Source organism: Candoia aspera, chromosome 2, assembly GCF_035149785.1.
Source record: "Candoia aspera isolate rCanAsp1 chromosome 2, rCanAsp1.hap2, whole genome shotgun sequence".
NCBI lineage: Eukaryota > Metazoa > Chordata > Lepidosauria > Squamata > Boidae > Candoia > Candoia aspera.
In genome coordinates, this window is record NC_086154.1 from 251028159 (window position 1) to 251316516 (window position 288358).

General features: G+C 41.8%; 2 protein-coding genes and 1 long non-coding RNA gene across 4 annotated transcripts; 1 reads left to right on the forward strand and 2 right to left on the reverse strand.

Annotated features, from left to right (window-relative positions):
• Positions 1-27904: 27904 nt before the first annotated feature.
• Positions 27905-99815, reverse strand: ONECUT2 (one cut homeobox 2). Its single transcript, XM_063295794.1, has 2 exons — positions 98288-99815; positions 27905-43160 (listed from the first exon to the last, which is right to left on the reverse strand). The coding sequence occupies exons 1-2, from the start codon at positions 99471-99473 to the stop codon at positions 42874-42876; spliced, it is 1473 nt and encodes a 490-aa protein (XP_063151864.1). The 5' UTR covers positions 99474-99815; the 3' UTR covers positions 27905-42873.
• Positions 99816-105667: 5852 nt separating this feature from the next.
• Positions 105668-132922, forward strand: LOC134491810 (uncharacterized). 2 transcript variants are annotated; one of them, XR_010067365.1, is made up of 4 exons: positions 105668-106030; positions 123860-124062; positions 124322-124439; positions 130019-132922. It is a non-coding gene; the product is annotated as an uncharacterized LOC134491810 (long non-coding RNA). The 2 variants fall into 2 exon arrangements; XR_010067366.1 differs by lacking the exon at positions 105668-106030 and adding an exon at positions 106344-106713.
• Positions 130368-156805, reverse strand: ST8SIA3 (ST8 alpha-N-acetyl-neuraminide alpha-2,8-sialyltransferase 3). Its single transcript, XM_063295795.1, has 4 exons — positions 156523-156805; positions 152691-152813; positions 132013-132570; positions 130368-130650 (listed from the first exon to the last, which is right to left on the reverse strand). The coding sequence occupies exons 1-4, from the start codon at positions 156699-156701 to the stop codon at positions 130368-130370; spliced, it is 1143 nt and encodes a 380-aa protein (XP_063151865.1). The 5' UTR covers positions 156702-156805.
• Positions 156806-288358: the final 131553 nt, after the last annotated feature.

Sequence of the window (288358 nt, forward strand, 5' to 3'; positions counted from 1 at the left end):
TCTCCAAGTTTAAGTTCCCAATCAGATATTGTCGGAATTGTGTCTTTCTTCCAGTGTTGAGCAAAATCTGTTCTCGCTACTGTATGCATATATCTCATTAAATTATGATGTTTCTTGTTAATTTTTTCTGAGATTATACCTAGAGCTAAAGTTGTGGTTTCACTTCAAATTTAAATTCCAAGTTTTTCGGCATTATACTATGTATGTTTTTCCAGTCCTTTTAGGCATTTTTACATGTCCACCGCAAGTGATAAAACATTCCTTCTGTTTCATGACATTTACAACATTTGTTGCTGTTCGATTTGTCTATCTTTATTGATGGAGTTGTGTACCATCTGTAAAACATTTTTCACCAATTTTCCTTTAAGTTACTATGTGGTGTAAATGTATAGATTTAGTCCATAATTCTTCCCATTGTGACTGTTTCTTTGAAGTTTTGCATCCATTTTATCATACAGTTTTTTGTTGGTTCTGTGTCTGCATGTGCCATGTAGATGTTGAATAACATGGAGAAGACCACGGAGTCTTGTGGCACCCCTCACTGGAGAGTCCACAGCCCTGAACACTTCTTTCTCAGTAGTCTGCACTGAACTGCCCACTCAGGTAGGAGGAAAATCACTGCAATATTGTGCTCCAGATTCCTAACCCTGATAGACAATCCAGAAAGATACCATGGTCAGTGCTATCAAACATCACTGAGACATCTTGAAGGACCTGTAGAGCCATAATCTCTCCATTCAGGTCCTAGCAGAGGTCATCCCCAAGAGCTACCAATAAAATTTCAGTTCCGCCTTTGGGGCTGAACCCTGTCTGCTGGGGATCCTGATAATGTTTCCTCCAGGATCCTGCAGCCCAACCACCTTTTCCAAAACTTTCTCTAAAAAGAGATTGAGTAGAAGTTGTCCAACATTGAAGAGGGATAGAAAGATGGTGTTTTTAGGAAGGAGAGTATCATCATCTTCTTCAAGGTGGCAGGCACCATTTCCTCCCTCAGAGAGGCATTTATCATCTTCAGGGTTAGTTGTGCTTAGACTTACTTATCTTTATGATTTATTTATATTGGAACTGCTAGAGTTGCTCCTGATTAGGCAGTATAGAAACATAATAAACACATAATAAATTTCCCTTTACCACATCATACTCCATCTCCTTCATCTCATTCCTAACTCCCACTTTCCTTCTTTCCAAACCACAAAGCCCAGTATCCACAAACTGCATCAAGCTGGACTATATTGCTAGTAAGTGAAAACACATGAAATGGAATGTTCAACAGAAGAGTAGATTCCTGCTCTGCACAAGTGGTCCTAGAGGCATATCAGGCAGGAAGGAAGGATACTGAAAAGGCTGCATGGGTGAGGGGAACTGAATTCTTGATGTCTTGGGTGTGTGGAGAAGGTGATCACCTACCTGGGGTTGTCCATGTCCACTTCACCTCCCCATTTTCTATTAGCCTCAAACTTATCTCCCAGGTTAGCTTGTCAGCGAGTACCTACTGGGATGACAGAACCTCTGTGGGAAACGGAGGAGAATGTTGGTTTCTTCTCCTCTGATGCCCCTGGGTCCATGATGACTGGGGGTATGTATGTATAAAAACACCTCCTGATGGGAAGTGCGCTAGAAGCTTCTGCAGGGGTGTTTCCCATATAAGGCAAGGTTACTTCTCAGAGTAACCTTCCAGGAACTTCCTCTTCTAAGCTGTTCAACACATAATGCTTCCAAACCAGCAACCAGCAGAAACTGATACATTTGACCCAGCATTAAGGCCTGTCAATACAGGATAGGAAATTGAGGAAAATCTTCTCCACTTAATGGCATCACGATCATCAGTGATGGATGGATGAGAATGATCATCCATCGACTCCTTAAAGCTCCAACGGTGCTGTTTCTAACAAAGAGCATACAGGTTGTCAGCCAGCCATGCCTTCTTCTCCTTCTGGTATGGAAAGATAACTTCATAAAAGACCGTTTCCAAGCCCAGCAATATCCGTCTACTGTACCTTGAAATCTTTATAGAAGCAAAGGAGAAAATGTTATCAATGCAATGAACTAATTAACAAAGGCAGAAAATGTAGGGTTTCCCACAACAAATTCTAATCATTTTCAATCCATTTTCTGGTCCACCCTATAAATAAAGTTCTCTGGGCAGGTTTAAAAATTACTCACAAAAGTAAAAGCAAAAATATATTTATCTAATGTAATTTAACAATATATTAGCCATGAAGATATTTTCTTTGTTCTTTTAGTTCTTAGCTCTTAGTGCTTTACAGCATCACTGCAACAGCTTGATAATCATGATTTTTACTTCCTGACTTCATGATTCTGCTCTTGTCCTGTTCCCAACCTGTTATTTACACAGCCATATTTTCTGTGCCACCAGCCACTACCAGAGGAAATTAAAAGAATCAGGGCAATTCACTGTTACGGTCTTTGTATTGTGATGGTGAAGGCCAGGTTCTACTAACCCCTCCTGCCAAGCAAAAGCTTAAGATTTGTGCAAAGCAATTTCAAATTCTGTGTTTTGCTTAAACTATATCCGCATCTCCATTATTTACCTGAATTCTAGAATTCCTTGAACTGTATAATTTATAGGAGAATGCAGATATGGTATACAACCTACCTGGTGGGTTCTGAGGTGTTTATTGTGAGGTGATGGGTACATTGTAGGACTAGGTCTATGGAGGAGCTAATTCAAGTCATTGAAGCTCAGTGGGTGACTTTGGGCCAGTTACCATCTCTCAGCCCAACCTACCTCACAGGATTGTTGTGGAAAAAGATGAGAGGAAGGTATATTTCCTTATGCTTCTGGAGGAGGAGTGACTGCAGGGTGTGGTAAAAAAAGTCAAGATGGCCACCACAATGGTACGAATGAAGCTCTGCCAATTTTTTTATCTGTGTCACACAACACAAAGGCTACTCCATCTCCTGTTGTTTCCAGGAAGAAATCTATGGTGCGCTGATGTGAGAGGAAAAAAGGGAAAGGACTTCTTAAATGTTCCTGCGGGATAAACATGCATCCCTATATAGATGATGTGGGAAGAAGCCAACGGCCTTTCCCATGTTTGCTGGGATGATCCATGCTTTAGTCATAAAGTGGAGATTTCTCCACAGGCAGTGTAACAGAGCAAGTAGCATTATGCCCCTTTCAGAACTCTCTAGGTAATTTATTCCCCCCCTTCCCCACATGCTGTCATTTTTAAGGATGATCCACAATGTGTGAACCTCACCCGCAATTGAGGCCTAATTACGTTTCTTAAGTGAGTGTGTTGCATTTCGGAGGAAGTCTTAAACGAGCACTTATGCAGTAATGCTCCTGAGTGCTCAGGGCTGTGGATTTTAAAGCTTGTGGTGCATCCTGGAACCCACGCTGAGCTGAGAGCAGTCTACTCCCACAAGTACTTTTAGCACAGAGTTATTAGACCATTACGTCCTACGATTGTCTTTTACTGCCTTTGATTTCAGTTTTTGTCGGACGTTAGGAAAGTAATGTGTAATCTGATCCAAAAGGCTGTTTGTTTGTTTTAATCTACTGTTTTAATATAGTATGGCTTCCTGCCACTACCTTTCTCCAAGAGATGGACCCTGGAGTAATTTGGAAGGGTTTTATCTAGGCTGAAAGCCCCTCCCCCCTTTTTTCCCTCCAGAAGGCCATGTGCAATGAGAGGAACAGTGTCTCTTGCTTCTATACAGAGCAGGAGATGGAGCTACATAATGGAAAGAAGGGGCCTACTGTGTGGCTTGCATATTGCATTACGATTAGGACCCTGACATTGTATGGCAGCTATTCTCTGAGGAGGCCCTGCTCTGTGGAGGTAATTCTCCAGAGTTGGATCTGTATACATCTGAGTTGTTCTACTTGCCCGTGTTGTGCTGAGTACGATAGTGGTGTCCACAAGAAGGGCCCCAAAGATCAAGATGGTGGTCATGACCATGCAATCAAAACCTCCACCCCTTTTTGTACATGTGTTGTTGTCGTACACACATCCAAAGGGTAGGGCTTTGATCGCATGATCACAACTACCATTTTGATTTTCTCCTGTGGATGCCATCGATTAGCAGATGGCAGGCAAACAGCCCTTTCCTCATTTCTCTTTACAGTTTTCAAAATAAACCATGGAAAGGATGGGAGGAAGGCAAATGTTAGACAAGACATTTTTATCTTCTTTAAGGCAGATTCAAGAAGGCCCTTGCTACAGTCGCTTACTATCAGGGTTCCAACTGGATGATTTCCTAATCCCAGATGTAAGAATCTGAAATTAAGATGGCATATTTAGCTGTCACAACTTCTTTTCTCTACTATACAACCACTATTCCAAGTTTTATAATCACTTCTATATTCCTACATTTAGAGTGAAAGAGAGGAAAAGGACCTGGTTGCCAGTCCTGATGTTGTTTTCAAAAGACATACTCTGAGGATATGTAGATAAGTGCTGGAGGAGAATTTAAAAGGAACGAAATGCCCTCTTGGGGCCCATATTGTGATTGCCTCTCCTCTACTGCCCTGGCTTGATTGATCCCCCTATTGAAACACACTTTTAAAAGGTGCTTCTTAATCTTGGTCATACATACAAATTAGAAGGCTGGCCCAACTTCCTAGTAGCTCAGTTAGTTTAATATTGGCTATGCTTGTACACCTTGCTAAACTGGGTCAGTGAACCATTTTCTAGGTTTGCACAATATATCGAATCACAGATTAATTTAACAGGCTGGGTTCCCACAAAGTGTTAAACTACAATAAACAACAACAACAACAAGTTAACCCCCCCTCCCCCCTCCCCCACCCCAAGCTAATATACAAGTTTAGGATGATCTCCTGTAGCTGCCAGGACATTGGCTGACTTGGTTAAATGTGTTGTACAACTTCATACAATAAGTAGAAATGTAGAAGAATTTCTAAAGGGAGCAAATCTGGGTACATATTCCAATCCCTCAGCACTTTATAGTAACACAAACACTAGCAACAACTGAAGCCTGCTAAGATTAATCTTTCTTTGTCCATCCAAAAACATGCATATGAAAAGAATGTATATTTTTAAGTATTGCATACACCTAGTTGTTGCTGTTGTTATTATTATTGTTATTTTTTAAAGAGTTTACATCAGCAAAGCTTATAGATCAGTCTATCAGGGAAAAAGATCCTTGGGCAATTTAGATCAAGAGTTATGGAAATCAGGCACCAATACATATCAAACCTCCACATGTTAGCAGATGCTGCAAGTGTGAGTGTGTGTGTGTGTGTTTAAAGATGCAGCTTTGTAAAATGGACAAACACAGGAGTGGGATACTGTCCTATGAATGCAGGAAATAAAATGATCTGAATTTTTACTAAGCTAGAAACCCTGTACAGTAGAGACAACATTTTAGTTTCTGTTCCAGTAACGGTAACTCAGAGGCATTTGGTGTCACCATTCAAAAGGTGTCACCTACTTCCATGGAGTCCCTCTGTTGGCCCACAAGACAGTGGGATATTGGCAGTTGTCCATGGATGCTGCATGCTGATTGTGGGCCTCTTCACTTCTAAAAGAGCTTTCAGGCAACCTTTCCATCTCCTAAGTCTTCTGATTTGGAAGTAATTTTTTAACCTGTCTAGATAACTTTACTTATGGGGTAGATTAGAAAAATAACCAATTAATTAGGATCCATAATGGGGAAATCTACATTGTATGCCTTCATTAACTAGTTCATTAACTAATGAACTAATCTTCAAGAATTGTGTCCATTCTTAGATGGAACAAGAAAGAGATTCTGTACATACAGATTGAGACTTTTTGGGTACAAGAAGTAGTTGGACTAGGAGATCACCCATTAAAATATAAATCCCATTTTTAAACAATAAAAATGGCTCCATCTAATGTGAGATACACAAAACACTTCAACACCATTATTATTTTCACTCCTGCAAGCCAAAGAAGCTGTTTCAAGGCAATCTTTGATTGTTTTCACTTTTGCTTTAGTGGATCCTGTGGTGAGCAGGGGGCAAGCACAGGTTGGACAAAAGGACATCTGAACTTCCAACTCTGTGATTCCATCATTCTCCTTCAAAACATAAAAGAGATTAAGACAGGCTGTTTCCTTCCTTCCTTCCTTCCTTCCTTCCTTCCTTCCTTCCTTCCTTCCTTCCTTCCTTCCTTCCTTCCGCTGTATTTATATTCTGCCTCAATCAAACTGATTCTGGGCAAACTATTTTGACTTGTTTGCAGAGTTTTGCAGTTCTTCTTTCAGAATGGTCCACACAAAGGGAGTGGGAATGAAATTGACCAGAGTTTGGTCGGCTGTTTAACAGGGGACCAGACAATATGCAAATGACAAGCTGCTCTGGTTTACAGGTTCTCAGAATCATTGGCTTCAGCAAAGGATCGTTACCTTGTCGTGGTGCTGGAGCTTGAGCACCTCAATGATGCCATGAGCTAAACCGTGAAGGGCCACCCAAGACGGGAAGGTCATGACAGAGAGGTCAGACTAAATGCGATCCCTGGGGAAGGTAATGGCAACCCACCTCAGTATTCTTGCCGTGAAAACTAAATGGATCAGTACAACCAGAGATATGTCGGTATACCATCGGAAGATGAGACCCCCAGGTCGGAAGATGGTCAAAATGCTACTGGGGAGGAACAGAGGATGAGCTCAACTAGCCCCAGACGTGATGACGCAGCTAGCTCAAAGCCGAAAGGACGGCTAGCGGCCGACGGTGCTGGTGGTGAACGGCGAATCCGATGTTCTAAGGATCAACACACCATCGGAACCTGGAATGTAAGATCTATGAGCCAGGGCAAATTGGATGTGGTTATTGGTGAGATGTCAAGATTAAAGATAGACATTTTGGGCGTCAGTGAACTGAAATGGACTGGAATGGGCCACTTCACATCAAATGACCACCAGATCTACTACTGCGGACAAGAGGACCACAGAAGAAATGGAGTAGCCTTCATAATTAATAGTAAAGTGGCTAAAGCAGTGCTCGGATACAACCCAAAAAACGACAGAATGATCTCAATTCGAATTCAGGGCAAGCCATCTAACATCACAGTGATCCAAATATACGCCCCAACCACAAATGCTGAAGAAGCTGAAGTAGAGCAGTTCTATGAGGATCTGCAGCACCTACTGGACAACACGCCTAAAAGAGATGTTATTTTCATCACAGGAGACTGGAATGCTAAGGTGGGCAGTCAAATGACACCTCGAATTACAGGTAAGTATGGCCTGGGAGAACAAAACGAAGCAGGACGCAGGCTGATAGAATTTTGCCAAGACAATTCACTCTGCATAACAAACACTCTCTTCCAACAACCTAAGAGACGGCTTTATACATGGACTTCACCAGATGGACAACACCGAAATCAGATTGATTACATCCTTTGCAGCCAAAGGTGGCGGACATCTGTACAGTCGGTAAAAACAAGGCCTGGAGCTGACTGTAGTTCAGATCACGAACTTCTTCTTGCACAATTTAGGATCAGACTAAAGAGATTAGGGAAGACCCACAGATCAGCTAGATATGAGCTCACTAATATTCCTAAGGAATATGCAGTGGAGGTGAAGAATAGATTTAAGGGACTGGACTTAGTAGATAGGGTCCCGGAAGAACTCTGGACAGAAGTTGGCAGCATTGTTCAGGAGGCGGCAACAAAATACATCCCAAAGAAAGAGAAAACCAAGAAGGCAAAATGGCTGTCTGCTGAGACACTAGAAGTAGCCCAAGAAAGAAGGAAAGCAAAAGGCAACAGTGATAGGGGGAGATATGCCCAATTAAATGCAAAATTCCAGAGGTTAGCCAGAAGAGATAAGGAATTATTTTTAAACAAGCAATGCGCAGAAGTGGAAGAAGACAATAGAATAGGAAGGACAAGAGACCTCTTCCAGAAAATTAGAAACATTGGAGGTAAATTCCAGGCAAAAATGGGTATGATCAAAAACAAAGATGGCAAGGACCTAACAGAAGAAGAAGAGATCAAGAAAAGGTGGCAAGAATATACGGAAGACCTGTATAGGAAGGATAACAATATCGGGGATAGCTTTGACAGTGTGGTCGGTGAGCTAGAGCCAGACATCCTGAAGAGTGAGGTTGAGTGGGCCTTAAGAAGCATTGCTAATAACAAGGCAACAGGAGACGACGGCATCCCAGCTGAACTGTTCAAAATCTTGCAAGATGATGCTGTCAAGGTAATGCATGCTATATGCCAGCAAATTTGGAAAACACAAGAATGGCCATCAGACTGGAAAAAATCAACTTATATCCCCATACCAAAAAAGGGAAACACTAAAGAATGTTCAAACTATCGAACAGTGGCACTCATTTCACATGCCAGTAAGGTAATGCTCAAGATCCTGCAAGGTAGACTTCAGCAGTTCATGGAGCGAGAATTGCCAGATGTACAAGCTGGGTTTAGAAAAGGCAGAGGAACTAGGGACCAAATTGCCAATATCCGCTGGATAATGGAAAAAGCCAGGGAGTTTCAGAAAAACATCTATTTCTGTTTTATTGACTATTCTAAAGCCTTTGACTGTGTGGACCATAACAAATTGTGGCAAGTCCTTAGTGGTATGGGGATACCAAGTCATCTTGTATGCCTCCTGAAGAATCTGTATAACGACCAAGTAGCAACAGTAAGAACAGACCACGGAACAACAGACTGGTTTAAGATTGGGAAAGGAGTACGGCAGGGCTGTATACTCTCACCCTACCTATTCAACTTGTATGCAGAACACATCATGCGACAAGCTGGCCTTGAGGAATCCAAGGCTGGAGTTAAAATCTCTGGAAGAAACATTAACAATCTCAGATATGCAGATGATACCACTTTGATGGCTGAAAGTGAAGAGGAACTGAGGAGCCTTATGATGAAGGTGAAAGAAGAAAGTGCAAAAGCTGGTTTGCAGCTAAACCTCAAAAAAACCAAGATTATGGCAACCAGCTTGATTGATAACTGGCAAATAGAGGGAGAAAATGTAGAAGCAGTGAAAGACTTTGTATTCCTAGGCGCAAAGATTACTGCAGATGCTGACTGCAGTCAGGAAATCAGAAGACGCTTAATCCTTGGAAGAAGAGCAATGACCAATCTCGATAAAATAGTTAAGAGCAGAGACATCACACTGACAACAAAGGCCCGCATAGTTAAAGCAATGGTGTTCCCTGTAGTAACATATGGCTGCGAGAGCTGGACCATAAGGAAGGCTGAGCGAAGGAAGATCGATGCTTTTGAACTGTGGTGTTGGAGGAAAATTCTGAGAGTGCCTTGGACTGCAAGAAGATCCAACCAGTCCATCCTCCAGGAAATCAAGCCAGACTGCTCACTTGAGGGAATGATATTAAAGGCAAAACTGAAATACTTTGGCCACATAATGAGAAGACAGGACACCCTGGAGAAGATGCTGATGCTAGGGAGAGTGGAAGGCAAAAGGAAGAGGGGCCGACCAAGGGCAAGATGGATGGATGATATTCTAGAGGTGACGGACTCGTCCCTGGGGGAGCTGGGGGTGTTGACGACCGACAGGAAGCTCTGGCGTGGGCTGGTCCATGAAGTCACGAAGAGTCGGAAGCGACTAAACGAATAAACAACAAGAATCATTGGGGAAATAACCAGGATTCAATGTAATTTAACACAACTGCAAGCCTCAAAGTATTTCATCTGATCAGCAAGGAGATTAATTCCACTCAAAAAAATGGAACTGTACCTTCATCTGGAGGAGCCCTAAGGTTTCACACACAGTTGGCAAATGCTGAAATTCTTAATGTTTTGTTGGTGAAACAAGTGAGTTGAGCTACTGTGGAACCTGATGGGTCCCAGCTGGAATCTGGCAGCATTTGCAGATTATTAGTTTCCTTTTTCATTATGTGATAGAATAAGGACTATCTGATGGCACCATCATTTCCTCAGGCATGCTCTGTGCTTTTAAAAATGTTTGCTGAATTGCAAGGAGCAAAAGCCTACTTTTAAAAATGAAAACAAGAACTGGTGTTATCCATTTTTTGACACAGTAAACACTGTCCCAGTTCTCTGTTTTGACTGCGTTTGCAGCCAAACACCCAATTCCATCTTTGAAGAATGACAGGGGTAAATAAATCAATAAAAACAATATCTTAGCATTTTGAAAGAGCTCATCAAACCTTTGTATAATATTTCACTGTACAGTGTTTATTATTTGGTACAGTCCTTTCTTTTCCTTCAAGGTCACATTTTTGTGTGGTTTTTGGCTTGTTTCCTTTCTATATCTATTAAAAGTAAGAAAGCAGCTAAACTTAAAATAATCATGCAGGATTTTGTCGGGTCAAGAAGCAAAGGGACCAGGGCAAGGTCACAGGAATAGAGTGATTGCACAAAGTGAAGTTAATCTGGCTGGCACTGAGTGTAAAATGTTAATGGGGAATGGAGTATAAATGTCATGACCTTACACTGATAGAAACAACAGTATGACAGAAATGTAATTTTTGTCCTAGAAGGCTCTTTTTAAAAAATATTATTGATGTTTGCCAGCGAAGGGGGAAAGGCATTTCCTGAGTGATGAATGGATGCTTCTTCCTACATTATTTTAGGTGGCATTACTGAAAATTATTCTTACAGTCCTCAGATTTGTACCCAGGTTTTGAAGACTATGGTGAGAAGGATTTAAAAAGGATGATAATCTGAACTGGAGATTTGTTTCCTAAACAGGAAATGACAAAAAGAATGTGTTTATAAAAATTTGAATAATACACAGCAGAGGTGGTAGAAAGAAATTATATTCCCCCATAACTTGGTAAACACCCAGTTGATTGGGAGAAGGCAGGCAGGCAGGCAGGCAGGCTACTTCACCAAGGCATTATTAAATCAAAGAAATTTCACTGTCATAATATATAATGAGAGTAGCTGATGTAAACTCAAACTACATAGGGAGTTATGGATATGGGAACATTTTTCTGAGTGTTAAAATTATTCTTCCACTATGCCCAACTCAAATATTCATTATCTTTTTCCAATAATGACTTGGGATCCAAATAAAAGTAACAGATGTAGAAATGGTTACTGTTCAGAAAATTGGGCTGTGCCCAAGAATACAGAAATGCCATCCTTGACTGAGGTTGGTTGGAGAGGTTACTAACCAAGGAATCTGTGGGCACCTCCACAGGAGGCTTCTGTCCCAGTTTCAAAGCAGCTCAAGATATCTGTGCTCACATGAAGTCAGCAGTGCTGGAAAGCTAAGAGCCAATTTCTTTTCAGCTAAGCCATGATGCAGTTGAACGCACTGTGAAGCTAGAATTTGTTCTTGTTTGTTTGGGGTGATGCTATGACTCTGCTTTCCCATTGGCAAGAACTCTTCCATCATCCCACCTTCTAGCTTCTGGATTTCTGATCCTGTTAGCTTGATAGTTTTTCAGATACCTGCAGACAAAACAAAGAGGGGTAAAATAGTCAAGCGTTTTATCAGCTTTCCTTGTCTCTTTAAGAGGAACTGCTTTGTCTGCAAAGCCAGATGACTGTTTTTTTCCCCTTGTGTGCAGTGGGTGGTGCTGAAGAAGCAGGGGCATCCACGTGTGTGTGTGTGTGTGATGTACAAAAAGGCAAGATGGCAGTCAGACTGCAAATGCAGCCGTCTTTGTGACTTTTTCAACCTCCAACTGTGGATTGCCCCTGTCAGATGAAGGGACTTTTGATGCTGCAGATTCTTGTTTACAGCATCTGAAGTTGGCAAAAACAAAAATAATCACAGATTGCCCGTAAACTGCTTTGGTGGTGTTGGGGAGTGACAATAGTGGTGCTGTGGAAGAGCCCTATATGGAATCTATATTTTAAAGAATGGGAGATCCCCAAACTGTATCTGGTGAGTTGCAATTTGCATGTGTGAAGGCTGTTTACTCTAGATTTGTAGGTATAAAGATAGCTTGAAGATCAGCATCTCTTTCCTCCCCTTGCCCTGCCCTGCCCCACCTTTTCTGGTTTTTAACTGTCTTGTTTGATGGAGAGTTCTATGAAACTTAAACCCTTGCAACTATTACAAAAAAAGAAAAATCAGTTGACCTAATAAAGGTATTGACTCTGTGGTTTTTGGATTTTTTTTCTTAACACAGCTACCATGGGTTTTTCTGGCAAGGGACTAGGACATCAGCTTCCCTAATCTCTTGCCACTGGTCATATTAATTGGGTCTGATGAGAATCAGAGACCCAAACAATTGTAAGCACAAGATGATCTACCTCTGCTTTAGGATTTCTGATTTCACTAGAAAGTAATTTGGTTCTGCCAATGCTGCCTTTTTCCAACTTCCCACTTAAATCACCAGCCTACAACAATCTATAAGCACTTCCACATTAACTATTTATAGCCTATCACTGCTATCCTGTGATGATATAGCACTAATGTGGATGGGCTTTATATTGCCATGGGTGGATGATGCTATAAATTGCTCATGTGGAAATCGTTCATGTCTTCTGAAGAGCAGTAACTATGCACACTTGTCACAGAACAATTGTTTGCAGAGATAGAGGGCTCTGTAAGAAAACCAGTTTGGTATAGTGGTTAAAGGTCCTGGATTAGAAGGCAGGATACACAGAGTTCTGGTCCCACCATAGGCATGAAAGTCAGCCATGTGACTTTGGGCCAGTCACTTTCTCTCAGCCCTGAGAAGGAGGCAATAGCAAACCACTTCTGAAAAATCTTGCCAAGAAAACTGCAGGGACTTGTTTGAGGAGTCAGGGGTGACTCAGTGGACCATAACAACAGCAGCGCTCTATAGAAAATGTTTTTTTTAAAATTATTTTTAATAACCAAAAGAAAAATGCTGGAACTCCAATATGGCTTTATGTTTTAGGTTTCAAGAAGTTGTACAGGTCAGAGTAGATTGCTGGCTGGGGAATTCTGGGAGTTGAAGTCCACACATCTTCAAGTTGCCAAGGTTGAGAAACACTGCCCTAGACTGTTACAGTTAACACTCAATCCTTCCCATTCTGAGTTGCATTTCCTCTTTAAAAGAAAATGCTTCAAGTCTCCACAAGAATCAGAGAGATCTCATGTTTTTTTCTTACCTTAGTTGTGCTCTTCTAATTTAAGATATCCAGGGAAATAGTGTAGATTTTTTTTTTCAGGTGTAAAGTGACCTGTACTTTATATTGTCTCCTAATCTGTAATAAATAGATTTCCAGTCGTTGGGTTATTCAGATAGGGTGGGGACTGTGAAAGTAATTGCATGGAAAACATTTCACATCAGCTGGCTTTTAAATACATACATTGAGGGAAGACTAATTAGACTCTGAAGTCTAATGCTAAGTGGTTTATAATGACAACCCATATAAAGAAGCCCTATAAACATTCCAGAAAGATTTTCTGTCCAATCTCTTGTCTCTCTGCTGGCAAAGAAGATATATTTTGCCTAAGGCAACTACATTTTTCCCCCTTTCCTGACAAAAGATCTGGAAAATTAAGGCAAAGCTTTCTAAGGCATGATGCCTCCGACTGTTAGACAGTTGTTAAAGGCAGAGACTCTTGATTAGGAAAAGAAGATGGCACCTTCAGTTCAATAGTAAGAAGAAGTAGTTTGCTGCCCTAAAATCACAGAACTGCTGGCAGTCTGGGGGGAGCAGAAGAGATATACTGGGTGCCAAGCTGGGGAAGATGAACCTAACCCAATTTTGCCCTCTCTGGGAACCAACAACCTGGAACTTTCCAGATGCTTTGCGGTTCATCAGTCTCAACCAGTCTGGAAGGGGGGAAAGATATTTGCGAGTTATGGTCCGATACACCTTACTCCTCATGGGCAGTATTTTGATATGATGGATTTTTTTTTGGGTGCCTTCAAGTCAGTCTTAACTCCTTGTGACTGCAAGCACAAGTCCCTGCAGTTTTCTTGGCAAGATTTCTCAGATGTGGTTTGCTCTTGCCTCCTTCTTAGTGCTGAGGGAGAGTGACTGGCTTTGTGCCCAAGGTGGGACTAGAACTCACGGTCTCCCAGTTTCTAGCCCAATGCCTTAACCACTACACCAAACTGGTTGTCATGTAGCGATTAAGGCATCAGGCTAGAAAATGGGAGACTGTGAGTTCTAGTCCCACCTTGGGCACAAAGCCAGCTGGGTAACCTTGGGTGGTCACTCTCAGCCCTAGGAAGGAAGTTTGGCTGGGGAATTCTGAGAGTTGAAGTCCACATATCTTATTGCTGCCAAGATTGAGAAGCACAGCTCTAAGTCATCCAAGGACAGGACAACAAAGCATGAGTAACTACAAGTAGTCCTCACTTAACAACCACAGTTGGGACCAGGAACTCCGTTTCTAAGCAATGAGATCATTAAGTGAGACATCACGTGACTGTGATGACTTACGACCTCACTTCCACCACTGTTGTTAAGCAAACCACCTGCAGTCATTAAGTGAGACTTCACGTGACCATGACTAGTGATTTTATTGCTGGCTTCTCCATTGACTCCACTTGTCAGAAGCCAGCTGTGAAGCACAAGAATAGTGATCACATGACCATGGGATGCTGCAACAGTTGTAAACGCCTGTCAGTTTCAAAATGCCTGAATTTCGATCACATGACCGTGGGGATGCTGTGACAGTTGTAAGTGCAAGGACTGTTGATAAAGTTATTTTTTCAGTGTCATTGTAACTTTGAATGGTCACTAAACAGGGCAGTCATAAAGCGAGGAGTACCTGTATAGGGTAAGCTTAATGTGATGGACAAATGTCTCAAAGTCGTCTCTTTCCCTTCCTAGACAAAACATACTGAAGGAAGTAGTAGTGAAATGTATACTATTGGACTGCAGACAGGACATCACATTTTTCAATGCTTTTCTGTGTAAAACAAAACAAAACCTTTTCTGTATTAAGGAAATCAGCAAAGCAAAGACCAATAGGGACTGGAACTATTAATTAATGTTAGGTTGTGGTGACTTTTCCTTTAGCAAAGAGAACACAAAAATGATACCTGAAGCCTGGAGTGAGACATGTTCTGTTATAGGTCTTTTTTCAAATTGTCTCTACATTCATGTCATATGTAGACTTGACCTAATGCTGCTCCCCACCGGATGAGGAAATGTTCAGGAAAAGGATCTGCCAATCTTGGTTCACAAAGCCAGGCAGAGTAATTAATATAGTGAATTGGTCTTGTCAGTGACTGCCACTTCAGATCCTCTCCAAGACCATTTGTTTACTTCCAGACATCCACTCCAGAAAATCATGGAGTGGCTTTCTTCATGTGGTAAAGTAGTTCTCAAGTTACGACTGGTGGCTGTTCTCCATGATTGTTATTTCTGCTTAGGAGGTGACCAAACTGATCATTTCTGATGACCATCAAAAGGCCATTTAGCAGCTAGGCACATATATATGGTAAATAATTTAACTGATGTCTGTAGGAGGTTTCCGTGCTTCATTCTGTAACGATGCCTGCTAGCCTGGGGGACTGAGAAACGTGATTCTCCTTTACCACCTCGCTATGTTTCAATGGTAGACTTGAAGGAGAACCTTCTCTCCTTCGATAACCCATCGGTTTTTACCTGGGTCCTAAGGAGATCCAGAATGGTCCATATCAGAGTAATCATTCCCCACTCACAATGCTACATCAGTTTGTTTGTTTGTTTGTTTATTTATTTATTTATCGCATCTCTTTACCACCCATCTCGATAAACGACTCTGGGCAGTTTACAAGCCAGTTAAAACAATAAAAGAATTAAATATCATTACAAGAGAGACATTATAAAATATAAATATACAAATATACAAAAGACTCTAAGATATAAAATCCAAGAGGGTGGGCCACAGTCGTCGTCTTCTTCCTAGCATTTTCCCGTGGGGTCTGCTTTTCAGATCCAGAAATGCCACTTTGCCCGATCGTCGGCATCCTCAGGGCGCAGGCTCTCGATTTGCATGTCCTTGTTGATGGCATCTTGCCATCTCTGTTTTGTTCACCCACACGGTGGGACCAAAGTCTTGATAAAAATTCCCCAGGGCCGCATCAAGGTGCTGGCCACCCCCATGGCAGACTATCCCCCCTCCCACCCCAAGCAAGATGGCACAGTCAAGTCTTGAGCCCCTTTCGGAAGGTCAGGAGAGTAGGGGCCTGCCTTACCTCTGGTTATGATTCCAGGCATGCTTCCCGCTGGATAAAAAGGGCTCATGGCAAATGGATCTTTCTAGGGAGAAAGATAGTCCACTTGTCACTACAGCTGGACCAAAAATTGGCTGATGTCCTCATATGCTCTGTTCTTCCAAACATAACACCAAAGGCTATTACAGAAGATGGCGATATAATGGTTTATACTAAATCATAATCTCTATCCTGTCAAGAAAGGACTATGCAATTATAACACCTGGACTGATGAAAAAAATGTAGAGAATGCCAGCAGGAACTCCATAGGAAAACATGTCACTAAAAAAAGAGAGAGATTAATGGATTCCCTTCAAGAGCTGCTGCAACTATGCAAACAATGTAAGACACCTTAGAAACAAAATAAATTTGATTATGACAGATATAAGTGGAATGAGTTAGTCACAGCAGTCAGTGAGAAAGATGACCATAAATTTGGGGAGTTAATTGGATTCAATTCTAAAATAAACAATTTTAGAATGCAGATACTAGGTGAATTACAGAGGTATCATTTTTCTGACATTTTTGATGATCCTCTGATAAAATCAACATGGTGTTATCTATTTCCCTCTATAATTGCCAGTGACTGCTTCAAATGATCAAGATTTAATTTGGACTTTAAAACTACAGAGGACCGTAGATAAGAATTTAATACTCCAGAAATATCTATACAGAATCCAGAATGGTGCTTATTTTACTTGCCAATTTGTTTACCTGTGTAAATAATATTGTAGCATTCTTATAGGCTGGTTAAATTAATTTAACTATTCAAAATCATTAAAAAAAAACAAAGAGAGGGGACCCCAACACTGTAGCAAAATCAGCTTATTAGATGTAGTATCCAACATGTACAGTACCTTCCCTATGTTGGAATAGTGGGAAGAAGAAAACACTGATTTTTACATGAGAATCTGTCAGCCTTTATAAAGGGATGCTCACATTCGACCACTGCTTTATTCTAAGCATTTAATCAAATACACAAAAGGCCCCTGAAAGAGTTTGTATGGTGGTTTTGTGCATCTGTTTTTATTTTTAACTTAGTGGATAGGCGATAGGGCATCCCATCCTAACCCTATATTTTTAACAACACTATATGAATATAAAAGCAACCCCATAGAGTTCTAACAAACACTGACACAAGCATAAAGCAAGGCCTTCTATTGGCCCTTTTCTCCTAAATTTGTACAGTAGAATCTTGGTTAACCTGAACTCAAGCAACCGGCATTCTCAAGCAACCGGCAAAAAATGAAGAAATAATACGTTAAGTAAAAATTTAAATCAAATCAATTTTTAGTGGAAAGATAAGTTTAATCCTGGTGTGCCGCGCTGCACCGATCTGATCCCCCTCCAGTCAAAAGGCAAGCCCAAACCTGGCGTGCTGTGCCACACCGCGCTGACCCCCCCCCCCAGCAGAAAGGCAAGTTCAAACCCAGTGTGCCGTGCCATGCTGATCTCCCTCCAGCAGAAAGGCAAGTCCAAATTAAAAGGTAAGCCTAAACCCACCCCTCCGCTAGAAAGGGACTGGATTGGCATGGCGCAGGACACCAAGCCCAAACCCACCCGCCCACGCCAGAAAGGGACTGGACCAGTGCGGTGCAGTGTGCCAAGCCCAAACCCACCCCTCTGCCAGAAAGGGATCGGCTGATCCCTCTCTAGCAGAAAGGCAAGTCCAAACTTGGCGTACCTATTTTTAATGGTAACCCTCAAGCAACCAGAAGCTACATTTATCTAGCATTTACCAATCCCCATGGGTGCCGGTTAACCGAGATTCTACTCTATATCAGCACAGTGGAATTCGAAGTTTTGTCCCTTACTCTGCTACAGTAAACCCCTGATTTTATGGACCGTGGCTTTCAGTGTAAAGGATAAAATGTATATTTTGGGCAATAACAAACTTTGCCCCCAAAATGGACAAAGTGTGTGCGTACATGTTATGTGCATTACATCCACGGCCGCAACTGTGGGGGGTGGGGGGTGGCAAGTGGGGCATGTGCTCCGGGCGCCGTGCTGGGGAGGGCGCCAAAATGAGCACTGGGGGGTGCCAAAATGGGCGTGGAATCCATGTTTGCCCCCCTGGTGACACAGACCCTAGTTGCATCCCTGATTACATTATTATTGATTAGATTTGTTATCACTGCCCCACTCCAAAAGACATACATTTTAGATCCATTCTTCATACATTACTGTACATTTTATGTGTGTTTTTATATATTTCATGTCATTTTACACGTATTATGTCCATGTTACGCAAGTGTAAAATCCCATTTACCATTTCAGGGCCATGTGGTTTTAATGGACGCTCTTTCCCTCCATTAGTCCTTTAAATCAAGGTTTTACTGTATCTTGATGGATGCTGATAATGTAGCCATTGTTCCTCAAATGTACATGGATACTGACCTAGGTGAGTGGTTTCTGCAAGAAAGGGAAATTGGTAATCTATCCCTGTGATCAGAGTGGTTGCCCTTGGCAAAATACAAAAAGTGGTGCATAGGATGTTAGGACATAAGGATGCCCTTTAAAACACTTTCCAGGTTGGAGAAATGTGGCAGGATAGTGGGTAAGGTGCTGGAATAGGTGCAGGGAAGCCTAGACTCAAGTCAAGTCTACGGCATGGAAGCTAACTGGTGATTCTAAGCCAGCCCCTCTTGCTCAGCTCAGCTCAGCTCATCTCATCTCATCTCACAGAGATGTTGGAAAAAAATTAAGGGGGAAATCCTAGACTATACCCTCTTGAGGTCTTGAAAGAAAGGTGGAAGAGTTAATATCAATGCATTAATAATAGATCCATCATTAGCAATCAATTAACAATTAATTGATACTGTGATTGATTAATTATTAATTATACTACAAGTAATAAGCAATGAATAAGTAATAAATCTCTGGGTATATTTTGATAAACAACCTTCATGGAATTCTCACAAGGAAGCAGTGAAAAACGAGCCTCTGCTACAATAGAAGAGATACTCAAATTTTATTTATTTCTTTCCTCCGAGAAGGGATGATTGGTGGAAGCTGCACTTTAAATCTTTGGGTGGAAAGCTCAGAGATTTAGAAGCAAGCCATAAGAAGGCTCTTGAGATTCTACAAAAAAAGTTCATCAGCAAGGGTCCCAACAGTGTTGCTAGAGAGAGAAACTGCCTTACCACCTACGACAATGAGATTTAGTCAATCAATATTATAATATTGAGAGAGGTGGCTTTAAATGCCAGGGTACTGTTTACCGATTTATGTTATCAAGAGCAGTTGAGATCAGAAAACTGGGCTCAGATATGTCAATCAATACCAAATCTGTATTCTATTAGCCCTGCCCTGAATGAAGAACGCAGAGCCAACCAGATTTATGATTATGACTCCGTGACTGACTTGGAAATCATCAGCCAGCCTCATTCTCTAGATGGTGCGATAAATTCAAATCCAATCAGGTTAATCCACCCTGTCTGAAAAACCTAAACTTCCTTTTGCTGTGGACAGCATTTCTGAACTGCGATTTCAGCTCAACTCGATGGCTGTCCTAGATGAGAGGTTTTCCTCCCTTTTCTGGGCTGATTGCAAATGTATCTGTTCCAGTGGAGTAAATGAAAACAGTTTGCATTATCCACTACCAATTGTTTGGATCCAGAAAGGATCTGGTTACATGCAGTTCCTTGTCATTCATGGTCACAAAGCGCGTGACTGAACGCAAGGCCGGTGTGATCTGATGAAATATGGATTTCACGAAATGTATGGCTGTGGCTATAGCCAAAATATTGATGTCTTCTGTAGCTTCTACAACTTGTACTACTTTTAGTCACACTCAGTCTGGAAAAGCTTGCGTGCCACAAAAGGGATGCTGGAGGAGCAGAGGTGGCTCCTCCTGAGCTTTGCGAAGGCTCTGTAAACCAGAGTTCTTCTAGAATTCGACATTTGAGGCCATTAATACTGGAGAAAATAATATGACGAAGGCAGGATAATTACATAATTTTCAAAATGTGAGTAACCAGATTTTAAAAAGCATTCCCCAGATCTGGTAATTGAATGACACTTGTTTTTTTCTGGCATTAACAATAGAGGCTCATTAGAGAGCCAACCCAGAATACTAAACCCAGATTAATTCCAGCTTTGGTTCTTGATGGGATTGTACTTCCTTAAAAGGAGCAGGTATGCGATCTTTCTGCCCAGCTTAGGCTAGTGAACAACATATGACTGTTTTTGAGTACAGGTAGTCCTAACTTAACAACCATTCGTTTAGTGATGGTTTTGTTGAGGTTTTCCTACTAACAGATTAAGACTGCTATTGTATCAAATCATTTTGGCCAGGTGAAGGGGTTGTATTAGATTGTCTCCTCTCATGTGCTTCATGCAAATCACCTGGGGGGGGAGGAAATCTGCCCGGACTTGTTCTCACTTCCTTTTTTTTCTCTGCCGGCAATGTAGGCAAGCAAGGCTTGCTCCAAAGCGAGCTAAGTCCTTTAAATGTTTTGCTTTTGTTTTTGTTTTCTGTAAATAAATTATTTTTATAGAAATGCTTGGTGTGTGACTTTTTTTACCTCTCCTGGGCTAAAGGCTTTCCCAGCATCTGCCAACAGGTTTGGACTTACGACAGTGCTGAAAAAATTGACTTATGACCAGTCCTCACACTTATGACTGTCACAGCATCCCTGTGGTCATGTGATCACAGTTTGGGCACTTGGCAACTGATTCGCATTTATGACCATCGCAGCGTCCTGTGGTCACGTGATCACCATTTTTGACCTTCCTGGCTGGCTTCTGGCAAGCAAAATCAATGGGGAACTGTGTGATTCATTTAACGACCACATGGTTCACTTAATACCCATGGTGATTCGCTTAACAACCACCACAAAAAATGTTGTAAAATTGGGTTGGATCTGCTTAATGACCACTTGGCTTAGCAACTGAAATTCCGGTTTCAGTTGTGGTCGTTAAGTGAGGACTACTGGTAAGGAGTTACTCATGTCCTCACCATCTTGCAGTTGGGTTACTATAATACACACTTCATGGGACTGACTTTGAAGATGATGCAGAAACTCTGGATGATCCAAAAAGCAGCCAGACTGGTTTTGATAGAATCGCACCTATATTATAGAGGAGTTCAGAGATGGCCTTGAAGAAATAATTCAACAGCCCTTATGTATTGTAGTGGCAATGCAGAAGACCATTGTTACGTCGAGGAGTTTAAGTGACATATTTTGATTTTCTCCCTCACACGAAGATTAGAGTTTATTTTGAGTTATGCTAATGTTTAGCTGGCTTGCTTTTTATCTCTGTTTAGATTGGGGGCGGGGAGATAAGAGAAAAACCCAGATTGTTTTTGTTAGCACTAGCTTATCTGTGTAGCCTCCCCGGCTCTTGGAAACAGGTGCTCCAGACCCTGGGAACTATCCCAGTCAAGGTTGGGCCATGCAGCCTCAGTACCATGGAAACAGGGTCACGAGGCTTTAGGGCCAGACTTTGATAAAACCCTTAGGATTGTCTTTTGAGTTTGGGAGCTTCTGCACAGACCTGTGCACTGGGTGCTGTGGAAATTAAGCCATCCTGGGGCATCTCCGCTGTCTTGGTCAAGAGGCTCCTGACAGCATAAGGGGAGAGGGTTTCAACTTGCCTGGTATGTTATGATTTCCTTTCTTTATGCTATGCTTTTTATGCTTTTGTTTAATCTGCCTAAACTATTAAACTGTGTTTCTGTTTAAATTTGTTTGCTTAAGTTTATAATAAAGCTTAGACTCTCTTTATCCACTGGTGTGCTTATTGTCTCTGGATCTAAAAGAACCAATTGTCTGAGCACCTGATCGCTGCTTGGACACTTTGCAGAACATATACACACCAGCTTAGCTCTGAAAGGGAGAAAGTGAGGAAGAAACTCAAGATTGCCCCACCTTGATTCTCTTGGTGTAAGAGGGAGTTGAGAGAATCTCTGGCAGGCTTTGAAGATTCTGTTGTGATACCCTACAACAATAAAGTAGAGTTTCAGGAGTCCTTGTGGACTTGTTCTTGAGGAGTCCTTGTTCCTGACCTGGCCTACCTGAAAGGACTGACATATACTGTGGGAGCTGCATTGGTTACCAGTAGGTTTCCAGGTACAGTTCAAAGCTCATGATCCATACAGGTAGTCTTCATTTAGTGACTGCCTCATTTAGTGACCGTTTGCAGTTACAGTGGTGATGAAAAAGTAACTTTGCGAGCAATCCTCACATTTATTACCTTCGCAGGTCTGTAAAGCAAAGGAAAACTCAAGATCATAAGCACAGTCACAGTTTCACTTAGGGACCACTTCACTTAACAATCCAATTGCCGCTCCCAATTTTGGTCACTAAACAAGGACTACTGTATAGCCCTTTATGGGTTGAGCCCTCAATATCTGCAGGCCTGTTTTTTCCAACCACTCTGCCTGTCCTGTGTCCTTCTGCGTTTGATTCCCACCCCTACCGGTGAGATTAGGGTGGAAGCAGACTTTTCTGTGGCTGCCCTCCCCCTTTATGCAATGTCTTCCCCACTGAAGTGAAGATAATGACCCCTCAGAAAGGAACAAAAGCTATCTTTATCTGCCAGTCTTAGGGAGCTCAGTTGGGGGTTATGATGCTGCTCTATGCATTATCTTTTGTTTTTATGTGGTCTTACAGTGTTATTATTTTGTCTGATGGTTTTAACATTCCCAGAGTCTATGACTGGGACAGGACATAAATAATATGAAGTAAATAAACAAACAAATAACATGGAAAAGGGTTGGCATACCCTATAGGAAATGGTGCTTTGAATGTTATTTCAGCAGGTTCTCTGGGGAACAACTGCCCTCAGACCAACTGCTCAGTATTTTATATTTACTGATTTATTGATTTATTGAAAAGATTAACATGGACACCCATCTTAAGAACACAACTCTGGATAGCTCACAACAACAATTAAAACCAGAACACAAAGACAAAAACCTGGCCCCTCAGCCATCCTTCTTGAATGCATCCAACAGACTCATCCACAAACTCCCACCTCACCCTTACCCAATGTAAGGGTGAGGTGGGAGTTTGTGCATGAATTTATGGCCTTCTGGAAGGTTTAAAAGGGCTTGCTGGATCCTGGGGGCAAATGTGTTTCACAGGGCAGGGGCTGCTATGGAAAAAGCATGCTTCCTAGGTCTCACTAGATGGCAACATTTAAAAGAAGGGACCTGGAGTGTACCCACTCTATTTGACCTAGTAGTACAGGCAGACACCCTTGGAAAGAGGCGCTCCCACAAATACCCTGGCTCCATGCTGTGTAGGGCTTGAAAGGTGATAACCAGTGGCTTGAATTGCACCAGGAAAGAAACTGGGAGATAGTGATGTAATATGGGCAAAATGAAGGGCATCCAAAACTGCATAAGCTGCCGCACAATGGGCAGAATTGCTGCACAGAATGAATCTTAGCCACCAACTCTGTTGGGAAATGCAACCCTATTGAGAATCAAAGATGACACATCAAAACAACCTGGGGGGTCAAAACCCCAAAGCTGCTCCATCTTGCTCGGGTTGAGTTGGAACAAGTTCCTCCCCATCCAGACCCTCACAGCCTCCAGGCACTGGGTCAGCACCTCAACAGTATCACTTGATCAGCCAGGGGTGAAGATATATAACTGGGTACTCCTTTGAATGGGCTCACCCAATAATTTCATGTAGATGTTAAAGAGGAGTGGGGTGAGACCTGGGTCCTGAGGCACCCCACACTGCAGGGGCCCACAGCTGGAACTCCCTCCCACAACACCAACTGGAACTGAGCATGAAGAAAGGAGGAGAACCACTGCAAAACAGTGCCTCCAACTCCCAATCCCTGGAGCCGGTCCAGATGGATACCAGGGTTGATGTTATTGAAAGCCACTGACAGATCAGGAGGGCCAGGACAGTACTACCTCCTCTGTCCCAAGCCCTCCAGAGGACATCCACAGCCCAACCAATGCCATCTCAATACTGTACTCCAGCCTGAGGGTACAGATAATCCACTTCATCCAGGGCCCTCTGCAGCTGAGCGCCCACCACCCTTGAAGGTGAAGGTTGGAAGTTGGAGGTTTGAGATTGGACGAAAGTTATCCAACACTACTGGGTCTAAGGATGGACTCTTGAGAAGGGGGTGCACCACCGCCTTATTCAAGGCAGGCAGTACCACTCCCTTTCTTTAGAAAGAAAAGAAGTGAAGGAAATGTGAATGTGTTTCTATGTGCATGTGCTATTTTTCAAGTGATAAACTTAGAAATGTTTTTTGTTTAAATACAGGTTCTTGGAGGAAAAAGCACTGAAAGAAAAAGGAAGCTGATTACTAAACACTTTCTCTTGCTTGTTGAAGCTTTGCTTGCTGGGCATGCCACCACTGGAGACAAATATAAGGCTTTTCTTTGCAAAGTAAAATGAAGGTTCTCTAGGGTTGCCAGAACTGGGCCGCAAAAATCCAGATGACCAATAGATGGCAGCAAAGAATTACATTTCTTGCCCCCTAGTGGTCATCCAGATTTTTGTAGCCCAGATCTTATAGATCTATATTTATTTATTTATTTATTTATTTATATTTATTTATTTTCTCTCCCACATTTATTATTTTTATAAATAACTCAAGGCAGGGAACATACCTATTACTCCTTCCTCCTTCCTCCTCCTCTTTTAACTCAACTTTAGGTAACTGCTTGGCTTCTCCTCCTTCTTGGCTTCACTCAGCTGTTAAAAGATACTTCTCCCATTACAGATTCTCCAAAGCTGTTGTACCATTAGATAAGGTAGAGTTATTGGCTCTGTGCCCATAGCATGCTTAATTATCTGGGTGCCAAGGTGTGGATGCTGGTGATGTTAATGTGTCCTCATAAAACCAAACATCATCAACTCGGTCAACTAATCCAAGCAGATTGGATTTAATCCTAAACAGACCCATTCATGCATAGACTTCAATGAACTCCCCTTATGCTGATTATGGGCTAATTCTTGAAACATAGAGATGAAGTCCTTGAGAAGCCCTATGAAATGAAGTCTTTCTAGGCACTCTATTTCTATGGCTCTTTCAATTTTTACCACCCTCATGTGCAGGAGAAAAAAAAAACTAAAATGAGGGGGAAAATTGAATAGAAATAGATGGGAGGTGGGAGCAACTGAAATGTCCTAGTGGTACATTCCTCAAAGTTCCCATTCTGTTCTTCTTTTCTATTTCTGTTAGAAAAATTAGCAGGGAAGTGGGACAGAAAATGATAACCATCCTGTCTCCTTTGTGATGGCTGGGAGGTCTATAAAGATAGTAGCTTCATCAAGTCATCCTTTATCATGTGCTCTGGTCTGCAATGATGAATCTTCTGATTGTGCTGGGCTGTGGGAACCAGGATTTCTATAAATAAGATGCTGGGTATGCACATCTACTATTTAATTGTTGAAACTGTCATGAAAAAGAACAATGCATATAGAACAATTAGACTTTTACCGTATTTTCCTGCCTCAGTGGCTAGGTTTATACCACATGCTAATCCCTAAATGCAGGTTAATGAAATACAAATCCTATCTTCACATAGTACGTGGCACTCAGACCAATAAATGCTATTGCTGTGTGAAGCCAGCCATTTAGTCTACACCGCATCTGATGAGGAAGCCAGTAAAAACTGGCAACTATTTAAAAATGGAAAATGAAACTCCCTGTTACAAGAAATCTACTCTTTCTTTACTTCTTCCTTCCACTTCCTGGTCTTTTTTCATTACTCTGTAAGTTTCATGACTGTCCTAAATAACCATTGAAATAATGTGAGTTGGGTTGACTTTCATTATGTCTCTCTGAAAATGTTTCACATGTTTTGCCTAAGCTAGAACATGCATGGTATGGCAAAAAAAGGTCAAGATTTGATTGCACCATTGGAGTTGCCATCTTGACGTTTTTGACCATGCACTACGAACACCCCTGCCTCATGGAGAAGCTCAGAAGATACCAGAAGAACCAACTGAATGTCTGTTGGGTCACTGAGCTGGCTGGGGATGTCGAGCCTTTATCTTTCAGCTTAACTTAGTTGATGGAAAATTAAATAGGGTCTCCTAACTCCATGCCCTCTTTTTTGAGTTTCTTTGAGGAAGGAAGGGGTCATCCTTTTTGAGAATGGTTCTCTCCCCACCCTGCTGCTTCTGCATTTCCGTTGCATGCAATGCAGCATTTCTAAAAAGTCTGGGTCTCTTGTAAATCAACCCAGTTGGAAGCATGAAAAATCCCTTGGTAACATGCTGTGAACTGTTTGCCGAGCTCTTTGAAAATAAAATCACTAATCTCTGCCAGGATCAGGAACCCCAGTTACTTCAGTCCAGCCAAAGGAGTATCCAGGACACCATCCATTCCACTACTGTTAGATAACTTTCATTAATTAAGGCCTGAGGACACGGAGAAGATGCTTGGCCAAGTCCAGCCAGCTCCATTTTGCATTTTTGGACGTATTATGCTGACAGGGAGGGTTTTCTATCTCCTTGGTTAGCAAATACAAAATGCTAACCATTTCCCTGAAAGGATGGAAGAAATAAAGCTTGTGGGTTCCATTCTCTTTCTAGTTAACTAGATGTTGCTATGTTTGTTGGTTTCTTCATATATTAAACACAGTTAGTAGTAGTTGTGGTAACTATCATGGTAGGTGGGGTGGGAGGGGGGAAACTGTTACTGTTCATGTTTCTGTTTGTTTGCTTCCTCCAACAGAAGGGAATATCTGTAGCTCAGGGTTGGACTGTGGAGTCCTTGGTGCTCTCTGAACTGAGTTGTTTGCTTGCAGATGTTTCATAATTCTTTGCTTCCTGCTTTGGGATTCTGCTTGATTCCAATATATTCTGTTTATGTATTTTACAAATACGTCTATATTTTAAGGAAGCTACCTTTAGCGAGCACTGCAGCTGATGGAACTTTTCAGTAATGGGAAAACGAGGTGAAGCCTTTTTGCAGCAATGCTATTATATTCACCATGAGACAAAGCTGCTCAAGGTTGGACTCCAGTGTTTCACAGGAAATATATCTTTTTAAAAAATTCATTCTTATATTCCCAGCTCAATTTGATAGCCTAAGAGAAAAGTTATCAGAAAGTCAGGGATATCTGCAAAAATGGTCTTGCTCTGAAAAAGAGACTTTTGCTTATTCTCAGCAGTTTAGAGTTCCTTGGATAGGGTTTTTGAGCCTACCTTTCTATTGTAATATGGCCAACAAATAGAAACTGCCTTTTTTCTCCCTATTACCTTTCTTTCCATTGCTCCGAGACTTCCTGAATGCTTAGGTTTCTTGATCTGAGTATAAGGGTGTCTGCAGGATGTGATTAAAAAGGTCAAGATGGAGGCCATAATGGTGTGATTGAAGCTCTGCCACACACATAAAAAGTGAGCAGAGCTTCAATCACACCATGGTGGCCACCATCTCAACTTTTCTGACCACACCTTATGGACACCCTTGTTTGAGTAAGTCCCACATGGAAGAATTCCATCAAGGTCTCATGTCTGAAGCTGGGGGGTGAGGGGTGGGGGGTGAGGGGTGGGGACAGGATACTTATGAATTCCCCTCTAACTAAAGTGAATGCAAGAATTCTGCTAGCAGCCTCAGGAGATATTCACTGAAATGGTTTTCTCTGAAAAGAGTTATCAAACTAAGAGGGACTAGTAAAAAAAGAGACCGCAGATGAAACTTTTGGCACATCAGGCATCTAAAATAGAGCAAACCTGTGTCCATTGAGCCCTAATGGAGATTGGATTTAATCAGATGAGACATTAATTTGTAATCCCATACCATCCTATGAGTAGCATATGCTGTGTCTTTTCTTCTAACTTCAAAACCCACACCTGAGAGTATCTTTTTCACTCTGCAAGGATGAAAAAAATGCAGACTTTTCTTCATTTATTCAACTTTGACAAACCATACGTGTTTTTCTCTTTATTTTTCACATCAAGAACTATAAATTAAGACTTTGACACATATACAGTAATTTGTTATTAAGGTAAAGGATGTCTGTTGGCACAAATAATTGAGTAAAAACCATTTAATAATAAAATAACATTCATTCTGTAGCTACTTTATTTGTTTGGAACACTCGATTTAACATATCACCTTCACAAAATTAAAAAATAAAAAACAGAAATAGCAAAACAGAAACAAAAACAGAAACCCCAAGACATATAATGGCATTATAAAATATACCTTAAATTACAAGTATTCTTGGCAAAACATAGTAAGCTGGGCCACCCGCTCTTTGCTTCAACAGCTGCAGGTTTGGCTGTTTTTTTCATACCCCTTATTTCCTTTGGATTGAAAGAATAAAAATGCATTTGAAGATTATGCAAACATTACAACAACTGCATTTTGGTTAAGAATTATGGTTTGTGAATCTGTTTTCAGTATAACTGGAATTTTCTTGAAAGAAATATTTGGTTTGCTTATTGCGGAAGAACATATAAAGCTTTTGGGAAGTTTTAACACTATTACAATCATTAACTGTCTTACAAAAAACCTATTTAAAATCCTTGTATCCATTACCATCTTTGGCAGATAAATAGGAAAACAAAAATAAACAGACCATAGTACAAAGTTTTGTTTATCACAATCTACTATTATAAGGCCAAATAAAAAATATGCTCCTTTGCACTAATGTAAGCACACGTCCAGTATATTTTTAATGACAAAAGACATATAAACACGCTACTGATGTTCAGGCTGGACACTGTTTTGTATAGCAGATTGCCGTTTTCCACACAGCCCTATTCCTAAGTTGCACCCTCCTAGACAAAGTAAAGTGTACTTAGCAGTTTTTTTGGCTTTATGGTGCAATTGAATAAGTAGGTTTTAGGAAGAAAGTTTGCAATTTGTATCAGTGAGAGCCCAAATTTGCAATTTGTATTGGTGAGAGCCCAGATATAAAGGACAATCCATATGCTTTGCAAATTCTGCTTTAGACTAGGTTTGTAATCATCCAGGCTGGTTTAAGTGTTGTGCCTTAGTATGTTAGGCAGTTTGATGCAGGTATACACTCAAGGCCTCCTTCATAAACCATGAATGTGCCCTGCAACTCCTGTTAAGTCCCAAGCATTTTGACGTGCACTCTCAGTTTGCACAAGAGTGTCCAAAATAATTTTTCTAACTGGATGGTCCTTGGGAGCAGCCTATCCCATCTACATGATTAGGCCATCCTGGTGCTTCACTCCATAAACAGTGGATTGGCTCACCAGAAACCCCTTGGAACTTTCTGCTTTTGCATGAAGAACTCAGGTCAACAAAGGCTCACCAGATAAATATAGTACTCTTCATTATTCTTCACTGCCCCCAACAGATAGCTAAATCTCAATTTATAGGCCTAGATACTGTACATTGTTGGCAAAGGTCTAAAAAAAAGACTTCTTTTGGGGGGAGGGGGAAAGTAAGATGGAACATTTAACAAACACCCTTCAAACATGCTTGAGAACTAAGATCCAGTTGCATAGGCAAGGTAGATGAACAACCATTAAAACTGTGCTGGGTTGTTTGTGTGTGTGTGTGTGTGTGTGTTTAGAATGAACTATCAGAACAGTCTGTTGCCAGTCACAGCAGACAACATGACAACCTGCTAATTCTGGTGGGGTTTCGTTCATGCCAAATGTTGACTGTCTTCTACAATGCTTCCATGCCCAAAAGCAGCATAGCTCTAACACATGAACATGGTCAGTCAATCACTGCAAATGCTGGAAAACGCTGCCAGTTCTCACCATCACTGTATAAATTTGCAACAATATGACCTATATTGCTATTTATTATTATTATTGTTATTATATACCATAAAGCCAAAGGAACTCCTTTTGTGTTAGAAAAAATGCACAGCTCACTCACATTTCCAGTAAAAGGTGACTTTTCAAACTACCACACATAAACACTGTTTGTCTTAGAAACAAGGGAGCTCTTGGCTAATTTTATTTGTTCATATTAATTTCCAATATTGTAAGTCAAATTCAATTTGTACTGGACATATGTTTATTTCTGAAATGTGCCCTGGTCCAAATGCATATTCAAATGGAAATGCCTTCTGTATGCAAACCGCTATTTCAACTTTATGAGACAGAACTGTGCACATTTTCACAGCCTAAATGCATGTATACACAAAACTGCTCCACAACCGCTAACGGATAACAGGCTTCATGCATAAATAAAATTTCATTAAATGAAAAGGAAACATCTACTGTATTTCCAAATGAAAAAAAAAGTTGCTATTAAGACCCACAATGCATTACACTGCTAAGTTTTTCTTTTGCTTCATGCATCAAAATGATAGCACTGAAATCATAGGAGTTGCTAATTATAATACTACACTGTTAAACACAGAACAATTAATTGTTCAGACCAAGTAGCACAAATGTAGAAAATAATCATACTTCTTTTTTTTTTTCCAACAGAGCAAATTAACACAGATTGTTTCTTCAGCAAAATATGAAAACTGTAAACTTTGGGCTCATTCTGCAACTTTTCCCAATCCGGAATAAATAAAACATCCAAAAGGAAGAAGACTTACATACACCTTTAAGCGCACCATTTTTTTTTCCTGTCTATTACAAAAGCACAACCTAAAACGTATAAAGCTTTTTTAAAATTTCTTTTAAATCACAGTTACCAAAATGAAACAAGTGAATAATTTATTACATACGCTATAATAACATTACTCTAAACACTATTATCTATGAGGTATATCTGAGAAAATTCGGTAAGGAATTCAGCGGTCTGCGTTGCCAACATGCCCAGGTTTATATTTTAAAGCTTTGGAACCATGAAGAGAGAAAGGAGAGAGAAAAGAGAAAAAGGACCTTTGGTATTATTATTACAAATCATGTTCTTTGCAGGGTTGCATCGCAAAGCACCACAGTACAATAAGACCACCAGTTTCAACATGGCGGCCCAGTTGACGCTGAGGTATTCACAGGAAGAATTTTAAAAAAATTACAGAGAGGTCTAGACTGGCAAAATCGTTGCTTTGGTTCAAGCAAGGCACTCGTCCTGTGGTAAACTCACACTTTGTACATGAAGCATGGGTCTGATAGAAAACGCAATTGCCGTCAAAAAGTCCTGCTAATTTTGATGTTTTTCTTGTATTTGGGCGTTTGGCCCTTCCTGGACATTCCCTCGAAGAGTGGGAAGCGTGTGGGAGAGGAGGGAGTGGAAGCTGGGAGGTTTAATGCAAAGATCTAGCATTGCCTTCCACCCATGGAAGGCATCCTGAGAATCATTATAGCTCTATGTTGAAGGCATATTGCCATAAAATATACACAGTAGGATCCAAGAAAGGAGGAAGATGTTATTTAGAGGGAAGGATGCATAAAGGCAAAAATGAATTGTTGAAAGGTGGGCTTTTATTGTGTTGATGAAGGGCATGCTTAGTATGGGAATAAAAAGGTCATGCTCTAACTGTTAACACCTTGTTGGAAAAAAAAAAGGTGGGAGAGAATTACCACCTTTCAGTTTGCCCATAGGCATTTTATATTTTGCTATCCTGAATCACACCCTAGTATCACTTTTGCTATTAAAATTATAGGTAGCCACATTGGTCCGTGAGGAAATCATTCAAAAGCTAGAGATTGGGCAAAGTTGTCTCATCTTTCAGGGTTCTTTTACCTGCTGGATGAAACAAGGTAGGGTGGAGTTAGAAAAAGCTGAATGTGTTGTTGCATGGGCTTTACAAGGGTCGAAGTTGCCATAGTGCTAAACATGTTATTTCCTAACGTTGTTCAAAAAAGCAAACAAGAAGTTCCTAGCAATGTAGGTTGGAAGCTATAGAATGCATACAGCAATAATAGGCAACTTGTGGTCCTTCACCTACAAATGGAACACTAGGTCTCCCCCATGATTGTGCTGCTGAGATTCAGTTGCAAACTACTAAATGACAGCATTGTGGATTTTGGTTTAAAAGCAAAATAAGCCATCAAATAACTGTGTTTGCTTTTCAATACACTTAACAAGTCTCTTATATGAAAATTCTTCTATAAAAACTCACTAAAATAGGCTTGCTACTTCTGCCCTGCCTACTCCAATGACATGGCTCCATCTTTATCCTGAAATTGGCTAAAAATGTTTCCCAATTAATATCTCCTCTCTCTTACCAGCCCTGGGAGTGAAACTTCCATTAAAGTTCCCATTTTAAATGCTTTTGTTGGAAGTCCAAATTGTGGTCAATAGACCTTCACTCCTTTATGGTGATCAGATACATGGGTGAGATACGTGGATGAGATTTGCAAAAAAATTACTTTTGTTTCACAAGGCCTTTTGAACAATTAGCTGGCCATAATTGAAGAAGTCCCTGATTTTTTAAAAAAGAGATTTTTTTTGGTGTACTTTATGGTTTTTTTGCATATTCAGTATGTTATATTGTTTCAGTAGCTTTACTCCTGTTTGCTTCAGTGCTGCATTATTATTATTATAATCTAAACCCCAAGACTATAACTTTACAAATAAATAACAGAAGGTTGAAAGAGGTCAATTGATCTAATTTGTGGTTGGTTTTTTGTTGTTCATTTTTAACAAAACTTCATCACTGATTCGGTGTAATTAATATGGTAGTATTACATTTCATTTTATCCAGTTTGGAATACATCTAGAAGATCTTGTGGGATTAGCCATGAGTCCCCTGTTTTCCAGTATCTTGCTTCTCACCACATTAAGCACATGAGATGCTCTCAAAATCCCACATAAAAGAGATGAAGGGAGGAGCAATCTCATTTTGGTAGATTGTCCCAGGAGAAGATTAATATACTTCTCATCTAAGACAGCAGCAGCCATACTGTATTTTTAAGTGTATGCGTATGCATGTACAGTATATATATGTGTGTGTGTGTGTGTATGCATGTGTGTGCACCTGTGTGGGTTCATGAACCTTGGGTGAAATCTCCCAGAAACCTCCAACAGGATTTGTTTATCAATTTAACAGCTGGCAGAAAAAAAAGTATTGGACCAAAAACTGCAGTGTGCATTCTATGAGCAAATCTATGGCCAGCTGGAACTTCCCTCTTCATTCCAGTGCTGTCAACCACCCCATGCATTTGAACAGACCTCTTGGGCAGCTTTCTTTTCCATCAAAATGAAAGAGGAAATGGGCTTGTGCTAGAATTTTATATCTTAAACTTCACTTTCAGATGGGCTGAGAGCAGAGCAGAGAAACATAGAAGCACTTTGAACAAATTGAAACAAGACACAGCCCAGTTATCTAGCCTTGAATATTCTGAATTATGTCTGATGTTAATTCTATTTACTTCTAAGTAAAGGTACGGTCTTAAACATACTTAGCCCCCATTCTTGGTTGTACAGTTTGGACTTATTGGAGTGGGAGCTGAACCTATCTGAAGGGCACAGGTTGCCTACATCTGCTTATTGGCAAGATTAAGCCTGTCTGACCTTTCTTTCTTTCTTTTTTTTAAAATCCTAATTATATCTACCTTGAAACTGCACTGATTTCAGTAAATCTTAAACTTAGATATAGGAACTTTGGACCATAGTCTTAAGCACTAGGAGATCTTTCTGGATGGCATCTCTCAAGCTAATGTCAGTTCCATTAAAATAAGTTCATTTAATTCCACATAATGCAGAAGGAAGTCCCAGTTGTGCCTCCTGTCCACTGGATGGGGCCGATGGCTGGGATCCAAAAATCTACTTATGGCTCACCAAATAGGATTTTGCACTCTTTTCTCTGTGAACAGCAGATGTTCCTGTAGGACCCATCACAAACTGCTTTTGCAACTGAGCTTCAAAAGTGGTTTGAGCTGTAGGACCTGGGTGAGTACTCTTCAGAGGGAGCTGGTCTAAGAAGTTACATGAGGTTTATACAGACAGATCCTTGATCCATCTAGCAGGCAGTTCATTAATCTGTAGTCTGACCTGACTACAGTTCTGTATGATGAGAGTTGAGGGCCTTTCTGAATTACTTCATAGTTTTTGGAATCCCAGCCAATACCCCCACCCAGATTTAGCCAAAAGTACAGTAGCTAACCTTAAATATCAATTAGTGATTGCACAAAGGGATTCATATCCTCATCTGTCCCATTTAGGCTGCTCCTGAAAGGCATGCACATTCCTATTTATCCAATCCTAGGTGGATAGGTGAGCATCAAAGTGAAGCTCTGCACATGGAAACCTGAATCTCTCTTCTTGAAGACTGTGCTTAAGATCAAGCTGGTAGAGTTCCCTTTTGAGGCAGAAAGGGAGGGACACAGGGGTGGGAAAGGCAGTGACCAAGATAAATACAAAAAAACCAACTCCTTCAGAATTAGCAGGTCCCTCTAACGTTGTCTCTTGGCTGGGTGGGTAACTGAGTTGCAGCTGTACATACTGGATGTAAAAGAGAAAACATTAAAACTATAAAGAGCACAAGCAAAATGCAGACCGCACAGAGAAAGAAATCTTTGGTATCTTTGGTATCATCAACACGATTAAAATTACAAATGGAAAAAGTCAGTGAGGTAGCCTCTTTGGTTCTCACTAGAAATAGAAAGTTTTTTTTCCTTTTTTCCTGTTTTTTTAAATCTTTTTTTTTGTTTGTTTGTTTTACACACACACACACAAAGTTCATTCTTGGAAGCAGCTACTTTAAGGGTTTCTCTCTTTTTAAATTTATCTACTTTTTTGCTTGTTGTTATTTTATATTTTCCCCCAGCTTAGGTTTTTAAAAAGCCACAAAGTTCAGGCAAAGTGTTATAGTGTTTTGGTTTTTTTAATCCCCTGTTGTTCCTGAATGTATAGTTTTAGACAAAATATTCCTTGCTTGTCCAAAAAAGGAAAAAAAAGAAGAAGGAATAATAATTCTGTTGTTCTGATAGCAAATAAACTGTAGTGCTTTAAATTGATTTATTAAAAAAAATAAAATATAAACTATACAAGGGCACCTTTAGTAGATGCTGAATAAGTTAAATAAATAAGTTATATTATGAAGGCATTTATGTGCCATAATAATAATTAAAAGGTATACCTCACTATTTTTTCTTTTATCTTTTAAGTGAGATGAAAAAGAGGAATTAATTTAAATAACTTAAGGGTTGATTATTTTATAAACCATTGATACTGATTAAAATACATAAAACATACCTCAGTTTGGGGAGAGGGATATGGGAGATTTTAATTTTTTCCTTAGTAACTTTATTATCGTTATTGTTATTGTTGTTATTGTTATTATTTTGGTAACCTGAAACTGTAACAGAATCTGGAAACTTTACCAATATTCCCCACTGCCCCCAAATAAAATTTCTGAGCTAACTTTAGATTTGCATTTAAGATGCACTACAATTCTAGTTTCATTAAATAAGCAAAAATTAACTCTAGGAAATAAAAGGCAGAATCCTGAGAGATGCCCATGAACACACCCCATTGAAATATAAGAGCGACATCCATTAATTTCAATGGCACATGCTCAGGAGCAAATCCAGGTGAATTTCAACTACAATAAACAAGAATGTCATCAAAATAATCACCAAAATCAACCAATTAGACCCAGTCTTCTGCGGCTTTAGCTCCAGCTAAACTCCTATTTACAGTACAAGATGGTATATAGACTTGGTTTGCACCACAGGATCTTCTATGGAATGAACGCTTAACTAGAGCTAAGGCTTCAGATCTGGATCCCCATCTAATTAGAATAAATCTCAGAACTGATCAACAATACAATGGGTTATAGCCCAAACTTATCAGGACAGAAGTAAAGGCTTTGAAGTGAACCGGAAAAACATTTAAAGAATAACAAAGAAAAATAATTTCCATAATAAATATAGATTAGGCCAAGCATCGTCTATAAAGACCACAAAATATTTAAATATGCTGACAAGCAAGAAAGAAGCTGCAGATTTTTTGTTCCCCCATTGCTATGTCATTTCTACATCTTGTCTTTTTGCTTGTTTGTTGGTTTGGTTTTGGGTTAAAAAAAGAAAAGAAAAAAGAAAAGGAGGTTGCTATTCCCAAAAGTCGGTCTGAGCTTTACATTTTGCTGGTTTTTGTCCTTCATAGGTCTTTGGATTTAGCTTTAGTTAAGAGAGATCGAGAATAAAGCTATTCAACCGAAGTAATCAAGCACATTCTTTGTTCCTCCACAGATGATTAAACAATATCCAAGGTTTCTTGAAAGTTGAATTCATCTTGGATGTGCCCATGAAAAATAACTCCAAGTATAAAGGTAAAAAGAGATGTTGGGATACTATCACACTGTAATTCCTCTGAGAAAGAGAGCATATAAAATAGGCAGTACTCAAGACAAGCAGACAGATGCTTAAACCGGTGCAGACACATAGCATGCTTAAAATGCAATCACCATCTCCTAAAATTCCATTCATACTTGGCTATTGTCTGAGTTGCTGCCTGGGAAAACCACAGTTACATAAAATTGACCAACAAGGTAGCTACAACATACTGCATAACATCTGATCAGAGCAAGACAACACAAAGTAATTCCAGATTGGGGACAGAAGAAGCTGTTTAGATTTTGCTGTAATGGATGGAGAGAGAGAATGGATAACCAGGAAGTCCCAGAGAAGACTCTATGTGGATTAGAAGGAGCTGTCTAAACTGTGATTACAATGGGATGTCAGATTTTAACACTTTTCATGTATCATTAAAACCAGAATATGCTTCTTGTCTGAATAAACAGAGCCCAGCCCTTAGGTTCTAATCAGGTCCTGTAATGGTTTATTATATCTTTCCTCCAACATTACAATTGATGGCTCAGAGATGAAGTCACCATTCCTCTAGAGCAGTGTCTCTCAACCTCAGCAACTTTAATATGTATGGACTTCAACTCCCAGAATTCTCCAGCCAGCAAGGTTGAAAAACACTGCTCTAGAGTAAAGATTACTGGCAGATATATTCATGCACAATAAGTATAAATGCATTCCCCATAAAAATATACATTCCTTCATACAGTGTAGACTGTAAATCTTCCATGCCACCAATCCTAGCTTTAACACAAAGCTGAAGTAATAAAGGAAACCAAAGCTCTGGTAATCTTAAAATCCTATTTGTTTTCACAGATAGGTCTGGCCTTTTGATAAATTATGAATGTCTTGTACCTTGCCTCGAACGTTTAAAGAAATCTCAGTCAGACTGGCTTACTCTCTACTGTTTTGAATAATGTACCTTGTATGAAGACTATATACTGTACTGTTCTTTGAAAAAGGTGCTTCTTAAAACATGGAAGTGAATTAAAAGTATTAATTGATCTGATCACTTCAAACACTGAATCATTTTTGGGATGGGGCCCAGAGCAATTGCCCCTGTGCTCCTCTAAAGAGAAGTGAATTAATGAGAACAAAATCAGTGGTTAGCTGCGCAAAATAATCATTTCCTGTCTAAGGGTAAGATTTTTTATTAAGTCTTTTTAATGCACTTAACACATGCGAGCATTTAGAAGCAGCAGAATATATCCTCCCTTGCTATCTATAATGTGTTGGCCTCTCAAATAGTTCTTTTTTACAGCAAGAGTTTATTACGGCTACCAGACTGAAAATCAGTCCCAAACTGAAGAACATGGATAGCTTTCTACCTTTTTCCATAAAAAGCTTAGGCCTGAAGTGACTATCTCCTCTCTCAGAGGTCCAGATCGATTTGTTCTGGTATCTTTTTATGTGGAGATTGGGCTCAAGCACAGGGTCAACTCATTGTGGACAGCACAGGATGTCCATGTTATATACTGTATATTGGGAAAATGTGAGTCATGGTGAACTCCTCCTTTGCTCTATTGTTTTTAATGCCAGTGCAAGAGTCTTTTGGAGCAGAGTTAAGAGACAAATTCTCCTCTTTTAACCCCACAAATGTTTATGTCTTTGACTAATCATCTCAGCTTCTTCCTGCTAGACCACAGGGTGGCAAAGGACAGGACTGAGCTGCTGCTGCTGCTGTTATTACAAATTTCTCCTCTTACCATCACCGAGACATAGGAAAATGAGGAATGATTCACAGAGAAGGAATTTGAAATATATGCAAGTTGGTAGGTACCACACTGAACCAGCATTGTAGTTTACCATCTATAACTTTCAATGAAGAGGCCTCCATCCTGCAATGCATTGATTCAGGCTGTTAATGATAACAATGAAAACCACTCATTAACAACTGGATATCATTAGGTCAAGCTATCAAGGATATCATTAGATCTAAATCTACTGAGATCTCAAAAGTATCAGTAGATCCTAGACCTGTGATTTTTAAAATGCTTTCTGGAGAAAATTCTTGGATTCCTTAGAACTTTTATCAGAGGTATATTATGGGAAACAAGCAATCCAAGAAAAATAACATGCTTATCACTGCTAATGATTCCCTGCAGCTTGTAGGCATGGTGGAGGAGTTGAGTACAGGCTACAATTGCAGTTCATGCAGAGCAGCCTTCCTAATTTAGGGTGCTTCCAGAGTGTGGGATCACAGCTTCCATTATTTCCAGTGAAAGTGGCCAATGATCATGCTGCCTGGGGATGAACACACCTGGAGAGTGTGGGGATGGCTGATGCAGGGCAAGGGTGAAACCATCTAGGTTTGGCTGGCTGGAAATGAGCATTTTCCCTAAGCCATTCTCAAGAATTCCTTGTAAGCACCAGGTTCTATGAGCAGAATGGCTGGCATTACTCAGTAGACAGAGACACATCAAAATATTTCCTGAAGCTAAAAAGAAACCAGGCAGTCCTTCTATAGAGTTATGATTATTCCTTCTAGCAAGTATTTAACAGAGAACATACACTGTATGTATATCACCCTTCCTTGCAGGAAAAGAATCATCTTTGAAAAAGGACAAGAGCAACTGGTTCTTGAACTGAAATAGCACATTCATTTCAGTAAGAGAGTGATGCACAACCAGAGGCCCCCAGAGGTCCTCCAAAAGGTTTTGCCAAAATTTAATTAGAAGCACGATAGAAGGGAAGTTATGAAACACACAGAAAGCCACTCTACAGTTGCACTCTATGCATTTGATGAGGAGAGCTGCATTAACTTTAGTTTTAAAAGGTGCTACTAGACTTCTGATTTTTTGTCCCTGTAGATTAACATGGCCTTTTTCCTACAAGAAATACATAGAGAGTAATCATATTAACATTTTCTAATTAGTGATATTCATTTTCAAATCAGGTTTAATTAAACTTAACTTAGTCTTTGCTCCAGATCAGTGTTTCTCAACCTTAGCAACTTTAAGAAGTCTGGACTTCAACTCCCAGAATTCCCCAGCCAACATAACTGGCTAGGGAATTCTGGGAGTTGTAGTCCAAACATCTTCAAGTTGCTAAAGTTGAGAAAACCCTGCTCCAGACATTTCGGACGGGTTTAGTCTTGAGGCTACCCACTTTAGGGAGTGTTGCCCTGGTAAGCCCCTTAAAGACTAAATACAGACCTCAGCTTGTTGAGGCTACCCACTTTGGGGAGTGTTGCCCTGGTAAGCCCCTTAAAGACTAAGTACAGACCTCAGCTTGTAACTGAGAATTGTTAATAATCTGAGAAGCACAGAATAAAATAAAAATTAAACTAAACTAAACTAATCAACAGCACCGCATGTATGAATGGATGGCTCACAGGTCTACCTCTGTAGGTACCCACATTTAATTAATTGGGGACTGTACATTTAATGGTGACTGTATTCATTTATATCATCTTTTTGTCATACCCATATGCAGACAAATATCAGCAAAATGGTTAAGGTTAGACAAAACTTAAGTTCTCTCATGTTGTTTCTTAGGGGCAGGTTGTTGAAATGGGAAGTTCTGTTGTTTTTTTTAATTTATTGCTCCAAAACATCATGTATAATAAGAAGCAAACTCCACCTTTTTGTTCCTGAGCACCTTATATCTGGTTTGCTGTATTGATATGAGGGCTCTGAATCTGTAGAGAGTAAGCAAGAAGACCTTGACATAAATATGCAGGAACTGTTACCTAGGCAAAAGGGGCTGAAACATTTTTTTTTTAAGTCTAGAACAATGAGATAACATTCAGGAGTGGCTCAGGCAGATGCCTCCCTGATTCACTGGATTATAAGGAGGAGGAGGAGGTACAGCAGAATCAGACTTGTAAGATTGATGTCAGCCCCACTAGATAGACCAGATCAGGAAATCAACTCCATAGAAAGGTTAAAACTACTTTTCTTGAGATTGACTATAATAAAATCTTGTGTGTTCTGGGTGATGGAAATATCACATCAGCAGATCCATATTATGAGTTAGAAACAGCAGTCAGGATTCTGGATTTTCAGAGCAAGGGTTATAGGGTTACTAGCATCAGTAAAGACTAACATCCTTGACTCCTGTAGGTTGAGTTCCTGAGGTCTGCGAGATGGGAACTAAATGGAACAATAATGACATCTTATAATAGTGGTGTGCTAGGCAGACAAGTAAAAAAAATATGGGTAGAATGGGGAAATAGGGTTAAACTGAAGTAGCTTTAGAAGGGAGGCATGATTTTCTAGGTGAGAAGCACTGATCTAGCAGAAAGACCTGGATGGTCATCATGTCTCAATAGTATATAAATTGTATTGAATTACTAAGTCAAACTGCCTGGAGAACTAATTGTTTACTGGCTAGATTATATGATGTTAAACTTCTTTCTAACACAACGAGATTATTCCTGTATCAATGAATACAAATATAATTCCTTCTACATTGACAACACTTTTTCCTCCAATCCCCACCCCTTAGATTAACATTTAAAAAAGCATACAAATCACATAGCCCTATTGATTCAAAATTAGCAATTGACTGATGAGATTTTCCCTCCTGTACCAGGTTTGGTTAGAGGCTAGCTTAGTATCCCAACACCTTATACTTGGAGCTCATGGAATCCTTAGAAGATTCCATGTGGGAGCAGAAAGTAGGAAAAAATAAGAAAAGAACTTTAAAAGTCATCCATTTTGTGTGTGTGTTTGTTGTTGCTCAAAAGAAACAGAAACCATTTACCTTCACACAGATCAATGGTGCTATAAGCATTATTAGCTGTGTGAGGGGAGAGAATGAACTGAACTAAAAGTTGTAAGAAATCCTCATTCTTTGGTATTGTAGCTGTTGAGGTCTCGGTTGCTCTGTTCCTTGTTCTTTTGAAAAAACTGCATAGGCACAAATTAAAGACAATCTTCAACTTTAAGATTACTGAGTTGTCAAATGAAGCAGCAATCCTGTTGGCTTTTCCATTCATTTCCTTTCTTGTCAACCCTTTCTTTGAACTCTGCTTCCTAAAAATGTCCCAAGATGTCTGTCAAAACACAGTGTGTTATCATTGGTTTTTTTTTCCTGACATGTTTCCTTGTTTTGTTTTGTTTTTAAATTATTATTCATTTCTTTCTTTTATTTTCCCCCTTAAATGGAACAGTTTGTTGCAGAAGAAATAGGTGCAGAAAAAGTTTCTTTGGTTTCGATTAAGTAGTACATAAAAGAGTCTCAAGTGTCTTTAAAGGATCATTACAGCATTTGGCTTGCTAGTGAACACTCAAGTGGTGTTCTAAGGAAAGGGGCTATTCACTGGTAAATGTGCACATTGCATGACCAGAGGAATTCTGATGAGGAAGATAGTGTTTATGTATCGGTAGGTGAGCATGGTACCCTAGTGCGATTAAAAGTTAGCATTGCTACTTCACTTGAGAAACTAATCTCTTTTGGCTCACTGGGAAGGTGAGCTGAAAGAGCCATAGTTTGACCAACGTTGTTGGTGAATGGATGCAAGATCTGGCAAAACTGACAACAACAACAAAATGGCAATGATGCTAGAGAATAGAAATGATGGTCTTTGGTTTGCAGTAACCTGCATCTTTGGTGTGTTGCATTCTCTGACATGAAGTGGTAGGTGAAGATGATTTTCATCCATGGAACAGACTTGGACAACACCTTTTAAGTAAGTGCGCCAATGGTAAGTGACAGCTTGAAGGCATTTGCTTCTTTTCCTGCTTAAACACCAACTAACTGAAATACAGAAATTATGTGGCAAAAAAAAAAGTATCCTTAATGTACTTGGATGAAATTAATGGTTTCTTTAAAAAAAATAGATCTTTGTTGCATTTGCTCTTTGCGTGGTAGCATCTAAACGGGCTTCCTGAGTGTGAGTCTGCACTATGTACACATAGAAATTGTGAAAACCTGCAAAAGTGTGCTTGAAACCAACATGTTCACTAACACCCCCCCCCAACTCCGAGCACATCTTACAAGAACAGGCAAAGAATCCACAGCTGTTTACATCTATTGTCTTTGTGCTTGATAATTTGGCTTCAAGGAACCAAATTCTACTGATCCTTGATCCTTCTTCTTAGACACAATTCGTTTTAAGGAAAAAGCCAAATAGGCTAAGTTGGATTATTCTGAAAAATATTCAGCATAACATTGCCTGAGTCTCTAAAATACAACCCAGTGTTCTTAGGTCTAGTTAACATTTGTGCTCAGTATTTGTTTATTTAGTGTTTGCTTGCTTTGGTGTAGCAGGGTGGAGAATCTAAGCATTCAGTAAATGGATGGGGTCAGATGCGTTTGAACTTTCTGTAGTGAGCAATCTGTTAAATTAGGTGCCATTTTGTTGGCTGCTCCCTGTGGCCCCAGAGATAATGAACTTTGCCTGGCTCTGTCACACCGTCTGTGAATTAATCTAAGGCATGAAAGAGCACCTCCTGTTTCTGACATGCTTAGTCTGCCTTGAATATACCCTTGACCTGCACGATAAGAAAGAAAGAAAGAAAGAAAGAAAGAAAGAAAGAAAGAAAGAAAGAAAGAAAGAACCCCCAAAGCCTAATTCTCATCTAAATTAAATTAAATTAAATTAAATTAAATGCCCTGTGTTGCAAAGTAGTATTACGGTTTAGGAGAATTGTGCTTTCAAATCACCAGTGAAGGGCCCCGTTAAGAATCCATTCCTTTTAAATAGATATTAGTTGAGTTGTGCCCAATTCAGTTTCGGTTCTTTGATCATGCTTTGGTACAAGTGCTGGAGGTTGCCGAGGATCCCCCGGTGCTCAGATCATCTTGCCATTTCTCGAGACTCCGCCTCCTAGCATTCATGAAGAAGTTACTGACCGTCGTAAGTTCCAAGCCCAGCTGTTGGGAGATGGTGATCTGCATTTCTTTCGATGGACGTTTGTTCTCTTTGAAAATGGCAAAAAGTGTTCTGCGTTGGAGATCAGTGAAAACCAGACGAGATTTCTTCTGGGAGTTGTTCCTGTCTTTGTTTGGTTCTTGCTCTTTGCGTTTGCATGCTTGGGGGAGGAAAACACAGAGAAAGAGAGAGAGAAAAGAAGAAGAAAAGAATCAGTGCATGCATAGGAACCAATCAACAGAGATGATACATTGAAAACACTGAGGAGACTGGAGACTAGTTTAACCCTGTTACAATAACTAGATTTTTCAAACTGCAGAATCATCAGTGCCTCTTCTCACTGGAATGACTAATGCAGACTGTGGGCATTGTCTGCAAAAATATATATTTTTCAGTTAATACCGAATATGTGATTAACATGCAGGAAGTACTGTCCAGGCAAACTAGATAGCGACATGGGATTGTACATGCTGTACCCTTAGGCTCAGGATCAACAGCTCTGTCTCTTTCCCGCAGCCACCCCACACTCACCAATTTTAGGAATGCCACATTTTTCCCACTGGAACTCTTCTCCAGCAGGCATTTTGTGGGTCATATACAGAATACCTCCTGCCAACCTAGCAGTTCGAAAACATGCAAATGTGAGAAGATTAATAGGTACCGCTTCGGCGGGCAGGTAACGGTGTTCCGTTTAGTCATGCTGGCCACATGACCACGGAAGTGTCTACGGACAAGCGCTGGCTCTTCGGCTTTGAAACGGAGATGAGCACCGCCCCCTAGAGTCAGACATGACTGGACTTAATGTCAAGGGAAACCTTTACCTTTACTATACAGAATACCAGCCTAGCTGCCTCACTTTTAATAGAGTGTTGATAGCAGCATACATAAAAAACAGAGAGTTCATGTACATATAATCGTGCTTGAAAGCACAAGAAGCAATAGAGAGGGGGAAAGACTGAGAATTGGAGATGATTCATTGACCTCTTTTTGCCAGTCACGCACACTTGGCATATTGCCCTAAATTAATTTATAGTGCAATCCTGTGCACATTTACACAGAATAATTTGCACTGAATTTAGTAGGGATTTGCTTCTAAGTAAGCCGCAGAGGTTACATTCATTCTCTTAAATTATTGCTGGCAAGCAGCATGATGAAATAGACCTGATTCAACTGTTAAATGATGTACTTACTACAATAATGGGCCAGACTTCCCTCGTCTCCTAGTATCTGCATTGGCCAGGAATGTTGTGAATTATAGCCAAGACATATAAAGTTGGGGAAAGGTGCTCCACACATCCGCTGGGCATATCCACATAACTGAGAAAAGGCAGCAGGAATGTCCTAATATATTGGATGCAATAACCTTTTGGAACTGAATGGATATGTGCACTGAACAAGTGCTAAAATGGTTCCTGTGAACATGAATTATCAGCCATATGCCTGTAATACATCACAAGAAGAAATAAGCACACAGTCTTCAGGAAAAGAAGCTTAAAGTAGATCTTTACAAATCCATATAGAGAGAACTATGGGAAGTACCATCACTTCAAATATTGTTCAGCCATCAGTTTGCATCCAGATTTTTATTCCACAGGCAAGGAAGTTCTGCTCAAGAAGTTTCCACAAGTGATGGTGGGGGTGGAGAAGTCATTTTTGTCAATTTATCCTTTTTCTGCAACTTCCAGCACCATCTTTCCAATCGAATCCACCAACCCCCTAGAGCTACTGACATAGGTTGATTTGAACTATCCAACAGTGGGCTGAAATGTCTGAGTATGAGTTGATGTGACTTAGACGTACATTTAACTTCTCTTTCTATCTGGGAAATGCTGTTCATGACATCAATGACACCTTCTTCCCAAAAGAACAGTCAGTTAGTATCTCATAACATCAACTAAACTTGTTCTGTGTCACAGGCTAGCTATAGTGTTTCTCATTTCCTCTACTAGTAACAGAGATACACAGGTCCAGCAGGATAAGGCAAAATTTATCCGTCAATAATACAAAATATGAAAAGAAGGACTGTATGAAAAGATGGACCATGCTCCCCATCAGCCCCATATCTGATGCTGCCAGGCCATGATATCACCACAAATCTAGAGAAACTCTTTTGCCAAAGTGGAGGTTAAACAAATTATATAGAATAAGTGCCTTCTCAAAGGAAGTGAATACAAATTCAAGTGGCTCTGAAATGTACACAGAAGAGTTACTTCAATATAGCAGGTCAAATTCTCCACCTAATATTTTATATCTACTCCTGTGAACTCAGCTGTGCTCTGTCTGATGCTCTTTCCACTGTAGCACGCTGAATAAAAGCCACATTCATATGTTAAGTTAATGTACACAGTTGGAAACAAAACTGAGCTAAGACAATTCTCTTCCCTTTGTTCTGAGCAACCAAAGCCTTTGCCAAAGGCACATTTACAAACCTGAGATTCCCTGAACTGTAATCAAGAAGGCCAGTGTGGAGAGTTACCTTTTTACAACCTGGTAACCTGCACCCAATTTAGAAAAAAAAACAAATTAGCCCTGAAAATTCAGGAAACGGCTCAATCTGAGGTTTGGTTTGGACTGAACCCAGCTGCTCATAGGAACATATGGTTCTACCAACAGGCTCATAGTTCTTTAATCCTAGTTGCGTGATGGATATTTAAAATCTTTGCTTGATGGCCTCAGTCCCTCCTTGGAATTGAGTTCACAGGTTTGATCCAATCCTTAGGCAGCACCTGGACATTGCTTTTCTAGTACAATTCAGGAGATGTTCCAAAAATCTGTACAAGCATAAGATTCATATAATTGTCCGCAGCCTAGAAAGCCACAAGGCCTAAGACCTTCCATGGTTGGCTAGAGAATTATAAGCGGCTTTTCTGCATGAACTCATTCCCCATTCTGTGCATCTGCAAGCCTCCTTACACTGACAACTCTATGGCCATTCTTACAGGCATAACAGCTCCCGTTGAGGCCCATTTGTGCGCAGCTGCTAGAACATTGTCTCAATAAATTTGCTGCCGTAATGTGAAAATTAACAAGAAGGCTGGAGGACAGAGACCAATGCTACCATTCTAACAAGGCTGGCAGGGAATCACATGACAAGAACTTAAATACTGTTCTTTGAGATTCACCTTACTCTGAAATTTGTAGTGCAATTCTACACTCAAACAGAACCAATAATTTACAAATACGTGCTACATTTAGAAAATGCTTGCAAATATATCTACCGCTTTAAAGCACACATGAAAATATATGTATGAGGAGTAATGCATTTCATAAAGGAGACAAATTTTCATAAAGGCTTTTTAAAAAATAAATGCAAATTACTTTAGAAAGAGAATGAAGAAAACAACTGGACAAATGGTTAAACGGAATGGAATCAAAACCAACAGACTTATCCATTCTTACCCTTTATATCTTCTTACTAATGTGGAAGCCCAACAGGTATTTATTTCTGAGCAAATGCATGATAGGTTTACACATATATATTTGTAGAATAAGAACTGCCCAGAAATAGACTGCATTTCACACTGCTTTTTAAAAAATTAATGTTATTTAATTTTGAAGTCTTTATTGTCTTTAAGACTGGTGATTTTAGGATTGGTGAATGGTGCTTTTATTTTATTTATTTTTTAATTATTAATCATTGTTTTTATTGTTCTTCTGGGCTCTTCCCAGGGAGACAAACAATATAAAACTAAATTCCAACTAAATACTAACCTCATACTAAAAAAATGCTGAGTACTATCCTCATAAAAATACTAACACAGCAACCATGCTTGCATTCTTTACGATCAGCTAAGTTTGGTTAGGTGCTGCTACGCATACCTTGGAAGAAATTCTTGGGCTCAGAATTCCTTAATGTTTGTTCCACACTTTTGGCAGAGCCTGGTTTTGTGGAGTACCTGGAGTACTAATAAAAACAAAGCTTGGAGTCTGCCTGCCCCTGATCCAAACTATCTTACTAAGACTGTGGCATTGCAACTTCCCATATTCAGGGGAAACAGGAAGGAATATTTATAGGGGAAATTTCCCACTGTTTTAAAATGGTAGATTCCGTCAAGTCAAGTTCAACTCTGACAAATACTTGGGCAACAGTATAAAAGTGGTTTGCCAATGCATTTCTTCAATTTCTCCATCTCGGACAGAAACTTGGAATTTCCCAGTGGTTTCCTGTCTAATTATTATCTTGGTTTGACTCTTCTATTTTTTTTAGGTGGCTACAGCAAAATAATGGCAGAATCAGGATCCTTTTGTGTGTTTTTTTGCATGCATATTCTTCTCGCTTGATTGGACTAAATGGATGGGAGGAAAGAAACATGATAGATTTTATTTTCCTTTTTCAGAAACAACAGCTGGTAAGGTGTACATTTCAGCACAGAAAAGGAACAGTGCATCATTCCAAAGAATGTTCATATGTAAAGTAGAAATGAACAAGATACTCGCAAAATGATGGAACTGGTTGTATCTTAATGATGGAAGTGCTACAAAACTAGACGTACTCTAGTATTCTAGTATACTAGTTACCAACTGTATAAAGCAGCTTCCTCAATTACTTTCCCCATGAAACAAAAGGAAACTGGACATAAACCCTAATCTTAAATGCACCTAGTGATGCAGGTACGGAAGGGGAAAGATGAGCAGAGAGGGCCTGTTTGTCACTAATTAGATTTTTAAAAACTGACTCAACACCTTGTCCTGGGAAGCCGTAGAGCACAGGAATTAGGAGAACAGAAAGTTTTAGTTGCAACATGTTTCCGTGAAAGAGAAAGGCACAACCTTTTCAGGCTGAGGATCGCAGCCGCCTTTGGGTGGATGTATGCAGAGTCAAGGTAAAGATGTTGATGGGGCCATGGTGAAAACTAAATTTGCTTTAAATTAATTTAAATGAAATAAATGTTGCCCTTTTCTTCCGTTATAGATTTATAACATACTTGCAACTGTTTATGTGGCTCAGGGAGGCCGCAGGTTATGCTGTCTTAATAAAGAAGTGTGTGATGACTGCCCTACTCAGCTTAACATTAAATTCAATTCATACGTGGTTAAAGTAGAAATCTCTTTAATGGAGTGTAGTATGCAGTACTAGGTGACGACTAGGGAAGGCAATGGCAAAACACCCCACTCTATAGTCTGCCAAGAAAACGGCGCGAAAGCAGCGTCCCCCCAAAGGTTCAGACAACTCGGTGCTTGCACAGGGGACCTTTCACCTTTCACCTTTCACAGTATGCAGTACAGAGAAAAAGTTGCGCATAGAAGTTCCCATGCTTTCTCCAAGTTAAACAGCCCAATGAACTCAACCCCCTTCCCCTTCTTCGGTATGCATCCCCCCCTTCTCGTGCCAGTTCGTTCAGTTCTGTGCAGATGTCTGCAACAGCTCTGCTGATTGACCTTTGATGCCAGAGATAGTCCAAACAAGATGCTTTCACATTCCTGGCTTGTCCCCCTCTCACTTCTACCACCAACTCGCAAGTCGACACATGTTGCCTTCATTCATGCATGTGAGTCCGATCAGATGTTCTGGGAACATTTGATCTGGGAGCATGACAAAGTGTAAAAGCAAAAGGGCTAGGGAAGGGAGAGAAAAAGGGGGACATTTTTCCCCCTTGAAAAACTTGTGTACTGAATGAAGATGGGAGAAGATGGAATGAAGAGTGATCAGCAGAAATGAGCAAGGGCCTGCAATTTCTAAACTTCCTGGATTTTCCTAGCATTTCTGATTTTAAAAATCAAACACTGTATACAGGGTGGTATGAAGTAATTATTGCTGACTAAGAAACTCAAATAGAAGCCACCTATCTTTTTAAAACTAAAGTGGTAGTTAGGCTCATCATGCTCAGTTCTGCCTTTTCTCTTGTCAACACTTTGGCAATTGGATCCTTCCTTCCTTCCTTCCTTCCTTCCTTCCCTCCCTCTTTTTCTCCCTCCCTTCTTGGCTAGGAATTCTGGGAGATGTGGTCTAACACATCTGGAGACTACTTGGATGGGGAAAGTTGTATGAACCCTTGGTTAATCCCAAACATAGATGAATGCAAATGATACTTATGTGAAATTGTATGTATACTGCCAACCTGTTTGCTGTTAACATATGGTTAAAAAAGAAAGCAGGACATGAGGGCCCTCCCACCATTGCATGCTTGCAATACCTAATGTTTAAAGGCCTACTCCCTCTGAACATGGATGTGCCATCAAGCTACCATAGCTAAATATATATTGCTGCTCCTTGCTTCCACAGTTATGTTTAATTCTTTTCTCAAAGGCATACAGGCTGCTGAGATTCTGAAGCACATCATGCATGGTGTGAAAAAGATTTTCATTCCATCGGTTGTTCTGAGTCTGTGGCCCATTCCATTAGATAGCCTGCTATTATGAGAGGGAACAATCTTCAGGACATGGTGTGTACATCTGTGTAGGCTTAAATTCTATTAGAATTAGGAACTTTGCATTCAATTGTTTTAAAAGAAATACTTATTACACTAAAATCCAGACATGTAATTCTGGAATCTAGGAAAACATCTATTTTGAAATTCATATTTCTTCATAATTTTGGCAGCCATTCCAGCAGCGGCATATGAATGCCTGCTGAATGTGGTGTTTATCTGCCATCAATGAGTGGTGTCAGAAGGGGAAGGAATCTTCTGGCCTTATTCATTTATTATTTAACATTTATTTATTATTTATTGAATCCCCTGCTTCCCCCTTCTGAAAGCAGAGTTGCTCAAAACTGCTTACAAAATATAAAAAGCACAAAATCTAACGTTAACAGCCTAACAACTAATCAATAAAATTAAGCAAAAACCTAAATCAGTTGCTCAAAGACAAATGTCTTAAGCTGCCGATGAAATACAGATTAAGGTGACCTTCAGATGAGTGTTCCATATGTGGAATAGCATCAAGAGGAGGTCTCACTGAAGGCATTTGTCCTGCAAAGAGGAATGCAACTTCCACCTTCCAGGATGTGGAGGTTCTCTGGAGGAACAGTTCCTTCAAGTCCCAAGCCCATGAAGAGGTTAGTCAAAATTCCTGCAGCAGCATTCTGCACCAAGGACATTTTCAGCAGCAGCTCTGCCTAAAGTGCATTGTTCAAATCCAGTCAGGTGGTAACTAATGCTTGCAGGACCAGGGCCAGGTCTGACTGTCTTGCACTGGGAAGGAAGGCAGTTTCTACTGAAGCATCCAGCTGCCCTCAACTCTGCCAAGTCTTAGTTGTTGTGATTATGATGTTCCGTCTGCTAAGTGTAGTAATGGATCTAAAGAATCTAAATATGCTTCAGTGGGACTAATGCTCAAGGGAAAAATTAGAACTGAGTTGTTTCATGCACAAACAAGCTTTTCACAGGACACAGAACTAATGAACCACTTTCCTTGAATCGATTACTAGAGTCATTGGCTCTTGGTACCCTCTAAATGCGCTGAACATTAACTCCTAGGAAATTGAAATCTAACACATGTGCAGGCATTTTAGGGGGTAATCCACCAAGGGTGTTGGGTGTCAAAAAGTCAAGATGGAAGTCACAGCCGTGCAGTTGACATCCTGCTCTTTGTTTGCATATGTTGCTCATAAGAGGCACGTAAGAAGGCAGCAGGGAGTTTTTCATGTGACCATGGCTGATGTTTTGAGTTTTTAATACCAACCCCACCTCCCCCTGCCCTGGAAGCATCTGCCTGTCTATGTTACATAGGTGGGGGCAGTGTGGAATCTTGTTTTCTTCTTGATAAAGGTTGTTGAAATTCTGAGAAATGACCCTTTGCTTTTATTTATTGTCACTTTTCAGCTCCGGGGTTGAGAGTTACCATTTAGATGGGTCAGGTGCTGGGAAAGGCTCCTGTTTGTTCCAGGAAATCTCTCAGCCTCTTATCCAGGGGGTCTGTGGGATTATTACAGGTTTAATCAGGTTATATGAAATTCCCCACATCCCCCTCCCCACCAACCTCATTCTTCTTGCTTTCAGTTAGGTTATTTATTTATGATGCTTATCTCCAATATAGTTCCTTCAGAAGCCAAGAGAAGTTATGGAATATGATCAGGAGCTCTTACCTATTCACAGTAGTTCCTAAAAGGGTTTTGGGGAGCTTATTTTATCACATAACTAATTCATAGCCTGAGGCATCCTGCATCTTATACTTATCAGTTGCTAATAATAAATAATGCAACAGCCACATGCTTTTCAGTGCAATTCGGTAAATACTTTCCTTTAGCTGTTAAGTTTACCCTGGAAAAGAAATCACTGAGCTCTAATTCCATTGCCCTCCCTTCCCCTGTGTGCCACAGATATGTGAGACTCTAAAAGGGAAAAAGAGAAAGCATTTGTCTATGGTGAGATATTTTATGATGGAGGAAGTGGAGAGGAATTCATGCTGAGGGCATGGCATATAATATTCTGACTAAGTCACTTTCTGCCACTGGTCAGCTCTTAGCCATGAATCTAAGACTGCGCAGACATTCAGTTATTTGGGTTTGTTGTTGTTGTTGTTGCCAAAAAGGAATATCATCATCATCATCATCATCATCTCTGAGGACCTGGGGTGCAGGAAAGTGCATGATTTTTTTTTTTTTTAAGAAAAAGACATGCCTATTGCTAAAATACACACCATTCTATAAATCTGCAATTTGCCTAAATGTTGGTGGTGCAGTCCTGAAGGGGAGATTTGGAAGACTGCCAAAAGGGACTTGGGGGCACCAGGTTGGCTTCCTCTGATTCAGTGTCAAACTTGGGATCTGATCTCATGGCTGCAGACAAATATAAGGAATCATGAACACAAGAATATAAGTTTCACACATACGTGTGAAATTTGTGCACCGACCACAATCAGTGGGGCTAAAGGGAGCTGAGGTCCCAAGCACCTGGGGGACACCAAGTTGTCTATCCCTTGTTGGCTGGATGTCAGTTTCCAAAGATGATAGTAAAGACTTTCTGCTCTGCTCCTTGACATCTTTGCAATAGAATTCCAGTCTACCTCCTAGGCTGGCCAACATCCTCAGAAAACTGTTAAATGATTGGAATATAATGCTGGTAACACAAAACTCTACCTATCATTCTCTTCAGATCTAAAGGAGGTTGGGAACAGGAGGCTTTGAGCAACACTGCCATGATGCCTGGCCACAGCAGTGGGTGTGGGCTGGCAAACTCAGCTCTGGGCTGAATCTCTTTGGTTCAGAGCAGGGCCCGTATTTATTTATTTAGTACAATATTCATAGCCTACCTCAATCTTAATGGATGCTGGACAGGATACAAAAAAAAAAGTCCTAAAATTGCATTAAACATTTATAATAATAGAAATCAACAATAAAGAAACCTTGTATATCAAAGATGCCATTCGCTTAACCTAAGGGCTAAACACTCTAACATGGAAGGGTATTTAGAGAACAAGGGATCTCATCCTCCTAGCCTATACCCTCAGTCATATTTCTGAGTTTTGGGCATGTGCTAATTGAGTTAATATTCAGACTTTAATATCTAACAGCCAAGACACTTTGAAAGGAAGGTTGTACCAGCTCCAGCTTTGTCACACTATTTATCTTAGGGACAATCATGTCTATATCCTTGAAAACTGTCCTCTACAGGGCTAGGAGGACTCTCCTGAACAACTGGGGGGCTACAAGGAAATTGGATAGTTCCCCTTCCCCCAGAAGGAACCAGCCACCTCTTCCTCTGGACTAGAGCCCTTTCCAACTGGCCAGTCAGCATCCCATCCTCTCATTTCTCAAAACGTATATCCTACCTTACTGTCAATGTTTCAAAGCAGTTACAGATAATAATTAATTGAAACAATAATTAAAGACAAGCACCTAAAATTGTCCTAACAGCCAGGAAACACGCTGAGACAAGGAACTGGTCTCTAATGTTTATTGCTAGTACAGGAATCCTAACAAACTGAAGAAGCGTGGGAAAAACCCAGACATATAAACCCCAAAGGTTAAGGCGGTCCCGATCTGTGTCTCTTTGAATGGCTGACCAATTCCTCAGTGCTACGCATGCGCTTAACAGTCTGGATGGGAGCCCCCTGCTCACCATCCTTACTCATGACAAAAATAGTTAAATTCTCAACTGATGTGCTAGTTCCCTGATGTGCAAGTTCCCACAAGCACAGCGAACCTCCATCCACAGTGAGCCTCAGCTTTTGCAACTTATTTTAATTGAAAAATGGATTTAAAATTTTTGCTCTCCAGATTTGGATTTTAGATTTGGAAAAACCTAAATTCTGAGAGATTTCTCTACAACTTGTTATATGCTTCCATTCTGGCCTTTCAAAGTCCTGGTTTGCACTTACTGTAAAAAAGTTTAATGTTTTTGTACCCTGATGCTACTCCTCACTGGCTAGCAAGCCCAAAGATGCGTGTCTTCAGATGGTTGGGTAATTATGACCTGGAACGACAGGTTTGAAAGGCATTTTGTTTGAGCTGGACTGAGCAACCTTCCTGTCCTGCTTTATCCATGGTGGCCTATTCATGCATGCAAGCTACCACTCTGCTGTGTGACATTCATGTGTACATGTGTGCAGAGACAATGACAAAATGGGTGTCTTGACTGAAGGCCACAATAGCTAGTTTGCTGGGCAATAGGAAGTAGGTGGATATCTCTTTGCAAATTCTCCACCAACTGTGATCAACTAATTGCACAATCTATTCCTGAGTTAAAATTTCCTTGGATATATTATGGAGAAGTGATCAGACATGTAACAACGATGAGTGATTAATGAATTACTTTATAAGTATGAACTGGAAACTGAGTTCAATTACCACAAAATCTTTAATGAAACAGGCTCACTGTAGCAAAATGCTAGAAAAATTAACATTTAATGCTGACAATAAAACTGCTAGCACATTAGTTGATCTTGTGAGATTCATGGACAGGAGGGAAGTTCAGACTTCATAAACCTATCTTTCTGAAACATCTGAAGCCTCTGTGCCTGCATATGATTTTCTTCCAGCCCAGTAAAAAATAATCTCTACATGAAATAGGAGCAATATTGGAGGAGGATAAAGACATGGGAGGCAAGTAGAAACCACAGCGATAGCATTCATGTCATGACACCTACACAAAATATTTACATACAGGTAGTCCTCATTTAGTGACTGCATCATTTAGTGACCATTCATAGTTACAATGGTGATGAAAAAGTAAGTTCGTGACCAATCCTCGCATTTACAACCCTTACAGGTCTGTAAAGCAAAGGAAAGCTGAAGTTAGATCATAAGCACAGTTGTGGTTTCACTTAGTGACTACTTTGCTTAATTACTGAATTGCTGGTCCCAATTGTGGTCACTAAACAAGGACTACCTATATAACATGACTCGCATGACAGTGTGAGTGACATCATGTAGCCCCCTTGGCCCTGACTACAAACACCCATGGCATGGAGTTGCTGTCCTCCATTTCCTGTGTTTTTAATTCCGTGCCATTATTCTTCAGATCCTACAGTTCTTGCCTTGGTTGCAAATAATTAAATGAGCCCATGGACTATTTAGGTAAAGATGCCCCTCCCTCCCTCCCTCCCTCCCTCACAAATTCTATAGTTTAATTATATAATATATGAAGAACAGGGATGTCCACGGGGTATGGTAAAAATAATCAAGATGGCAGCTGCAATGGTGTGATCAAAGCTCTGCCTATTTTAATATGGTGCTGGGATTACACTGTTACAGCAGCCATATTAATTTTTTTTCTGCATACCCTATGGACACCCCTGGAACAACTTCTTTTTATCTGTCCTGCTTCTTCTGCTATTTCACATTGCTTGATGTTTGTTATGTTTCTGTATCTCATACATAGGCTTAAACTTATCACTCCCCCACCCCATTTCCTTGCATTTTTTCTAAGCTAAAAAATCCTCAGATATAGCCAGCTTTCCCCCAGCCCCTGGATTGGTTTTCTCCACCTTGAATAAGGCCTGCTGTATCCATTGTTTGCTTGTTTTTTTTAAGCAACAGTGCTACACTGAAATCTGTCCTGAAATTTCTCAAGTATTTTCTTTAACTGCAAAAGCTATCCATTTTATTCTGTTCTGTTTTTCTATCTTATTCTCGGGATGCTTGAAAACTTTTTTCCAATTTCTCTCAGTTGTGTTTTGGGCTTTATTGCTGGAGACAGGGCAGAACTATTGCTGTTATTGTGTTCTGTTACACATCTCTCCACCACTCTGAAGGCATTCAAGAGGTCCTTCTGTATGGATGAAAAGTCCAATGGAAGATGTCCCTCCTGATGGCTTTTGGAATTCAGTGGGAGTTTAATTGGAGGGTGAGAAAACACACAGGCTGCACTGGAGAGGGGACTACACCAGGAAAGATACAACATTCACATACACCCCTCAGACAACTTGTAATTAAATGAATCTAAGAATACCACATTTGTTCCCTGTGGCCCTTCTGAAAGACCCTCTTTCCTGTGTCCTGACAGAGCCTTTTCTCTAGTGGTACCTATTACATAGAACCCTTTACTGTAGGATGACAGGCTTACTTACTCGCTTCAGGCATTATGTTAACCTTTGTTGTGTTGTTCAGACTTCAGTTATTTTTAGATTTTTATCATTGATATTTCTGTTTCAGTAGCCATATTTATGTCTATTGGTTATTTTGTTTTTATCTGAAGTTAGTTGATTTGGACATCTCCATCTTCAGGGAGAAAATGGGTAAGATTTATTATTATACCTGCATGAAGACTTGTAGTTGTGCCTTTGATGCACCTCTGTGAAGCAAAGCAACAATCCACTTTGAGGTCTGGCATTAGAGCCACTGTATTGTGCCAGAGCTGTTAACCCACAGCAATGTCCTTGTTTCAATAACCAATGGGTCTGCTGTGCAGACATGCCTACGTGCAGAAGGCATTTCTGCTGAAACAAAGCAAGCTATCTCAGGAGGTGGTTTACTATAGAGGTTCAGATCTGTACTAGAACTAGGGAGATTGAATTCAAGTCCACCCTCAGCCACGGAAGCTGTCTGGGTGACTTTGGGCCAGTCATTCTCTCTTAGTCCATCCTATCACACAGGGTGGTTATTCTGCAAAGAAAATTGGAGAAGGGAGTGCTGTGTAGACTACTTAGAGCTCCTGGAGGAAAGGTGGGATATAGATTAGGAGGAGAAGGAGCTGGAGATAGAAGGGTCAATGAGAAGTAACTAAAAAAAAATAGAGAAATATAAAACCCTTCATATAGAGATCAAGTGAATGTGGGAAAAGAAATAGTGGTTGTTGTGCTTGATGCCATACCAAAAGATCGGGAAAAGTACTTGGACACAATAAGAATGGACAGAATCTTGACTCATCAGTTACAAAAAAGTTGCATTACTTGGAAAAGCACATAAATTACAATGGTATCTTTAGCTGTCCTAGATTCTAGGACTATCCTAGATGTAATAGCCAAAAGTACCAAATCCAGTCAGAATTATCTGGTAGACTGTGATGATGATGATGATGATGATGATGATGATGATACAACTGACGACAGCCCAACTAACCATTCACAACAGCCCAGCTACAACTTACCTATAGCCCAACTGCAAACAACAGCACTGTTGGACACCTCACACATCAAGATTTATGATTTCCAAGCTCTTGGGTAAGGCTCAAATCATGAAAATTAAACCAGCCAACATCATCTATGACATACAATTTAGTGTGTGTCCTACTTTGCAGATCTAATATCTATCTATCTATCTATCTATCTATCTATCTCCATCCATCCATCCATCCATCCATTTTTGTTTATTTATTTGTGTGTGAGAGAGATGATATTAACACAAAGAGCAAGATGAGTGGAAAATGGAAAAGAGAAAAACCCAACAGGAAAAACAGATGTTCCATACAAGATGAAGCATGAATAACAACTGTGAACAGGAATGGAAGGGGATCATAAATCAAGGTTTCACCTCCATTCAGGTGGACCATTTACTTCATTTTAAGTCATTCAGATTAGCATCTAAAGGACTAAGGAGAGGCTACATCACTGGAGATGTGGCATAGTCCTACATATATCAATTCACTGAATCCGACATTAGAGATACTAAATTCAGTAGACATGTATGGAACTGCTTAGTTACTCCCTTGGAAGTGTGCTTAAGAAGTACAGCTTACTCCAGTGCTTAAATCTCTCATTGAACTATGGCCAGATCAATCATTTCCATAGGCCATTCATTCCTAACTCCCTCACTCTACATTTTTGCAAGAGAAAAGCTTGCATATTGATTTATTGTATGTTGTTTTATATGTGTGCTGAATGAATATAGCTCAACTGAGTTATCTGCCTGATGGAACTCAAAAAAAACCCAACAACCCTGTTTCTCAATTTGATTTCAAACAGACCTCCACGTGAAGGGAAATTCAATTACGTCAGTAATGCTGAGTGCAATGAAACGACTGTCAAAAAAGGGCTTCTAAAGGTTTAAAATGTTTTCCTTTTCCCTGTAATTTAGTTACAGCAAGCTCTTGTATATCTGTGTTAGTACAATCTCTTAAAATGTGGGCCCCAGAAATCAATTTGATTACCTCTCTGAATTAAGTATGCACAAATGAGAGCAATTGAGATCGATATAAATTAGGTTAAGTACTCCGCTGTGTACAAAACCATTATGTAACAAGAAACAATGGGAAGGGAGACACAAATAAACATTGCATGAGGGGGAGGTTAGGACAGTAAACATATCTGCTTATTTCCATCAGCTAGGTGTGCATTAAGCACGCCTGTTATTTTTAACTTAATAAATACTCTTCAAAGGCACTTTACATATAGTTGTAAAATGGACATTCCACAGGCCCCTCTGGCTGAGATGGATGGATGGATGATAGATCAGGATTGTATCTTGGCACAATCACAAGATTCTTGGAGGCTCATAAAATAAAAATGTACAATAAAGTATAAAACATAAAGCCCCAGCACAGTGCATGGCATCAAACCCCTATGGAGAAGTGGTGTCTTCCACTTTTTCAGAAAAGTGGACAATGTGGGACATAGATAAATCTCCAATGGGAGGTCATTCTAGAGGGCCAGCCTCACCATGGAAAAATGGTGGCTTTGGCCCTCACAACCTCCTGAAAATGGGATTGTGGTCCAACACTACAAAAGGACTCCAGGTTGCAGAGGCTGGGGGAAGACAGGCCCTGGATAGGCCCATCCAGCAAGTTTTCTGTTCCAAGGTCAGCTCACCCATTGCATTGGTAATAAAAGCCCCTTTCCGATTACTACAGTGCCCACCCATATGAGTGCTCCTTAGAATAAGATTCACATCTCCAGTGGAAGATGCTTATGAGAATTTTATTCATTCATATTAAAATATACTTTTTTTTTCTAAGTAAGTCAAAGGCACTCACCAGAAGCCTAACCACCATCCCTTCTAATATGCAGATTCTGGTTGTGAATGTTAAGAGAGATGAAGACGCTTGGGTAACATTTTTGGCAGAAAAAAGGGGTGTGTGTGTCAAAATGCTTTAAACAAAATAAATGTGTCTTTGATTAAACCACAGTCACCTTCCTCTTGCAGATTTCAAAACCAAAATATGGTGTTTAGCTTATTATATGCTTGAAAAAATGTATATTGGGAATATGACATCAGCTGTTCAAAATAGTTCGAATATGTGCATTGTCAGGCTGTGCTTTATATAATAATACAAATTATCATTAGCGTTAACTTCATGGAAGTATTAAAAATGCATGCAATCCTTGCAAATATTCTATAAGATTACTCAGTATTTATTATTCCTCATGTTGAAGTCAAATCCAGCTAGGCACTTCCTGATTCACTGCTCAGTCTAATAACCACTAATGCCAAATTCTACCCACTGCATGGCATTTATAAGAAATGTTCACTACAGACAAGATGCATCCATGTTTTTCTATGTGACTAATTTAATTAAATCCTGAGGAATGATGATGGATGAAATCCAGGTAAGGGGTAGGGTAATATTTCCTTTGAAAAAATAAGATTTACAATTTGGGGATGTTCCTAGATTTGGAAGATATGAGCTGGCCACAGTGAAACATACCTTAATAATATTCAGGTTGGATTATCACAATGCATTTCATATAGTTCTGTCTTTTAAGTGATTATGGAAAGTTTAATTCAGCACCAAGGACATTTCTCATCCTTGGGTTGAAACATCTCCATTTTTTTCCAGTTTTACTTGGGTATGGTTCAAATGTTCCTGTTTTCCACCACATGGCTTGAATCCAGACTATTTAGTACCTAAGAGCTTTGAAAGACCCCTAAGCTAAAAATCTTTATCCAATAATGCTACCCGGCATAGTGTACAGCAGGGTATCAGCTGTGGTCAATTCTTTGACTTGCTTGTACCCCCTCACTCCCACCCCACCTCATGACAAGTCCCTGCAGTTTTCTTCACAAGATTTTGGAAGTGGTTTGCCACTGCCTGCTTCCTAGGGCTGAGAGAGAGTGACTGGCCCAAGGTCACCCAGTTGGCTTTGTGCTTAAGGCTGGACTAGAACTCATGGTCTCCTGGGTTTCTAGTCTGGTGCCTTAACCACTACACCAAACTGACTCTCACTGTGAACTTTATTTAGCTTTTTTATGGTTTAGTGTATTCTGTGAACCCATCCCATTCATTCATGGCTCAATATGAACACCAGGAAACGGATTCACTCAATACCCACATCAAGCATGATGTGTGAGCAACTTTTGACACCGGTAAGGAGGGGCAGATTCCTGCTCCTTGCTGCCCCTCTACAAAATGTGTACATCACAATTAGCATGATGGGTTGGCAATCCCATAGTTTCACAGCTTAGCAGCTTCAGTCCATATCTCCCACCCTCTCCTAAATAACCAGCAATCATTCTTGTTACAGTTGAAATCAGTGGACAGCTGGTTGACTTTTCAATATTTTGCCTTATTACTGGAGCTATCTGAGATAAGAGTGCAGTTCCAGACACACTCCACATGCAAATCTCAGCCAGAAATCAATAAGAGAAAATAAGAGAGAGAAAAGAGGCTGAAAGGAAAGAATCCTTTCTACAGGTATAGTGCACAGGCCTGTTCCACCCTCAGGTCCTGCCTAGTCCTCTCTATTACATCACTATTTTGCTTCCTAGCAAACGTGAAGTCTAGCTTGAGTCTGCAGACTCCCACGATGATTATAAAAACACTGAGCTCAGCAGAATTTCCTTAACAGGTCATTCTACATATCAGCCTTCCCCAATCTGATGTTGTCCAAATAAGATGAACTATAACACCCAGATTTCCAGGGAGCAGGCTGGTGTTTGGAAATTCTGGGAATTGGTTGAACCTGTCTGGAAGATACCAGGTTGGGGAAGGCTGATGTAGGTACAGACACAGATACTAGATTAATACTACTTATATAAAGTAGCCCTCTTCCCCAAGAAACCTGAGAATTCAACAATTAACTGTTATTGTTAATACCACTCCAACCAGATGAGTTGGATTTTAATTCCCCAGATTTCCACTCAACAGAGACTTGGACCAGCCTTCCCAATGTGGGCATCCTCTAGATAGGTTGTCTCCAACTCTGAGTATTTCCCAGCTCCTTCTATGAGTTCTCCTGAGTTGAATTCACACATTTAGAAGGTTGGGAAAGGTGACCTTTGACCAGCTGGGCTGAGGCTTATGGAATTCTAGATGGGCAACCCATCTGGAGGGCACCAGGTTGCAGAAGAAGGAATTTAGAGAGCCTGGCTGTTAAACCATTAGAAAAGAGTTCCATAAGTTCCATTTATCACAACTATTCCTAGTAAGACTGCAAACTAGTATTTAAACAGATATATACCATCACAACCTGCTTATGACAGCCCAAACTAAGTTAAGAGTTAACAGTTGGATGCAAAGCCCAAAATTTACTACTTCAGTAATTCATTGAATTGAGAAAGCTATCTTAGTTTGAAATGGAATAATTATGAGTTAAAACACAAAATAGAAGAATTCAGCCACACAGTCCATTGTGAGTGAGTACATTCCACTTTCACCAGCCATTGTACCAGCACTAGCTGAAGTCAAGCTTTCTCCAGTCAAAAGTCCTCAACTTCTGGAATGAAGTTACCTTACTAAAAGTTGCATATATGCTCTTTAATAAGAGTTTACATCAGTTGGAATTGACACACACAAACACACACAGCTTGTATCAAGGAAACATTGGTGTTAAAGAACAAAAGGCTAAAAGAAAAGTAATGTGTTTGAGGACCTAAGTTCAAGGCTGAGGGGAGAACTGGACCTCCAAGACATACTTCAGGTGAATCCATCACTTCCTACTCCAGTAGCTATTTTACAGAAGGTCTTGTAAATTCTAACCATCTCAAGAAATTGAATACAACTTCTGAGCCTCAAATATCAAATCTTACATTTCCCGCAATGAAGCTCAACAAAATACCTCACTGAAAGCAAGCTGGTGGTCTTCATAAAAACACACTAAAGCAAGAAAACTAGCCAAAGCAAACATCAAATTACAACAAACTAACATACAAAGGCATCATATGACATGAAAACCAAAAATAGAGAAACATATGTACCCTCCTTAACTGTCTTCCATCTGCTCAGGCCTCCAAGCTGATTCTCCTAGTCCTTCAGGATTCCTCCCACTAAGTTTTATTGATTATGTGCCATCAAGTTGGTGTCGACTGCTAGCAACCACATGTCTCCAGGATGATCTGTTTCCAATTTGGCCCTTCAGGTCTTCCAGTAGTGCACCCATCATCCCTGTAATTGAGTTCATCCACCTGGCTGCAGGTTGTCCCCTCTTCCCTTTCCTAGCATTATAAGGAGACCTAGCTATCTTCTCCAGGGAGCTAGGTCTTTTTTTTAATAACGTATCCAAAATATGATAATTTGTATCTGGTTATTTGTGCCTCAAGTGATCTGTTCTATTATTTATTTTATTATACAAATTTTGTTACCACCCATCTCCCCCAAGAGGGACTCTGGGCGGTTTACAATAAAATTCAAACCACAACAATAAACATTAAAATCCAGTAAAATAAACAAATTACCAATATAAAATACAATGTAGATAAATATAAAATCCAATTGGCTCTAAGATGCCAATCCGGCAGGAAGGGCTCTAAGGCTCAAGCCACACCCCAAGAATGGCTACCCACCTTCCTGCCCCAAGCGAGACGGCAGAGCCAAGTCTTCAGGGCCTTCCTGAAGGTCAGGAGTGATGGGCCCTGCCTCACCTCTGGGGGCAAGATGTTCTATGCTCCATTTGTTTGTTTTCTTCAACACCACAGTTATGCAGGGTATTCTCAAGAGTGTTCTTCAACACCACAGTTCAAAAGCATTGATACTCTTTCTGCCCTGCTTCTTCAAAGTCCAACTTTAACTTCCATGAAGTGTTACAGGGAAAGACTTTGCCTGCATGACTCTGTCTTTCTAGGTATAGACACATCACAGCCTTCACATTTTAAAGGCCTTTACTGCTACACTACCAAGTGCTGGTCTGAGTATATTTCTCTGCTGCTTGCTCCTTTACTGTTGACAGTCAATCTTAAAAGGCAGAAGCTATCCACCACTTCAGTAGCTAAATTGTCAGTTTTAAGGCTGGTTGCTGCATCTGTTCTCATTAGTTTTGCCTTTTTAATACATTAATTGTCATCCCATTTTTTTCAGCAAGTTACCTTTTCCCTTTTCCTAGGTAGGAAAAGATACTCAGAATAAATCACAGCTGTCTACCATTTTTTAAATTTTTTATGTGCTGTTGGTCACATTTCTCCAAACAGGCAATTTTGCTTCATATACACAGTTTTTTTGCAAACAATTGTCCCTAATGCAATTGTTTGAATTTGTGTTTGGTATTTTCATGAATCAATGCAATTTTGGGTAGACTTTATTTTAATAAATGTTATTTAAAAATGGTGGATTGGAGCATTGGGAAAGGTGCTAAGTTTAAATGAAACTTATTTATTGGCTCATGTGTTGGTTCAAAAATACAAACTAAATAAGTTCACATTCATATGCAAATTCATATCTTTCACCTCTTGAGTCAATAACACTGTAATGGGACATGCACAAATGCATATAGGAACCAAAATGTATTCTCAAAACAGTCTATATTCCTCCAGTTTAACCTTGAATACTTCCAGGATTTGACTCTCCCTAAATTGCAACTTAATTTACAAAAAAAGGACATCATGAGAAACAAAAAAACCCTTTGCTCACAATTCATCCTTAAAATCTAGAATGATGTCATTGGTTTACACACTTAGCATGATGTCGTTGGTTTACACACTTTTCAAGGCTGACAGGTAGCTCTGGAGATTTTCTTCAGATCCAAAAACATGATTCTGCCATCAAGTGATGTAAATAGGTTATGCAAGCATTTTGCTCATCAACCAGAGAAGAACTAACTTCCAAAGATGGCGTTTGTAGACGGCAGAACAGGAACTTGCTGTCTTTGGCTGTTCTGATGAACTATCAGTTGTTTGTACAGTTGATCACTCAGTGTTTTGCTGTTGCAAAAATGGTCACACAGCTAACTACACTAGCTGGAACCACTAACTGTACAAACAAAACACTTGGTCTATTTCAGAAATACTTTTATTAATCTCTTTACTTTCTTCTCTCCATTCCAATTTCTGCTTCTGCTCCTCAGAAAAGTAATTACTGAGTACCAAATACGCATTTACCAAAGTCAAGCATAAAATGAAAAAGTAAGCAGAAGGCAGGTTTGCTAGTTTCGCAATGCAACTCATAGTCAACAGAATTCCTTATGGCATTGCCCAATAAGGAAACATTTGCTCAGCCCTGATTTGGTACAACTCCTTTAACCTGAATATTTCTTTATGCTTTTGTGGCAACAGCATGCTGACCTTAGGAAATGGCTTTCTGTGTAATTAACCTGAACCACGGTTGAACCCTGGCCTCTGAACTCTTTGGACAAACACCATGAATGCATTGACCAATGAAGAGAGCAACTGTATTTTGTCCACTTTCAGAAGGACGGACAAAAAGGAACCAAAACGGAGTAAACAAACCTACCTCAAAGAAAGGTGGAGACAAACAATAGTTTTCCCAGAGAAATGGAAGAAGCATAAGAATATTTTACTGCATGGAGGGCAGCATTGGTTTGGCTTGTTGCTTTGGTCTACCATCCTTTGCAAAAAAAATTAAAAATCTCTTCCCCCCCCGCAAAAAAAAGCAAAGCAAAGCAAAACCAAACCAAAAACACCCCATTGTTTGGTCAAAGATTATTGAAAGGTGAAAGAAAATAATTCAATCTTATAAAAATGCAAACACTTTAAAAACAGTTGAAATCTCACAAGCTTTTGAGGTTCTGGACTGAGTTCTCCCCAATTATGGTATTCTGGCTCAAAACCTCTCAAGAATTTCTCACATTAAATTGCATGGATGTCTGGGGATTTCACTCAAAATCTCATAGGATTTCTGGTGAAAATACCCATAAGAGTAGGTAGTCTTGTGAAATTTGGACCATTAAAAAATATTTTAATTGGTGTGTTCTGTGGAACCATCAAGGGATGTGATAGATACTGAGCCACTCCTGGTTGCCTTCAGTGCATCTTACATCATGGGAAATGAGTCACTCAAATCTCTTCAAACTATTGGCTGCTTCTAGGGAAAGGTGAGAACCAGTTTAATGTAGTGGTTAAGACACCAGGCTAGAAACTGGGAGACTGTGAGTTCTAGTCCCACCTTAGGCACAAAGCCAGCTGGGTACCTTGGGCCAGTTGCTCCCTCTCAGCCCTAGGAAGGAGGCAATGGCAAACCACTTCCAAAAAATGTAGCCAAGAAAACTGCAGGGACTTGCCCAGGCAGTTTCCGAGAATTGGACACGTTTAAAAAAAGTGGGGGGAGGAAGGTGGTATGAAAGAGACTGGAGTTGGCTGCAATCCTGATGTGGACTTATTTGGCTTTTCTACATAAGAGGCCCTCTTGGCAAGCCTTACCTGGTGGCCTTAAAGATAAATGAGTCCTACTAAGAATATCTATAGAAAAGTACAGAAATCACCTTGAAGAAGGAATGCAAGAACCATTAAGTGAATGTGAATTTAGTCCTGGGAAAGGAGGAATGAGAAAGAAACAAAAGATAACCCCACTTTGATTCTGTTTGCCCTAAGAGGGGGCGGAGGGAAAGGCTGGCAGGATTTCAAGGTTCTGTTATGATGACCTACAACAGTGTTTCTTAAACTTTTTTTCTCTCAGGACCCCTTCCCACTTTTAAAAATTATGGAGGACCCCAAAAGAGCTTTTGTTTGTATGGGTTATATTTATCAATATTTACTATATTAAAAATTAAAATTGATACATTTGTAAAAAAATTATTGAATAATGTAAAAAAACAATATTAAACTTACTAGATATTGACATAAATCTTTTTCATGAAAAACCTATATTTTTTTTTAACAAATAAAAAAAAATTAATGAGAAGAATGAGTTTCAGTAGTCCTCGTGGTGTATGTCTCCTGACCTGGTCTACCTTGAAGGGCTGATACCATACCACATCTACCCCAGGACATGCCCCTAGTTCTTTTAAGGCAGCCCAAAGAAGCCAGCACTGATCAAAGTCCTTGTCATGGCCTCCCTCAGAGAAGCAGTCTGTACCCGTGCATGTTTGGATGTGCTTGGGAGCTACATTCTGTCCTCTTAGGTTGCATTCTCCTTTTCACAAAGGAAAAACTTGGGGATTAAAAAAACCAGCCATTCATACAATGAACCCTCTCCCTTCCCCAGAGAGTCTTTTTTCTCCCCCCATACCCAATATAGCTGATTTTTCACATCATGATTAGAAAATGTCCTGGGCAATAACAATAGGAGGGATGGGCATGTTGGCTGTGCATGTCTTGGGTATCATTTACAAGTCAGGTGGCTGCAATGTGACAGAGCTCTCTATCTGAACAGTTGCCAGGGAATAGGATAACATGACCCAATGTAGCATGAGTGGGCATAATGGACAGAAATGACTGACAGCTATTTTAATTTTGCATTGAGCTCTGCAGTGCTGGCTCACTGTAGGAAATTAAAGTATGACCTCCTAGACTCAGTGCTTATTTAATAGCAACACAAATTAAAAGGATTCCTAGTGCAAACAACAGTAGGGACGTTGCTGGGTTTCCACATATTTTGCACCCTGACTCTGGGTCCAGGTAACGGTATTTGTTACTGCTGATACATGTTTCTTATAAGCCTGTTCATATTTTATCTTGAAAGCATGAACATAAAAAAGGGTGGTGTGCATACCAATCCAAATCTGCATGTCTGCATGTGTGTTCAGATACTGACCTTGCTGCATTAACTGGCAGTCCCTGCAAGAGAGCTCATTCACTTGAACATGAGTAGAGGTGTAATGAAGACTATTGCAACGTGCCGCAATGACCTTGCAAGTCAGATCAGGCTTAATGAGCATAAGCTGAGTAAGGGCAGGTAGTTTCAGTTTCCACTATGGAAGCAATGCTACCATTTATGAGCATGTGTTAGCTTGCCTTGAATCCTGACTGCCTGGCAGATGTCCTTCGTATAACATCTCTCTCTACTGTTTCCAAGACCTTAGTTTTCTTGTCTTTGTCCACCAGAATCTCATCCAGGACTCAGACTGGTTTGGTTGTTGACTTTTGGACAGACATAATTATTTTTTCCTGTACGTCTCTCTGGCTTTGAGTAGTCCTTTTCTGGAATGAGACCTTGGACTGTACTGGTAAGGTTCTGCTGCTTCCAGTGTCTAATTCTGATTCAGGTTGGGTAAAGATTTAAGAAAACAGAAATGGGGATGGTGCCAGTTTGGGAGCTTCTCAGACCCAGTTCCCCCTTGCGGTTGTAGAGCTCAAGCATATTTGGGGGTGGGGTAGGGCTGTAATTGCCACAATACCAGCTGTTGGAAAGTGGGAGAAGAGGAAGTATCAAGAGATGCTGCAGAAGGACATTCCCTCCTCCTCCTCTTCCCCCCAACCCCAGCAATCTGAGCCAGGGTTTCTCAGCCAGGGTTCCATGGAGTCCTAGGGTCCTGCGGGAGGTCACTAGGGACTCCCTGGGAGCTCACAATCAATTTAAAAAATCATTTCAAATTTGGGCAACTTCACATAAAAGAGGTAAGTTTCATTCTTTATTTTTAGTTTAAGAACACTGTTAGTACATATATTTATTTATCAAATTTGTCACCACCCATCTCCTCCAAACGGAGGGACTCTGGGCGGTTTACAGCATAAAACAATAACTATACAATAAAATTCCAATATAAAATATAGACAAAAACAATTTGAAAAACTACCAAATATAATAAAATCCCAATGGCTATGGTCTCGTTCAATCCTTGTGCAGGAGGGGCATTTCAAGGCACTAGCCAACCCCAAGTATGATTATTCTCCTCCCTGCCCCAAGCCCGATGGCAGAGCCAGGTCTTCAATTCCCTCCGGAAGGCCAGGAGCGATGGGGCTAATCTCACCTCCAAAGGGCAGGCGCCACTGCAGAGAAGGCCTGCCTCCTGGACCCCGCCAGATGGAATTCTCTTGCAGACGGGGTCTGCAGCATGCCCTCTCTGCATGACATATATATAGGACTACCCATGAAACAAATAGAATACTTTTGTAACTTCTGGCCTATATTTGAGCCTGAATGTGCAGTGGTTCCCCGGGGCCTGAAGAATATTTCAAGGGTTCCTCCAGGGTCAAAAGGTTGGGAAAGGCTGATCTGAGTTGTCAGGAGCAGAGATATCTCAAGGAAGAGGGGCTCAGAACCCTTTCCCTGTTGCAGTAGAACATTGTGGTCTCTATTCCTCTATTCCAGCTGTAATTTCAAGTGCTTGTTGCTGGAGAAATTGAAGTATTTTTGTTGTTAAAACATGGACTCAAAGCATGTGCGCGCACACACACACACTTCAACCTGGCAAGGTCAAGCATCTTCTAAAATGCAGCGAGATTAAATGTTCTTCTTTGTTAGAATTCTCCCAGAGTGATTCCCCTAGAAAATGTACAGGAAAGATCCTGAAACAAGAAAGGGCAGGAATCAAGTTCCCTCCGTCAAATCTGTCCTGTCAGCTGTCTGCCTGTCGCAGAGAATCTGGCCAATTGGAAAGGCCTCTGATTGCAATTGGCTGAGGTGCTCCATCCATGAAAGAAGATTTCTGCTTCTTTGGAAGCTGCAGATGATCCAGAATAGCATATTGCTGAGTTCAAACCCATGAGAAAGTACTGATGATGGAAGTGTTGAAATTATGAAGTTATGAGGCCCATTAAAAAGGTTGGCGATGATCTCTACAGTACTAAATGACTGGGACTGAGTATAAAGAAGAATGGTGTTTTCCTGCTAGCCAGAGTTCAGGAGAAACCCTTCTCTGTATCCTTCTGGTCTTCTCAGTGCCTGAGAAAGAAGAAGGCAGTTGGGAAAGTATTGCAAGATCAGCACATCTTTCCATTGTTTGGAAAATGGATAGTTATATCTCCCGTTCATCAGCAGGTTATTACAGAAAGAATGAAAACAGCTCCATCTTAGCAAATTCGGAGATAAATTGGGTGCTCAAGGTGAAATTATACAGTTCTTGAGATCAATGTAATCTATTCCCTTGTCTCTTTTAATAACTTTGGTTAAAGAAGCATCTGTGAGAATCTTGGTTTGAGTGGACATAACTGTCAAGAATTTACCCAGGTATAAGGCATTGCTACTGGGACCAAAACCCAGAATTTTCTCAGTACCTGCACCAATAATATAGAAAAAAAAAAATCCCTTGTGAAACATGGATGCCCTATTCATTAGCTGTGTTTTTTCTTCTGGTTGATAAAAAGAAATGTTTATTCCTTTTGCCTGTCAAGTACAGTATGTGCTGTTTTTAAGCAGTCATAAGATGCAGTTGGGCTGCAGATCTTAGTTGACTTGTGGGGGCTACATGTCTACCTCACCAGCTTTTAACCCAGCCCTAACATATAGGCCACACTCCTGTCTCCAAGTAAGGAACAACTATTATCTTGATCAGCAATGGATGAAAGAGAATGGCATATGCTGGATGCAAAAAATGACATTGCAGCCTTCCATCTTTATTTCTTGCCTATAGATTGCCTATAGGGTCTATGTGAGGCTAAAGGGATTCTTCTTGAATAAGGCTAAAGCTTAAGAATGCTGTGTTGCATGTCTGCTGCCTTGACTTAGTTTGTTTCTATTAAAAGAATATTAAAAAAAAAATCAGATGCAGGACAGAATTGGAAAGGAGCCATGGACAAAGAAGCATCCATAGGCACCATGATGTTGACTTTGATATATCATTCTTTTTCAGGAAGCTATGATGAATATTATCAAGATCTTTCTCTTTCAGTGTGGGTTGCTTGTTTAAATACCATTCATTGTTACTAGGATGAAACCACTTAAAAGAATATTGCAGGCATAAAGGCTAAAGTTATTGAACCTCGGGGAGGGGTGCCTTTTAACTATGCTGTTTCCTTAAAGGGAAAGATTGGATCAATAGGATCAATAGAAAAGGTTTCCCTGGCTCTGCATGAAAAAGAGAGAGAGAGAGAGAGAGAGAGAGAGAAAGACCTTCTCGCTCATTTTAACTTCTCTCTCCAGCAAATGCAAATCAATGAATGTGTGTTTACAACAGAGCCTTCCAACAGACTCAAAGGGGAGAATGCCATCACTTAAGCCAATGGCTGGAGGAAGAAACAAAGGGGGAGGGGGAGGGGAGGGAAGCCCCGCAAAAACAATTGTACTGGACAATTGCCAGAAGCCTTTGGGTCACAGCCAATTTGCATAAAATGGAAAGTGTGGAAGCTACAGGCTCCAGGGAGAGAGGGGGGAAGCCCCCGGCCCAACTCCAAAGCATTTAATAGGCAAAAGGTCAATCTGGATTTTCTAAAACAGATGCATACTTAGAACAATTTGCACTCATGCCATTAATGTGCTTAAGAAAAACAAACAGATCTTTATACGCAAAACACACATCCTCACGGACTGAAATTCAAAATTGTATGGATGAGGCCACCTTTATTACTAGCTCTTCACCATAGAAAAGAATTCACAGTATATTATTACAAGCAAATCAGCATTACAGCTGACTGATAAATTGCTATCTTTCTCTTCCTGGAGAGAATTGGTACTTTACCAAAACAGAGGATAGGAGATTTTCTGAGAAGATACGGTTGTATCACAGATGCTAATTTTCATTGCTTCCTAATTCCATTATATTCCACACATCTGTTCTGCTGTTGAGTAGGACTAGCCAGATTTCAGATCCTAACAGCAAGTCAGAATTTGGCCAGAGTTTCCTTGTAGAAACTTAGAATGATTCACAGTTGGGTGGTAATCCTAATTAGCCACTTTGTGAAGTCTGAAGAAATTTTATGGGAAGAGATACCTGCATGAATTGTAGAAGTTGTAGACATTTTCAGTTCTGTACACCATTTTTTGCTTAGTATGTTCTAATGTATTATGCTATTTTGTACTAGTTATTTATGGGTTCAGGGTTTTTTCTGGTTTTTTCTATGCTGCCTAGAGCATAATACACTCAAATATAATTTGAGTTTCAGAGCCATATAAATGCATAAATAAAAAGATGGGCTGGGGGAATGACACCACATGCATTATGATGTTATCGTGCAATTGATATGAGTTGCGCTATCTGCATGGTGACATCATGATGCATATCATGGTCTCTGCCAGTTGGCTGTGAGTGCCTGAGCTGTTGTGCAGTCACAGAATAGCACCCAGGTTGGATTATGTTGTATGGGAATTGCTGCAGAATTATTTCTTTTAAGAATGTGTTTTAAAATCTTGAAGGTTGTAGAGAAATATTTAGAAGGGAGGAAAAAAAATCAAGGATCCTCCTGGCTTTAAAATTGTATTAATATAGAAGAGGAAACCTGAAGATAAATTTATGCTTCTATGATGAAATAAACTGTGACAGATGTGATGGAATATATTGCACTTGCTAAAACCATTATATCAACCTTTCCCAACTTGGTATCTCCAGCTTCAGTTCAACTCAAACTTCAGTTCCCAACAAGCCTAGCCAAAAGCCATAAAGCTTCTGAAATGGGGTATCTCTAGGGCGGCAAACCAGTCAGTATTATATTGTTCTGAACTGACTTAAGTTGTTTAGTAACAGCTGGAGGAAAAGGGCATTCCCCCAATTCTCTACTTTATCTGCAGACAGGAAAATGTGGATTTTGCTGAATGTTCTTATGGGAGATGCAGGATTCTTAACTGTGTTGGTGGAGTCACTAAGAACAGTCTAATCTTTTTACTGAAAATTCTCTTCTGGGAAATTTTAGTTCAATGGAATTCTATGGTCAAGTCATACTGGTGAACCAAACATACAATGGGTCAAGACAGCAAGTATGATTTAGTAGTTAGTGTGTTGGGACAAAGGAGCCCCAAGTCCAAGTCTCCATTCAGCCAAAAGGGTCACCAGCTGACTCTAGGTAAGTCACTTTAACTCAGCCCTATCTATCTATCTATCTATCTATCTATCTATCTATCTATCTATCTATCTATCTATCTATCAAATGTTATTACCGCCCATCTCCCCCACAAAGGAATGTTGTTGTAAGGATAAAATGACAATTGACCCTAAGTACGACATCTTGAACTTCTTAAAAAAAGATGGGATACAAATATAATGATTACATAAGAGAGAGAACTGGGCAGGACAAGTGCCAAGCTGTCACTTCCTTCAACAATATTAAAATAATTGTTAAATCATGTTAGGAATGGATCCCCAACATGGATGATCACCCTTCTTTGCAGCTGCTGACACTGAGTGAATTGTTTCTCTAAATATTGTTGGAGAGGAGCTAACTCCCCAGCAAAACTGGAAGAGTCAAAGAAAAGGATCACAACACTTATTTTAAAACTATTTCATGACAAATTTGGTATGTTATTTTTATTACATCTATGTAACTCCCTCTCCTCATCAAGCCCAAGGAACTATAAGCTTTTCCTCATTTTATTTCTTTATGACAACCCTGGGAACTATGTTAAGATCAGACACGATAAGTGACCCCAGATAGAGATTTGAACCAGATTTTCCTAGCTCTGAAGTTTGGGGTGTTCCCCACATCCCTTATTCTCTATTCTCTGATTCCGGAATGAACTTCTGCTGACCATAACATGTTGGGTGTTCCCCCCCACCCCACCAAATACCTCCAAAATAGCTGCCAAATGTTTAAATTCATACCAAAAATATATATATATATATATATATATATATATATATATATATATACATACACATACACATACACATACATACATACATACATACACACACACACACACACACACACACACACACAGGGAATACCCATATTGATTAGAATGAGCTGGTAGTGAAGCTGTAATCGTTCAGTTTAGCCCATGCTTTATGGAAAGTGTATCCTTTGATTTTGTTCTAACTCACCAGCTTCCACCAAGTTCACCAGCCAGATTATCCTTAAACATTTTGTCTTAGCTCTGTCCCTTGAATTCGGATATCAGTAATCTTTCTATAAAAAATTGATGACTCTATACAAACCCACATGGTAAAGACTTTCAAATGCTGTGGTAAAGATTGAGATCAGTTGTACTAAGAGCATTACTTTCAGCTGAATCCTTATAGCAAGTATGTCATGTTTCCTATGAGTAAGGCACTTTTTCAGTTTTGATCTGATTATTCTACTTTTAAATGCAGGATTTGGTTTAAAGAATCTGTTTTAATAGAAGCTAATACTGATGGGAGGAGACAGGTGGTGGTAAACTGTGGTCAGCAGTATGACTGGACCATGACAATATGCCAGTCAGTTCTTAATTATTAAACAGACCTATCCTACTCTGTTTAGTCAGGCAACATTCCCGGTGGTTCAACCAGAGAAAGAAATGAACAATTGTACTTGGTTTAAAAATACGTGCGTTGGTTCAAAGTCGACTGAAAATAAAGATGGGCCATTCTGGAAGCTTACTAAGTAATTCATTAATAAAGAAATGTATGTGCTTCAGCAAGAAATTTCTAAGAATTTAGGCTGTATTTTGATTTTCTTCTCAGAAGAGCATGATATGAGCTTCTCAGCAAACAAAGCAATATTACCCTCACAATATGTAATCCTACAAACAGTTGACCTAGTAGATGTGAATATATATTCTGACAGATTTGGGTTCCTCCAGATAACTGGAGATGTACTGGCATTTGGTAATATGTGTCTATTTACATATACAGGTTGAATGTAAGATGCAATCCACAGCCTCAACCACTGCAAAACATTATGTTTCTCCAACAGAGTTTCAATGAAGGAAAATAGCTCCAGACCCTTTTTATAGAGGGCAATTCAGTTCACCTCTGTCTCTTCCAGTCTTATTCCCAGATTACTGGCATGTCCTTTAGTTTATTGTTTTTCTCACTTCCCACTTCTACCTGCCCTAGTGGGAAAAATAGGGAAGAATCATATCCACCAATTATCTTTAGTATCTTGGGCCAGCATAGCTCCTACAGAGAGACATCATGAGACTAATGCAGGCTATCAATAGCCTGTCTTTTTTTAAGTCAGGGGTGGGCAGCCTTTGATGGCTAGGGACTGCATTTTACGTTTTGGGGGATGATTGAAGCCATAGTGGGTGATGATGCAAAACAGCAGAGCCATGTTGCACACATATGGGTAATGCTAAGAGTCACGGGGTTTTATTTATGTAAAAGATTTATACACTGCCCATATCTTTTACATCTTGGCAACCTTGTAACAATCCATTAACTTATTGATCAATAAACAACTATTAATTGTTAAAAATGAGAATAAAATCATTAAAATGAAAACAATAATATCAAACTATTTGGGTAAATAAATATGATTTCAGCTCTCTTCTAAACAATATTCAACTCTAATAGTAGTTATGTGGAGCCAAATTGGCTGTTGAGTACAAACATATCTATGATGTGATAGCTAGTTCTCAAATTGATAAGAAGTCAACTTGTCATTTCCAATACAACAGGTTCAGACAAATATCCCCCCTTTTACATAGAAAGAGCCTGAGATGACTTGGTCATCCTAGTTTGCTTATATATAGTTTCTTATTTGAAAGTAGAGAACTTGCTAGAATTCTTGTGCTGTTCCTTAACCTTCTTTCTAATGAATGTTATTGATCAGTGCTTTGAGAATCATGGATTAACCATGGTTTATATATGAGAACTCTGGTATGTATGAGGCACTGAAAAGGCACTCTGTTGATTGCACAGAGTGGATGGTATGGAAATACTGTAGGTGGTTTTGTAACTGGCTTGGACATAAACAATATATGACTTTACATTCAGTCATGAACACTGAATTGACTCAGAAGGCAACCATCAGTGAAGCTATTTCAAGTGAGAGTTACTTGGGACCTTAAAGAGAACAGCTCAAGAACAACGTGGCCATATTCTGGGTCAGCTGCAGAATCCAAATAATATTCAAGGGCTGTCTCAGGAAGTGCTGCAATAATCCAGTCTTAATCCAGTGCATAAGACACTACAGCCAACTTTCTCTTTTCTGGATAGGGACACAGGTGGTTTATCACTAAAGCTGAAAAAGGCTATCCTTGCCACTGTAGGTATCTATCAATACTGGAACAAGGAGTCTGAAAACATGCTTTTTAATGAGAGTGCAACTTCACCCAAAACAAACACATCTCCTAAATTCTGGAGTCCAACCTTCAGAATCAGTAACAGCTCCAATTGTCTGAGTGTAGCATCAACTTATTTTCCCACAACCAATCCCTTGAGACGTCTAATAGAGCAGAAAAGAAGTAAAACTGAGTGATATCAACATGGTAGTGACACTTAAAGAGAGCCAGTTTGGTGTAGTGGTGAAGGCACCAGTTAGAAACTGGAACACCATGAGTTCTACCTTAGACATGAAGCTAGCTGGGTAGCTTTGGGCCAGTCCCTCTCTCTCAGCCCTAGGAAGATGGCAATGGCAAGCCACTTCAGAAATCTTGCCAAGAAAACTGCAGGGACTAATCCAGGCAATCCCCAGGAGTCCACAGTGACATGAAGGCACAAACACAAACACAAAGTGGCACTTAGCTCCAAACCTGGGAAGGATCCTTCCTAGTGGCTTCATTTAGGTGCTAAATAACATAGAAGACAAAACAACTTTGCAGAAGTCTCATACGAAGTCATTCCAGAGAATAAAGCAGACATCTCCTGAGCAATATTGGGAAAGCTCTACTTAATTCCCTGGAATGACAGGGGAAGAATGTCTTCCAAATCCCATTTCTCCCAAACATTTCAGCATAGTCTATAGTACCAAGAGCTGCCAGATGATACAAGGGTTGCACTCTGTCTCTCTCCTAGTATAGATCACCCATCAGGTCAACCAAGTTGAAGGTTAGGTCTTAACCTAGACTGAAAGGGATCAATACAATCCATATCAGCTGTTTCTGGAGCAGCAGCAGCAGCACTACTTTCTCCAGCCACTTTGCCAAATATGGATTACTGGGCATGGGCTGAAAGTTGTTAAAACTGGTTGGTTCCAAAGATGGTGTCTTAAGCAGGGTCCTCACCACTGCTTCAGCAATTCCACACACAAGAAAGAGGAATTAATTATTTGGGTGATAATCAGGCAGACAGTCTTTAGAGACCTTTTAAAGCCAAGCTTTAACATACTAGTGGTACACACTGGTCCAAGAACCTTACCTATTCTATCAGAAGATAAACAACATTGCTGACACAAATAGATGTTACCTGATGGACATTTTAGGTATGATATGGCTCAAAATGACCTCAAGTTCATCCCAAAACTGAGGATGAAGAACTGCCCAAATTCTATATCTCAGATGGAACAGTAAATCCCAGTTTGGGACAACTAAGTCTGGATCACACACTGAATTTGGATTTTTTTTTCCTGTTTAGTCTTCTGTATGTTTATTTGAGGATGTACACTACAGCCATTGGGGGCAATTGCAATTGTATTGGACCCTGAGGGCTGCAAATAAAAAGGGGTTGAGGACCGTGCATAGCTAGTTCTCTGGTTGCCCGCCCCTCTCTTAGAAGCAGTGCATCCGGTGGTAGCTGTACTTGAAGAAATATTACGTTCAAATATTGAGCCCTGCTTCCCCCAAGCTATAGCATATATTTTGCCTTTATGTAAGGAGTTATGTGCTCAGAGCTGGAAGTTTGGACTGGGTTGAACAAAGGGATATAACTTTTTTTTCCCCAAAAGGCAGTTTAGCTTCAGATGTGGTTTTTGTTTAAAACTTTTGAAGCCTCGAAAGTGGACTTTGTGTGGGATCATGCTATAGCTTGTTTGGAGAACACACATCAAGAAATAATCACTTCTGCCTTGTTAGCAGGAAAAAAATGTAGCCCATTTGTCCTCGGCAAAATGTCTTCAGTTATTCCCCTCCCCTTAATATAACTTTGCTCCTGATTTCATATGATTAATACAACATGCTCCAAAGTCAATACTGGCTATATACATTTAAATTATTCTCTTCCTGAAGCAGAATGTTTATATATATTCAATTACTGGAACCAAAGTCTAAATATGATTAAATTATGGTAGAGGTATGCTTATAACCTCAACAAAGTCTGCCTGTTTCCATGAAAATAATTCATCTTAAACATGATACAGTGCATCATGGCATGAATGCTAATATCTCCCCCCTCTCTCTCTCTCTCTCTCTCCCCCCCCCCCCCCATTAATACTTTGGCCAATTCCTCAAGCACTCAGGAAAAATATTACTATTGCAGTCTATATTTTATAAAATTCTAAAAAATTATGGACTGCCATTTGCCCTGTCATTTAATTTGATTTTCTATACAGTGCTTTGTGAAAGCCTAAAAAGTATCCTATAGCAGATGACAAGACACATGTTTCAGGAAACCCTACAAGTCAAATAAGAAGTCAACAACTATCTCAAGCTTTTTCTTAGCTTCTTAGAAATACTGCCCCAGAACACAGATATTTATTTAGCAATCAGGACTCATGATCATGTACTGGGCAGCATCCCATGGTGTCTTTCCGCTTAGTGAAAGCTCTTTGAATTAAGATTCTCTTGGTGGGATGGGAGGAGAGTGACTTTTGGCAACTCCTGAAGTTCCCCACATGGAGACCCCTGGAGAGGTCTGTGGGAAAGAGTCCTTTGTGTTGTTACATACAATTCCCATCCAACTCTACTAATGAACAAATCCTCCCTGCTCCCCTTCTCCACCAGACAATTCCCTCCCTGTTCTGCTGATGGATGGATCAGAACCTTCCACCAGTGGAGAGGAACCAATTACTGTAGACCCCAAAGTCATGGGTATGATAACCAGACAAGTTTAAATCATCTTCTTGTATCCTAAGACTTAAGAGCTCTGATCTAAAATCCTATTATGTAATTTGTCATAAAGAGATTTTGCTACTAACAAGTGCCTTTAATCTAGCTCAGCCTTTTCCAACATGCCACTGTCTTTCTACCACCATAGACACTGATGTGGGAAGGATTGTCTTTCCACTCCAGGGAAGGGATCGTAGACCCCAGTCTGTGACCTTCACTCGATTCTTACATGATGTCATTCAGCCATCTCTCATCGAATCAACTTAGTAACTCATTTTTCTGGTTTAACTTAAAGACCAATAGTAGGAGTATTTCAACAATCAACCAAAATACATTCATCGGTAACCCAAAGAGAAATAGACACTTTAAAAGATAATGTAGAGAAGAAGCCAAATGAGTATAATGATCCTGATGTCTCTTCTCTGACACTACTGTAGTGTATAGTCCTGAGTAATAGTAGTCTGCATGGAAGTGGCCTTACTAGTTAATTACTAAGGCCACTTCCATGCAGACACCATTTTACCCCATAATCTTAATGCCCTTGCCTGAGTGTCTTCTCCACAGCTATCTTCCCGTCGCTTAGCATTCTCCACAAGCTGATCAGAGCTCCCTTCGGCCAACGATTGGGGAATGGGAAAATTTGGCATACAACTAGCGATTTTTGTTATTGCCTCTTTGCCTTTATGTTTCTAGTGAGGAATAAAAAGTCACTAATTTAAAGAGACATTCTAGGGAAAAAAACACTTCAACAAAGAATAGAGAACCAAAGAACCTGGAAATAGGGTGAAACAAGAGTTATCACTGGTGGGAACCCATGTATCCCCCAGCATTAGCATTAACACTGCAACAATACTGTTTTCTCCTGTGCCACAACTGAGTGGGAGCATAATTGGCTCAACTGCAGAAGTGCTACTGAAGAGCTTTGAGATGAGAATGCAGGAATGTGGCATCAGTCTCAGACTGGTGGGAAATGCCCTTTCTGCCTACTTCCTGAAACATGATCAACTACGTTTCCCCAAAACGGTAAATATTGAGGTATACATATATACATGGCACAACCGTGGAGGAGGGGAAGCACCTTTGTTTTTGGATACAGAATTTTGCTTTGGGAATTTTTGCTAGCCAGGCTCAGCAGCTGGAATTTAAAGGTTCTGAACCAGACAATAGAGAAGGCAACTCCAGAAAAGGAAAAAGGAATCTGTCAATGATGTTCCACCATCATAATCACCAAACAAGGATCTTATTACTTGGTGGGACAAAGAAAATTAGAATCATGGGCCAAGCTCACTAACGCATTCCACCAGGAGAGATATACCTAATGTGACAGTCACAGAACATGTCACACTCAGTATTAATTTTGGTTAGGCTTTTTTGGCACCTTAGTATTATTTGCAAACCCGGCTCCTTTGTTTCAGTGTATTGGATGAACCACAACAGATGCGTCTCCAGCCTCTGGTTTAATACAGCCAGTGAAAGAGAGCCCACCATTCTATGTAATTGTTTCTATTGTTAGATAGCTCTTAACAGCTGGAAGTTTGTCTTAACATTCAAATAGAATCAGCCTTGCTAAAACTTAAACCCATTATTCTATGACCTTCACTCTGAGATGATGGAGAAAGAGGCTTTCACCTTCTTCACTCAAATATTTGAACAACACTATCATATTCTCCTCAGGCATCTTCTAAACATTCCCAATTCCAGACAATCTTGGAGCCTGAATGCCAGCTGGGGTTCCCAAGTGCACTCAGCTCTCAATGCACTTACTGTTGTCTTAATCTTAAATTCCGTTCCTTGCCCAGAGTCACTTTGGCAAAAGAGGCGGCTACATAAATCAGAATAAACCAACTGGCCAACCAGGCTTTCACCACCTTAAATCTACTTGGCCGGCCTTAGCATAAGGTAAAGTAGACAAGCGCCTTAGGTAATAGATGCTAGAAGACAACAGTAGCATCTGTCTTAGCCATTCTTCCTTAATTCCATGGACAATTTAGTACATCTTAAGAAGACAGAGCTATGTAAGAGTCACACAGCTTATTCTGGATTTTATAGATGATATGGAAGATGTTATCTTCTCTGAGGCAGCAGCATGGTTTTTGCTGGTCTTGCAAACCTACTGGCTACATTCACGCAAAACACTTTCCTTGATTACAGAATCCATTTTCTGGATTTGTCCGATATAGTACACCATGAAATAACCAAAGGGGCTGAGTTTGTGCATTCCACTAAGCAAAACACAAGTCAAGGACAAACTCAGTTTAATCAAGATTAAAACTAATCAGATTATGACTGTAAAGACATGTAGCCACTAGTCTTTAACTGATCTGGCTAAGTATGTTGTAGCTATCTTCTACAACCTTACTGCATCTTGCAGCACTGAGTTCCATAAATTAATTCTATACTGTGAAACAAACTATTATATTTCGTAAACCCAAAGTACTATATTTTGCAAATGTCAAATATATTGTTGTATTCAGTTTCTGTTGGAGGCACCCACTTTTTAATATTTTAGGAGAGGAACTAAGCTTTCTCTCTACTTCACTCCTTCCATTCAGAATATTACAATTCTCTACCATGTCTTACCTCAATCACTCTTTTCTCTCTCTCTCTCCTATCAAAATCATCAAAAGGATTGCTTTTCCTCAATGGGAAGATGTTCCAACCCCTTGTTTTGATCTTGTTCAGTGTGCACAGTAACTTGACAATTTTGCAGAGGAGCAGCACCTTTCCAGTCTCTTTACCAAAAAAAAATAAATAAATGGAGGGGTGGTATCAAGGTATTATAACACCTTGGCTTCAGGAGAGGGAAATCAGGCAGTGGATGCAGAGGGAGTTCCTATCCATGAAGAACTGCCTGCTCCAAAAATGAAAAAAACAAAAACAAAAAAATTAAAAATGCAATGGGACCTTAGTTTCAGGAAGGAGGAAAATCTGAAGAACTAAGAAGTGGGATGAAGTAGGAAATCAGTAGGAATTAAAGTGTTCCATTTGGCTGAACATTTTATTTATGTAATTTACTGAGATAATAAACCTTCACAGCATCTGTGTAAATTTTAACTAATTGGGAAGCATATGGCAATTTTTTGCCATAGTTACTCCATCTGGACATTCTAAGACTTGCCGTCTCAAAGCATCTTGGGAGAAAGATGGGAAAAGTTATCTTGTAATATCTTTGTAAGAGAAATTCATTTAGTGGTGAACATCAGGGAGAGCACAGCACAAGCAGATTGCCTCATACTACTAATAATTTTGCATCTTCTTCTGAAGCAACAATCACAGTGTCCCTCCAATGCCTTATTTAAAACTAGTCCGAACTTAACTACCTCTAGCTCTCTGAACTACCCCCCCACACACCCCACTACCTGTTGCTGGCCTGGCATATTCATTTGATTGTCCAACTAAAGCCTGTTCTGTTAATACTGGAGATATTTGCCTTGTTTGTAGAACTAGATGCAAGGAATAGCATTGGCATGTTGCTGAAAATTACAGTAGCCTTTCTTTGCCTTTAACGTGCAGTTATGGAAATATTTGTTTGGTGACATAATCTATATTTGTAAGACATGCTTATCCGTGGTTAACTTAACCATGGCTTACTAGATAAGCCAATTTTCTGGATATGCATAACACACTGAACCACCCATACAGGCTGGGTTCCCAGTGGCTCCCCCAATATCCATCAGCAAACAATCTATTAAATGGATTATTAGGCTATTCAGATAAACAGTTTAAAAGAAAGAGTCTTAAGTCATATTCTCTAAGTAGGAGGAGACTTAAGAGTCTATCTCTGCATTTATTTAGTTGAATAAATCTTTAGTGCAAAAGGGGAAGCTTCTAACATGCCCATTAAAAGTGAAAAATATTGAAGTCACTTTAAAATACATATATATGTACACACACATACACAGCACTACCCAGATCTAAATGATAAATGGACTTCACTATATTTGAAAAGAAGAGCTAATGCATTTTTTGAAAATGGGATTTATCATGTTTGCATAATCATATCATTCATAGGCTCAAAGAGAATTGGTGTAGCCCAATATTAAATGAGTTCATTCCTAAAGAAATCTTTATGTATTGGGATTTGCTGTCTAGTAAGTGTGCTTACGGTCGCTGCTTTTAAATAATGGGTTCAAGTGCATAAGCAACCTAAATATCTATTTCTGATTACCATTTATCAGGAGGTGTACAATCACCATACCCACAGGTTAGTACGGCATAGTGTACTTTATATGGGTTTGGCTTGTTGTGTCATGAGAACTCAGCGGGGGCGGGGTGTTAATGGTAACAACATAGTGCAGTGTATGAATGGAATTGACTATGGTTTCTTCAATAAACCTTAATTTAGCAAACCATAATTTAACATGACTGTGAACTTGATCACAGCTTGTAATATCACAACACATGATAGAATGTGTTTCTCAGATTGCACAGTTACATGAAGTCCAGTCATGGCTGCCAGAGTTCAACATCTTTACAAGGACTTATGCTTATTCTGCTCCATGTGCTTGCTGTCACACCATGGGAAAGGCTTACCAAAAACCCTGCAAAGCTCTAAGGCCACAACTGAAGTTTAAGGGACATACCAGAAGCTGCACTCATAAAAACAAGCCAGGTCAAGGCTAAGTAATGAGCTAAATATATCTTCTGTCTTCTCCAGTGGAAAATGACATTTCTTAATGTTTTTCTACATACAGTACAGCCCCATCAAGTCTACAGTGCTAATGTCAATCTAAAAAAAGTTCCAAAATGATGTTCAGTAAGATTTACTCCCAAGTCTCTCTCTCTCTCTCTCTTTTATAAGCATAGGGCATAGCAGTTTGGTGTTCATGCTGCTTTTCCTTGCTGGGAAATCCTTGTGAAGTCCAGCAGCCAGATGTGTAGACTATTTAGCCACGACAAGTCATGTTGCCCGGGGTGTACCACAAGGAGGCTAGTCTACATTGCACTGAGTTGGGCTGAGAGAGAGGGACTGGCCCAAGATCACCCAGCCGGCTTTCATGCCAAAGGAGGGACTAGAACTCATAGACTCCTGGTTTCTAGCCCAGCACCTTAACCACTAGACCAAAGTGGCTCTCTCCAAGTCTCAATGGTGCTATCCATGTCATTTGCAAACAGACAGTAAGGTTGACCCCCCCCACACACACACAAGTATTGAAATGAATTCATTTACTTATCCCCTATTTTAATTTAATTTCACATTATAAATTAGGCTCAACTTTTGGAGGATTCCTCTGAGACTTTATCTAAGGTTTGGGACACATGTATGGTCTTGTGGCCAAAGAGCAGATTTTACCTAACGAGGAACGATGCTGGGTTCAGACAACATGCTTAACCCACTTCTTGAATTAACTCATTTTCTGAGGTCACGCTGTACTGACCAAAAGTTCATACAAAGGATTCACGCAGCTTATTAATACTCCCCTAAACCTAGCCAAAGTTAAAGCTAATGATGATCCTAATGTTAGATACTTCTTTGGTAGATGATGTATTGCTGCCTTGGTGCTTGCAGAGTGATGGATATCACAGAAGTAGATTGCCACATGGAGGTAGGTTGGAGCACATATTTTGAGCTTTGTACCCTTATAGGCTCTGAGTGAGCTCTAGCAAGAGGTTGACAGTGTGGTGTGTGCACAGCTTCTTGAGACTTTACCTTTTAGGGAAAAAAAATTACCTTTTAGTTCTCCAGGAGACCTACCACAAGGAGTCTTTGCTAATCAAATGAAAGATGCAGGAGGCAAAGCCATCAAGTGTTATAATTAGCAAATAGATAATTCTCAACACATTGCAGCTGCCCATCACTAAGAATTTATTTAGCGGTTAGTTGAATGCATGGGAGTGGAAGAGCTGTTTTGCCAAACATGACTATCATGTGGAGTTAATCCCCATTCTGAAGATTGCCGACGTGCATTGGGAATTACCTATTAAATAATAATTGCTCTTAATTGACTTTGCCTTTTGCAGCTTTTCAGTTAAACTGGCATCTCGATGTTTAAACATGCAATGCGCACAGAAAATGGGGAGAACCTTTTTTGACCATATCCCTGCTAAACACGCTTTAGGCTGGCTTTCAGAGAAAAATTACCTTTCCAGTTGAGCACATGTAGGGTTGCTACTTAAATTGAGATGAAACCAAATTCAGCTACACACCAGCTTCTGAGTCCTAAAGTGGAAGGTCACCAACTTCTGAATTCTCTCTCATCTATGTCACAGTTCTATAAAATCTACTGTACAGGTGTCTACTTAGAAGAAACTCCCAAAAGGACCTTCAGTAAGACCTACTCCCAAGTTTCATTGATGTTATAACTCTTGTTTGCAAACAGAGGGCTAGTCCAGAAAAATAATTTCTCCTTTATATGCTGGTTTCCTTTTTTCAGGAAGGGTTACATAACCCAATGGATTAAAAACATAACTTCTTCACTGCAGCCTGAAGTTGCCCAGCCTACATTTGTTTCCTGGGTCTGGATTCTACCAGCCCCATTAGATGCCTATTGGAAATCAGGGGAACCCTGCCACCTCCCTTGTTCAGGTTTACTCAAAATGTGTGTATGTAGGGGGGTGGTTGTTACATAGGATTTTCTCCCTGTATGATTTCATCTCCAAACCCCTCCATTTAACTTGGTTGGAGGGAGGAAGCTAGAGTTGCATGCTTTGGGTGCAACTGGACCAGGATACCCATAACACAAAATAATTCTGAAGGGCAGGCTGAAATTTACCAAATCTCTCTCGCTTTTTCTGCTGCTCTTTCTAACTTATTTGACCTTCCAGGGAATTGTTACCATCATCCTGTGTGAAGCAGCGCACTCACATTCACAACAGCTGAGATAGGAGGGTGAAATGTAGTAATAGAGCTAATCGTGGTGATAATGATGCTTGAGTTATACAAAGAGACAGGGAATTTCTGATTGGGGAACTTGTATCCTAATGCTTTCTTTAGTCCCATTTCTCACCCCCCACCCGCCATCATGTTTTACATTTTGTTTCATAAATAGCAATTTTATTGCCTGAGTTGTCCAAAACCAAAGTTTTATTTCATGAAATACTTAACCTCAACTTGGGAAGCTACATCCCCATTTATTTATCTATCTATCATATTTATATAGCTCCCCATCTCACATAAAAGTGGCTCTGGGCAGTGTACAACACTTAATTAAAAACAGTAGATACATAAAAACAGTCCCAATTTAAAGAATAACTATAAAAGGCACATAAAACAAGAGGGGGTGATATTAACCACAGTAGTATTTAGTGCGGGAATGCAATAATGCAGGTTTGAATGAAAAGGGTTCTGTGCAGGCCGCGAAATAATTTCCCTTTCAGCCCACTTCTGCAGACAGGGGAAGGTCAGGTCATGGGGCAAGCACATGGTGAACCATGGAAGATGCCGGCCACCACCTGGGGATGGAAATTGTGGGGCTGAGCCTTGGATGGGGAATCTTTCATGCCCTCCCTTCGAACAGCTGAGAAACACTAGCTGCTAAAAGGGAGAGACCAGGATGTGGAAACCTTTGACTTTTTCCTTAAGGCTGAGCCCAATTCCAACTGCTGGGTGTCATCGTAACAGAAACAACCACCCTTCATGAGAAGCAGGTATCACGGGGTGCTTTGTGGACTTCCCATCCTGCTCTTTCATGGGGTGCTTCAGGTAGCTCGGCTTGATCTCTCGAATCCAGTGCTTTCTGCAGCTCTCAGAACTGGCTGCCCTCTAGATGGCAGCAAGGCAATACAGGAAACATGACCCCTTGGCTGCCATCTAGCTGTCCTTTGGATTTCTACTGCCCAGATCTGGCAGCCCCACTGCAGTTCCTCCAAACTCAGGACTTCTGGAATCTAGGCTTCCAGCACATCAGGAGAAAGGCTGAACGACAACATGCCCTGAGAAGTATATATTATGGTTGATTGTTTGATTAACCATGTGCCATCAAGTTGTTTTAGACTCCTAGCAACCAGACAGATGGATTTTCTCCATGATGATCTATCCCTAACCTGATCTTTCAGGTCCCCCAATAGTGCACTCATTGCTACTGTAACTGAGTCCATCCACCTTGCTGCTGGTCATCCTCTTTCCTTCACCTTTCCCAGCATTACAGCCTTCTCCAGAGAGCTGGGTCTTCACATAGTGTGTCTGAAGTGGGACAATTTGAGCCTGGTCATTTATGCCTTGAGGGAGAACTCTGGGTTGATTTGTTTGATGATCCATCAGTTTGTTTTCTTGGCTGTCCACGGTATTCTCAGGAGTCTTCTCCAACCCCAGAGTTCAAAAGCATCAATAACCTTCCTATCTTGCTTCTTCAAAGGCCAACTTTTGCTTCCATAGTGTGTCATAGAGAATATGATTGCTTGCATGATTCTGAACTTTGTAGGTACAGACCCATTAGGGCATTTGAATATCTTTTCCAAGGCCCTCAAGGTTGCTCTACCAAGAGTCTGTAGCGTATTCCTTGACTGCTTGTTCCTTTACAATTGAAGGTTTTGTAAAACACACACACACACACATCTTGATTTATTAAGAGCTTAGTGAATTTACATCACCGATTACGGCCCTCCCCCGCCCCCTTCTGAACAGGCTTAACTTAGCAATGAATCTCCTCCACATTCCCATACACACCATAAATGCCCCCTTTGCTTGGGTCTCACCTGCCATGTGAACCCTGGTCTGCGATGCTTTCTTCAGAGCGAGAACCTCACTTTAGAAGAGGCTAGGCGGGGATCAGCCCAGCTTGGAGGCAAGCTCTGCTGCTGAGCTCAGGGCCGCTGGCTTCTAGGAAAGCTTTCAGCCAGTTCAGCTGGTGGAATGGGACTGAAAGAGGCCAGTTACACTACCCCGTTGGGACAGATCATCCGGATCTGAAATAGACCTCACTCTCATTGGTTTGAACGGGAACTCACCTTTTGACTCAGTAAAACGGGGCGTCTAGTATTAATAGGGCTACCAGACCGGAGCTGCAGACCTCCAGAAGACCGTTAGGTGGCAGCAAAGACTTTTCTCGGTTGCCATCTCGTGACCGTCCGCAGTTTTGCACCCTAGTGTAGGAAAAGCCGCGTGTGCCTGCTCGCAGCACGATGCCTGGAAGACGATTTCCACATGCACAGCGTGAATTACTACCCGAAACACGTCTGAGGTTTGTCCAAACATACAATTCAGGTAAGCCAAGTGATTTCCAAGAAAGGGGGCGTCCTTTTCGTCTGGTGTCTCTTTGTTAGGGCTCCCGGGCCTGCAGGGATTTCAAATCCCAGAATCCCCATCCTGCTTGAGCTTGGCCGGCCGCCGGCTGGAACTTCCCAAAGCAATAGTCCGGACACGTTTGGGAGAGAATAGTTCACATTATGAGCTGCTGCAGAAGGCAATTAATTCCTCCGTCTCTGCCACGTGAATATGAAAATAAGTGGCAGCGAACTAGATTTTCTTTCCGTATAATTATTTTTTTGTATTAGTAGTAGTAGTAGGGATCAACTTACGGTCATAAATCAGATTCACACATTACAATACAATTTACTTTCAAATCAGTGCCGCGACTCAATACAACCTAAAGAAGGTAAGACGACTTTAAAAGGACTCGCGGCTTAGTTAATAGTTAAGAGAAAGAGATTTAGGATTATGCAATTTGGGTATCAATTACGAGGAAAGAGATGATTTGGAAACCTAAACGCCTCCTTTTGAAAATACTCATAGATCTGGCCCATAAAGCCTGGATTCATTCATCACGCTAAGCTCTAAATAAATCAAGATGGCAGAGCTTGCCCTGCAGTGGCAACTAAAGAGTTGCATGGGGAGGCACTCCAGGTACAGAAGGCTACACTAGGGAACAGGGCGTTGGCCCAACCAATATTAAAAATAAACTATAGTTAAATAAGCCACGGCTTAAGGTGATGTGAGAACTCAGAGGCTTATGCAGAAGAACAGCTTCTCTTAGGCATTAAAAATATTTTTGAACCAGTTTTTTGGGGGGGAGGGGATGAGTCCGAGGGCATCAGGGCCTTTTCACGCCTGACACCAAGGGGTAGACTGCTCCTTCTGAGTCTCCTCCCGGCATCCAATCGCTTTTCCTCCAATTGATGTCGAGGGCCCAGGAAGGAGGGGGAAGAGCCGTTCCTGCTTCCGAGGCGACCCCTCTATGTTTGGGGCCCGGGGCTGTTCCAAAGAATCCCCCACCCACCCGCCAAAGAAAGACTGCCGGGAGGGCGCCGGGAGCTTCTGGAGCGCCGAAGGGGCCCGGGCAGTGAAGACTCCGCGGCAGCCGCGCACATTTCGGGGAAAGGGTCGGCGGCGCCGGCCCCGAGAGAGCCGCGTGGCGGAGCGGGGCAGGCCAGCCACGCCGCTGATCCAGATGGGCGGGTGGAGACCTTTGATGCGCTTGCTGGGAAGGCGCGCGCCGCCTGCTCCTGCGCGCGCCCGGCCGCCCGCTCGCTCGCTCGCTCTTCCTGGAAAGACGCCGGGCTCTCGGGTTCCGTTTTGCCGATCAATGGGAGCGGAGACCCGCACGTTCCTCTGTTGTTGCCAGCATTAATGCGCTTTTAATCTTCGCAACATTATCAGCATCGATCCGCCTCCATAGACACACATCGGCTGGAGAAAGTGACACAAACGCAGAGGCGGACGAGAATAAATAGAAACAAATGGGAGGGGGAAGCCAAGAAAATAAAGCCCCCCCCCCGCCTTTCTTCTTTCTTTCTTTTCCTGGCTCCCCCCCCCCCCCCCCAATTTGTTTCTATTTATTCTCGTCTGCCTCTGCGCTTGTGTCACTTTCTCCAGCCGCTGCGCGCCTGTGTGGTCCAGCCAGCGGGTTTACTTTCTTCCACCTTTTCGTCGAGGGATCCGCAAATACGCTCGCACAGAAATTCCACGCCCCGCCCCGAAGGTTAATTCACAAAAACCCATTTTCCGACAGGGGCGCTTAAAAAGCAGTCGCTCGGCGGTTTCTCTGCCTAGTCCAGCCCTGTCCGTCCGAGGCTGAGATTTTCCACCTCTCCCCTTCTGCGTGGCGGTCACGGTTTTCCCTTTAGAGGCAAAAGGTGGGGTTCGCGCCTCGAACTTTCGACGGAGAAAGCGGGCGCTGGCGGCTGTCGTACCGCGCGAAGTGCGGCCTTGTCCCGACAGCGCAAGGATGATGTTTTCAGGCATCACGCCGAGCTGGGCTTTGTCTACTCTTGGCTAATGGTGCTTCACTTTGGAGCAGCTTGGAGGAATCCGAAAGAACGAGATTACCGGTTCGGTCCATTTCTCACTAATTTAGCTCAGGTGGTTTTAAATCATCAGACAGACAGATCCGTCCGTCCGTCCATCCATCCCCGGGAACAATCAATGGGGCCGGCAGGCATGTTTGACTTTTATTATTTCATTAATTACATTATTGCCTCTCTCTGGAAGCCGGGGCATCGGCAGGGTATGGTCAAAAATGGCAGCACAAGGGTGCAATCGGCTGCCATCTGCAAGAGAGTGAGCCTCCCTTCCCTCCCCTCCCCTCCCCTCCCAATGAATGAAGTCAAGGGCTCCAGTTGCAATGCCCACGCCCTGCACTAACTTATACCTCAAGAGCTTTCTTGTCAGTTCACATATTAGTGCATTTCAGGCAGTGTTCCTCAACCTCAGCAACTTTAAGATGTGTGGACTCCGACTCCCAGAATTCCCCAGCCAGCATGGGAGTCGGAGTCCACACATCTTAAAGTTGCTGAGGTTGAGAACCACTGATTTAGAGCCTTAGAAGATCCTGGGCAGGGAAGAAAGAGGAGAAAATACACAGGGCACAAGTTAGCCAAGGTTCATAAGCAAAGCCCCTTATCTTGACATGGGAGTTACGCAGATGGCACTGACACAGATTAAAGTCACTATTGCAGCTCAGACATGGGCATGTTTACTCATATTAGCCAATCTCTCCCCCCTCACCCAACAGAAAGCAAAAGCCAGACCTGTGCAAGGTCACTATTTCAAAAGTTCTTCACTTTTGGCCTTTAGATGGCCTTTCAAAACTCTTCTCAGAAGTCTGAGCAGAAATCTTCTCTAGGACTGGGTGAAGGAAACATAACAGCCACAGCAGAAGGGAGGGTGAGAAACAGACCCTTGTTCGAAAAAGAGTTAAGAATGTAACCCTTATTCCCAGAGTTGCAGACAAATCACTCATCACTGGGTGCACTTATGCAGGGACAATATCACAGCAGCCCTTAAGTCTCGTGGCAATTACCTGGAATTATTCCTATGAAAGATGTTTCCCACTGAGGTAATGGGTTGACATGCATGATGTGGCATCCTTCAGAATCATCACTGCCACTCAAGTACATCCCAGTGAAGCTGACTGTGACCACTAGGCATCCTTGCCAAACAGCTAATTCAGTATTTTGAAGGAAGCAGTGGTCATACTGTGCTGTTCACAGGCCTCTTTTTACTGGGAGTGTGCACTGGGGAGCATCTGCATACACATGGATGCTCAGCTGTTGACCTGTGGCCTTAATTCAAGCAGCAGCTTTTCTTGGGAGCATGTATTAAATCATTTTCCAGTTTCCATCTTCCGTATGCCCCTCCCCACCATAATTAGAAGAATGGCTCCGAATCAGAAACAAGCCCAAAGGAGGAAATAGACTTGGGGAAAGGGATTAAGCATTTGCTTCCAATTATTTCGCCACGTGGAATGGAATCATAAAATACTGCAAAGTTATCTTCCTGCAGGAAGAGGTTAGTCATAAATACTGTATCTTATTGTAGATACAGAATATATTTGAGTGTCAACTGCTGGGAAATAAAAGCAAGAGTGGATTATTATTGTTATTGTCATTATTATATCTTCCTTGTGAGGGCTATGATGGAGACAAGATACTGGATACACAAGATCTTCCCATTTGTGGTTACTTTTCCAAATTCAAGTTATGAAGGTTAAAGGCTCGTGCTGATGCAATTCTTTTTTATTAATTATGTTGTTGCTATTTAATCAGTACCAGACAAGAAAAATAATAACCTAGAGGCATCATCATTACCTTAATTGTTATCATACATGAGTAATGTATACTTCAAAATATATCATAAGAAGAAAATACACTATTAGAATATATAAGAAGACATATTTAATATAACTTCGCACTGGCATCAGTAAAAAAAAATAATCTTCCAGCTATGGAAAAACTGCAAGTTTTCATCAGATGCATCATTAGGTTAGTTAACGAAAAACAAGCAGACAAGCCCAAATCCCCAAACAAAACTTATGTGTTTTTTCATTGGAGCCCCAGATAATTAATTGTTAATGGACAAGTTTTATTTGTGTGAGACTGAAAGTTAACGGTACATCTGTTTATTTCTCCATGCCAGTCTGTTTCTGATACTGGTGAGTTATTGGATCAAGCAGTGATAAAGAAAAGATTAGGCCCTACCAGGAATCAGAATCAGCCAGCTCTCTCAGGAAGCAGATGCTGGGCACCAGAGGATAAAGGCAGGTGCTCTGAGTGCCCAAAAGTGTTCTCAGGTGTGGGGTGGTTGTATTGTTGCTGTCACTTAACATCTAGGTGAGGAATGGAAATTACACTATTCTGGCCTTCAGCCTATGCATGACGATTTCTGGAGCTGCAATGTCCATTTTGGTAAAAAGTGGTAGCTTTTGTTTCTTATTTCACAATCTCTGAGAAATCAAAAATATCTATCCTGAGTTTTGGGTAACATACACATTGATTTAATGTATCCAGTCAATCTGTTCAGAGGCAGCTGATGATATATTAAAATATTTTCCTCATTGGATCATGAGCAAAAGATAGTTACAAGAAGTATTAGACTACACCATAGAAATGAATCTTCTGTCATCCATTAGTTTAAATCAGTGTTTCTCAACCTTGGCAAGTTTAAGACGTGTGGACTTCAACTCCCAGAATTAGACTACACCATAGAAATGAATCTTCTGTCATCCATTAGTTTAAATCAGTGTTTCTCAACCTTGGCAAGTTTAAGACGTGTGGACTTCAACTCCCATAGAGTTGACTACATTAGACTACACCATAGAAATGAATCTTCTACACCATAGAAATGAATCTTCTGTCATCCATTAGTTTAAATCAGTGTTTCTCAACCTTGGCAAGTTTAAGACGTGTGGACTTCAACTCCCAGAGACTACACCATAGAATGTAGACTACACCATAGAAATGAATCTTCTGTCATCCATTAGTTTAAATCAGTGTTTCTCAACCTTGGCAAGTTTAAGACGTGTGGACTTCAACTCCCAGAATTCCCCAGCCAGCTTGGCTGGCTGGGGAATTCTGGGAGTTGAAGTTCACACGTCTTAAACTTGCCAAGGTTGAGAAACACTGGTTTAGATAGTGTGATGGAAAATAATGTTCACAGATATGACAAACATTCTAAGATGTTGATCTATTTGTTAACAACCCCGCTCAAACTCTGGCAATATCATCAACCATTTCTTGGCTGTTTGTGTTAGTGTAATTCTATAATACACATAGATGCTATGGGAAACACTTTCTATGATGAAAAGAAATTAATCTTTCCCACCTTGACAAAAAGGCAAAAACACAGTATTGACAGTATGATAGATCAAGACTTTTTGTTGGTGGGGGGTGAGGGGCTCTTTCAATGCAGTATTCTAAAAATATTAGAGGTAGCATTGTTGTAAAGACATACACAGATGTTAATATAAGTAGGTACTGCTAAAGTTCTCTCATCATATTTTGATTATGTAGATTTAAAGGTTATTATGAGAGTCTGTAAAATGAATGAAAAACAATTAGAGGTCAATCACCTGTACAGATTTTGCAGTGATTTCTCTGAAGAGGCCACAGAAAGGGAAATGGCTCTAGAAATGTATGTGCACGTCTACCCTGAAGATCTTGCACATGTATAGACCAGTTTGGACTAATGGTTAAGGCAATGGGCTAGAAACCAGGAGACTGGGAATTCTAGTCCCGCCCTAGGCCTGAAAGCCGGCTGGGTGACCTTGGGCCAGTCCCTCTCTCTCAGCCCAAGAGCCAATCAGGCGTAGTAGGAGAGTTCTAGTCCTGCCTTAGGCATGAAAGCCGGCTGGGTGACCTTGGGCCAGTCACTCTCTCTCAGCCCAAGAGCCAATCAGGCGTGGCATGAGAGTTCTAGTCCCGCCTTAGGCCTGAAAGCCGGCTGGGCGACCTTGGGCCAGTCCCTCTCTCTCAGCCCAACTCACAGGGTCGTTGTTGTGGGGAAAATAGGAGGAGGAAGGAGTATTAGGTGCCTTGAGTTATTTATAAAAATAATAAAGGTGGGATAGAAAATAAAATAAAAATAAATATTTAGACTCAGCTATCCCTTCACTAAGTAGTTCAGTCTTTAGCTTGGACACTGTGAGGTCCCCTTCCCGATCAAACAGTGATTCAGACAAAGTCAACTTAGTGTTGCAGTCCTAGCAGAGACCAAGTTGGAGGAGGTTCTGTGACTATTTTTAAAAAAAGTGTTGTTGAACTGCAACTGGAAGATAAACACAAATCTAAATCTAGATTCTGGTGGTAGCATTCAGACTAGCATTAGCAAAGAAATCTTGTTTTGCAATCCTTCTCATAATGACTTTTCTGATAGCTTTTTCTGCCAAAACTCCAGGGAAATGAGTATGTAAGGATACTAGACTGCTTTGCAAAAGTGGATGGCCAACAAAGATTCCCATAAGATTACATTTCGCTGACTGACCACTGTATACAAACAGATCTGTATGTGTCTTGCTGCCTATTCTCACCTTGCCCTAGCCAGCTGCCCTTTGCTTTCAAAGTGGCAGACAGCAAAAAGACTCCAGTATCTTGTGCCTAACCCTACGCTGTATTTCTGTCTGACTGATCCTGGATGAGCTGGTGGTATCAGACTGCAATATGATGCAGATATTATAATACAATTCCCCCCAAAAAAGCCAATTGGAGGGACGCTATCAGGCTTCAAGGGAACAAATGCTATAAACAAACCCAGACACTGGTTCAGTTACTATTTACTTTCAGGTCCTATTGATTTCAATGGGGAAGATTGAAGTGTGCCTTTAAATCCTCCCATCACAATCAATGGGACTTAAACGTGCCTAATTGCGACCGTAACTGTGCCATGCATTATTAAGTGGTCGCATCGGTCTCTCCCTCTATATATAGCGTTTGCACAGTATTCTCTCTGTCTCTCAACTCGGCAATCCGAGACTAGAGTTTAAGAGTCCATAAATAAAACCAGGGCCAAAGAAAATAATAATAATAATAATAATAACAATAATAATAATAAGTGTAAACAGCACTGAGGATGCAAAGTGTGCGCGAGCTTGCAAGCTGGATGCCCAGGAAGCTGGCGTCCTGTTTGCAGAAGTTCCGCGTTTGCATGCGTCAAAACATGCACCGGGGGACGGACCGGGGGTTCGTCTGTGAATCTGTGAATTAAGCGCCCATCTGATGCCCTGGAATTGCGCCGCGGAAGGAGAGGAGAGGAGAGCCTTCCCCCCCCCCCCCCAGCCTCCCTCGAGAGAGAAGGGGAGGGCTAATGAGAGGGCGATAATTGAGGCACCCCGGGTGTTGATCGAAGCCAGAGCTTCTTAAGGGCGCAAATATTATTCCTCGTTCTTGCAAAAGAAAGGTGCCACTCCTTGGTAATCAGCGTGGCCCGGCAGCGTGGGAGGACTCGCGCGTGTGTGTATATATGTGCGGAGGTGATGAGCTCCCTCTGAATGGCTTTTTTCGTATTCCTAACGGTCCCCGAAGTTGGGGATAATGGAGAGAGAATTTGCCCTTATCTTATCATCTTATAGGCCCGCGCACACACATTTATATATACTTTGTGCATACCTTACCGTGCTGACCTGGCCCTCCTCCTCTTCTTGTGCTGTTTCTCCTTCTAATTGAAAATCGTTAAATTTAGGGGGTGGGGAGGGGAGGACCGGGTCGGGGAGAGCGACGTGGCTAGTTTTGCATAAGTGTTATTTATCGCAAAGGTGAAAACAATTAACTGGCCTTTTCTCTGAGCGACTGGAGGCTCGAGGGACCTTTCACCACCATCACCTTCCTACAAGGCGGGTATAAAGCTTCACCACGTTGTTATTGTTATTGTTATTGTTGTTGCTGTTATTATTATTAAAATAACACCTACCGGACGCTCTCATTTTTTCAAAAGGGCGATTTCTGTCCGGGCTCAGAGCCTAAATCGACATTAAAAGTGGAAAGAAACCAGCCCCAACTAAGCGGCTCTTCTCGCCCTGTGGGGCTCGAACATGCATTTTTAATGGATCCAGGAAAGGCCGCGGTTGGGGAGGCGGGAGGAGGAGAGGGAGGGAAAGCAAGGCTCCCTTCTTCAAGGCTGCGCCCCAACGCGGCGGCTGAATTGAATCCGTCCCGCAACTGTGCCCCACCCCAGCCCTCGCCAAAGGGCGAAGTAATGTGGACATTGACTAGCCCGAAAGATGGGTTCCCCCAAGGTTAGAGATCAGCCACGATCTACTTTCGGCCTTTAGGGTTGTCCTGCTTCAGTCTGGTGCCTGCCCCAATCCAAACCAGTGCGGGCGCACGCACCCACCCAGTTATTCCCCCTTTGGCCCAGCTCGCCAGAATCTCCGAGATTTCTTTTAATAATTCATAGAAAAGGGGCTTTTGTTCTCTCTCCCCCCGCCCCCGCCCCCGCAGTTCTCCTCCCTGTTTTGCTGATCTTAGCAGAGACTATATTCAGACGACGCTATTTATTTTCGCCCTGAATCGGTTCTGTAAATTTCACTACGTGGATAACAGCGGGGTGGAAGAATGGAGCAGATGTCCCGGGCCCTACAAGAAAGGGACCCCACCATATGGTCCCAGGATCTGAAACCATCAGTTGGCAGAGGGCTTTGCGTGAGAGGTAGAAAACCTCATCCGTTCAAATACCTTCTAAAACAGGGTTCCTCAACCTTGGCAACGCTAAGCTTTGCTGGCTGGGGAATTCTGGGAGTTGAAGTCCGCACAGCTTAGCGTTGCCAAGGTTGAGGAACCCTGCTCTAAAGAAGTGATTTCTCCCCGGACTACCCGTTTTCCGGGCCATCGATGATAAGGGATCCAAACTTAGACAGAAAAGGGGACGGGACGGGGCCCAAAGGAAGATTCTGCCCTCAGGATAGCATTGGCCGTCTGAACAGAGCCAGGCTGCTTTGCAACAAGTGGGCCGAGGCTAATTCGAATAGCAGGCCAAATCTACAATCCGAATCGAGTGGACGTCTTCGGCCCTATCAATCGATTAAGGACCGCAGGGTCTCCAACAGCATGACTTTAACTGCAGAGGTAAAAATTAAACCGTCTCTGAGCCCAGACATTTGGCCCCGCAGACGAAGTGGGGGTTCCTGATGGATTTCAACCTTCCTCCTTTCGCCTAAGGAAGTTGGAAGCGAGGAGGCAGCCCAGCGATAGGGCCCTCCGCCGAAACGGGCGTCTTCCGCGGCGCTTACTCCAGGGTACCTCACGTCGCAGCCCCATATGGTTGCCCCGAAGCCGTCTCTGAAGTAAGATCCGCTCCTCCCCCGCTCTTCTTCAGCCTATTCTAGAATGAGGCCGTTTGAAGGTCAGCTGTTCCGAAAAAGCAGACCTTGTCTTCCCAATTGTGACTAATCCCACCGAAGACTCTGGCTTCCAAACAGGAATGCTTGAGGAACCCTAAGAAGGAATCGACGTGTGTGCGTTTCCCCCTACATTTCCCTTATTTGTAGCTTTTTTGAGAAATCAGATGAAAATCTGGGCATCCTTCCCCCCAGCTGGCACCGCAGGGGAAGAACCAGGTGATAACCGGGAAGCCAGAGACCGACCATAAACGGGGAAAGGATCTGCTTCCTCTGCCTCGCGCTTGGCTTATTAGGCTGGCTGATAACACCACGCAACAGCCTGGTCGATAGACATTTCAGACGTTTCTCACGTTAATTATCATCACTAAGCCCGAATGAGAAAGCGGAAAGTAGGGGAGGGGGAGAAAGGGGAGGGGAGGGGAGGGGAGGGAGGGAGAGAGACTGGAAACACCGTGTGTCCACCGATGGGCCCCAAACTGTCTAGTTAGGAAAAGGGTGACAAGCGTGCACACACACATCCACTCACCCCCACCCCCAAACAAAGGACGTCTATCTAGCTACATCTATCCCTTAACGCTCAAGCTTTCGGCAGAGCAAACTCGGCGTTTCCATCTCTCTACCACCCGCGTGAGTTTCCCACAAGCGAGCGACTGGGCTCATAATTAAACGAGCAGGAATGCTAATTAATAATAAATCACTGTAGACGTGCCAGATAAACTCCCCTCTTCCCTCCCTCCGGAGCAGGCTTTGCAAGCGCCTGGAAAGACCAATCAAGGCAGCCGGTGTGCAAGTACCCCTACATATGCACGAGAGATAATTAGGGAGGGGGGCATAGTGAGGACGGAAGGCGTAGAAAGGTTTAGAAGCTCAGTTCGTTTCAGCGAAAGGGATCGCTGGAAGCCGCTCGCTCGCTTTCTCTCCCCTCCCCCCACTAATCAATACCAGCCAACGATTAATTGCTACAGGCCAGAATCCATCAAACACAGGTGAATGAAGCAATTGTCAGAAATAGGCGGGATTCCCCCCCCCCCCGCATTTTCTTAAATACATTTGAAAACATTCCGGGATGGCCTCGTTCTGCAGGAACCCGGGCGGCTATAAACAAAAGAGTGCCTTGGATTAGAAGGCAACGCGTTGCGCTTGACAGCGGCGACTCTCTTAGGAAGATAAGGCGGTGGAAGAATTACGGTTATACCGGTGTGCATTCGTGCTCCCTCCCTCCCTCGTTTTGTTTTGTTTTGTTTTTTTATTTTTCCGGAGCAGGCAGGAGGCCAAACAGCGGTCGAATGAACGGCGTCTCCTGCAAGGCTCCTATTTGAAATCACACGTTTTCCTGTAGGGTCTCCCAGCTTTAGACCTTTACGCATCATCCGGCTAGGAAGACTGCCGGCCGCAGAGTCCACGTAGCCTCGCTAAGTTACTCTTTCTCAAAACAGATCCTCACTGGGGTGAGAAATGGGTACGGTGGTCTTTTCGCTAGACACCTCGCAGTCAGTCGCTAATGATCGAAACGTCTTGCCGGGTTAGAACAATAGAAAGAGAGAAGACGCCCCGCGGCTGCCACTAGAGGGTGCTCGCAAACAACTCGGCACACATCAAAAGAACAATATACCAACAACAACAAAAGTGATTGTTCTCTCACCTCCTCCTCCTCCGCTTCAAATATATCCAATCTATTCTGCGGAAAATAGCGCTCGTTTCTTCCACCCTCCGTCCCTCCCTTCCTCTAAAGCCCTTCCTCTGAAGCATTCATTTGGTGGCTTAAACGCTCAACGCCTCATTTTTCACAACCCAGTCTCGAATTTTAATTGATTCACACACACACACACACACACACACACACACGCACCCCAATGACTTTGAAATGATACACACAAGTATCTGGGACAAAGAGGAAAGGGAGTCGTCGGGGAAAATACACATTCCCACACCTATCCGCATAACCACAGACGCCCCAGGTAATCTTGCAAGCACTGTATTAGTTTTTAGCCAAGGTGAAGCCGCACTTTAGCGTCACGCTGCATCCGTGTCTAGCTGTCCACACATAAACACACACCGCTGAATGGGTCGCGAAAGCCAGGAAGGCGCCGCTCAGAAAAGGACGCGCCTTTTAAAGAACGCGCAGGGGTACCTTCCCTCTGCCCTACGCGGAGGGGGGAGGGAAGAAGACAGCCCCCTCCCTCTTCCAGAAGTTTACTGAGGGGGAATTGGGACAAGGCGCACACACGGACGCCTTTCACCCAAGGCAGCCCTCGCTCCTCCAGAAGATGTTTGCGTTCTGACGACGGCTGCTGGAAGGTTTTAACCCCCAGGGATAGGGAGGGAGAGAAGGTGTCGCCCTCCGGAACAACAGAAGCACCAGGTTCTAGACCACGATCGGAGACAGGTTAAAGGGAAGGCGTGTGAAGCGGGGGAGCAACCAAGGCGTTGTCTTGTTAGCATCCCCAGCGGAACCCGCGAGACAAGGGTCGTAGGATACGCGGCCAAGTTCAAACGCTCGCCTGGGCGCTCTCATCAGGAGGACCCAAGTCGCCCGTTCGCACGTGCAGAGCGCCCTCCTGGCCAGCCCGCAGCATGTGAACACGAGCCCTCCACCCCGAGAGCCACCTCTGGAAGTCAGGAGCTACGGGCGACCTCCTCCCCCCACCCCAAGGCAAGCCACTTACCCGCAAGTCTTAAGGCTGACATCCTCTGGAACTCGGGTTCCTGCAGCCATTTCCACATCCTGCGGAAGGTCTCCCTGCCCGATTTCAGTTTACTCCAAGGTTTAGGGTTCCTTAGAAGGTCTGAAAGGGTCCCCTGAGAACGGCACAGCACCCGCTGGGCGAAGATGGCCTGGGGGATGCTGTAGCGCTTCAGCTCGGCGGTGATTCTCTGCGCCACTTCTTTGGTGTTGATCTCCTCCAGCTGGCCCGAGTTGCTGACCTGCCCGCTCGAGGAGGAAGGCGGCCTCTCCCGGCTGGAGGCCAGGACGGGCCCGTGGGACTGCGGGTGGCCGCCGGGGTGGTGCATCCCGTTAAGGTGAGCCATCATCGGGGCCGGCGGGGTGGCCAGGCCCCTCGAGAGGTGCTGCTCGCCCCGGGCCAGCATGGCCGGGTGGGCCTCGAAGTTGGGGCTCAGCATCTTCTCGGGGCCGGCCGGCCCGTAGTTGTGAAGACCCTGCTGGGGGTTGTGGAGCGAGCCCAGGCCGTTGCCCAGCGGCGAGAGGCTCTGGCCCATGCCGGGCATCTCCTTGTAGGGCCCGTAGAGGTTGTTCATGGCCGGGAGCCCCCGCTCGTCGCGCATCAGGGTGAAGCTGCCGCTGACGTTGCCCGAGAGGCGCTGGTGCTGGTGGGGGTGGTGGGCGTGCGGGTGGTGGGCGTGCGGGTGGTGGTGGTGATGGTGGTGGGCGTGCGGGTGGTGGAACTTGTCCGAGACGGTGGAGATGGGCGGCAGGGGCTGGAGCGGCGTCAGCGTGGTGTAGGTGCTGGCCATGCCCAGGCCGGGCGGCGAGGAGTCGCAGGGCATGCTCATGGCGTGGTGCAGCGGGATGGAGAGCTCCGGCCGGTAGTCCCCTGCCCCGTCCAGCAAGGAAGCCATGCTGCTCACCATGGCCGAGCGCGAGGAGGCGGAGGCCAGCTCCTGGTGGGAAGGCGGCGGGCCTGGCGGAGCAGGCGGCGGCGGGTGCACCCGGAGCGGGCCGGCGCTCCTGCCCGGCGGGTGGTGGTGCGGGCTGGGGCTGCCCATCAACTCCTGCTCAGGGCCGGCCGGCCCGTGCAAGGGCCCCAGGCTCTCCATTGTCAGCTCTGGGTTCATGGCGCAGCTCTCCAGCTCTTTGGTGAGGCATCGATAGGGGGTGCAGGCAGCCTTCATTCAGTCCATGGGGCGAGGTGGCGGCGGCGGCGGCGGCGGCGGCTGCTGCTGCTCCAGGGGTGTGCTGGGCGGGGGCAGAGAGAGAGCGCGCTCCGGTGGCGGCGGCTGCTGCGGCGGCGGCTCCTTTCCAGCCGACCGAGCGAGGCTCTCGCCGCCTCCTGGGTGACGGCCGGGGCGCGCAGGGAGGGGGGTCGCTCTAAGGCCTCTCAGTTGTACCCGTGGAGGGGGGGAGGAAGCCCCCGGCCTTGCCGCGCCTCAGCCTGGCCAGCGCCGCGGCTGCCTCCTCGCCATGTCCGAGCCCTCGCCTGCCCTTCCGTCTTCTGCTGGGCGAGCGGGAGCTGTCCAGAGTTGCGCTCGCGCCTCGCCTCGCCTCCCACCCATCTAGCCCAGCCCCCGCGCGCAGGGGGCGGGCGTTCCGGTTCGATTGACGGGCCTCCTGCCCAGTCTGCGTAAGCCCTCCGAGCCGCCGGCCGAGGAGAGGGGGGCAGCCGCGGCGGCCCAGCCAATGGCGAGCCGCCAGGGGAGGCGCCGGCGACGCGAGGCTTCAAGCTTGCCTGAAGATTCCCAGGCACTGGCACCGAACGCCCCGGAGAAGCAGCGCGGAGGATTTAAAGATGCAGCGCCCTCCGGCTCTGCCTGGTGGCGGGTCCGGAGGTCGCCCGCGCTTGGGCACAAGCAGGACGCGTGCCTCGCACAAAGGAAGCGAGGGCGGCGGCGGCGGCGGCGGCATCGTGGGGGGCGGCCGAGCCACGCCCCGGAGCTAAATAGTAATAGTAGTGCTAGTAGTAGTAATCGCTTAGCTGGGTCTCCACAGACTCGCCTTACGCGAGGGGAGGCGGGCGGGGGTTTCTCCTTCTGCGGTCTCTGGGCCGCCGGGGCAAACGGGGCTCCTCTCTCCCGCCCTCCTTCTCGCCACGGCCTGGAATCCTGGTGCGTCGGCGGGCGACGTCCCGAGCGGCCCTTGCGCGGAAGCCCCCTGCTCGACCGCGCCGGGCCGGCCGCCGTGTGGAGCGCCGCCTTGCCCTGCCTTGCCTTCCCGTCCTGCGTCACGGCCGCCAGCGCGGGCTCGCGGGCGCGCTCTCCTCCCCGGGCAGGGGTTGCGGTTGGCGAGCGAGCGGCCCGGGGCTGCGGAGCGCTGCTCCACCGTCTCCCTCGGCCGCGCCTTCCCCGCGGCGGCTGGAAGGGACGCGGCGCTGAACTTCTCCCAACTTCGCTCCCGCACACAGCCGCCGGAGCGCGCCCTGGACTCGGGCTGGCGGGTCCTGCAACAGCCCCAACGGCAAACACCCGCGCCGGCGAAGCTGCGTAAATGCAGGGGCTCCTTCTGGAAGGGGATCTCCCTTTCCGAAGAGGCGCAAAGCAGAGGCGGGCCTTGGGATGAGCGGCTTTGGATCCTAGAGCAGCGTCCACCCGCGCTGCTCTTCAAGCAGAAAACCAAATGAAATAACCATAAAAAGCCCTTTCCAGAGAAATCGGTCCAGTGGATACAACATTATCATTAAGTGGCCGGGTACTTGGTGTCGAAAAGGGAGGTCTCTGCCCCGGGGACATTACGAACCAAGACTTTCCTCCCAGCGTGATGGATAACAGTCCAAAGCATCCCGCCCTAAAACGGTTGTGCTCCTGTCAACGACTGCTAAGTTATGATCCAGCCCACAGCTAACCTCCCCATGTGCTCATCTCTCTCCAGAACGAAAGGCGTTTTATTGATTCTACTGTTGGTCGTGGGCAACTGCTAAGAAAGGTTTGGAAGGCACTTCAGCGCCCCCCCCCTTTTCTGACGGCCCTCATTCCTTTAGGAAACAGGGAAGGGTCTTAGTTCTCTTCACTGCGTCTAAGCACCTTTACTCGGCAATAAACTTGGGCTGGGCTTCATACAGGTTAGTTAGACTTGCAGGAAGGGAAAAGCTAGAAGAACCTCAAGGGTTTTGCTTATTTGGGTCGCTTGGCTCCCTTAAGGTCTTTCGGTTTCGGAGAGGGAATGTGGGTCAAAGGCTGGCCCGGAATGTCTTTACGTTTGAAGTGTAAAAAATGTGCGTAGACCAATAATAATAATTAAAAGATTGATCCGTGTTTTTTAAACGAACGAACGAACGAACGAACTTAGTCTTTAAATAAATATTAAGGGCCGGAGGAACTGATTCGGAAGATTTGTAGGAAATGCAATAGCCCATTTTCAGCTGATCTCATTGGCTCGCAGATCTCTCCACTTCAGGCTGGGCCCGGGCCGCTTCCCAGGAAACAAGCCTAAGTCTGGGCCTACTCGGAGAAATAAAGAAAAAAGTGGGACGGTCTTTGAGGAGGCGACAGCAGAATCTGGTGGAAACTGGTGGTTGTAGAATAAACCCGGGGGAGGGATTTCCAACAGTGACAGGACTCCCCTCTCTCAAAGTTGCTGTTATACAATATTAAGAAATAATATTAAGAAATAACATTTGAGGAAGTGGGTCGTTCAGGACTATAAATATCCCCAGGGTCATCTGCGGATCCAGTAGAGCCACCCTAAGTTTCTTTACTCAAAAGGAACCCTATTGGGTTTAGCAAGGCTCAGTTTGATTGCGATTTCGGATAGATCCTTCCCATTTTATTCTGTAATTCATCCTGTCATCTTGAGTGAAGCTTACTGGCTAGGACACACGCCTGCAGCTTCACCCTCCAGTAAGCAGGCAGCCCGGACTGATTTACACGGAAGTAAAGCTCGCTGAATACGCACAGTTGGGCCTCCTTGGGACTCTGTTAGCTAGCTTTTGTCCAGCCTTGTTCACCTCCATTCCTTCGGGATCGCCCTTCAAAGCCCTGCTGGACCTCGCGTGGCTAACCGACCGGACAGTCCAAAAGTTTCAGCTTCTCCGCAAGGGCGGGGGAAGGCGTGGTGTGTAAGAACAGGTTGCCCCCTGCCCAAGAAGGGCTGAACCCGGCTGAGGTTGCGCAGATGTTGCCTTTGTTTAAAGAGACAGCAATTAAGGACGGGAGGGGGGCATAAGTTTGAAAAGCGTGACCTATTTTCTTTTGATCAGCTGTCAACGGAAGAGCGGGGGGTCATCTCAAGACACCCCTTTCCAACTACTTCCAGCTGTTAGAGAAAACCTGGCTTAGAAAACAATTTGGGGCGGGCGGGCGGGCGGGCGGGCGGGGGAGAAAGGAGCCCCACTTTGGGACTGGAAGGGGCGGCTGCAAATGTTGGAAATTACTGCCAGCCCGAAGTGTTTTCCGTGTAGGGAACGCGCCGAGCGTCTCCTTCTGAAACACAAAACTTGGAAGCCAAGTTTACTCTGAAGTAACGGCCAGCGGATTCTGTAGCTTTAGTTGCGGTTTCCTTGCAAGTGACGCTGGGGAGTGATTACTCGAAAGTAAAGCTAAGGATCACAACCGAACAGATTGGCCACGAAGAACAAAAACCCTAAACCTCTTTAGCAGGAATAAAATCCCACCAGGGGATAGAACGTTCTTCCGATTAGATTGGCCTAAAAATACAATAAAAATGGAAATTTTAGGATGTAGTCCTGAATGTGCTTATTCGGGAGTGACTTCTCAGGCAGAGTACATAAAAACAGGTTATGAGGATGGCAACTGTAAATTCACAGTTGGCCTTCCTCATCCAGCTAAGTTATGGTGGGGATTTCCAAACCCTTTCTGGCTTCATGGGGTTGTGAAATCTCTCTTCCCCCTGCATATATACATATGTGTGTGTACATACAAAAACACATACATGATGACACGCACATACCACGTATGAGAGAGAAGGAATATAAGAAGGAATATGATTAATCCATTAATTTTCATTTTTGTGGATCAGTTCAACAAAAATAATCACACTTACTTCCCATAATCATTTGGGGTCATACCACCAATCCTTCTTCATTCACTTCTCTTGTATTATACTATTAAATGAAATAAAAATGACTCTGACTTGTAAGTTAGTTATTTTTTTAATAACTAATGCTACTAATATGCTACTTTTTGGCATTTTGTAGGGACAGTTTACCACCATTCTTTAAAAAAAAATTGGCTAGAATGGACCGAGATCACTTTGAGATATTAGGGGGACACTGACTTGGATTGGGGAAGGAGGAACTCAAATCCCAGCCCAGAGAAATCACAATGTTTTGTTCTTTAAACCTTTGGCCTGACAGCCTCTTTGAATTTCACCTATTTCACAGCGCTGATTCTAAGGATATTTTGGGGGATCAGACTAAGCTTTTAGGGACCTCTTCTAGTCTTCTTTGGAGCAAAATGAAAATATAATCATCATCACCATCTCTCTATCTCATCGCCAGCTTTCACAGGAAAAACGGTTGGCTTTCCATTTTTCACACTTCGACGATTCGGTTGGAATCCGGTTTTCCATTAGAAGCTTGATATTGCCCATTGAAAATTAGACTCCCCCGCTTTCTAAGACTTCTGGGAAAACCCTCGGATTCAGCCTTTGTGCTCTGGAAGATGACCAGCTCAGTGAAAGAAGTGATCAAACAACCGCTTCACCCCTGAACGGAAGTCCCCGTGATTTGCTTTAGGACCAGCAGGCTGCTTTACGTCCAAACGATTACGCTAAAGCCGTTTGCGTTTAAAATAGGCTCAACAGGACTTACTTCCAAAGAAGACCGCGTTCACACGGGACGCTAGGCTACTACGCAGGCTGATCGGTCATTCTTGGTCAAACAGGCCGTTCCGCTGGCTTCTCCGCGCCTTCGTTTCAAGTTCCTTAGCGTTTCCGAACCCCTCCGTTTTGGGAAGGCTCGGAGGAAGTGCGTGCTCGAGGAGGGGGTGCCTTTGGACTCGACAGCCTGCCTCCGGCTTTTGACACCCCATCCTATCCCGAAGGGGCGGGGCTCTTTTCTCGAGGAGGGGGATAAGCGCGCGCGAGCCGGGGGAGGCTGGTTAGAGTGCAGCCAGGAGAGAGAACCGCGGGATCACGTGGGGGGGGGATGAAAGGTGAGTTGCTGCGCCTCCCCACCTCCGCGTCAATCGGACGGTTTCTCCCTCGATCTGGGGCCCGTTCTGCCCTGTGCACCCCCAGGAAGTCTGGAGGCTCCCCCCCCCCCCGATCTTATACCGAGGGACGGTTCCAGGAGATTCGAAAATAGATCGTGTCACACAGCACTTTAAATGACACGCGCATAACCAAAGCAGGTTAAAATGGCTTTGATCTGCCTAGGGGATTTATCACTTCCCACTCTCTTCCCTTTCTTATTTTTTCCCGTTCATTTTTTAGAAAGTGGGCCCATCAGGCTGGGAAGAGCTGCCTCATCTCCCCTTAATATTTGAGAAGAACACGAACCTTATTTACCTGGGCAGTTGCGCACCATTCATATGAATGAGAATGGAATAACCCCCATTGGCATTCTGTTTTTACGCTCTCTTAGCTATGTTTTATTCAGCGGCAGGACTAAGAGAAGGGGAAAGTTCAACCGTCTTTACAAAGATGCAATATTGGAAGGGCAGGAGCCGACAAGGCCCAGTCAGAGGCCGGCTCCTCGGAGCCCCTGCCCCGCTGAATTTCGGCGAGGCTCATTTCAGCGGGCCGGCGTCTCCGAGAGATTTTAAGCCGGGGTAGGAAAGGCGGACTCTCCTGGGGATAGCTCCGCGGGGCCCGGAAAAATGACCCTGGGCCGCCATTCCCCGTGTGGGGAACCGGGGGAGCGGGGAGTCCTTAGTCTTGGTCGTGTGCTTGAGGTACTCGCTTAAACACGAGCCCCCCACCCCCTAACTCCTTGGCTCCTAATGCAAAATATTAACCTAGCCTATTTATGTCCAGAGATACAACTATGCACACACTCACTATACACACACACACCACACACACACTATAGAAAACGCACTTATGTATACATTATGCAGGTATATACATAGACACACACACACACACACACACAGAACTATATTTAACACTGTAACTGTTATCTATAACACACACACAAATTTATGTATACACACATATACATTATACACTCATACACACAACATACACAGACATATGCACGCACTATACACACTGTAGATATAATACTGTGCACATATGCACACACAATATAGACATACACACTATATTTCACACTACCGTTCACATACACATTACAGCATGTGTCTACCCACATGCCTACACTCACTAGACACTCATATATACATACTATACGCATACATGTACACTTATATGTACAGACACTATGCATGTGTGCACACACCCACACATATAATATCTATATATAGGTAGAGAAATACTACACATTTCACCCTTTCTCTATCTCTATCCATCCACTCATCCATCCACTCATCTCCACTCACTACCTATCTCTGCCTCCTTCTACAGGTCTTTGCAGACCTGGGGGAAGTAGATCCGAACTCCTAAGCCTGTGGGGCCTCCCGCCCCCCCTCCCCCCTCCCCCCTTTCAGAAGCCATCTGGCACGTGGGGGGGGGTCGGTATCGATCCGGTCCGTGTGGCTGGTGACCCCTTGCTAGCCGGCCGCCAGCTTCTTCACCTCTTGAAGAGGCGGCCGCCTGCGCCGGGCCTCCGCGGCTTTCGAAGGGGCCTCTTGCGCGCTTGCTCCTACCTCTCCGGGTAAGGCTCGCTCTTCCGTTTGCTTAAGATCAGCCGAGGCTTCCCCGGGCCGGGCAGCTGGGCCTGGGAAGGGAGCGCGGGCTTCGCCTTCGCTGGAAGAACCTACCGCGGGGGAAGCTGCCGCGGGGCCCACCCGGGCTGGGAGCGCCTTTTTCAGCCTCGGCACAGGGGCGGCCGATGGCCCGCCGGCCGCTTTCGCCTTCTTAGCTGGGCCGCTCGCTTTCTCTGACGAGGGGAGGGGGCGGAGGGGGCGCTGGGCGGCGGCGAGGGGACGGAGCGGCTGGGAAAGGAAGCCCAACCGGAGTCCGGGACGACCTACGAGGAGCGCCGCGTTCTGGAGGAGGGAGACGGAGGGAGACGGGAACCTCAGCGCGCACAGGGCGCCAATCTGTCCGGGTGGCCGCGGGCGGGCGGCGAAGAAAAGTTCCCGGGAAGAGGGAACTTGTTGCTCTCGAGGGCGACTGCGTGGAACCGCCTGGGAGGCAGCGCCTTCCAGGGGCTCCAGATTGGCCCTCTGGCTTCCCAGCCTCCCTCCGCCTTTCTCAACCCTGGGGATAGAAGGAAGCGGGAGTGGGGTCCCCCATTCCCCCCGCCTCTGGCTCACTTTCCACCACTTCCGAATGGGATGGACGGCAAATCCGAGGAGATCCGCTGGTCCAAACTCGGTCTGTGGCACCTAAAAGGTCAGCACATTTAGGGCGGGGTCGGTTTTGCGAACGACCAGTCCCCATTTCATTCCAGGCTTCTAGTCCACATGAAATTTGAGCGTTAGAATATTTTTGCAGGGTTGTGGCTGGCTGCGGAGCCCCTTTCGGATTTTCCACGTGTCACCCCAATTTTAAAAAGGCATTCTGAGGGGCTGGGGCGGGTCTCCTCGCCTTTTCTTCTGCTACTTTTGAGTCAGTGAAAAGGCTCGCCCTGTTTCTTTTGCTGTTCCCTCGCCTGGTTTGTCGGCCGAGCTTCTCCTTTGCAACTCAATGGCCACCTTTTGTTTCGCTAAAGCTGCCCTCCTCCTATTCTTTTCCATTCATGCGGGTCCCCCTCCCCCTGGCTCGGGGTTTGTGGGTTGCCTCTGCGGCAGTTGCTGGGAACCGCGAGATGAAAATGTCACCTTCCCTTAAGGTCAGAAAAAGTTAATCCCATTCCGGTTCTGAACCACCAAGGAAGGGGCTTCGGGGACGTGTCCAATCCTTAACCGGCGGGGGGTGGGGTGCGCAGAAAGAAATCAAGAGCGGGGTAGGAACGCAACCCTCCGTCGCCGCAGCAAGATAGCTCAATTAGGCAACGTTGTGCTGGGGAGCACGAAACGAGGCAAGCGTCTCTTTTAAGAATCGGACGCACCCCTTTTGCAAAGGGAAGGCGCCATTGCTGGGACCGGCGGGCCGAGGGCTAAGGCGGCCGAGTCCGAAGCGAAACGCAGGTGCCATTTCCGCACTGAAAGAAGAGACCGAACGAGGGAAGACGTTTTGCCCCCCGCCCCGCCACGTTTCCCTCTTCCCGTTAACAGGAAAAAAAAAAAGAAAACGCCGCAGGTTTAGGCGCGCTGGCGTCGCGGCCTCCTCTTTGGCCTCTTACTCAAGAGTTTTGCCCCACTTCTATTTTCAAACGACTTGAGGAAGTTTCAGGTCGCCTAAAATGATTCAGGGTTGTATGGATCTTGCTACAGCAAGACTGTGTCTTATTTCGGCCTGGTCTGTCCACTTGCTGATGGCTATGTATGTAGTTATGGGCTCATGAGCACAGTGGACAAGATGTGGAATCCACATGCACAGACAAGTGGATGACAGAATATAATATAATATAATATAATATAATATAATATAATATAATATAATATAATATAATATAATATAATATAATATAATATATAATACACCTGAATTTGAATGAATAGACCATCCTAATCTATAGTTTATAATTACCCATAATGCAAACCTTTAGAGGAATACTCTTAGTTTTACTATGTGGGCTACGTTTGCCTTGTGAGGCTGTGTATATCTCCACATTTATACGCAGCATAGTTATTTTATGTGCACTGCTCTGACATGTGCACTATTTCATTACACTCTTAGTATTTCTTATTTATTTACATTTTAAAAAAAATACATTCTGCATTCTGTTTTTCTTTCTTCTCACCTACCATCTGAAGCTGAAATTATTTTAATCCATCTGCACTGTATTATTTAGCTGCCGGGAGCTTGTACCTTTTCCCCCTTGCTAGCATCTAGCCCTCCGATGTCAATAGGATACTCCCCCCCCCCCAAATAGTGTGTATAAAATTTAGTTCCCTGATTCCCCCCTCACTTTAGGGGTGTGTGCATTTGCGTGTGTATGTCTGTGAGAAGCAACCCGGCGCGAGGTCTCTTTGTTCTGGTCAAGTTGGACGTGAAATCTTTTTGTTGTCCTTTCAAAAGAAAGGCAGAAGTTGCTGCCGATTGTCAAAGGGACCAATTTAGCTCCCCGAAAGCGGAAGTATCTTCAAGTGGGCAGCAGAGAGACCCTTCGAGGATCGCCGTTTGCGGAGAAAATCGCTTCCTTTCCTTTCCCTGCACCAGAAGTAAAAAAGAACAAATATAATGGAGAAGGAGTAGAAGGAGAAGGAACAATCTCCAATGTTGGCTTTGCAAGAAAAGTTTTGCACTTGGAAAAATAAAACCCAGCAAAGAAATCCCCTCCCTTCCTTCCTGGCACAGGTCCCAAGACTAATAATTTTTAGGAAGACATTTGGAAGATGTTTGGAGTAGCTTTCGACCGTCGCAATGGAGACCTTGGAGACAACCTTAAATTTCTACATCCAAAATGCCCTGCTGATCTGGCTTCACCTCCCTCCCCTCCTGCAGTCCAAAGATCGAGGTCACAACTGCGGTGGTCACTTCGGCTGAAATCAGTCATGTTCTAAAGGACTGAAAACGCCCAAGAGTTCGAGGTGGGGGAGAAAGTTTCTTCTCTCGCCCCCCCCCCCCGGCCCCCGCCCACTGCTGCAATACGCTTGGTCCATAAACCACTTGAGTGGCTTTCCAGCCGGCCGTCCTTCTAAATCGAAGTCAGTAAAAGTGGAACACCGACTCGGTTTTATTGAGAAAAAAGAGAAAAATAAGAGATAGATGATAGATAGATAGATAGATAGATAGATAGATAGATAGATAGATAGATAGATGATAGAGGAAGCAATGGAGTCCTTCATCAAGATGAATTAAATCCAGATTCCAGCGTTTTTATACCCCCAGCTCAGATTAGTAAATTTGACTCTAGGAGGAAACATCCAGAATGGGAACTGATGCCAATGTAGGGCGGGGCCTTGCAGTGGTGGACTTTGTAAATGACGCTGCCTGTGTTTAAACGGGTCAATGGGCGGGCGGGCGTTGAAGGAGGAAATGCCAGTTCGGTGTGGACATCAAGAATAATATGAAACCATTTACGTATCAGTGGGCAATCCTGAATGCTTCATAGACACATGTCCACACAGCTACAAATCCTTAATTGTTGCTCTTGCTCTTCCTATTTTTAATGTTAGGATCATTGGTTGAAAGGACCTAGGGCTGGCCACCACTATTTCAGGATTTTAGGACAGTGTCCCTTAAACCTCAGAGGACTGAGAGAAAAAAGGAGGACCACAGTAGGTTAAGGACAGGGTGGGAACGAAAGAAAAGGGGGAACAACAAAGAACCCATTAGGGTCTTGTGTCTATGGCAGCCCCCCCCCCCCAGCTCCCTCCCAGATGCAGTTTTGCAGCCAAGTGTCTCTAGAAGAGAGCCGGTCTGTTCTCACAGCTGGCTGAACTAAGTCAATCTGAGCAGATGCATTCCCCCAAGGTGTGAAGTTTGATTAGGGTTAATTGTGGTCAGGTTTTGGTGTTTCAACTGATGTGCAGTCCAGCCCTTTTGGGTACCTTATGGATCACTGTGCTGTGTGAACCCATGAAGTGGGTGAATTCAGCCACCAGCCAAAGCGTGGCATATGAGTGTGGTGAGAACATAATGCCCAGCTAGAAAGGAGGTGAGCGGTCCCTCTTAGTCCTCTCACGCCATCCTCAAGTCACAATCACAAAGGCTGGGGGAATTTGGGGGAAAGGGGTGAGGGTGAGATTTCTGGCTAACTATTGACAAAAAGGCCAGAAGAAACGCCCATGGCCCTAAAGCAACCTTTTCTGATTTGGACTGTTGCTTCTATCATCCCTGCCATATTATCTGGGAGAAGAAGGTCCCCAAAGCAGACTTTCCCCATCTCTAGCCTTGCTGGGGAGGCTGCCCCAAAGCTGAGGGGCATCTTTGGCCTGGGAAGGGTCCTGAGGTCAAAGAGAGCTGCCTCCTTTCATGGGGAAGGGGCCAAGGAGGAGCAAGAAACTCTGTGGCTGGAAAACTGGAGCCATCAGCAGGTGGCTAGTCCAGGAGGGTCAAGATGGCATCCATAACCATGCGATTGAAGCCTCACCCCTTCTTTACATGTGTCACATGGTTGTGGCTGCCATTGTGACCTTTTTGACCCCCCTGCGGACCCCCTTGAGGGGGCCCAAGGAAGGTCGCTCAGCCCAGGGAACTGAAGATGCAGAGCAGATGCAGACTTTCTCAGGAGTAGGACCAACTGAGCTCTCTGCAACTTGCTTCTCAGCCAGCACTCCTGGGAGGTCTCATTTGGGGTATCAGGTCAGCAAAACGACTGCAGTGGAGTGAAATTGCAGCCTAAATATTTATGGTGGGGTAAACGTTGCCTAAGCCTTGTGTGGCGCAGACTGGTAGGCGGCAGTATTGCAACTGAAAGTCTCCCCACAACCTGAGTTCGATCCCAGCGGAAGCTGGATTCTCAGGTAGCCTGCTCAGGCCGACTCAGCCTTCCATCATTCTGAGGTCGGTAAAATGAGCACCCAACTTGCTGGGGAAGGTGACGGCTGGGGAAGGTGACGGCTGGGGAAGGCAATGGCAAACCACCCCACTCTATAGTCTGTCAAGAAAACTTCGCGAAAGTGGCATCCCCCCAAAGGGTCAGACATGACTTGGTGCTTGCACAGGGGACCTTTTATTTTTCACGAAAGTTGCCTTCCTGCCTGCCTGCCTTCCTAAACTCTCTTGTCTGTGGTTCATTCAGGCAAGGAATTGAAACAACTGAGTACCAAGCCCACCTTCACCACTAACTTTGGGCCACTCGCTCTTTGTCAGCCCAGTTTACCTTACTGGGTTGTTGTTGGGGGAAGGTCTCTAAACCATCTTGAGCACCCAGAGAAAAGGTGGGTTATAAATCCAAGACATAAATCATGCCGAGCATAAAGAGAGATGCAGGCTGAGAAGTTAAAATACTTACAGTGCTGCAGTATTAAGCATTCTGGTGCCAAGTCATGGCTAGCAAGCCCTTAGGTTGCCTTGACCCTCCCTAGAGGTGTCTGCAGGGTGTGGTCAACTGAAAACCCGCCCATAAAAATGGTGGGAGCTTTGAACTGGCCGCTGTCTTGACTGTTTTAACTGCACCCTGCAGGTGCCCATGCCCCTCCCTTGGTGGAAAAAACTCTCTCTCTAGTTTAGTTACACATTCCACAGTTGTAATTGTAGACTAGGACAGAATAATGGTCTCTTTTAAAATTGTGTGATAATATTTTTAATAATCATTTTATCTTTTTATAATGGTTGTTTTTATTGATTCAGTGTTTTTAATCTTGTTGTATGCCACCCAGAGTCGCCTTCTGTGAGATGGGCAGCCACATAAATGTGAGCAATAAATAAATATATAAACAATAACAACAAATAACAACAACATTCAAAGGATGCAGCAATATGGATTACTATGGCAGAGATTCTGTGATCCTTTACAATAATATCTCGTACTGTTCATTTTATAGTAGTGAATTCATTGCTAAACCAATGACTAAATAAAATATAAAATATAGGATAGATTTGCTTTCTTTTCTTTCTTAGTTTGTATTTTTAGTTTGCACTTTTAATTTTTTTTTGTTTTAAGTTTTGAGGATTTTAAAAATTAATATACAATTGAGACCAGAAGTCTTCCTCTTGGGACCTATAGACAAGCAGTTGGAAGAAAGTCATGAAACTTTGTTTTTGTATATGACAACTGCAGCAAGATTATTGCTGACTGGAAACCCCTTATGGACTTTTTGCATAAAACAGAAAAAAATTAACTTAACGATTTATGGTTCTGATGACTAGATGGAATGGATTATAGAAAGAAGAGAGTCATGATGTAACTTTAGAGAAAGAGGTAAATTATTTATTTGTCATATTTTTATCACCGTTCATCTCCCCCACACGGGGGGGACCCCACAGCAGTTGTAAGTACAAACTATAAATGTACTTAATATAACCGCTGTAAAAATTCAGAATCTACTTCTCTGTATTTTCGTTCTTTTCTCTTTCTCTTTTTTTCATTTTTAACTCTTCCTTTGATCTCTTTTTATTTTTTCTTCCTTACTCTATATTCGCTTGTATTCATTTTTACCTTTGTTCTTAAAACTTTTAATAAAATTGTGTGTGTGTGTGTGTGTGTGTATACACACACACACTACACTTGATCTATATATAGTTTAAAAGTTTATTTTTTTTTAAGATCGAAGGTCGTTTTGTTACAAAAATAGATATTAAATTTAAAAAGTAAAAAAATTAAACAGCAACAACCATTTGCTAAATTAAAAACGTACTTGGCTAAACTAAAAAAAAGGCTATTGACCAGATACTTTTATTTATTTATTTATTTATTTATTTATTTATTTATTTATTATCAATCGTATTTATCTGGCTGCCCATCTCATGAAATGAGACTCTGGGCAGTGTACAATCAAATCTTAGAAACAATTTTTTAAAAATATTCAGCAAATACAAAAACTAAAATTATTATTAAAAGGCTAGGAGAGAGTGTCATATATCATGAACAAAGGAGCCACCTCAACAGATCACCATCACCATTCTCTCCTCTTGCTGTTGTGTATAAAGCTATATTGTTCTGAAGCAACATGTAATATTAAAAATCAGCCCCACCCCCATCTAGATATGTGGGATTTTGACTTCCAAAGCTCCTCAGCCAGCATGGGCATTGGTCATAGCGGCTGGACCATGGGAATGGAAGTCTTACACATGTGGCTAGTCAGGTAAGAGAAGGCTAGTCAAAAACCTGAGCAATGACCTGGGAAGTTCTTGGGTCAAAACCCTTCTCAGAAATGCCTTAAATAAGCTCTGGGCAAGCCTATTTGTTCATGGCTTTGACACTCTTCTGCTTGGCAGAACTGTGGTAAGTTTTACTGGGATGATACAGTTGAGATATTTTGGACAAGGAAAAGATGCTGAATATGCTTACTCTCCATCCAAGACTTTTGCTACAATTCTCTTTCTCCTTTTCAAACATCTGCTTCTTTCCCCTCAGCCTAACAGACCAGTCCAGCTTCCCAATTCAACTTCCCCCCTTTTTTGTCCTTACTCATCCTTCTTCCCTCCATCCACTTCTTCTCCTTTCAGGTGCAAGGAGGGGGGGGCAGTTTCAACCATTATGCCGGTTGTGATGTCCACAGCAGCTTGACCAGCAACACATTAACAGGTGATTAGGCCTATCTCCAGATTGTCCAAGAGATTCTCCTCCAGTTCAGGCCCCAAGAGGCCATCCTTTCTTTCCCCCTCCCCTGCTGGTCATTTGGTGACCTCACTTGAGGTTGACCTCTTCTATGAGATCGCCCTACTGTCATCAGATACAAATGGCTTCTGCCTTGAAGAGACCAGCCTCCGGAAGTCCTTGACGCATCTTGCTGAGCTTTCAATGGAGCATCTCCGGGGTGATGATCTAATCAGCTGCCTTTATCCATCGATGGTGGAGTCCACTCTAACCTTTGCTTCCCGGGGCACAGAAAAACAAAGGTCAGCTCCTTTCAGCAGAGCTGGCCAGTCAAGGGCGTTTCAGTTAGCACACGGCTTTTATTTTGAACAGCAGCAGGTTGAGCGAAAACCAATGACACATTCTCTTTTAGGGTGAATTAAAGAAGGATAACAACAACAACAACACACACAGAAGAGATACCATTCAATTCATTAATCATTTGGGTTGATAATTTAAAAGGCATCCTCCTTGAAAAACATAGTCACACTTTTTTTTTCATTTTAAGCGATAAAATGTAAGATGATGTGAACCTGTGCAACTTGCATCCAATCTGCAAGCCCACTTGCTTGACAAAAATTGCTGCGTGGAAGATGATTTGAACCCAGTTTGTGCATATTGGGCAAAATCCCAGCTCCCTTTTTGGGTCAGTTCTGGCATTTTGGATTCTTTTTTCCCATATTCCCATGCTTGGGTTTGGAAGCCTGCCTGTTATCAGTTTCTGTTAATTCTGATGACTATGTTTCCCAGATGTTTTGATACAGAAAATGAGTGAGTAACTGGAGAAGAAGGGAGAAAAGAAGAAACAGAGTGGAGGGGAGTTTTGGAAATCAGGAGGGGGCAGAAAATACTTGGGATACTAGTTTTGCTTTGCATTAACTTTGCTTTCACAATCTGCTACCTGACTGTCTTGATTAAATATAATGGTAACGGGAGGTGTTCTTCAGAGAATCATGTGATTTTAGGCATCAGGATGGAAGGCGTGCATCCATGTGGATATATGCATGCCTTGTCTGCACCACATGAGCAAATTTAATGGGTTTTCCCCCAATTAATCTGGGGAAGACATTGCTAAGAGTTGTTTATTTAGATCAGTGTTTTTTTCAGCCTTAGAGACTCTAAGATATGTTGAAGTCCACACATCTTAAAGTCGCTAAGGCTGAGAAACCCTGGTTTAGATATTTGTTGATCTCCCCCACTTACATGTTGCAGAGGAAAAGGATAATTATATAACCAGATTAAACCGATGATGCTGTGCACCTAAAAGGACAGGCAAAATCAACCATGACTACAAACCTAATTCCAGATTCCAACGCGTGAAGATTTTTGTTTCTGCAGGATAGCCCATGTTGGTCCATTGCAACAGAAACAAATAAAAGTCTTCTAAAAAAAGTGTCTGTGTGTATGGTTATATGCCCATATGGGTGTGTATATATACACATACACATTGTTGGCTCATGATGAAAAAAAAATAGATTGTTTTTATTAGGGCCGACTAAAATTGCATAAACTTCAAGCTTTGCAGTACTTCATTCAATTTGTAGTCCATATTTCCACCCTGCCAGGATCCTGAGACTCTCAGCAGCACAGTCTCTTTAAAGATGATGTTCGCACAAGTTATACAGCCTGTGACCATATGTGGGAGAAAGAATAAAGAGGGAAAGAGTGAGAAAGAGGACAAGGCAGCCACAACACATGTGTTCTTCTGTGTTAAAGAACTCTTGAAGAAAAGAAGTTTGGAGCATTTTCAGTGTGCTTTTGAAACATTACCATTGGTGATTTGTACAAAGAACAATCCCATCTACTCAACCCCTTCAAATAGGTCATTCATAAAAATGCTGAACTGCACAGAGCCCAGCCAGGAAAGACCCCTATGGTACTCCACTTAATATTTCCCTCCAAGTTGATGTGGAGCCATTTATGAATATGCTCCAGGTTATTCAACTGATTATGAATGCATCTAACAGCTGTATCATCGAATCCATATTTTACCATTTTACTGGTGAAGGTATCACAAACGACTTTGTGAGGTTCTTTGTCTTTTCTGAACTTGGTTGTTTTCCTGCAGATGTTTCATTACCAGGGTAGGTAACATCATCAGTGCGCAAAGAGTTCAACCCTGAACTACGTATATTCTCTACTATTGAGACAAGAGGCCTCACTGAGTGCTGTATTGATTAGAAAACAGGTATACACCCATCCTCATTCCTCTATTTTTTGGTCCTGTCTAGGAAATGTTGCTGCCCAAAGCTAAGGTCTAGATAGTCTCCTAAATCCCCATTCCACATATCCAGTTGGTATCCTCCTTTGCACCTGAGACTCACATTAGTTTAGATGCCCCATAACAAACAGTGTGGTAATAGCAGGAAAGATGGATGCTGTAGTCTCCCAATATGTGGTAGTCTTCCAATATTTGGAAATGGTCTTGTCACTCAACCCCATGACAGGACCAGCTCCTGGCAGTTCTTAGTTGTTCACAGAAAGACCCAAGAAAGTCTCCAGATGTGATTCTATAGAATCCCTCCCAGAAATATTCAAGGACTATTTGCATAGGTCTTATGCTTTCTTGTGCTGGGCTAAATAAGGAGTGGGAAGCAAAAGAAGGGGATATGTTCAAACTTGAGAAAAAAATGACTGAGCAATGTTCAAGTGCCTGAGGCAGTGTCAAAAGAAGGCAGTCACAACCTGTTCTCTGTCATCCCAGAGTGCAAGCAAGATGTGGAATAATAAACGTAAGTTGCATCAAATCATAGTCCTATTGTCAGGGAAAAAATATCTAGCAGTGAGAGGTGGTGGAACAGTTACCTCTAGAGTGGTTTGCTCTCTCTGCTGAATAAGTTCAAGTGGAGGCTGAACAACTTCCTATTTGGATACTTCTGCTAAGAAGGTGGTTTGACACAATGGTCGAAATCGGTGTTTCTCAACCTTGGCCACCTGAAGACATGTGGACTTCAACTCCAACTTCTGGGAGTTGAAGCCCACTCATCTTCAAGTCGCCAAGACTGAGAAACACTAGTCTAAATACTCTCCTCCAATTCTTTGGATCTACTAAAGCAAATTCGTTCTTTTATTTCAAAGAAATTTTAAAGAATGGATCACATTTCCATTCTATTTTGGATCCAAATCTGCCTCATAGCAGGTGATTAGGTGAAAATGCTCTTTCTTGGATGGGACACTATGTGGTCAACTTAGTGCTGTGCTTGCTGTATTTTCCAGCTCAGTCTGGCATCTAGGCAATCTGGAAAATAAACCACAGTTATTCTGATCCACAGCTGAGGAGAGAATGGCTGGGTTTAGCTTCCCCCTCTGTCTTATTCCAGATCCTAACCCAACCAAACTTTGTTACAGCCTCTAATTTCTTTTTGTGTAATAAATACATTAGTCCTCAGCCTAACTTGCTACCTCTCCCCCCAGACTCCCTGTCCTGTAAAAAATATTTTTAAAGAGTTTACTAAATTAGAAAACCAATAAATGTTTGAATGAAAGATGAGATATCAGTCTAATCTAATCTTTAAATGAATTGGAGGGTGCCAAACATCTTGGTTAAAAACCATACTTAATCTCTTTTTCTGAGGATTGAGGAATACAGTGAAGTGTGGGGGATGCTGAAAAGGAGACAAGTCATGCAGACACATGAACCTGGGATGTTCAAACTTTTTCTTCTCCTACCTTCAAATAGCAAGAACCTGAAGTGTGACCATGCAGATGGAATGGATTTGAAGGATCATAGAAAAGAGATTCTTGGACTGTGTCAGGATACCACAGAGAGGCAAAATAGTCAAAATGGGGCCACAGCCATACAACTGAAGTCCTGTCCCTTTTTTACTGAGCATTGATTGCACCACTGTGATCACCATCTTGATACTGTTTACCATACTTTGTGGACACCCTGGGTGGGCAGGATTCTAGCTTCAGTGCTATTGGGTTGGCCTATTTTGCCTAAAACACACCCATCTGGAGTACATAGTCACTAAAAGGCAAGAAGAAGAAAGAAAAGGAGAGGGGTAAAAGGAAATCCTATCAGATCATCTAGGTTTTCAGTGCACAATAATGCATTTTATCTAAAAAGAATGCATTCTTCAGTATCATGTTCTGGCATGTGATTCAACAAGCCAGGGTAGATCCCCATCTCACTTACTATTGTTGAAAGTTGTAGAAAGGATCATTGCAACCAATTTCTAAATCACAATAACTAGGTGGATTTTTTTTTAAAAGATGGGGATGAGGAAAGAACACACTTTGGAATATAATCCAGCCATAGGGAAGTTCCCTTAATTCCCTCTGACATCAGGGACCATGTGCAGGGTTTTAATGCTCCCACTGAAAATTGTGAGAGCACCGAACATATTAATTTTGGCTGGATGGTGTTCTGTGGTTAACAAGTCAGACAAACATTTACAGATTAATTATACTGTGTAGATCAGCCCAGTCTCGAAGATGTGACCTTGTTTCATCCTTTAGAAAGCACATACTATCCTGAAGTCTTAAATAAGGTAGGAGTGCAGCCCATTCAAATACCCCCTCTGAAGAAATGTCATTGAATTGAATGGAAGTTATGTGCAGTGGAATCTGGAGGCCATCCTTGAGTGACTTCAGTGGAGTTTTCATGCCAGGTATTTCAAAAGTTGGATGTCTTTCCATGATGCTCACCTGAGATTATACTGCATTTTCATTCTGTTAAATGTGTATCTGTTACTTGAAAAAAAAACTTTCTAACATGGACATTTAAGTGTGTATGGTGGACTGATGATCAAGGCAGACTTTACCTCTATTTTTCATTTTGTAAAATGAATACAATACCACTTACAATGGAAAAGTAAGTGTTTTTATTTACATAGTTTTCTTTTTGGCAACCTCTGAACACATCCTCATTTTGGTTGTTTATTTTTTCTTAATAAGAATTTTATTAAGCTTGAAACAAAGATAAAAACTACAAAAAAGCAAAAAAAAAACCCTACATAAAAAGAAAAAAACTACAAAAGTGTGAAACACAAGAAAAAAAAAATGAAGATTACATATAGAGGTGACTTCTGACTTTCAACAAGAATGTACAGCAATTTCCATAATCCCTTACTCTGTATCAAACCAAGATCACATTATTTCTGTAAATCATTCCATTAGCACATTATGAAAATCACTAAACACAATTGCTCCTTCCCCTTATATTAGAAGAATACACACACACACACACACACACATATACACCTCCCAATCAACTTCCCCCCAAAATATTTATTTAATTATTTCCTTCCTACCACTACTCTATATATTTCTGTCCACTATAAGAGAAATCAAATTATAAAAACATTTAAATTGTCTACTTTTATAACTAATAATACTACAACAATCTTAACCCTATTAAACCTAAAACCAAATATTTATTATTATATCTTAAAAACCTAACAAATCTTAAAGGCAATCCATAAATCTTAATCCAAATCATTAAAGAAAAATGAAATCATAAAAGCCTTAATATCAATCCCCCCCAAAAAATCTTAATTTTTTTACCTCACCTCAAAACATACCGAAACATTTACGTATCTCCATATTACATGCAGGACATTTTTCATACAGAAGTCAAACAGCCCAACTGCTCTCCTTAGAAACTCAGACTTCTCAGCAAAAAAACCTCCCACAGAACAGAGCCTCTTCTTTCCCATAACATTCCATCAAAAAAACAACCCCATTTGTAATTTGCAAGTCAGGTTGTGCTTTTAACCCCTTCAATATCAAAATGTATTTGATGCCTGGTATTTCAACAAAAGCTTCAATCTCACTGTCAGTGGAAACATCTCTATCTTTGGTAAAATCTTTATCTTCTCCCATGACATCCTCACCCAGATGACACATTTTAAAGCTGATATTTTCTGCAATGTCCTGAATACCTTGCAAAATAGCTTGACAGGTATCATGAAAGATCTATTTAAACTCACAGCAAAGCTCACAAAGGAACTCTGAGAAAGTCTCCTTGAAATCCTCCATGTTTCAGGCAGTAGATTATGGCGCCCCCTAGATACTTGCACTAACAAGAGTAGGAGTTAATGGGTTAATAGAAGATCTCCGAAAGTTGTTGACACAGGAAAAAGTATGCTAACAAGCAGCTGTCAGAGGAAGTGAACAGAAAACTGAAGATTCAAAACAGCAGATTCAGCGTGTAGGAAAATATTAAACACTTCAAATTTAATACCAAAATACTAACAGGGAGACAATTATTTATTCTCAGTCCTTGTCAATATCCAAATGGGAAAACAAGCCAAAGCTTAAAAAGATTTTTGAAAATTAATCCCAAAACTAACGACAAGCACCAAGAGAGATCAGTTCTCCTTGCTGTAGAAAGTCTCTCTTAGGGTACATAACTTAAGAATATAAATATAAATTAGGTGATTTAGAAATGGGGTGGCTCGACCTAATGCCCCTTTAAGGCTACAGCATGGCTTGGAAATGATGACATCCCAGCCTTGTGGTGGCTCTTACCAAATTGGTGCGAACACTGTTTGCGATTCTTGGACTGCAAGTCACCATTCCAGAGGGCAGATGGGATGATTCTGAACATTTTCTTTCCATGAAAGTGCTCTTGGGCTTCAGGAAAAAGCCTGCCTGTGCCCCCCCCCCCCCCAAAAAACCTGCTGCTGTCAGTTCTGTCCGTGGAGCTCATGGACATCGCTGTTTAGTTGGCCATGTCCCCACTGGAAGTCCCCCTTTTGATTGTTTCTTATGTCATTTAAGTGGCATGTCTGGAGGGAATGTGAGCTCAGTATTTATGTGCATGTACATTTGTGTGTATGGTATGTGCCCTGTAAAACTTGATTCATCAGCCCAATCTCTAGATCAGTGATCCCCAAACTCTTCAGCTGATAAACTCTTCATGAAGTTTCAGATTGTTCATTGACCCCCCCCCCCCAAACATTTATTATATGAAAATAGTTTAATAAATACTACTTTAACTTATGAGAGCCAGTTTGGTGTAGTGGTTAAGGCATCAGTCTAGAAATCAGGAGTCCATGAGTTCTAGTCCTACCTTAGGTACGAAGCCAGCTGGGTGACCTTGGGCCAGTCACTTTCTCTCAGCCAAAGAAAGGAGGAAATGGCAAACCACTTCTGAAAACCTTGCCAAGAAAACTGCAGGGACTTGTATGAATAACAATAACAATAATAATTGTATAATGTTGACCCTTGGATAGTCTCATTGACTCTTGGAGGTCAGTATTGACCACTTTGGAGAACCCTGCTCTAGATCAGGGTTCCTCAACTTTGGCAACTCTAAGTTGTGTGGACTTCAAGTTGAAGTCAGCACAGCTTAGATTTGCCAAGGTTGAGGAACCCTGCTCTAGATGATCCAAGTAGAAGGGGTTTTGCTACTTAAACGTGTAATGGATTGTAATGGATTGTAAATGGATTCCATTCTTAAAGTGATGCAAGTCTATTTTCAATGAATGAATGCCAAGAAATACAAACCTTCACGAATGCCTGTGAAAGTAGAACAGTTAAATTATGCTTCTTTTGCTCATTTTATGAAAAAGTATGTTGAGGTGAACAGAATTCCTGCTCAGGGGTTCTGTTTTTTTTGCTTAGAACCAGAAGTTAGATGAAGCCCAGTTAAAAAAAAATCAATTATGAGGACAGAATGGTGGAAACTGAGTGCCTGTGATCATATACTGAGTCAGAGATTCTTTTTCACCACTAGATCTATGATCACAATCCTCTTGCACAAAAATTGCCTTAATTATCCCCCATTTTTTCTTTATTTCAGTAATCTTATGTGGCTTCAACATGGGGGGAGAGAGATTTAAGATTTGTTGGTAGCATCAACCAGTGGAAGTGGAGGGTAGAAATCTTTATCTTTTTCAGATTGTTTGATCTACCTATCAATCTATCTTCTGTCTGTCCCAGTCTATATTTACAGAGCAATAACAAATACAGTGAGCCAGAGGAAATGGAGTTGAGTTGTCTTCATTTAGATAGCCACGTTTTCAGATTACATCCAAATTCTGATATACTGTATGTCTCAGTCATTAGTTTCAATCACCCTTGGATGCAGATTGGATTGTTTGGATAATGGAATCTTTACAGATGCCTAATCAGGTCAAAAGCATAGCATATCCAGGGTAGCACATTGTAGGTCACCCACAGTCTTAGTAGATGACTGCCATTCTGTGAGTTTGCACAAGCATAGTGTTGTGACATTTCAGCAGGCTCTTCTGAATGAGAATGAAGTTTTGCTAAAGATACAGGAAATGAAATATGCATGCAGCTTAAACACATACATTAGATGTAAAGTTCTTCTCACTATCAGCAATTCCAAGTTTACCCCCATGGAATTTTGGCAAAGGCAAACCAAGTGGGCCTTCATCCACGATGCTGTGAAGAATAGCAGAGTTGTTCAGCAGCCCGGTCTAAAGATCTATTTTACATTAAGTCATACCTCTAAACCAGGGTTTCTCAACCAGGGTTCCATGGAACCCTAGGGTTCCATGAGAGGTCATCAGGGGTTCCCTGGGAGATCACAATTTATTAAAAAAAATATTTCAAGTTTAGGCAATTTCACATTAAAGAGGTAAGTTTCATTATTTTTATTTAGTGCATATCTACAGGCCTACATATGAAACAAATATAACAATTTGGTAACTTCTGGCCTATATTTGAGCCTGAATGTGCAGGGGTTTCCCAAGGCCTGAAAAATATTTCAGGGGTTTCTCCAGGGTCAAAAGGTTGAGAAAGGCTGCTCTAAACCTTTGTACACATGGAGTGGGTCCCCCTCATTAACTTCAAGGCAAACAGCCAAACTACAAGGATCAGTGTATGAAATGCAGACCGGGATGAGTACGACCGCAACTAGCCCTGCCAAACCTTGAAACACTGAATGAAAGCTATGTTGATCATAAACAGCCCACAGAAGCCATGCACAACATGTAGTATATTAAGACTGTACACCCTTGGAAAATGATGTGGAAGGAGTATTTCAAACCTCATGAGAGCACAGCACTGTTCTGCTTGTCATTAAGTAGCCTGACTTTTTCCAGTCTTTTGCACAAGCCTGGAAATACAGTGCTTGCAGCAGAAGCACTTTTTATTTTCTGGCTAGTGCAGAAACCTGGCTGGGGGGTGGGGGGAACACCAAGCAACTAAACTTTACTGAATAATCGACGGGTACTACAGGTGCACAAGGCCGAAAACATTTCTTCCAAATCATTTTCAAAGCTTGAGCTGTCGTATAAGATACTTTTGCTGCTATTTTCTTGAAGACCGAGTCTTGAAATTCATGCTACTCAAGCAGCACTGTCATCTTAAGATTCATAAGGCATTTAAAATCTATGTGATGCAGTTTTTTTTTCTTTTTTCTTTGCCATTCCACGATCTATGATAGTCCAGCATTTAAGCTATTGTTGAATTCTACAACAGAGTTGCTTTGGACAAATGCACCTGAAGTCCTACAACTGACTTCCGAAGAAAGTCAAAGCTAGCTTGTTTTATGTTGTTTTCACTTTTGCTTCACTTTCAAGTAAAAGTAGACTTTTTTTTCCCCCAGACCAATAAGCATATAGCAAAATAGGTGGTTATAAATCATGCACATTTCTTTAAGATGTGATTTCTGCATCAAAACAGAAAATATTAGTTGTTTTAAAAAATCTACTTCGGGCAATACTGGGCTATTGATCCTGAAGCTGGATTCCTTAATGAAATCTGTGGCTCTAAAATATTCAATGAGGTTGTAAAATATCAGTGATGAATTCCACATGTAAATCAATTGCTGCAGTATGACCCTTCCTTTGTCAATACCTTTCTGAATTCCCATTTCTAATGCTTGAATTATTTGTCTTGTTTCCTTGGGGGTCTCTCTCTCTCTCTTCTTGCTTGCTTGCTTACTTGCTTGCTTGCTTGCTTGCCATAAACTACAAACCATTAAATTGAAGTCAACAGGAAACAGCAATTAAGTGTCTTGAACATTTGGGCCCATTAAATTCAATAAAACAAGGATGGGGAATCTGGTCCTTCAGTTGTTGGGTATGGACTAATTGGGACTGTAGGCTGTTACAGTTCAACAGCTTAAGGAAAGACAAAACTCTCATTCCCTCCAGGTGCAAATTCCAGTACAGAGTGGAGAAAACCGATCCTTTCTTTGTTCTTTTGAAAGAAAGATCTCACTGATTTCGGTGGGAAAGAAAGCATATATATTCCAATTTATTTAATGTGCTCATTCTTCCTGTTGCCATTGGAACAGGGATGCAATCAGACTTTCCACTGTTGTAGATGATACCATTCCTGAAGATCTTCACTGAGGGAGGCCTGGTGGATCTCTAGCTGCACTCTTACTTTAATGCCTGCTTACATCAGAAAAACCAAAATCCCATACTGTCAATATAACAAGCACAGACCCAGCACAGGACATGATTATCTCCAAGTCCATATCTTCAAAACTAGGGGCTGGTCAGTTAGCTTTCATTATGACAGAGGTGAGTAATACTTTTGTTTGGAGGATGGAAGGTTGGCCCATTTTCCATTTGGGGAGGTTGGGGATATTTTTCATATACCTTTTTAAAATTATTTTTCTTAATATAAGACAAATCACACTGCTGTTATTGCAGAGACAGGAGGTGGGGTTAAGAAAAATTAAGATGGCATCTGTGATCTCCTGATGGATGCACATAAAAAAGGGCAGACTTCAGCTGTACAGTTGAACCTGCCATCTTGACTTTTTTGATTCCCTTGCAGATATCCCTGGTATTTTGCTGCTAAATTTTGGTACGGTGACCTCAGGAGGAGTCCAGAAGCCAGGCTGAAGACCATGGCATAATCAACCTTGCTGTGCTATGGCTTGCTTCTCCCGAAGGTATATCAAATTATTATTCACTGCCATCTTTTATTTCACCATCAGCTCAAAAGCAGGGGAGAGGGTCAAGAAAGGCAAGATGGCAATCATGACCACACAATTAAAGCCCTGTCCCTTTTGTACATGTATCAACACCAAACATGCATGCAAAGGGCTGGGCTTCAGTTGCACTGTGGAGACTGCCATTTTGCCTTTTTTGACACCTATTCCCCCTGGACCCTGCTACCGCAGATACCACAAGGGAATAATAGAAACCCAGCATCAATGGCACTTTCACAGTTATCTGGGTTTAGTTCTATAGAATAGAATAAATAATCTGTTGTGTTGAGAAAGAGCAGGGAAAAGTGGGCCCTGTTCTCACAACACATCTAACACAGACACTAAGTTGGTCCAACCTGCTTACTGATTACTCTGGTGGCACCAAATTACAATAACTGGGTCAAAATCACCACTCTGGGGTTACGAGGTCTCACCCACTTTTCCAAGACAGTCTTGGCATCCCATGAGCCTTTGCACCAGAGTAGTCCTGCTAGGACTTCATGATATCAATAACCTCTTCCTCATCTGCCAAGAAGTAATCAATGAACGTGACTTGAGCACTGCAGCCAAGCAATTTTTGGGAGGGGTGTTCTGCACTGCCAGTTCTTGGCAATGCGTGCTGTAATGGAGAGTCTAGTTCTATAGTTATTCTTTCTCCCCAGCTTTGTTTTTTTCTTGGAGGACAAGGTATGCAGAATTGTCAATTAACTAGGTTTAGGTACTGTATTTCCACAAGATGGCTATGTGGATGAAGTTAGTTTAATGCTGCGTATGACTGGGGTGAAATTCAACCCCTTGGGCGTTAACTAACTCAGTCAATAAAAACCAGAGTGTACTTAGAAGTGGGATTTGCCTGGCTCAATCAACCTTGGTGACGGCCATGAAGTTTTAATGAGACTTTTACAATTTTGGGCTCTTTGGTATCATTGAACATTGACTCTCATGCTGGTTGGAGATTATGACAATCCAGCTGTAATGGTCTGTGGGAATATCCTTGAGACACAGGAGGAGGAAGAGCTGTAGCCAGGGCAATGGTCAGATAAGAGACATCTCAGCCCATAGAAGGAATGGGGACGGAGAAAGCATCTCAGAAGGAACCCTCCCTTGTTCCCTGAAAAGTAAAGGCAAGCAGGGAGAGATGTGCTTTCAGACTTGCAAGATTCTGTTACTGTAACCTTACAATAAAGGTAGTGTTAGTACTCATGGTTTTGGTTTCTTCTCCAGACTATTTCAAAGGGCTGACATCAACCTTGCAAGTCTGAAAGCACATCTCTTCCCCCTTGCCTTTACTTTCCATCAACACAACTGGATGGTACCATATTGGAAGTTGTCCGACCAATCAATATTTCTTAAAAAACATGAAGTCTATTATGAAAAACAGATTGAAGTGCCTCTGATTCTTTGAAGTTTATATAGCATCACTTACACCAGATCCAGACCAATGAAGTGGAATTCCTGTTTCTAAATACAAATGGGCCTGTACTTTTCTGTTGATTATGATTTAGATTACAGACTTAATGGTTTTTTAAACTGTAATTTTGGAAGATGAAAGGTCTAGAAAACATCTACAACCTACTTTAAAACATAATTGATTAATCACATGGGATTTACAACCTGGTCTAAGGGAATTTTAGTCAAATCTAAATCTCATTGACATTATGAGCCATCAAGTCGCTGTCGACCCTTAGTGACCACATACAGTAGATAGATTTTCTCCATGAAAGCCTGCAACAGGGCAAAGCGGTCATAAATGGGAATGAAGAAGTGGAGAACTGTGTAGTTGAAAAAGCAATTGAAGAAACTATGGGTGGTAGTTCAAATCCTGTGGCTATTTGTGGAAACAAAATGGATCCATGTGATACCTGCTGAGAATACTGTGGCTTTCCATTGTTGGAACCACTGACATTGTTGATCTAAATCCATAAAGCTGTATTTATGCAGTATTATAGGCATAAATAGGTGGGGGAAAACTTGGCAGAAGATATGTTCCCCACTGATTGAACTTCACTCACAGAGTGGCAGCCCTCTTCCCGCCACCCAATGGATTACAGTTTAGAATTGCACAGATAAGCAAGTAATCATTTTAATTAATTAATTTGCATCAATTTTTGGATGGATAAAGTATTTCTGAAGCGAGATTACAATATGGTTTTTGGAGAAAGCGCATATGTTATAGCAGTGATCATATCTGAAGATACATTCACGTTTATTCTTGGACGAGGAGAGGGCAAACACCTCTTTCAAGATGGAGCTTTATTTCTTTTGTAAACATGTCCTGCAGAACACGTGTTTGTGTGTTCACACACACACACATACCCTAGCCGACTCACACTGCATTTGTTGTTTGGATAGGCAGGAATACTCTTTAATTGCTGTAATTTTTAAAATCCCATTAATATAAATAAGTCATTGATCAAATGCTGTGTCCTTATTCCCCATGCTGGGGAATTTGGGGAGCTGAAGTCCACACATCTTAATGTTGCTGAGGCTGAGAAACACTGCTTCAGAGGAATAAATATTAAGGACTGAATTCCTAGGAAAGCAGTGATTTACAGTGGGTTAGAGTGTAGAAATGACACGTGCTATCTAAAGAAAAATTCTAAAAGCCATTCCAGGTTTGGGGGGAAAAATCTTTCAATTACGTCAGAGAAGTTTTTGTAGCATATGCACTGAGGCAGAGGTATGGCATTTGGAAAGTTAGGGTTGTTGTGATAACCAGGGGATGTCCCCCAAATCTTATTAGTTCATTATTTCTTAGATATAGAAATTGTTCTTCAGTAGGAACAATGATTTAATCCAATAAAGCAGTGTTTCTCAACCTTGGCAACTTTAAGATGTGTGGACTTCAACTCCTAAAATTCCCCAGCCAGCCATGCTGGCTGGAGGATTCTGGGAGTTGAAGTCCACACATCCAAAAGTTGTTAAGGTTGAGAAACAGAGAAATAAAGCATTGATGATTATTCCATCTGTGGAACGGCTACCAGATCTAGGCTGCAAAAAACCAGACAGCTACTAGATGGCAGAAAAGTGACACAGAACTCCTTCCTTGCTGCCATCTAGTGCCACCTTGATTTTTGCAGCTTAAGTTTGATAGCCTTATTCAACCTCAGCAGTCACTGATCTAAACAGAACATTCCTGACTCATTGCAGTAAAGCCCAACATTTCCCCTTAAGATAATGAAAAACTCTGAACTGTGGAGCATAATGGACACCTTGAGACTCAGGGGCCCCATTCTGCTCAGCCAAGTGGCTTAGGGATTGGACCATCACTTCTCTGCAATTCACATCTGTGCCCCATCAGTTGAAAAAAATGGTCTTGTCCCTGGAAGGCTTTCTTCTCCTTTTGGAAAGAGTGCTTGAGAAAGGACAAGATGGCCCCCAAACGTCTACTTTGCTATGTGTAGAGAACCACAGAGAGGGCCTTGGAGAAAGAATGCAGCAGTCAGCAAAGATGAATTAAGCCCAGGAAAAGAACAAAGCGTTAGAGAGAACTTTAAAATGACTCTGTCTTGATGCTGCTCGGTGTAAGAAGTAGGGAGGGGAAAATGCTGTCAGGCGTTCAAGACTGATGCCAGCCCTTTGAGGTACGCCAGGTCAGGAAACAGACTCAACAAGAAATACTGGAACTCGAAGTGCAGAGTGCTTTGGAGTGAGTGGTTAATAATTAATACTAATAATAATAATAATACAAAGAGTGAAAATAAAGAAATAATAATTTGCTATTAATAGTTATTGGAGCCTTAGGTGCAATTCCAAAACATCTGGAGCATCACTTGAACCCCATCGGCATTGACAAAATCACCATCAGTCAATTGCAAAAGGCAGCTTTACTCGGAACAGCTTACATCCTGCGACAATACCTTTAATATTATGAAACATCTACCTATTCCAGGTCCTTGAGAAGGACTCGATAGGTGGACAAAAATGCCAAATGCAGTTTGGCTGATTGTGTGACCAACCATAATTCGAACTTGAATGCTTATGGAAAAAGAAATCTGCTGTTATACCAGTCGTGACTGGAGCCCTTGGAGCAATACCTAAAGGACTCCCTTGATATTTGGAAATTTTGAATTTATCAGACCTGAACACCCTAATTTTACAAAAAAATACCCTGCTTGAAACTGTGTATATTCTCACATGCTACCTTAATAATTCTTAGGTCCTGGGTTAGGACTTGAATCATTAAGTTTTCACCAGTCTTTGACTGTGAACCTAATTGTAGATTACCCTAAAATAATAATGATGATGATGATGATGATAATAATAATAATAATAATAATAATAGCAGCAGCAGCAACAACAACAATAACAACCACCACCACCACCTTGACCCTCAGCGAGGCACTACCTTGACATGGTTGTGGGACTTGTTTGCTCTGAGGAAGATGAGAGCTATGCCAGAGGTTCAACCATACTGGACAGGTCTCATCAGGAGCCAGACAAAGAAAGTGTCTCATAAATAACATGGTGAGATGTCAGTTGCACAAACCTATACCGGATCAGTTGCTGCCCAGGTCAACAAGGACCACACTAGGTGTTGGGATTCCTGGACATCTGGTGACTCTTGGGCCACAGGGCTCAGGACTGTTGTCTGAGTAACCAGGGCCAGCAGCTGCAGGACTCCTGAAAGAGACGTTGTGTACCCGTCGCAAATATACAAAGACTGAAAGCAAAGAAATAATAACACACCTTATTGATATAGCCTATAGTAAGAGACTCCTGAAAGTCAGAGCATTTTCCTTCCCTTCCTCTTATATCAAAGACAGTCAAGGCGGAGTCACTTTAAAATTCTTTCAAATGCCTTTTTCATTTCCTGGGCTTAATTTATGTTTCTCTAAATGCTGCCACGTTTTTTCTTCAAGGACATCTCTGCAGTTCTCTACACTCTGGAACCACCAAGGGAGGGGGATTTTTTTTTTTAATTTGCAGGAGATAATTGGCAGATGAGGAACATGCTGCTTCTACTTAAGCAAACACACTGTGTGCAAAATGATGGTGTTTTTGCACAAACACGGCGTGCACAAAATTATTTTTATGCTGATAGTGGCTAGTGGCAAAGGGCCACATTAGCTGCTTCATTTGAACTGCACTGATAGTAGCTGAACCAAGTGCTTCCAACATGGGATATGGAAAGAAGAAAGGGTTTTTAAAATTGGGTCAATGGCCAAATTGCCATTTGGGTATTCAGCTGACCATTCCTGCTTAAATGCATGGAAAATGTCTTTGACTTTTCCTTGATTTTGACCTCCAAAGAGAAAAACTAGACTTTAGGAACAATTCAATAGTCCCTCAATGATGATACATTCTTAGTTATCTTAATAGGCTGATATTGCCATAGATCATCATTCAGTCCAAACATCGGGAACAATTCTCAGGCTGACCATGAATTAACACAAGCATGTTCCACTGTTCATAGCAATAGCATAAATTAACACCCGCCCCCAAAGAAATCCCAAACCAGAAACAACAACAAGCTGATCTGAATAAGCAAACACAGAAATTTTAACAACTGATATTTTCACTTTTTTTTCCTTTTGCAGAATGTGAAAAATATATGACTATGAAAATACTTTAATATTCTTGGCAGCATAGCTAAGAAATTGAAAACTTTCTGCTGTAAACAGCCTTGACTTTCCGGCTGCAGGAAGAGAAGAAATGCTTCTGCGTTGTGGAATAGGCAAAGCCACCCTCCTAGGCCTTGAAATCTGGCAATAGATGGGAGACTAACGGTAAACTTCTCCAGAATTCAAGGCTTCCCCACCTCTTTGCTACCCATGCTTTTTCCTTTTAGAATTCTGCTTTGAAGAATCACAAATTCAATTGGGGCACTTTTTTTTTTCCCTTAAAAAACAACAGCAACAATCTTTTGGCACTTCAAGTATGAAATCCTTAGGCACAGTGGGATAAAGTCAGTTTTGCAAGTCCTTCGCTGTGCATTCGAAAGAGCTGCTGGAATTCAGCGGGCAGCTGATGAGATTCTTGCCACTTGGTGGTGAACTTGGTTCCCTTCTTGTCAAAATAATGGTAGGGGAGATCTTCCCGATTGTTTGGGTTGAAGCCAAAGGGCCAAAACCCGTACAGGTGGATTTCATCACAAATAGCTGATGCGAGGGTGTACATCAAGATGCCTGTGCTGAGTCGCTTGGGAGCCAAATGCTTGTTTTTCCAGTACCTGTAAAATAAGAAGCCATAAAGTATCATTATTTCCCAGAAATCCTGTTCCACATGCCTACAGCATTCTCTCTGAGGGATGCCTTGGTAGAGCAGGGCCTTTTCAGTGGTGGCAATTCTAAGTTCCTCTACAGACATATCCACCCGACTCCTGGCTTCTAGCTGTTCAATGATTTTGTCAAGATCACCATGCTGGAAATTGGGATGCTGTTATCAACCTATTTTGTTGCTTATAGTTCGTTTATTCTTACTTTTTTGCTTGATCTTGTTAGCCATCTTAAGGAATTCTTTTTTTAATGGAAAGGTTAAATATTAGAATCAGTAAATATCCCACTGTTTTAATTGCAAGTTTAAAGCAGCCCAGTGATTATCATCCATGCTGGCTGATAACACAAAGGATCCCCACCCTATTTATTAGCTGATGATGCATCTGAACAGATTTCTGCCCCTGCGCTTCTTATTTTTGTCCATAGGGAATTGAAAATATTATAGAGTGATGGGCTTTGGTTTCATTTTGTTGGTTCTCAGTCTTTCCACTTTGGAAAGCAGAACTAAGATACATCATTTTAATAGAGTTATTTCAGTGCTCCTGCATGGTTTTCTTTATTGTTTGATGCATTCAATAAGCATTTAATTTTTTAATTAAATTCTTCTTGTGTGACACTTTTTCTATGAGTTGTTTCAGATGCCCTTTTCATATGAAGAAGCATGGAAAATCCAATAAACAGAATAAATTATTATTATTATTATTATTATACAGTGAAGGCAAAACTTTATTCTTGCACTAGCAAAGATGTTTATCACCTAAGCTTTTTATAAAGGAAACAGCTTGATGAGTACGTATGTATGGATATATTAATAATTTTTATACTGCAGTTCGCTTTTGTAACTAAGCTATATTTGATGTGTTTACATTTTTTGTTGATACTTTATGTATTTTTAATCACCATTTTAGCTTTGAAAAAAATGTCATTTTAAGTTTTACAAATGATCCTGGGAAGACTCTATTCTGAAGGCTAGCATAAACATTTAAAAAATTAAATTAAATTAAATTAAAATGAGAGCCAGTTTGGTGTAGTGCTTAAGGCACCAGGCTAGAAACTGGGAGACTATGAATTCCACCTTGGGCACGAAGCCAGCTGGGTGACCTTGGGCCAGCCTCTTTCTCTTAGCCCTAGGAAGGAGACAATGGCAAACTACTTCTGAAAAACCTTGCCAAAATAATCTGCAGGGACTTGTTCAGTCAATCTCTGAGAATTGGACACAATTGAATGGATTAAAAAATAAATAAAATAAATACCCTTTGGTTACCCTGCAAATGACCTAAGCCAGAGAGTTAATGATGCACAATAGCAAATCGCACCTGTTAACATGTTGCATTATATTTCCTGGCCAAGCCAACTGGACTTTTAATTGTCCTCGATGCTCAATAAAGAAGTCTACCAAAGTTCTTGTAATAGTGGCTGAAGTATGGAAGAAAAAAGCTGGAATCCAGAGAATAGCTCCATCAAGCTTCTTCAAGCTTAAAAAAAAGTTATTGCGATCTTGAATGGTCAAAAGATTGTTGTAATACTTCTCCAGAATGCTAGGGTTAAAAGTGGTGATGTTGGTTTTCCTCCCAACATCTTTCTGGAATGCTTCTGTTGGTGCAAAATTGCAACGAAAAACAAAATCGTATTTGTCTATTTCCTGTCCACATTGACTGCCAAGAAGAATTCCACTGTTTCCCACCACGGCGCAAATATTGTAGTGTTTGTTTTGAATTGGCGAGACATCTGGAAGCAGCAACCGGAAGCTATTGCTAATGGAGAAAACATATTTATGGCTGGAATAATCATAATGCATCAGCTGTCCAATCCGAACCATGTTCTTTGTCAAAGAAAAGTTTTTGATCACATCAACGTGCTGAAGGATTTCTCGTCTAAAAACAATAACAGAAAAACAGTTACAGTGAATGGTCTCACCTGAAACATCCAGTTCTTGGCCGTGTTTTGAAATCTCTTAAGTTAAAAGACTAGTCTTAAAAAGAGACGTGGACCTCAAGCCTCTCATATATTAGGTATGGCATACTGTATGTATGGATTTGGGTGGTCTTTTTGAAAATGGATAAACTTTTATCATAATGTGCATTTATATTTTTTCAGAGTAGTTGAATGAACCATTAATAGCAAGGCTGAGGAGCCTGATTTTCAACTTGATTAAACTTCAGCTTGATTCTAACTGTATTCCATTTTATTTTCTCCTGATGAAAAAAATAAAGCTGTTCATTCGTCTCGGGGTGTCCATTCTAATCCTTTGAGTTTAATGTCTGAGTAGAGGGCACGCACACAAAAATCCAATATGCATGTGTCCACAACTGTACAGTCAATCCAAACACCCACTGCAAATCTGAGAATTGATTTTGGAAAAAAGAAAACCCAATAGAAGCTATAGAATACAGGGCGATAACCAACAACTCCAGAATGACCAGAAGATCTAAAATATAGTATGGCTAATATATTTTAATACACCATTAACAATTTAGAGTACTTTAAGACATCTCATACCCAATTTCTCGTCAGGACATGTCTCTGTTGTACTGTAAAAATGTTCATTTAGCACAACTTGAAATCAAGGAGAGGAAAAAGCAAAGCTTTAAATAAGCAATAGACTGAAAGAGTACTGCAAATAATGTGTAGACTATATGTCAGATTAAAAATATAAACTATAGAATCCAAATTTGGGATGTACTGTAGCACATTTCTATGTATAAAATTGTAGTGTGGAAACGTTTTCCAAATAAGATTGAATAGTATATCAGATTTACTTTTTAGATATGAGGTTATTCTAGACATCGAAGCATATTCCCACAGTTTAATTAATTTTCTATACAGGGGATTAGAAATGTTTTCCAATAAAAAGTGTATAAAACCCTTGCAGCTGTAATCATATACAATGCTATTTCAGTATATGGGGGGGGGGGGGACTGATCATATAATTTGGGGCTACATTAATTTTTCTGCAAAGGATTGACTTAGACTGGATCTGTGATTTTAATATCTTGCTTTAGCCTCCCCAAAGACAGCATAGGTCTGGATGATGAAATGACAATAATATTAGGGATGCCCCTATTAATTTCCTATTAGAGTTTGTGCACCCTAAAGTAGACTCCTTCAAAAGCAGGTGTGCAGTCTGATATCAAGAGCACCACCATTTTCTGCATTCAGTCAGCTGTTCTGCCCTCTTGAATTCGACATGAGCACAGCTTTAGATGTCCATTCTTAATTTTTGAATTTCTTCCTTTTTTTATTTCACTTCACAACTGCTTCTAGCCTTAAAAAACTGCCACAGAACTTGTCATAGAGTCCTTGTTGTCTTTCATACATTTGCATTCCTATTCCAAATTCATTATATGCTTCATTAAACAAGTGTATTAGGCTAAGTTGCAATATATCTTTAACTATAGGCATATGACTTGACTTCTAAACCCTATTCCCCAACTGCACATTACTTAACAACTATGCAGCAGTTCAAATATCATACCTTAACTAATATCCTAATATAACTTAAACATCTTCTGTGTTACCATGAAAGAAGATCTAATTTTAGCTATTTATTAAGCTGCCATATCTTGGGAAACTATTTATCTATGTATGTAATTTTGTTATTTTGGTTTGGAACAGTTCTTGTTGAATTCTTCATTCATATAAATTTTTGCCTCATTTTATCAAATGTCCCCATCTTGGAGGCACTGGTTAATAGATTGTTTTGTATGTTGCATCCCTGGATTTTTGGAGCTGGGACAAGTGTATCAGATAGGAAGACAGGACTTCAGTCATTCCCTGTTGGACAGGGCTAGTTCTAAGGTTCTGAAGGCCCTTAGTCAAGCTAATTTAAGTTCCTCCCTGCAAGATGGAAAAGGAAAAGAAGGGATCATAAAACTGAAGTTTGTCTTAGACTCTATCTGATCTTCTTGGATGCTGAGCCCAAGGTGGAAGTGATTCCATTGTCAGGGCAGTGAGTTCTCTGCTGGTCTTTGTGCCCTGGCAAATGGCAACCTTCCCATTCTCTGGAACCGGCTCTGGTGCTGAATGAAGGTTGGAACAATTTAATTAATTCATTAATTCAGTTTGTATATTGCCCAACTCCCAACGACTCTGGGTGATTAAAAAGAAAGCATGAAACTATAAAACAATAAACACAATTCAACAATACAAGAAGAGGCAACGAAGACACAACCAGGCAGCAACAAAAACACACCCACTTCTTGAAAGGGGCCACACGTATCCTAGCCAAAGGCATGGATGATGAGCCAGGTCTTCATGGCCCTCTGAAATGCCAGTAGGGTGGGTTCTACTCAAATCCTGGGGGGGACCTCATTCCAGAAGGCAGGTGCTGTGATAGAGAAGGTACACTTCTGGGCTTCTGATTGATGGCATTGTTTAATTGAAGGAATCCTGAGCATGCCAACTATGCCAGATTGGATTGGCTGGGCAAATGCTACAAGCGATTATTCCAGTTGCCCTTTGCCTTTCTCTCTTCACTGACAGTAGTACAGGCAGTGCTCCCATTCACCTCTCTCCCTGCAATGCTATAATACCTACTAATGGGAACTTCAAACTCCATAGTTTCAAGATACCTGAGACGTGCCATACAATTTCAATGGGAGGACACTAGTGCCTTGATGTCAATCTGCTTCCTAGGTCCCTCAGGTAGTTGGATGGAAATCTTCTTGGCAAGCCTGTGTCTTCACCGACATGAAGTCCAATGGCCAGTTATGTTGTTGTTTATTCGTTTAGTCGCTTCCGACTCTTCGTGACTTCATGGACCAGCCCACGCCAGAGCTTCCTGTCAGTCGTCAACACCCCCAGCTCCCCCAGGGACGAATCCGTCACCTCTAGAATATCATCCATCCACCTTGCCCTTGGTCGGCCCCTCTTCCTTTTGCCCTCCACTCTCCCTAGCATCAGTTATAATGGCCAGTTATACATCACACAAGATGAAATGCAGCACTGAAGTAAAGAGAGTGCTAATAATGTATATGTGTGTATGAAAAAATAGCATTCATTATGTTCATTTAAACTAGAATGCAAACCATCTCACCATTTTGGGAAGTCTGTGACCAAGCTGAGTGTTAACAGTAACTCTATTCCTATGGTATGTTATTTTTAAGCTCATAACTAAGTAGCCCTTCAAATAGTGAATTGTGTTTCTTTAATCTAGATCAGAGTTTCTCAGCCTTAGCAACTTTAAAGTATATGGACTTCAGCTCCCAGAATTCTTAATGTGTTAAGGCTGAAAAACTCTGATCTAGATATATAACCACCCTCATGTTTGATAGGGTCTCATTCAGGTCTGGGAAATGCCTAAGCTTTAGAGGTGCTACTGGAATTGATGTCTTGCCAATTTGGAATTAATCTGCCAAAAAGGATTACTTTTAGGACCTCCACAATGCCCTTAATCAACCAATTTTCCAAGAATGTGAAGCATGTGTGTGCAGGATTGAAGGCTTTTATTCACTCAATTTCTGCCACTGCTTAGTGATGGGATGTTATTGTTGCCATCACTATTTGGTATTTGAAGACACTGTCTAGGAATTCTGGGAGTTTTAGTCCCAGAGGACAACAAGTTGAGGAAGGACGGAGTAATGCATAACTCATTGATTAACAAAGAACTAAGATCTGAAATGTATTATCCTACAGAAGAAGGCAATCTCATGCTTGTGAATCCATTCATTAGGATCAGCCTGCTTTTCTCCATATGAAGCTTACATTATTTTAATAATAAAAGGCTGATCCTAATGGATGTATCCACAAGCATTTCAGATCTTAGTAAATATGTCATAATAAAATAATGATAATAAAATAATGAATGGTAATAAAATAATGAATGAAAACTTGACACAAAACAAGTGGAAGCCTCCAGCATATTTTCCCCCCACAGTAATTCGGGAGCCCCCACCCCCCAAGACATTCTTAGAAAATAAAAATGGCAAATATCTGTAGCTTGAGATGTTGTTAGGAAATTATTTCCCATCAAAGACAGAGGTAAACTGTGTGGGAACAAAAACACTTTATAGATTTATTTTATTCAAAGTACCCCAAAAGCAATTACAGCTGTGTTAATTTGTGAAAAAAATATCCCACAGCTCCAAATGCCATTTTAGGCTGTCTTTGAGCTGCAAACAGATGGCTGAAAAATCTGCTTAATATTTTTGGATAGTTTTGCTCTTATTCCCCTGCTACTGATTTTAGCAAACTTAAAGAATAGTTATGGAAAACTCAAAAGTTTGTACATTCTTTTGTACAGTTTGGCTAGGTCTAATAGAATTGGGCCTACCCTGTAGAATGCAGTCATAGACTTGGGATTATCCTGCAAATAGAGAATTTTAGATCCTGGGGCTAATGGTCTTCTTGTGAGGAGGAGGGTTTTCCACTCCAACAAAATCAGCTTCTGTTTGCTCATGTATTCCTGATAGATCATAGCAAAAACAAAAGAAATGAAATAATTGTTTCCTTCTGCCTGCTCTATGCTAAAGATAAAGTAAAAATCCTAAAATCAATTTCTATAGGAAGGAAGGAAGGAAGGAAGGAAGGAAGGAAGGAAGGAAGGAAGGAAGGAAGGAAGGAAGGAAGGAAGGAGGGAGGGAGGGAGGGAGGGAGGGAGGGAGGGAGGGAGGGGAGGGGAGGGGAGGGGAGGGGAGAAGTAAGGAAGGGAGGAAGGAGGAACAGGGAGGAGGGCGGGAGGAAGGAAAGAGGAAGGGAGGGAAGAAGTAAGGAAGGGAGGAAGGAGGAACAGGGAGGGAGGAAGGAGGAAGGGAGGGAAGGAGGAAGGGGAGAGAGGGAGGAAGGGAGGGAGGAAGGAGGAAGGGAGGGAAGGAGGAAGGGGAGAGAGGAAGGAAGGAAGGAAGGAAGGAAGGAAGGAAGGAAGAAAGGAAGGAAGGAAGGAAGGGACAATAAACGATCAATCCTAGCCCATTCCTGTCCAAGTACTGATACTGACCATATCTACTATTGGTCCTATCACCTGCTACTTTTCAGAGCATAATTTTTCTGCCCGCAAACCTGTGAGGTCTGAGCTCTGGTGCTGAGAACCCCCTCTAGCAGCATCACTATTTGGAATGAATGAAAATGGAATGAAAATGGAATGGAATGGTTTGGCTGTCATTGCCTGGAACACATGACCAGTATTTGTCTATTTTCTTCAAACTCACCATATATGTTTTCCTTGTCATAACTTATTTCTTTTCTAGTTCTGCAAACCCAAAGGGGATCTTCCTCTTGTGTGCAGTTGACACAATTTGGATCAATGTTTGATAAATATAGTTGCAATGTAAGATTTATGTCTTGTCATTTCTCCAAGAAATACAGATGGCAGGAAGCATAATATATTTCATAACCTTTTCAGCGATAAACAGTATGTTAATGCCATGCCTTCTCAATGGCAGCACCTGTCCTATGGAACAGCATCCCCCTGGATATTGAGATGGCCCCCACCATGTTAGCCTTTCACAAGGCATTGAAGACTTGGCTGTTTCCCCAGTCATTTGGGTCAAGAGGTCGATACTGCTGCTGTTGATGGCAAATAGGGTTAACATTTTATCCCTGGGCACCAGGGAATTATGTTTGGTTGGTTTGTTTTAATCTTGTAAGTCACTCAGAATCACTTATGTGAGATGGTCCGCTACGTAAATCATATAAATAAATAAATGTGGGCAAGCTGTGGGCTATCCAAAGGTGCCCCCAAGTACTTTCATGTTGCTCTCTGGAGCTCTGCAGGATTAGAAAAATTACCTGCCATTTCCTTTCATTTTCATTTTGGGGGTGGGGAGGTGTAACAAGTGAAACAGGTGTTTTAAAAGGGTCCCATCATCTCAACACATCTATTTTAATTTAACACTCCATGAAACAGCTAAAAATTAAGCAGCCTAGCCCAGGCAGTGAATTTGTCGTATAACTGTGATATTCCTTGGAACTCTTGGTTAAAATTGAATACATTGATTATTTTTCTTAAGAGTGCAGTTCCTGGCTGCAAAAAAGGCTATCCACCCTTGCCTTAAGTAAAAGACTGTTGCTTCCCAAAGTTACTTGGGGAACTTCTTGACTGAGGAAGTATGTAAACCTAGATTTGTTCCAGAGAAAACCTAGTATTTTGTCCTTGACATTACTATGGTATTCTCTGTTTGGCTTTACACCATTGTAGAAGGTTGTTTCATTCATTAATGCTAACATTATGATTCGTTACATTTAAGATGAATAAGCCTCACATTAGAAAGACAACTTTATGTGGAATCTGTGTCAGGATATGCTGCAAACATTTCCATTCTAGCCTTGTAATTGATCTGTCTTGCCCTCTTTTGTAGGTACATATTTCCTCTTTCAAATCCTCTGTGTGGCAGCTTCTCTAGTGCTCAGACCTTTGCTAAAATGGAACTGGTCCAGAATGGGTAAGGCAGTCTTTCTCATCTTGATGCCCTGAAGCTGTGGTGGGCTGGAGGTGATGGATGTTGGAAGCCAGTAATCTGCAGGGCCCCAGAATGACAACTGGTGGATTGCCCATTCAGAGTCCACATGAGGTCTCTAGAAGGAGCATTTAGAACACGCAGGATGATATGCTTGGATTGATTTTTGATTTGAATGTACAACTTAATAACTCAGAAGGAACATAGGAACCAGTGTTATCCCAAGTCGGTACTGTCTTACACTGACCAACAGAGATTTTTCAGGTTTTTAGGAAGGATTTTTCCCATCCTTCCTGGAGATGTCGAGAGTTGACATATTTTACCATTAAACTACATCAATCCCCCACCTCAGTCTTCAGACCCTTCACAAAACTGTCCTGAAACCTGAATTAATGTTATATCTAAAATGAAAAGAAGTCATGATAACTACATTTACTCCCATTAGTGCTTTCTTTGCCTTCATTCTCCTCTGATTTTTCCATGATTGATATTTAAATGGCAAACTTTTATTTATTTGTTTATTTATCAAATTTGTCACTGCCCACCTCCTCTGAGCGGAGGAACTCTGGGCAGTTTACAATGTAAAACAATAAATATATAATAAAATTTCAATATAAATCACATTATAAAACTATTTCACAGAGCTACCAAATATAATAAAATCCAGATGGCTATGGTCTCATTCAGTCATTGTATAGGAGGAGCACTTCAAGGTACTAGCCAGCCCCAAGTATGACTATTCTCGTCCCTGCCCCAAGCCTGGTGGCAGAGCCAGGTCTTCAACTTCCTCCAGAAGGCTAGGAGCGATGGGGCTAATCTCACCTCCGGGGGCAAGATGTTCCAGAGGGTGGGTGCTACTGCAGAGAAGGCCAGCCTCCTGGACCCCACCAGATGGAATTCTCTTATTGACAGGGTCTGTAGCATGCCCTCTCTGCATGATTGGGTGGGACAGGCTGATGAAACAGGGAAGAGCCAGTTTCTTAGGTAACCTGGTCCCATGCCATGTAGGGCTTTATAGGTGATAACCAACACCTTGAATTGGACCGGGAAGTAGACTGGTATCCAATGCAGCTCATGTAGCAAAGGTGTTATGTGCGCCCTTCTAGGGGCACCAAAAATAGCCCGCGCAGCTGCATTCTGAACCAGCTGAAGCTTCCGGATACTCTTCAAGGGTAGCCCCATGTAGAGTGCATTGCAGTAGCCTATATGGGAGATAACAAGGGTATGGGTGACTGTTTGAAGGGCCTCCCGATCCAGGAAAGGGCGTAACTGGTGCACAACATGAAGCTGTGCAAAAGCCCTTCTGGCCACGGCTGCCATCTGCTCTTTGAGCATGAGCCGTGAGTCCACGAGGACCCACAAGTTACGCACCAGGTATGTCTGGGGCAGTGCAACCCCATCCAGAGTCAAAGATGACAAAGTCCCAGATACAGAAGAGCTCTTAACCCACAGCCACTCTGTCTTACCAGGGTTAAGTCGAAGTCTGTTGTTCCCCATCCAGGCCCCTACAGCCCCCAGGCACCTGGAAAGGGCAGCTACAGCATCACTTACCTCACCTGGGATGGAGATATACAATTGAGTATTGTCAGCATGCTGATGATACCTCATCCCATGATGACGGATGATCTCACCCAGCGGTTTCATGTAGATGTTGAATAGGAGGGGAGAGAGAACCAAACCTTGCGGCACCCCACAAAGGAGGGGTCGAGGGTCAGATCTCTCACTCCCCATCACCACCGATTGGGACCAGCTGTGGAGGAAGGAGGTGAACCAGTGTACCCCTCCATCCTGCTCCCGCCAGAGATCACCCATAAGTGCGACCAATGCCATTTCCATCCCATATCCGGGCCTGAAACCTGACTGAAAGGGGTCTAGATAATCCGTTTCCTCCAGAACCCTCTGGAGCTGTAATGCCACTACTTTCTCAACCACTTTCCCCAAAAAAGGGAGGTGGGAGACTGGACAGAAATTATCCAGTATAGTAGGGTCCAGCGATGGTTTCTTGAGGAGAGGGTGTACCCGCACCTCCTTAAAGGCAGTTGGAAACACCCCCTCCCTCAAGGATGTATTGACCATCACCTGGACCCAGCCACATGTCACCTCCTGGGCAGCTTTCACCAGCCAGGAGGGACATGGGTCTAGATGACAAGTGGTGGCATTTACTGTCTGGAGGATCCTGTCCACTTCCTCGGGTCCAACAGGATCAAACTGTTCCCAGATAACACGGTAAGTACGATCCCTGGGTATCTTCACAGACCATGCCTCATGCTTGGAATCTAATGTAGAACGGATCCGAGCAATTTTGTCTTGCAGATGCTCTGAAAACTCCTCTACATGGCCCTGTAGGTGGGTCACTGTGCCCACCTTCCCCAAAAGAGATTGAGTGATTTTAAATAGGGCCGTTGGGCGGCATTCTGCAGACGCAATAAGGGCTGAGAAGTATTGATGCTTCGCCGCTCTTATCACCACCAGGTAGGCCTTAATAGTGGCTCTAACCAGTGTTCGGTCGGATTTGGTCTTTGTCTTCCTCCAGCGGTGCTCTAGACATCTCTTAATCCTCTTCAAAACCCTCAGCTCCTCTGTAAACCATGGGGAGCATCGGCTACAATGAAGTAAGAGAGGTCACACAGGCATGATCCTGTCCAAGGCCTCAGCTGCCTCTCTATTCCAGGCGGTGGCTAGGACCTCCACTGGACTGTGCAGCAGATCATCAGGTATAAACCCAAGCTCCCTCTGAAACCCTACCAGGTCCATCAGTTGCCAGGGGTGGACCAATCGAATGGGTCCAGCCTCCCTGCAGAGGAGGGTGGCATAACAGAATCTCAGGGCCACCAGGGCGTGATCTGACCATGACCATGGGGATAGCTGTAAATCTCCCCTCAGGTCACATTGCCACTTTTACTTCTATTCTAATACAGAAATAAATACTGTAAGTACAGTATTTATTTATGTTAATAGTATTAAGACATTTAGGAACAAAGACAACAGCCTCTGTGGTAAAGGGTTCCTTAAATATAATATCTGGCTTAGCTGCAACTAAATAATATTAATTCCTGTTTGAAGTGAGAACTTAACTGGAATTGTAGAACTCTGTTATGGAGTCAGGGTTTGGTGATAGAGAGAAGCTCATAATTAAGTCTTGTTTTTTGGTAGGATAATGTATTTATTTCATTATTACTTTAACATTGCTCCTTTAAAATCAATTGAATGCTTTGTTGTTTCTTACTTTATATTTTTTTAAAGATGAGCTTTAAATGTTTTCTGATGAAATGTTACATGCATGTTTTAACAGTCATTGGACTGAATCAGATCATGCTTAAAATAGAAATACAGGAAATTGAATCAGTTGGAATAAATTAAATTGATTTCAATAGACTTCTCTAAGCATTACTATATCTGAATCCAACCACAGGTAATTATTTGGAAGATGCCTTGTTCCATAAGTCATAAAAAGATGGAATAGATATCCTATTCATATATAAGGATAAAAGAATGGATAATTCACCTGTTCCAAGTATTTTCTGTCCTGTGAAGATGGATTATTGATGCTTATGCTTAGAAACAATTGATTGGAGGGGATGAATTATGGGACTTGGTTCAAGATAGATTAAAAGTACTGTTACCACAATTTTTTTTATAATAACACTAAAGCTAGGATGTTACAATATTTATTTTAAGAAACACTTTTCTTCATGCCTAACATACACCCAAGATCACTCGTGTCCTGTAATGAAGAAGCCAATGTAACTGAGATTCTATCCGCTAATACTCCAGCAAAGTTAATTATTTTTCAAACTCTGCTGGGTGATGAATGAAATGTAGCTTTGATTGGAACTGCAGTCTGATTGTTACACAATTCTGAGAAAACCTTTTCAATAAAATAATAATCTTTTCTGTTTCGGGAGACAAGAAAGAACTTGGAAAAAGGAATTCCTTCTGCTTGTGCAGAACTCTCAGCCCTAAATGGCTTGAAGAATAATGGATCTGAAGTTCTGAAGTGAGCCAGTTCTGCCTCATAATTTGGCATCTTGAACAACATTTGTCTGTCTCCCCTTTGCAGACACAGAACTCCTTAATATTCTATTTGGGGAACATTGAGAATATTAACATTTTCCCTAAAGTGAATAAGGCTAATAAAAATGCCATTAAAGTTTCCATTTGCTCCTCATAAGTAAACAACCTGGTTTTGATATAATTACTTATTTGCTACATGTGTATATTCCTCCTCCTCCTCACACTGAAGTGTGCAACTTGTACTTAACCCAAAATGCTGGCATGTGGCTCGAGAGCCTTTCCAAAAGTTGAGTCCACATTACCTTTTAATGAGATAAAGGGGGAAAAGTTTTTAAAAAGAAGTACTACATACAGGAAGCGCCTCGTGTGGCACAGAGTGGTAGGCAGCAATATTACAACTGAAACTCTCCCCACGACCTGGGTTTGATCCCAGCGGAAGCTGGATTCTCTCTCGGGCAGCCGGCTCAGGTCGACTCAGCCCTCCATCCTTCTGAGGTCGGTAAAATGAGTACCCAGCTTGCCGGGGAAGGCGACGACTGGGGAAGGCAATGGCAATCCACCCCGCTATAGTCTGCCAAGAAAACGTTGCAAAAGCAGCGTCCCCCCCCCCAAGGGGTCAGATGTCACTTGGTGCTTGCACAGGGGACTTTTCACCTTTCCCCCCCACTACATATAGGAGCACAGTAGCTGTATTATTACATTTAGTGAATTTAACTTGAATTAAGTGCAAGTATTGAAATAGGTAGTTTTTGTCTGGTTCCATCCATGTCTCGGTCTTCTCACACCTACTTTTTTTACAGTGGATGCCCTAGCACTCATAAAAAATCAAGTGCAGCTGTTGGTCCATTAAAGTTGTGCAACCCTTAGAGTGTAGAAATGTAGCTGTGATGATGGAAAAATATATGTGTAATGGTAGGTGAGAAAGATCTTGAGAAGATGAAGAGATGCTACCTAGGGAACAGTCAGATAAGAGAGGGCATAGCCTGCAGCTGCATAATGGGTGGAGAAAGAGGCTCAGAAAGGACCATCCCTCAGTAATTAGGAGACAGTGGGAGATTTGTATTTTCAGACTTGCAAGATTCTGTTAATAAAGTAGAATTACAATAAAGTAGAATTAGCTCATCTGATCGTGTTTCCTGTCTGGTCTGCCTGGGAAGGCTGTCATCAGTCTCATTATGTTCTCCCTTATCTGACCATTCCCTAGGCAGCATCTCTTCACCCTGTTTCTCAAGGTCTTTCTCACATACCATGACAATATGCTACATGTGACATCAGTGCTACTGTTAAAAACTGTGTATTTGTAGATCCTTCCATTTCATCTGTAATATTCAGGACACCTTCCCTTATTTCTTGGGTTGCCTTTTGTGTGTATGTGTGAGATGGGGAGAGGTTTCCCATGTTCTGAGTTGTCTTCCACCACAATATGGAGTATGGCAGAGCAACATATGTAGTGTGGTGGTCCAACACAGGTTGAGTGTCACAAAAAACTACCACCATTTTTCTAAGAGGAAATCTATATGAGATACTAAATTACATGTTTCCTTTTAAAGCAATTTTGGAAGTTGTGCATGAGACTTAAGTCTTTTTTTATTCTTGCTGGTTGCTTAGTATTGATATCACACAATTTTTCCCAGGGTGGGGCAAGTAAATATGGATGGGAAAAATATTTGGATGGGGTGGAATGAAGAAATATAGGAAAGGTCTATGCAAGCCCTCTTTTTGCACCTCTTCCTGATGACCACTTCAAGACTCTGTTACATCATGGATATAGTTCCAGATTCAAATCCATGGCTTAGAAATAATTATAATCTTTAATACTATATAAACAAGCATGAATACTGCAAGGACTTCTGAGATAATGGATGCAAAGCATTCTGAACATTCAAGTAAGTTTAGTAAAGGCTAGGTAGGTAACATGTTATTTTAAAAAACTGGTAAACGAAACTGCATTTCTATAACTGCTTCTCAAAAAGTGAGTTCCTTGATTTCAGTGCAGCTATTCATGTTACGTTTGAATAGATCTAAGGTTCATCTCAGTTTTAGAACATATTTTATGAGATGGCAAAAAACTCAGCTCGGTCTACAAACATTTGAGAGCCAACAGATTCAGTAGTTAAACCTGTTTTCCCTCCCACAAAATCAGTGAATTTTCATTTGGGATCTAGAGTTTAGTGCCTTTACATTTTTAGGTATAAATTAAAAATCTGATTTGAAATTTCACAGGCAAATGTGAAATGCCATGGGGAATTCTTCCTATTTCTGAATTTATCTGAACAATTCAAGGTGAACATTTCTTGTTTTTCAATAGCTGTAGTGGTGATCTACACAACATTACACAACAATTTGGGGTTAAGAAAGTGTGGCATGATTTGAATTACCATATGTGGGCTTATCCTTCAGCAAAGGATCGTTACCATGCCATGGTGCTGGAGCTTGAGCACCTCAATGATGCCATGAGCTAAACTGTGAAGGGCCACCCAAGACGGGAAGGTCATGACAGAGAGGTCAGACTAAATGTGATCCCTGGGGAGGGTAATGGCAACCCACCCCAGTATTCTTGCCGTGAAAACTAAATGGATCAGTACAACCAGAGATATGTCCGTGTACCATTGGAAGATGAGACCCCCAGGTCGGAAGATGGTCAAAATGCTACTGGGGAGGAACAGAGGATGAGTTCAACTAGCCCCAGACGTGATGACGCAGCTAGCTCAAAGCCGAAAGGACGGCTAGCGGCCGACGGTGGTGAACGGCGAATCCGATGTTCTAAGGATCAACACACCATTGGAACCTGGAATGTAAGATCTATGAGCCAGGGCAAATTGGATGTGGTTATTGGTGAGATGTCAAGATTCAAGATAGACATTTTGGGTGTCAGTGAACTGAAATGGACTGGAATGGGCCACTTCACATCAAATGACCACCAGAACTACTACTGTGGACAAGAGGACCACAGAAGAAATGGAGTAGCCTTAATAGTAAAGTGGCTAAAGCAGTGCTCAGATACAATCCAAAAAACAATAGAATGATCTCAATTCGAATTCAGAGCAAGCCATCTAACATCACAGTGATCCAAATATATGCCCCAACCACAGATGCTGAAGAAGCTGAAGTAGAGCAGTTCTATGAGGATCCGCAGCACATACTGGACGACACGCCTAAAAGAGATGTTATTTTCATCACGGGAGACTGGAATGCTAAGGTGGGCAGTCAAATGACACCTGGAATTACAGGTAAGCATGGCCTGGGTGAACAAAACGAAGCAGGACATAGGCTGATAGAATTTTGCCAAGACAACTCAATGTGCATAACAAACACTCTCTTCCAGCAACCTAAGAGACGGCTTTATACATGGACTTCACCAGATGAACAACACCGAAACCAGATTGACTACATCCTTTGCAGCCAAAGGTGGTGGACATCTATGACAGTCGATAAAAACAAGACCTGGAGCTGACTGTAGTTCAGATCACGAACTTCTTCTTGCACAATTTAGGATCAGACTAAAGAGATTAGGGAAGGCCCACAGATCAGCTAGATATGAGCTCACTAATATTCCTAAGGAATATGCAGTGGAGGTGAAGAATAGATTTAAGGGACTGGACTTGGTAGATAGGGTCCCAGAAGAACTATGGACAGAAGTCCGCAACATTGTTCAAGAGGCGGCAACAAAATACATCCCAAAGAAAGAGCAAACCAAGAAGGCAAAATGGCTGTCTGCTGAGACACTAAAAGTAGCCCAAGAAAGAAGGAAAGCAAAAGGCAACAGTGATAGGGGGAGATATGCCCAATTAAATGCAAAATTCCAGAGGTTAGCCAGAAGAGATAAGGAATTATTTTTAAACAAGCAATGCGTGGAAGTGGAAGAAGACAGTAGAATAGGAAGGACAAGAGACCTCTTCCAGAAAATTAGAAACATCGGCGGTAAATTCCAGGCAAAAATGGGTATGATCAAAAACAAAGATGGCAAGGACCTAACAGAAGAAGAAGAGATCAAGAAAAGGTGGCAAGAATATACGGAAGACCTGTATAGGAAGGATAACAATATCGGGGATAGCTTTGACGGTGTGGTCAGTGAGCTAGAGCCAGACATCCTGAAGAGTGAGGTTGAATGGGCCTTAAGAAGCATTGCTAATAACAAGGCTGCAGGAGACAATGGCATCCCAGCTGAACTGTTCAAAATCTTGCAAGATGATACTGTCAAGGTAATGCATGCTATATGCCAGCAAATTTGGAAAACACAAGAATGGCCATCAAATTGGAAAAAATCAACTTATATCCCCATACCAAAAAAGGGAAACACTAAAGAACGTTCAAACTATCGAACAGTGGCACTCATTTCACATTCCAGTAAGGTAATGCTCAAGATCCTGCAAGGTAGACTTCAGCAATTCATGGAGTGAGAATTGCCAGATGTACAAGCTGGGTTTAGAAAAGGCAGAGGAACTCGGGACCAAATTGCCGATATCCGCTGGATAATGGAAAAAGCCAGGGAGTTTCAGAAAAACATCTATTTCTGTTTTATTGACTATTCTAAAGCCTTTGACTGTGTGGACCATAACAAATTGTGGCAAGTTCTTAGAGGTATGGGGATACCAAGTCATCTTGTATGCCTCCTGAAGAATCTGTATAACGACCAAGTAGCAACAGTAAGAACAGACCAGGGAACAACAGACTGGATTAAGATTGGGAAAGGAGTATGGCAGGGCTGTATACTCTCACCCTACCTATTCAACTTGTACGCAGAACACATCATGCGACATGCTGGGCTTGAGGAATCCAAAGCTGGAGTTAAAATCGCTGGAAGAAACATTAACAATCTCAGATATGCAGATGATACCACTTGGATGGCTGAAAGCGAAGAGGAACTGAGGAGCCTTATGATGAAGGTGAAAGAAGAAAGTGCAAAAGCTGGCTTGCAGCTAAACCTCAAAAAAACCAAGATTATGGCAGCCAGCTTGATTGATAACTGGCAAATAGAAGGAGAAAATGTAGAAGCAGTGAAAGACTTTGTATTTCTAGGTGCGAAGATTACTGCAGATGCTGACTGCAGTCAGGAAATCAGAAGATGCTTAATCCTTGGGAGAAGAGCAATGACAAATCTCGATAAAATAGTTAAGAGCAGAGACATCACACTGACAACAAAGGTCCGCATAGTTAAAGCATTGGTGTTCCCTGTAGTAACATATGGCTGTGAGAGCTGGACCATAAGGAGGGCTGAGAGAAGGAAGATCGATGCTTTTGAACTGTGGTGTTGGAGGAAAATTCTGAGAGTGCCTTGGACTGCAAGAAGATCCAACCAGTCCATCCTCCAGGAAATAAAGCCAGACTGCTCACTTGAGGGAATGGTATTAAAGGCAAAACTGAAATACTTTGGCCACATAATGAGAAGACAGGACACCCTGGAGAAGATGCTGATGCTAGGGAGAGTGGAAGGAAAAAGGAAGAGGGGCCGACCAAGGGCAAGGTGTATGGATGATATTCTAGAGGTGACGGACTCGTCCCTGGGGGAGCTGGGGGTGTTGACAACCGACAGGAAGCTCTGGCGTGGGCTGGTCCATGAAGTCACGAAGAGTCGGAAGCGACTAAACGAATAAACAACAACATGTGGGCTTATCACTTTCTAAAAGTGATAAGCATCCCTAGAAAATTGTAAGCTGGAGTAGAGAAGGGAAATTAGTACCAAACTCTTCCAGTAGAATCTTATCATTCCCAGCTTTGTTCTTTTAAAAAATTTTGAATTTAAAACAGAGATGTATTTTTTAAAAAAGATAATATCTATAAATGGCGAAGCAATTACTGAAGTCATACAATCAATGCTCGGTATAAAATTAGTAAAAGATTCCAAAGAGAATGTATTGAGTTCTTTTCATGATATGAAAAAGAAGTAAACATTTTTGAGCTTAATGCCAAAATCTCCACTATTTTATTATTTATAAATGTTAAAAAAGAAGAAAAAGTAAAAAAAGTAAAACACCTCTAAAAATAATATATGTAAATATTTGATTTTTGACTTCCCCCTTCTTTTTATTCTGCCTGATTTGCAGTACCTGTTGGTGTAAACGTTACAAACTAAGCATTTGTATTTGCCTTGTTGTGTAATATATAATATATATGGAAACCATTCTTGCTTAAATTTATTTTAGCTTCTTTCTTGAGATCCAGATGCAGACTTTCTCTTTGGGCAAAGCACTCTCTATAACCAGTCATTTCCTTTGTCAAGGAATTCTGGGAATTTAAAGTTTTCTTGAAGAGAATTCTTAGGATCATTCAGAACACATAATGGTGATACTTAATTTGATATCACAGAGTTTGTATTGGAAAGCCAATCTTTCAGTTTTATTTGTAAAAGTAAAAGGGTGATATTGTATTTATCTGACAAGGAAACAGTCCATTCTCACCTCCAAATAATTTAGTTTTAAAATGGAAGGTTAGCTTAGATTTAATTGTACTGTAACAGAGGCGGTTGATTTGTTTTTTTTTTCCTGTCTAATCTTCATTTGGGAGTGGGTTGTTTTAAATACAGTCATCTTCCTTTCAGGCAATTATGAGAAAAAAAATGGAGAGAGAGACTTGTTTTAAGAGTAATATAATATGAACTGCATTGCGTATTTAGGGCATATGTTGAATACATATAAAGAATGATGTGTTTTTTTCTCTGTCATCCATGAACAGAACAAAACTTAAATTATTCATAACCTAATTAATATTCTTGGTAGGAAGTGCTCTTTCTTTTTTCTTTTTTAATCTATTTTAGATATATCAGAATAAAGAAAATTGCAGTAAGGTTCCCTGGAAATAATATGGCATTGTGGCCCTCCTGATGGAGAAATGCTATAATCAAATTGAAACTGGATGGACTGTTGCCTCTTTAATAAAATTTCATATTGTGTTTGTGTCTGTCCTATAAAACACATCAGAATGGAACCTGAGTGATGACATGCCTAACCCAAATCCCATTGTGTTTGCTTTGCCATTCCAATTTTTAAAGCTACAGTGTGTAATCCACCATCTAGCTTCTCCTCCACGCAGGACCAAATAAAATGTAATTGTATCAAGTGTTAACATATCTACTCTTATTACACAGAACTGAAGCTCTTTCCATCCTATTTTATTTTATCTGACTCCCACCCCACCACCCCAAAACTGTATTTAAAATAGTGCAATATCGAAACAGCTTGATTATTTGAACAAAACATGTAATTTCTGGTGAGTTTGAGTTAATATCACTCAGCCTGTGAAGTTGTAATCCTGGCTGTCTGTTAGCTATGATTAATAAATTAATAGAAAGCTTTAAGAAATTAATAGAAAGCTTTAAGAAATTAATAGAGAGCTAGGGGACTGCTCATATATCTCGCTTTCTTTCTTCTTTGAAAAAAAAAATTCTCCCCACAGTATCCACAGCTAAAGAATATTTGGGTAGCAATCGATTTTGTAGTCAAAGCTAACCAGGATCTATTGTAACCAGAATCTTTAAACACTAGTTAAACCAAAGACATGATCAATTTTTTACAGTACCAACTTAACTGAACAATGAGCTGGCTAGAGGACATTAGGTTGAGAAATGCTTCCATTCACAGGGAGCCCTGACAGTTGACTTCAGAATCTGCCATCACAAATTGACCAGCTACATTGTCCTTCTGGCAGAGAAGCTGAAAAACGGTATGGAGAAGGAGGCAAGTTATGCCAACCCTCCAGACTATTGCTTCCTACACAATGCCAGTCCTAAAGACTGAACTCACTTCTCCTTTCAACCACCTCATTCTGAAACAAGGATAATTTCATAAGCTTAATTCAGACTTGGTAGGCTTCTGGCTGTTTTGGCAAGTTAGCATTAGGTATCTAGCTGCAGAGACTTCATTAAGGCAAATTAATTCTCCAGGAATTCCCTAGGTGATGTGTGGAGGAAGATGCAATTTCACTCTATTTTATTTTTATAGCTATTTATATATTACTCGTTCATTATATTATACATATATTGCATTCATTCTGTTATGTACCCCAGTAGCTTCACTGTATTTGGCAGTGTTTATATCCATACTGATCCACTGATTAGGTTCAGCGCGTGATAATACCATCTTAGGACTGAATAGGAAGCATAAAGCAGGAGTGTCCATGGGTTTAGAGCAATGTTTCTCAACTTAGGAACTTTAAGATATGTGGGCTTCAACTCCCAGAATTCCCCAGCCAGCATGGGTTGCTGGGGAATTCTGGGAGCTGAAGCCCACATATCTTAAAGTTGCCAAGGTGAGAAACACTGGTTTAGAGTCTTGGTACAACCTGACCTAATCTGAATGTACAGGGAGCAGAACTGCTAAAAAAGAAGAACATTCACCCACCATATCATTTTTACATGGTTTCTTTGCATTGTATCTTGTGTGCTCTTGGCAGGAAAAAAAAACACTTGAATTACAACCCCACTTTTATTAACACACACTGGTTTAGTACATGAATTAATATGCAATGCCAAGCCATACTTTAGGGGGTGTTTTTTGTCCTTGGCTTAATCTTATGTGTGAACCAGGCCACTATGGGGTTTTCAGTAAACCATGGTTAAAGAATCCTGGCTTAGCGATTTGTGAGAGCACAATCAATATGACACAATTATAGGGCTCTGTCAATTGAAGCTTCCAATGACCCAATATGGCCCCACCGAGAAGTAGAAAATTTGGAAAGTGAAAGAAAAATTGGCTATCTATCTTATCAGTTGTTTATGTCCCCTAAACTCTTTCCTAGCAGCTATTTCCTCTTGTTTTCTCTCTTTCCCTTTCTACAGGAAATTAGTGACTAAAAAGAGACAGATAATAAAGTCATAAAGTTGGTGAGTCCTACAAGCCATCAAGTTTAGAATTGTACTTGATGCAGGTAGTTCAGACCTATAAGGCCCCCAACCTTTTCCTGAAGAAATCCAGGAGTGATGAACAATGGATACCAACAATGGAGCCAAAGCTTGCTTGTTTCCTCTGGGTGACTTGCTTTCATGCACATTGCTAAGCCAGGTTGTTTTAACCATGGTTAGTTCAGCCCATCATACTAACCACACTATAGTTTAGTGATAAGTGGGAACCAAGCCATTATGTTTGCATGGATGTTTCCATGTGTGACTTCTATCCACTGATCCATATGCCTGTTGCACCATTCTCTGTTGATTCCAGAATTCATAGCTGAGTTTCCCTGAAAAGAAACTGCTCTCATTTTGGCTGCTGGATCGGAACAAGCTTTACCATGCTAATCTGAACAGAGTAAAATGGGCAGTAACAATGTACAGTATGTTCTCAAAACAGCAAGGTATCCAGTACAGTGTCCCAAAATGATCCCTTCATTTTTCAGGCTCAAATGATTTAAGATGTAATTAAAATACTGGGGGAAAATGAGAATTTCTTACATGTAGATATAGAATGTGTCTCAATATTTGGGATATTTAATCCCCAGGTCACTGATACAGTTGTTGGACATTTTTGACAACTTTCAGGGGCACAGCTGTCTGTTGCCAAACCAGAGTGGCTGCACTGAAAAGCTAGACTTTAGATGGATTTACTCAAAATCTAGAGTCACCCTGAGCCTGGCATCACTTCTCACTTTGTTCTTACCTTTGCTGTAAGAATGCTGTTCGGTTGAATGTCCACTTGGGAGCCTTATCCTGCACCTCCTGGTTCAAGGAGTTTGTGTTGGGTACAAAGGAAGGGTCAAGGAACTTCAGTGCAAACTGTGACCTGAAACAGATCACATATTTATGCATTCAGTGATAGTATTTCTGACATTAAGGGCCAAATTAATGATGTTATCATTTCTAGTCACTCTTATTACTGTTGTCCAACAGAAGAAGAAATTCTCTAATGCATGGCTCTCAATATCTAAACATGTTTAGATGGATGGAAATTAGTGATTTCCTTTTCAGATGAGTGGCATGTTAGAAATAGGCTAGTTTTCCATATGGAGGAAAGTCTTCATTCCCAGAAGAAAGTATTCAAAATATTATTACCCTTCTTACAGCCCAACCTCCAGGAAATATATTACGATTAGGTTGCACTGAGTATAAAAACTAGTACACTATCCCTAGTCAGAAAGAAGATAATCAGGATAGTTTAGCAATTCAATTCCTGATTCCTGAAACTGTAACTGTAGACACCTTCACCTGGAGATCTTTTGGGGGCCTTCTTTTTTCCAGCAATATAGATAAGTACTTTATTTTGAGTATTCCATAGCACTTAACTAACCTTTAATGATCCCCCCAAAATCCAAGCTAGTTAGTACTTGGAAGGAAGACCACTAGAAGGTCCCATAGAAGCTAGACTTTAAAAGTTTATCTTTCTATCATCTATTTCAAATGACTTCTATAGTGCTGCAGTTTTGACCTGTTCTCCCTCTTCTCTAAGACTTCTCTAATACTCCCTACTTTCAGGGCCTTTTTTTCTTTTCTACCTACTCGTTCTGCCTTTCATTTCACTGCTTGATTTGTTCTCTTCCTTACATGACTATGATTCTAATCTCTCCTCTGTTGCAGCAATTTGTCACAACTTCTTTGAATATTGGTTCTTACACAGATAAAATGAAAGCATCCATGAACATTATCACTCGGAGAAGAAGAAGGAAAAAAAAAACACTGAAGAATGACTCTGAACCAAGGATTGGGAATGTTCAGTGATCTTCCAAGGATAAATGAGGGTTGGAGGAAAGCAGAGAGGAACCCCTGGAAAACCAAGAGGGGAGGGAAGAAAGGAAGCCACCAAGCAGCTAAGTGGTAAACAGGAACACTCCAAATAGCAGAACCGTATTCTGTGATATTGGGCTACAACTGCCATTATTCTGTACAAGTAGAGATCGTGAGAATTGTAATCCTAGACCTCTGGTGCCTGCCAGATTCAGGAACACAGGGTTCCTCTCTTATTGGATGACTCTTACCCAGCAGTATCTAAAAGTAGGTTCAAGCCTATACAAACTGCCACAACCTTCTTTTCTAAAGGTTGTAGAAAATTCATTGATTTCAGTGGAATGTCTTACTCAGTTTGCGTGGAATGCAAACAGAATGACTGTTCAAAGGCATCATTTGCCTTTATAATCTGACAATAGCAACCAGAAAAATAAAAACAAAAATAAAAACCTGTCAGGCATAAAAGATGAGCTAAACAGATTATGAATCAGCAATATCTTTAAAATAAACTTCAGTTCCATAGTCATTTTTTCCAAACATCTACATGTGGTTGGGGTTGGCTTCTAAGCTGAAAATTGCATGAGCACTATGAACAGAAATATAGGATAATACTAGTCCTAATATATGATCATATATGACAGTCTCACATGCAAATATTTTAGTAGGTGCACACATTTATGCAACAATCATATCTGATATGTTATTCATATTTTCTTTAAAAAGAGGGTGGGCAAAATGTAGAATTTTCTTGCTGAATCACAATCCCTAGAAGCCTAGAACAACATGATAAATGTAGTTCAAACATGTGGTGGACCACTTGTTTCCTATTCTTAATCTAAAACATCCTCTAGTCTGCGTATATTTTTCTAATTTATCTATTTGTCTGTCATGATTAGGAGTCAATATACTGCAGAGTATCATTTTGCACATATGTTAGCTTCTCCATAGTAATGCCATGACAGGATGGAATAAATTTCTCTTGTCCCAGGAGTTATGATCTGAACCAATTAATTTGAACCAATTAGTTCAATTTGCAACAAACAATCTCCTAAATAGCAACAAGCAGTCTTAATAATTAGTTAAACCTGAGAAATGACTTCCTGATGGTACCAGCTATTAGACAGTAAGAGACAGACCTGAAGGGTGGTGGATTCTCTTCCATTAAGGAGAGAATGGATGGTTACCTGCTAGAGGATATATTGCTACATATTCCTTCCCTAGCCAGGAGCTTGACTAGATGTACATTAAGTGGTTCTTCCCTCCTATCCCTATAATTCTATCAACATGTAGCAACCTGATCAGATATTTGTGGTGAGTCTCCATGATAGCCACCATAAGGAATGCTCTGTTCAGAAAAGGTACAGGCCAGGCTTCCCCAACTGGCTGGAGCAAATTGGGAGCTGCTGTATGCTATATTTGGGAGTCCCTAGCTTGGAGAGGGCTGCTACAGCTACAGATAGCTAATGATGACTATGAAATGGCTTTTATGTGCCACACTCAGTGTTAAGATGGCAGAACAGAGACGCTGTTTCCAAGCAGATTCCACAAAAATGAACGTAGAGAGCTACACCATACTCTAGGCTTGGTATTGTTTACTCTGATCCGGCACAGTAAGCTTAATAGTAGACGGCATCTTTCATTCCTTGGAATTCTTTAAACCACTGGGTTTTCATGTGGAGTATTTTAAAGCCAGGGCCTTCAAAACCATGCCAGGTCATCATGGGCCTGTACTCGGTACGGATTGAAGAGCAGAAAGTGGAGGGGCGATCAGCACCATGGACAGTGGCCTCGCCACTCAGCCTCCCCTGCGAGGCGGTTCCCCGGTGCTTCCGCTTTCCGCATCTCTGCCCGCTTTTAACTCTTCCCAGCCACGAATCCGGGGCGGTGGCGCGGGATGTCAGAGATCATGCCCCCGCAACGCGCGCGTGGGGAGGGGTGCTCCGTTTGCCAAGAGACCCTCCGAAATTGCCCTAGTGTGGCCTCAGGGAAGGAGAAGAAGAAGCTTGAATTGTTTCCACTACTTCCGGCTGACGCCTGGCTGGAACCACCCTCTACCCCCCTCCTAATTTTCTGACCCTTGGCTCCCCGGCTTTAAAGGGGAAAACTAAAAACGGGGGAGTCCAGCGATTCCACAGCAGTTAGGAAGGAAAAGCCAGACAAAGGAATCCGCCGTCTTCTCCTGCCCGGTCAGATAGGGGAGCCCACACCGGACCGGGAGCTGCAAGGAGGGATGGCGGGAGAGGAGGAATGGCGGGGGCAATCAGAGAACCTCCATCGCTTTCCCTTCCACCGCTTTGCTCATTTAAACACCGCGTATCTGCGATTCCCCAGCGCCGGGGAAGACGCGGGTTCGTCTCTCCCCTCTCCGGCCAAAGAAAGAAGGCGCCTGCGCCATTAGTCCGTCCTCCGCCCGGAATATACATGAACCGGGCAAACCGCCACCATGACCGCCGTCAGCTGCCCATCATATTATATATCTACCCCCCACCCCCGCACCCTGCCACCCCCGCCGGCCACTGATGCAAAAGCTCAAAGCTGCGCGGCCGGATCGATTTCCGCACAAAGCTTTTTAAAGGAGGGGGCTTCGTACGGTTGACACAAAAGCCAGAAAGGGGTAGGGGTGTCCCAGAGCGTGGATTCAATAGTAATAATATTCCCCTCTCTCCCTCCTCCCTTCTTCCTCAGCTTGCATACCCTCTGCCCACCCCTCCGGCACCCCTTGCCTCCCGGGAAAGAGAAGGAAAGCTACACATAATTTGACAAGCACTCACCTAAATCCAGCATGGAACATGTACATTCTTGGCACTCCTGTGTTGGCATATTTGGGAGTGGTGAAGATATTGTCTTTTTTCAGGGATACGTAGCTGATCAAGGACAAAATCAAGAGAGCAACGCTGACCATCACTAGCCCCAGAACACTCACCACTCGGACCATCTTGCAGCTTCTCATGCCTAGGGCGGGAGGGGGAGAGAGAGGGGGAAAAAAAGAAATACCCTGGATTGTGAGAGCTACATTGAAGTTAACACACCCAGAAAGGAGGGATGGATGGAGCGGATGCGTGTGTGCTTGAGTGTGTGTGTGTGTGTGTCGAAATGGCTAAGAGCTATGGAGGGGGAGGGAAAAACACATGCAACTAAAGGATTAATGCACAGTGTACAGGCACACACATGCACATGAGCTCAGGCAAATAATAATAATAATAATAATAAATCAACAACAACAACAATGCACATGGAGCAAGTTAAGATTAGGAATGTTAAAGAAAGGAACTGAAGGCTTTATTTTAGCAGCTCAGGAACAAGCTTTGCGACTAATTGCATGAAAGTGAAAATTCATCATGTAACAAACAACATTAAATGTCACCTTTGTAGTGAAAAGGATGAAACAATTGACCATTTGATCAGTGGCCGCAGCAAAATTCCACAAAGTGACTATAGGCAGAGACATGACTGAGTTGCTAAAATTATTCATTGGAAACTTTGCTAGATGTTTGGATTTGAATGTAGTAAGAACCACTGGGACCATCAAGGTGTTGGGAAATGAGCGGGTTAAGATCTTATGGGACTTTAAAATCCAAACAGACAGGCATCCTGTTCATAATATGCCTGATATAACAGTCACAGAAAAGAACAAAGTCTGGCTCGTTGATGTTGCTATACTGGATGATGCTAGGATAGAGGAAAAGCAATCAGGGGAAAAAATTGTGCAGTACTGGGACTTGCAGATTGAAGCTGAACACTCATGGAAAAAGAAATCAGCTGTTATACCAATTGTGATTGGAGCCCTTGGAGCAATACCTAAAGGGCTCCCTCGATACTTGGAAATTTTGAATTTAGTAGACCTGAACACCCTAATTTTACAAAAAAATACCTTGCTTGGAACTGCCTATATCCTCAGATGCTATCTTGATAAGTCTTAGGTCCTTGGTTAGGACCCAAATTATTAAATTTCCACCAGTCTTTGACTGTGAATCTAACTGTAGATTACTACTACTACTACTACTAATAATAATAATAATAATAATGCAACACAGGAACTACAGCTTTGAAATTGCAGTGGGTGGATTGGTTTAAAACAAAAAAATGGATTCTGAAAGGAAGAAGAGGAGGCTGCTTTCTTCCACAGGAAACTCTGGAATCTATTGCCTAAATATATGATGATGATGATGATGATGATGATGATGATGATGATGGTGATGATGGTGATGATGGTGATGATGGTGATGGTGATGATGGTGATGATGGTGATGATGGTGATGATGATGATGATGATGATGATGATAGCTGGCCAGGACTGGAAACACATAAGACCCCAGAAAACTCTGGAGAGGTACTTTGGTGTCCCATCTGGGGTCTGGCCTTAGGATAGCAGGGCCCACAGATATCTCTGACTAAGAAGAAAAAGTTCCAGAGAGGAATGGCCTCCTTGAAAAAGAACCCTGCCTACAAAATGGCACAAGAGGACCATTTGCAGCAGAGAAGATATAAAATCTGAGAACTTGCTGAAGTTTTCCAAATACGTGCCTCAAGCCCACTGGTTTCCTTGGAACCCACCAAGCTCCTTGTTCCACCTAATGCCTGACTCCATTTATTTATTGTCAGGATGATTTTAATCAAATAAATACTTGCCCAGCTAGCCAACTGCAAAGTGAAGTGACAACCTCTCATCCAAGCACCACCCAGATTCCGTCACCATCCTTAGAGAATAAAAGTGGGTGGGTTGGCTGTAGTTGGTTGGAAATATGCCCACCTGTCTAGAAAGAGGTAAGCTGAGAAGGTGATAATGGAAAGTATCCTGGGGGGTGAGCAGGGAGAAAGAAAGATTGCTTTCAATTTGCTTCCCCAAAAAATCAGGAGTCTGGCAGTACCTTTTCCAACTAATAAATCCTTTTGATTTTTTTTCTTTTTGCACCATAGACTAGCAGAGCTCTCCTCCTATACTGACTTCCTAGGAAATGTATATTTTGTCATTGGACACACCCACACAGCAGTCCCTCAAATACACAAGCTAGTCCTGGCAACCATCATATCTACAACATGATTTTGAAGTTCCAAATGCACTGATCAGCAGCAAATGATTGCCTTCCCCCATTTCAGGAAACCCAAATGCATACTGGTGCATGCTTCGTACAACTGAATTCTAGACATGTTCTTAATCCTATCACCGCAGGGTTATACCGCTGAGTTACCCTTTACCAGCTATCTCAGTGCCCATCTCAAGGACCCTGGAGACTTGGAATCCATTAAATTTTAGGACAATCTTTCCTAATCTGGTGTTTTCTAGAGGCTAGCAGTGATGATGGTAACTAGGGAGGGGAAGAATGATGTAAAGGCACACAGCATATATTCAGTTTTCATTCTGAGCCTATCCTCATTTTATTTAACCAAAATATGAAAGGAAAGAAAAAAGAGAAAGTTTTACATGTCCTGAAAGAACCCTTATTCTTTGGGAAGATTAAGGAAAGTTGTATATTGGCTGCAACAAGAAGCTAAGGCCAAACCAAACCTTGTCCCATAACTGGGTTGCGGATTCCAAGAGAAATTTGATAACTTCGGAATTGGTCAGTACAGTATCATTTGTTAACTGTCTCAAGCAAACCTGCTTTAATAGCTTGTATTTGCAATCTTGAAAAGTCCAAATTTAGAGCTTCATAATGAAAGAATTGCACCATAAAAACATAATATGTACAATGTACAACTAGTGACTGGTCTAAAAAAACTAAGTAGGGTCTAACCAAGTTAGAACTTGAATGGGAGACTTCTGGAAAGGTCAAGACTTTAGGCTAGACTGGGAAGTTAACAAACAAACAAACAAAAACCCAGATAAAATTCAGAAGAAGGCAATAGCAAATTATATAATATTGCTATCAAGAAAATTGCATGACTGCATCGTGCAAATACTCAAGTCCAACTCAAGGGAGTCTATCTTCCATTTATCTCTTTTTGGCATTCTGTTCTTTGATTCTCCCCCCCCCCCTGAACAGTTTCCTGTAATTTTTATTTGTTCTTTCTCTTTTCTTACGTCACCATCTTCTTCTTTATTAAGATCCTATGTTTCTTCTGCCCTCCCTTTCACAACTGCCCCTCTCTTCTTTACTTACATGTTCTTCTGATTTTCATCTTGCTGCCTACTCTGTTCCCTGCCTTCTACAGCTGCGATTCTAAAGTCCCTCTTTCTAAAGTCCCTTTTGCTGCACAGTAAGGCATCATATGTACTAAACATGATTTTGGTTCTTTGGTTTTCTTATGCAGCTAAAATGAAAGCATCCATGAACAGTCAGTAGTTATCAGCAGGAAAAGAAAAATCTATTGTGGGATGACCCAAAAGGGAGGAGTGAACATGCCCAGTAGTCATCCAAATGTTGGGGGAAAGCAGAGAATTTCCCTCTGGAAAATCAGGAGAGGAAGTGAAGGGGAAGGGGAAAAAAATCAGGATCCTCACCAACCAAGTGGTCAATAGGAACACTACATACAGCAGTATCGGATTCTGTGATATTGATTAGTTCTGCCTTCCAGATGCACTGGACTGTAACCCCCATAATTATGATCAAGAAAGTGAAGATGATAGGAATTGTAATTCCAGACCTCTTGTGCCTGCCAGGTTCAAGAACACAGGACTTGTCAATTGTTCGGAAAGTATTATTCGACCACATCTAAAAGTTGGTTTAAGCCTATGAAAACTCTTCCCACAAACTAAATTTCAAAAGATTCAATCTTTTGATTTCAGTGGAATGTACTTCTAAGTTTGGATGTAAAATTATGGAATGACACAAGATGGAATTGTTGCTTTTTTATCTCTTTAGAATATCTCTTTTTAAATCTTCTTGAGAAGACTTCTCTTTGAAGTCTTCAATAAATAGGACTTTATTGGTTCCAATGTTCCTCTACTGTCTATTGTCATCTCCTTTCCCTTCCCCTTGAACAGATAGTAGAGGAATCTTGGAGCCAATATATTCCTATCTTTGAATTCTCGTAGAAACAGCAAAGTGTTTCTTATCAATAGCCATAGCTGTTGATGCTCTCACTGAAGTCATGATAGAATGGTGACAGCTATACCCCATGAAAAATGTAGCCAATGACATTTTTATCCATCATGGAACCTGAAATTATTCTTGCAGAACCATATACTAGATTCCTTCTGCCACTGAGATACCCCTGACAGTTCCTCCATCATTTTCCTTTATCCTCAAAGCTTGCATTGACTTTTGCACTAACCAGTCATACCAGATGCACCTGCTTATCCATCAACAATCCTCAGCCAGACTGACAGTCTCTCAACCAGGAGCATTAAAATTTGCAAAAAAGCGAGATTAAACTCAGTGTTAGGACTAACTCAAAAGATACCTCCAAACTCAAAGCTTGAATTGGTTTAACATAAAGTCCTCTTTTTTGGGACTTCTGAGAATTTACTTTTTAGAAGGATGGCTACTTTAGGATACTGCTATTGTGGCATAAACCTTTGTGGCCTGGAGCTCCCTTTGCCAGATGTATTGAATGAAGCATGCTCCACTCTACAGAAACATGCTAGATTCTAAAATCCCACAGGATTCTCTATTGTGCTGTGTTTTCCTTCTTTCTGAAAACTATAGTTCCATAACTGGGGTTAGGGATCTCTAATATAGAATTTGCAACATTGTCCAAATGTCAGCCTTCTGGATTCCTATGCCTGTTCAATGAATGAAAACATATATTTGCTTACAAAGCTAAACACAACAATATTAGAACTTCCAAGGACAAGAAAGGTAGAGGGAAAATTCAATCTAATCTTAGGAACACAAGTTACAGTGCTGTGGATTGTCCATGGAAAAGAACAGCTTGTATATAGTCTAAATAGCTAAAACAAGTTCTAGATCAACCAGAGGAACTATGTGATCCATCAAACACTGTAACTTGCTTGAGACAGAAGCAAAGACAGAATGACCAAATGAAAGCATCTATAGATCACTTTCATATCTGAATTCTGACAGGAAACACTTGGAGTTTTAGATAATACAAATAGCAATCCTAGAGGGCTTGAATAGAAGCTTTACAATTCTGTCTCTAGACCAAGGCTTTCCAGCAATTGGGGACTTGTGGATAAATTTAGAAATCTGGGAAACTGATACAGGAACCACCACAAAATGGCTGCCACCACCCTCTGAAGCTGATTTGCAAAATGGTGCCTTTTGAACCTGGAAACAGACAAAACAGTCTCCATAAAGAAATTGTCCTCCTCTCCAAAACAGACCAACTCACCTCTGCCTCACCAACGCATTAGTGGCTGAAGGTACTGAAGTTACCCTGGGGGGGGGGTTATTTTTTATCTCTTCATTGGACGCCATGTAAGTCTACTAAGCTGAGAACATTTCTCCTTTATCCAGAATGTCAGTCTACTTATCGATTACACAATTTTGTTATGTTTTGGTTTGGCTGCCCAGCTAACAGGCTACACTTAAAACTTCCTTTTTACCCTTTTTGGTGTGGCTTCCACAAAATTATGGAGAGATACCTAGACCCTTGCATGCAGCATCACTTTTTTATTCTATCGGTGTATAGCAATAGTTTATAGCTATTGATGTGTATGACTGATTCTTACATCTAGTGGCTAAAGCAATAAACCTGGCCAGCTGACTGATGGGGAGCAGAAGCTCTGATTTATCTCAGAGCTGTGCAAAGCTTCAAAAGGGTGTTTTGCTTCAATGATGCTTCAAGTGAAACTTTTCTTTGAAGGGCTTCAGGATGCAATACATCCTCCCACTTCTAAAGAGCAAAGTGAAGGTACATTGCTTTAGTTTGTGTCATTTTGACAGCCCCCAACAGCACTTCCAGTAGCTGGAAGAAGCTTCTCTCCACTGCAGAAATATCTTGCTCATAATATTGGAGAGAGCCCTTGGGAGTGACTTGAAGTACCTTAAGAAGTCTGAACCTCATGGAGATGAAGAGCACTTCTTCTGTGGTACGAAGTATTTTACTGGACCAAACTGTTCAGAGCAGAAACCTAATTTATCTTCATCTATCTATACATAAACTTGATCTGATTTCTGATCTGGTTGAGACAAAGCGTAATCAGAATGTCTTCAATGACCTCTGCAGGACAATTTGTTTCCTCAGTGCACTTTCCTGAATAGAGTTGCTAGAGTTCAAGTGAAAGTTATGAATGAATCCAATGTGGCATGTCACAAGTCATGTAGAAAACATAAGAAGACTTGACACTGTATTTGTGGTTCTACCAAAGTGGCTTTAATTGATCCAGCTCATTGCTGCTCTTCCCACAGTGCTTGCTCACCGTAAAAGCCCATGCCTGGCCAGACTTTCCCCTTCAAATGGAGGATTGAATGAGAGAATGGGTGAGAAAACATGGAGGACACATGCTTCTTCCTATGTCACATAATAAGGAAAATAATCTGGGCTTAGCCCAGCTATTAGCAAAACAGTCTGTTCCCAGGCATTCTGGAATGCAAGCGAACATACTGCTGTCACACTTCTTCTGACAATCTGTAAACCAGCTTCCCAAACACAGTTCACTGTAAGTGGCTTCTCATGTCAGACAAATTGTCTTCTTGTGGAGTTACAAAGAGCAGGACATTTCCAAGATGTTCCAATATGCTGCACTGGTTTGAACACTGAAGGACAAACTTTTCAAGGTCATATGACAATTACCACAACTTAGAGAGCTTCCGCACTAGCTCATGTCTCTGCCTTTGTCATCTTTTGTTCACCCTGTTTGAGGATGGAGTCCATGGGACCATGGAGCTGTTAAACTCTGCATTCCAATGTCTTGTATACTGTCCTCTTGTGTTCTTTCAGACATGATTCATGGAGCCTTTTTCTTCTGGCTGTAAAATGCAATTGCAGCAACAGTGGTGTATGGACAAGAGAAGTAGGGGTTTTGAAAGGAGAACTTCATACTGACTATTTAAAATGCCCCTTAAAAAAAGACCCATAGGCTCAGCCAATTTATTGCTTCCCTGTTCAGCTCAGCTGGGGCACTAGAGCTGAATTACCCCTTATTTAGCCACCACAGGGAAGATGGTTGTCGTGCTAAATTACTTATTTTATTCCATCTCCCTGGTTTCCTTCTGTTCTCCATAATGAAAGAAAGCAGAAATAAATTTAAAAAAACACACACAATGGAATGGATCATCCAGATTTAGTCATGCTTTGGACAGGGTCATTGGAATCAGTGGGCCAAGCTAAAGTCACTTCTAGACTATAGAAAAAGTGTAGAACTATAGCAAAGCTATGTTCAGTGACACCAAATGGTTTTAATGTGGAAATGACCAGGTAATTCAGTCATGTGCATGCATCTCCTTTAAGTTAAATTGCAGCCATATTTCTGTACTGAATAGTGAAAAGTGGCAATGACTGTATATCTGACTCCAGGCAACCTTAGGAAATTTAGTTATGTCTGGATTTTTTAAAGTTTAGCCTTAATTTCATGAAGAAGATTCTGAACAATTCACAATACAGAGCTAACAACATCAAATATTCCCTTCCCTCTCTCTTATGGAAAATATATGTCCCCGATCTGGAAAGGATTTACAGCTAGCACAACATTAATGGCAAAAGAATTAAATGTGCAAATATGCTGTGAAGTCAAGCACCCACACAAGGGTCTGTTTGGAGAATATGGAATGAAATGTTTTTTTGCTTATCCCAATTTACTCTAAACAAAATTACGGTTGGGCAACCCATTTAAAATTGGTGACCTGATGAAGAAAACAGGAGCTTAAAATCTGTAACTTAATTGCATGCAGAAAAGGACAAATGGTTGAAACCATTAAAGACGTTGCTTTAAAAAGGTATATAAAGAAACAGTGATTTGTGAATGGCACAGAAGTGGAACTGTTCAGCTCTTCAGCCATTCTAGGTTTTGAAAATTCCCTGATGACTTTGAGAGATTTAAGGAAAAAAAGAGCCAGAACATCCATCTGATCAGGGTGTACATTGACAAATCTACAAAATGGGCTGGAATTTATTCTTAGATTAAAGCGTTGATTAACTATTTGATATCACTTGATCAAATAGAACTTCATCTTGCCAAAACATGGTGAAAACGGCTCTTTAACAGTTTAACTATATTGCAGGCCATCTGCTACACTACAGATGTTTTGGATGTTGACTCCCATTGCTCTAGTAAGCATGGCCTATGGTAAGAGATTCTGAGACTAGTAGGAAAAATATCTGGAAGGCTTTAGGCTGCCTAACCTGAGTTTAACTATTACATAAATTTAATGAGGTTAGGAAAATAAGCAGGCAATGCCCTAGGGCATAATGCCTAATCTGAGATCCTAGGGTCATGTGTAGTTCTTGGGTGAGGCTCCCAGAAAACCTCCAAAATTGCCATTAAATTGCAGTTTAAAATGTGATACAGGGAAAAACTTGTTTGCATTTGTTCAGAACATACCATGCATGGACAGGATCTAGCAAGATGACTCAGGCAGTGTCTTATAAGAGTATCTGGGATTTGTCTGATCTTATAAACTCTGAGGAAGTGGGCACACAGGTATGTGTAGTTGGATTCAAGAGGTGGTTAATGTTTACCTGAGGGAAAGGGTAATACCTTCTGCCTTGAAAGAGATCATAACACCTTCAACTGAAGAGGCCAAGTCTTGACCTTGCCACTTCACATAACTACTGAGCAATCTCCAAATTTCCCTTTTTATAGAAATTGGTAGATCATCAGTTACAGAAGGCCCTAGAGGAAACAGATTTCCTAGAACTTTTTCAGTTAGTTTCAGGCCTGAGCATGGGATGGAAACAGCATTGGTTGTCCTGGTGAATGATCTATGCAACACCTGGGTGGAGGGAGTTCACCACTCCAGGTCCTGTTAGATCTTTTGGTGGATTTCAATATGGCTGACCATATCTTTTTGGGATGGTGCAAGGGTTGAGAATTAGAGGCATGGTTCTAACTTCCTTGGTGGGTGATTCTAGTCAGTATGAATGAAGGATGAATAGCTGAAGTGGTAATTACTCCTATATGAGTGGAACAGAGTTCAGCCTTTCCCCTACTGTATCTATTTATTATCTACATGAAGCTGCTGGGAGAGATGACACACCAGTGTGAAGTGAGGGATCATCAATATGCTGGAGATCCCCAGTTGTACATCATGATCCTAGGTCAAACAAGGATGCTGTGGAAATCCTGATTTGGTGCCTGAAAGCCTGGATGGGTCAAAACAAGCTCAGATTAAACCCCTACAAGATGGAGTTGCTGTTTGTTGATGATGGAGCTGGTTCCATTCTAGTTCCAGTTTTAGCTGGTAGCACTCCTCCTGAAGGAGCTCTGTTATTTGATGGTTCTTCTGAAGAGAAGGTGGAAGCTGTGGCCAGGGATGCCCTTGCAACAATTGCTGGCCTTCCTGGACTAAGAACCCTTGACAACAGTGACTCACATCTCATCATGTTGCATATTGCTTATTGTAGTACATACTGTAGATATGGGATTGCCTTTGAAGATGACTCAGAAGCTTCAGTTGGCCCAAAGTATAGCACCCTGTATCCTCACTGGTGGTAGCAGATTTGGCTATGTAACATTCATGCTGCAGTTGCTTCTTAAGTTACCAATTTGCTCATGGATTGGATTCAAAATACTAGTTTGTTCGTTTGTTTGATTTACATAGCTGCCCATTTCACATATGTGATCCTGGGTGGCTTAGAAGGTTAAAACACCAACAATACCAAGAAATAAAGAAAAATAATCATGCAAACATTAAAACATAAAAACAATTAAAACCATACCATACAATTGACAGGAAAGCACAGTCAATTCAAGAACAATCTAACCATTTTATAGGCTCCATAGCACCATTACTAGATCCCCAGGCCAGATGGCAAAGCTTGTCTTCAGGCCTTTCTGAAAGGCCACCAAGGTCAGCCTGACCTCAGGGGGAATGATGTTGCATAGGGCGGGTACAACAGCAGAAAAGGCTCTCCTCCCAGGTCACATCAGGTGACACTCTCTGTAGATGGAACCTGCAATATGCTCCTTCTGCTGGACCTGATGGAATGGGTAGATGTAATTGGGGAGAGATGGCCCCTCAAGTAACTCAGTCCCATGCCATCTAAGGCTTTATAGGTCCTCACCAGCACCTTGAATTGAACCTGGAAACAAATTGGTAGCCAATGCAGTTTGCAAAGGAGAGGTGTAACATGTGCAGTTCTAGGTGTGCATATAACTTCCTGTGCCACTGCATTTTGCGCCAATTGAAGCTTCTGAATGCTCTTCAAGGGCAGCCCCATGTAGAGTGCATTACAGTAATCCATACGGGAGGTGTCCAGGGCTAGAAATAGTTCCAGATACTTACAGAAGAATTTTTTTCCTTGAAACTAGCAGGTGACCTTGACTAATCTCAAGAAAACTAAGTAAGTTCTGACTGGTTAGCACTTGAACAGACACCACAAAGAGATTTATAGGCTTTTAATTTTGATTTTATTGTAAACTGCCCACAGTCCCCCTTTTGGGAGAGATGGGTGGTAATAGAAATTTGAAAAATAAATAAATAAAAACAAATAAGGAGATCCTAGGGCTGTGGGTTGGGTTGAGAAGTCAAAACACATCCTGGAGGAAGGCAATGACAAACCGCTTCCGAGTTACCATTTAGAAAACTATATGGACATGTAGGAATCAAACTCAACTTTATCCTAATCATACAGTATTTCCATTAATTTTATGTTGAATGAATGTTTACATATTCCTTCAATTTTAATGAATGAATAGCATTCAAACGTAGGCCTGGTCATGCTTTATCCTGGGTTGGTGACTTTTTGCAAAAGTCCCAAAATGGCCCACAAGAGCCACTCACAGCCCCCGGGGGCAAAGGTAACAGGGTCTCAACGACATGGTAAGCCACCCAAAAAAAAAAAGTAGAGAAGAACATAAACTAGTTTGAAGATTAAAGCTAATCAAGTTCTTCTTGTTGTAGGAAAGTAGCTGTGAGATTTTTAGTTGATCTGATTATGCATGCCAGGCAAATGAAAAGCACTTTCGTTTCTAACTCTATGTTGTTCTGAGACCCTCTTCAGTGTTAGTTTGAGCAGGGTTACTCTGTGTGCGTGTGTGTTGTGTGCGCACCTCAGTGGGCACAATGGGATGCATCAGATAGGAGAATCAGGGAAAATCAGAACATCACATAATGAGCAGCTTTGCAGTTTGTAGACCATGGTTTATATACAATCCTGGGCGAACCACAACCATTCCAGTTTATTTATTCAAGAAACCATAGTTAAACAGCAACAACAAAACATCTGCTTAATCCTATGTTGAAACCCAGCCAGATGGTAGTCCATCTGTAATTTGGGGACCAGTTTTAATATCTAGAAACTCACATTTGCACAGGACCTGGAGCATTCAGAAGTGCTATGAACAATCTTCTGGTAACAAGCTTATCTAAAAGGAAATGATACTTTTAAAACTAAGGCCAGGATGTTGAATTTAACACACTGTATGAACATACAGTCTCTGCGTACATACACAATTAGTGGTAATATGGGTTGCTTAGCTAACTGGACAAATGGTAAATCCCATCCTTAGGAACTCTCAGGAAAGGTTAGCTAAGTTCTTCTGGAATGCATAGCCTTAGAATTTCTTCCAAAAATCACTAGAAATAGGCAGCCTTTAGGTCGGTGTTTTTCAGCCTTGGCAACTTTAAGACATGTGGACTTCAACTCCCAGAATTCCCCAGCCAGCATTCCCCAACTGCTTTAGGCTGACAGCTGGATTCATATGTGCATTTGTGTGTGTGGAACTAGAATTCTGATAGCCTTTAACTGAACCTAGTGCAAAAAGGAAAACAAAAAGTCAGGTAAACTTAGAATTAAACAATTCCAGAAATTTGTTTTGAGTATCAACTGAAGAGAGATCACAGGCCTCATTATTCATCTTAGCAATATAATCTAAATTTGAGAGGGAGAGAGAGATCATTTGGGGCTACTTTGTTGAACAATTTAGAAGAAATACTTATCTATCTGTTGTGATTCACCAAAAACCCAAATCTAACTTCTACCCATATCTGCACTAAGCTATTTAATTCAATGATCCATTGACACATTACTGGGAATGATCATAGGAGGATTCTTCTTCTGCCTGGTGTCAATTACATATGTGTTTATTTGGGTTCCATCTCATTACTTTTCCATGTCAATTTGTGGGATGCTGGTTAAAAAAATCTGCACAAAAATTGTGATTACGCTTATTTTATCTAAATATGTGGATTTTTAGGTTAAACACTATTCATAAAACTATATTTTCTTACAGGAATTGGGTGATGACATTTGGAGGACTGTGAAATTTGGAGGATAATTAAAGTTTAATCCACACATTAGCGAAGGAGGTATAGGTCAAGTCAAAAGGGGAAAAGAGTGTATTCTTGAAGGATCCTTAGTAATTGCCAGTCTTGATTAAGTTTTCATGTCTGTACTGTTTTTATAGAATGTACAGAAATATTCCCTGAGCCAGGAGAGATTTCTTTGGAATGACCCCTGCTGTGATGCACAACAGTGTCTTCTATAAACAGTATAGGCATTTGCATCTTTGTACTGTGTTTAAAAGTTTAGGAGGCATGGCAAAGAGACTTTTGCCAGAGTGAATAGGGAATGCCTTCTAAATGGATGTAGGGACTCTATAAAAATTAAAAATTAAATGGCATTGTAAAGCTATTTTTGATTATTTTGAAGCATGAGCCATGCCAAATTTTAAATCTGAGATTATTTGCAGGACCGCCTGACCCTGAGAGTATCTGCATGTCCTACCAGGCTGGATAACTCCAGGTCTCTTCCCTGAAATCTTGCCATCTAGTGAGACCTTGGTAGCGTGCCTTTTCCAGAGATGGAAAGATTCGACACTACTGGTTGGTGACATTAACAGATCTTGCTGAGATAGATAAACTAGCTTCTTTGATTAGAAAAAAGGCACTATCTACATTTATTGGTGACTAGAAACCCCTTATGGACTTTTTGCATAAAAATGAAAAAAATGAACTTGTGATTTATGGTTTTGATGATTAGACAGGATAGATTATAAGAAGAAGAGTATTGTGATGTAACTTTAGAGAGAGAGGTCAAAATATAATTGTACTAATAACTGCTGTGAAGAATATTGGAAGCCACTGTTTTGTATCTTTTTTCTTTCCTTTCCATTTTTTCTTTAACTTTTTAAAACTTCTTTCTTTTTCTCTTTTCTTGTTTACTTTATATTCGTTTGGATTTGTTTTTATCTTCTTTTTTAAGTTTTAATAAAAATTATATCCATATCTATATTTCTATACTGTATATCTAGGAAGTATGACTTTTCTATGGCTGCCCTACCTTATGGAATATCCTCCTGCCGGTCATCTAGCAGGTCCTCACCCATTTAGCCTTTTGGAAGGCCATCAAGATCTGGCTTTTAACCCCGGCACTGGGGTAGAGTGAGGATGACTGGAGCTGGTTGTGGGGCATCCCAAGGGGATGATTGAGGCACTGGGTTTTGTTTTGGTTTTATGGTTTTATATTTTATGGTTTTTATAATTCTGGGTTTTATCTCCCCAGCCAGTTCAATCTGGCAGGGTTGGCACACTCCAGGTTCCATCAATTAAACAATGCCATCTGTCTGGATCCCAGAAGTGTGCCTTCTCTGTAGCAGCACCCCACGAGGTTCCCCAGAACATTCAAACTGCTCCCACCCTACTGGTATTTTGAAGTGCCCTGAAGACCTGGCTCTTCGCCCAGGCTTTTGTCGAGCGTGATTGAAGCCCCCTTTTCTTCTTTTTCTTTGTTCTCATCTGTTGGTTATCTCTGCCATCTTTGCTTTTTTGTCTTGTGCTGTTTGTATCTTTTTTGTTCTTAAATGTTTTTAACAATTGTAAACTACCCAGAGTCACTGGGATCCAGGCAGCATATAAATTTAATTTATTATTATTATTATTATTATTATTATTATTATTATTATTATTATTATTATTATTTTTGTTCAGTTGCTTCTGAATCTTCATGACTTCATGGACCAGCCCACGCCAGAGCTTCCTGTCAATTGTCGCCACCCCCAGCTCCCCCAAGGTTGAATCTATCACCTCTAGAATGTCATCCATCCATCTTGCCCTTGGTTGGCCCCTCTTCCTTTTGCCTTCCACTTTTCCCAGCATCAGCATCCTCTCCAGGGTGTCCTGTCTTCTCATTATGTGGCCAGAGTACTTCAGTTTTGCCTTTAATATCATTCCCTCCAGTAAGCAGTCTGGCTTTATTTCCTGGAGGATGGACTGGTTTGATCTTCTTGCAGTCCAAGGCACTCTCAGAATTTTCCTCCAACACCACAGTTCCAAAGCATCTATCTTCCTTCTCTCAGCCTTCCTTATGGTCCAGCTCTCGCAGCCATATGTTACTACGGGGAACACCATTGCTTTAACTATGCGGACCTTTGTTGTCAGTATGATATCTCTGCTCTTAACTATTTTATAGAGATTGGTCATTGCTCTCCTCCCAAGAATTAAACGTCTTCTGATTTCCTGTCTGCAGTCAGCATCTGCAGTAATCTTCGCACCTAGAAATACAAAGTCTTTCACTGCCTCTACATTTTCTCCCTGTATTTTGCCAGTTATCAATCAAGCTGGTAATCTACAATTAGATTCATAAAGACTGGTGAAAACTTAATAATTCAAGTCCTAACCAAGGACATAAGAATTTTTAAGTTAGTGTCTGAGGATATAGGCAGTTCCAAGCAGGTATTATTTGTATATTATTATTATTATTATTATTATTATTATTATTATTATTATTATTATTATTATTATTATGCCACCCAGAGTTGTGTTTTAAGATGGGTGGCCATACAAATCTTGTAAACAAACAAACAAACAAACAAATATTTTTAAAGCTAGTACTTGTATTAAGTGGAAAACATGAGCTTAAAAAAATATGGCTATCAAAAATATTTTCTGTGAAAATCCAGTCAACCACTAGATGGCAGTTGGGCTTTCCTGTATATCTATGCTGCCCTCAGGTGGTCATCTGGGCTTTGGATAAGTCCTATTTTAAGCTCATGCTTACTGCAATAGAAATAGTAGCTTTAAAATAATATTTAAAATCTGGCATCAAAAGTTCAAGTAACCACAGTGTGGAAGGTATTCCACTGTAATAAATTCAGGTGAATGTCTGTTGTGTTGGAATATATTTCAGAAGGAAACAAAGGGCAGGGTTTTTTTTAAAAAAAAAACTTCACATTCTTTAGAGATGGTAGGATGTCAGTAGTCCCCAAGAGGGAGTGGAAGTAAATGAATCATTGCAAGAAATTGAGGGATATCATCCGTTCTGAATGGCGAAAAGAAGTCCAGAATAGTATCTTCATTGATTTTTCTATAATTGACACAGAAGCTTAGCTTGCCTTAGGGCCTCCAAATGAAAGAGGTGGTAAGGCCTGCGTACAGGAAGCTGCTTTCTGCTACAACTGGTGCAAAATTGCACTTCAATTAGTTGTGTTTTTCAAAAGGGCCATAATGCTTCAGACAAGTGTCTGGGTTGATTAGCCTGCCATTTCCATGGTTCATTCAAGAAAATTAAACCGTTCTCATGACATGGCATTGCTGAAAAATTCATAGCCAATGAAGGACCTGACATACTTATTACAGGTCTGTGCCTTCAGTGGGAAAGAAATTAACACATGATACAAGGAGTAACAGCTTCTGCTTTCAGATTCTGTTGTGGAAGATTCCTTTCTAATCTGGTACCAATGGAATATAATGTGATCCTGTAGATTTCCTGCTGTGGGGTGAGATGTATGTCCTATGGGATTGGTTGGAATGTACTTCCAAGTCAGTGTGGCACCTGAATCCAAATTTATGGTGTGATGTGTCATTCACAATATTGACCCACTATTTAGTTATGTTGCCCATTTCCAGGCTGGTTTCTTATTGTTTCTACTTTTTTTTTTCTTCTCTTAGTGGTTCGGCAAAATTATCTGATTTATGCAAATACAGTCAAATGATGATTGATTTTAAAACCAGATGGCTACCTTCAGCTCAACTAATCAGTTGCAAGTTTTTGTTTTTGTTTTTTTTAAGTCAAAATTTGGGATGGCAAACTAAAGCTGCCGTGAGTTTTTCTGGTAGTAACTCCATACGTTGTTCATATTATTTATTGATTTTATAATAAAGTTCATGTCCATGCTACAGTTCTGTAAAGAGTGCAGAACAGCCTTGGGCAACCTATGACCTTACAGTGATGGGCAGTTTTTGGCCTAATTTCATGGCTAACTTCACTTTTGTCCTTTGGTGAAAGTAAAAGATGCCCTCTACTTTGACAAACTGCTGGGTGGGGAAGGGGGGAGAGAGAGAGAAAGAGAGAAAGAGAAAGAGAGAGAGAGAGAGAGGGAAAAGGAGATGTAATAGGGAGAAAAAGGGATATCAAAGTGAGCATGGTGGCCCACCCACTTTGTCTTTGACCCTACCCACTGCATATTTCTCCCCACCCACTAAGTGTCATGCATTCCCCAACAGATTCCTTCCAATTTGCCTGCTGCAGAAAAGAAATGCCTTCTCTTGTAGAACACATTTCTACAAACTATTGAATGAAACTCTTGAGGATGGATGATCATCTGTCAGAGATGCTGTAGTGATCCTGAACTGAGCAGGGGCTAGGACTGAATGACCTTCAAGCTACCTACTTTCTAATTTTAGGATTCTATAATAATTTAGATGTGTGTTTGTTGTGTGTCTGTAAAAGAATTCCCTCAAGCCATGATTGACCCCAATACTATCCCAAAGTAGTCATGTGTTTCCAACTAGGAGAAGAATTCTAGTGTGTGCATATTGGGATGGTGGTGGGGCACCGTCCTTCCACGTGAAACTGCTTGGAAAGATGCAATTTCATGGGGTAGCGGCCATCTGAGGGCCACTCTGGTAGGAGAAAATGGCAGTTCTGGGCTATACATGATGTCAAAACTCAATTTTAAAAAAAGGAAAAATAAAAAATAAAAAAATAAAATAATCACATTGTTTAAGTGAAGGAAAAATTCCTGAAAACTTAGGGGAATTTGCTTTTCCCTACCACATTGTTCCTAGTGGGAATGGCTGGAGAATTATGGGGTAGTTTGTGTGTGTGTGTGTGTGTGAGAGAGAGAGAGAGAGAGAGGAGAGAGAGAGAGATTTTCCTTCCCATGTGCTTGAGATCTTAGAAACTATTGGTCAGGCTGATAAATTGGTATCACACAATGGATTAGGCTTACATTGGGTTTTTAAATTAAAGGTGTTGTGGGAAACCCAGCTCTTGTCTTGGTGGGTTGAATCAGACTGTTACATTAAGCCATGATGTTTTGGCATTGTGTGTAGTGTGAATACAGCAATTTTGTTAACTAAGGTTTAGAATCTATCTATCTATCTATCTATCTATCTATCTATCTATCTATCTATCTATCTATCTATCTATCTATCAAATTTCACCACCACCCATCTCCCCCAAAGGAGGGACTCTGGGTGGTTTACAATAAAGCTAATAAAGCTAAAAGAATAAAATACAATAAAAACAGAATGTAATACATGAAATATAAATATAAAATATAAGATATAAAATGGGATCAAGATGGCAGATAAAATTCTAATTCAGTTCATACATATATGAGGACCACTTTAAGGCATTAGCCACCCCCAAGACTGACTGCCCCCCTTCCTGCCCCACGTGAGATGGCAGAGCCAGGTCTTTGGCCCTTTCCAGAAGGCCAGAAGAGTAGGGGCCTGCCTCACCTTTGGGTTCCAAAGGGCAGGGGCCACAGCAGAGAATGCCCGCTTCCTGGACCCATCGGACAGGGTCCGTAACATGCCCTCTGCATGACTGGGTGGGACGGGTCAATGTAATGGGGATGAGACAGTCCCTCAGGTAGCCTTGTCCCGTGCCATGTAGGGCTTTAAAGGTAATAACCAGCACCTTGAATTGGACCAGGAAGCAAACTGGCACCCAGTGCAGCTCTTGCAGCAAAGGTGTTAGGTGTGCCGACTTTGGGGCACCTAAAATTGCCCGCGCGGTCGCATTCTGGAGCAGCTGTAGCTTCCGGATACTCTTCAAGGGTATTTAGTGTGTTATATGAATGCAGCTTAGTTCAAAATTGGGTTTCATAACCAAGTTTCATAACCTAGCTGCTTAACTCTTTCCTATAGCTTGCCAAACTAGATAGATGCAAAAATAAGTTTAAAAAATGCAGAATTAATTCTCCCAAACCATCCTGGGGTATGGCAAGCAAGTGTTAAGTGGTTTATGTCTAAGTCCTCACCAGGAATAATTGTTCCTTGGGCTTGTTGGGAGACACAGAGAGAACTACTACCACAGGAGCTTAAATCAGTGTTGTGGACAAGTGTAAATATTATTCTTCCAAGTTGAGATCCACATTGCAGTTTTGGAATTCTCAAGTTTGTTACCTTTGGATTTTTTTAAAAAAAACTCAAGTTACCATAATACTCTGTGCCAGAAGCAACTCTACACCGTCTCTTCAGAAATACCTTTGCCAACTCAGTTATACTTCAGCTTAATTTTTTTTTTTAAATTCTCCTTGGCATTTGAGAATTAATTATGGTTATAGGTGTTTAATTTATGGACTCTGATTATGTTACAAAGGTTGCCTAATTTGCATCTTTAATGCTAATGTAATATTTTGTTGTTGTTGTATGCCACTTCATTATGCTGTGCAATAAAACCCATTTAAAAAAGCCTCTCAAATGCTCATTTGGAAGCTACATATCTATAATAGGTTAATTTTGCTGCATTAAATGTGCTTAAAATGTGCAACATCCCCCTCCCCCACAACTGCCTGAATCTAGGAGATTGATAACACAATAGTACTGCAGACCAGCCTTCCCCAATCTGGTGATCTCCAGAAGTATTGGAGTACGCCACTAGATCCCCAGCATGCTGGCTAATAATTATGGCAATGGGCCCCAAATTGATACACATTTAGAAGTGGTAGTATGCACTTCCAGATACAGCTGATATTCAAGGCATTTGCAGAGAAGGTGAACAGGTAAAAGGACCAGTGTGGCTCCCACCTCCCTCTCAGCATTATTTTGCCTTCAAGATATGGGAAATCTGTAATTAATTTAGCTCATGAATACCTATTATTCTGGTTTAGGCCCACTGACTTTTACATATAAAAAAGAAGAACCCACACTCCAAAATTACTGTGTTTGGTCATATCAGCCCTCCACACAAACCATCTTTTTTTGATTGGTTCAGATTCTGTCCCAGCACAACTGGTGGGCACACTTTGAGGAAGGCTGAATTAAACCTAGGATTTAGTGCACCAGCACCTCAAAGATCTTTGCACATCCAATGGATGACCTTCTTCTTCCAGGGTGACTGCCAACAAAGAAACTCTCCTAAGGCTTGGTTCAGCCATTAGGATTCTGAGATCCACCCCTAAAGTGCACATCTGGAAAATGTAAAGTGTAACCCTGTCTTTCCAATCATTTATCATTCAGACATATTCAGCTCTTACTAAGTGCCTAATACACACTAGGGTTCTTGGCAGACATTTTACCTATAAAATACTGCTAGAATGAAACAATTTGCACATTCTTTAGAGGGGTAATTGCACTCTATATTATGTGGAAAACATCTTTATGTTACAGACAAAGGGATAAGGATAGGGAACAATTACATACAGAAAATGTTCTCCAGACATTTTATTCCTTGGAGTGTTCTCCTACGCAACTCTCCAGACAAGTTTTACTATCGGCTATTAGTATAGAATACTGTACAAGTTTGTAATTCCTAACCAAAATGTAAATTTAATATCCAAGAGAACACAGCAGAACATGGCTCCAGAATAATTTCAAATCATGATAGAAAAATATCATCATCATCATCATGATTGTCAACATCATCCTAAATAGAAAGCAAATTTGCATAGTATTTTGCTTTGTTTTTCATTAACCTGGAGAAGCAGACAAATCTGGCCCAGCTGTGGCCCTGATATAATTGGGGCAACCTTCAAAATGCCTGGGCAATTTGTTCTGATTAAACAACTGAGCTACTTCAAGTCTCTTCAGAATGTGATCCTGATTAGGGAAGCCAGCTTCTGTTTCAGAATTCACATCAGTGGGGATGGAATAAGGTCAGATAATAATTGCCGTGTTTATGAATAATGGGATTCCTCTATCTGTTAAACTTATAAAGATTAATAGTATTTGCAGATGATGGAAATTTGGGTAGGTTAACTAATACTCTACTTCAGAATGACCTTGGAAAGATACTGTAGGGCTGAAACTATGAGGATTAATTTTAATGAAAACAAATCTGAAATTCTTCATTTAGGAAAAAGAAATCAAATAACAGCTATATGATGGGGGATTCCTAGCTTGGTAGAAGCATGTGTGGAAAGGATCTGGAAGGGTCAGATCTCCCTAGCAACAAGCAGGACTGGAGAAAAGCAGCAAACAACAATTCTCTCTGAGCTTGAGTTAATAACATTGATTAGGAGTAGTGTTGCAATGATATGCAAGAATTCCAGCAAGTATCTTTGCCTTCAGATGTGGAACCACTTTATAGGCAATTCAGTTCTGTTGGATTCTGGCTTTCTTCCTTTCACAGAGAGGATGCCAATCTCTCCTGAGAAGGTGAACATGGCCTTGTCTTATAGCTCAGAAAGCTATTAACTTTTCCACTGAAGATGAGTGCTTTGGGGAAGGTAATGATGCTTTGTGGTCTACTGATACTTGGGGTGGACAAAGGTCACTCTAAAGTGGAAAAGGAGCCATCCCCCTAAGACACCAGCTACCATATGTTAATGTATAAATTGTAATAACAATTGTAACTCTAACTGAAATGGAGTAATAATTCCCTCTGTAGTATGGAAGACTGTAACCTGATGGTCTTCAGGGCCACTCATTCTGCCGTCCAGGTGCTGGTCACAAACTTTTCTCCCTTTTCTTATGGTTCTTTGTTTTTGAACTGAATTTAGAGCAAAATGCAATGTCAGATGAGCAGAATGCCACTTGCACAATGGGATCTTCCCGGCTTCTCCCCCTGCTGGCCTAAGATTTTCAACATTTCCTCTGAAGGAGCCTACAAGTCATTGGAGAAGATGTGGAGCAAATGCAGGCAGGAGATCATTGATGGTTGCCTTGTGCCAGGAATGGAAGGACTAATTAGAGACAATAGTTAGACTATTGTCTAGAACAGAGAGATATTCAACAAGAAGCCTGTCTTGTGGAGTGGGACACTGAACACTAAGTCTGAAGGAGTTGCCAGTTTAAAATTATCTCAGGGATATCCAGTCAGAATAACACAGGTAAACAGATCTGAAGTCCAGAAAGGCAAGTTGAAGGGAGGTCTAATTCTGTACCTGGCAAGATTGCCAGAGAGTCAGGACATAATGTCTTTTACAGGGATCAAGGCTTAAATCTCACAGGGAAAATAATTATATTTCTTCCCATGAAGAAGAAAAATCAGGTACGCTGTATAAAATAAGGTACCCACATTACCATTATGAAGCTGACCAGAACTTAAAAATAAAATAAAATCCATTGATGGAGTGATCACTCAGGAAAAGTTCTCATATTGTTATGTATTCATTAAGAGAAGAAGGAGAAGGAGAAGGAGAAAGCCATTTTAAGTCCAGATTAAAATTCTGCTTTGAACATTTGCACCTTTCAAAGTAAACCCTTTGATGTCGGTGACATATAGCCTCAAAGCAGCAATGCTTTAAAATTGGGTTGTGCGTGTGTGTTTTAATCTTTTAAAAAGAGATACTTGTCAGTCTTTGCTGGGGTACGTGAAGCTCTATGAATTCATTATCAGAAGCAGTTTTATTAATCTTCTGACATGCAGGCTTGGGACTACCAGCTTGGCTACTTTTGTACATTCAGCAGACAGAGCTCCCCTCGAGAAATGCACAAGAGAGAAGTAGCTTGTATACTAATAACTGCCTTCCCTTAAGAATCTTCCCATCGTTTGATCTTACAAAGTCAGCTACTTTGTAACTGCAAAGGTAGACAATCTCTGAAGTATGTTCTATTATTTTCAAGGACACTTACTCCCTAGTAAAGGTACTTATGGATTCCACTAATTGCATGCTTCTCCTATTTCCTCTTGCCTTTTCCAACCTGATCCACATAACAACCCCGAAAGGTAGGCTAGGTTGAAAGCTGAACTGCTCAATGTCAGATGGCCAGTTTCTTCATTGAATGAGGTTTTTGGAACAACAACAATAACAACACACACACAAATTAGTAAGGTAAGATGAAAATACTAATTTAATTTAAGCTTCTATTCATTTAGGTCAAATTAAAAGTATAATTAATATGACCCTCCCCTTGTATTTAATCATTTCCTATTCTTTCACATTTTAAAACAATATAGTTTGGTGGCAGGTTTTGGAGGCATTTTATGGACCACAGTGATGGGTTCTACTTTTGACATGGTTGGAAAAAGGTTATCTAGGCAAGAGGGAGAGAAGAACATTGGGAGTTTTGAAAAGGTGGCTTGCGTGCAGTAAATGCACAGTGCTCAGTAGACTTAATGCCCATTAGTGGTTGTAAGTTTTGCACAAGTGTTTGTGGCAAAAAACAGCCGTTCTCCAGCCTTCCAATGGCAGCGAAACATTACTGGGAGGCCTTGATGCATGGAGTAAAGGGTCTTTTGTCTCTTTGTTTCCAGAAAATGTCAAAGTTAGGCAAAGTTAGACAATTGAATGGTCACATCAAGAAGCTGTTTAGAGCAGGCTCAACTGTGTACAATTTTGGGACCTTATGAGGGCATTTCCATCAGAAAAATAATTCACTCCTGAAGAACCTCAACCCTCAAGGATTAAGGAAGGCACAGAAAATGGGAAGGGATCACACAGCAGTATATTTATGAAGAAAAAGTGAAGTATTGGACTTCTTGGCTAAAGGGATAAGAAGATAAATATCGGTGTTTTAATGAAAAAAAGGCAAAGCGTTCCTTTGAATGGAGGTCAACTCCTGCTGATTTCATCCATGCTGATTTCCTGGCTGCAGTATAAAAGTGGTTGACACTGTTTTCTTTCAACTTTTAGAAAGGGATATCTTTCAACTTTTGTATCTAGTCTACAGCTCTGATATTCTCTAGTGGTCTCCAGTTCCACTATTAAGCAGGCCCAACCCTGCTTGGCTTCTGAGTGCAGATAGGATCAGCCAGTGGGGCATCTATGCCACCCTATGGCCCAGAGATGGTTAGCTCAAACAGTATTTTTCTCACATAATGGCTGTTGACAATCAGGTGCCAGTTCTATCCTGCCCACTCAGGTGAGAGCAGAAGAGAAAGAGTTTAGAAAATTTGAATGCCACCATCAAAAGTTCAATGAGCAATGGTTTTGCAGCTTGCGGGAGGGAGGCAGCCAAAAGATAGTTTGGGTTGTTGCTGTAAACACGCCAATGTAATCATTGCCTATTCTAAAACACTATCAGACTCATGAGCAGGAATTCAAAGATATCTGATTTATTAAAGAATAGTGTGCAGGATGACAAAGAAAGCTGAGAATGATGAAAGTGCGCCAAATTCAAACTAAAAACCCTCAGTGCAAATGAGATCCCTCCCCCCGTAGAATCTTCTCAAGTTCACAATCCCAGGTGCTCCTAACGGTTTCTGATGGTCTGCGGGAAAAGTCCTTGAACAGCGAACATAACCCAAACACATTCCATTGTAATGAATTCAGATACAGAGCTTGGTACAAGGTTTCACAGCAGCTCCCTCCCAAACAAAAATGCGTGTCAGCGCCATGGCATGTGAAACGTTATGATGTATAAACTACATTGAAACAGTGAACATGACATACTGCCCCCCAAAAGAAAGAACACATTAAGCAGCAGGATTCAAAGGGTAAGCAAGGTGGAAATGGCGAACTAAATCAGGAGCATTAACATGATGGGCAGACACCCATTCAGGATGAGGAAAGTGTTCCATTGGACCAGATACTGAAGGGTGTCTCGAAGCTTGCGAGAATCAACAATATCCTTGACTTCAAAGTGTTCTTGGCCGTCAATCATGATTGGAGCAGGAGGAGGAAGTTGAAGATGCCAGCGTGAGGAGTGGTGCATAGGCTTAAGCAAGCTGCAATGGAAAACAGGGTGCAATCGTTTCAAATTGTGAGGCAGGTCCAATTTAACAGTAACTGGATTGATAAGATCGACAATAGGGAAAGGACCAATGAACTTGGGAGCGAGTTTTTTTAGAGGGTTGTGGTGACTTGATAAATTTAGTAGATAGATACACCTGATCCCCAACCTTGAATTCGTGTTGTAAGGAATGATGCTTATCGGCTTGGAACTTGTAAGCAGCTTGGGCATCAGCCAAAGCTTGTTGAATCACCAGCCAGGAATCAGACAGCTTAACAGCCCAGTCAGATGCAGAACATGTTTGGGAAGGGGGCTGTGGCAGTTCAGGGATGGGAACAAAGTCGTGACCAGAAACCACACGAAAAGGGGTTTGTCCGGTACTTTGATAGACGGCATTGTTGTAAGCCACTTCAGCAAAAAGTAATAACTCCACCCAATTGTCCTGATGGTAGTTAATGTATGCTCTAAGAAATTGTTCAAGAGTGGAGTTCAAAATCTCAGTAGAACCGTCAGTCTCAGGATGGGAAGAAGTGGACAGCGCTTGTTTGGTGCCAATCAGTTTTAAAAATGATTTCCAAAAGTGGGAAGTAAACTGTGTCCCGCAGTCACTGACCAAACAGGAGGGGCTACCGTGGAGGTGGTAGATATGGAGGAGAAATAGGCGTGCCAATTGTGGGGCTGACGGGAGGGAGGCACAGGGAATGAAATGTGCTTGCTTGGAGAAAAAATCTTTTACAACTGAAATAACAGTTTTTTTCTGACTGGGAGGAAGATCCACAACAAAATCCATAAAAATCTCATCCCACGGATGGGTAGGACTGACCACTGGCTGTAAAAGCCCCTGTGGCTTCCCCCCTTTCTGTTTTGACATGGCACAAACAGGACAGGAAGAAACATAATCTTTTATGTCACGTCTCAATGTTGGACACCAAAATTGGCGGCGAACCAAATGTAGGGTTTTTACAAAACCAAAGTGTCCAGCAAGTTTATCATCATGGGAACGCTGCAAAACATCAGCTCTTAAAGCTTCAGGCACATAAAGGCGGTGGTCCACCCATGCCAGACTGTTTTCAAAAGAAACATTGTCTCTATTAGCTAGCAACCAAGTGTCAGATTTCAGTGCCTGGATAAAGTCCCTCTGTAACTGAGAAGGCACTTGCACTTTCTGCTTTTCAGACTGAGCTGGGGGCGGGGTTGCCCGTGCACGGATCTGGCTCCGAGTGACAGCAACCAAGCCCAGTTGTGGCTCAGTGAGAACAGTCCCAACCACATCTGCCCCCCTGGTCAAAGTCCTGAGGTAAACGCAACAAAGCATCTGCCAAAAAGTTTTTCTTTCCCAGGATAAATTTTAACTGGAAGTTGAAACGACTGAAAAACTGAGCTCAGTGAATTTGTTTAGGACTGAGACACCAGGGGGTGCGGAGGGCCTCCAAATTCCTGTGATCGGTCCAAACCTCGAAAGGGCATTTAGCGCCTTCAAGGAAGTGATGCCAGGTTTCTAAAGCAGCTTTTACAGCAAACGCCTCCTTTTCCCAAACATGCCAATGGCATTCGGTTTCAGAAAATTTCCTGAACAGATAAGCGCAAGGTTTTAAATGATTTTCAGAATCCCTCTGTAACAAAATAGCCCCAGCTGAGGAGTTAGAGGCAACAACTTGGACCACAAAGGGGCATTTGGAATCGGGGTGCTGTAGAATAGGCTCAGCAGTGAAAAGGGATTTCAGTTTTTCAAACGCTGCCTGGCATTCAGGCATCCAATTCAGCATGGCTCCAGGGTGTTTTACCTTGTGTGTCTCCCCCAAGCCCTTGGTATGGAGTAAATCAGTGAGGGGCAAGGCAATCTCAGCGAACCCCTGGATAAATTGGCGATAATAATTACTGAACCCTAGGAAGCTTTGCAATTGCCTTCAGGTGCAGGGATGTTCCCAACTTAGAATCGCCTGAATTTTTGCAGGGTCCATTTCAATGCCCTTGTCAGACACCCAATAGCCCAGATAGTCAAGTTGGGTCTTGTGAAATTCACACTTGGAAAGTTTGGCATAGAGTTTGGCATCTCTAAGCTTGCGTAACACCTGTTTGAGGAGGCGTTTGTGTTCCTCCTTGGTTTCAGTATAAATGAGAACATCATCTAAGTAAACCAGGACCCCTTTAAACAAATGAGCATGTAAAACTTCATTAATCAACTGCATGAAGACTCCGCGTCTCCCCTGCCCCTCCAGTGATAGAGAGAGGTTTCTTAACATGTACTCTATCAATTCTATTTTGGCTTCCACCACTCTTAGTCTCTCAGGGGTTTGAGAGCCCTCTTTCCATCGCGTGTTCGGCTTTCTCTCTGTGGACACCGTAGTAGATTCTTTGTCTGGGGTTAGCAGGAACCAATACTTCCGGGATGCCTGGGACGTCCCTGGCTGGGGTTCTCCCACTTCATCCCAGGTGATCAACTCCGCGAGCAATTCGCTGGGTGCCAGTTGCTCTGGTTCTCCCCCATCGTCAGATTCCTCCGCCTCAGGACTGAAACTCAAATGCTGCCGGAAATCTGAAGGTTCTGGGGTGAGGCTCAGTTCTCCGCTCTTGACTGTCAACTCGGGCATCAAGCTAGCTGGCTCCTCAAGTCCCCCGGTTGTGAGCTTGGACTCGGCCATAGTTAACTATTTTCCCTTGCAAGAAACTAATCTTGGTAGGAGCTAAAGGTACAACTTTGGTGATTCTCAGCTTTATGTAATGGTTGCCTATTCTAAAACACTATCAGACTCATGAGCAGGAATTCAAAGATATCTGATTTATTAAAGAATAGTATGCAGGATCACAAAGAAAGCTGAGAATGATGAAAGCGTGCCAAATTCAAACTAAAAACCCTTGGTGCAAAGGAAATCCCTCCCCCCATAGAATCTTCTCAAGTTCACAATCCCAGGTGCTCCTAACGGTTTCTGATGGTCTGTGGGAAAAGTCCTTGAACAGAGAGCATAACCCAAACACATTCCATTGTAATGAATTCAGATACAGAGCTTGGTACAAGGTTTCACAGCAGCTCCCTCCCAAACAAAAACACGCGTCAGCGCCATGGCATGTGAAACATTATGATGTATAAACTACATTGAAACAGTGAACATGACAGCCAATTACAAATATGCAAACAAACCGGTTACACCTATATTTGCTTTGCATTTGTGCACTGATTTTATAAAATTCTACCCCTGTATTTTTCTACAGCTTGTGGCAATAGGGTGCCTTAAACCCACCTTTAATGCTTGGGAAATGGCTGCTTTTGCGACTGGCTACAGCTGCATTTGCTTTAAAGTGCTCGTCTGCATTTAGGTTGGCACTGCTGTCTCCTGCTAACCTTTATGCATATTCAATTATGGATTTATATAAAAGGCTGAGGCTGAAAATGGTGCTGGGGAGATTAAGTGGCCTACGGTGATCCAAACCTCCTACAGATTATTTGTCTTAAACCCTAATCCTTTCCATTCAACTCCCCAAATCTCTTCATTTTTTTTTATAGAGCAATTATCACAGACAGTAGGATAATTGTGCAAAAATTAATCTCTGGGGAATGAGATCAATTTGGGGAGGAGAAGAGCTGGAAGACAAAGGATTTGGCCCTCTCAGGGCCATGCTGCTGTTCCAGGCTTTGCCTCTCTGCCCCTGTTACTTTGTCTGGCTGCTGAAACTAACTGCGTCTGCTAAGTGCAACATCCAACATCTTTTTGGGGGGTGGGGGGTAGTGGTGGTAGCGGGGAGAGACAGCTTTCCACAAAAAAAAAAAAAAAAATCACACTTTTCATACCATTCCAAAGCAAGAATGGTAGAGCCTGCAGCCCCCAGAGCCCCCTGAGAATGGGCAGGGTCAGCCTTCCAACCATGCTTTCCCATCTGGATGAGGTTTTTGAAGAGAGAAGCTTGGAAGATGTTCATGACACCCCTTATGCTCTGTAAGCACCGTTTAAAAACCTTAATCCCTCCCACAAAATCAGACTGACTTTCTCCATTTGGGGGTGTTTCAAAGAGCAAAGTGGAGCAAATGCTAAAAACAATGTCCCAACCCTGCTCCATAAGTAGCTTTGGTTTCAAAATTATGGCCGACAAGTCTCCATTGCACACTGCTCTTATTTAGCAAGCTTTGAACTTAGACGGATTATAGTCATATATATGATTTTTCTTTTGGGGACAACAACATTCTTGGGGTGGGGCAGATGTCACTCTGTGATGTGCGTGTGTGTGTGTGTGTGTGTGTGTGTTTTGTATTGTTTGAACAGATGCTATCTTGTTTATTTATATTGTACTGTGCATTTTTTAATACTGCTACTTTTTAAAATGGTGAGCTGCCCAGACACATTTTGGAGTCAGACAGCACCTAATCAATCAATCAATCAATCAATCAATCAATCAATCAGTCAATCAATCAATCTCTTTTGGGCTGTCATTTCATAGATGCATGCAGATGTTTTACATAAGGGTTGATTCATCAGTTAAATTGGGAGATGCCGGAAGAAGCATCCAGTGACAATCTGCAAAGGGACAAAGAAAGTGGACCTGAGTCAGCTGTCACCATGACTCAGGTTTATCTCTTACATTTATTTTTTTAATTTCTTACCTCTTCCCCATTGCACTCTAGGCACAACACAGGGCGTTTCCAGCAAGGAACCTCTTATTCAAGTCTTTACCATTGGCAGACTGTTTAACTTCAGCCAGACCCTAAAATGCTTTGCATATTTACCTAGAAGAACCTCTCACTTTACTTTAAGAGGCTTAAACTCTTTTTTTAAATCAAACTTTATTAAAATTTCAAGATAAAAAATAAAAGCTAACCAGAAATGAAAAAAAAAATAAAGAAAACAAAGTAGAAAAGAGAGCAAGGTCAAAAGTGCAGAAACAGAAAAAGAAAAGAGAGAAAATACAGAAAAAGAATGACTTCTGACTTCCTTTGCTACAGATATAAGTATATATTTGCATTAAACTCTACTAAATTTACAACATCACTTTCATTAATTCTCTTGTCCATTATTATTTCTAATGATCAAATCCAGATATCAGGATTTCAGTTTCTTCTGTCTCACACAAAAAGTCCAAGAGGGGTTTCCAAGTAACATTAAACTTAGTCAATGTCTTTTCTCTAATCAAAGCTGCCACTTTCTCTATCTCAGCCAACTCCAGCAGCTTCACCACTCATTCTTCCATTGTAGGTAATGTTGAATCTTTCCACCTTTGGGCATAAGTCTTACTGCTGTAAGACTTACTCTTGTAACAAAGTTCCATGGGTTCTTTCTATCTGTTTGTCCATCAGTCCCAAAAGAACAGTCTCTGGCTTTGACTGTATATTTTAAGAGGCTTAATCTCAAGAAGCTGTGTCAGTCCTGTATGGCAGTAGCAGCTGGATGTATGCTTTGCAGACACAATCCCTATTCTGTCCCTGATATCTGCAGGCTTGGCTCACCTTTCTTTGCTTCTTTTTTTTTCTGCTAAAACTCTGGAAAACGGAAGATAGTGGTGCAGTGGAAAGCTGCTGGACTAGGACTGGGAGATTCAGATTTAAGTCTACCTTCAGCCACGAAAGTTCCCTGCAGTGGTGTCCGCAGAGTGTGGTCAAAAAGACAAGGTGGTGGCTGCAGTGGTGTGATGGAAGATCTGCTCATTTTTAGGTGTGTCACACATAAAAAACAGGTGGGCCTTCAATCTCATGGTCATGGCTGCCATCTTGATGTTTTTGAGCACACTCTGCAGATGCTCCTGGCCCTCTGGGTGAGGTTATTCCAGTTACTCTCTCTCAGCTCAAATAGGGTTGTTGTTCTGGGGAAAATTACAGGACAGGTGTACTTACCTCAAGCTCCTGGAAGAAAGGTGGGATATAAATCTAACACATAAGCATTTGAAAATATGGCTGAAGGCTGAGAGAGTGGGTGCCAAGCATAATTCCCAAAGGACAATGCTCCAAATATTGGAAGGAAGGCAGGAATAATTGCTTTTCCACATGCCTGAGAAATGGATCTCTAATAGCAGCGGGTATTTTCAGAATAGCCGCTCTTGCAGGACTTAAGATCTTGGAGACTGGGCCCACTGCCTAGGGAACAGTTAGATAAGAGACAGTATAGCCTGCAGCTGGATACTGAATGGGGCAAGAGGCTCAGAAAGGACCATCCCTAGTTTCTTGGGCTGTAAAGGAGGCAGCAGGAGAACTGTACTTTCAGACTGTTAATGTAGCTTTACAATAAATCTGCTCACGTATCCTATCTGGTCTACCCGGTAAGGCTGAAAGGAAGTGATTTTACCTGGTTTGTTCTCATCATTGTGGAATGAATGGCAGTGAAGATGAACACAGATGACTGTTTTCAAACTGCTTCTTTGGGCCCGAGGAGTGGAAACAGATACAAGGTGGATGTGTCTTCACAACCTTTGAGAACTGTGTTTCCTTGGTATGTGGTTTGCTTTTTGAGAGAATCCCGAAGTGTACACATTCCCTTGTTATGAAGCATTTAACGGCCCAGTGTGTGGCAGTGGAGGAATAAAGTCAATGTCCTCCATCAGCTACAGCTCAGTCAATTTCAACCACCATGCCTCTAATTGGGCTTGAAGCGATTTCACCTCCATTCGTTTTGCCAATAAAATCAGGCCCTTTATGGCAGGGAGCAGATAAACTAGGAAGATACAGGATTACCTCTGTGGTTGCATATTACTAACAGTCCCTCCTTTGCAAGGAGAAATTATTCCCATTCTCCTTACCCAGATAATTACCATGGGGCCAAACACAAAAGTTCTGACGGCATCATGAATTCTGAAGCCAGACCTGAACAGCTTGTTGGGAAAGGAGGGGGAAGATATTTAAGTGAGGGGCTTAGAACAAAGGAAAGCCCCATTCTTGCATTGCACTAAATGCAGGGTATAATAATGCCTTATTAAAAGAGCTCCTTCTGAGATTTCTTTCTTTTTGCACACAAAAGAGCTCCATCGTGGGAGGAATGATGAAGAAGGAAGGAGAGAGAAAGGAGTACAAAAGAGAAGCCCAAAGGATCTGAACTGTCAGTCACTCCAGCAGAAGGGCAGAAGTTGAGATGGGTCCATGAAGGGCCATTCTCACATTCATGCTGTAGATATTTACCAGATGATAAATATTCTCATAGATGTTTATGGAGGGGGGGAGGGAGGGAGAAATCAGCAGCTAGAAAGATAGCAGAGCCCTATGGCAGGAGAAGACAACTCAGGCAGTTGCTTAGCAACAAGTCAGCTGGAGAGTTATCTTTACTCCCTTTTTATTTCTGTTGTTCTCACTTGGCTCTAATGGGTGATCAATACTCTTCTGCCCCTCCTCCTGTCTTCACCCAAAATGGTTGCCTCACTCTGATAACAAAAGGAAAAGTGGGGTTGGTTAGCTCGGTGACTTTCAGCTGTCTCTGTGGCCTACTTGCTACCAGAACTTCTAAAATGGTGTCTACGTCCTCCCTGCAGGGGTATCCCAAAGAACTGAGCAAAAATATTCCTACTCTTGCAAAGATATTGATAATGATAGTATTTGCAAGGGCCTTTTTCAGAATGAAAGGCAACAACAGCCATGGCAAGAAAAAATTTACAGGAAAGGGGGTTTCAGATTTACAGGAAAGGGGGAAATGGAAGGCAAAAAGAGTGTGGTTGTCTGTGGAGGTGGGGAAGTGATGTCACTTGCATCAACATTACATAATTTATGCCATTAGCATGATGATGTCATAACAACAGATGCCTCTGAAAGAGCCTTTAAAAGCTTTCTCTCCCAATCTGGCATGTTCCAAACGTGCTGGCGGACAAGTCCCGTCATGTAACCCAACATCTCTGGAGGATGCTAAGCTAGGATGCTAGGTTTGTTTATGGGCAATTTGGCTGATAGCAGGAGAGAGAACTGTAAAAATCAGGCAGCTGGAAGAAGCATAAATAAGGCCGGTTGTGAATGAGATTTAGTTGTTAAGGCAGGGGCCCTCAAACTGTGGGGTCAAGAACCCCTGGGGGAATTGCAAGAAAATTAGAGGGATCACATTAAAAAAAAAAACCTGATCAGGCTTGGGCATAGAAAATAGGAGCATTGTGAAAATTCACCCAGAGTTTTCTTCTTGCTTTGCCTGCTGGTATCTGCAGTGGACAGTTGTGGTACTGCAAAGTTTGAGACCTCCTGTGATCGATAATTTTTAAAATTTAATGATTAAAAGGAAGCAATATACTGTGTTTATTTCTTGTTCAGCACTAGCCCAATGAAACCATTTTATTCAGGGAGACAGATGTTCGTTTATCAAATAGTTCATAGTTTGAAAACCCCTGGATGTTCAACAGAGGCCTGGAGAACCCAGATTCAAGTCTGTGTTCAACCACTGCATGACTTTGGGCTGGTCAACCAAACTCACAGGGTGGTTTTTAGGATGGAACGATGGGGAAACCCAACATCCCTTGCCTTGAATTCTTTAGTGGAAAAGAAGGATCTGAATGTTTTTTTTTAATCCGTTCAATCATGTCCCATTCTTGGAGACTACCCGTACAAGTCCCTGAGGTTTTCTTGGCAAGGTTTTTCAGAATTGGTTTGCCATTGCCTCCTTCCTGGGGCTGAGAGGGAGTGACTGGCCCAAGGTCACCCAGATGGCTTTGTGCCTAAGGTGGGACTAGAACTCATGGTGTCTTGGTTTCTAGCCTGATGCCTTAACCACTACACCAAACTAGCTCTTGAATGTAAATAAATAAAGCTAAACTAAAAACACCACCAATTGCTAAAAGACTACAATAAAACCTTAGATGGCAACATGGCTTATAATGTAGTGTTTCTCAACCTCAGCAACTTTAAGATGTGTAGACTCCAACTCCCAGTATTCCCCAGTATGAGGAATTCTAGGAGTTGAAGTCCATACATCTTAAAGTTGCTGAGGTTGAGAAACACTGGAGAGCCAGTGTGGACAATGTTTGGCCTAATGGCTGAATCTGATTTGTGAACATATCCCTCTGGTTCATTCTGTATTCTGCCTTGAACTTTCTCCCCAAGACTTACCTCTCACCTCAAGGCCTCCATTACACCTTAGCATCTATGAGAAAATTTGAGTGAACTCAACAAAGTTAGTTCTGAGTAGTCATGCGTAAGAATGCCCTGTTAGTGATCTACTCAGTTCTGCCCTCCGCCACTTACTAACTGTTCTGCTCACTTCTTTTTGGAGCAGTGTGTAGGGGCAAGAGTTTATACAGAGAAAAAAGAATGGATTAGTTCTTTCTGAACCACATAGCCTTCTCTCTCTCAATTTCTCTGTCTGAAATGCTTAAATGCTTCCCTGCCACAGAAGGGAACTTGTTTCTCTGCACACCCTATCTGTTCACATTACAATAACAGAACAAGTTAAGATTAAGCTGGAGTCTCTCTCCTTGAGTCCTAGCTTTCCAGGTGAGGGAACAGTTTACATCTCTCTCTGTGCATGTTTTTTGGGGAAGAGCAGTTCATGAAGAGCAAGGTGGTGGAAAGATTCTCGTGATGCAAGCCCCACTGCTTTGGTATGCATCCATCTGCAAAAGGGTCAGAGATTGCATTCAGACACAGCTTCTGCCATCTTGCATTTTTGACCCCCTTCTCCCTGTGGATGCCACCTGGTAGTAATCACCAAAGAGCTCTCAAATATTGACCTTGGTGCCCACCAGACTTCCAGAGCCATCTGATACCAGACTTCCAGAGCCATCTGATACCACCACAACAGCAACAGCATATTGTAGTCCTCACTTAATGACCACAATTAGGACTGGAATTTTGGTTGCTAAGCAAAGTGGTCATTAAGTGAATCCAACCCAATTTTATGACCTTTTTTGCAGTGGTTGTTAAGTGAACCACATGCTTGTTAAGTGAATCACGCAGTTCCCCATTGTTTTTGCTTGCCAGACGCTGGCCAGAAAGGTTGAAAATGGCAATCTCATGACCATGGGATGCTGTGAAGGTCATAAATGAGAACTGGTTGCCAAGTGCCCAAACCCTGATCCTGTGACTGGGGGGACACTGTGACGGTTGTAAGTGTGAGGACCAGTCATAAATTGGTTTTTCGAGCACTATTGTAAGTCTGAACCATCACTAAATGAATGGTTGCTAAGTGAGGACTACCTGTAACAACAAGTAGGTGGCCTGTTTCAAAGCTTAGCACCTGTCTTTAGCATCATATTTATTTACAGCAATATTTTGGGGCCTCGGAAAAATTATTCTGGGATAGTAAAGAGCATCCTGGGGAGCTACAAAACAGCTCCCCATGATAACCATTTCATCAGTCTACTTCCACTTCCTCTCAAAATTCAAACTATGTCCTTGGGTGCTCATGTAATGTGATTCTCCCTCTAAAAAAGAATAGGTAAGGAACGTTGAAATCCACAAATGGATTTTCACATATCCTGGCACTTACAAGAATGAGCAGGAGGAGTTTGTAAAAAAAAGAAACAAAAAAACCTCCATTGCCTTAATAGCCAGGACATGTATGTCTACAATCAAAATAGAATGAATACTACTATCATAAAAATTACAGCACCCTGTCTATTTTTCAAATTAGTATTGCAGCTAGCTTTTTTTTTATTGTACCAGTTAGCGCTATGATGGGATTAAAGCATTAATGGCAACAGGTCAAAGCAAACATTGCTGTTCAAGGAACTTTGGAACTAAATCTCCTTATTGTTTCAACTGTCATTTGTTTTGGAGTAATTATTATAAATGTCTTTTATATGTAATCTATTATAGGTACAGCCTGGATATTTGCAAAGCCCACACGAAAAGAAAGCTACCTTTCTCCCCGAGTCTTGATAATGTTCAAGATTCCTACCCAAGATTAGAGATAAAACAGTTATCACTTTACAAGTCTGATAAAAATTTACAACCTTATTAATGTGTCTTTGGATTGTGTAGGAACATGAATATTTTCACCAGGTGTAATTTAACTGAATTGGAGAATACACCCAACTCTCTAGCTTTCACATTAAAAATGCAAAAAGTAAGTAAGTTCTGGTCATATAGTAAGATGTAGGATGTCCATCTTACTAAGAGGCCCACTTTCATAGTATCATGGTGTTGGAAGGGGCCACTTTTGTCACTGAATCCAACTCTGCTCGGTGAAGGAACCCATATATAAACATCAGTTGGTGACCCAACTTCTGTTTCAATAGATCGAGCAAAGGAGATCCCATCACCTTCCAAGGAAATTTATTTATCAAACTATTCTTATTGTTACAAAGGTTTTTCCTACATTCAACTGGATTTTGCCTTTCTGTAACTTAAGGCCATTATTTCATGCCCTGCATTTGGGGGCAATGGTTAGGGTTTTCTCCAAGGCACCCTGTTAGATACTTGAAGGGTGATATCACATCCCCTCTTCTCTTTAGAGGACTGTCCAGTCAACCCAGTTTAAAGTAATAAAACCATCAGAAGGGAAAGGATGTGAATATCTGAATCACAGATAGACTCACAAGTGCTTGGTCACACTTTTTCCTTCATGGTGAAATATGGCATATGTTTATCTTTTAGCGATGGTTCTCAAATTTGCATTCATACATATAAATTAGTGCATGCAAATTTTATGCAGATCTATACCCCATTGTGCTGGCCACCTGTATGCGGTCGAGTGAGATGTTTCCCATTCCCTGGATGTTATTGGAGTTCTTTGTGATTTTTGTGCTGTGATTCTGAGAGGGTGGTTACTCTTGGGAAGACTCCCAAATCTTCTCTATTTCAAAACAATGAGCTTTCCCCCCTTGCCCCACATCACAGGAGAAACATGGCTCAGCAAGCTCTTTTTTCTTCCATGTTCTCATGACACCACCTTTATCTCATCCTCAACTCATGCCTGGGGCAGCTTAAGCTGATCTTTAAGCTGTTCCACTCTTATCTCAACGCCATTTTTGCCACTGAAATGCACTGCCAACCTTCTGGTTACTGTCATACTCAGAGGATCAGGATCTGCTCAGCTTCCATTAGCCAACCTAGACTGCTGTGGGTACTATGCCCAGTGGCATTTGGCTTGAGGTATAGAAGAGACTGGGCACCTGGCTTCCTGACTGTGTAATGTCCAACTGGTGCTTCTTGAAGCACTTCTGAAGTTTTATGAAGGCTCCCTATATACATGAGTTTAGCATGTTTCTGCAAGGCCACTATTTCCATGCTGCACAGAAAATTGATTTAAGTCAGAAAAGACAGCCAGCTGTGTTACTAGTTCTATCTACAAGTCTCTGGTTGCTTCTGCTGACAAGGGAAAGCACATGGCCATATATGTAGCAAGAGTGCTACCACAATCACCCTGCTCAGCACCTGGTAGGGGTGTGCATGTACCCCTCTTTCTGCATCCCCCTAGATCTTTTACTCTATACTGAGACTGATGGAATGGGGGATACTGGCCACCACTCTATGAGATGCCAGAATAACACCCAGAGTGTTCTCTTCTTCTGTCAATATGTCTGTGTCTTGGCAGCCATGCTCAGTGGAGAATGAATATTGCTAGAGCAAAGTACCTTGGGCAGAAGTAGAAGGATTGCAGAAGTGAAGCTCCACTTCATTGCTCTATTGAACTTGGTTCCCCAGCAGCCACTGCAGCCAAGGAGGAGGAACAGTTTTTAAAAATTGCTACAAAGGGTCAAGAAATAGCCTGAATGTCATAGCAACAGGCATGAGGAAGGAGTTGCAAGAAGCACTGGGAAAGGTCCTTCCTACTTCACCTATTCCTCCATTGGTGCCAGTTATCTGTTGGTTGGGTTACTTTTCAACACAGGTTTAGTGTTATTTCAGAAGAGCGCTAGACCCGTGTTCAGAAATAGCCCAACTTACCAGCATAGACGAAGTTGCAAGGAGCATCAAGAGAGCTCCCTCCCACTTCATCTTTCATTCCCCCTACTGCCTACCACCAGTTAGGTCACTTGAACAGGAAGTTAAACCTGCTGCTTTAAACTTGTCCCATCCTACCAGCAGCTGACATTTGGAGGGATGACATGAGGCCAGGGAGATCCACCAATCCCTTTTCTTAACTTGACCTGCAATAGGTAAGTGAAGGCAGCACCATCTGATGGCTTTGTTACTACAGCAGAGTAGAGATTGGTAACTGGGGCAGCATAATTTATGTCCGCATACATTTCTACCAGTTCAAGGATTGGTGGATGCAAGCTTAATGTGTCCCTGAAAACTTTTCTGGACTGATTGACATCAATGACTTTTTAAATAGAGGTCTTCAACATTTTCTTTTGACCTTTTGATACGTAAGGGCATTATGTATTTTGGCATTTGTGTGGTGAGAACTGCACTGTGACCAGGCAGCCAGCATTTCGTGAGATTTGCATAGAGCAGGGTTGGCCAAAATCAGGTCTGAGTGTTTAATGAAATACTCACACGACTGGCCCTGTTTATCCCTTTAATTGAACAGAGTAAACTGAAGGGGCAATGACTTTTTCACACTGGCACATCTCCTGTTAGATGACTGTGCTTATGAAATAAATGAAACAAGTACCAAATGTTGGTTTTACTTGTTCACTCTTCCATTCTTCCTTCCAGTAGGACCCACATGAAGTTCTGGTAATATTCACTGTCAAAGATATGAAAAAAAAAATACAGAAAATCTAGAAAGGAGCAAAGAATTTTTCATAGAACTGTCAACTCCCATCTTATACCTAAATCCCAATCTACTGTAATCTTGTCCACTAATTCTCTTTTTGCTGTTTATAAGTGGGATATGGCAACTTGGGATGGGCAGTAATTTTTTTCCATATTGTGAACTTAACAGTGAAGATGATTGTGGTTTGTGGCTTTTAGGAGTGGAAACGGAGATAGGAGAGTTAGAAGATGTAGTCATAGACACTAAGTTACCATAATGGTTTTGCCTTAATGCAGTGTTTTGCTGTAACTATTGTTAAACCGAAGCGAATATTGTTAAACCATCGAGAGAGAAAACGCTTTATTAAACTATGGCCAACTATCTAACCGTCTATCAGCACATCCTTATCTATACTCTTCCTAACCCTATTTTTGGTATCCCAAATGGATGCACTTTTAGATGTCTTTATTTCTGTCCTCATTGTCTGGATGGCAACTGAGGAACAATAAGGAAGCTGGCAAAAATAACATGCCTAAATGACTGACAGTCTCTCCATCCTGCTATGAAATAGATGACTGAGTGATTGGAGGAGCACAGAAATAGTCTTCCTGTAACTGCAATTTCAATTGGGAGCCTCCCAAAAACTGATCTGGAAATGCTCCCCCCTCCCCAAAGATGGAAACAACATGGGGAACTGAGATTTGATGCCTTTTAGGATCTGGTTGCTTCCATCAGGCACTGTTTGTATATTTCTACACTTGTACTATTCCAGATGCACCCTGAGAGCCACTCTGGTGTAGTGGTTAAGACATTGGGCTAGAAACTGGGAGACCGTGAGTTCTAGTCCCGCCTTGGGCACGAAGCCAGCTGGGTGACCTTGGGCCAGTCACTCTCTCTCAGCCCTAGGGAGGAGACAATGGCAAACCACTTCTGAAATCTTGCCAAAAAACCCACAGGGACTAGTCCAGGCAATTGCCAGGAGTCAAAACTAACTCAAAGGCACAGCCACACACTCAGAGAGGCACTATATGTTTTTAGTGCTCCCTCTTAAAAGTAGAGAAATGGGGAGGATCCTGCATCCGTACTCTTGTTCACATCTGTGACACAAAAGCTATTACATCCATGTCTCCAATAATTAAATGCCACAGCACGACACTTAAAATCATACTGGTGTCAGATATGTCAATCTCGGCGATGCTGATGTATCATATTATATTGCTTGGGGTTTACGCAAGAGGCATTTTGCTATCTCAGCTTAGACATTTTAACTTTGGAACATGAGTTCAGCTCTGCCTTCTGCTTAGTGAAGCATCTCAAGTGGGTCCATCATACAGTATGCCAAGGCAAAGAATGCCTGGATTATGAAGGGACCACTTTGCAGTGGAGTCCTAACAAGGAGTTAAAATCAAACACAATTAATGGAAGACAGTGCCTGCCTCCATACTTCTCTTAACAGATTTAATACATTCACTAAACCTTTTCCTTAATTCCACTGTGTTGCAGAACGCAAGAATCCAAGGTTTTAATCACTTTAATGTAGCGCTGTTCAAAGAGTTTGTGAAGGAGCTTCAGTGGCTTAAAGAGTGCTGTTTGCAATTCTGTTTCAGTCTTGTCTTGTGGGACAATTGAATTCTCCTGTGCAGGCAGCGTCACATCCTTCTTCTTTTCTTGGCCCCTTTCTCTTCACTTCTCTTCCTCTTCCATCAGACAGGCTCCGCTGCTGATGGTGTGTGGCATGCTCATTTTAAAGGCCCCTTACTTCGCCAAGGTCTAATTTCTGTCAAAAGAGGAAACCCCCTTGAGAGCTAGGGTTTGCCATACACATTTTTCTTTTATTTCAAAATATATGAGCAAAGCAAGCAGGCTTCCAGAGGCTAGGAGGAAATCTATTAGCCTGGAATTAGATATGCAATGATGCTTCCTGTTTCCTCAAGCCATGGGAATGTCAAGGTGGCTTTGCCAGACCCTGCAGCCTCTGTGTTGACTTAGAAGCAGAGTTTGAGAGTCCCAGCTGAAGCGATGCAGGTTTGAGTTGTGCAGCATGGAAGAAGAAGAAAAAAAAGCTTGAGAGCCATGAATGCTGTTTTGAACCTCAAGATGATTTCAGTGAGAGTTACTTTCTGATACACTTGCATAAGATTAATGGTAGACTTCCAAGGACTCTTGGTCTCCTTCGAATAGGGCAAAAATAGACCAACGATATCTTCCATTGAAATCTATGGGGAATTAGCCATGTCTAGCCACCTCTGCTTTGTTTTCTGATCTATATACTCAAATTAAAGAATATACATGATTATTGGGGTAGAGCACGGTTACATCATCATCTAGGAACATCGCCAAAATAACCCTATTATTTAGCTTTTTTTCAATTCTATTTGGAAATACGATATCATTTTAAAAAGAACTTCTAGGGGTTTGTAAAAATGTGGGCACTCTGAAATCTTTTTTCTCCTATTTCCCTTCTTCTAAAAGAGTGTGATGTATGTATGTACAGTATGCATGCAGTTAAACCAGATTTTATATCCTGCTCTATGGAGACTTGGTTTGGTGTAGGAACCAGGCTAGAAACTGGGAGACTGTGAGTTCTAGTCCCGCCTTAGGCACGAAGCCAGCTGGGTGACCTTGGGCCAGTCACTCTCTCTCAGCCCTAGGAAGGAGGCAATGGCAAACCACTTCTGAAAAACCTTGCCAAGAAAACTGCAGGGACTTGTCCAGGCAGTCTCTGAGAATTGGACATGATTGAATGGATTAAAAAAAAAAATCAGTATATGCACTGGATGGTCTCTCTGTTTCTCTCTCTCTCTCTCTCTCATACACACACACTAACCCAACCCACCTTAAAACAGACACTAACAATAATTCAAAACTCACTGTGTGACTTTAAGCCAGTCACATTTCCTTAGCCCAATCTACCTCACAGGAGAAAGGACCGTTACGTACACTGACTTGAGCTCCTTGAAGAAAGACAGGATATACTGTACATCTAACTAATTAACTAACAAATAAATAAATATGATCCAATCTCATAGCAATTGTGCAAAGAAGGTGAGTGCAATCCGGCTCGATTTTCCTCTCTATGAATGCAGGTGTGCTCTTGCAAGGCGTTCAGTCTTAATCATACAGAATTAGTTTATCTTATGTCTTTCTTTAGGAAAAATCAAAAGGCATTTGGTAGGCCAAGAAAGTTTATGCCTTTTAAATGAAATTTGTTAGCTGGAAAAGGTGTTCATTCTGATAAACACAGCTCTCCTACAGTATCTTCTTTGTTTAGGAAAACCTTAGATGAGGTGTCCACAAAGGAAAGCCATGGGTGATTTGAAAACAGCATGGAATTATAGGTCAATTCTTCCTCCTTTCCTCCAGTCCTTAAGAAAGGGCTGAAATTCCTTGGCTTGGCTTTTATTTTCTTTTTCTCATAAAGAAAAAACAAAATTAAAGTCTCTTGCTGTTGTCTATATATGTTGGAAGGGTAAGCTGAAGGTCAAAGTGTAAACTCTACTAGCTGCACCATGATTTTGTGAGAGGGATCAATACTTCCATGACAAGCAATATTCACGCTCCCTTCACAAGAGAAGAACTCGCTTGAGTGACAGAAGGCACCAGAGAGAGACATGAAAAGGAATGTGCAAGCAGCAATAGAAATGCATTTCCTGCAAATCCAGAGCAACCTTTCTTTCCCGGTGCTCGAAATGGGAAAAGTAATTGATCACAATCTTCTCCTGCTTGAAGCATTTTGCTTCCTAGTCCTGAAATGAGCAGGCTGAACCCCAAGAAGATGCCTGGGCAAATAGGATGCATTGGATGAGAGAAAAGGTGCTTTAAAAAAAAAAAGCTAAATTGAACAATGATATCTGTGCTATCAGGACTGTGTCTATTAGATAGCAGGCATTTTCTTGAAAGGTAAAGTGTCCTGAAACAGACAAGATAAAGGGGGTGGGGAGGACGGTATGGAAAAGGGTAAAATGGTGTGGGGTTATTATTATATTTGAGATTCCTTCCTGCAGAAAACTTTGTATTTTCTGATAAGGTGAATATGCCTCATGGTATACAGTGCGGTTTACTTCTGGCTACATATGAAGACTGTGATGTATGTATGTATGCATGCAATTAAACCAGATTTTATATCCTGTTACAATCAAAATGGAGGCAAGTTTGGTTAAGGTACCAGGCTAGAAACTGGGAGACTGTGGATGAAGCACGAAGCCAGCTGTGTGACCTTGGGCCAGTCACTCTGTCTCAGCCCTAGGAAGGAGGCAACGGCAAACCACTTCTGAAAAACCTTGCCAAGAAAACTGCAGGGACTTGACTAGGCAGTCTCCGAGAATCAGACATGATAGAACGGATTTAAAAAAAACATGAAGAAGATTGGACTGCAAAGTCCCACAATGAGTCTTTCTTCATTAGTGATTTCCAGTGTCCCTGAATGGCGTGGCAACCACAGTTTTACTCTTGCCCCATTGATCCTGCTGTTCTCTGCTTCAAAGCGTTGGTGTCTGCAGCTCTGTCTTGCTGTTTGTTGCCCTGCAAAATACCTGATCTTTCTTTCTTAAACCACCAAGATCCTATCATGGTGTCATGGTGGATAAAAATTTCAGTGCTTCCTCCACTGTTTTTCAAGAGGTATGATTATCTGACCAGGCTCGACTTGTTTGTCACTGGTACACTTCAGCATCTGGCACCAAGGGAAGTCCCTGTATCCTAGAAGGAAGGAAGGGTTAGACATGCCGTTGGCTATCTATCTATCAACCAACCAACCCTCAAATTCTCATCCACTCACATAGGTGGATCATACTTCTTGTCTGACAACATAAAATGCTTAGAACAGCAAAAAGGTCACCACAGTAGAGATGCCTGCAGGCAGAGGGTTAAAAAAAGTCAAGGTGGTGGGCATGGTTGAGCAACTGAAGCCCTACTCTCTTTTATGTGAATGTTAAGAAGGGGCTGCAGTCACATGGCTGCACCCACTCTGAATTTCCCCCTGCAAGACAATGTAGTAGTGTGTTGGCAGAATGCCATACCCCTCCAGAATGGTCTGGGTTTTACGTGAAAAGGTGCAGAGTCTTGAGCCCTCTTCCAGAGAATACAATTCCAGTCCAGCCTTTACAATCATCACCAGCCCTCCAAATTCTGTAGTCAATATGTATACCCAATCTTCACTGGGCCATTGTTTGAGGTCCCCTATTTGTTTATTTATTTCTGCTAAAGATTTCTGTCTTTTCAAAAGCCATTAAATGTCCCCAGTCCTACTAATAGCTTCCTTTGTTATGTGGGTGGTGCTGTTTTGTCCAGATAAATAAGAATGAGTACATGAAATAATTTAAACATTGGAAACAGAGAGAGCCATCAGATTTCTACAACAAACGTTTCAATAAAGGGAAGAGCCTTGAAATGTTCCTTTCTGGGGTAAAACCTTGTCCAGATATGACCACAGTGGGAAAAAAGCACCTTCAGCCAGTAAGAAGATGAATGAGCATAGGACTCACCCTTCCAAGGTTTGTGGCCTTTTGCCTTAGAGATAAAGAAATGCATGGTCTGAAGAAAGTAGAGGAGGAGGTATTTTAATCCCATGTTCATAATGTTGGAATCCAGAGTCTTATAGTGAAGAGGGATGGCTTAAGATTTGAGAAATGAGTTGGAATTAAGATAGTGGGACTATGCATATGGTTAAAGTAAGTTTCTTTTAATTAATAAGCATACAGTATTCAAGCAGTACAAAACTGGACCTGCAGGTTAGCATTGTTTGCATTTTTGCCTGGCAGTATACTCTTCTGCAACACTGCAACCAATTCTGGGATGCAATTGTTGGATAACTGTAGATCAGCTATTAGAAATGGATTAAAGTATGTTACCTGGCTTTTATCACATCCATCCTCTGCTACTTTCTCTCCTCTGCCCCTGTCCTGAACTGAATTAGTTTAACAGAGCAGAAATATGAAATTGAGAAATAGAAAGTGTCCATCACAGCCTAATTACTCATTTAAGTCTAAGGCAGGTAGGCCCTCCTTAATATTTTAGCTAGGTTTACTGAAGATAGTCTTTTTTTTTAAAGGTTTGCCTAGGCTGACTCTGTGTTTGCAATTAAAGAACTTTAAGATGGGTGAGCAAGTCCTTGAAGATGCTCATTGACAGTTAGCACCTGGAATGAAGACTAAGCAACACACAACTCACCCAGTCATCATCTTCTCCACTTGGTGAGAAGTACAGCATCTCTGTCTGAATTATAGTATTGCAATTCTGTCTAAATGTGCACCTACAATTACAAATCTGCATTTTTTAATAAAATGAACTTCTGCCTCTTTTTCTTTCTTTATTATGAGAAATGGATAAATGATCACTCTACTCATAATTAGCCTCTTTCTCTTAGGGTTAGATCATTCAGGAAGCAGCAAATGTTCCTAGGATGCTGACATCAGATTTTAGGCAAGGAATGGAGTATCTCCATTTCTACACTATTAATTCTGCCATGCCTTTGCTTTCTTCTCCTGGTAGGGCAGGAAAGTCCAGTTTTTGTCATTTCAAGGAGCACACTAAGCTCAGCTCAGCTCAGCTCAACTCAACCCTTAATGCAAAAGGGAAAGAAAGACAGAAGGCGGCAGCAGGATGAGGGAGAAGGAGACAGTGCCCAGGGATCTGCTGTTTAGAGGGAAGGAAGGAAGATGAGAAATGTGGCAGTCAGGTGTTGATGCTGGGGAGCTGGCATAGAGAGGCAGTGGTGGCAAGATAAAGCAGAAAGGAGGGAAGAAGGACAAGGCATGATGATGATGATGATGATGATGATGATGATGCGGGGTGAGTTACAACCACTGTCATTTGATAGCAGAATCTGGAAGGATGCTGTGGGGCCTGTATGAAACACTAGTGCACTACAAGTTGTTCACCTTTGCTCTAGGACCAGTCTTCTCAATTGCCCAGAAGGAGAGAACAGGTCAAGAAAGCTGGTCTGTCATCTCAGACCCATCATTGCTTTCATGCTCAGGGGGCAGGTGGACACACAACTTCAAGAAGGCTCAGTTGTTTAACAACTACCTGTGGATGCTGACTCCCAATGTAAATCTTGGCCAAATCTACTCAGTTGTCAGGCTTTCAAGGGAGCTGGAAGATGGGCAAGATTGGGGGAAGAAGGGAGGGGAAGCAGGGAAGTATCCACAAGGATTGAAATCTCCTGAGTTCACTAGATGACTTTGGGCCAATCATCCTCTCTCAGCCCAATGTACATCCCACACTTGTAGTAGGTACAAAATGAAGAGAGATTCCCATAAGTGTAACTCTCAAAGGAAAGACAAAGTATACAAATAAAATTAAAATATACACCAAAATATTCCTAGCCCTGTCTCTTTGACACAGGGAGATATTCCAAGTCTTGAACTCTGAACATCTCTCAGACATGTCCTTTCCAAATCCGTCTCCTCCAGTTCCCTCATCCTGATGGAATATAACCTAGGAAGAGGTGCCATGCATTGCCATCCTTTGATTGACAGTTCTACTACCCAATAATCCCAGTAACTTTGAACAAGATTTTTAGTCCAATATGCCTCACAGGATTGTTTTGGAGAAAAATTGCTGGAGGATTATGTATGCTATCTTGAGTGCCTGAAAAAGTGTTTAAAAACAAACAAACCAGCAATAATAGATTGATACCTAATTTTATGAGAATAGATGCCAATACTGTGAATCTTCAGGTAACTTGATACAATTCCTGTTTCTCAGTCTGTTGGCTAGGTGGGAAGCCGTAATGCAGAGATAGGCAATCGGTAACACTCCAGATACTCTGGAATCCCATCCTTTAGCCATGTTTCCTAGGGATGCTGGGAGTTATTAAAAGCTGGTATGCCACAAGTTGCCTATCCCTGGTCTATAAGCTCCTGCTCATTATGGAGTGGTCAATCAAAGCCAGTGAATAGGTCCAATGAACATGAGTCAGTGCCCCTGAAATGCCTTTATGTACTCAGCTTAAGAGCCAGTGTGATTTCCTTATAACTGGAGAGATCAAGGACTGATGCTGAGATCTTATACACTAAAAAGTGTGTGCTCTAGAAATGAGCTATGGGATCATCTGTTAGATTACTACTCCCATAATCAGGAGCCTCAGAAAATGCCAGTCTAACAGCCCTGTTCCAAGCCAGTATTTTCTCAATTATGCCCAGAAATTTAGGGAGACTACCTACAACTACCTTTCAGGGTTGTTCTAATGCTTATGTGGCAGGAGATGAGATGAACAGTCCAAAGTGGTATAAAATGTTCAGACAGATTGATTGATTGATTGATTGATTGATTGATTGATTGATTATGTGCCATCAAGTCAGTGTTGACTCTTAGTGACCACATAGATTTTCTCCACGGTGATTTGTCCCTAACCTGGTCTTTCGAACAGTGCACTCATCACCACTGAAACTGAGTCCACCCACCTTGCTGCTGGTTGTCCTTTTCTCTTTCCTTCCACCTTTCACAGCATTAGAGCCTTTTCCAGAGAGGTAGGTCTTTGCATAATGTGTCCAAAATAAGATAATCTGAACCTGGTCATTTGTGCCTCAAGGGAGAAATGTAGGTTGGTTGGTTTGACGATCTGTTCATTTTTTTCCTTGTCCATGGTATTCTCAGAAGTCTTCTCCAATACCAAAGTTCAGAGATGTCAATACCCTTCCTATCTTGCTTCTTCAAAGTCCAAATTTCACTTCCATAAAGTGTCACAGGGAATACTGTGGCTTGCATGATTCTGATCTTTATAGGTATAAAGCATCTGAGCAATTTTTCCATGGCATTCATGGCTGTTCTACCAATATCAGAATATTCCTTGATTACATGAAGACTTTCCACCTTAGGAGTCTGGGTAGTGCCACACTACAACTGTCATATTTATCTGCATTGCTAATTCTTGGGATAATCAATGAATCTTCTGTTTGGAAGGGTCCATGTGCTCTGCAATGTTCAAGGTCACTGTAGGTGGAAAGCAGGAAATTCTTTATCTCTCGCCTCCATTAATCTTGCTTTCATTTTTTGTTGAGGTAGAGATTTTGCAAGAGACTGGCTACCTGCAACTTAAATTACACATTTGCTAAGTATGTCCATCGATGTTGCCTCTTTGAACTCAGGAAGGAGAAGCTTACTTGCTTTTTCCAGATATGGGATGGATGCATCTGAAAGCTCCCTTACACTGACCCCAACCCATCACCCAGGAGGCTGCCCTCTCAAGGCCACCTATGTAATTCATTTCTCCTTTCCCTTGCCTTGATTTGAGTCTTTCCAGCTCATGCTGACAAGACCTGAAACAAGAGACAACCTTTTTTCCTCTGCAGCACCGTTATAAATTCACAGCTTAGCAGATTTCAAGCTGATTGCCTTTGCTCATGTTGTCTCTCTGTAAATGAGGGTTTTCACAGATGACAGATAGTGCCGCTCTCTCAAAACATAAATCTTCAACTAACTTCCCCAGTACCTGCCGCAAACTATTTAACAATTCTGCTTCCCAGCCAAGCAAAAGTTCAACTCCTTTGGATGACATTGTCCCCTCATGGATCATCTTTAATGAATTAGGATTGCTGCTAGGCCTGAAATCTTCCAGGATCACATTTTGCAATTCAAGCTATGAGCGAGAGTATTGTTGGGCCAGTTCACATAACCTTTCTTCCCTCACTCCTCCATTTGTTTTTAGCACCATGGCCTATGACTTTCCTGATTTTCCTTAGAGCATTTTTTGTATCATTTTCTGGGGAAGTTGCTGATGTGTTCCACTGAGATAATCAAGAGCTCTTTTATTGTCTCTAATGTTTTAAGGCACCGTGTAGTATAATCACAGTGTGTGTTGGGCTGTGCATAAAGGTGACAGAACAGAAAATTACCAGCTTTGGATGACTTTACTTCACAGGCTACTACTATGGAAATGTAGAAGCTGGCATAGATGTTTATGGTTACCACAGAATTAAATCCCAGTTCTGGGGGGGCGGAAAAAATCTTCGGAAATGTTGACAATAGATAAATACTAGATTGCGTTAAATGATAGCCATCAGCCAATGAGTAGGTGAGTGTTTTAAGGAGATAATCACCAGTCGCTTAATTAATTAATTGGATACATTTGCATTTTAGCAAACTCCAGGATGGGAGAGTCTCATGGAAACCAATGTTTTTCAAGTTCCATCCCAGAAGATAGATGGGATGTGAGTGCAGTAGATAAATTAAAAGGCAGGAGAAAATATGATATCATCAAGAAAATATTCCTGAGAATGTACACTTACTTGAGTACTTCCCTTGTCTCCTCTGAGAACATCCAGTGAGAATAATCTAACGTTACTTTGAAATATATACAATTTACAGCTTAGATCAGAGATGCACAAACTGAGCCCCTGAGCCACACAAGATTCCCTGAAAATGTCAGGTGTGGCTTCCCCAAATTCTCAAAAACAGTTTTCTACCAAACTACTTTTTTTTTCACGTGACATAAGATAAAACTATTAAATACATGGGGAGTAATATTAACTGTACTTACTGTATTTTATTTAGTGTAAATTTAAATTACATCCATTCAGCTTTTTTTTTTCGTTGGCCCTTCCCAGTTCTGGAACATGGCCCCCAACACACCAGATGTGTGGCCCTTTGGTCTAAAAAAGGTCTTACGTCTTGTTTTAGACTAATCCTGCTATGTTTCTGCCAATGGTGGGCCTACCCAAACCCTCTTATTTTCACCAGAGTTTACCCCTAGATCCCCCTCCAAATTGTGCCTGCCAACCAGGCAAGATAAAGTTCATTATAAGAAAGCAGTGATTTTCATTATTTATTTATTTATTTATTTATTCGATTTCTATAGCCGCCCATCTCAGCAAGTGACTCTGGGCAGCTTACTTAAATATACTTCAAGCGTATCACAATTTTGATGGTATTGGTTCTGGATGAAAAAAAATCAAAAGACCAATTTTCCTCACCCATCTGCTTGAGGTCTTCCCACTCCAACCCACATTTTTGTTCTTCCTAATTTAAACTATTTTCCTCTCATGAACACATGTCAAATTTTTCATGAGAGAAGGGAGATTTTTCATCTTCCCTTATTTGGTTTCAGGGTTGTCAGAAGTATAATTTATTCATATTTCTGACCTTTGGGGAAGACAGTATCCTCAGGGTCACATAGCTTTATTGGATGTCAGAAGGACTTGAAGCCCTCTCCTCAGGATTCCTTTTGTGACACGACATTTTATCAGGCCTCTGTGCAGTTGTGGTTGAAACTGCTATAATTAATCCTGGAAGGTCACATCGCCCCATTAGTAATTATTCAGTGTTTGTCCCCCTCTTAAGCCCACGTAATAGGAAAATAGCTTCAGCCTTAATTCCATGCTGTGCTCCATCGGTGAACAGGCTGTACTCCCTGCATCTGTTCCCCCTGCAGAAGGGCCGGTTCCCTTGTGGTCTCCTAACATGGTCTCCCTGCCAGTTGAAAGCTCCATGTGAGAAGAGGACTGTGAAAACTGTCAGTCAAAGCTGAGAGATGTGACATTAGCTTCTAGATAGCAATGCAAGCATCCCAGGGGAGCAGCTGAAATTTTCCAAAGAAAAAGGACAATAGCTTTCTTCTTTTCTACTAGAAGATGCTCCTAGATCCTAAGTTGAGAGGGCTTGAACAAAACATTTTTAAGGATGGAGGGCAAGCAATAAAAATGGCAGGGGTAAATGTCATAGTGTCCCTCCCAAAGTTATGTGCTACATGTCCCATCAGTTCTAGCAACACGACTGTGATGCATGTGAAAAAGGGCAGGGCTTCACTCCCATGCTTGTGGCTACCATCTTGACTTTTTGGGCCCCTCCCTGCGGACAACTCGGAAAACATCTAAAAAGCACCAGATTGTTTAGTAAAGGTAAAGGTTTCCCTTGACATTAAGTCCAGTCGTGTCCGACTCTAGGGGGCGGTGAAAGAATATGACTTGCATAGAGAGTTATTAATTACTGCATAGACAGTTCTGAGCCCTTGTTTAGCTTTGAACCTGAGGAAGTGGACTTTTTATGCCGTCTCTGTATGTGCATGCTTCTTTCTCTAGAGGATTGGCACTTGAATGTGTGACCTGATTGGAATGCAAAACACATAAGGGATACTTTTTTCTCATGCTTATCCCCTTTCACGACTCTCTCCAGAATGACCATTTTGATGATGCAATACCTTCATATCAAAGGTTCGCTTAGGTGCCATCAGCCCTTTGGGGTAGTCCAGGCAGGAAACCAAAGCCATGAGTACTAATACTACCTTTATTGTAGAGTAACAGAATCTTGTAAGTCTGAATGCACTTCTCCTCTCCCTTGGATTTACTTTCAAAAGAACTAGGGAGGGTCCCTTCTGAGATGCTTTCTCCACTTCCATTCCTTCTGTGGGCTCAGCTGCCTCTTATCTGACTGTTGCCCTGGCTCTCCCAAGGTTATTCTCTCAGCCCTTTCCAGGAGCCTCCATAATGCCTTTTCTGTTCCAGGTAACTACTGTTTAAAATGTTATGATGATAATGTTTCCAGATCCAAGTATTGCTGGATACTATTTTGGCATTTTAGCTCTAGGTTGATTACCATCATATTAGCTGTGTCACACCATGTGAACATAGTTCCTTCTCATATGTTTGAACCAAAGATCTTAGTATATGATTCTCGCTTTTTGTTTGTTTTAATTACTTACTACTTTTGGTGATCTACCATTAAACAGTACCATCTACTATTCATTTATCTGAAAGCATCATGCAATCCATAGCTAGCATTCCTAACTAGAATAATGTTAATACTGAATGGAATAATAACTATGACTTTGCCAATGGGGAGTTAGGGACTTGACCAGATGATGTTAATGTTTCTTAATTACTATGGCTAGCTCCTTTTTATTTGTAAGGTTGAGATTTGAAACCCAAACTCTGCGAACATATCTTTGGGAAACAATCAGTTTTCCAACATGAATCAGTCTTTCTTACTACTCAGAAAAATCCACAGTATGTAACCAGAGTTGCTGCTAACATACAAAGCACCCTTGCGCCACATTCCATTCAGAGCCTGACCCCCATTTTTTAATATTCCAAATTTATTAAATATAATTATAACTTTGCGAGGGCCTGCTGGGTTGTGGAAATAGGTTCTGTCTCCGGTCTTGGCAGCTGAGGGTGCATGTGTGAAGTCAGTGATCCTGTGTGATTGGCATTGGATCTCCTTCTCAGTATTTTTTTTACTTGTAATAAAACCATGTAGTCCCCTTGTACAGAGCACAATTTGCACACTGGGTTGTGTCAGCCCTGCATATAACAAAATTATGGGAGAGACATTGCACACATATAATAACAGAGACAGAAGTGAGTACTGGTAGTCCTTGTTTAACGACTGCTTTGTTTAGTGACCGTTTGCAGTTACAACAGTGATGAAAAATAATTTTGTGACCAATCCTCATATTTATGACCTTTGTAGGTCTCTAAGGAAAGGAAAGCTGAAGTAAGATCATAAGCATAGTAGTGGTTTCACTTAGCAACCACTTCACTTAATGACCAAGTTGCTGATCCCAATTGTGATCACTAAATGAGAACTACCTGTATCTCTCAAAAATGCTTTTGTATTCAAAAGTTATCTCAGGAAAGGGGATTTAAGAAGAAAGAGAGGGATATCTATCAACGATCTATCTATCTATCTATCTATCTATCTATCTATCTATCTATCTATCTATTTATCTATCTATCTATCTATCATCTATCTATCTCTATCTAGTAATCCAAATTAAATAGTGTAAGTGGAATGTAATGCTTAGTTTATTTTCAGATGACCTTTAACTGTGGAATGCAGGTAGAAATAAATGAAGGAAAAACAAGAGATATATAGAAGTCCTTGGCAAAATTTTTAATACATAGCAATGTTGTTTCAAGGCCAAAGGAATAGAGCCAGGAGAGGACATGCAGCAAGGCTGTTCTTAAAAGGAATTCCATTAATTCAGTATATAGAATTTACTTCCTTTTGATGCCCACTTAAAAAACTGAAATTGCTGCGTAGGAAAATTTTAAAAAACATTAATGACTATTATCCTTCTGTGAGCATTGGATTGATTCTCTAGGAATATGCAGAAAAAGTTAAACCTGGTCCATATCAGTGTTGTAGTATTTTAGGCATTATTCTACTCCATCCAAAGCAATTTTCATCTTAAAAAGTACAGAAAAAAATGTATTTGTTATTGCATATAACTTTTTCCTAATATTCAGAATTTGGGTCATGCATTTCTCTAAAATTCATTGTTCTGTGCAGAGCTTTCTTTAAGGCAGGGTAAAAAAAAAAACACGGATTACCCATACAGTATGCGCTTGAAAAAGCACCAACCCTAACGTGTACACAATCAGCTACCCATAATGCCAACTTTTTTTTTTTTTTAATATGCTACTTTCCAAAATGTGGGCTAGTTGGTGAGAATTTTTGACCTGAGAATAGTGGAAGTTACGAGAATCTATCCAAATCCTGTTCAGTTCCTAGCCCTGGAATCTAGTCTAATCCATGTCAATGCTGCATTCATTTTTGGTTGGTCCACTGTTCAGCCAATGGCAAATTCCCCCCCCCCACATTCTCTGAGACAAGTTTTTAAGTTCTGAGATACTGTTTTTTGCATCTTGATTGAACAAACAAACAAATAAACCCTAAAGAAGCAGGGAGACACAACCATGTACATTGTTAAAAGGCACGCCTGCCTAAGGTTCCATTTCATTATAACGTTGACTTCACATACTATAGGGATGAGCAGCATGGTCTTCAGCCAACAGCAGTGATGTCAAAATGACGCCATCACACCACCACATACTTGCATCTCAAAGTCTGGTGCCAGTATATAAGTTGTGGCATTTGTGTGATGAAGATGTCAAGCTTGTGTTGTTAACTGCTCCCCTTCTCCCCCCACCTCTATAGATTCTGATGGGGTTGAGCAATCTGCAGGCCATGTGGCTCCAATGTGGTTTCCCCCTGACCCCAATGTCCAGAGGCCTCCTGAACATACTAATGTACTAATACCAGTGATATTGTGTAGATGTCACATTAGAGACCCAGCTATTATGAAGTAATGAAAATAAACATTTTTTTAAAGTTGTTTGCTTACTTTTTGTTTTGCAGGGGACTTCTATGAAGATACATGTGTCAAAGTTTGCTCACAGTAACATAGTAAATCTGTGCCTAAAATACAGGAATTAAAATCACAGAGCACTGTATACTCTTTTCACAAAGAATAAGTCCCTGCCTATAGATAACTAGTATATCAGAAGAAACAACTAAAGAAAACTCATTTTCCTAAAATCTAGTTTTCTGTAAGGGGGTGGGGGGGATCGTATGGAAGAATTACATTATCAAATGCATCTTTTATTTCATTTTATTTATTTATCAAATGCATCCAGTTTTATTTTGTCAGTGGAAATGATAGTGAAATCCTACATGTTTCCAAGGAATCATATGGTGGACCATCCACAATTGCCAGTATCTGTGTGCCTCATTTTGGCCAGAAGGTAGGGTGATAGTTTTTTTTCCCATCAAGTTTTCTACCACTTTTACTTTTTGGGCTAATTTGGGCAATATTCCACGCCAGTGTTTTTCAAGCTTAGCAACTTTAAGATATATGGACTTCAACTCCCCAAAACATGCTGGCTGGGGAATTCTGGGAGTTGAAGTTCACATATCTTAGAGTTGCTAAGCTTGAGAAACACTGTTCAAGGCAATGGAAACTTGTCTAATGAAGCTTCTCCCAACCTGGGACCTATAAATATGTTGGACTGCAACCCTCAGCCAGCTAGAGAGAGCACCACATTTAGTGCTACTTGATCTGGGTTGCAAAAATCTGGAATAACACTAGATGGTAGCAATATTAAGCTATTCTCTGTGTTTGCTGTCATCTAAATTTCCAGATTTTTGTAGCACAGATCTAGTAGGCTTAAGCAAATTCAGGAAAGCTATTCTACTGGATCCATGTCCACCTTTGGTCTGTCGCTTGGTACACATTTCTGGTGGAACTTTCCCAGTGTTAAGGAAGTATTTTTCTATCCTATCCTACTCCCACCTTCAACCAGCAACTCTGGAGGTTATGCCTGGTCTCTTGGACCTCAGTTAAATAAAGGTAAACAACGAAAACCTTGTTAGGACTTGCACCGGCAGGAGCAGAATTTCTATATTGTTTGAGGATATGCAGGGTGGTCAACCGTATTTTCAGTTACATGTCATCTTGTCTGCATCTCTATCAGGATGTCCTTCATTATATTGCTCACCTGATCGCCATTCCTCCATTTCAGAAAATAGCAACAATGATTTTAAAAAGCATAATGGGTTTTTACTCCCAAAATAGACACCATTTCTCCATTTATACGCTGACGATAGTATGTTGGACTGTGACCTTTCTTTCAAACTGAGAGCACTGTTTCTTTAACAGAGGGACAAAAAGCTACTTCTCTTTGCAGCTGCAAGCATCACTTTTTTTTCAAGGACTACGGAAGTCATTGCAGGATGGGATTATGTCATCAGAAGGGGGTTGATCTGAACCTTTTAAAATCCCTTTTGCCTTATTTTGGGAGATTTAGAAAGTTTCAAGTATTAGTAGTTACGTACTTGCTGGAAATCTGCACAAAATCATGGTGTTTCAGCTATTGGGTGAATTCAGCTATGGAAGTTAAGTGGCAGAAACTGGGCAAGGATGTGTGTGTGTCCAGAGACAGCATGGAGCTGATCTTTTTTTGTGGGGGGCATCCTTCAAGGCAGTGTTGACTCCTGGTGACTGCCTGGACTAGTCCCTGTATTTTTTTTGGCAAGATTTGGAAGTGGTTTGCCCTTGCTTGCTTCTTAGGGCTGAGAGAGTGTGACTGGCCCAAGGTCACCCAGCTGGCTTCATGCCCAAGGCGGGATTAGAACTCATGGTCTCCCAGTTTCTAGCCTGGTACCTTAACCACTACACCAAACTGGCTCTCATGCAGCTGATAGATTGCCCATTTCTATTGTAACAGCTGCCTGTTTGGAAGAGCTTCAGTGTCCTGTTGGTACTTTAGCCCAATTAGCTACTCAGCCAGTCATACTTCCTTATTAGAGGTGCTGGTATCACACAATCACATGATCTGAATCAGCCACTATTTGGGGAAACTGCACTGTCTGTTTCCACTTCCTCCAGGAAGAACCTGTTATTCCATGCACATGCTGGCGCAGTTTGGTCACATCATCTGCATCTTGCCTATTGGCCAGCAGGCAGCAGTGGGCTTGCCTTGTCTGCAGCAGCCAATCTGGGCTAGAGAGATGTATTATGTGGCTACCAAGACTTGGCAGTTCTGTTATGGAGGGCCTTGCTTTTTCAGTTATCCTGTCTCTTCAATTTTTCTTGGAGTAAGGGATTTGGACCTGCTCCAATTTTGGTACCACTGGGTAATTTAACCCAAAACAAACCCTGAGTTCTTTGGGGTAAAACTAACCTTTTCCTGCCAAGTGAATTTGGTTGTGATTTGGTTTGGGTGGATTTTGAGATTTTTAAAGGTCAAATTGGATGCATGATCTAGGGATGCTCTGGGCCATTAAAATGAGACTTTCCTTCTTGATCCTATCCTGCCCCAGTTCATTAACCAGGGGCAGTTACATGAGCTTACAGTGAAGTCATACATCATGTAAGCCTGAAGTAACAGCTATTTTTACATAGCTGAAACCAGCAATGGAGGCCTATAACAAGCTTTGTCTTCACATTTTGATTTCTTTTGCGAACTTGGAATAGTGGCTGCTAACTCGCACAACACAAGTTGCCCCAGGTAGGCATCAGTGAAGAGTGTGTGGGTGTCAAGAAGGCATTATGCATTCATTAACCTTTTGCCCTGCCTTAGTTGTAACACAGAGCCAGTTTGGTGTAGTGGTGAAGGCACCAGGCTAGAAACCGGGAGACTGTGAGTTCTAGTCCCGTCTTGGGCACGAAGCCAGCTGGGGGACCTTGGGCCAGTCACTCTCTCTCAGCCCTAGGAAGAAGGCAATGGCAAACCACTTCTGAAAAAAACACCTTGCCAAGAAAACTGCAAGGACTTGTCCAGGCAGTCTCTGAGAATCGGACATGATTGAATGGATTAAAAAAAAAAGTTGTAACATACTCTGTAAGTCCTAGTTAGTGGTATGCCCAACTTCCAATCCTTGTGCAACTTGGAAACTACTGGGGAGACTTCAAGTGAATCTATTCAGAGTTTTTGTGAGAGAAAGCCCTCCAAGGAGCAACAGTAAGACAAAATGTAGCATATGACACACATTGGAACAAATATGTCTCCTTTCTAAGGCTGCCAGAAGATCTGATTAGAAAGTTTGGGTTGAAAATGAAATGAAAATACAAATGAAAGAAGATATGTATAGAGCTTGGTGTGAGTTATTGGGGAGTTAAACAAAATAAAAGCAGGTGGTTACCGATTTTAAAAGTGAGAAAAGCTCACTTTTTTGTTGGAACTGAGAAACCAGCATTACTGCATCCCAAATGTACATTACATGTCTGGAGCAATACGTAGAGCCTGTAATAATAATACCGCTCAGCTTGCTACATAGTTCCTTCGTCATTTTTTCAATTAAAAAAGGACCAGTGCTCTATTAACCTTTTGCTGGCTACTCATTCTTCATACAGCCGCTGGGCTGCAATTTCAAGCTGTGTATTAAAAAAAGGCATACATTACTGTAAACTATCCTCAAGCTTTCTGTCATTAGAGAGGTGAAATATAGTTTTTTCACTTAAAAATATGAGACAGTTTATCACATTCACAGTCTCTTAAACTCCCAGCATGAAATCTCTTTTGTTCAGGAGGAAAGATAAAAGTCTTTTTCTCATAACCTTCCTCTGTGACGATGCTCTGGAAAAGAGGGATCCTGCTTTTAATGTCTGTGCAAAATCCTGAAAAGAGAGAGAAAGAGAGAGTGTGTGTGTGTATATACACACATGTGTTACCAATCAAAGCGAATATTTGTAGCTCAGGGTTGAACTGTGGAGTCCTTGGTGCTCTCTGAGCCTTGTTGTTTTCTTGCAGACGTTCTGTTGCCAGACTAGGCAACATCTTCAGTGCGAAGAGGGAGTGGGCCTTGCTCTCCGTTTAGATACGGTGGCTTGCCCTGCTTGTGTTGGTAGGGGTGTTGTTCTCTCCCTGGAAGTTCTTTGATTGAGCTGTTGTTTGCTGCTTGGTTGATCGCCTGAGTTAATAGTTCCTTGATTAGGATGTATTGTGCTGTTTAATTGTTCATCTGGTGTTAATCCTAGTGTTAATCTTTGCATACCTGGGTGTTGACTGCTGGCCAGGAGGTGTTCTGGTCTTTTGGCTTTTCTATTGTCTCTTCTGAATGGTATGTAAATGTATGTATGTAAATACACATGTGTGAAACAGAGGGAAATAAAACATCATGAGCACTGATCCCAAAGTGACCACTTTTAAAAATACTGGTGGTTACATAGGACACTACCATTTGCCTATGAAAGGAATTGCCTAGAAATCTAAAGAATGGCAAGGAATAAATGATTAATTGGAAGCTATTTCCTTCAAGGAAAAAGGATGGATCTTCTAAATGTTGCTAATTAAGAACTTGCTTATTTTCTGTTCATTCTCTGTACAGTGATGGTTAGCAAGGAGTGGCTCTGAGTCTCCTAGAAGAGCCTTGCAGAAGAAGTACATTGCCATTATCTAGGGCTACCAGATGTGGTTTGCAGAAATCCAGATGACCATGAGATGGTAGTAAAAAGGGACCCTTTGCTGCCACCTAGTAGTCATCCAGGGTTTTGCAGCCCAGGGCTGGAACTCCTACCATTTTATAGTCAGCCAGTTTTTTAACGGTAGGACTGGTAAAACTGAATTTTCTATTAAGAATCAGAGGAGTTCAGGAAGGAGATGTTCAGATTGTGGTAGGTTCCATCCATGATTTATGATTCTGTCCTAATATCATTGCTTGCCCATCTTTGTTATGACATCAAAATCCAGCAGTGACCTGTAGTACCAACACAGGAAGCCCTGGGCCTGAATATCTCTATGCAGTCAGATACCCTGGACCCAGAACACCACTGTTGTAATCTGTCTGATCATTCTAGATGTCGTCAGAGGATTAGGGATTTTGATATCTCTTGCTACCATCCAGCGGTCATCCTGTTTTTTGGAAGCCCTGATCTGATAGCCTTAATTCTATACAAGCATCCAGTGTATTATTGATAGAGAAAATATATTGATTGGAGAAACCATATCAGCAGTTTCTAGTGTAGAAAGTCTGAGAGTTGTTTTGCTGGTAACAAATGATATGGCTGGCTGGTTGGTTGGTTTTCCTCCTCCTTTTTGTTTCTGAAGTGAGTCCCTTGGATATGAGATAACAAAACTCAGCATGGGGTTTGCTTAATATCTGTACATATTTATACAATTTCTTTGTCTTTTCATCATTAAAAACATTAACCTGGCCTGGTCTCCTTCACATGCAGTAGGCCTCGATTCTTAGTGTTTCCAGCCAGATTCCTAGATTCTGGAAATTCTGTAACCTGACCACATCTGGAGGGCATTGTAACCTAACCACATCTGGAGGGCATCAAGGTACAGAAAACTGCTACCAGGATTGCAATAAACAAATGGAGGAAAACCATTAAGGACTGGGTACTGATGTGACCTAAACAAGCTGGTCAATCTTCCGGCCTCTTTTTTTTTTTTTTTTTGTGGCCCTATGAACATTTAACCCATGCCACTGAATTACAGGGGCACAATTATAAAAATAATTTTGAAGTGGGCACACCTACAGATTGAAGAGAAAGCCTTCTAATACCCTTAGTACCTATGTGACTCACTTTGCTACCCATGCCCATGCAACAGGGGCCTACAGTCTCCCATAAATATTATCTGTAGTCCCTGGCTATTAAAGAACAACTGTTAAGAACTAGGCGCTATTATTCCTGCTGTTAAATCAGATTATGAGGGTTCCTCTAGCCTTCCCCAGCCCTGTCTGCAGGATATAACATGCCCCTCAGTAGTCTTGAAGAACAGGCTTCCATCTTGCCTGTATGTATGTATGTATGTTTATGTATATTTGCTGCTCGTCCCTAAGCCCAAGGAACTGGATATAATTCAATATTTCTTTCTTTTAGGCCATTTCTGTACATTTATAGCATCTTCCAGCATCACCCTACCATCCACAAGGTGATATAGTCAGAATCTGTTGTTGTTGTTGTTATCATCATTATTTTGTGCCTTTGAGTCAGTCTCGACTCCTGGCAACTGCCTGGACAAGTCCCTGCAGTTTTCTTGGCAGGGTCTTTTTCAGAAGGGGTTGCCCTTGCCTCCTTCAGAGGGCTGAGAGAGAGTGACTGGCCCAAGGTCCCCCAGCTGGCTTTATAACTAAGGCAAGACTAGAACTCACAGTCTCCCAGTTTCTAGCCTGATGCCTTAACCACTACACCTAACTGGCTCTCTTGTTGTTATTATATGTATACAGAAATGGTTGGCTGACTCTAGCAAGTCCTATAAGGGATGACTGAGGATAGTCCCTAAGTTTCCAGTAGCCCCAGCTTCTTACCTTCTATGTCATGTGACTAAAAGAACTGCATGCAAAGCTATGTCAACGAAGGGCAAGGCTCTGTAGATCAGGGTTGGCTTCATTCTCAAGAGCTTCACATGGGCAATGGGACAAAGCCAATGGGAAGTGTTCTCGGTCAGTGTAACTGAGGCATGGGGAAAGAACTAAAATTCACCACCCTCCCATTTCCTGCCCCCTGAGTGCAACACAAACAGTTTAGAGACCACGGCGTTAATCTATTTTTCAGTCGTAACAAAGCGAGATGTAATTGACTCTAAACATGGAGAGAAAATCAACAGAAGAAAACACATTAATGTTATGAAAAGGATTCTCTCACTCATATTGGGCTTTGAAGAGAGAGGGAGCATATTTTACTGCTTGCTTTATAGGGTAGACTTCCACTCCTGTAGATTTATTTCCAGTTTTTAATAAAATATCTGGACATAAATTCACTGATCCATTTAGGGGCAGAGAGGAATGGTATTTACTTCTGAAAATGTATGAGGTGGATGTTGGGGCTCTGGGCTTTCTTTTAATGTCAAAAATGCCTGGTGTTCTTACTACACTGTCAGGCTCCCTGCAAAGGCTTTGACTTTTTTGCAGCACTTCCTGGACTGACCATAGACCTTCCATAGGGTTGGAAGGGACTTTGGAGGTCATCTATCCAGGAATATCTATCCCAGACAATATTTTCTGTCCAATATTTTCTTGAAAACCTCCATTGAAGGAGCACCCATGACTTCCAGAGGCAGGCTGTTCCATTGCTTAATAGCTCTCAGAGCTTTCAAAGTCAGGAAATTCCTCCTTTTTCAGTTTGTATCCCTCACTGTAAAGCCATTGGTTCTTATCTTACCCTTGGGTGCTAAAGAGAATAAATCCACACCTTCTGCCCTGTGACATCCCTTCAAGTATTGGAGGACTGCTATTGTGTCTCAGCTTAAGCTTCTCTTTTTTTAGACTAACCATATCCAGTTCTTTGAACTGTTCTTAATAAGATTTAGTCTTCAAGCTCCGCACCATCTTTTTCACTCTTCTCTGCACTTGGAGAAGTTCCTCAGCATCCTTTTTGTATTCTGGTGACCCAAACTAGACACAGTATTCCAGATGTGGTGTGACCACTGCAGATGTTGACACTATACCTCTACTGATGCAGCCCAGAACCACATCGGTTCTTTTGGCAGCTGTGGCACATTGCTGGCTCATGCTTAATCTGTGGTCTACCAAAATACCCAGATCCTTCTTACAAGTACTATCCTCCTAAGCCAAGTACTGCCTATCTTGTACCTGTGCATCTGGTTTTTCCTGCTTAAATGCAGAACTTTACATTACTCACCACTGAACAACATTTTGTTGGATAGAGCCCAATGTTCAAGTCTATCAAGACCTTTTTGAATCTTGAGCCTGTCTTCTGGGGTATTAACAATCCTCCCCAACTTTGTGTCATTTGCAAATGTTATTTATGAAGGTGTTAAAGAGTACTGGGCTCAGGACAGAACCATGAAGAACCTCACTGCATGCTTCCTTCCATATGGACATGGACCCATTAAGAACATGTGGTGGCCACGGTTGTTGAGCCAGCTATGGCACCATTCATCCTACATTGTTCCGCATGACTTCACGTTGTGTGGTCAAACCAGATAATGTTGGGAAGGGGAAACTGTCTCTAGGGGATTTTTGCTGTATGAAGTGGGAGAGGGAAACCCTAAGAAATTTTACCATCTTGTACATTTTCAAAACAGAGTTGGTTTTTGTCTACGTAAGATGGATACTAGCTGGACTTTGTTCAGAGCCAGTTTGGCATAGTGGTTAAGGCATCAGGCCAGAGACCGGGAGACCATGAGCTCTAGTCCCACCTTAGGCACAAAACTAGTTGGGCGACCTTGGGCCAGTCACTTTCTCTCAGCCCTAGGAAGGAGGCAATGGCAAACCACTTCTGAAAAACCAGCCAAGAAAACTTGTCCAGGCAGCCTCCGAGAATTGGACACGATTGAACAGATTTAAAAAAAGTGTCCATCCCATCCCATCCTAGATAATCACTGGGAGCAAAAATTCTTTCCTAGTAGAAACTAAAATTTGTTTAAAACCCTAACTGGAAAGTTTCTGGATAAATCTTAGCTTTGCTTTTTGTTCAGAGAATAGGTTCTCAGGTGGAGCTTCTTTTACTAATATGGTCCCTCCAGATGTATTGGGGCTTCCAGAATTTTAAGTTAACAAAATTCCCAGCTGGGAATCCTGAGAGTAGACATACCAGCACATCTCAAAGGCACCAGACTGAGAACTATTGGATTAGAATCAGCCTCACTCCATCTATTCTCATTATTTTTATTATTTCTTCATGTTTCTTATTTTTCTTCTTTTCTGGCAAGCCTCTTTGGTAATATAAAAAGGTGGGAGGGACATTTCCAATGGGAACCAGACATCCTTTATCATGTGGAAATAAATTGTTACAAAATAGCTCGGGATCATGAAATCTTGGTGGGAAAAAATATTTCAAATTGGCTTGGGCACCAAAACTATCATGACACAAAGAAAGCAGTTGGAAGTGCTGTAAACAATCAATAATTATTATTAGCAATGTATCAAGGTGTGGGGAGCTATCTGGTTTGATACCATGGGGAATTTGGGCTAGATCCAGTGTTAATGATCTGGAAGCGAATGTGAACTGTAATACTGGGTGGTTTGACAATTTTCTTTCCATCACTGAATTCTCTCATTTAAGAAGTTTTATTGGCCATGAGAAAGGAAATTACACCTACAAAACAATGTTCAGGGACAATGTGAAATAAGGTTTCTGTTCAAGTACTTTTGAATGGATAGAGAAAAACATGGAGAATTCTCTTGAAAGACAGCAAAAGGTATCTAGTCTAGCATTTTGTTTCTTTAGCAGTCAGCCAAATATCAATGGAAAACTCACAAACATTACATGAATGGACCTGCATTCTTCCACTGTTGTTCATAGAATCATAAAATGGGAAATGGGAAAACACTGGTTAGGCCATTCAATTCAATTGTCTCCTTTGTGCAGGATTTTAACCCCTCCCCCCAACAATGTCCATCGCTGCAAAGAATGGGAAGATAGAGGACTTTATAGGATTAGAGACTAGTCTTATTGATAAGAAATCTATTTGTCCTGAATAATTTGCAGCAGAATAAGTTACAACTTCCAACTTGGTCTGAAATGAGACAAATAAAAAAACTCCTTTTAAAACTCATGAGATCTTGCTAGTCAAAGACACTAATTATGTTGGTGGAATAGTGTATAAGATCATTTGAAATCAAAGGAATTTTTTTCAATATTATATAAAATTAACTTACTAAATATAACAAGTTCTTTGAAAATTATTTCAAAAAATAAAGGAAGCAGACTTGGGATATGAATTTGATGACCCAGCCTGGAACTCTTTATGGCATAACATTCTCTCCCTGTTTCAGCAAGTCTTGAGGTTCTCTAGGGGATCTTGAGTTGTTTTTTCTTTGTCTCACATCAGAGGGATAAGATGGGTTAATGTCTATGTACATTTTGGAATGCCTTGTAGAAAGTTGGGGATCTCTTTGAGACATTGTTCAAAGGTTCAAGCCATTTCAGATTTGGACTTAACATGCCCCAAACTTCAGCTTATTTGGAATGGATGTTTTCCCATCCGAACCTGGTGTCAGCCCTTAGAGGTAGTCCAGACATGAATCACCAACCATGAGTACTAATGCTACCTTTATTGTAAAGTTACGGTAACAGAATCTTGCAAGTCTGAAAGCATATCTCTCCCCCCTTGCCTTTACTTTCCAGAGAACTAGGGAGGGTCCTTTCTGAGATGCTTTCTCCATCCCCATTCCTTCCGTGGGCTGAGATATCTCTTGTCTGACTGTTGCCTAGGCTGCAGCTCTTCCTCATCCTGCCTCTCAAGGACTTTCTCACAGACCTTTACACCTGGCCGTAATTTCTTTTTATTTTCCCCACGAGGATTTTTTATTTTTATTTTCTACCCTCGAGGATAGAAAAGCAAGTGCTCATAATAATTGTAGGCTTATGACTGAGAACAGGACATGTTTACAGCTGTGTGCATTGGCAAAAGAAGCGTAGGCCTAGGAATTATGTTTCTAATACTTATGGCATTAATAACTGCTGCAGTTCACATACATTGTACATGTCCATTAAGAAGCAGAGCCTAGAGCCTCTGAAGTGATGGGTAGGTATTTATCCCAGCCTAGAAGAAGACCCAACTTCAGGGGAGGTTGCAACTGCAACAACTTGCTATCTTCATTTGTAGCCTAGGTGGAGAGAACTCCTGAAGGCTGGCACCAGCTGGCTCTTGCGGGCTGGGAGGGATTGATTGATTATTTCAATTTATAAGGCCACTTATCTCAAATTCATAATTCTGGGCTAACAGTGATAAAAATACCAAAGCATAAAAAACAGAAAGATAAAAACAACACTCATAAAACAGCACCCAGGGTAAAAAATAGACCCATCAGTCACAATTTGCATAACCAATGCATGGCCTCAGCACTACCTCCTGACCCCCAAGCCTGGTGACAGAACCAGGTCTTTAAGATTGTGTTTCTCAACCTTGGCAACTTTAAGATATGTGGACTTCAACTCCCAGAATTTCAGCTGTGTCTCTACCTGGAGGAGAACTAGTTTTGCTGACTCACCTATTGGTAATCACAACATTGATTACTGTAATTTATTCCTCATGGATTGGTCATTGAAGACAGTCTGGACACTGCAACTGGCTCAGAATGTGACTCCATGTGTGGTGGGTGATGCCTGTGAAATTTCAGCCAAACGGTTGATCAAGCATATTGAAATAGTTTCACTGGTCGCCTCCTGAGCTTCATTCAAGGTAAGGGCTGCATGGCTTAGGCCAAACTACTAAGCCAAGCCTAAAGAATGCTAAGCAGGGTTGGACTTGATTAGAACTTTAATAGGAGATCACCAGGAAAGCAGAGCTATAGGCAAGACAGATGCAGAAAAAATATCCCAGAAGAAGGCAATGTCAAGCCACTTCCCTCTTGCTCCCAAGAAAACTACATGGATGCTTCTCTACAACACTACAATTCTACGTAGTTACCAGAATTACCTCTTCCTTTTGCCTTCCACTCTCCCTAGCATCGGCATCTTCTCCAGGGTGTCCTGTCTTCTTCATGATGTGGCCAAAGTATTTCAGTTTTGCCTTTAATATCATTCCCTCAGGAAAGTCCTTCTGATGTCTAATCAACTTGAGGGAGTAATTTCTTTTATGTACAGGACTACCTATTCCTTAGAATCCACCCAATGCTCTTAGATCATCAGTGGGACATCTCTTCTAGGCCCTGCCACTGATTCATTTGATGTCCCATGTTTATTCACCCAGACGCTGTCATAAAACACTATTTCATGTTTCATGTTTTAATGTTTAGTTGCTAGCATTTTATGCTTCTTGCTTTGATGTCATTTTTATTATACTTCGTAAGTAGACCAGAGCTATTAAAGAACTGAACAGCATATAAACTCTCACCTAGGAAGTATGAAAATTACACCCCAATACTCACACTTCCTTTGTACCAAAATACATTCTAGGATGTACCCGCAAGCTAATTTGGTTAAGATGCTGGACTAGAAACCATGGAACTGTAAGCTTTAGTCCTTGCTTAGGTATCAATGTTGGCTGGGTGACTTTGGGCTAGTCATTCTCTCTCAACCCAACCCACCTCATAGGGTTTGGTTGTGGGGAAAATAGGAGGCAGGAACATTATGTGTAGCACCTTGAGTTGTACAAAATAAAGATTTATAATATAAATCTAATAATAATAATTATCCAGCCCACAATCTGGAATATCCTTTCGTGATCTGCAACTAAGCATAAATCTTGTTGAAATATTTTTGAAGAAGGAATGTTCCCTTTTGTTTTCTTCTGTAACATATGCTGACACCTCCATCTTGTCCTTCAGAATCCCTATTTTCATAGAACCATAGAATGTAAGAATTCGAAGAGATCTTGGAGATCATCTAGTCTACCCTCTGGCCCTATAGGAATCCACTACTGTAGCATCCCCAGCTGATGGCCATCTAGCCTCTATTCAAACATCTGCCATAATGGAGAGGCCACCAAGTCCCATGACATTAATGAATCGTTCTTTGTTGTTGTTGTTGTTTATTCGTTCAGTCGCTTCCGACTCTTTGTGACTTCATGGACCAGCCCACGCCAGAGCTTCCTGTAGGTCATCAGCACCCCCAGCTCCCCCAGGGACGGGTCCGTCACCTCTAGAATATCATCCATCCACCTTGCCCTTGGTCGGCCCCTCTTCCTTTTGCCTTCCACTCTCCCTAGCATCGGCATCTTCTCCAGGGTGTCCTGTCTTCTTCATGATGTGGCCAAAGTATTTCAGTTTTGCCTTTAATATCATTCCCTCAGGAAAGTCCTTCTGATGTCTAATCAAAATATGATGTCTTGTAATTTAAACCCATTGTTTCTAGTGTGGTGTTCTGGACCAAGTTTGTCCTGAATATAGTTATCTTGTCTCCCCCTAGTGATCTCTTACCTTGGCTAACCCAACTCAGTGCTTCCAACCATTCCTAATAGTTTTTTTTTCTCTTGTCCTCTTGGTTGTCTGAACATGCTCCAGATTGTCAATGTTCTTCCTAAAATACAATGCCCAGAACTGCATATAATATTCTAGGCATGGTTTGACCAATCTGGACCATTCTGTTGGCATAACAGCTATTCCTTCCTTTCATGCATTGTTTCAGAGGCCTGGTTCACACAAGATGCTGAGTCATGATTTACTTAAACAATATTTATTAAATAAACCATATTTGGGTAGTTTTGTAGAACATACAGGTAGTCCTTGTTTAGCAACTGCCTCGTTTAGTGACCATTCACAGTTATGACAGTGATGAAAAAGTAACTTTGCGACCAATCCTCACATTTATGACCTTTGTAGGTCTGTAAAGCAAAGGAAAGCTGAAGTAAGATCATAAGCACAATTGCAGTTTCACTTAGCAACCATGTCACTTAACAACCAAGTTGCCAATCCTGATTGTGATTGCTAAATGAGGACTACCTGTACAATCATGAAACATGGTTTACATTGTGCAGTTTCATGCAACGCCTTCAGCTAAAAGTCAACAAATATTGCTCAGTGCAATATGGGAACCAAACCAGTAGTTAGAAACATCTTTGAAAGGCCTGAATTTGGTCAAGACCCTACTCCTGCTTTTGAGCTGCCCCTGCAACATCCTTGCTAAACAAATGGTGCTGGCTTGGGGCTCAGCTTCCCTCAAGCACATCGTGACTGAGGGGTGGGATGCTGCCACTTCAAATAATTTATAACCAAACCTTCATTGCAGCAGTGACCTGCCTCATTTCAACGCTGCCTTGAAGCCAGGGCTCACGTCCATCCAATTAGCCAGACAACAGAGAAGCTGGAGGACAGCAAGGCAATTTGCCAATTAGCCTAACCAAGGCAGGTCAAATTCTTCTTCTATTCCACCCAGCCCTTCCTTTAACCCTGAAGAAATTTGCTAGGTAACCTAAAGGGGAAATCCATAAAAAGCTCATTTTTGCTGAAAACCTTTCAAGTAAATTAGATTTTTGATGGGTAAGTATTGTACACAGAAACCCAAAGACTTTTAAAATAGCATACTCGGGCAATTTCTCCTATTTTCATTTAAAATTAAGCAGGGGAGGAAAGGTTGCAAAATCACAATAACGTTTCTTTGTATGTTCGTCAGAAGAGTCATTCTGTAAATATTCATTGCACAACCCTTCCAGATGTTTCATGTGAGATTTGAAGAAAGATTCTTACAAGCCACCCAGAGTCACTTGCTGAGATGGGCGGCTATAGAAATTGAATGAATGAATGAATGAATGTTATATTTTGGCCTACGTCGGATGCTTCTATTTTTCAAGTTTATTCTCAGGATGCTTAAAATTCTTTTTCCTAATTTCTCCTGGCAGTATTTTACTTTGTTGTTAGAGGTAGGGCTGGTTATGTTTTGTGTGACACGTCTTTTCATCACTTTAAAGCAGGCTTTCTCAACCTTGGCCACTTGAAGATGTGTGGACTTCAACTCCCAAAATTCCCCAGCCAGCATGGGAAAGTGCTCTAGAGCTCTCTGCATCTATAGGAGCACCATTTTCTCCACCACCTTTCCTAATATTGGAGGGTTGGAGACAGGTCTAAAATGGTCAAGAACCGTCAGATTGAATGAAGGATTCTTGAGCTCAAAAAGTGTTGACAGGTGTTTGAATCCAACTTCTGTCACTGCACAGGAGACCTTGTCCAGCCTTGAGGGACAGGGATCCGATTGAGAAGTGGCAGAATGAACACTGGCAGTGTTTTTTGAGAAAGGGGGCATTCCCGTCTTTTTGGTGCTATGACTCCTGCTCAAAAAACCCTATGCTATTTGATGAGCCAGTCTTGCTTCCTGGAAGTCTTGGGATTCCAGTCCCTCACATCTGGAGGACACATGTTGGGAAAGGCTTCCTTATCAGGCTCTTGTACATACTGTGCTTTAAAAACCTAAAAGCCCTGCATGAATGTGAAAGGCTTTTATTACTGTAACACAGTCAGGTGCCCGAAGCTGTTGGTATAGTAACATGGACTGAGCATGTCCAGGTCAGCATCGTTTGCAGTTTTATAACACGTCATTTCGTTGTGGTAGTAATTTTTGATAATTTTTTGTCTTGCCCTCTTTTTCCACCACCTGTCATTGGTATATAGCCTTCATAAAGCAGAAAGGCAATTGCTGTCTTACTCTCCCCCAGCTTGTAAGGTCATAAATAATAGACCATCCACTTGACACACATGGTACATTCTGTAATAACCTTGATTATTGCTGGCTGATCAAGGTTCTGTGACTCTCTCTCTGGTTTCCTTCTGGCCTCCAAGCGTTACAGCTCCCAGCTTGCCCTGGGCACCCCTAACCATGTTTGCCTTGGGAAGAATCCAAGACCACCATGTTTAGTTTTGCAAATGTTGCTTGCATGTTTTTTGACAGTTACATGATCTATAGCAGTGTTTCTCAACCTTGACAACTCTAAGATACATGGACTTCAATTCCCAGAATTCCCCAGCCAGCCATGCTTTCCCAGTTGGCTGGAGAATTCTGGGAGTTGAAGTCCACACATCTTAAAGTTGCCCAAGGTTGAGAAACACTGGTCTGTAGAATCACAAGTAGCACATAGTTTTCTGGATGATAGCAGCTGAAATGGAGAACTGCATGTTCAAATGCCTTCCTTTTCTTACTTCTATTTTCCCTCTTTCCTCAACGTGTGAGAGGGGGAGGCTTCAGTTTTTATCATTAGTGAATGAATCCACTACCCCGCAAATGGGAAAGGGGGGGCTTCTTCCTCTTATTGTGCAAAAATTCTCTATATTCCCAGTGTTTCAGTCTGCAGAGACTTCATTCTGACTGAATATCTGGAGATTTTAACAGCATGCTTTTCATTTATATTTTTTAAAAGGAGGCGTACATGTGGGGGAATATTTGTTTCATGTAAGGTACAAATACAGGGCTATTAAAGGGATGTATGTGATGTAGGGGACAGGCTATTTTAGTGAAAGACTTTTCTGTGTATAAAAGCAGGGTATCTACAAATACCAGTTGCTATAGCAAGGAATTGGAAAAGGCTGCCATTGCCTTCAGATTGATCCTGTGACTTTTTTTGCCAAGATATATTCCAATAGAACAGAATGACTATAGCTCAGGGTTGAACTGTGGAGTTTTTGGTGCTCTCTGAGCTTGGTTGTTGGCTTGCAGATGTTTCACTACCCGACTAGGGAACCTCATCAGTGCCATCACCATCATAAGGCATGTTGCATGTGGTTTTAGACAATGTTAGCTTTAGGAACATCATGCTAAGCTAATTTAAAAAAAGAGAAGAGCACAAATACTTAAGGTATCATTAGAGATTCACAAAATGGCAAGCATAGCTATAGAAAAGGGTGAGAAAAGGATGAGGTATTATATAATAAAAAGAACAGCTCCAAAAACTTTGCCTGTATTGCATGAATGTCATCGTCCCCATCCCTTTGTTGAAAATTAACTAATCCAACTGCTGACAAAGAATGGATTAAAATAAAATTCATTGCTGCAAATCAGATGTAGATTTTTTTCCGTTGGGTGTTGCGTAATATTTCTTCTAGCCAATATCCATGCCTGAAAACCCCCACAGTTCTTAGAATTTTGATAGATTCCAAATCATAGGTTTATAGCCGAGGACACTCTATGCATCTTCAACAGGTAGCCATTGATCTGGGGCCATATTAACAATCCTGTTGAAGTAAAGCCAGGAAGATAGGAAGTTGTCTTCTACTGAAGTTGCCATCTAGGCTAGGGGTGTTTATGCTGTCCAGCAGCAAATCTTCAAGGTTTCAAACTGAAATTTTCTCCAGTCTTGGCAGAAATAACAGGAACTGTATTTGGGACTTTCTGCCTGCAACACAGATACTTCTCCTTTGAGCTCAGCCTGAGCCTCCAGCAAAATCACCTGATTTCTTTATATTCTTAATGTTGACTGTGGCCTGTGCCTAACCACCCAAAGTGCACAAAACAGTTAGTTTAAAAAATGTTTTTTTCTCCCAAAGTGCATGAAAAGCACACAGTGTACAATTTTGTTTTCTTCCACTTTAAGTCAGGCAACTAATGAGAAAGGCTTTGGAATTTGTAGGAGGCTCAGTGCAATCATATCTATAGAGGATGGCGTTTTTCCATTCCTTGAAGTGCTTCTGACCTACCTGCAGGTATAAAAAATAAAAATGGAAAATAGGTGCATCTTTCAAGTTTCTGTTTCAGACTGCAGTACTGAAAAGGAAGGAGGTAAATTATTTATTTATTTATTCAATTTCTATGGCTGCCCATCTCAAACAAGTGACTCTGGGAAAAAGGGTAGATGCTTACTGCTTCGGGCATGACTTAAGAGCAGACTTCTCCAACATGGTGCAGAGATAGTCCCAGGTGACATGACAGGCTGGGAATTCAGGGAGTTGCAATCCCAACACATCTTGTAGAAGCCTTCTTTACAACTTCTGGTGCTCAGGAGAACTGCATAGTGATATATTTCCAGGGTGGACTTCTGATTAACCTTTGGAGAACAAGGAACAATACTGGACATTTAGGAGTGTGAAGAAGGACAAGGAGAGAAAACAAGTAGGACTGAGTCACGTATTTCAGTGAGACAGAGATTTTCCAAGATTTTGGAGGAGAATTTAACAGGGCTTTTAGGAAGGGGTATTTGGCTTTTTTGGATTTTGAAGAAGCAGGATAGGAAGAGTATTGATTCTTTTGAACTCTGGTGTTGGAGAAGACTCCTGAGAATACTGTGCACAGCCAAGAAAACAAACTGATGGATCATTGAACAAATCAACCCAGACTTCTCACTTGAGACACAAATGCCCAGGCTGAAATTATCCTACTTTGGACACATAATGCAAAGACCCAGCTCTCTGGAGAAGGCTCTAATGCTGGGAAAGGTGGAAGAAAAGAGAAGAGGATGACGAGCAGAAGGGTGGATGGACTTAGTTACAGTGCTGATGAGTGTACAGTTGAGAGACCTGAAAGAACTGGATAAGGACAAATCATCATGAAGAAAATCCCTCTGTGTGGTCACTAGGAATTGAAGACAACTTGATGGCACATAATCAATCAATCAATCAACTATTTTTGTTTAATACGTTAAGCCTATCTTAAAGGCTACTACAGTTTTTATGTCTTTCCCATTTCAAAATGTTGAAAATTATTTGGCAGTTTGACAATTTTGTCTGCAAAATTTGATGGCATGATAAGGGGGATTTTGAACACTAGGAAAAAAGGAGCTTAGGAGTTTGCAAGTGGCTCAGCCCCAACTTTAACAGATATTAGAGTCATGCTTAGAACTGTAGTTCTACAAGAAGAGTAGTAATGGCAGAATACATTTTTTAAGCATTGGTACCAAGGATGTTGCTCCAGGTTCTCCAAGACAAATCATCTCTGTAGAAAGAAAGTCCACAGTGCAAACTATTTGTCTTGAAACACATGAAAAACTTTTGAAAGCAGTTTCTGATGCAGCTGGAAAAATAATAATTAAAATTGGACAAGAAAAGGTGAGAAGCCCAGCTCTGCACCTTCAAACATCAGCAATCACATAAAGAAGCTCCCTGAAATTCAGCCACTGTGCTTATTTTTCTGCCATAAATGAAACCTGCTCGAAAGGTTTATACCTCCCTACCCTACATGTATCTGGAATGAATGAATGTTCTTTATATTGTCTGATTCTCCTAACAGAAGTTGTATGTTTGAGGCTATTAGAATTTTCCCAAGTTTGATAACACGTTGCTTCACCAAAAAGACATTTTTGCAACCACTTCTCATGCAATCAAAGAGTTATCAAAAGATTGTACTGTTTTCTACTTACAGCAGATTGTGACTGCGAAGTGCATTGATTGGTTGGCCTTTATGCCAAGCTAAAGACATCCCTCCCTCTGCCCATCTAGATAATCAGAATGCTGATTGGCTAACCCTGTCATAGAGCCACCTCCTTATTTCTCTGTCTAGCTCTGCAGACTGATGCTTGCTTGGCTCTGTGGTACACATTTATTCCCCCCCCCCTTTTTTTTTTTACTTAAAAGAATACTTCTTTACTATAGCAATATTTTAAGCATAAAATACTACATAGCAGTATAAAGATCTTTCTTTTATACATTTTTTTTTCTGCTGCAAAAGGACATCCAGGGCAACTTACAACATTTGTCATTACATTTTCATACAAAATGTCAGCAGTATGAAACAATCAACTAAGGAGACAGGGTCATCAGCTAATTTTTTTAAAAAAAAAAATAGGTAAAGTGGTTTTAAATAAAAGGCAGAAAACAGTGGAAGAGAACTCAACCATATTTCAAAATAAGGCGTTCCATAATCTGGATGCAGCCTCAGAAAAGGCCCTGTTCTACATTGCCATTAGCTCTGTAGACTATTCCCAGAGAAGGTTCTCTCCTGAGTTCCTTCTGAATGGATCAGTAAGGAATGGAGGAGATATATTAGAGGTAATATATACCCAACCACTGAAGGCTTTAAAAGTTATCAACAGCACTTTGAAGTATCCCTACTGTTAAATGGGAACTGATGCAGCTGTCTCAGGATTGGTTTAACACCACTTTTACCTGAACATCCTGCTGGCTAGGAATACTGAGACCTGCATTCCCAAACCTCTTACATTGAGGAAGAGTAATGTACCACTTTTTCCATGTGTGCTGGGTCACTATTAGTCTTTTAGCTGGGTTATGGACAAACTGAAGTGTCCAAAAATTATTTAAAGATAACCCCCTTCAAAGTACATTTTGAATGATTGATTGATTATGTGCGATCAAGTTGATTTTGATTCCTAGCCACCACATAGATAGATTTTCTCTGTGGTGATCTATGCTGAACCTGGTCCTTCGGCTCTTCCAACAATGTTCTCATCGCCACTGTAACTGAGTCCCTCCACCTTGCTGCTGGTCATTCTCTTCTTCTCTTTCCTTCCACCTTTCCCAGCATCACAGCCTTTTCCAGAGAACTGGGTCTTTGTATAATGTGTCCAAAGTAGGATAATTTGAGCCTGGTCATTTGTGTCTCAAGTAAGAACTCTGGGTTGATTTGTTTGATGAGCCATTGGTTTGTTTTCTTGGCTTTAAATTCTCAGGAGTCTTCTCCAACACCAAAGGTCAAAGGCATCAATACTCTCCCTCTCTTGCTTCTTCAAAGTCCAGCTTTTGTTTCCATAGAGTGTCACAGGGAATACCATGGCTTGCACAATTCTGATCTTTGTAGGCATAGACAAATCTCGGCATTTGAACATCTTTTCTAAGGCCTTCATGGCTGCTCTACCAAGTTTAAGTCTGGGGCATTTCTTGACTGCTTGTTCCTTTACTGTTGATGGTTGATCCTAAAAGTCAGAAGCTATCCGCCAAATCCAAGTACATTACAGTAATCTAAATCAGGTATGTATATATGTAGACAGACCTTTTTTTAGATGATTATGTTGGACACTACCCTAATATTGTTATGGTAAATTGTTAAGACACAACATTTGTAGTAGTGCTGAGACACAAGACTTTGGTAGTTAACTCTATAATGAGTTTAACAAGTTATTTTTAAAAAGACAACTGTTTGCCTGAAGCATGAGGTCACCATGAAGACCAATCTCCTTGATCTCTGAATCAGGTACAGGTTTAGCTGCAAGAAGAGACAACACATGTTCTAGATCAGTTGCAGCCTTCAGATCATCTTTAGGCTAGCCCCCCTCACCCAAAATAGCTTGAACAATATTCCATTGCTTTTATGCCTGACTGCACTGCAGGGTGTGCGTGTGTGTCTTGTTAATAAGGTTTTAAACATCCAAACATCCCCCATTCCATTTTCCACTGTTTACAGAAGATGGGTTAACTGGCATTAGCCTTCCACCCGTAGGGCTCAGAGTCACAGGACTGATGGTCTGCCCTAGCAAAGGGCTACAAAACAGCAGAGCCACTATTTCAAAGAGCCTTCTCACAGGGATACAGCCTGTGAGACAAAGGAAGCCAAGTGCATTTTCAGGATACAGTGAAAAGCAAATGATACTTATTGACAAGAACTGTCAGTTTCTGGGTTTCTAAATAAGCATGTACTAGCTCGGGTGTTTTCATTCAGTCTTCAGAATTTGCAAATGAAAACTCACGGTGTATTGTTAGCTAGAAATCACCATGGCTCAGCTCTTTTGAGAGATTCCTTGGCTTTTCAGCAGTCAGCTCCTGTTCTTTGCACAGCCCCAGCTTATGCACTGGGTATTATTTTACTGGTTGTAGTGTGCTTAACAGTTCCAGCTGTATCAATGCGTTCAAACTGCTCCTGGGCCTAATTGTAGTCACTGTAATCAGATTCTCACCACCACCACCACCCGCTTTTCCAGTGTAGAGGTATAAACAGTCTTGCTTGCAAGGTTACATGGTCCCATGCTACAGAGAATGAGCTTTGCAATTATGAACCGCTTCAGTCTGATAACATATTATTCTTCTCAGCACAACACCCACGTAGGCAAACCTGTTCACACCCCTTTCTCAGTTACTGGGCATTATTCCTGAACATAAAGACAGAGGCGTATGCATGGGGGAGGATTTGATAGGCTTATATGATTACGGTGGAATTCAGAAGGTACACTTAGCGGCAGTTAAGCTTGCGGCACAAAGCAGAAGAAAGAAAATAAATGCCAGTAATATCTACCCATTCAGTTTGGGGCAGTTCTGAACTCTTCAGTCTTAAAATGCTTGGGAATATGCCATATTTCAGGCCTGATGCAGATGCAGCTGGCAAAATGAGGTGGAAGGATTATTTTTAGATGGAAGATTTTACTTTGGCAGGTGTACAAACGTCAGAAGCATCTCTACATGCAGAAAGAAGAGAAGTTGTAACATTTACCTGTTGTGCTATTTTCTATTTTGTAGAGGATTTAATTGGAGAGAAACATGCAAGAATAGGATACTTCAACTTGCATTCTAGCCTGCCAAAGGTCATTCTTCTCCCTCACTTTGTTCTGCTCCATTTTGCACATAAGTCAGCTGGCTTACCTACTTAAAAAGAGATCGAAGGGCTGGGAAAGAAACCCGCTGAAGATCTTCAAAGTCTGTGTAGACCCAGGCTAAGCAATTTGTTTGGCCAATGAGCACATCTGGAATTTTGAAAGCAACCTCCCAATGGGTTTGCTAACCATGGCTGCCTCTGGAGACTGGTTTATTTGCAAGACAATTGTCCTGATGTGTATGGGCAATTGCTAAGCACCCATTTACCCAAAGGCCATGAATGTGAGGGAGCATTCTAGAGTGTTATATCTGATTTTACAATCCAGAGGGATATACTCCAGTCCACTTTGTCATTTCAAGATTCTGTTGCATCATTCTGCCTGGTCATGATGGGGACATGTGAACCAATAGTTTGATTAATGATTAAAAAAAAAAAAGCTTGACTCCTAAAAAGCTGTTTACACAGAACTGGGCACAAATGGCTTTTCAAAACACTCTACCAAATTCATGGGAAGGAAAATTGGGCAGAAGATACCTCTAAATTTCCCCAGGGATAGGACAAGAAGTTGCCAAGTGTAGGACTTTCCCCCTTGCTGGTGATGGTAACACTACTACTGAAAAAGTTCACCTTCTTTCCCAAGGGGATTCAACTGAAACATGGGCACCAGGGAAGATTATACAATTGGCCAGGTTTGTGACTAAATTAAATATAAAATCACCCAAATTTCTCCAGTATTCTTATGCATGGAAAAAATAAAGATAAACCAGTCTCTCTCATCAATCTGTGTGAGAACTAGAAGGAAAAAATGGAGGAACATCTCTCTGCCAAGTACTAGCTTGCATACTAAGCTTCTAGCTTTGGAAACAGCTGGAAAAAATGGTTAATGCACAGCTGCAGCAGCTTGCTCCAACCTGGTCTTCTGAATGACAGTCACAATTCAGAAAGCTCAGCCCTGCAAAAGCAGATTATTGGAGAAGGAATCTTTATTCCCAGCTTAGACTAGCTTAGACTACAAGGGACGCGGTGGCGCTGCGGGTTAAACCGCTGAGCTGCCGATCGGAAGGTCGGCGGTTCGAAACCGCGCGGCGGGGTGAGCTCCCGTTGCTCGTCCCAGCTCCTGCACACCAAGCAGTTCGAAAACATGCAAATGTGAGTAGATTAATTGGTACCGCTTCGGCGGGAAGGTAACGGCGTTCCGTGTCGTCATGCTGGCCACATGACCCGGAAGTGTCCTATGGACAACGCCTGCTCCAAGGCTTTGAAACGGAGATGAGCACCGCCCCCTAGAGTCGGACTCGACTGGACTTTACGTCAAGGGAAACCTTTACCTTTAGACTAGCCTAGTTTGAAAGCATAGGGATGCTGAGGAGGGAGGGAGGGAGGGAGTGTTCAAAGCCAGCTGAAATTGCTGGGAAGGATAAAGGCAAGTGTGAATCGTGACTCAAAAGGCACTGGTTGGTCAGAAACATCAGGTGGCAAAAAGAAGCAAAAGGTTGTGATGCTTGGAAAGGTCTTACAGAACTATGTGGGATCAAATTGACAACCAGACACCATTTTTACTGTACAGACCATTAAAACAGCATTCTGGTAGATAATCAATGTTTGCTCCTGGAAAAAAAAAAACTTCAACAGCTGACTGACAAAGGTTTGGTTTCTATTATTCCTATTGTCTTACCTGCTCAGACTCAACTGCTGAGATACTTTTGATTTGTTTCCCCAAATCTCTGACAGTTTTGCCTCTATATTGAGAATTAAAACTATATTGAGAATTAAAACTATAACAATGCTAACTTAAATAGCATTCAGACATTGAACAGAGCCCTTAAGGACAGTCAGCTCTCTGGTCTTTGTCCTCCTACTTGTCCCTTGGCTTGGGAAAACCCTGGTAACAGTCCCACCAGGAACAGAACTGTTCTTTTATGGACCCTGAATCCAATGCCAAGGTTCAATGGACACTACAAATCCCTGTGACAAATGGTAGGTCGGAGGAGACTTATGAGTTACAAGAAGATAGAAATTTGAATTTTCTGGAATGTACCTGATGGCTTCTAGATGTATAAAAAGGCTTCCCCAAAGACTAGCAAACAGAGAAACTAGGAGATTGCTTAACGTTAGATAGTATTTCCTTCAATTTTCTCTTGGCAGAACTGGACAGGTTTATTGAAGTGATACCATCACAGAAAGATTAAACCATATGACTTCCTAGAGTGCATAAATGGAAGCCTAAGATGGAGATCTGAAATAATTTTCCTTCCTTCCTCTATCAGAAAAACAAACAAACAAACAAGCCAAGAAGAAGTCACAGCATTGGCCCCAGTAGGCTACCAACCTATTCTATGAAGCTTTTAGCTCTAGCCTATTTTTTGAATGTCAAAGTAGTAGGCCAGAAGAATGAAACAACCAGATTTGTTGGTTAATATTTGGATCACCAATTAGTGATGAGTAGAAGAAATCTTAGAATCAGGTCAACAGCACCTGAAGAGATATGAGACATGCTCACCTCCTTCTCTTCTGGCAGGAAGGGAAAGAAAAGGTCTGCTTATCTTTGTAACAAACTCTTGAGTTAACCCCTGTGTAGATAGAACCCTTGGTGATCCTTGACATTTGTCAGTTGATTTATGTGTGTGTGTGAGAGAGAGAGAGAGAGAGAGAGAGGCAGTTCTCCATTTGGCATTAACCTGTATGTAGCCAATTTCAACTGAAGCGAAGAGGTTCCATGTGGTTTTTTCCAGGAAGATTTCTACTCCCCCCACCCCAGACCCAAACAAAGAAAGCTTCAACTCGATGTGCTAGCTAGCGAAAGCTGTTGTTGGTCCCAATTAGTGTAGCCAGCTTGCATCCCCTTAATAAGGGTATTCTGGGCAAATAATAAATGTTTAATATAGTCTCTCTTCATGCAACCATTGGCCGTCTCCCCATCATATCTTTATTCAGTTTTTACAACAAACTTGAGACAGATTATCGAAACTTCATAGTGGATTCTGTGTGCTCACATGCATGTGTGTGCACGTCTTATCTTTCTTTAAAGAGATAAAGCATCCTTCCCTAGAAGTGAGTTAAATAGTTATGAAGCACTGTTCCTGCAGGGTTTGTTTCCCCCTAGATCTCTCTCTAACTATCAGATGGCTTGCAGTGAAAATCAATGTGCCTCAAGGAAATTTTATTTATTCTTCCCCAGTCTCCCCTCCCTTCCACCCAGAAATACAAAGGGACACTGTAGACAATATCTTTTGCAATAAATTTGATTCCATTTTTTTCAGGGGCTGACAGCAAGCTGGAAGACAGGCAATGCTTGCGTGAGACTCAGCGGCCTTTTCTTCCCCCTTGGTCTGAGTTACACCGGATTACATAGAGGTGAGTTATTTTACATCACAGCATGCTGGAACTTGGCATAAAGCGTGCCAGTGGGACCAAAGAGAACATGGGGAGATGTAGAACCCCCCCCCCCCCAATGAAAGAAAGCTTTGCTGGAACTGCCATCTGCTTCACATTCTCTGCCACTTCGGCTTTTTCATTTCTGACCATCCCATCCGTGTAAAAGTAACCACCTGGCTTTTTTTTTTTAAGCAAACGACAGCTGATGAAATTCAGCAAAGTGGGGAACAAAATTATTTCAGTCAAAACTACCAGGTGGATGTGTTTTTTCTGGGGCATATAATTGTTTTCAAAGAGCGGACAGCAGAATGAATGTGTGTGTGGAAGGAAGCAAGCAAGCAAGCAAGCAAGCCTCGTGCTTCAACAGTAAGCTACAAAGTATGGTCTAAAGGTCATGAGTCTGCTTGACCTTCTTTGCTGCTGTTTTTAAGTGGTTTTGAAGTGACAGTGTCCTTTTCTCCCAGCTGCAAATTTTGCCAGTATACCATCTGAAAGACAACCCTCTCTTCCAAGTTCACTTGGCCGTTATCTTAAGGACAAAAGACCACAAAACACAAACATTGTACCTAGATAAATGTATAAGGACTTCAGCGTACTGGTGTTGGTGTGAAAAAAGTGGCAACTCACTGTTTCTTTTATATCCTAAACAGAAAGGGAAGTCATCTTGCCCTGATGAGCTTTAACAGGATAAACAGGCAGTTCTTAAGTCCTTAATCAATGGTTATTTTATAATGTTCATCTATGGTGTTCAATTATCAAGCTATGGTATGAGTGAGACTATGGGCTTAGAAGTCCCTCTGGTGTCTCTGTGACTGGCATAATCCTTCTTAAACATGAATCTAGTGTTTGCTAAACAGAGTTTTTGAATATACCATCATTGGTTTAGTTCACAAAACTAAAAACTAGGAGTATACAACCCGAGGTTCCCAAAGTTTGAGGTGTTAAATACATCAGAACTGTAGTGCAAGTCCCAAATTTAATATAGCAGAAAAAAATCAGGAGTCTCCCCCCACCCGCTTGGTAATCTTGGTTCATTCCATATGTGAGCCAAGACTTTACCCATGCTTCAACAGCACCACTTTGTTCACTGTGGTGTTGGCTTCCCAGGAATGTTAAATGCATCACCCATGGGCCCCCAGAGTTTCTTCACCCATGCTAAACCAGGACTTCTCAAACTTTGCCCTACCATGATCCACTAAAATGACAAATACCTCTGAGTAAATACCCAGTGCCCCACCCTGAATTAATAATTTCACTGGGTTTAGAGTTAGCCCACACAGCAAAGGATCGTTACCTTGTCGTGGTGCTGGAGCTTGAGCACCTCAGTGATGCCATGAGCTAAACCGTGAAGGGACACCCAAGACGGGAAGGTCATGACAGAGAGGTCAGACTAAATGCGATCCCTGGGGAAGGTAATGGCAACCCACCCCAGTATTCTTGCTGTGAAAACTAAATGGATCAGTACAACCAGAGATATGTCGGTATACCATTGGATGATGAGACCCCCAGGTCGAAAGATGGTCAAAATGCTACTGGGGAGGAACAGAGGATGAGTTCAACTAGCCCCAGACGTGATGACGCAGCTAGCTCAAAGCCGAAAGGACGGCTAGCGGCCAACGGTGCTGGTGGTGAACGGCGAATCCGATGTTGTAAGGATCAACACACCATTGGAACCTGGAATGTAAGATCTATGAGCCAGGGCAAATTGGATGTGGTTATTGGTGAGATGTCAAGATTCAAGATAGACATTTTGGGCGTCAGTGAACTGAAATGGACTGGAATGGGCCACTTCACATCAAATGACCACCAGATCTACTACTGTGGACAAGAGGACCACAGAAGAAATGGAGTAGCCTTCATAATTAATAGTAAAGTGGCTAAAGCAGCACTTGGATACAATCCAAAAAACGATAGAATGATCTCAATTCGAATTCAGGGCAAGCCATCTAACATCACAGTGATCCAAATATACACCCCAACCACAGATGCTGAAGAAGCTGAAGTAGAGCAGTTCTATGAGGATCTGCAGCACCTACTGGATGACACGCCTAAAAGAGATGTTATTTTCATCACGGGAGACTGGAATGCTAAGGTGGGCAGTCAAACGACACCTGGAATTACAGGTAAGTATGGCCTGGGAGAACAAAACGAAGCAGGACACAGGCTGATAGAATTTTGCCAAGACAACTCAATGTGCATAACAAACACCCTCTTCCAGCAACCTAAGGGACGGCTTTATACATGGACTTCACCAGATGGACAACACCGAAATCAGATTGACTACATCCTCTGCAGCCAAAGGTGGCGAACAACTATACAGTCGGTAAAAACAAGACCTGGAGCTGACTGTAGTTCCGATCACGAACTTCTTCTTGCACAATTTAGGATCAGACTAAAGAGATTAGGGAAGACCCACAGATCAGCTAGATATGAGCTCACTAATATTCCTAAGGAATATGCAGTGGAGGTGAAGAATAGATTTAAGGGACTGGACTTAGTAGATAGGGTCCCGGAAGAACTAGGGACAGATGTTCGCAACATTGTTCAGGAGGCGGCAACAAAATACATCCCAAAGAAAGAGAAACCCAAGAAGGCAAAATGACTGTCTGCTGAGACACTAGAAGTAGCCCAAGAAAGAAGGAAAGCAAAAGGCAACAGTGATAGGGGGAGATATGCCCAATGAAATGCAAAATTCCAGAGGTTAGCCAGAAGAGATGAGGAATTATTTTTAAACAAGCAATGCACAGAAGTGGAAGAAGACAATAGAATAGGAAGGACAAGAGACCTCTTCCAGAAAATTAGAAACATTGGATGTAAATTCCAGGCCAAAATGGGTATGATCAAAAACAAAGATGGCAAGGACCTAACAGAAGAAGAAGAGATCAAGAAAAGGTGGCAAGAATATACAGAAGAGCTGTATAGGAAGGATAACAATATCGGGGATAGCTTTGACGGTGTGGTCAGTGAGCTAGAGCCAGGCATCCTGAAGAGTGAGGTTGAGTGGGCCTTAAGAAGCATTGCTAATAACAAGGCAGCAGGAGACGACGGCATCCCAGATGAACTGTTCAAAATCTTGCAAGATGATGCAGTCAAGGTAATGCATGCTATATGCCAGCAAATTTGGAAAACACAAGAATGGCCATCAGACTGGAAAAAATCAACTTATATCCCCCTACCAAAAAAGGGAAACACTAAAGAATGTTCAAACTATTGAACAGTGGCACTCATTTCACATGCCAGTAAGGGAATGCTCAAGATCCTGCAAGGTAGACTTCAGCAATTCATGGAGCGAGAATTGCCAGATGTACAAGCTGGGTTTAGAAAAGGCAGAGGAACTAGGGACCAAATTGCCAATATCCGCTGGATAATGGAAAAAGCCAGGGAGTTTCAGAAAAACATCTATTTCTGTTTGATTGACTATTCTAAAGCCTTTGACTGTGTGGACCATAACAAATTGTGGCAAGTTCTTAGTGGTATGGGGATACCAAGTCATCTTGTATGCCTCCTGAAGAATCTGTATAACGACCAAGTAGCAACAGTAAGAACAGACCACGGAACAACGGACTGGTTTAAGATTGGGAAAGGAGCATGGCAGGGCTGTATACTCTCACCCTACCTATTCAACTTGTACGCAGAACACATCATGCGACATGCTGGGCTTGGAGAATCCAAGGCTGGAGTTAAAATCGCTGGAAGAAACATTAACAATCTCAGATATTTGATTGCTGAAAGCGAAGAGGAACTGAGGAGCCTTATGATGAAGGTGAAAGAAGAAAGTGCAAAAGCTGGCTTGCAGCTAAACCTCAAAAAAACCAAGATTATGGCAACCAGCTTGATGGATAACTGGCAAATAGAGGGAGAAAATGTAGAAGCAGTGAAAGACTTTGTATTTCTAGGTGCGAAGATTACTGCTGATGCTGACTGCAGTCAGGAAATCAGAAGACGCTTAATCCTTGGGAGAAGAGCAATGACCAATCTTGATAAAATAGTTAAGAGCAGAGACATCACACTGACAACAAAGGTCCACATAGTTAAAGCAATGGTGTTCCCCGTAGTAACATATGGCTGTGAGAGCTGGACCATAAGGAAGGCTGAGAGAAGGAAGATCGATGCTTTTGAACTGTGGTGTTGGAGGAAAATTCTGAGAGTGCCTTGGACTGCAAGAAGATCAAACCAGTCCATCCTCCAGGAAATCAAGCCAGACTGCTCACTTGCGGGAATGATATTAAAGGCCAAACTGAAATACTTTGGCCACATAATGAGAAGACAGGACACCCTGGAGAAGATGCTGATGCTGGGGAGAGTGGAGGGCAAAAAGAAGAGGGGCCGACCAAGGGCAAGGTGGATGGATGATATTCTAGAGGTGACAGATTCATCCCTGGGGTTGCTGGGGGTGTTGACGACCGACAGGAAGCTCTGGCGTGGACTGGTCCATGAAGTCACAAAGAGTCGGAAGCGACTGAATGAATAAACAACAACAACAAAGAGTTAGCCAGAAATAAATACACCACAACCACCAAAAAGCAATAAGCAATCAAATGAATAAGTGTTAATCTATATATCAGATAAAACAGTGACAGTACCTTGCAGCTTTATAAAATCAAACTCTTTCATGGTAAACAGACAATAAAACAATCATACATAAAGCCATATATTTAATGGGAAGGTTGAGCTTGTTTTTTGTTGTTGTTGTTTACTCATCTAGTCGCTTCCGATTCTTGGTGACTTCATGGACCAGCCCATGCCACAGCTTCCTGTCGGTCATCGCCACCCCCAGCTCCCCCAAGGACGAGTCCGTCCCCTCTAGAATGTCATCCATCCATCTTGCCCTTGGTCGGCTCCTCTTCCTTTTGCCTTCCACTTTCCCCAGCATCAGCATCCTCTCCAGGGTGTCCTGTCTTCTCATTATGTGGCCAAAGTACTTCAGTTTTGCCTTTAATATCATGAACTTGTTTAGTTTTGCATTAATACCTGAAATCTGGGTTTTAGTTCTGAAATAGCCACTCTCATTTCTTGTTCCACATTTATTTTGGATCAATATTTGCTCTTTGTATATATTGTATACAAATATACATTGTATATATAGCAACAGCTAGAGAAAATCTGGAGTTTCTTATCAGCTTGTTCAGGCTGAGCAGGAATAAGTTCTGACAGTAATCTAGCCTTTGGTGTGCAGCCCCCCCTCCCCCAGTCTGTAAGCCCTCACATCTGCACAAACCCTCAGGGGTCATGACCCACCCTCTGAAGATCCCAGTGCTAAGCAAAGGACCCATTGTCCTTTGTAAACCATGATAGGTAGCTTAGCAAGTATGTACACCCAGCCAGTGATGATTTATTCAATAAACTATGATTAAGCAAATCTATAGCATAGCATGATGCGTGGTCCAGTTTTTTCTATAGTCCCTGCTAAATGTCTCTGCCAGGTCAAACTTCTTGAAAGCCTTTTAAATGGAGATGCTGGTGTTTAAATCTGAAATCTTCTGCCCGAAAATTTACAGAATTATGGGCCCTACTCAGTGAGGATGTAATGCATGAAGCTATTAGGCTATCTTAATTAGCAGCCACTTTCCAGCAGCAGAGTTTTTCCATATTCTGTTAACTGAAAAGTGAGTAGGAGTTTCAAACAGGTGGATTGCACACGTTAGCCAAGATGAATCCCCAGGGTCCCTAACTTGGGCACTTCCACCTGTGCTAAGCTGCAGGTTCAGATATGGCCAGAAGGATGAGAAGCAAGATTTCTCAATAAAGGACCCCTGTAACATCTAAGCAGCTTCTTTTATTGAAATATTCCATCCGTTGGTGAAGACACTGGCATCTGGGCAGTGATTTAGGAGACTATGTTAGTGAAAAATGATTTCATCTATGACCCCTGCCTCTGTATTAACATTATGTTGCATTGTATTTTTTAAAAATAAATGCACAGTTTTGTATTGTGATTTTAAGTTGCTGAGTGGTTCTCTGCATTCTACAAGGTGACTAGAATGACAGGATTTAATTTTCTCCCCCTTTAAATAAATATATCTTACTCCACTGCCACACCTTCCCTTTAACTCTCTGGGCTCCGTTTTCCTTCTCTGCGTGAGATTTAGAGTTTTCTTTCAGATTTTCTCCTGTTTCAAGAACATTACTTAGATTAATGGCAGCTTCCATATTAACTATGTCCTTTTAATTACATTGCCCATTGAATTATTTCTGTAAATTAAAACACCCCTCTGCACAGTTTGACTTTATGCCTGTAAGAAATGATATCGCTCAAGGTGTTTTATACAGCATCACCCAAAAGAGTAATTAGAACATCCGCCTGCATACAAAAGGACCATCAGAAACAAGGTAACGTTTTTGATCTGGTTTGGCAATATTCCTGCAGTGTTCCCTCCTCTTGAATTCAGTTCAAAACCTCAGGTGACTCCTGCATTTATAATTTGTATGTGTTCCCCCCTTCCTGCCCCTTCCTAGTCATTGTTCTCCAGCTACTCTACATTAGCTGATATTTCTCCTTAGGATTCCTCAGGCTTAGATTTATTATTCTACCGCAATTGTGTCGAATTACACCTGAAATCAATTAGCACAGGTGTGCAAAGATGAATGTTCAGCCTTGGCAAAAAGGTGATGAAAACATACCATTTAAATAGAAATCAATTTTGTTTTCATGTATTTCTTCCTAGCTGCTTCCCCCAAATTGGTAGTTTTTAGATATTTGTGTATAAAGAAGAAACTTCTTTCCCCCCTTTTTTTCTTTCTCTCTCTTAAAGCACTTTTGTGCTCTCCTACTACCTCATAAGACATATTTATTTACATCTTCCTATTTATATCCCACCTTTTGATCCACTGGATATGTAAAACAATTAGGCACAGCCTCCCTCCCTTCATTAAGAAAAACTAAGAGAGATTCCCCCGCCATCCAGATAGTTAATTTCCATCCTCCCCCCCCCCCCACCAATTTTTCTATTAAAATTTCTATTAAAACATAAGAAATATGAACAAACATTCTGATAGTTTACCTGTACCTAGACAAATGCCCTTTTGGACACAAATAGGATATTTAGGTATTTAAAATTTAGTGACTATGTTTAGGATTATAAATGTGGCTCTCTATATACCCAAACTATTTCTTTTCAATGCCCTGATATATTTTGTAGGGATTGGGGTTTCATTAAACCTTTTGTTTTCCATGTTTTGCTGACACACATGTTGAAGAAAAGAAAAAGAAAGAAAGGAAGGGAGGAAGGAAGGAAATGCAGATGAATACATGCTTTACTTTGCATGGTTAAATTCATATCCATTGAAAAGAACAGGGCTACAGTCTGAATAGTTAGCCTAATAGAAATGATAGGTTTGCTATATGCTGTAGGTTTTGTTGTTATTACTATCATTATTATTCACATTATGATAGTGGTGCACAGAAAGGAGATTTCATCCTTTCCTCTATATTTTCCCACTAAAGATTTTCTCTTTTCTCCAGCTAGGGTTCCTAGATTGATTGTGTGGTTGTAGCCACCATCTTGACTTCTTGGACCTCCTGCTTGTTGATGCCCCTGTTTGGATTCATGATGGAGCTGAAGGTCATCCCCCTACAGACAACCCTGGTATACAGACGCAGACGCAGACGCAGACACAGACACATCAATATGTATCTCATGGCAGCACCAAGGTGAAGAAGCACTGAGAGCAAGGGATGTTTGCAAGGAAGGCCACAGTCTCCTAACTCTTCTAAAGCAAAAACCAGCCTGCAAGGGAGAAATTGCCTCACCAACATTTTGTCGTGTTCAGCAAGGCTTGCTTCTGAGTGAGCAGTTTGCAATTATGCAGCGTTTATGAAACCAGTTGGGAGGATATATTTTTGATGAAAAGAGCTCAGAACACATAATGGAAGGACTGTTGGCTAGGAAACAAACATAAGGAGCAGCCAATGCATCGGAGGTTGAGGAATAGCTCTGTTACTGTCTAGTCAATAGATTTAGCCAAGCCAGAATCAGATAAACCATATTAAGGTTTAACTACTCTGGAATTTACTGATGTCTCAGAAACCACTATGGTTAGCCCTAGGAGTTGATGCTGCCCCTAGTGATAAATTAATGGAATTACACTTGGAAGCATTCCCAAACTTTGGTCCTACCCACCTAGGGATACTAAGGGTTGTAAAAACTTTCTCCTTGGTCTAGGTTTTGGTCTGAAGAACAATAGCTTCCCTGACTAAGATACTATATTTAACCCTGACTCTGCTCCAATAGCTGCTGGTATCTGTATTTGTATAGCATACTAGAGCCATCATTAACTACATCATTAACCACAGTTTATTGAATGAACCAGGGCTAATGTTCTTGCTGAACTGGCACAAAACCCTGCATTGTAAACTAACTACACCAGTGGAGGGATTCACACAACATACAGAGCCTCCCCAAAACGTAGGCAGGCCCAACCTCTGACTCATGCCAGATGTGGAGACATATTAGGAGCTGTTCTCTTGATGGCTTCAGTTTCAGAATAGGAGGTTTTAAGGAAAGCAAAGATGTGGGAGCACTCAAGAAAACAACCTCACCCATGTCATTTAGAGCATGAAACAATTTCAACCCAAATTCCTTTGGAAGTTGAGTTTCTTTGGTGGTGGTGGGGTGTTACTCCTAGAAGAAAACCATGGCAAGACTAATGCTAATGCTTAAGGGAATCCAGCTAGCATTTGTCTATCTCTGATCATGGCAGAGGACACTGTCTCACTGCCAGTGCTGAAATAAGATTCAGTCTGCCTCTTAGCTGGATTCTCTTTGTGTCAGCCTCACCAGATAGACAAGACAAGAAACATGACCAGATGAGCTAATTCTACTGTGTTATAAGGGTACGTCAACAGAATCTTGCAAGTCTGAAAGTACAGTTCTCTCGCTGTCACCTTTACAGCCCAATAACTTAGGGAGGGTCCCTCCTGAGCCTCTTGCTCTTCCCACTATGCAGCTGTGGGCTGTGCTCCCTCTTATCTGACTGTTCCCTAGGCAGCATCTCTTCGACCTGTCTCCCAAGGTCATTCCCACGTACCATGACACTTTGGGGTCATCTATATTTTTGCCTTATGCAGCAAAAGGGCTAGTCCCAAAGAATCACCAATCTAAATCTGATGAGGCACTTAGAATCTGACATTCAGTAGCATGGTTTTCTTTTTTTCTGAGTTAAAGAGTGGTGGTGGTGGTGATGATGTCATGCTTGCATTAAATGTTCACTTGGTTTGCATTTTTCCTTGCCTGAGTTGTGTTACATCATCAACAGTGAAGCAGTGGTTTCTAAGGTTTTTGAAAAAGTCCATGTCTCTAATGATAGTCTTTTTCTGTTTCTTTCTTTTTTGTTGCCAGGGAGATAAAAATGTCAATAAGCAGTTGGAATATGTGCCATTCTTCTGTTGAGCAAAGATTCCTAATCCAGCCACTCAGCTGGTATTTGTCTCAAGAGTTCCCTACCCTTCTGGTTGCCCTGTAGGTCTCCATCCTTTGGTTGTTGTTATTGTCTAATCATTTCCCCGCCTTTGTCATCTGTTAAAGTCAGCCATTAGAACAACCACCATAAGAGACTCCTAGACCCCAATGCCAGGTGTGGACATTAAATCAGTAAGTGTTAATAGCAGACAAGGCTATAGGTTGACCTCTCTGTAACTGCTCAAGCCCAGTTAATGTGAGTGTAGAAGTTGGACATTCCTAAGAACAACATGCAGCATTTTCTACAGTGAAAGACACACACGCAGACATGCACACCAATAGACATTCTCTCTTCTTTCGGGACACAGTATAGCTTTATGCTGCTTTTCATTCCTGGATACTCATTCATTCTCTCCTCCCTCTCTCTCTCCCCATTTTGCATATGTACATAAGAAGGCTTCAGCAAAGGATTGTTACCTTGTGGTGCTGGAGCTTGAGCACCTCAATGATGCCATGAGCTAAACCGTGAAGGGACACCCAAGACGGGAAGGTCATGACAGAGAGGTCAGACTAAATGCGATCCCTGGGGAAGGTAATGGCAACCCACCCCAGTATTCTTGCTGTGAAAACTAAATGAATCAGTACAACCAGAGATATGTCGGTATACCATTGGAAGATGAGACCCCCAGGTCGGAAGATGGTCAAAATGCTACTGGGGAGGAACAGAGGATGAGTTCAACTAGCCCCAGACGTGATGACGCAGCTAGCTCAAAGCCGAAAGGACGGCTAGCGGCCGACGGTGCTGGTGGTGAACGGCGAATCCGATGTTGTAAGGATCAACACACCATTGGAACCTGGAATGTAAGATCTATGAGCCAGGGCAAATTGGATGTGGTTATTGGTGAGATGTCAAGATTCAAGATAGACATTTTGGGCGTCAGTGAACTGAAATGGACTGGAATGGGCCACTTCACATCAAATGACCACCAGATCTACTACTGTGGACAAGAGGACCACAGAAGAAATGGAGTAGCCTTCATAATTAATAGTAAAGTGGCTAAAGCAGCACTTGGATACAATCCAAAAAATGATAGAATGATCTCAATTCGAATTCAGGGCAAGCCATCTAACATCACAGTGATCCAAATATATGCCCCAACCACAGATGCTGAAGAAGCTGAAGTAGAGCAGTTCTATGAGGATCTGCAGCACCTACTGGATGGCACGCCTAAAAGAGATGTCATTTTCATCACAGGAGACTGGAATGCTAAGGTGGGCAGTCAAACGACACCTGGAATTACAGGTAAGCATGGCCTGGGAGAACAAAACGAAGCAGGACACAGGCTGATAGAATTTTGCCAAGACAAGTCACTCTGCATAACAAACACCCTCTTCCAGCAACCTAAGAGATGGCTTTATACATGGACTTCCCCAGATGGACAACACCGAAATCAGATTGACTACATCCTTTGCAGCCAAAGATGGCGGACACCTATACAGTCGGTAAAAACAAGACCTGGAGCTGACTGTAGTTCCGATCACGAACTTCTTCTTGCACAATTTAGGATCAGACTAAAGAGATTAGGGAAGACCCACAGATCAGCTAGATATGAGCTCACTAATATTCCTAAGGAATATGCAGTGGAGGTGAAGAATAGATTTAAGGGACTGGACTTAGTAGATAGGGTCCCGGAAGAACTAGGGACAGATGTTCGCAACATTGTTCAGGAGGCGGCAACAAAATACATCCCAAAGAAAGAGAAACCCAAGAAGGCAAAATGACTGTCTGCTGAGACACTAGAAGTAGCCCAAGAAAGAAGGAAAGCAAAAGGCAACAGTGATAGGGGGAGATATGCCCAATTAAATGCAAAATTCCAGAGGTTAGCCAGAAGAGATGAGGAATTATTTTTAAACAAGCAATGCACAGAAGTGGAAGAAGACAATAGAATAGGAAGGACAAGAGACCTCTTCCAGAAAATTAGAAACATTAGATGTAAATTCCAGGCCAAAATGGGTATGATCAAAAACAAAGATGGCAAGGACCTAACAGAAGAAGAAGAGATCAAGAAAAGGTGGCAAGAATATACAGAAGACCTGTATAGGAAGGATAACAATATCGGGGATAGCTTTGACGGTGTGGTCAGTGAGCTAGAGCCAGACATCCTGAAGGTTGAATGGGTCTTAAGAAGCATTGCTAATAACAAGGCAGCAGGAGACAACGGCATCCCAGCTGAACTGTTCAAAATCTTGCAAGATGATGCTGTCAAGGTAATGCATGCTATATGCCAGCAAATTTGGAAAACACAAGAATGGCCATCAGATTGGAAAAAATCAACTTATATCCCCCTACCAAAAAAGGGAAACACTAAAGAATGTTCAAACTATTGAACAGTGGCACTCATTTCACATGCCAGTAAGGGAATGCTCAAGATCCTGCAAGGTAGACTTCAGCAATTCATGGAGTGAGAATTGCCAGATGCACAAGCTGGGTTTAGAAAAGGCAAAGGAACTAGGGACCAAATTGCCAATATCCGCTGGATAATGGAAAAAGCCAGGGAGTTTCAGAAAAACATCTATTTCTGTTTGATTGACTATTCTAAAGCCTTTGACTGTGTGGACCATAACAAATTGTGGCAAGCTCTTAGCGGTATGGGGATACCAAGTCATCTTGTCTGCCTCCTGAAGAATCTGTATAACGACCAAGTAGCAACAGTAAGAACAGACCAAGGAACAACGGACTGGTTTAAGATTGGGAAAGGAGCACGGCAGGGCTGTATACTCTCACCCTACCTATTCAACTTGTACGCAGAACACATCATGTGACATGCTGGGCTTGAGGAATCCAAAGCTGGGGTTAAAATTGCTGGAAGAAACATTAACAATCTCAGATATGCAGATGATACCACTTTGATGGCTGAAAGCGAAGAGGAACTGAGGAGCCTTATGATGAAGGTGAAAGAAGGAAGTGCAAAAGCTGGCTTGCAGCTAAACCTCAAAAAAACCAAGATTATGGCAACCAGCTTGATTGATAACTGGCAAATAGAGGGAGAAAATGTAGAAGCAGTGAAAGACTTTGTATTTCTAGGTGCGAAGATTACTGCAGATGCTGACTGCAGTCAGGAAATCAGAAGACGTTTAATCCTTGGAAGAAGAGCAATGACAAATCTCGATAAAATAGTTAAGAGCAGAGACATCACACTGACAACAAAGGTCTGCATAGTTAAAGCAATGGTGTTCCCTGTAGTAACATATTGCTGCGAGAGCTGGACCATAAGGAAGGCTGAGAGAAGGAGGATAGATGCTTTTGAACTGTGGTGTTGGAGGAAAATTCTGAGAGTGCCTTGGACTGCAAGAAGATCAAACCAGTCCATCCTCCAGGAAATAAAGCCAGACTGCTCACTTGAGGGAATGATATTAAAGGCACAACTGAAATACTTTGGCTACATAATGAGAAGACAGGACAGCCTGGAGAAGATGCTGATGCTAGGGAGAGTGGAGGGCAAAAGGAAGAGGGGCCAACCAAGGGCAAGGTGGATGGATGATATTCTAGAGGTGACGGACTTGTCCCTGGGGGAGCTGGGGGTGTTGAGAACCGACAGGAAGCTCTGGGGTGGGCTGGTCCATGAAGTCACGAAGAGTCAGAAGCGACTGAACGAATAAACAACAACATAAGAAGGACTGTTGAAGCTTGCTTCATCTCCATCTGTTTATGGCCTGAACCACTCTTGCAGATGATTATGCATGACAATTATATATTCCTATACTGTCATAGTATCATATGATATGTACTTATGCCTTACAAGTTAGCACAATGAAGAAAATAGGGATCAACTAAGAGAGAGAGAAAAGGAACGACAGAAATGTCGGAAAGAGATATGAATGAATTCAGTTGTACCTGTTTAATGCTTGAGTTCCATTTGGGATTAAGGACTTGACCATACTATTTATGACTGGTCCAAAGTCAGACAGTGAGGGAAGATGGCCAAGGATGGACTGGAACTGAGATCTCCTTACCTCACCTATCACACTATGTTAACGCTCTTCCATACTTTATTGAAAAAATAGGTTTGTGTGTGTGTGGGAGGGGGGTTTGAAATAAAGGGAGTATCAGTGAGAACACCCATCTCTTTTATTCTCAAGAGTATTCCAAGAACTAATGCTAAGTAGCATCATTCCCATAAAATATTCTGTCCCAAATCACAAATATTTATTTATCTGTTTATTGAATGTATATAGTATTTCAATCTGAAGGGACTCTGAGTGATGCACAGAATAAAATAGTGTCATTTGTTCCTTAATTCAGGAACAATGTTTAATAGTAATAATATTTAGCATTAATTTAGCATTAATAAATAATGCTAAATTTAAATAAATAAATAAATAAATATTTAGCAGTAATAAATAATGGACCATTCATTGTAATAAAGAATTGGTGGCAAGCTTCTTGGAAAACCTCTGTCACTGAGAAATAGGGTAGCAAATCTAGCTTGCTAAAAACTGTTGAACTGTATCTCTCGTTATCTTTAACCATTGCCCATGCTGGCTGGGGCTAATGGGATTTGGTGTCAAACAAAGTTTATAAGGTAAATAGTGAAGATGACATTGCACATAAGGAGTGAAATGGGGAAGCTACCTGATGTAGATACTAGAGTTTAAATGAGTGTGTCTGGGCTCACAGACTGTTGTAATTATGGTATGGTTTGGGTGCCACACCTTACCATAGCAATTGTGGTTTGTTTCAGCAAACTATGGATTAATCTGAGGGATAAATGCAGCCAGTGTGTTTTTAGATGGAATTAACAGAAACTTGAGATGTGATGAGCCAGCATAAATTATCTTTAGGAATCTTGATGCTAGTTTAGTAACCAAGGGTGCTTTTGCTCCAGCTATGAACTTGAGGAGGAAAACATAGCTGGACATATGGCCTAGGAAACAGAAATGAAGTAGGAGGATGTGATGGAATGTGAGGGTGACCTTGGAAGATGGGGGGAAGAGATGCTGCCTAGGGAACAATCAGATAAAAGAGTAAGGAGCCCTCAACAAAGTAACGGCCACAAAAAGAAACCTAGGAAGGGCCCTCCCTAATTACTCAGGTGGTAAATAGAAAGGGTGGGAGATTTGTACTTTCAGACTTGCAAGATTCTGTTAATGTAGCCTTATAATAAAGTAGAATTAATTTATCTCATTGTGTTTCCTGTCTGGTTTGCCTGGGAGGACTGACAGAGAATGACTTATCAGTTTCTGCCAATCCAATAATTCCTTCATTGCTAACACATTCGTCAAACAGCCAAAATGGTGCCTATATAGATGAACATTATCAGATGGAATACACTGAAGTTAAACTGATTGTATTATTGGTACAAGGAAGTAGAAGAGCAAAGATGTTGCCAGGGGCTGACTGTGGAAGAGATCACAAACTGCTCATGCACAAGTTCCAAGTCAAGCCAAAGTTGAGGAACAAACCCAACATAATTTCCATAAATGGTGGCATAAGCCTACAATTTTCAAAGATAACTTCATGAATTGCTTTGAAGTCCTAAATCTCATTGATAGGAACTGTGGAATGAAATAAGGAATTCATTAAGGATGAATGTGAACAGAGATTGTTAAAGACCAATAAACAGAAGAAAGCAGTCTGGGTGACAGAATAAACAGTGGAAATTGTGAGGAGAACAGAAGCTAAAGCTAGAAAAGACAATATACTCAGGAAGGAACTTAACAAAAAAATTCAGAGAACTGTTAGAAGAGACAAGAAGCAGAATTACAACAACAACATCTGTAATGACATCAAACATGAAAACAGACATGGAAAAACAAGGAAAGTCTTCGAAAAGATCTCCAAACTCAGGAGGTTCTAACCTGAAATTGGTATGCTAAAGGATGCCAATAGGCAGACAGTAACTGGTCAAAGATCAAACAAAGTTGGTAACATCCAAGATACCTTAGAAGATATTTGCTACTTAGCAGAACCTCTGGTACTAGAAGATGAAGATAGAACATCACTCTAGGCATTACTGAGTCAGAAGACTAGAGAAATTGATGAATACCTGCAGAAATACAGCAACCAAGGCAAAAAGATATATCTAGGTTCATATGGCAAGGGAAAAAAGCAAGAGATAAATTTAAAATTTTCCAAGATGCAAAGGAACAAGGAGGATTGGGATTCCTGATTTTACATTGTATTTTGCAGCCTGCTGTTTAGTTTGGATGAAAGAGTGGTTGCTTTTGAGAAATAAAAGGATGTTATCGTTAGAAGATCACAATTTGAGGTTTGGGTGTCATGGCTTTTTATGGTATGATAAAGTTAATATAGGGACATGGTGGCGCTGCAGGTTAAACCGCTGAGCTGCTGAGCTTGCCGATCAGAAGATCGGCGGTTCAAATCTGCGTGACGGGGTGAGCTCCCGTTGCTAGTCCCAGCTCCTGCCAACCTAGCAGTTCGAAAACATGCAAATGTGAGTAGATTAATAGGTACCGCTTCGGCAGGCAGGTAACGGTGTTCCGTGTAGTCATGCCGGCCACATGACCATGGAAGTGTCTACGGACAAACGCCGGCTCTTCGGCTTTGAAACGGAGATGAGCACCGCCCCCTAGAGTCGGACACGACTGGACTTAATGTCAAGGGAAACCTTTACCTTTTAAAGTTAATATAGATTTTAAAAATCATTATGTTAGGAATGCCATATTGAGAGTATGGAACAAATATAAGCCCAGGCTGTGCTGGAAGATGCCTTTGTTAGTTTCAGCCCAGGAAGTGTTTTGTCGAACTCCTGAGAATACCATGGACAGCCAAGAAAACCAACCAATGGATCATTGCACAATCAACCCACAGTTCTCACTCGAGGTACAAATAACCAGATTCAAATTATCCAACTTCAGAGACATTATGTGAAGACCTAACTCTCTGGAGAAGTCTCTGATGCTGGGAAAGGTGAAAGGAAAGAGAAGAACAGGATGACCAGCAACAAGATGGATAGGCTCAATTACAGCAGTAGTGCACTGATGGAAGACCTGAAGGTCCATGTTAGGGGGACAGATCATCCCGGAGAAGATCTATCTATGACATCACTACAAGCTGACACTGACTTGATGGCATGTAATCAATGAACTGTTTTATATTTCAAATAAAACAAATGCTAGAAAGAGGTCTCGAGTAGTTACTCACCAGTCTTCTCTCTCATACAAAGGAAACTTCCTTAAAGTGAAGAAGTAAGGAATAGAAGATGCCATTATTTAGATTTTAAAGATGCATGTTGCCCATCAAACAAGAAACTTTTGTTGTTGTTGACACATTAACCCCATGAGGCAAATCAGAATAAAGAATGAGTTGCTCCCTTGCAATCTGTTGAGCTTTTAAGTACCATGAATATGGACTCACTTATTAGATACCCTAGATCCATTCCTAGATTCTTTCAGCAATTTCAGTCTCTTCATTTTCTTTAAGCACTTGGTTTCCTGCTATTAAAAAAAAAAGAATTGGAGGAGAGACATAGAAAGGAAATAAGGCAATGGGAGTTTACTCTGTGTAGAAGAATTCAAGAACAAGGCAGATCAATAGCATACCCAATCATTCCAAGATGCCTTTCCTTGAGTAAGACTCTTCTGGAATATGCAAAACAGTCATGCCTTTGTGTTTAGCCATTGTATACGGAAAGAGCAGCACTTACCAATCCTCAGCAGACAATGTATTCCAGTAGACTTGAGAAGCCCTGCGGTATTTCCATCATTCTCTATTGTCTAAGGTGCCTTTAGAGGACGTCTGCAAAGCAATTTGGGTTGTTTCTGTTTCTGTTTTTGCTGAGGATTCCATATATCTGTATCATCAGCACAAAAACCAAGGGAGATCAGGATGATGATACTAAAGATGTTCAGAAAGCCCCAGCTGAATAAAAAATGAAACAGGCTAGCTATGCTGAGTAATTGTGGGAGCTGAATTAACAATGGGCTGGGAGGCATTTCTTTGTCTTTAGTTTAGTTTTATTTACTTATTTTACTTAAAATATTTATAGCCATACCACTATCATGAAACTCTCATGGCAGACTACAGTCCATAAAAAGCAAGATCAAACCATAAGACTAAGTTAACAGAAATAATAACTTATTTTAAACACAGAATATCAATAGAAGAAGACAGTGAGGCAGGCACTTAAGGAGTAAAGAGCTTGGTGGGGCTGTGGATGCCAGATGCAGGAGTAAAAATCCAGGCCTTCACCCAGCACTAAAAAGCAGATCATGTCTACTCCAACCTGGCCTACAGGAGAAAGCATTTCCAGAGCCAGGGTGCCGGAACAGGCAACCCTTCTCCTATGTAACCAGATTATATACAGTACCTCTGTCTGCAATGTTTTATGTTTGGGCAGCTACACATTGGGAGAGCCACTCCCTCAAGAATGTGGGTCCTAAATCATTAACACCCATCCTAAAAATTCAACCAGTAGAAGCAGTGGTGTAATTCTTTTAGGACCAGTGTTACATGGTTCTGGATAAGAGCCTTAGTGCCACATTCTGCACTTGCTGCAGCTTCCAAATTGTCTTCAAGAGTAGACCCACATAAAGGTGTGGGAGCTATCCAAAGGGAGGGTTGAGAGCATTGACAACTATGACCAGTCCTCTCTGCTTAGAAATAGTTACAGCCACCAGATGGTCACAGCTAGCCAACTACTCTATAGGCCACCAATGCTACTTGAGCCTTGAGTGACAAAGATTAGTTGAGGAGTACCCAGGTTTCATACCTGGTCATTTTGGGGAGGGCTATCCCCTCCAGAGGGTGACACCTGCATGGATCACCTAGAAAACAAAGCAAAACAAAAAACAAAACAGGATCATAGAACAAATCAATCCATAGTTCTCACTCAAGGCACAAATGACCAGGCTCAAATTATCATATTTTGAACATATTATTCTCCCTGAAATCCATAATCCTGGGAAAGATGGAAGATAAGAGAAGAAGAGGATGATGAGCAGCAAGGTGGTGGGACTCAATTATACTGGTAATGGGTACACTGCTGGAAGACATCTAATTAAAAAATTGAGCCCAACGGACTTGTTTCGGGCTCAGTTTTCGAGGGGTGCTGAGAGCCTCCAAATTTTTATGGTCAGTCCACACCTCAAAGGGGTGATTTGCCCCTTCTAACAGATGCCGCCACGCTTCCAACGCGGCTTTTACTGCGAATGCCTCCTTTTCCCATACATGCCACCGTCGCTCAGTCTCGGAGAACTTGCGGGACAAATAGGCACATGGCTTGAGGCATCCTGTCTCGTCTTGTTGCATCAACAATGCCCCAATGGAATAATCGGAGGCATCCACCTGTACCACAAAAGGTTTGGAGGGATCAGGATGTTGCAAAATGGGCTCTTTGATGAAAGCTGCTTTCAGGCGCTCAAACGCCGTTTGACAAGCAGGCGTCCATCGCAGCAGCGCCCCTGGATTCTTTACTCTCCGAGTATCTCCCACACCTTTAGTTCGGAGCAGTTCCGTCAGTGGCAAGGCAATTTCAGCGAACCCCCTTATGAATGATCTGTAGTAGTTGCTGAACCCCAGGAAACTTTGAAGTTGCCTGCGGGTGCGGGGGCTTTCCCAATCCATGATAGCCTGCACCTTGGCAGGGTCCATTTCTATGCCTTTATCTGAGATTCTATACCCCAAATAGTCAATTTGTCTCTGGTGAAAGGCACATTTAGACAGTTTGGCATACAGTTCTGCTGACCTGAGCTTACTCAGTACCTTTTTCACCAGAGACACATGCTCTTCCATGGTTTCAGTATAAATCAATACATCATCCAAATACACCAATACCCCTTTAAACAGATGCTCATGCAGTACTTCATTGATCAGTTGCATAAATACCCCAGGGGCCCCAGCCAAACCAAAAGGTAACACCTTATACTGGAACGCTCCCAACGGGCAGTTGAAAGCAGTTTTCCACTCATCGCCCTCCTTGATTCGTACACGATAGTAGGCTTCTCTTAAATCAAGTTTGGAGAAGATCTTTCCCTTAGCCAGATGTGACAACATGTCCTTGATCAATGGCAAGGGATATTTATTGGAGATTGAGACGGCATTTAATCCGCGGAAATCGGTACAAAGTCTCAATGTCCCATCCTTTTTTGGGCGAAAGAGGACCGGCGCCCCCACTGGTGAATTCGCTGGCTCGATGAATCCGCGCGCCAAATTTTTGTCCACAAAGTCCCGTAACAGAGTCAGTTCCTTTTGGGTCATGGAATAAATCTTTGGCTTGGGCAATTGGGTGTCAGGCACCAGTTCAATGGCACAGTCCGTCTTTCTATGGGGGGGTAGCTGGTCGGCTTCCTTTTCGCCAAACACATCCGCAAAAGTCCTGTACTCCGTCGGCAAGCCTTCCAGAGGAGGGGCCGGGACATGCGGAGTCGCAGCTGCCGCAATCCCCACCATCTCCTCTGGGGCACCCTTCCCCTCAGTCGCTTGGTAGAACCCATCCCTAAACGTGATAGTCCGGTAAACCCAGTTTATTTGGGGATTTTGCTGAACCAACCAAGGTACCCCCAACACCACCAAAGGACCCCCTACTGGAGCCACGACAAAAGACAAGCCTTCCTGGTGGCTGCCCAGCTGCAGTGACACCCGCCCTGTGAAATGGGTGACTGGTTTGCCCCCTGCCATGGACCCATCCAGCTGTGTAAAGGCGATGGGGCGTTGTAAAGGGAAAGTGGGTAGCTCTAGAGCCGCTACCACATCAGGGTGCATTAGACACCGGGAACACCCCGAATCAATCATGGCCCATATTTCTATAGTCTTGGACTGGGAGCCCAACTGCAACTTCACCGTGAGAATGCGGTAACTGCCACTCACCGATGGAGGCTCGCGCCCTTCTTCCACCACCTGCCCTGCGGCGCCCTTTAAAGCAGGTGGCTGGTGTTTCCCGCCGGTTGCAGGATTTCGGGCTCACCCTCCTCCTCGTAGAACATCGCATCGTCTCCCACGGTTTCAGCCACCGCAGCTTTTTGCTTCCTCGGCAGGGCAGGGGACTTTGTCGGCGGCTTGCCGGGCCGTTCCTCTCCCTTTGCCTTCGGGCACACCACCACTCGATGCCCCTCCTTACCACATCTCAGACACAGGCCTTTCGCATACCGCTTCTCTCGCTCCTCATCCCAGGGTCGTTGTCCTGTTCTCCCCCCGGTGCTCGCTGGGCGGCTGGGCTTCACCTCCCGCCCCGATTTGGCGGTCTTTCGATGGGCGAAGATCTCATGGGCATGCTCAGCCCTCCCTGCCAGTTGGATCCATTCGTAAAGTGTATATGGGTCGTCCCTCCCCAAGGACCAGCGCAGCACCTCGGTATTCAGGCCATCCTTGAATAGCTCGATGATGGTGGCTTGGGACCAGTCATCCACCTTCCCAGCCAACGCTTTAAACTCCAGTGCATAATCAGCCACGGATCTTGACCCCTGCTTAAGTTCCTTCAGAGCTCTCTTTGCCCTCTCTTTCGCCAAGGGATCCTCAAAGTGTTGTCTCAATGCCCAGAGGAACTCATCGAATTTCTCTAATTCAGGCGCTTCCGACTGGCACATCTGGACATACCAGTCTGCCGCCCTCCCCTTCAGCTTAGTGGCAATGGTGAGGATTTTTGCCTTTTCCGATTGAAAAAGCGCCCCCCATTCCACCATGTAGGCTTTAGCATTCGTCAGGAAAAATGAGAGTTTGGTTGGATCCCCATCAAACTTTACAGGGAAGTCTCTCATCCCGCCCGCCGCCGGGCTGCGCCCCGCCACCGGGGCTGCGGAGGTTGGCACCTCCCGGGCTCGCGGCGGCGCGGGGCTCGGGGACGGCCGCGCCGGCGATGCTGCGATTTCCATCGGGACCGACGGGTCCCCCTCGCGTCTCCGCGCCGGCCGCCGTTGCTCCGGAGACCGCCCTTGGGACGAAGGGGTTGAATGCCGCTGGCTCGATCCTTCCCGGTTGTCTCTCCACGAGGTCACATCTAGGCTCAGCTGCTTCAGTATAGTTTCCAACGAGTCTATTTTTGACTCCAGTACTCGGATCCGATCCGGGGTGGGGGAGCCCTCCGTTGGTTGCACCTGCACCACGGTGGGTGATAATGGGTATCTCTGCCTCCAGGATGGGCCCCCTGCCACCGTTACATCCCCTGGGTCTCATCCCAGGTGACCATCTCGCCCGGAGAATTTACGGTCGTCTCCGGGGCAGTTTTCAGACCCTCGGCTTCACCCTCCGACTCGGAGCTCGCCTCTTCTAGGATGGCTGACAGCTCTCCCCCCTGGGACGGCCGGTCGGGTCGCCTCACGGTCGAGTCCGCCTCTCCTTCTTCCCTCATCACGATGTCTGGTTCGGTCATCGCTGGCACTCTCCCTCACAGGGCGAGACAACTTGTCTTTTCCTGGACAGGGGCTAGCGGAGTTGGGATCTTAGATTCTCAGCTTTATGTAATGATTGCCCTAGCCCAAATACTCAGACTCACAAGAGGCTGCTGTGTAAAATCTGATTTATTAGGGAACTAAAGACAAATACAGAGAAAGCTGAGAATGAGCAAAAGCGCGCCAAATACAAACTTAAAACTCCTCCAGTGCACACGTATCCCGCCCCGTTACATCAGCCCCGCCCGGTCCAGGTGCTAGCCAACGTCAGACGTGCTAGCCTGGGAAAGGAACCTTGAACATAACAGATAATAGAAAAACATTCCAAAGCAAAGCCAAAAGATAAGCAGTACCATCCTCCCATGAGAGATGAAACACGCAACCCATTAATGACATGAGAAACGTTACGATGGCTCAAAGGCATTGAAACGGCGAGCATGACAAGCCTCCAGTTTCTTGGCCTTCAAACAGACCTTCAATTGGCCCATTACATTGGTCGAAACACCTGTACTGCCTCATTTGACTGATGACAGGGAGAAATAAAACTAGATATCATCAATGCACTAGTGGTAACCAACCCTAGACCCCTTAGTTATCTCACCCAGTGATAGTTAAATAAAAATAACAGAATGGACCCATGTTAGACTTCACAGCCTAGCAAGCATGGGATCTGAGCAGAAACGTCTCTGGATTTGACCCTGGAGCAACTGAAGAATGCAGCCTCTTATTCTGGTCCCAGATGGTCAGCTTAGAAGGATATATCAAAAACTACAAAGAGATCAAAGAGGATAATAGAATTGTATCCTAGATGCCTTTTCTCCAGAATAGCCCATCTATCAAGCGAGTATGGACTTTGGGTGCCAAAACCAGGCCTGAAAGTCAACTGGAATGGACCCAGTTAATCTGTATCCTATACAAGGATATACAAATTGAATAAATAAATGAAAATAAATCCTTCAGGAATGCATGAAGCTGATCTGTCACCACACTCTCAACTATCTTGCCCAAAAAGTCAGATATTTGTGATGCAGTGATGATTCTCAAACACCTTCAGTTTAGGGGTAGTAAGAGGACTTACTACCACGTTTTTCAAAAAATGGGAACTACTCCCTGATGTAACCAGGCACTTGCCACTCTCCAAACCTGTGCTATTATGTGCTACACTCCAGACCCCCCCAAGTATTTCTTATGGCACTTGAAGATGCAGTTGAGGAGAATAGATCCTCCTTCACTGCCCCTTAGGAGCACAACATAGAATTTTCACCTGTGCTCAGTTACTTGTCCACCTGCTCTCTAGCCATTTAGGCACAATAGTATTGAAGGACTTTTCCATGTCATCATTCTATAACATGATGAGAACCTTAACTGGATAACTGGTCCTCCCAGCTGGAAAATCCAGAGCAGTAAGAAATACCCTTGGATTCCACCAAGTGGTGCTGGTGGTGGTAAATCATCCCAACATTTAACATCTAAACATTTAACCCAACACAGAGGGTCTTGGATGAGCTTTGCCAGCATTCTGCAGCATAGAACCCCAACCTTGGTCTTCTACCATTGGTATTCCACTGAGGAATGGGCCAGCTAGGCTGCCATTTACATACATATTTTCTTCCACTCCAATAGGGTGTAGGATTCAACTGGCAGTCCAGCTGTTTTTTAATACATTGACCAGGGGAGCCTGCCATCTTGTTCTTTGCCTCAGCCAGAAAAGGATCCTGGATTTCCTTTGTCATTTGCAAAAGGTGGCTCCCCACCCCCATCCTCACACAAAGTGTAATTTTTTTTTTTTTGTCAGAAATTGACTAGGAGTACATTTCTGTAATTTCTCCTGGCAATGAAACCTTAGTGATGAATTCTATTTTCAGCTCCAAACTTTTAATGAGCAGTAAATTAATTTTATACTAGCTGTATCAAATGCAGTCTTTTTTCCTACTATGACCTACATTTTCTTTAGGTGGAAACATCTTTGTGCTTCACTCATCTTGTAGCAGAAACTGCATGGATCAGGAACAAAAATTGCTCTGTTGTCTTTCTTCAAGTATTGATCATACACATCTAACCCTCCCCCATCTATCCTGGTCTCTGCTTTCTCCTTTCTTCTGGTTTATTTTTGGCAGACTTTATTTACAAACAGCTTTCCTTAAAATGTGTTTTCAGTTGTCTATTAAAACCCCACCACAGTGAATGTAATGACACTCTTAAAGCAGTCTTTCTTTGTAGGAAACCTCCCTGCCTTGTACAGCCTTCCTGTTTCTCGCCATTTTGACCTATTCCCTAAAACTCTGCCAATTACCCTCAAACAATACAATTGCAGGCTGACCAACAATCCTCTTGACAATTGCCCAAGTCAATTCTCCCTATCTCAGCAAAGCAGAAAAACCTTTCTATGCACTATGAAGGTGTATATTATATAGATAGATAGAGGGGGACAAAGAAAGAGACAGGGAAGAAGAAAGAGAAGGAAAGAATCTCTATCATCTCTATCTATCTATCTATCTATCTATCTATCTATCTATCATGTACATAGCATGCACTTGTGCTTTGAATTTTGTTTTTAGAAGTTTCCTTTTTATAAAGGCATGTGTCATCTACGTTTTTTGCAATGTTAAAAAGTTGCACCACTCTGTTATTTCTTATCCTATTGTTACTGCATACAAGCCTTAAGGAGAAGCTTGTGGTGGTGATGATGATGATGATGGTGGTGGTGATGGTGATGGTGATGGTGATGGTGATGGTGATGGTGGTGATGGTGATGGTGATGGTGATGGTGATGGTGATGGATGACTGAACACAGGGCTATTCTATACAGGGATATTGGAAAGTGTTGAATATGAAAATACTGGAAACAAAATTCAAGAACTTAGTTAGCCCTGGCAGATAGTCAACCAGAGTATATATGGTGGCTTTTAGTGAAATGGACTTCACATGATATAGAATCTGCAGAACAGGGGTATCCACAAGTTTTGGTCAAAAAGTCAAATGGCAACAGTGACAGCGCATGAAGCTCTGCCTGTTTTTTATGTGAGCATCTCTTGCACTGTTGCAGCCACCATCTTGACTTTTTTAACCATACCTGTGAATAATCCTGCTGTAGAAAATTTGGGGGGGTGACATAAGATTGCAGACACTGTCTTGACTTTTTGATGGCCCTATGCACACCCTTGGATATAGGATAGGACACAGTCTAGAAGCACACAGGAAATCTGAGGAGTCTGATTTGATATGGGCTGGAGCTGGGAAGAGATGGGGCAAGGAAGCCAGACATTCCAAAGACAGGGAGGGAAGGAATTGCATCTAAAAAGAAATGGTCAGTTATTGAATTGGGCTGTCCAGCACAACTTGGTCAGAGGGCTGACTTCAGGTTGGGCCTCCTGAAAGGGTCTTTCATGTAGAGCAGACCACTGGACAACCACTAGAGTTGTGTGCATCTCTGCTGCCATCTAGCAGTGGTCTGGATTTTTGTAGCCCAGAAATAATAGCCCTACCTCTCTGGAAGCAGCTAGATCTGGAAGACCCCTCTTTATATTCTCTCCAGTTTAAACACTAGTGGTCGCTTGTTAAAGATTCCACTATGTTCTAGCCAGAGGGAGAGAGTATTTGCAGCAGCTTCTCAACTCCTTCAGAAAGCTGCAATTATGAACTGTAGTCAAGGCAGGTATGAGGGATTATGGAGCCTTTAGCACTGATAGATCCTGGTAAGCAATATTTTATCATGCCTGCTCAGGTCATACAGAAGGGCTACAAGATCTGGGCTGCAGATGGCAGGATGGCCACAAGATAGTAAAGAGATAGAGAACATTTTAGCTGGGAGCTACCACCTTGTAAGGTTTCCCTTGACATTAAATCCAGTCGTGTTCGACTCTAGGGAACGGTGCTCATCTCCGTTTCAAGCCAAAGAGCCGGCGTTTGTCCGTAGACCCTTCCATGGTCATGTGGCCGGCATGACTACACGGAACGCCGTTACCTGCCCGCCGAAGCGGTACCTATTAATCTACTCACATTTGCATGTTTTCGAACTGCTAGGTTGACAGGAGCTGGGACTAGCAACGGGAGCTCACCCCGTCACGTGGATTTGAACCGCCGACCTTCCAATCAGCAAGCTCAGCTGCTCAGTGGTTTAACCAGCAGCGCCACCGTGTCCCTTACCACCTTGTAGTTGTCCAGAATTTTGCATCCAGATCTAGTAGCCCTATAAGACAGGAATCTATTATCTTCTTTGGAAAATAGTAGAGCCATGTTGGAACTCTGGAGATCAATGTTTGGTAGTCAGTGGTACAAAAGATTTAATAAAAAGTGCTCCTTTAGTGTTCCCTAGGCTGGGTTAGAGTGGTTTACTGCATGATGAATCAATGCATAAGCCAAAAGGATTCCCAGTGATATCCCAGTCGGTGCTAACCAGAATGCCAATACGTTATTGCGGCTTCCAGGTTAAATATGAGGACTGATTCACACATGTATCTTTGTGTAAAACATGTCAATGTACTATCCACATCAAGAACTCCCAAATCACCTCAAACAGACTTTGCTTCTCAGTGCCTCGAATGTTCACACTTAAACTATCATGTTCAGGTTGAGTGTATTTGTGTAGGAGTGCAAGTGAAGAAATATCTCTTGCTGCAAACATGGAAAGAGGCTGCATACAGTGAAAATTCTGCAACATGTAACTTGAAAGAGTGCATGTACATTATGCTGTCTGTGCGTACATGTGTGTTCCTTTATGTATGACTTTTAATCATATTTCCAGGACACGAATTACTGACACGCTTCAAGATAGGGGATCCATGAATCCATAGGGAGGTCCCTAGCTGATTTGTAAGAAAGCAAGAACATGAAAGTTACAATTATTGCATACAAATAACTCAAGTGCAGCCTGAGATAGAGATTCTACCCTCCTTAAAGAAATTTGCTCAGAAGGGGAGTACTGATCAGGGCTCGCGCTGCCAATTACACTGTGTGTGCCCACAGCCATCCTCGCATTTGCCATATTAAGGACTTCCTTTTATGCATTTCCAACTACCCTTAAAGTGTTGGTGTTGCCTTGTGGCTCTCTTATTTGTTGTTATTGGGGGACAATTGAGGTGTTCAGGCCAGAATGTAGCATTCCACTTATATTCCCCCAAGAACACCCTAGTCTGGAATTGCCACTTCCCCAACACGGTGTATGACAACAGATAAATCACCCTGCCTCCTTTTCCCTCTTTCTCCTTCTGTCAATGTTCCATATTTCAAACACATAACCCAGCTCCTGTTCACTCTCATCCCTGGGTTTCCTAGCATGTCGTTGCACTCCCCTTTACAACTCCCGGTGATTTATATCCCCAGGAACTGACACCGACGGTCCTTTTTTAATCCTCTCTCCTATAATTTCTCTTTGGTGCATTTTGTTAATTACTCTTGTTCTGACCTTCTCCTGGACCTCCTTCTCCTTCCCTTGCTTTTGGGTTTTCTGTCCGCTGCAGCTACATTTTAAAAAAAAATTATGGTGACGCATATTCTTTCTCCTGCTGCCCCCCCCCCCAACCTCCCTTTTCAGGCTTTGATTCAACAAGACACTTAAATGTAAGTGCTAACCTGACTTCAAGTCCAAATGGCTCCATTTGCCATCTTCTCAAAAACGAATGGCTAAGTGGGAAATATCAAATATATATAGATATAGATATAGATATAGATATAGATATAGATAGATATAGACAGATACTCTTTATGAATAGCAAACTGGTTCTTCAAGTGTGGATCTTTATGTAACCAAAACAGTCATCATACATGCCAAGAGGAGTACTCAGAAGGCTTGGTGGAACTCCAAGTACAAGAAGATGGAGAAAGCAAAATATTAAGGAAGAGAAAGGGGAAAAAAATAACCTAAGTTAGACTGAGCAGAAGAACATTTAGGGGCAAGGAAGAAAGGAGATGGCACAAAAGATCCTGAGAGAAGACCCAGCTGCTTGGTTGCACCTTTTTTTCCACACTGCAACATTTCACAGCAAATCCCACCTGCATTTATCCAACTTCCAACCTTACTGCTTTCCATTACATGAAATCTGCCATCCCTATGTGCCCTCCAAAGATTGATTTCTTTACTTAAAAGATTTGTACCGCTGCCCATATTACATAAAGTAACTCTGGTGGCTAACAGATAAATGAATAACAGTACAAAAAATTTAAAACTCTGTCAGACCACTGAGGGCAGTAACAGTCCCATCACAGAGCTACAAATGCCGAGCTTTTCTCCATTCCTGACCCAGCACCTGGGGAAAAAGGCAGGTCTTAATGGCCTTCTGGAAGGCAAGGAGGTAGAGGTCCTCCACACCTTGGGAGGGAGTTGGTTCCACAAGGTAGGTGTAACCACAGAAAATCCTGATAGAGTTGGAAGACATCAGACTGGGGATGAGTAATGTTGTGGGACCTCAAGAACTAGAACCCAAAGCATGAATTGATACTTACATGCTACAAATGGCAATGTACAGGCTGAACTTCCCCACCCCATTCTGTCAGTATCCTTGAGGGATCCTTGTACTCTTTCCCATTCTCCAAAAGTGAATGCCAGACTTTAGTTTCTCTGTAGTCCATGGTGCTCTCTGAGCTTGGTTGTTTGCTTGCAGACATTTCATCACCCAAGTAGATAACATCATCAGTGTGAGTGAGTGTGGGGTTTGCTCCCTGTCAGTGCTAGTGTCACTGTGGCTGTCAATAGCACTGTCAGTGCTGGTGTCACTGTCACTCCCTGTCAGTGCTAGTGAGTGTGGTGCTTACTCCCTGCAGTAGCTTGCCCTGCCAGTGTTGCTGGGGGTGTGGTTTTCTCCTTGGTAGTTCCTTGATTATGGTATTGTTTGCCTGCTTGATTGTTTGTCTCCTTAGTAGTTCCTTGATTAGAGAATTTAGTTTCTCTGAAGGAAAGCCATACACATGGAAACCCTCCATTCCTAATCCTGGATGTAAATCATTAGGATTCCACAGGGCTGCAATGTCTATTGCTCTGCAAAAGATATCTGTAATATACTTGCCCCTCTATGCAACACTTTACGCAGCTGAAGGAGTAGCAAGAGACATTTTGCTAGGCAACCATAAATTATTTTATTTATTTTTATGATTTTTATTTTGCCTTTCTGCCCATAGGGCACTCAGCCTAATCACATTCTTGTGTAACGTGACATGGACAAAGGAATCAATAAGTTATTTTCCACCAAATCTACTGCTCTAGATTTGACTAGTCACTCTGATGGAAGGGGCTGCTTGACATTTGCAGTATTTTTAACATTTGGAGTAATTCCTCCACTGAAATGAATGGAGGCACCTGCCTATACAGTATAGGGACATCTGGGTTAAGACAATTGTTTGTGGGAGATATTCTCTCTTCTCACATCCACAGCTGTATGGAAGACACCGCTGCAATGGAAATAGTTTGCTATTTGTTTATTTGCAGGAATCAAACATACTGTATGTGCTTCTCCCAGTATGGAGCACATGTCGTTTTCCAACTGCTAGATTGTGGCCATTCCATTTTGCTCCATGTTTTATGCAGATAAATATGTGCTTATGAAAATGGTAGTTTTTCTGCCAAGACTGAACTGAGAGTGCATTGACAGGCAGGCAGGCAGGGCGGAGGGAAGGACTTGTGATAACTGTCTTACATTTGCTCTGATTTGACCTTATGAAGACCTCATCAAATCAAAATTTGATTGATTCTGTGATGTGAAGTTATATCTCCCACACTTGTTGTTGTTGTTGTTCAGTTGTTAAGTCATGTCTGACTCTTTGTGACCCCATGGACCATAGGACGCCAGGCCTTCCTGTCCTCAAATTCATGTTCATTGCATCTCCCACACTTACCCCCCTCCTAAATGGGTTGGGATTACCTCAAGAAGACCCGATTAGGAAAAGGCAGAGAAGCTACAAAGTGGAGAAATAATAGTTGCATACAGAGGGAGGGAGGGAGGGATTTTAATGATGCTGCTACCATATATAACCTCCATGATCTCCCAGCCAGTTTCCATGTTTGAAACTTCAGCTTTTGCATGTATCTATGAAGGTTTCTACAAAGGCAGACTGATCTGCCCACCAAGTGTTGTTCGGACATTATGTACATGGGTCTCATGGACTTCTGGAAGACCATTAGATCTGTTTTTAACATGTATTTAGTGGTCTTTTGAAAGAGAAGTAGACCTGTGTTCAGAAATAGCTTGAGTGACAAGTTACCTTAAATGGTCCTGCAGTAAAGCTTTAAGGATTAGATCATTCACAAACTTCCTGAGACATGTTAGAACAGTCAGGTTCGCTGTCAGAGCAAATTATGCCAGCATACTTTTCTATCAACTCACGGAGTGGAGAAATGCACATTAATGCAACAGTGAGGAAAAGTCATTAAGTTTACAGCAACTTTGCAAGCTCTTTCTACTTATCTTTGATCAGCTGTATTTTCTTTCCCATTTTGGTGATATCTGCCAGGCAAAACTGAGGCTTCTAAAGAACATGGGCAAAGCCTAGGTTGAGAGGCAACTTGGAGGAACATTTGGTGACTTTCTTTAATGAACAGCTGGCCAAGGTACAGAGAGAAAATACATTCCTGTGCACAGTCACTGCCCGATGAGCCACAAGAAGTAAATATCATCTGATATGACAGAGAAGAGAAGTAGTTGATTTTCCATTGCCTTAGGAAAATGGAAACAATGCCAAAATCATGGAGAGTGCGTCATACAAAGCTACCTTATTCTGAGCCAGGCAGAATTTATCTAGTGCAACCCCAGTTCACCAAGGTCTCATGAGAGCTTTCCAAACCCTCAGACGTGAGTTTCAGCAACCGGAAATTCTAATGATTGAACATAGGATCTTATGTATGTTTGTTCGAGTATATATTCCATTCTTTTTTCAAAATATGCACCGTAATTGACTCATGATCCATATTCATTGTGGCACCTGCCCTCTGGAATGAAGTCCCTCCTGAGATCTCTGTGGCTCCACCCTAATGGTGTTCCAGAAGGCCTTAAAGACCTGGGTCTTCTCCCAGGCCTTGGAATAGTGGGGAGGGGGCCACTTGCGGCATGTGTTTTGCAGATTTTTTTGCTGAGTAGCCAGATTTCCATGTTGTTTATTCATATTTTACTGAGTTATTTAATGTTTTTAAATTTGTTTTGTTATATTTTGAGCTGCCCAAAGTTGTTTGGGAGTTGGGAGGCACCTAAATCAATCAGTCAAATAAATAAATATTGCATCCTCAGTAGCCATATTATCTTGTTATCAAACAGACCTAAGATCTCTTTGCAAGCTTATCAGCAAATGTAGTGCTTTGGGGCAGGGAATAGCTAGGACCAGGGATTTGGGTATTTATGCCTTCAAATGCATCCATAGTATTATATAACTGGTTTGTGTATTCACTCAGTAAACATCTAAGCTGCAAAACACAGGTGTATAAAGACTTCTACTTTATCTTGGCTGCTTGGGAACTCCTGTAAAGCATCAAGACCACTGTAGAACCAGTATGAAGTCTTTCATGGCATGCTTTACAGAGAAAATATCTAATCTGCTTTCTCCAGTTTCCATTTCCAGACCAAAGGAATACCTTCATCTCCATTTGAAAGCTAAAGTTTCAGCTCCTTGAATAGTTATGTTAGATAGCACCAGGTCATCCAAGAATCAGCCTCTAGAGGGAAAATGGCTGTTATTGCAGTGTTTCTCATCTGAACTGAAGAAAGAGAAAACAAACCATGAATATTTCCTAGCTTTTCCAAATGAAGAAGTTTAGATATGGTACTTGGGTGTGGATGGGACCATGTGGGAAGACTATATAGAAGCACAGAATCCTAGGCTGAAGGAGTCTGAACCATGCTCCATACAAGAATCCAAACTAAAGCATTCCAAATAGATGTAATTTATTTGAACACACCCAGTGAAGGGAGCCCACCAGTACTTTGGGTAATTAGTCATCTGTCAATCTACTCTTACTGTTAGAAACAGTAACATTCAGTCGGAATCTGCTTTCTCAGAACTTAAGTCCATTATCCCATGTCCTGTCTGGAATGAAAAGGAATTGGCCTGATCTTCTTCTGGATTACCTTCCTTCAGATGTTAGAAATTATATTATAGTGCTATAATATCTCCCTTCAGTCTTCTCAAGCCTAAACATCCACAGCTCCTTCAAACATTCTCACGGGGCTTAATTTTCAGTTCCCTGAACCACCCAGAGTTATTTGTTGAGATGGGTGAAGAAATGTGATAATAAAATAAATATAAAATAAAATAAAATAAAATCTTCCTTATTACCCATCTTTGAACCTGTTCCATTGTCCCTGAATTTTTCTCTGAGTGTGCTGCCCAAATTGGACACGATATTTGAAGTTAGTGGCTGACCACCACAGAATGAAGTGGAATAACCATTTCCTGTGATTTGGAAACTCTATACAATTGCCATTTTTGCAGCCACATCACACTGCTACCTCATTTTCTGTTGGTAATGAGCAACTTGTTCATGATTCTTTTCACAGCCCTTGTTACCAAGCCAAGAATCTTCCATCCTTTATCCATAAATTTGATTTCAGTTTCCTAAGTGAATAACTTTGCATTTGTCTCTATTAAAATTGATTCTTCTATTTTTATCACATTTCTCTAACCTATTAAGATCATTTTACTTCTACTTGGTAGGGTATTAGCTAACCCTTTCACTTTTGTGTCATCTACAAATTTGATAAGCATTCCCTCCACCTCTTCATCCAAATCATTAATAAAAATGTTGAATAGCAGAGGACCAAGGCCATACCTTGCCTCTGAAGGTGCCAGCCACAGTTTGTTCATTTCTTTATTAAATATATATGGCCACCCATCTCAGTTGCATGTGACTCTGGAGGGGTGTACACAGTTAAAACATAAATAAAATCATAGTCTTCTACCATTAAAAACAATTAAAAGCTACATTCCAAAATACAATAATAAAAAGACAGAGGAGAGTGCAATCTAACTCTATACAGTATAACCATTTAATGGGTTCCACACTTCCTTGGGATGCCCAAGCCTGATGGCACATCCAAGTTTTGAGAGCCTCCCAGAAGGCAGGTAGAGTTTGGGCCAATCTCAGCTTGGGAGAAATGATGTTTGGGTGGGGGGTACCACGACAGAAAAGGCTCTCTGGATCCCACCAAAAGAAGCTCCTTGGCCAATGGGACCTGCAACATGCCCCTTCTGCGGGACCTGAAGGGTAAATGTAATTGAGGAGAAGTGATCCCTCAGTTGCTGGCGAAACATCAGGAAATCTGCTACCCAGACCATGTCACCAAACCTGAAGCTCAGGACTACCCAATGACTGATCTGTTCCTTGCTAGTAGAAGCAAGAAGTTCTTTATTAGCTTTTATTACCTTCACTGAACAGCAAGTACACTAATTCTTTTCATTTTATTTTTCATATCTTCAGAAGCCTAGTTTGGCATTGTTAACATCCCTTGCCCACCTCATTAGCCATCAAGACTAATAGCCACTGATGGTCTGATTCTTCATGGATGTGCCCTATCCTGTTTGAAAGACACCAGTATGCCTATTCTCCACTTCAGTTTCCTTATCAAGAGCTTCAGCAACCCTGATGACTTTCTCCCAGTTTCTGCTACTTCAACAAAGTCTTCCATAGTGGTTGGCATCAAGTCAACGATAGCTGATCTTTTTGTACTATCTGTGCAAAGAGATGCAGAGTATGTGGCCTTCCAGATGTTATGAATTACAATTTCTTGCATCCTACATGATTGGCTGTATTGCTGGGACTTTTGGGTGGTGTTGTTCATCAACATCTGGGAGGCCACATGTTTCCAATTTTAACCTTCTCCTTATCTTGCCCTACTGTGGCATTGGATGAATGCTGAATACTGGAACACTGAGAAGACAGAGAAGGAAGGAGGCACAGAGTCTCAGTCAGAGATGACCCTGAGCGGGAATGCATTGAGGTTTGAATACAAGAGAGCATAATAAGGACTAATGTGTATATTATTTGAATTGCAGTATCATCGCTAAGGCAGGCTTGTCCTGAGGCAGGAGTGTGTCTAGACAAGGTCGTCCTAAGGCTATAATTATATAGCCTTTTAAAAGTTTGTGCTCACTGGTCTCAGATGGGATATGTAGGACTGATGATCAGGATACTAGCATGGGCTGCTCAGAGTTCACCAACAGCAGCCGGAGAAAGCACAGCCACACACCCAAAGGATGAAAAATGGAGGGAGAAGAATGAAATAAGGGGAAAAAACATTTCAAAGCAGCATCAATACAGAGTGGGGGTCTTCCACTGAGATTTGATTGCCTTCAAATGGAATTGGCTACGAACAGTCCGAGAGAAAACCTCAATATGCTGTAATAAATTTTTGAGGAGATGGATGACTCCAGTGCAAGTTATTGCGGAGAGAAGGGAGTTGCTAATGATTTCCTGAGATTGCTGCAGCCGGTGCAGTCGCACTGGAGAATGGAAAGATCGCCGAAAGCAGCAGAGCAGCGGGAAATAGCGACTGCAGCAATAGCAACATGGAGATTTGTTTCTACCTGAAATTTTCAAATGGAATGAGCTTCAGAAATTTGGGAGGAAAATAAATTAGGATTAATTCAATCGGGTAATATACGAAGAAAATATATTTGCCAGGGCAGGGTGGAGAGGTGGGGGAGAAAGAGCTTTCCTGAAGCAGATTTTCTCCACCTCTGAAAAAAATCAATTTTCCTCATTCCCTTTTGTCCTGCTCCTGCTAAGGGCTAGACGTGCACAGAATCAGGCTTCAGCGTGAGTTCCCCTACCTGCTGGGGGCTGTGTGTGCACTCGCCTCACTGCCCCAGTAGGATCCCCCAGCCTGTTTCAGCCACTGGGCTTCTGCATACATACGTAGATATTTAAAGGAAGCTCCAATGCTGATAGTAATTGGCTGAGTGGGATTTGTCTCTGCAACACGGACATATATCTAAGCACTGTTACAGTGCCAAGGAAGCCCAGAGAGCCCTTAATGCATGCCCCAAACCCTTAATGCATGCCCCAAAGGTTTGGCCTAACTTGCAGCACTTAACCTCTGTGCCAAGATATATGCAAATGGAAGTATGAAGTCCAGATGCTGGGGGGAACTACAACTCCCAGAAATCTATCCTTTAGCCATGCTAGCTTGAAATTCTGGGAGTTGCAGTCCCTATGAGTTGAGACAGTGCCACCACTGAGGAAGGCTGGATTACATTCTGTAACAGGATTTCAATCATTTTTGCAAACAGGAAATGGGATATACGGGATTCCTTTTCCTCCCCCTCCCCCTCCCCCTCCCTCCCCCCACCCTCACCTTTTTAAAAAATAAAATCTCCTTCAAGCACACCCTGGTGACTTCATGGACATATCCATGTGGCGTTCTTGGAAATGATTTGCATTGTCATTTTTCAGGATATGTACAGTATGTGTGTATTTAATTTCTCACTCTGTTTTGTAGATCTGGTGTTCCATAGGGTTTCTGCACCCAATTTTTTTACAAAAATCCATTTAATTATGTCCTATTCTTGGAGACTGCCTGCAGTTTTCTTGCCAAGGTTTTTCAGAAGTGGTTTGCCATTGCCTCTTTCCTAGGGCTGAGGGAGAGTGACTGGCCCAAGATCACCCAGCTGGCTTTGTGCCTAGGGCAGGCCTAGAACTCACAGTCTCCTAGTTTCTAGCCTGATGCCTTAACCACTACACCAGTCTGGCTCTCTACCCAAATATTAACCAGACCCAATCCTGCTTAGCTTCCAAACTCAGACAGCGTTGGCTAGATACTCTCTCCTGCTGGATTTACAATTGGTATTATTAGTATTAGCATTATTATTGCTAATAATAACTTTTTTAGCCATAGGACCCAAAACTACAGTAAACCAATTAACCAATTACCAGGTATGTAAATTCCCCCCTTTATATTAAAAATTAAAATTTGCTGGCAACTTTGAGAGGGAGGTCTGAGGACCACATCCAAGGTTTTGGAGACCATGCATGATGCTTAATGTTTTCTAGGGGCTGGGTGAAGATGGAGAAAACAACATACTCCTTGCTTACAAGCATTCAACTAAAGAGTTGTGACACAACACAAAAAAGAGAAAAGGAGCCTCCTCCTCCTCCTCCTCCTCTGATAGCTGCATGGCCATCTGCAAATTCCTGCTGCTTTTGTCAGTATGATAAAAGCAGAATCACACCATCACAACACAAGCTCCACCCCATTGGGACAATACATGTTCAAAGGGAGACAGCTTGCATTGTGATAATGTGATGCAGCTTCTGTTAGACTGATTGGGCTGACAGCCTCATCCCTTGCAGATGCTACTGGATAGCTGCCTCCTAGTAATTCTGGGAGAGGAATAACCCAATGGAACCATCAGTTTTCTTCCTGCTAATTTCCCATTTCACTGTATTTTGTGGCTATTCTGCCCCCTTTACTCCAAGAATTCAAAGCATCTTACATGAATAACCCCATGTTATCTCCACAACAACCTTGGGAGGTATATTATTCTGAGTGAGACTGGCTGAAAGTCATCAGTGAGCTTCTGTGCTGAGGGTGGACTTGATCTTAGATCTTTCTGGTCCAGGTTCAACACCTTAAACACTACAGCACTGTAGTTTTCCTACTAAAAAGTAGTTTCCACATACTTCTGAGCCAATTCTTCTGCAGAATTTCCAACTTCTGCATAAATTCTTCCTTTGAAACTCTTTTATCAATTCACATTCCGAGAAATCTCAAGATGCCACATATCATATTAGACCTGTAGCATTTGCATGGTGCTACAAGTGAATCTAATTGGGGAGCTGCAGGGTGTTCTGGATCTAAAGATATGATGAGAAGAACATATGTGATTAAAATGGGTGGATCACTGGTGACCTGAGGGTTGTGTATGGCTCTTAGCCGAATTTCAAAAGTCCACTGCAAACAATTAGTTCAGATTGCTAACAAGTGCAGTTTGGTTTTGTTGGGCAAGTGAAAAGAGAAAAGAACAATAAAAGAGAGAAAAAAGTATGTATTAGGAAGTAAAGGGTGGACAGAAGGGAGAAAAAGGGAGAGAGCAAGAAATAGGGGCTTTGGCCATGGCTACTCTTGACAGATTACCCTCAAGAGAATGAGGAAACCTTGGTAGAAAAAAGATAATTAAAATGTTACAAAGTATGTCTATTTCGGATAGGGAGATTAATGTTGGTGTCAGGAAAAGGGATTAGTTGTGCAATTTCTAATCCGTATTACTCTGGAATAAAGCACAACATACCCAGTAAACATACATAGGGTTGTGGCATTCTAGGATGCCCTAGAAAACCGTAACAATGTACTTTTTGTCTCGCTGGATCAGAATAATGGCCGCTTAGTTCAGTGTACTGTGTCCAGCAATGGCCAGCTCCAGTAATTGAACTGGGGAGCTCACAAACCTGGGTGTGGCACAGAAGAAAGAAATGAAACAAATGGATTTCTCTGATCAATCAAAGCAACTCCCCATTCATTACACTGTCACTGGGAGATATTGAAGCTCTGAGAGATATTTTCCCCATTACAGAATTCCCTGGCTTGCTCCTTTTGAGTGATGGGCTTGCTATTTAGCACTGAAACCAGGGGATGAGCAAATTAGAAACCTTTGTCCATGTATTCCATTTATTCTTTCCATTTTCATAATCACGCCAATCATGTTCCTGAAAGTCAATGAATAATTTGGAAATTCAGCTGAGCTGCAACCCCCACCAAAAATGTGATATTCAGCAGATATATTCACATGCAGTCTGGATTCATTCCAAGCGAAGATACTTGGAGCCAAAAATGTGTCTTGTTGCTATCCAATGCATTTATTGTGAACATGTTTTGCAAATGCCACTCCCTGGATGGCTAAAATGGTGTGATTCAAGTAGACAATAGGGAGTTTCTATGAAGCCCAGGAATTACAAGCTGTGTGATAAAGTGATACAAGTCAAGAGATACCATTTTAATGTTTCCTTAGAGTAGAGCCATCTTGCACTGCAAAACTCACATTCCATAAAACAGACATCACTTCCAATTTGTAACGGAAATGTTTCTCTCCCACCACTGAATTCTCTGAAAAATAGCAAAGAATCATGGGAACTGATCTGTTGTGTTAGGCATTTACTTCACTCTGCAAACTACAGTAGTACTTCCTGAAGCTAAAGGATGGATCTTGGCTGGAAAAATCCAGGTGACTACAAGATGGCATTAAAGAGATGTAGAAATCCATCTAGTTGTTACCATCTAATGGTCATCAGGTCTGGTAGCTCTAACAGTGTTCTTGGAACAATACCAGAATAGAAACTTATCCCAGAGGTTGTGCACATGCTTAACACACTGAAAGTTCCAGATGCAGTTCCCGACATCTCCTTGGGCAGGCATCCTGTGACCACAGGGCCAAATCCCTTTGTTGCTCCCTCGGCTAAACTGCCAGGTTTCTAATATTTTAAGAATATTAAAATTCTTTAAATTATTAATTTATTAAAATTCCCCAAGATTCCCATTGGAATCTTTCCAATGCTTTGGGTGACCATTCTAAGAGCTCTCTCCATTGAAAGCCCTGGATAATGACATATCTCATCTGGATCAGGAATCGATTGACCACACAAAGGACTTGGCCTATATATCCTCCATATTTAGATCATACACTAACTGGTCTGAGGCAAGAATAAGGTCCAACATGTGTTCATCTGTTGGTGTCAGGCCAGAAATTACCTGGGACAATCCCTGGAGGCCATGAATGCCTGAGCCTTCCCAGACCCACTTCTAGGGCATGGGAAGAAATTCTTTACCACAAGTCCACCAGCTCCACCAAAAACCATACCACACCAAAGAGCCTCCTTCAGAATCCATAGGGCTCTATCCTGTACCACTTCCCTATCTCAGCCTCAGTCTTCTCTGACTGCCCATAGCAGTTGCCACGCTGTCCTCAACTAATTGCAGCCATGGTACAGGGGAGCCACGTACTTTTGTGATTGCTGACACTCACATTCACCACTCCCATTTCTTCAATACATTGCTCGATCAACTTTAGGCAAGATTCTTCTGACCCTAGATCTTCCATGGGACCATTCAGTCCACCAAGATCTCCTTGTTCTTCCCTTCAATCTACCTACAACCTACAATCTTCCATCAGACACCGTGTACTCCATCCACCAACTCATAGTCCTTCCCTGTCACCACCACAATATTCCTATACTTCCCAGCTCTATATCCTTCTATCCCCTTAAAAACTATCTACATCACTGCCACAAAAACAACAAATCTTGAACCTATTACCTGATACCATCAAAAAGATTAACTTACCAATAGGAAGTCTGACTTTTGTTCCTGCTGGGAATTGAGTACTAAATATGAGGAACTCTCTTTGTGTTGGAACAATTGTCCCATTGTTTCCTCTGAAAATTCCCTGAATATGCCTCCAACTGCCTTCATTTTAAGGATTACAAGTAACAAGGCTGGCATGGACAAAAGTTGATGTTTTGAAGAACTGGAGCAGAGTAAAGATTGTTAGTTTGAAGGGTCAATGGTTTAATGCAGTGGTTGTATTCAGATAACATGCCTAATCAGGTCAAAATCATAGCACAATGTTTCCCAAACTTGATAATTGCCAGATGTGTGGACTTCAATTCCCAGAATTCCTCAGCCACCCATGTACATTTCTGAGCATTTTGGGATTTTAAGTTGCCAAGGCTGGGAAACAGTGTCCTAGCAGATATTTGCACAATGTGGTAAGAATGTTTGCTCTTGGTTAAGGTTTTATAGCTTAACATATCAGGCAAACCCAGACTTTTCTGTTAGTTCATGTTAGGGTGAAACCAGGTTAAGCATATTGCTGAATACTGCTAATGTAAGGTGATTTTTATATGTTTAGGGATAGGAGAGTGAATGGACTGTCTAATCTAATACCATGCTATCTTTCCTGTCTTCTTATGGAAGACTGAATACATTTGTTCATTCAGGAATTGATATAATTTGGAAAACCAAATGTATCTGACATCAGCTGATTTGATGAAGAAGATGACCCTGCAAGAACTTTGAATGTGAAGTCCTTTCAATAAATCCCAACTCTTTGAAAAGTCCATCTGCATCCTTTCCTTCAAGATTCACCTGTGCCATAACAGAAAAATGAAAATGGAAAATTCATACCAGTTACTCTGATGCTCTCTTCCACTAAAAGTACAATGAATCCAATTCCCATTTGCAATTCTGAACCATGTAGGAATCATGTTATCTTGTTTCTTTTAGTAGGTGGTCTCAGACAGCTTTGCTGTTTACTGCCTATTACCTCATGCAGACATTAGGCATTCTCATCTATCTGAATAATACCAAATATTATATTTATCTTGATGATTTGCAAAGGTGCCTTCCCACTCTTGATCTACTTTCCCTCTGAAATGTATTCATAAATAAGTCACCTGCTTTTTAAATGTCAACCTCAAGGTGGCATCATTCTTGATTAACCTGTCATCTTCATCTCAGCCAGGAAGGGAGAGTATCTGCCAACCAGCTTTATGGGGAAATAATAACAGGTACCTGTGCATGATGGATTATGGATATAAGTGTAGGACTCATTAAATGAACCTATGAAGCAATGCAATTTGATACCAGTTGTGCATAACAGCACTTCCATTTGTAGACCTGAAGTTGCAAATCTCCCTTTTAGTTAACTTTCAGGAGGGGAAAAAAAATCTATCCAGTTCCTTTCTCCAAGGGATCAGAAGTGTTGGATGTAGGGAAGAATGTATTAATGTAGAAGCAGGTTTGAGAAGTTCTCAAGAGTGGAATCCTTTCGATGAGACTGGGATGAAAAGGAAGATATTACCAGCCCATATAGTCCAATAAGGTGCAAATAATGAAGGCGTTTAAGAATTGCCCAAACTTGTTTAGGGTGGAAAACAGGATGCTTAAAGTGCATGAGTTATTCATCTATATACAGAATTAAAAATCATCTAAACAATCTTGAAAAATGTGATTCATGAAGACTAAAGGTGAATTGATCAATCCATAGGGCATGACTGTATATAGTACTGTATATTTCACATAAAGAAAATCCAATAGAGTTAAATATTTCTGCCCCCTTTTTTCCTTATATTTCATTTGATAGTTCTTCTTTAAATGTTTTATTCCAACTCACATTCTGAACAAACAGCTAAAAACCAGCAGTATAGTCTATATCAGTGTTTCTCAACCTTGACAACTTTAAGATGTGTGAACTTCAACTCCCAGAATTCCCCAGCCAGCTATGCTATGCTGGGGAATTCTGGGAGTTGAAGTCCACACATCTTAAAGTTGTCAAGGTTGAGAAACACTGCTCTATATCAGGCACTTAATCTATCCAGTATGATGTATTTCATGGTTGGCAGTGTTGTTGTTGTTGTTGTTATCATCATTATTTTACTGGATCATTAAAATTGTCCTTCAAAGGTGCCACAAAATAGGTACATTTGACAGAATCTGACCTGTCCATAGTAAAATCCTCAGGTCTTAGGGAGATGTATAATTTACACATGATCAAGGAAGGCAGTGAATTTGCCAGAGTTTCCATAGTGGTCAGGCATGGAGGTAGGTGCTGGGAATCAGAGGGCTAATACTGCAGCAGAAATAGTTACTGGATTTTAGGATTAGGGATTAGTAGGGCAGCTACTGGTTGCTGAGCTAGCTGGTTCATTATAAGGGCTAACTGATCCCTTTGGGTTACAACTTGGTTCTGATACTGGAGCAAGGCAGTGGCAACTAGTTAGCAGGATTGCAAGATGGATAGCCATGGTTTCATCTTGGTATCAAAGCACAAGCTCTCCTCCCATAATGTTGGAAACAGCAGTAGGCAGATATTGCTGCCAGATTTCACATCCTCTTCAAAACTCCAGATTACCTCTACCTAAGTGACAGCATGGAGGACAAGATAGAATCCTCTGGGACACCTTATAGATCAACAGCCTATATTGTCTTCTACAGGACAGTAGTTTCCTTCCAAACATATAGTAGTTCCTCCATCACCATCTTTTGAACATGACACAACAGGAAGGGCTGGATTAACCCCTAAACAATGTTTCCAGGGCTGAATTCTCCTTGATGGTTAAGAAGGACATCATGGCTGATAGTATAGAAAGTGACTTAAAGATCCAGGAAATCTGAGAGGACCCACACGCTCCCATTTATTTTCTGGCATAGAAGACCAACAGTAATTGGCTTTGTTTGTTGTTTTTATTGTTCCCAGACAGAGTTCTATACTAGCATAACTATACTTAGAACAAGCTTCCAACTTCTTAATTTATATTTATAAATGTCACCCTCTCTTCAAAGCCAATGTTTCTGCACCCACATCCCTGAATTATCTTCAGGTTGAGATGAGAATTGTTGCTGATCTTTAAGAGTAACTTGGAGAACTTCAAGTTCTCACTGCTCAGAAGCTGCCTGGCAAAATAACCCAATGGCTGAATAGGTCAAGTCCTGATGAATCATATCAGAAGTCCATCTTGTCCAGCATCCTGTTTCACACAGCAGCCAACTCAGGGATTTGGATAACAAGTCCTCCTTGCTTTGGCCTCCAAGCAATTTGTATTTAGGGGCACATGGCATCTAAAACTGGAAGCTGCCCACAGACATCATGATTAGCAATCACTGATGAATTCTACATAAATCCAGTCAGTAGCTACTTAGAATGATGGGGATATTTACCACATTAACTGCAAACACACTGCCAATAAGAAGTGTATTTTGTCCCAGACTATTGCCAGAGCAGGGCACTAACAGCCTTTTGAAATTCTCCACCAAATTTATGGGTGGAGAATTTGGATAGATGATTTAGCCTCATTTTTCCAGGGGAAGGAGAACTTCTTGAACAATTTCTCAAGGGAAGGGCTTCTCTTTAGCAGTGACAGTAACACCACTGCTAAAAAAAAAGCACAGTGGGGAAAGTACTCATCTAATGTCTTCCTTTGAGATTTAGTGTGGAAAGCCACATTAGTGTATGTTTCCATGATTGCACAGTAAAAAAAAGGGACATTTGCAAGCATCTCTTGGAAATAAATACATGCAGTGTCAGCCTTACCAGGAAGACCGGACAGGAAACAGCCATATAATCTAATTCTACTTTATTGTAAAGCTACATTAACAGAATCTTGCAAGTACAATTCTCCTGCTGTCATCTTTATAGCCCTATAACTTAGGGAGGGTCCCTCCTGAGCATCTTGCTCCACCCACTATTCAGCTGAGGGGGAGGCTTCCTCTTAGCTGAACGTTCCCTAGGCAGCATCTCTTTGCCCATCTCCCAAGGTCATCCCCACATACCATTATATGCAGGAACATTGTGCTGCACTTGTGAACATTACACCAAAACTCTCTTCTCCTTTGAACAAATTATCAAATACAAATTCTCCATTCCTGCTAATTATTATGGTCCCACCAATCCTCCCAGCTGCCAATCTGGGGGCTTTTCAGCTTCCATTCAGAAAATAATCCAATATGGCAAGGGTGGTACTGTATGCTGGTTTGAATGGTTGTCAATAGAGTAAACGGCTTTCAATGTCCATTTCCACCCTTCTCCAAATTGCCCCTAGGATAAGTGTCCCTGGTTAAAACATAATATATCGGTCCATCTAATTTAGCATTATGAATACATACTGGCATCTGCAGTCCAGAATTTCATGCAAGAATCTTTCCACACCTAGAGGCATGAATCTGGGACCTTTGGTATACAAAGCATATGCAAAGCATGTGCAGTGCAATGCATTGACTTAAAACCCCACTCCACATGTGGATTCAGGAGGAGGCACAGAGGCACCACACATATAGATACTTCCTTTTGCCTCCTACATTCACACACATACACACCTATGCTTTCTAAAGCCAGGTTCTTCAGCTTGGTGTCCTCCAGGCTCTGGGTTCCTAATTTTGTAAATTGTTTGTTTAATTATTATTTTTTTTTAAATGAAGGATAGCTCACTTTCTGCAGGGCAAATCCCTAGCATCCCAATATCCCCATCTTTAGAATCACAGGGATTCTTCCCAAATGAAATGCCTGAACTCTGTGGTCCAAGGTTTTGCTTGGCTTACCAATCCAAAAAGATTGGCCACTCTTTCTGCAGTAGGAGCTTCTAGCACATGCCCACGATCACCTTAACTACCTTGATTCTTTGTTTCCATTTTATAAGAAATAGCTTTGATCTCCCCCCTGCAATAATTCCCCACACAAGTCAGAAAATGTTGCTACACCCTCCAGTTCTATTCAAAGCACTTTTATTTTTACTTCTCTGCCACTTTTTGACACAGAAGGAGGAGAGGACCTGCTGTGAGCATGAAACTAGATATTTCGAGGGCTATTATAAACCGTGGAGTTTCTTGGTGACTCCGTTCAAAGTTGTGTAGCACAGGTGTTCCTGTAATTGTAATAGACTTTGAAAATTAATCGCATTCAGGGTCCAGAATCTCATACTGCTTGCTCCATGGCATGCTGGTTTAACATGATCAAAACTCATCAAAATACTGGCTGCTTTCATATAAGCCATGAGATTTTTTCCCCCTAAGTTTTCCTTGAGGCCTCTTTGATTTCCATTTTAACCCAATGAGTTCTCCTTTGCACTCTGTCCTTCCACCTCTTCAAGCCACAGGCAGAAAACTGGTTTTGCAAAATTGAGGAAGAAGGAAGAAGGAGGGATCTGGGCAGCTTATTCAGTTTTTTTTATCGATTAAGGTTGACTCTTTTAAGTTTGGCACATTGGGAATAGGCAGCCCAAGGCTGACATGACTAAAATTGTCTGTATAAGTTGTGTGTAGGAAACATCCCACGTATTTGTGGGAGTGGAAGATTGAATACAGTCTTGTCTTTCTATTCAGGCTGAAAACAAAACAACAAGAATCTAAAGTTTCAAGTCCTTTTCACTTAGTGTAACTCAGTGTTCAAAAACCAGCCAAATAATAAAATGTTCTGTCCAGTTTAGAAGCCAGGATCATCCTACAACATCTATCATTGCTCTCTTGGCATGATGTAGGTTTATACAGTAAAAAAGAAAAATGATAAGCATACGATCAGGCTGAAATAAGTTGAGTTTTATTATCAACTTTATAGGAAGAAGAGGCCATATATTTACTGTACAATGGTGGGGGCAAAGAGACAATTTGTATTTCAATCCAGCATTTGTTAAACTTGCATAGCTATTTGCTCTCCCAAATAATGAAATTAGTATTTAGAAGTGTACTGCCCCTAGATCAGGAGGTTCAATTTAGGAAGCTAGTTTAATAGGAGCATATCTCTTCCCCAGTGCCATGCATCTGCTCCTGGCTTCTAGCATTTGATGCCCAAGGCAGATAACTTCCTCTTCCTTGGTTCCATGCCAAAACCATAGAAAGGATGTGCTTTATCCATGAACCTACTTCAATCCATCATCTCTGCCACTTGGATTGAACACTAGGCCCTGCTTTCTGCTTTCAGAGAAGTTTGCAGGGGGGGGGGGGGAAAGCAAATCATCAGAAACATTGCTGGGTTCTCCTATCATGCAAAGCTTAAACACGCCTATATACACACACCCCTTCCCACAAGGGCTTTTGGAAAGAAGATGCATAGCCCTGGTTCTGGTTCTGGTTCTGGTTCTGGTCTGGTTCTATTATTTCTATTTCTATTCCTATTTCTTCCAGAATGGTAAAACTTTACCCCTACAGCTGTCAGATATTAATATAGGGCAGAGAAACTTTGTATTTTTTCTTACCAAGTTTCATTCAATTTGATGAAAGAGAATTTGTTTTTGAGAGTTCTTTTGGTGGAGAAGAAAATTTCAGTGAAATTCTCATGGATGGACGGTGAAGGCTTCAACGTGATGGAAAGAGAACATAACAACAGCAAATACAGTACTCTCCACCACCTCCAAGAATAAAGCAAGCTCAGAGGAAGTGAAAATGAATTCTTAAGCACTTGGACCGGAAGGAAAAGAAAAAAAAATCACATCTTTTCCCCTGGGGGAGAAAAGTTTTCAGAGACTATAAGGCAGATTATAGGACAACATTATTTTTCAACCACAGTACTATGCAGCCATTTAAATAAAACTCCTAAGGTCTTTAGTTGTATGCAGAACACATCATGCGACAAGCTGGCCTTGAGGAATCCAAGGCTGGAGTTAAAATCTCTGGAAGAAACATTAACAATCTCAGATATGCAGATGATACCACTTTGATGGCTGAAAGTGAAGAGGAACTGAGGAGCCTTATGATGAAGGTGAAAGAAGAAAGTGCAAAAGCTGGCTTGCAGCTAAACCTGAAAAAAACCAAGATTATGGCAACCAGCTTGATTGATAACTGGCAAATAGAGGGAGAAAATGTAGAAGCAGTGAAAGACTTTGTATTCCTAGGTGCGAAGATTACTGCTGATGCTGACTGCAGTCAGGAAATCAGAAGACGCTTAATCCTTGGAAGAAGAGCAATGACAAATCTCGATAAAATAGTTAAGAACAGAGACATCACACTGACAACAAAGGCCCGCATAGTTAAAGCAATGGTGTTCCCCGTAGTAACATATGGCTGTGAGAGCTGGACCATAAGGAAGGCTGAGCGAAGGAAGATCGATGCTTTTGAACTGTGGTGTTGGAGGAAAATTCTGAGAGTGCCTTGGACTGCAAGAAGATCCAACCAGTCCATCCTCCAGGAAATCAAGCCAGACTGCTCATTTGAGGGAATGATATTAAAGGCAAAACTGAAATACTTTGGCCACATCATGAGAAGACAGGACACCCTGGAGAAGATGCTGATGCTAGGGAGAGTGGAAGGCAAAAGGAAGAGGGGCCGACCAAGGGCAAGATGGATGGATGATATTCTAGAGGTGACGGACTCGTCCCTGGGGGAGCTGGGGGTATTGACGACCGACAGGAAGCTCTGGCGTGGGCTGGTCCATGAAGTCACGAAGAGTCGGAAGCGACTAAACGAATAAACAACAAACAAAGGTCTTTAGTACACGTCTGTATAGAAAAACATACTCTTAGTTTGATTCAAATGTACAGGAGGGAATGCAGTATGAGGACCAAGAAGACAGCGCCTTATGTATCCAACTATGCTCAGACTGGTGTCCCAAGCAACACATAAGCAGAATAAGAAGGCAACCTTTTTATCTATCTATTTATTTTATTTTCTATCCCGCCTTTATTATTTTTATAAATAACTCAAGGCGGCGAACATACCTAATTCTCCTACCTCCTCCTATTTTCCCCACAACAACAACCCTGTGAGGTGAGTTGGGCTGAGAGAGAGGGACTGGCCCAAGGTCACCCAGCTGGTTTTCAGGACTAAGGCGGGACTAGAACTCCCATACCACGCCTGATTGGCTCTTGGGCTGAGAGAGAGGGACTGGCCCAAGGTCACCCAGCCGGCTTTCAGGACTAAGGCGGGACTAGGACTCTCATACCATGCCTGATTGGCTCTTGGGCTGAGAGAGAGGGACTGGCCCAAGGTCACCCAGCCAGCTTTCAGGCCTAAGGCGGGACTAGAACTCCCATACCACACCTGATTGGCTCTTGGGCTGGGAGAGAGGGACTGGCCCAAGGTCACCCAGCTGGCTTCCATGACTATTGCCTTTGAGTCAGGGTTGACTCCTAGTGACAGCCTGAACTAGTCTCTGCAGTTTTCTTGGTAGCATTTTTGGAAGTGGTTTGCCATTGCCTTCTTCCTAGGGCTGAGAGAGAGTGACCGGTCCAAGGTCACCCAGCCAGCTTTCATGCCTAAGGCAGGACTAGTACTCACAGTCCCCTGGTTTCTAGACCATTGCCTTAACCACTAGACCAAATTGGCTTAACCTTTGTTCCCCTCCAGAGAGGAACACTGAACACAAGAGATTCCAGATTGTTGTTTGTAAAGAGTGAAGTTGGTGAGGTGAAAACCAATGACCCACAGGCCAGACAGAATCATTATGCAAACATATCTCCACAGTTTTGAAGAAAGCAGCAAAATGTCTATTGACTCAGGAAAGCAGGTGGAGAAAGCCTATGATTTAAATTCTGAGGCACATGCAAATAATATTGTGAATGGCAGGGGGAAGTTCTGCATATATGTGACTTTTCTCCTCTGCAATAAAGCTATTGATCTGTCCATGTCCAGGGAAGTTTCTGTTGTTAGGTAGCTACAAACCTCCCCAGGGTCCAGATTCCTAGGATTTATTGTCATGTGTAGGAAAGAAGTCTGACCATCTTCGGTGAAACTATCTATCCCTTTTTGCAAACCATCCAAGCCATCACTGCTTCTTGAGAATCACATGTTAACCACATCTTAATCATGTACAGTGCAAAACAATGATTTTCATAGTCCTGATCCTTCTTCCAGTCAGTTCCACTGAACAAACTGAGATAAAAAGAATTCTCTACTTTTTATATAGTATCCATTGTGGACTACTCCAGCATGCTGGGTGGCTGTGACTCCCTAGTACGCTTTGATATAAGCTTGCATATCAAAGGTCTCTTCAAGCAGGTCTGGGAGGGAGGGAGGGAGGGAGGGAGGGAGGGAGGAAGAAAGATGGTGTTAGGGAGAGAGAGGGCAGAAGGAAAGAGAAGTGAAAGGAAGGAAAGAGAGAAGGAGAGTAGATAATATGGAAAAGAAAGGAAGGAAGCATCCACTTAAAAATCAATTAAAATAGTAACACAGTTGAATCAGTTTCACCACTGTCAGTTTCTCCTACAGGCACATACACACATCCCCACATCCTGGAGGGGCCAGATCAGCCTCTGAGAAGGGTGTTTCACGCTGGGATGTGTTTCCCACCTTAATAGTCCCTTGCCTCACCTCAATTAGCAGAAGCATGTCTGGGGCCATCTGTGGATGCTCCCTCATCACACAGAGGGGCAGCAGGAAGCCTCCCATGCAGTTAGACTGCCATGCTCCCATTATGACCAGATTAAAGGATCCAGTTTCATGGAATGCAAACACTTGCAGCAGAATCACTTGCTGCCAGCAGGAGTTGGTTGGAAAGAGGCAACACTGTGACCTTCATAGGGACAACAAGCAGCTTCCTCTATTGATGGATGCTTGAAGTCAACTGAGCAATTAATTAATTAATCAACTAAGTAACTAATCATTGCAATATAGCATACTCTAGCAGGCATAATTAATTTATTCATCCTGAGAACATGGGATGAGATTTCCACATGGAAATAATTGAGAGTATGGGGTAGCAGGAAGATATACCAACAGTACATTTTCCCCACAGTCAGTTAGGCTGCTTTTAAAAAAAAAAAGTGTCTCTGCGCAGAACTCAAATTTAAAATAGTAAATTTTTAATAGACCTCCCATAAATTACAGACAGCAGCTTCCTTTAGACTCAGAATTGGAGGCACTGGTTGCTGCTCCGAGCGAGTGAGAAGCATTGAGGATTCTCAGAATAGTTAACTTAAAGAAACTCCATGGAACGTCTTCTTCATAATTAATAAATGAAAAACATTGCTGCAGCTAATCAATAAAGTTGTTAGAGAGAATTGATCGGATGAGGAAACTCTTTTTGTGGGTACAATTTTTCACCTCTTTAGAACAAAAGACTCCCATGGGTGCTATCAAAGAGATAGACACTTAGGCATCTGACCCAAACAAGGATAAAAATAGAACTTCAATTCATTAAAAGGAATGGGGGGGAAAATCGCTCAGCTTGGAGTTCTGGGGTGAGGAGCTGACAGGCACGGAAAGGGTTAATGGCTCTGCTGTCAGTAGGCAGCATAATGGGAGGACTGCAAGCCTGGAATGAGACTGTATCATAACTATGTCAGAGAGGGACATCCAACTGTGGCTTTTCCTTTCACTGGATTCTGCTTTTCAAAAGACAAAAGGCACAAGCTGGTGGCAATTTCCTATGGTCCCAATATGATATTACAATCCACAGCTGGAGCACAGAAAGGGTTCATGAAAAAGGGAGCCATCATTTTCCACACAACACATTCCCAGGCTCTTTACAGGATGCTGTTCATCTAGGATCAGCTTCTCCTTCTTGGATCTTGCAGGATGGGTAGATCTAGACATCTCGTCACATTCAGATTACACTAACTTTGGCCAGACTGTACCATCCCACTTCACATGACAGAAGGGTTTTCCTTGGTTGAATGCTTGCTAAGACACACAAGGAGAACAAGACCCACAACAACAAGGCCCACAACAACAGCTGTGTCATTTGTATACAGTAAAGTTGCAAGTCCAAGAAAAGGCTAGGCTGAATTCTGATCCTGGGGATGCCCATTTTTTGTTTTATTAAAACAATATCCTTGGGGAAAGATAGTTCTGTTTTTATCTGTGTTTTTATGGATTGCTGTGAGCTGCCTAGAATCATTATATGAGGTTTTTTTTTTTAATCTATTCAATCTTGTCGGATTCTGTGAGACTGCCTGGACAAGTCCCTGCAGTTTTCTTGGCAAGGTTTTTCAGAAGTGGTTTGCCATTGCCTCCTTCCTAGGGCTGAAAGAAAGGGACTGGCTCAAGGTCACCCAGCTGGCTTTGTGCCCAAGGCAGGACTAGAACTCATGGTCTCTCAGTTTCTGGCCTGAAGCCTTAACCCCTACACCAAACTGGCTCTCTATATGAGATAGGTTGCCATATAAGTCCTATAAATAAATCAGATTAATAACTTTATGGGAAGGCTCCCCTTTCAAAATTAGTGTTGCTATTTTTAAAATGGTTTCTTGATTCTTAACATCATGGTGTAAACCAGGGGCAGACAACCTTTTTTGGCCCATACTTAAAAACAACCTTGTCTCCTCTTTACTTCTTGGAGTAGAACCCTAGGCATAATACTCAAAGGCCAGGCATAGCCTTTAGTCTAGAAAAGATTATGCAGCACCTGTAATTTTTATTTTTAGCTTACCCCTCCCAGTGCTAAAAGTTATATGGATGAAAATTGACCATTTTGTCACCAAGCTTTGATGATACACTCTGGCAGTATAAATGATAGACATTAGAAGCTATTAAAATCAGAGACACAATCTCTTGTTCCTGCAGGGCTGTGGGAAAATAGCCCAGTCCTCAGAGGGACATGCTGGTTGAGTCTCTTAAGAGATATTGTCCAAAATATCTGGAAGGTCCTTTTGGCGAATCTTGAAGACATCTCATGCAAATGATCGTGCCTTTAAATGTACAGGAATGTTTCCCCTGCGTAGCTTACCACTTAAACAGACTAGGGTGGTGCAGTGCTCCCGATTCAAATGCAAAAAAAGTACTTTTGAATGTGTGGGGGGCACACACATAGACACTCTCTGCAACTCCTTATTGTTGGAAGCCCAAATCCAATGGCCTAATTATTCAGCACCTCATAACCCACTGACCACAAGAGGACTGTACCATGGAGATAAAGAGTTAAGGATTTACTCCGGGTCCCCTCTTTGTGTGTCTGCTCTTTGTATCAGAGACTGCTAATCTGAGGCCCTTCCCTTTTGCCTTTTGTCCCAGGCACACACCCAAAGACCACCTAATCTTTGACTCTCCTCCTTTCTTCATGCTAGGATGTAGTTAGCTAGGTACTGGGCTTTGCCCACACTACAATATAATTCTTGTAAATAAAATTCCTTTCTGTAGTAGTTATTACTAGTAGCTATTACTAGTTAATATGATCATATTTCCAACAGCTACGTATGGTTGTGAAACTTGGTCTTTGGGGAAGGCAGATAGGAGAATGATAGATGCATTCGAATTGTGGTGCTGGAGATGACTACTACACATCCCATGGATAGCGAAGATTACCAACAAGGAAGTCCTAGATAGAGTCAAACCAAAAATATCCCTGGAAGCCAAGATCACCAAACAAAAACTGTCATACTTTGGTCATGTTATGCGAGCCGACTCACTTGAAAAGACAATTATGCTGGGATTGGTCAGTGGTAAAAGAAGAATGGGCTGCCCTCCAACACACTGGCTTGACACCATCAGCAGGGACACTGGAATAACTTTGATGGAATTAAAGGAAGCTGTAAGAGATAGAAAGGCATGGAGAGCATTGATCCACAAAGTGACTGAGAGTCGACACGACTTAGTCGGACATGACAGAGTAGTTATTAAAGCTCCTCAACTAATCCTTGCAAGGGTTAGATTCCCACTCTTAGGAACCCTCATATACACAGAAAGAATGCTTCAACTTCCAGAACTTAAAGCAGCAGGGTCATGTCCTGTGAACACGCAGTTATCAGTACCAGGAAAAGATGCAGATGCTTTAAGGAGCTGCAGAGAGTCGCTACACACATGAGCTCCCATGCACATTCCATAGCATCTTTTAGACTTCAGATCTGATCAGTCCTAATTCCTAATATCTACTCTAATACCCCAATACCCTAATACTGATTCTACGGGCGGGAGGAAACTTGTGCTTCCATTTGTGTGTGTGCATGAAAAGGAGAAGAAATACTAGATTCAGCACAAACAGTAAATCTAACTGTAATGAATTATTTGAATAGCCGCTAATTTGGACCTAATAATGAGATGATATTTTCATATCAAAGCTGTTGCCAGTTTTTTTTTTTTTTTAAACCGCCAATATTTTCCCAGATGGTTAATTAATCAGGCTATTTTTACAGGACACGGTACAGAATGAGGACTTTCACTTCCTGAACTTAAAACTGAGAAACTGTAATAGACTGTGCCTATAAATCATTAATACTACAGCTGCTTTCATGGAAAATTAGCCAGCCCTAGTCAGACAAGAAAAGTCAAATTATATGAGTTTTGCAAAGACAGGAGAGGTGAAAACCAGTAGTGCAGTTGCAGTGTTGATTCCATAACTTGGCTGTTTCTTTCTACTTCCCTTCTCTGATTGAACAAGGGTGGAGAGAAGAAGTGAGAAGCTAAAGTTGTGACAACCACAATGCTGCAACTTCTGAATTTACAAATAGCATGATAAATGGCAAAGGAGTGTGGAAAGCTTCTGCTGGCTCAGACCATAAGAATCTCTTCTCAGCTGTGCCTAACTCACATGAGATTCAACATCCTAGACACTTTCCCATTGCTTCTGGGCAGTCTGGCATTTATATTTCCAGTGTTTCTCCATTCAATTCACTATGACCAAAGCATCTGGATATACATAGCTTAGGCAACTCAGTAGTAACAGACTTCTGAACATGTTGAGTAGAATGCTACCTGCACAGATACGATGTCTTCAATGCCTCCTGATGCCCATATTGTATAGTGGAATATTCAGGGCTGGGACTCATTGACTAATTGCTTTGTTTCATCCATTTATTGTTGGACTTGACTTTTCCATAAGTAAAGAGAAAGTCATAATCATTGTCATTTGCTCTGTCTGGTCCATTGTGCCTTATCATCTCTGCTACCCTGATCTTTCTCAAAACTAACCACAGTAATACAAACTTGATGAGATAAATTGTTCCAACATATACTTTGAGGATAGTCCAATTCTTCAACATATCTAGGTAGGTGGATGTCACTTGAACTCCAGAAGATATACAGTAAAGCTAATAAATAAACAAATCACCCCATGAATGAACTAGTACAGCTAATTGGATGAAAATACTGGTATCCTGACACAGCTGTAAGACCTAATTTCTATAGCTGTTCAATTCAGGATGAGTTTACCACATGGAACATGACCTTTTCTACCAGACACTTTTGGACTGTGCCATCTTTGCCTTTCATCAGTCCTTCCTGATCCAGATATGTCACCATACAAGCAATAAATGCAAAGAAATTCAAGCATCTATCAAAATGCAAATATTTGGCCAGGTTGTCATATGTGTTAATGCACAGACCAGTGTTTCTCAACCTCAGGAACTTGAAGTGTGGACTTCAACTCCAGAATTCCCCAGCCAGCCATGCTGGCTGGGGAATTCTGGGAACTGAACTCCACACAACTTCAAGTTCCTGAGGTTGAGAAACACTGGCATAGACCATGTTTCTCTGCACAACACTTCAGAGTAGGTAGCAAAAAGTGCTTTGGAGGACACAGGAGCATGTGTCCTTAAACCAGGTGTTCTTTTCTTGGGATTATGCTACAATTGCAAAGCGCAGCTGCACATACTGTACCCAGGATAAGGAGGTGCAGAAAGGTGCTACAGCTGCACCTCCTGGGGCTAAAGAGCACAT

Bases quoted from the DNA above. Each gene is read 5' to 3' on its own strand.
- ONECUT2 (XM_063295794.1), bottom strand. From the start codon at position 99,473: ATGAAGGCTGCCTGCACCCCCTATCGATGCCTCACCAAAGAGCTGGAG. The intron at 43,161-98,287 runs GTAAGTGGCTTG...TCCTCCCCCAAG, and splicing joins GTCAGCCTTAAGACTTGCGG to CATGCAAACGCAAAGAGCAA.
- ST8SIA3 (XM_063295795.1), bottom strand. From the start codon at position 156,701: ATGAGAAGCTGCAAGATGGTCCGAGTGGTGAGTGTTCTGGGGCTAGTG. The intron at 152,814-156,522 runs GTGAGTGCTTGT...GATCTGTTTCAG, and splicing joins ATGTTCCATGCTGGATTTAG to GTCACAGTTTGCACTGAAGT. The intron at 130,651-132,012 runs GTGCGATTTGCT...CTTATTTTACAG, and splicing joins ATAATGCAACATGTTAACAG to GTACTGGAAAAACAAGCATT.